Below are 252,935 nucleotides of genomic sequence, written 5' to 3'. Positions count from 1 at the left end.
TATGACTAGCTTTCCTTTTTCTTCTGAAATAAAAAAATTACTCTAGAATCCATAAGTCATCTCAGCCCCACCTCACCCCAAGCCACACGGGACTAGATAATATCCACCTTGCAACTGGAAATCTCCCATAGGATAAAAAAGTGGCAAACGTTAACTGAGAAAAATGTACTATATAAGTACATAAAGGTTTGATATAAATATATAAGGTCAGCCCCCAGATTTCTCTGGATAGGATGTCAGAGGAGATAAACAGTTTACACACCAGGAAAATCGGATAGTAAATCCTCACATGGAAGTGTGCCCAGTCTCACTAGCAATGAAAGACATGGGAATTAAATAACTTCAAGGCACGATTATGTGTCCATTAAATGAGCAAAAATTAATATTTTTAAGTCTGATGTCGTCAATGCCGTGGGGATGGAGAGAGGGTAGAGGGGCAATTCGGACTGTCCAGAGAAGACCTTCCAGAGAGGGTGGGGCAGTGTGCAAGAGCAGGAAGATTGTCTCAACCCTCTGACCTAGAAATCTGAGTTGAAGGACTGTACCCCAAGGAAATATGCAGGGGGAGAAAAAGACATTTGTACACAGACACTCATGGCTGTGCTCTTTTAGTGTAAACAATGGGAAGCAGCGGGGCCACAGGGAATAGGTGAGCAAACTCTGGCACGTGACACAATGGGATGCTGTGTAGCCATTGGCAGCAACAAGCGTGGGGCAGGCGGGCTCCACAGAAATGTGTGTATGAAATCACACCGACGAAGAGAGACAGAACACAAACAGACACACGGATCACCATCCTCAGTTACCTGTGTATGTTATCAAAAGATCTAAAGAGAATTTGGCTAGGTAATTGAGCTTAATGCTCATTAGTTTCTGTGTTCTAGAAAAACTGTGCTTCCATTGACAATTTATAAAGGAAGAAGAAATCCTCTGGGGATGCAGATGCTTTAGATCTCCCTGGTCACTGGTTCCAGGGCCGGGCACGTTCCTCCTTTTTTCTAATCTCAGTTCTTCCTGCTGCCCCTGACATTTCTTATTGTTCGTCCTCCGGGGAAGCTACAAAGCCGCTGGTAACCACCTCCCACCCACCCCCCTTTGTTTAATATAACATTCCTTCAGAGATAAAATGACAATTCCATTTCCCCATCCCTACTTTACAAGCCTGTCCTGGATTCCTGGACTCAAGCATTATGCTGCTTGTTAAGTATTTCAAACAGCTCCTCTAAAAGCCTGCGTTGGTCATGGCCCAACCTTGAAATGAAAAGCAAACTGACCTCTGACAGTTTCCCCTCTATCTCAGGGTTGTCTGTCCTTGTGGCTCTCTGGCGGACAGGGGCAGGGAGAGACACTGTCCTCTCCCTCAAATTCCGTTTTGACACCCATTCTGGACTGGAAGACTGTGAGAGGGAGAGCCAGCAGCCCTACACCGTGCTGCTGCCTGCCAGCAATTGTGGCTCTTGTCCTGGGGCAGAGCCACTGAAGATATGAGGCTGAACGGCTCATCTGATGGCTTGATTGACACCTCACAGACAGGGGTGGGAGAACCAAGCCAGGGAAGCAGCAAGCTGTACAGCTCAGGAAAAATGAAGGGACACAACGAGACAGAGAGAGAGAGAGAGGGAGACAGACCGAGGAGGTGAATGGGGAGGGAGAGGGGCTTCTTTTGTCTTTCCTCTGCGCCTCTTCACCAAGTAGGAGCCTGGAGCAAGAAGACAGGCTGGAGGAAGTGGCCCCCCCAGAACCATCCTGCCAGCTGCCAGGGCAGTTTGGGGCCCTGAATGTGCAGAGGACTCCTGCATGAGAAAATGAAGAGGGACACAGCTGGACCCGTATTCAGTCTCCAGACACACTAGGACCCATTGAACGTCTCAGGTTTCACCTCCTCTCCTCCATCCAGCTTCCTTCGCCCCAGGTCATCCAACCACCCTCCCTCACCTAGATCCCTGCGTTACCCTCATAACCGGGTGTCCTCGCCCCACCGCCCCTTCTCAGCCCTCTTAATCTGTCCTTTCACGTTCCTGCCAGAATCCTCTCTCTCTCGATAATAAATCTGAACAGGCCACTCCCCTGCTGAAACCTCTTTAACAGCTGCCCATTTCCTGTGACGACGAAGCCACAGCTCTTAAATTGGCACACAAGGCAATCTGCATTCTGGCCTCCACCTGCTCCTGCCATCTCCCCCAGGTTCTTCCCACTGCGCTCTTCAGGCCCTGGCTGCTCAGAGCTGAGAGAGGTTCCAGCATTTGTTACGAAGACACCAAATTCCCCGACAGCCCCAAGCCCACCAGCATGGCCTCTCTCCCACAGTTCCTTCTCATCTTGCAGTGAGCATAGTGCATTGTAATTGTTTGCATGTCTGACTTCCCCTTAAGCTCTCTAAGGCGGAGGGGTCTTCTGATTGTCATTTTTCACAGATAATACAGACTTGTAGAACAATGAAAAGATATGAAAGAGGACGCTGTGAAAAGAAGTCTCCTTCCCACCCTGTCCTCAGCTACTTCCTTCAGCTCGTTACATGCAACACTGTTACTATTTTCTTTTGTATCCTTCTGAGATGCTCTGCGGGCATACACTCATACTTACACGGTATTTTCTTTTTTTAATCTCAGAAGGAGCATACTACAGCACCTTGCTGCGTCCACGTCCTGTATCTTGGCTCCTACATGAGTCATATGGAGCTGGTACATTGTTTCTGATGGCTGCATAGTATTCCATGGTAGAGGAGGCATTTGAGACAGAGAAGGCACGCGTATGTGTTTGCTGAATGAATGGTGGGCTTTTCTGGCTGTCATAGGCACCCTGTAAGCGTGTGGCTCTCTAGCTATCTGGCATTAGATGCTCAGGAAGGTGAGAGGTCCATCTGAGCTGGCCCAGCAAGTTACATAAACGGCTGGCCATGCCTTCTGTGAGCTGCTGAGGGCAATACCCACCTTCAGGCCAGGAGGCGGGGAGGTGGAACACCCAGAGACTCTGGCTTCTGCTTCCTGCCCTGCCTTTATTTTTGCATTTGTTAAATGGCAGATATTAAGGTCAACTCTGCTCCCTCAAAGTACAAGCATTCAGTTGTTACCCTGGCCAGTTGCTCAGTTGGTTAGAGCATTGTCCCAAAACACCAAGGTGTGAGTTCGATCCCTGGTCAGGGCACATACAAGAATCAACCAATGAATGCATAAACAAGTGGAACAAATCAATGTTTCTCTCACTTGCTGGCTTTCTTGCTCTCAAAACAATCAATAAATAAAAAATTTTTTAAAGAAAGGATTCAATTGCTATGCAGTCTCCAGAGGAAGGGAGCACAATAAGGAAAGTCCTGGAAATTGGGACTGAAACTTGTAAGAAAATATTAAATCATCATTTAGCCTGGGAAGGGCGGGTGCACCTTCCAGATTCTCAGACCTCACTGGGACAAGAGGAAAAGCAGTAAAAATGAGGGAGGAAGCATTTTCATTGTTTTAAGATGAACACTGGAAACTTCTTCATCTTATCTCAGCACATTTGCACCCTCATCTGGTTGTGGTGCCCTAAGATTACCTAGGTGTACATTAAGTAGGTGTCTTCACGTGTACGAATATCTGAGTGGGTACCTTTCAACCACTAGGCTGTTGAGAAGGCCCTGTTTAAGCTCAGCAGACACTGGGGGAAGTGACAGATCAAAGAACACTGAGGGCTGGTGTCCCAATCCTCAGGTGAGGGTGTGTCTGGGATGGAGACGGCAAACACATCCCCTGTCAGAAGCCTCTACTCCCTTCTCCAGAGAGACTAGTCTTTCCCATGCTTCATGGCCTGGGTATCAGGACACTCTGGGGCAGGGAGTTTTGGGGAGGAGTTAGATGTGGGGATAGGAAACGTAAAGTACCTTTCACGGGTTGGGCTGGCTTGACAGGTGACAAATGACAACTAAAATTCAGTAGCATGCAGAAAGACTAACTCCGGGGATTTGGCTCTCTGGTGTTCTCCGGTTTTCAGATCCATATGGTGTGCCCCTCTGCTCCGCCTGCAGCCTGACTACTGATGTGGCTGTTGTTAGGAATGGAGACAGATAAGGAGCACACCACCCTGCCAGGCATAGGGTCATGGAGGCAGAGAATCAGAGGAAAGACTGACAGAAAGGAGGGAGGGAAGGGACACAGAATTCCGGATATCAACCCTAAGTCACCTTCTATTCCATTTTCTGTTTGTTGCCTCCAGGCCGGCCCCCAAAGCCAGGTTGGCCCATCTCCTGAGCTACCATGCCTGCCAGACTCATCCCCAACTCTACTTTCTCACTGGTTCTTCTTCTTCTTTTTTTAATCCTCACACCATGATATATTTATTGATGTTAGAGAGAGACAGGGGGTGAGAGAAACATTGATGTGTGAGAGAGAAGCAGCAATCGGCTGCTCTCATATGTGCTCCGATCAGGGATCCAACCCGCAACCTTTTGGTGTATGGGATGAGGCTCCAAGCAACTGAGTCACCTAGCCAATCCTCCTGCTGATTTTTCTGTTTCTGCCTTGGGCCCCGCTCCTTCCCTTGTGTTGGAGAGAGATTTAGGAGAAGGCCTTTGCAACCAAATCTGGAGGAACAGGGGCCTGGCCGGAGGCGCGGCCGTTAAGAGGGAGGGAGAGAAGAGGGGGCTGGGAGTCAGTCTCAGGCATCAAAGCCACCTGGCTCTGATTCTTAGCGAGAAGCCTCCTGTTGTTTCTCTTAATGGGCGGGGTGGGGGTGGGGATGTTATGGAATGTTTAGCCTGCTGGGGCCAGGAAGGCGACTCTCAGCTGTACCCCTCTCTCCTCTCTCATCTGGCTGCGCGTCTAGACAGGACTTTCACACTTGGGATTTACCAGCCTCTTCAACGAATCTTTGGGCTAGTGCCTTTCATGAGTTCTGGAAAACTCTCAGCCATTATCTGTTCTCAAGCATTTGCCTCTGCTCTATTTGCTTTCCTCTCTTTCTGGGACATGAATTAAACATACATTAGACCTCTATTCACTGTATCTATTATCTTCTCTACCCTCCTCCCCCTTTTGTCTTTCTGTGCTGCACTCTGGGTAATTTTTCACTATTATCTTTTACTTTGCTAATTCTCTATCCCACTGCATCTCCGTTGCTTTTAAATTAATGAGCTGAGTTTTATTGCAGTTACCGTGAGGGTTTTTTTTTATTTTTACAATCTTGCTTTTATTTTTTTTAAAGATTTTATTGTATTTATTTATTTTTAATGACATCGTAATTTATTTTATTATTTTTTAAATATTTTATTTTTTCTTTTAGAGGGAGGGGAAGGGAGGGAGAAAGAGAGAGTGAGAAACATCGATGTGAGAGAGAAACATCTATTGGTTGCATTCTGTACGCGCCCCAAGGGACTGAACCTGCAACCCGGACATGTGCCCTGAGTGGGAATCGAACTGCTGAGCTTTTGCTTTGCCTGACGATGCCTATCCCACTGAGCCACACCAGTCAGGGGACACTTGTTTTTTCAAAGTCCATTTTGCCACCTTACATAGTTTCTTATTCCCCGAAACTATTTCCAAGCTTGTCTTTTATTTCTTTGACCGCAATAAGCATGGCTGTTTTATAGTTGCTCTGATCACTCTGATTTGTGAAATGTTCCCAGCTCTTTTCCATTTGTCTCTTGCTTCTCTCTTTCTCACTCACGCAGCCTTATTTTCTTGTGGGTATGGCTCTCTCACCTGTTCTAGTACCTGCGCTGGAACCAAGGTACAGGAATAACTTGAGTACGAAGGGGCCTCCATCTAGAGAGGATTGTCTTACTGCTGCTGGGCAACAGGGCACGAGCAGCCCAAAGTTATTTAGATCAAGTTCACAGTCTGAGCTTCCCTGGATCACCCAGGCAATGCGACCCTAGGCCGTGTGCTTCAGTCCACCCTGACCCTGATGGCGTAGCCATTTAGGGTCTCGGAGCATTGAGGAGAGGACCCTCTGTGAGGCTCTGCACCATGTGCAGGGGCTGAGCTGGGGTTTCTAAGCCCCTCCCTGTTCCAGGTGATTGAAATGAAAGGTCAGATTTATAAGGCGGTTTCTACATTCTGGCTTTCTCTTCCATGTTGGCCCATTAATTCCTTGCTATTTATCAACTCCTCAGGCTTTTAAGATGTTTTTGATATATTATCTAGCGCTTTCAGTTGTTTTTACTGGGGTAGTTGGTCCAAATAAATCAGCCTGCCATTACCAGGCTTCCAACCTCAGTTGCAGTCAGATTACTAAGACCCAAAACACATCGGCTTTCCACCACATCCTCCATTTCTATTCCCCGGTCTTCTTCCCCCTAAGATACAAAGTGTGTATGTGTTTCGGGGAGGAATGGCAATTGTCAATAAGAATGACCACTCCGCCCTGGCTGGTGTAGCTCAGTGGATTGAGCGCGGGCCTGTGAACCACACCATCGCGGTTTAGTTCCCAGTCAAGGCACATGTCTGGGTTGCAGGCCAGTTCCCAGCAGGGAACTCACGAGAAGCAACCATACATTGATGTTTCTCTCCTACTCTCCTTCTCTTCCTCTCTAAAGATAAATAAATAAAATCTATAAAAAAAAAGAATGACCACTCCCCTTAGAGGGCAGCAAGAATGGGAATCTCATATTAGCCACCCTAGGACCAGCCTTACAGGTCCCCAGAAACAGAAGTGTCATTATACATAGGACCCTAAAGATTATCATGAATTGAAATATGGAAGTTTTGTTAACAAGCTGCCTCTTAGGTAATTACCATTATACTTGTTTAAAAGGAGGTATGAGGCCCTGACCAGTGTGGACCAATTGGTTGGGCGTTTTACCGCAAGAGGAAAAGTCACTGGTTCGATTCCCTGTCAGGGCGCATGCCTGGGTTGCAGGTTTGGTCCCCAGGCAGGGTACACTCGAGAGGCAACCGGTAGATGTTTCTCTCCCTCTCTTTCTCCATCCCTTCCCCTCTCTCTAAAAATAGATAAATAAAATCTTTACAAGGAGGCATGAATATTTTGATAAGGTGCAGGTGTGGGCTGTGACAACCCCCATGCTCCCAGCGCCTCCACCACCGTTAACTGCTCTCAGCTGACAGTGGGTCCAGCTCACTGCACAGCCTTTGTCTTAAAGAACGGGACATGCAATTGCCCACCAAAGCTCGGTTGCTCAGAACAATGGAGAAATGTATTCTTCTGCTCCTCCTCCCTCTTTGCAGGACCTAATCTCTTTTAAAAAAATTGTTGAACAAATATTTAAATAAAATCACTTTTCTATCTATAAGAATAGCAAAATACTGGCAACAAAAGTTGCCTCTGAGGGCCTGGCTGGTGTAGCTCAGTGGACTGAGTGCGGGCCTGTGAACCACATGATCGAGGTTTGATTCCCAGTCAGGCCACATGCCTGGGTTGCAGGCCAGTTCCCAGCAGGGGACTCACAAGAAGCAACCATACATTGATATTTCTCTCCGTCTCTCCTTCCCTTCCTCTCTAAAGACAAATAAATAAAATCTTTAAAAAAAAAGTTGCCTCTGGGGAGTGACGCTGGGAGGAATCTTGTTGGGAGGAATCTTGTTACATATAGAAAAGGCCTTAGAAGAAAACACTGTACAGATAATTGCTGCCCTGAGAGGTTCAGGGACAAACTCCGGGCATCATCAGCATCGTGCCGCACCTGGGCTCCCAGGTTCAGCCAGCGTTTTGGCCTTTGCAGGGATGAAATCGACAGAAAGGCCAGAAAGTAGGTAGACTGTAGTGTGCAGCATCTGGAAATTTAGGGAATAGAAAGGGAGAGGGATTGCAGGGCCCAGGCCGGATCTCATTTCACTGAGCAGGGTTCTCATACAGAACCTTGAAAGCATCCATGCCTAGTCTGCTTTGCAGTTGCGTGGTGAGTGTAGCCAACAGCTAGCTCCCCACTTCCTGCCTCATCCTTAGCAGCTCGAGCATTCTCTCTCTCTCTCTCTCCTCTCCATATTATACTTGCCCACCTTTATTTTCTCAATATTTACAGGGGCAGAAGAAGGAACAGCTTAGATAAAACATTGGGAAGAGTCCAGCTATTTTTGGAACAGATTATCAGTACTCCTTGCCCAGAATTCTTGAAGAAAAATGCAGAGGTTCGTTGAATGCGGTGGGGGAGGTCTGCCTGGAGTCCATCCAAAAACCTTCTGAACACCCTGGGGGTCTGGACAACTCTGGTCCTTATCATCACTCCTTAATAACCCCTCACCGAGATACTCAAGCTTATCAAAGGTTTCAGGGCACTGACCTGATAGAACCTCATTCCAGCTTTATAACAGCACTGGGGCGTGGACAGGGCAGGCATTTTTATCCCCATTTTGCAGAGGAGAAAACTGATAGGTAGTGAGTGACAGAGACAACATTCCAACCCACACCCAGGATTTCACACCCCAAGCTTTTCCCCACATCCAGAGATGAGCCCAAGGCCCTCAGTCCAGGGCACACTGGGTCCTAGCTCAATGCTTTCCTGGAGAATGAGCAAGAATGCGGTTCCTTCCATGTTGCTAATAACAGCACTCCCCGCCCCCACCCCTGCAAAGAAAGAGAAGGAACATTACCCCCAATGGGAAGAAATTCTGAAGCAGCCCCTGGGAAACTTTGGAGAAGCGGCTTGATTTATTCCAGTCCCTACTGGTATTCTGGGCCACATTTATAAACGTCAGAGCCAGAAATGAAGTTCCCCCTGCCCTGGCAGCTGCTGGTTACTGCTGCTGCTCACCAAGGGTTCAGAGAAAGTGTTTCCCCTCCCCCTGATTGATGGAGAGCTGAAAATAAAAGAAAAATAAAAGCCCCTCAGAGCATTGAGGGAAGGGAGGGGGCTGCTTCTCAGGAAGACAAAGGGAGTGATCTAGAAAAGGCTCATATTGATGAAACAGAGAGGGCGTGTGTGTGTGAAGTGTGCGTGTATGTGGTTGTGTGTGTACATGAAGGAAAAGATCCAGTTTTGAAGACCGTGGGGAAAATAAATATGTACTTTCTGCTCATGTACAAAGTGGGAAAGTAGTACAATCTGTGGTTCCTTTCAGGGGCTCTGACACAAAAGGAGGGAAGGGAAGGGTGTGGGCGAGGTTGCCTTTGTCACTGCCAGGTCCTACTCTCCCCAAGCGGAACCTGCTGCCTTCTGGGGTCTGGGCCAGGGACAGAGGCCAGCGGAGACTTAGAGCAAAGGGGTTCTGGAGGACAAGTGAAAGGAATGAGAGGTAAAAGGTTCCCAAAGGACCACACAGATGTGGGGACCGTTGCTGTTAACTGAACTGGTGGCTGAGGTTGGAACACCCTCCTCACCCAGCTGGGAGCAGCGGCGGAACCAGAGGGGCTGACCTGGACACCTCTCCCCAATGCTGCCCCTTGCAGGTCTCCTGGACTTGGAGAAATGCGTGTTGGAACCAGCCCAAATAGGACTGGCTGAGCAGGGGAGGGACACAGCAGTTAGCCAGGCCTGGCTTCCATGCTCCCCAAAGCAACAAGACATTTAAAAGTCACTTTTAATTTGATTTTTTGTACCATTATTTTAAAACATACTAGACCAAATATTTCCAAATGAGTATTGTTCTCTTCAAAGTCACCCCCTTGAGAGGCCACATAGTTAATCCAGAGGTGCTCTCGCTTGAGGCCTGGCCCCCAGCCGTCTGGGAAGGTGATGTGTGGAAGACCCGGGACCACTTCATAACTCGGGCAATGAAGTGTCATGTCACTTTACGGGGGTTCCTTTCTTTCCCTTAACTCGATTTATCAGAGACCCATTTCCCAGTAACTTTTGGCCCTTCCCAATCACCACATCCTCCGCCGAGCTGCTTTAGCAGAGTAGTTTGGAACAGCCTTGGAGGATGGGATTGCTCAGGAGGCAGGTAAAGGTACAACCGTTAACGAAGGAGGGAGACACAGAACAGGGAGGAGAACCATTAATATGTTTGCATCTGGGTGAGTTTTCTCTTCACTCGCCTTATGTGGATAAAAATGTTTCCATTTTTAAAAAGTGGAATAAAGCCCTGGCTGGTGTGACTCAGTAGATCGAGCGCGAGCCTGCGAACCACATGATCGTGGTATTCGATTCCCAGTCAGGGCACATGCCTGGGTTGCAGGCCAGTTCCTAGCGGGGGACTCAAGAGAGGCAACCATACATTGATGTATCTCTTCTTCTCTCCTTCCTTTCCCCTCTAAAGATAAATAAATAAAATCTTTTTAAAAAGTGGAATAAAGAAAATGCAACATATTCACACAATGGAATATTATTCAGCCTTAAAAAATAATGAAATTCTACCCTGGCTGGTGTGGCTCAGTGGATTGAGCATGGGCCTGCAAACCAAAGGGCTGCTGGTTCGATTCCCAGTCAGGGCACATGCCTGGGTTGCAGGCCAGGTCCTCAGTAGGGGGCACGTGAGAGGCAACCACACATTGAGTTTCTCTCATTCTCATTCTCTTTCCCTTCCCCTCTCTCTAGAAATAAATAAATAAAACCTTTAAAAAGTAAAAAATAAAAAATAATGAAATTCTAACATGTGAGGCAACATGAATGAACCTCAAAGACACTGTGCTAAGTAAAATAAGCCAGACATATACACAAAAAAATACTATATGATTCAGCTTATCTATGAGGTACCTAGTGTAGTCAATTCACAGAAACAGAAGGAGAATGGTGGTGGCCAGGGCCTGGGGGTGGGGGTGGGGGGAGGGGAGTTACTGTTTCATGGGCATAGAGTTCAGTCTGGGCAGATGGAAAATTCTGGGGATGACGGAGGCGGCGGTGGCACAACAGTGTGAATGGACTTAATGTTACTGAACTTACACTTAAAGGGGGTAAAACTGTAAGTGTTATGTTCTGTGAATTTTACCACAATAAAATAAAAAGTGTGGATAATGAAATAAAAATATCTATTCTCACAAGGTGAAGACCTGACATCACCAATGTTATCAGAAAGAAACCCTGACTGGCATGGCCCGGTTGGCTGGGCACCGCACCAAAAAGCGCAGGGTCATGGCTTTGATGCCCGTCAGGGAACCTGCCTGGATCATTCATGGTGGTCCCGTTCCCAGCCGGTCGGGGCACGTGCGGGAGGCAACCCATCCACGTTTCTCTCCATCTCTTCCTCTCTCCGTTCCCCTAAAAAAAAAAAGAAAGAAAGAAACGTGTGGGCCAAGCTCCAAACAGAAAGGGCCAAAATACTATTTTCTCCGTAATAAAACCAGAGCCCTGGGGTCAGGCAGGTGACCTTCCCTCCTGCTCTGAGAAAAGTTCTGGGAAGGGGCCGCCTCCTCCAGGTCTTGGGTTCTCACATCTCCCTTAATGTCAGGCGCCGTGGCTGCTGCTGAAAGGCCTCACCAGCCCTGGAACATTCAGGAGCACAGCCTGGGCCCCTGTGAGCCGGGCTGCCAGGGCGGGCCCACTCCCCTGGCCGCCTGACTGAGGCGACGGGAGCCACGGCTCTGCTGGCCAGGAGGCTGCCGAGGTGGCTTTTTAATCCTCCAGCCGTGCCGTCCTAGTGATTGCTTTTATTAGGAAATGTAATGAAAAAGACTATATGAAGCCCCTGCCAGAAAAAAAAAAAAGCTAATAAGGTTTTGTACCAAGTGTGGCGAGAAAAGAAAGGGGGAAAAAAGCACATTAGGAGTCAGATAATGAGATAAATGAAAGACCGCAGGGAAGATCATTTTTGCAGACTTGCTGGATGGTTGTAAAATTTTTAATTTGCTGAATTCTCTTTTTTGCCATTGTCCTCGACTCTCTGCATCTCTGTCTTTCACTCTCTTTCTGATGCTCTGAATCTTGTATCTGTCTTTCTCCCTCGACCTCTCCCTCTTCCTTGGTGTCTTCGTTTCTGCTCTTGCTTTTCGTGTGTGTGTGTGTGTGTGTGTGTGTGTGTGTGCGCGCGCGCGCGCGCGCGCGCGGTCTCAAAGGCCCCTTCACCGAAGCCGGACCCCGCCTCTCAGGAGGTCCGCCTTGGGTAGCAGGCTGGTACCTTGGGCAGTGAGGTCCCTACCGGTCAAAGGTAGCAAGAGGACAAAGGACTGCCTTCCCACCCCTTCTCCTCCACACACACCCCTTTCCTTCAAGGAAGCTGCTCTGATTTGGCTGGAGGGAGAGACAGAGGGAGAGATCAAGGGAAGAAAGGGGGTGGGGTGGGGAACAGGACTATGGAGGAAGGACAGGAGATCAAAGACCGGGGAAGTAAGGAGGAAGAGAAAGCCCCCGCTGCTCCTGCAAATCGATTCTCGGCAATGCCCGCCCTCCCATCTGTGCTCTGAACTGCTGAGCAGAATGCCACCTCCATGGGATGCCCAGCCTAAACAGAAGGGCTCTGGGGCACTGGGACAGCACAAAGGCCCGGCTGCTGGAGACCACTGGGCCTGCCTTGCCTTGCAGGGAGAGGTCCTGTTTCCCCAAGCCCACCCTCTCACCACCCAGGCTTAAATTCTAGTTTCAGTCCTTGCTTTCACAGACTCCTTCCTGCTTTCCCGTGCTTGAGAATTTTTTGGTGTTTTCTGCCTAAGTCTCAGTTCCCTGCTGTGGTTGGTCGGAGGGATCAAGGTGGGCACAACTCCCCCTTAGGGAGGGACAAAGCCTGTGGGAGTACAGGAATGAATGGCTGAGGTTGGAAACACATTGTTACGTATTAGGAAAATCGCTCTCCATCCTCGTCTCTTGTTCCTTCCCCAGTGGGAACTGTCTGCTCTGTCTCCCTCTCTCTGTGCTCTGAGGCTGCAAAAGTGTGCCCCTGGGCACCTCCTCCAAGGCCACGAGCCACCACCGAAGAGAAAAGAGGCATGAACTTCAACAAGGTCCATGGGAATGAGAGGACCTTGGAATTAGGCAAAGACCAAGTGACACCTGATCTGTGTCAACAGAACTCTGGGGAGTTACTGTTGCCACCAGGACCCAGAGGAGTCTGACAGTGGAGCCCCAAACCAGGCTGAGCAGAAGGGGAAGAGAGCTGGGAAGTAAGGTGGGTGGGACAGAGATGGGCAGTCCCAGGAGGGAAGATGGAATAGGTTCAACGTTAGTTGGGAGCAAGTGGCTGCAACTTGACTGTGGAGTAAAATAAACTGGGGAAAGAGGCAATATACAAAATGCTTCCAATGCCCTGAGAATAGGAAGGACCTGAGGATATTTATTCATTTAATCCCCACCAAACTCCTCTGAGGTTGGTGCTATCATTAACATCTCCATCTTTAAATAAGAAGTAACTGAGGCAGCATGGTGGGGGCGGCATGGATCCAGGATTGCAAATTCCAGTCTGTGCTCTTAACCACTTCTCTCTATTCCCCCTTCAGTACAGGATACAGGTTTTGGCCATCTACCAGAAGCTAGTCAAGAGGGAGAACAGTACTGTGTTTAAGAACGTGAACAGGCACTGACTAGCAGTGTGACCTTGGATAAAATCCTTAGAACTTAAGGTCGCCCCTCAGTGCAGTGTTCAGAGTGACTGAATGCATGTACGTGAAAATACTGGCACAGTGCCTGGCCCCTGAGCTCAGCCAGTGGCAATTTTTAATGTTGTTCTCTGCCTCTCGTGAGAGGAAGGGAGCATCTTCCGTGCTTGACAGCTGACAAGGCTCAACTTCCCACTCTGGTTTCCCACTAGAAACGCTAGAGGTGGGCCCTCGAAGGGATCCACTTCTTAGGGGCTCACAGTCCTACAAACAGTCCTGAAGAGCTCCAGCACCCACAGCACAGCCCCTTTCCCCAGAGCCCCCCTCCCCTGCTCTGACCTGCTGAGCCCAGGGGTCCCCTGGCTCTTTGCATTGTTCTAGGGAGTGTGTGCTGCCGCCCTCCTTCCCTGCCTCCTTCCCTCCCCCTCCCCCTGCTTTTCTCTTGACGGGAGAAGACACAAATTAGGCAGAAAGGGAAATGTTGACAGTTCCCAGCCCTCCCTGCCTGGGGATAAAGAGAAATACGTTAACAGATGAAGCTTTAGGCGGATCAAACACGGTTTGTGAGATGCTTCAAATGTATTATTCATCTCACCAATGAGATGCAATCTTGGGCTTTCTCTTTTCACCCCATCAAGAGGAAACCTCAGCTACTGTGGATGCTGGGCTCCTGGAGGAGGGGATGTTTCCACAATACCGTCTCTTCAGTATTATGTCAACAAGTCTGTCTCCAATCCCTCTCGTTCTGCTCGAAGCTTTCCAAATCAGATGGGTCACCTTGCTAGAGAACCCACGGGTGCCAAGGTGGCAGATGAGACCCCCAAGAATTGGGCAGCAACAAGCACTTAGAACCCAAGAGAAGATACTTGGAGAAAGCAGGAGCTAGAGACACTGACCCTGGAAGGTCCTCCACGTGCCACATGAGTTTCAGGGAATGTAGCTCTACGGGCTGGAGGAGCTGTCCCAGGGAGCAGCCGTGCCTTCTGCTCAGATGGTAGAGCAGCACTGACCCGAGAGCTGGTCGCCTGGTGGGAGGGCCTGGATCCAGGCCTGGGTGTGTGCCGCACAGCTCCAAGAGGCCTCGCGATCTGGACTGGGTGCTTGCCCCACTGGCCTGAGGGTTCTGCAGTCACTCCTTACTCCTCCTCCTTATATCCCTGTGGCTGCTGAGGTCCCCTCTGGGCTCCTGCCGGCATTCTGGGGTCTAACGCACCAGCACAGGCTTCCTGTACTGGACACTGTCCCCTTCTTAAACCAGACCTGGAGAAGAAACGGCCTCACCCTCCCATGACTTTGCCCCACTGTCTCACAGACCTTACATTTGGGCTGTGCTGAACAAACCAGAAATTGGCGTGAGGAGCAGGCACTGTTGGTGGATTAAGAGATTGGAACAGCCCAGAAAGAAGGATATTTGATGTGAAGGATCAAAAAGCCTTAAAGTGAACATACCCTTTGACCCAGTGGTTCCATTTCTGACAAACTGCCCCCAAAGAAGCATTAGACAAGTGTGCAAAGATGTACAAAACATCTACTCTAGCTTTGCTGATAATAGCAAAACCTGTGAACATCTTAAAACCACAATACTAAAGAGTTAGTTAAATAGTAGCCTTCTGCTGTCCTTTAAAATCAGATTCTGGAATACTGGGTCGAAATAATATACTATTATATTTTTATTCTAAAACACATCAAATAGTCCTGGCTGATGTAGCTCAGTGGATTGAGCATGGGCTGCGAATCAAAGGGTTGCCAGTTCAATTCCCGGTCAGGGCACATGCCTGGGTTGCGGGCCAGGTCCCCAGTGGGGGCCACATGAGAGGCACCCACACATTGATGTTTCTCTCCCTCTCTTTCTCCTCTTTTCCCCTTCTCTAAAAATAAATAAATAAAACATTTTTTTAAAAAGAAAAATACCAATTTAACTTAAAAAATCAAATAAGTAAAGCAAAGTTCTCTCTAAATTATAACCTGATCCTGCAGAATTATATCCATTATTAACAATTTAACATGTATCCTCTCATTTATTTTCGAAGAATCATGTTTAATATAAATAAATAATAAAAACAGGTTATTCAAGTTTGTAACTATAAATGCATGTGTTTATATAAAGACAGAAGGCTTGTTGACGATACACCAAAACATTAACAGTGTTTGGCTCTGAATTGTAGAATTCTATATGATTTTTATTTCCTTCTGCAGGAATTATTGTATTTTCTACATGAACAGAAAACAGAAACGATGCTTTTTTTTAAAGATTTTTTTATTTATTTATCTTTAGAGGGGAAGGGAAGGAGAGAGAAGGAGAGAAATGTCAATGTACGGTTGCCTCTCATGAGTCCCCTGCTGGGAACTGGCCTACAACCCAGGCATGTGCCCTGACTGGGAATCGACCCGTGATCGTGTGGTTCACAGGCCTACGCTCAATCTACTGAGCTACACCAGCCAGGCGAAACAATGCTATTTTTAAATAAAGTAAGGAACTGATAACATTGGCTGACTCTGAGGAGTGAGGAGACCGTGCACTCTTCATGCCTTTTGATTTGGGACCTTGAACACATACTACCTATTCAAAAAAGGCATAATTTTAAAAAATTTAATAGGGCAGCCCTGGCTGGTGTGGCTCAGTGGACTGAGCAGCCTCTAAGCCAAAAGGTTGTTGATTCAATTCCCAGTCAGGGTACAGGCCTGGGTTTCAGAGCAATGTTTCTCTCCTTCTCTTCTCCTCTCTCTAAAAAGAAATAAATACAAATCTTTATTAAAAATTTAATAGGGCAATAAAATAAAATGAGGGGGCTGGTGGATCTTCGAAGGATGGCAAGTCCTGATGTTCTTGGAATATGTAAAACCCTTCAAGCGGCGGTTATGGTCTCTGAACCTCCCCAGGACTCACTCCGATAGTGCTAGTCTCCTGAAAGACAAATACCACATGACCTCACCCTTAAGTGGAACCTAATCAACAAAACAAACAAGCGAGCAGAATAGAACCAGAGACATTGAAATTAAGAACAAACTGGCCCTGGCTGGTGTAGCTCAGTGGATTAAACGCGGGCCTGTGAACCACACAACCATGGGTCGATTCCCAGTCAGGGCACGTGCCTGGGTTGCAGGCTAGTTCCCAGCTGGGGACACACGAGAGGCAACCATACATTGATATTTCTCTCCCTCTCTCCTCCCTTCCCTTCAAAAGATTCTTAAAAAGAAAAAAGAACAAACTGACAGTAACCGGGTGGGAGGGGATAATGTGGGGGAAAGGGGATAACATGGGGGAAAGGGGAAAGGGTTTTCAGGAACAACTACAAAGGACATATGGACAAAACCAAGGGGTGTGGGATCAGGGGAGGGAGATGGAGATGGTTAGGGTAAGGGGGAGTGGTGGGGGGAAAGGCAGGCAAATGTACTTGAACGACAATAAAAAAACTAGTGCTAGTTTCTTTCTTTGTCAACAGGCAAGTAATTAGGGCCTATAACCTGGAAGAAATGAAGTAGGGTCTAAAATAAACCAGGCTGCCAGCCAGAAATATCTTTGTAATAATTTACAGCATAGCAACAGTAACAGCTCAGTTGAGCTCGTTTTCATACTTTCCTAAAGTACTTCTCATCTCCTTTTTGGTTCTCCAGAATTTCCTCTAGGCTACCTGCTGCCTTCAGGTTCCTGGGCAGGAAGAGACCAGGGCCAAAGACCTTCTCTAACAGGCCATTGTTGGATGTCTGCCCAAAAGATCCACACTTCCCAGGCCTGGGTGTTGGGTCTCAGAGGACAATCCTCTCCCCATCCTTCCCAGGACCCAGCTCATCTGCCAGCACCCAGCTCCCGTCTCCTGTCTCTGAGCCTCAGGCTCCTAACTTGGGAAATGAGGGTAATCAGCCTTGCCCCGTGGACTGGTTGTGGGTGACAGCTGATAGAGGGTCCCCTCAGCCGGAGCAGCTTTCAGGCATCCGCCCTGGAGGGAGGATCCAGACAGAATGAGGGGGCCTCTCTGAGGCTTGGAGGAGCCACTGTTTATCACACGATGGCAGGCATTTTCAACAGCAATAAGAGGACACAGGCAGCCTGCCCAGCCTAGAACGTGCCCCCCTGGAAAGCCTCTTCCCCGGACCTGCTCCTGCCCTGCCAGTCGCCCCTTCTTCCTCTGGGCTGCCCTCTGCACCTACCACTCACACACCTCCCTATGTTGTAACTGTGCACTTGCTTGATGCTCCAGACAAAGATCCTTGGGAGCAGAATTTATATCCAAATCATTTTTACATGTCACATAGTGGGTCCTCAGAAACTATTTGCCAACTGAAGAAACGAATGCTCTTCATGGAGCCAGGATCCTTGTGAATTCTCTCGAGGTTGCCTCTCCTTCTGGGCCCAGAGGCTGCCCTTAGACCACCTGAGCTCCCTGCCCAGACTCATTGGAAACCTGGCCCAGAGAAGGCGGAGAAATTGGTGGGGAGGGAGGAGGGTCGTGTGGCGGGCGAAGAGCGGGCTGAGGTGTGGTCTCGGCTGTGGGAGACTTAATTGCACCAGGGCTCAGTTTCTTCATCTATCACCACCATCAGACCTGATCAGGAGCTGAAAACTCAGATCCCTACAGAGGAAAAGAATGTAGAAAGGGAAGCAAAGGGTGGGGAGTATGGGAGCTAGGGGTCAGGCTTGCCCTTGCACGGCACTGCCCTTCGGGGCCAGCTGGTCATTGCCAAGTATGACAAGGTTTTCTGGTTTTTCAGAAGAAGCCAGAGATTTAGATTTTATGTGAAGTCTCCCGAACAGGTCAAACTTTAGTCCACAGGCCATTTGTAGCCTGGAGGACTTCGGTTTGTGATCTGAGCACCAGCTGACCACTTACCTCCCTTCCAGCTCTTAAATTCTGTGAGTGCAAGAAAGTAGCCTAAAGACATGTTTTGGGGGTGACCTTTTAAGGACAAGACCCAAAGTTTGGGGCTCATTCTGGACACAGAGCCTGTGGCAAGGGCCACTCTGACCCCCAAACTATAGCTCTATGCACGTGCTGTCCCCAATCTGCCTCCTGCCCCACCCTCACCCCCCAAATACACAGGGGGCGGAAATGGGGGATGAGGAGGAGCCAGTGATCATTTGCTGTGGGGTGAGCAAGAGGGTGGCCCCTCACGTTCTGCCCGTCTCAGAGCCTGTCCTGCCCAGACATGGGGGCCGGGCTGACCCGCCACCTTCACACCGCTACCTTCACACTGCCCTGCGTCCGGACACCCACCGGTGCTACAGTCTCACCTAATAAATTCCTGTCAGAGAGGCTGTCAGGGCCTGGGAAATAAATAATGATATTTAACATTTTGTAATAACAACAATTAACCAGTAAATAATGTCCTTTAAACTGCAAACGCAGGAGTAAATTAATTCTTCTAATGAGCTGTCAGGCACAGAAGAAAAAAAGGACTCGTTTTCTTTAGTGGCACGCGGCTGCCGTGTGAGCAGCCGGGGACGCTCACCTCGGGCCGGGAGCTCATTACCGGGAAGCATGCCGAGCGGGGTTCCCGAGAAATCGGGCCGCCCGCCTCCCTCCTCCCCGCTCCCCTGCTCCCACGTGGGCTCTCGCCACCACTGTCCGCACCCGGCTCTCCAGGCCTGGCTGCCGCCTCTGATTGCAAGCCGAGGGAGCAGAGAGAGCAGAGAGAGCAGAGCAGAGAACATTCTGATCAAAGGCACACCCCTCCTTGTCCTTCCCTCTCTGGGCAGAACTCATCCTTGAGGTGGCTGGGGGCAGCTGGGGACAGAGGAGAAGAAGGCTGCATGTCCCTAGTCCTTGCTGTGTGACCTTGGAGAGTGTTCTTGCCCTCTCTGGGCAGGGGTATCATAAATGGAAATGTGAAGCTAATCAAACCAGATGTGATTGCTTCTGAGCTCTCAGAAGCCTGGGACCATAAAAAGACACCGAAGAGTAAGGCAGCCCTTTACGTACTGATTGAGAGTAATCTCCAAGATATACTGTCAGGTGACAAGAGCAAGGCACAGAGCAGTGTGCAGGGTAGGCCACGTCTTGTGTATTAAAAATAGGGCTAAAGAAAGAGAATGTGTCCCTGTTTGTTCGTGTATGTCCAGACAGCAAACGCATAGCGTCGCTTGCCTCTGGGGAGGATAATTGGGAGAATTCTCACTGAACAGGCTTCCTCCACATCCTTATTTTTTTGAATCATGAGCAGGCATTACCTATTCAAAAAAATTAAAGACAAAGCCACATGCTTCAGAGGTCGTCATTTTGTCTCTCAGTAGCTTTCAGGAACTGGGAGCCACGGTGCGGGGGGTGGGGGGGTGGGGGAGGGTACAGCTGAACCGAGGTCACCCCAAAGAGAACACACTGCCTCTCTAACAAGCTATCCTAGAGACCAGCTGATGAGTCAGGAAGTCCTTCCCAGGATTTAATCCCATTCCCTCCTGCTATAATTTTAGTTTCTTTCTTCGTGTTTTGTACTTGGTAGGTGAAAAGGTTGATGGATCATTCTATGCAGAACAAGGTATGTGTGGGGGGGGGGGGCGGCGGGCAGCCACTATGCGGAGAAGAGAGAAAGGAAGCCGTCCAGCACTAGCTGTGTGCCATTGTATGTCACTCTCCATTGTTAGGCTTCAAGTCTGGGTGTCCCTGCCTCCCTCGGCGAGGATGTAAGTTTCTGAGCCTGATGATGAGGTATCCAGCTCCCACCGGAGCCAGCCCAGGCCTGCTGCTTCCTAGGACAGGCAGAAGACCCTCTTCCCAGTCCAGGGCCGTCTGGCCCCCAGATCTGTGCCTCCCTAGCCACAATCCCTAACCTCAGCCCACAAAGGAAATGGATATCTGTGGTCTCCCTCTAGCCAGAGGCAGGTTTGCCCACTTAGCCCCTAAACTGTCGTACTCTAAATTCAGAACAGACTCAAGGTAGCCAATGGCTGAGAGAGGGTGCTGGAACCGGATAATCAGCCAGACCCAGGGCTGGGCCAAAGCTCCTGGGGGCAGCTACGGGCCTGGCGGTGAGAGAGGAGATGGAGCAGGAGGGCTCCCAGCCACCTAGTGCCATTTGACTGACTTCCCTTTTTATTGGTATCCTTGTCTTCCTTCTAAGGTGTCTCCTGATTAAAAAGCTTCTTAACTGAAAACATTTGAAAAGCCCTGATCTTGGCCATTTGGAGCCGGGGACCCAAGGCATGGTGTTTCAGAAAGAGCAGAGGCAAGAGAGGGGAAGGGACCGGCAGACGTTGAGCACCTGCTCCATACCGGGCACTGTCCCAGGCACTTCGCCTATAGCATTTCACTTTAATCCTCACGACCTGTGGTTTGGGTAATGTTATCCCCTGGGTAGACTGGGTAGGGGAAGGTCCAGGAAGTTAAGAGACTTGCCCCAGATATTCAACTAATAAGTGAGTGGGCTAGAATTTGAACCCAGTGCAGCTGATTCCAAAGCAACACCTCCCAGCACCCTGCTCCCTGTCCCAGGCACTGCCTAGATATACTATCAGGGCTAGAGGGAGGGGGTGTGGGAGAGTAGCCAGCTTGGCCTCCTGAACACCCTCTACTCAGTACCTAAAGCATCAAAATGAACGTTCAGGGAACAATCACTGATTGTGAGAATTCCTGAGGCTCCCTTCCCTGGCAGACGGGAGGAAAAGCAAGGGCTTCATTTAACCAGTCAGGATCTGGACAGGGGAGGACAGAGGGTATTTCCAATGTCACCTTTAGGACTAGGTGGTGGCAAAGGCTTAGGGATCTGGGTTCAAATCTAGACTCTACCACTTGCAAGCTGTGTGACTCAGAACAAGTTACTTAACTCCTCTGAGCTTTTGGTTTCCTCTTCTGCAAAATGTAGATGATTGTTCCCTATTTCTCTTGAATGTTGTGAAATGAGGGGTGTAAAGTAGTTAGTAGTGTGCCCGTGCATGAGGTAAGTAAGTACCCGGTAAATAGCTATGTCTCTTCTGGTGAGCTTTTTACTACCCTGCTAGAAAAGCTTTTCTCCAAAACCAAGAAGGGCCATTGTCCTGGTGCCTGAGGTAGGCAGACTACCTCTGCAGCTCCCCAATTTGGGAGGCAGCCCAGAAAGGCCTCCAGGCTTGTCTTTTTTGCAGAGGGCAGCGGAAAAATGGGAGCTGAAGCCAGCATAACAAGGATTCCAGCAGCAGGTCTGAGTCAGCTCCTCCTGGGTCTGGGGGTTCAAGAACCATCCTCAAGGTCACACAATCCCCCGTCACCTTGTCCTCCATATGACTGCCCCTTGGCCTGAACTCTCTGAGGCACCTGCCCTGGGCAACCGTGTGCAGGGAACACCCGCTGGGAAAGAGGGGTGGTCCAGTGAGCAGGGGAAGCTGGGTCTCAGCCACACGGAAATTAAAACCAGCTTGCCCAGCGCTGAGTTACCATGTCGCCTGAAATCAGATTGATTTCTTGGGCTTGTTGTGACGGCAGTGTTGCAATTGATTCGTCTGGATGGCAGAGAGTTTATCTATTTGGAGCTGTCTGTCATTGATCTGAATAAGCTTCTAAAACAGCCCAAATACCTGGTGAGGGCGAGGTCACCACCAACCCTGGCTCGATATTAATTATAATAATGAACAGGCATGAGGAGGATTGGTTCATTGCCTGCCCTGCAGGGCTGGCCTCTGTGAGGTCTGGGGTTTAGTATTCATTGCAGGTGAACCCATACAAAGACCTGACGGACATTCCTAAGCTGAAGGAAGTCTGCATGAGTAGTGATGCTGTTTTCTGCTTCCATAGGACAGAAAAGGAACCGGTGCTGCTGAAACATGAAAGGTTTAGATTAGACCTCAAGAAGGACTTCCTAATGACCAAAAGTGAATGGATAGAGCATCTCATGTATTAGACTGGACAAGTTGTTTCTGTCTGTTTCTTCCCCTGTAAAGTGATGACTGTAATACTTCTCAGAGCCGCTGCTACTATGGCCCTGCTCCCCCCACCAAAAAAGACAAAACAAAACCGGGGGCCTCTTCTGGGCTGCCTTCTAGTTCAGGGAGAAGCAGAGGAGTCCTACTTTGGGTAACAAAGCATCTGCCCTTCTCAGTCTTGGCACTGAGTGAACATTCAATCAATGGAGCTATTATTATAACAATTATTGATTCAATGAATATTTATTGAGCTCCTGCTACATGCCTGGCCCTGAGGAAAAACTAGGAAACAAGATGTGATCCCTTGCCTTTGAGGAGATGAAATCCGAGTTTCTATGGGAGCCAGGACATCCCCCTTGTCGCAAGCTCTCAGGAATGAGGGCGAGTCCTATCTCTGGGGAACAGCTTGGGAGTTGCTCCTGGAGATAGGCAGGTAGATGGGAGGACCTCATGGGATGGCTGCAGGTCACAGACAGAGTTACCCAGCAGAAGACAACTGCATGGAAAATCAGCCAGCAAGAGCCCCTCCAGAATAACGCTCTTCCAGGAAGAAGAGGATCCTGCCCTCAACGGTTCTAGCAGAAACGTGATCAGACTCGGGGTTCAGGTCTGCAAGAAGCAAACACCAACCAGCTGACTCCCACTGCCCCTGAAGACAGCAGTTGAAATTGCCACAAAAACATGGAAGTTAAACCAACATAGGAACTTCCTGGCTGAGGTGTGGAAAGCAGTGAAGGGCACTGGGATGGACTTCTGTCTGTCTTGGAGCCTGGTCTGCTGCCTTCCTTGTGACGTTCCTTCCTCCGTTCCTACAGAGCGCTGCTCTCCTCCAGCTCCGCGGCTGGCAGAGACCCCACGGCCAGCCTTAAGAGAAACATCAGAAGAAAGCTAATAGGGAAACGCTCCCGGCAGATCTAATTGATTTTTTTCCTATTGGTTCCCTAATACAGGCAACACTGTTCCTGCCGCTTTTCTGGGCTGGAGATTATGTCATAAATAAAGAGATTTGCTCCCTATTTCCATGTGCTTATCTTTAATAAGTTAAGAACTCAACAAGCTTTAGGAGGACGTGAAATAAGCAAGGAATCCAGTGGTGGTTCGGCTCCTCCGGAGGTGGTAGGGCAGCTGCAGCTCTATTTCAGCAGAGAGGGAGGCAGACGGCTCAGGCGGGTCGGGGAAGGATTTCCACTCTTTGGGTTGCAATGGGCCCAGGCTTGGCTGGAAGAAGAGAGGGGCAGGAGGGAGAGCTGGCAGAGGAAATGCCTGGTAGCCGATGTGGCAAAATGGACGGACAGGGCCCATGAGTCTGGGGGTAATGTGCGAGTTAAGAGTACGGGTTCTAGAGCCAGGTAGCCCAGCCCCCCTAATGCTTACTAGCTGTGTGACCTTGGGCGAGTTACTTCGCCTCTTTGTTTCCTCATTTTGAAAATGGATGATATCTAACACTTTATAGGTTGTTGGGAGGATCCACAACAGACAAAGTACTCAGAACAGAGCCTGGCATGTAGTACGTGCAGAATATACGGAAGCCAATCTATGGTTATTAAGACATCATCTAATTTGGTGCACCTGCACTGCTGCTGAGCCTCTGCTATGTGTCAGGCATTAGCAGGGGTTTCACAGATGAATGAGACACAGTCAGGCCCTGACCTCAAGGCACAGCCGCCCAGCTGGGGACCCAGTGGGGGACCCAGCCCTTGTGGCTGGCATGAGCTGGGCGGCTCTACTGGTATTCACACTGAGGGAATCAGAGAGGGAGAGGTGACCCCTTCCTGGGCTGGAAGGGGCTGCCATCCTACTCCTCCCACCCACTCTCCAGTCCTGGACATCCCTCAGATTAACTCGCATTTCCTTAAAGCTGCGAGTGGACAGAAATTCTGCGGCATGTGCCGAAACAGCCCCACTCAAAAGGCGAAAGATTTATACGATCTGAGGAGAAACCAGAGTATTAAAACAGCCCCACTCAAGAACACAGTGGCCACCGTCCTCTGTATGTGCACTTAATGTGTGCTGGGCTGTACCTCTATCCGCCTCATTTAGTCCTCAGAAACCCTATAAGGACAATATATCATGATCTCTCATTTTACTGTTAAGGAAACTGAGGCACAAGGAGGGTACAGCTGGTAAGGACTAGGATTTGAACCTACATCCACTGACTTCCCTGGCTCTAAATTGAGTCCTCTATTTCTCTTGCAGCACTTACAGTCACAAGCATTAACAAAGCTCATATAATATGCAAAGCCTGAAGCTAAGGACTGAGAAGATAGAAAAATTAATATAACAAGCATTTACTGAGTATCTACTGTATACCAAACCCTCCTACAGGCTATTTCACTGAATACTTCTCTTAAAGGCAAGTTGCACCACTTTCTTTTCATAGGTAAAGAAGTAGAAGCCCAGAGAGGCTCAGAAACTTGCCCAGGGCAAGCTTAAGGCTGGGGTGATTTGAACCCAGACCTGAATTTGAAGCCTGGGCACTGTTCAGGACACCCCTCAGCCTCTTGATGCACAGTCTCCCTTAACAACAGGCCTTGCTCTTACAAACCACCAGCATGACCTCAGAGGGACCAGCCCTATTCAAGAATACACTAGGCACATGCCCAGCTCCACCCTTCCCCACTCACGGCAAGTCCCCCGCTGATTCACAGAAGACATAGGGCAGGCCCAACAGCGTTAAGCCAATCTGTTGCTTATCCGGGAAGTCAGGAAGCAAGACTCCTTAGCACCTTCACACCCTCACTCCTTCCATGATGGGGAAATCAAGGCTTCAACAAGGGCCAGTCCCCTGCTGGGGCTCAGACCATACCACACTTCTACCTCCCCTTCCCACTAGTACATGGGTCCGAGTCAGTGATCCCAAGGAAGCTACTCAGCCCTTCTGAGTCAGATTATATGAGGTTCTCCCTTCATAGGCCGTCTTGAAGGGGTTCAGTGTCAACATAGAATCTTTTCGACGAAACATAAGACCAAGATGCTATTTCTACCTGGCATCTTCCTTGACCCCATAGGTCTAGGGTGCCATTTCCACCCCCCGGTGGGACATGGTTTCCCTCTCAGGCCCCATTTCACATTCATTCTCTTTCCTCCAGGCCATTGTCTGGCCCCACAGATTCTGTTGCTGTAAGGATTAGTGACCTCACATTTGGTTGCCATAGATACCATTGTGATGTCACAGCAGAGGACAAGTAGTTCAAGGAGGAGTGGAGAGTGGGAATACATGGCTAGGCAATTGAGGGGCATTTGAAATCTCTGTCCTACTTTCATGCCCAGAAAAGGAAATGTCTGGAGCTGGATTCTGATATCTCAGGGAGACTTGATGAAGTTTCCGTGATCTGCTGGTACTGAGATGCCTCTGAGACCCCCCCCCCCAAAGGGTAAATGAAAAAAAGGACTACCAGAAGCACTCTCCACTTTGGGGCGGTACTTTGGGGCTGTAAGGAGTGGGCTACCTTGGCAGCAGAAAGGAATGAGACTGGCTGCCAGAGGGAACTGTGTGGCTGGAAGATGGCCTGGAAGAGATGGTGTTGCCTTGCCTTAGGAAATTTAAACCATGGGAGATTCAGCCTCCAGGGCTTTCATCACCCTGTCTAAGCACCTTGTTGTGACAGATACGCTGCACTACTCCATCTCCCCTCCCTGGTCTGGGAGCTCCTTGAGGGCTCTGCCTCCCTCTGCCAGGTCCTGGCACATACCAGGAGCTCAATAAATATTTCCTCACTCAGTAGACAAATGAAATGATGAGGGATGAGCAGGGTAGGTGGTGGGATGAAGGATGAATGAATGCATGGATCAATGAACAGATGGAGAGATGGGCAGGTGGGGAGCCTAGAGATCATGTACAGCCCCCTGAGCTTTAAAGCTATACATCCACATACCCCTCCAGCTGCATCCCACCCCATACCTCGGGCGCTGTGATCCAGTCACACTAACCATCTCTTAGTCCTGCCTACCACAGGTCTTAGCACACACTGTTCCCTCGGCATGGCATGAACTTCCCTTCCTCCTCAGTCACACGACTCATTTGACTTTCTACTCAATCACTACCTCCTCCAGAAAGCCTTCCCTGACTAGTTCAAATCCCCAGTGTAGGACTCCACAACTCTGTGAGCCTTTCCTGAGCACCTGCTCTATTGCAGTTTCGCATTTAGCCAGGTGGTTCTGTACAAGGTCTGCCATTCTGGACTGTGAGCTATGAGTAGGTAGGGGCAGTGTCTGTTTCCACTGATTTGTAACCCCAGCACTTAGCATACTTAGTAAATATTTGTCTAGTAAATAACTGAATAAGTAACTAACCCTGCCTTCTGTGGACTGCACCAGAGGAGAGCATCAGGGCACAGGCCCCCTGGGGGTGAAGCCAGGGCAGAGGCCAGAGAAGATCCCTCCTACATCTGCTCCTGCAAGGAGCCACTGGCACCTCTGCCTTTCTGCACTGCCTTGGTATTATACCTTGGCTTCACCACTAACGAGCTACAAACCACTTAGCCTTCTAGAGCCTCAGTTTCCTCATCTGTACAGTGGGGACAATAACGGTACTTACCTCACAGGATTGTTGTAAGGATGTAGTTAATCCCCCAGCTCAATGCCCAGTAACAGTAAATAATAAATGGTGCTATTATGCTTATTTTTAAAGGTCAGGAACAGTCCACTGGATTCAGGGGCTAACTTCTAAAAACATAGAGAACATACTAAATGTTTATGAGTCTTCTTTAAATGTATGTGGTAATCTTTTTAAAAAGGAAATATTTAAAGCCCTTCAGTAAAATACGAACCAGCTATATGTCCATCCTTTATGCAATTCTGAAATTTTACGTCTGGGTTTGCTCAAAGGGAAAACTCAATTATCCTCTCACATTATTCAAAGCAACCCCCTGATCTTGTCACAGACATAAAAAAGGAAGGGACCTTTTTTTTGCCCCAGTCACAGCTTGAGTCAGAGGGCGTACAATCAGGGACAGGGGAATGAATTCAGTCTGCCTGGGATACGTGTTCATGCCTTCCCATCCTGCCCAGTCTCCAGAGTTGGGTGGAATTGGCCCTGGAATCCTATAGGGTGGAGGGGCTCTTCACGACAAAAGGAGACCAGCTTTTGGTCATTGGCAGCTCCTCCTTGCTTATCCTATGCATAAATCTCCGATCTACTGGCCAAGATTCCAGATCAGGCCACTCAGGCAAGAAGCCAATGGAGCATCCTAACTATATCCACATAGGAAGGAACTAAGATGCCTTCGAGCCAGCCTGGCAAGCTTTGCCCTTGCCAGGTCACTCGACCCCATCCCAGCTCACTCTAGCCCCCTGAGTCATATCTGCTAGGAGCAACCCATAGGGTGCACCTGGGGTCTCCTACTTCCTCAGGAGCTTACCCCACCTGATGACCTAGTCCCTCACCACATGGCCATTATCTTGCTACAAGGTCCCCAGCCCCAGACCCACACCACCATAAAACCAAAGCATCTGGACAAATGTATTTTATGTAAGTTCAAGCACTGGAAATATTAAGTTCAGAGAATTTTATTTTGAGAGCCCTCTATATTTCTCTGGGATTATCACCTGTCTTTGTTCCCTGCCTCTCTGGGTTATTATCTTTGGACCCTTTCCAAGCCAAGCCGACTGATTGCTTGGGGGGATGGCTGCCAGCATCCTCCATGTCTTCTCTGGGTCTGGTGAAAGCAACCAACTGTGGGTGACCCTTTCTTCTTCCTTCTGTATAACTCTGCCCCACTGCCCAGGCAGCCTCGGCTTTTAGGAGCTAGCTTCACCAAGAGACTCTCCAGTGCTGGGGAACACTGAGAGAGCGGTAAAAGTGGATATCTCATGCCTCCCAAGTTAAGGAGGGCTATGCTCAGGATGAGCCTTGGGGTACAAAGGGGAAGGAGAAGGCCAGCTGTTCTTTTTCCTACACTGTGCCAACCTAGCCTGACACCAAATTAATAGCATCCAAATGAAATGCAAATTGTTATGCAAATCTAGAGGAGAAGGCTGCTGTCACCCTGGCCTTTGGGCTGTCACCCTGGGCTGTTAGAAGGCCAGCACCTTGAGCCCTTTCCCAGAGGACCCCACAGGCTCCCTTCAACTTCAACCCTCATCCCTTCAGCACCAGCTGGCATGAAGAATCCCATGAGGCCGGCATGAGCCTCTCAAGGTCCTCTGGTCCCAGAGCTCACTCTGGTCTCACCTCCCAAGCACTCAGGTCCTCTTCCACTCTAAAATGCCACAGAGGCAGCCATAGACGGTGGCATGACTTCCTTCTGATGACAGTATTTTGGCTCTCTGCTCCTGAGCAGTGTATGCAAAGTAGGTGCAGGGTATTGTGGAGGCGGGTGGCATCTATTTAACTGTCCATTAAAGTGGCCCCATTCCATCACCTCTGCCCAGGCCCAGGCTCCCAAACTGCCAGCCCTTACAGCCTACAAACACCATGTGGTTCCTGCGCCTGGTAATTGCTGTGGTGTTTGTTGAGCTGTATTTGCATTTGATTATCATTTAACTTTCATCCTTCTCCTTCAATCACACCGGGTATTGGGTTTCTACAATTGATTATTGTTTTATTTTCAGCCCCTTGGTGGTTTTCAGAGTTTCCTTAATTAGCGCCACACACTTGAACCCTGGCACTTCTCCTGTCACGTGGAGGGGGAAGGCCTTCTCCCATCATCCCAGGGCTCCTACATGAAAATAATCCAGCCAACATCGTGGATCTTAGGTCCTATCCCCAGTCTCTCTGTTCCACCAACCCAACTGGTGCCTCATTTCTGCCCAGCCAGTGGCATTAAACATTCATGGAGCTGTGGAGGATCAAAGGCCTCGGTTGGGGGTGGTAGGCAGGCTGGAGGCCTCAGTTTGGAGATGGAAAGCAGCTCACATCAAACCACGTTCTACTGCTGTCTCCATCTACGGCTGCGCTGGTCCTGCTCCTGGGACAGGAGCAGATGCTCAGGAGCAGCAATCCTCCTTGGCCAGGGAAGGGCCCTCCTCTTGCCCCTAAATTCAAAGGCTTGATTTGGGGGACTCTGAGAAGCCTAGCCGGAGTCATGGCACCCCAGGCTGTTCCAAGTTCTCCAGGTTCTCCCTCTGAGGAGTGAACTGAGATGAGTAAGCAGCTCTCTGTCCCTGAGGGTATCTGGTGTGAAGCAGCCCCTGCCCCTCCTCCCCTGAATTCCCCAAATCCCCCTGGTTCCACAGAAGATGCAGCTCTGGTTTGAAATCTTGGAGAATACTAATTTTCTTCTCCTCTCGCTCAGAAAGCAAGCGTCGTCCTGGCGGAGACTTTAAAATAACTTACCAATGTGCCTGTGATCCCAAACTGACAGAGCGAGGCTGGCCTCTCCAGGGTTGTAGGCTGGATGTCTGGCACCGTCTGGGCGAAGACTGTGAGAGTCCCTGGAGTTGGAGAGCCCCTTCTTCCCTTTCTCTGCCTCTCAGTCCTAACACAGCCATTGTAACTCAGACCCTGGCCCTACTTCTGAGTCAGTAATGAACCCCTCAATTCTTATACCACTTGCCATGGTGCTTGGAAATTCACCTTAATTGCAGACCCCCTTGTTTTAGTACAAATATCTTTATGATGGGGTAACCCCTTCAGTCCAGCCACCAAGGATGTGCCGCAGCTCGGATGACCACAAAGCCTACTCCAGCCCTTCCTCCTCCATCCTTGCGGGGACTCCCTGCTCCACTAAAACCAGCCTTCCCACTGACCCCATACTATCCTGCATTTTCCACTGCTTTGCTTTGCATAAGCTACTCCTTCAACTTTGAATGCCTTCCCTCTTCCTCTCCAATGACTGACACCTAAAACATACTTAAGATTTGAATCCAGTCTGCCTTCCTACTGTACAAAGCTTTCAATGAGCTCTCCTCGCCTCCAAAAGAAGCAACTGCCTCCTTCTCCATTACCTCAAGACATACACTTGGCACCAATGACCTGCCTTCGGCTTTAGACAATCGACATGCCATCCTTATTTACAAATATTTATTAAGTATCTACTATGTGCTGGGCAGTGGGCTAGGTTGGGAGTGGAGGAGACAGACATGCTCTGTGCTTTCCCAGAGTTGACAACTCGTAGAGAAGACAAAAAAATTAAGCAAGCAATTACATAGACCTGGGAAACGCAGTATCCTCTGGGGGGCAAAGAGCTAGTTGTGAGACACACAGAGAATGGAAGAAATGACACCAGGGAAGGGAGACTTGCAAGTCTCCCCAGGTGAAAGCAAATTGTTATGCAAATCCAGAGGAGAAGGCTGCTGAGCTGCCACTTTCAAATGTGTATAGGATAAGCCTTCAGCACATAGTTGAATGTCCCCCAGGGCATCTTGTGGTCCTTAATTCATGGGTGATGCTGAGGTCTGGGCATAACAAACCCTTTGGAGGACATGAGATAGGTGCTTGACAAACTCTACTGCTTCCCAGTTTGGTGCAGGCTCTGCCTCAGCCTAACTGGGAATCCAGTCTATGGAAACCACATTGACTATCTTTAGAAGGAAGGGATAGCCCAAGTGCATTTTTCTTCCCTTTATCCAGTACAAATCCATCCTCTGAGCTCAGGGCAGAGCGCCGCATTCTGGGACTTGTAGTCTCCATTGAACCCCTCCTAAAAGCCTACATTTGTTGGGGCAGTAAGGAGGGTGATGTGGCAAGGTCCTGGGTGGCTCCTCTCACTCTCCTTCTTGTGAGTGCCCAGCCCATCAAGGAGCCCAACTGCCAGGAGACAAGCCTGCCACGAGCCTCCAAATCCACACGAATCATCCTGGCATATAAGGTTCATCCCTGGGTCATGACACACCCCCTCTGCCCAAGCTGCTTAGGCCAGAGGGGTCCAGGAATCAAGGAGGAGCAAGGGAATGCCTTTAAGGAAGAATGGAGGAGAATCTTGTGCCATTTGCCAGTATTTCCCAAACTCCCTGGGCTGCAGAACCTTCCACCCCCCTCTTCTGTTGGTAACGCTTTCTCCCTCTCTGCACATTCCTTCCTCGCTTCCTCTCCTCTCCGTGGATCCTTTTGTCACCCCCACCCCCACCTTCTGCCATCCTTCTGCTACTGCCCTTTTTTCACAGCTTCTTGAAATGACTGAAGAAATCCTCTCCCAGTGACTCCCTCAGATAATTCCACACCACCCGCCTGCTGCCTGGCACAGGGAGAGGATATAGGGAGAATTTGATAAGCAGAACTGGAAGACTGTGGAGGTGGTGAGGACGAGAAGACTCTCTGAGGAATGAGACTTAAGAGCCAAAGACTTGCCACCTGCTTCCAGGATGAGGTCAGGAAGGGCCTTGGACAGTGACTAAGGTCTGGAAACTGGGAAGGAGCCAAGTGCATGTGAAAAGAACTAAACAGAAAGCTGTCCTCCCTAAGAACCCCATGGACGTTCTTTGAGTGCACCCATCCATGGAGCTAAAAACTCGTGGGCCTAAACATCAGCCTCTGAGACGACACAGCTGTGACTGCCCTCTTTGCTGTCCTGTGACTCACTGGGGCTCCTCAGCCCAAGCAGAGCCCTGGAAGCTTATTTTTTCTATGCCCTTGAATGGTACAGTCTTCCAGGCTACTCTCCTGAATCTCCCTCACATCTCTATCTAAAATAGCCCTAGGAACCTGGGCAGGGATAGACATGAAGGTTCTGCTCTCAATGGCTGGAACTGTGGCTTCTCTGGTCCTGGGGGGAGGGGGGGTTGTCAAGGAAGGTTTCTGAAGATCCAGGGCTGCAGGGGGACCCGGGATACTACCTTCAGCCACCACAGCTTGGCCCACGTTAACTCCTGTCCAATAAAGAAGGTCTTCCCAGGAAACGAGTACCACTGGCTTTTAACTATGATATCAGGATAATTAAGCTTTTCTGTGAGCACAGTTTGCTGCTGATGCAGTTGCCTGGAGCCCTGGCATTTATTGAGCGCAAAGTAATAATTTATTGTCCTTTGTACGCTCAAAACCCATCTTCATTACCGGGCCAGGACTGACTGTCACAAGGGCACGCGGGCCTCACCAGCTGCCTCTCTCGCGTACGTCTTTCCATATCGCCCTTGGCGCCCTCAGGTACTAGGATGGGGTGGGGAGCAGTTGCTCTCTCGTGGAGAATCAGGTTAGAATCCCACGTCTTTGGCAGGCTGCTAATGAGGAAAAAGAGACTGGGCTTTGCTAGGCGTGGGCAGCGCGGAAGGGTGGGGGCCGTGTGCCCACATTAGCAGGGCAGTGCTTCCCCTGAGCAGGCGGCAGCGTGGGAGCCTGTGCTCCGGCCGCTGGGTCTCTGCGCCTTTGCTTGAGAGTTTACGGTAAGCCGTTCCTGCGCCCCCGCCCCTAGCCCGGCGCGGCGATCCCCGGCGCCGACGCCAGGCGCTGGCCGTGGTGCTGATTTTGTCAGGCGCTGGCGGCGGCGGCGGCCCCGTTCTCTCTCCTCCACCGGACCCAGCTCTGTCTCCAGTGCCCACGCCCCACCCAGCCCCCGCCTCGCGCCGGGCCCCGACCCGGGGCGCGGCTACAACCAACAGGATGCTCCCGGCAGCCCTGCTCCTCCTGCCCTCGCTGCTGGCGCTTCTGGCTCACGGTAAGGGACCCCGGCGTCCGGTGGCAAGACAGGGGACAGCGGGTCTCGCGGTGGGAAGGGAGGACTATCCCGGAGCCCAGCTCCACGCAGCTGTTCTGGCTTCCCAGCCCAGGCACCGCGCTCCGCCGGCTGCGCTGCCCCCGCACCGGCCGAGCCGGGCGGGGCGCGGGCTCCGCGGGCGGGAAGCTGCTGCCGCTCCCGCCATTCGCGCCCGGCCGAGACCTCGCCTTTAATCATCTCCCCGGATCTAATGGGATTTCTCTGCTGCAATTCATCACGCCAACCCCTACCCGCACACACTCTCCCGCTCACCCGCGCACTACCTCGCCACACTCCTGGGAGGGAGGCCATAGCGCGGTGAGTCTGGCCGGCCGGTCCTGCTCGCGGCCGGCGGTTCCGCCTTTCCTGCCGCCCTCCAAACTTCGCTCGACTTTGCTGTCCGTTCCGGGGAACTCTCGCGTCCTCATTGCGGAGGAACGGGGCGGGATGGCGGCTGGACCCGGAGTTGGGACGTCGCTCACCTCCCTGGGTCTTGGCGCTGCCACACCGGAATCGGAACCAAGAGTACAAGTCCAGGGGAAAGTCCGGGAATCCGGGACCCGTTATTCGGCTCCTCGCTCTGCCTTAGGCTGCAGCGGCTGAGGTCCTGGGATAGATACTCTGTCCTCCCGGAGGTCCTTTCCCTGAGCGCGCGCGCGCGCGCACACACACACACTCATCGCACACGTCCAGAGCTCCTTTTTCGGGGCCAGTCCTCCTGCTCAGCTCCCTCCCGCCCTACGTGAGAAGACTCTTCCCGGGAAGACCTGCAACCCACCCTTCCGCCCCAGGTCCCCGCTTGCAGTTGGATCTCAACTTCATCGGTCCGAGACCTTGGAGTGGGCAGTAAGGGAGTGTTGTGGAGAGATTGGGGGTTCTGTGCCTTTGGGAAGAAAGCTTTCCAAGTCTACACGGAACCTGCTGCCCCAGCTCAGACAGGCACTCATCAAAGCTACCGACGCCCAGATCCTTCCGCTGCAGCTGGGTGGGCTGTTGGGGTGGCTGGGACCTTGCTGGAAGTTGGAGCTCGCTGCCTCTCACAACGTGCTTTGCAGTACCTGATGTGGAAAGGGGAGAATGTGGAAGCTCCTAAACCTCCTTGCTCAATCTTTCCAAGCCACGTTGGAGGTCAGGGTAGTGAGGATGGGACCAACATGGGCCCCTGCACAAGCAGTTTTCTTCACTCTGCCTTCCCTGGGGCACAGAATTCCTTCTCTGAGCTTCTGACTCCAGTTGCATTCAGCCTGGTGTCCTCACCCCACCTCATGGCTGACCTTACTGGATTCATACTTGGTACCCAAAACTCAGAATCGTGTGTTCATTGGCAGGGGCGGGGGATGTCACAGTTTCATAAACCCCACCCTGCCTGAAGCAGTGGGAGAGGGGAAGCCAGCATCCTAGCCCAGGTGTCCCAGGATGTCCCTCGGAGTTCAGGACCTGTTTGGGGGTCCAGCCAAGACCTTTCACCGGAGAGCTCCCCTGGGATTTGGGGGCTGGGTGTGCCACACCCCCACTCTCCACTGTGTAGTCTGGAGCCTTGTGTGTGAGTGTGTAAGTCTGAGTGTGAATGTAATCGGGGATCCAAGCGTGTCTGTTTTTCCGAAGGTCTGGATGTTAGGTGAGAGCTCAGCAGTGAGCCGTGTGAGGAGTGTATAAGACTGCTAGTGCACAGTGCTGTCTCTGCCAGAGAGCTCCCTGCAGGGCTGAGGTGAGACTGCAGGCGGGTCTCTAGGAGGATGGCTGGTGTGGCTGGTGTGGCCAGGAGTCCAGGGAGTCCTCCTATGGCTGAGGGCCTGTGTATTGCTTGCCAGTGTCCCGCCCTGACTTCCCCAGACCTCCCCAACACCTGTCGGGTCACCCACCCAAAGGATATGTGGGATAGGAGAATGTCTGCTGAGGAAGATACTCATTTTCCCTTCTTAAGGCAAAAGAATAGGCAGCCCCACAGTGCCAGGCCTGAGGAGAGAGGGCTTGCACCTGGGCTTGCCCATTCTTTCCTCCCAGCAGGGCTGCGAGGTCCCCGTCACTGGGCTACTGAGTAGACCCATTGGGAGGCAGTGCATTTAGCCATCTCTGGGCTCCTAGGGGCTTCAGCCAAAAGAAGGCAGGCGTCAAGCCATAAAGGTGGAAGGGCTGTGAGCCTTTGCAGTCCAGGCAGAATTCCGCAGCCTGGTGGCCTGGAGAAGGGCCTTCAAAGCTTCGCTCATACAGAAATTCAGCCGGGATACAGCCGGGAACAGCCCAGAATCGGGGGAGGTGGAGGCCTTGGGGCCAGGGAGAGATTGCACTGGGCCTGGCTCAGCCCCTCGAATTCAGGCTCCTACTCTACCCTGCCCCCACCCCCACCCTGCCCTGCAGCTTCTGGGCTGATTGATCCCAGGTGTGAGTGGTGCCGGGGCCCCCAGTCATGCTCCCAACCTGTGAACAGAGCCTGGAAGATCCTGCTACAAGTGGGGAGGGAAACGGTGTGGGAGGGGCAGCGTGAGCGGGGCCTGCTGTGTCAGTTTAATGACTTTTAATGAGCAATTACCTTTAGTCATTCTCCTAATTTCTGAATATCAATAAAGTTAATTAAACTCTGCATGTGTGAATGTGGCCTGGGGAGACTGTGAAGGTAGAAGTGGCAGACACCGGGGTGCGGTTGAGTCCCCAGGGGCAGAGGCTTCCTCCCTGGCTGTGTGACCTTAAACTGGGTGCTCCACCTCTCTGAACTCTGACTGAGGATCTGGTGGAAAGAGGGAGGGAAGGGATGGCAAGTAGGGGTCGCTCACTCCACCAAGAGCTGGGGGATGGCGTCTGGGAGGCAAGACCTGGAGGTGGAAAGAGAGGAGGAAGAGAAAGAGGTCTTGGTCTCTAGGAGCCCCAGCGCCGTAGGGGTTAACACACCGGGACTACCTTAACCCTTAACCTAAAATGGTAACTGCCGCTTCCTGCAGACTCTGTGCTAGGTGCAGGGTTCTGAATGTACTTTTCTGAGTCTGGGGGGCTGCAGCCAAAGCCAATACCAGGTCCTGCTCCACCTCCCCGCCCCTTGGTCCCCCAGCTTGGCACTTCAGAGTCAGGAAGTGGGTGCTGGGACAAGGCTACACAGCAGTCCATCTAGATTCCACTCAGCCCGAGAGGTTGACATGGTGGGCAGGAGGCTCCCCTGTGCTTCAGAGGAAACTGAAGGGCTTAGAAACTGCCATGGACTGGTGGGAAATTGTGCATTGGGGTTTTTTTTTGCCCCTCACGGGCCTAAACTCATCAGGCTTGGCAGGTCCTGGCGGCGGTCCCAGCGTCCTCAGCAGGGTGGCAGCTTAAAATGCCTTGGGGACACCATGGGGAGCTAATGGGGATCGAGGAGACACAGGAGCTGGGCTTAATTAGAAACTGGGCTTAATTAGAGCTCCCCTACCCCTCCCACCTGGCTGCCTGAATGGTGGAGGGCGTATCTGAAAGCCTGTTTCCTTAGCCCCTCCCTCCACCCAGCCCTAGGTGCTCAATCCCTCCAGTCTCCTCCCACCCTCCTTGTTCCCAACACTCCAAACCCTTTCAGGCCCCCGTGTGCCCAGCTGAGCTCAGCTCAGGGATGCTGCTTCCCCACCTGGGCAGAGCGCAGCCACCCGAGCTGAGCTATCAGAGCTAGGCACCCCATCCACCAAACAAGAAAGAGGGTGTGGAAAAGGACCCATAGGTAGGGATCACTTTAGTTTAGGGATTTCTCAGCCAGATGGTTAAGAACCCAGGCTCTCTGTGTGGCCTCAGGCTTGTTCTGTCCTCTCCAGGTCTCTATTTTCTGGAACATTCAATGTAACGTCGCACCAAGCTGGTGGTTGCCAAGCCTGAGACCACATCAGGGCCTCCAAGGGCTGTCAAGCCATGCAGATTTCTGGGTCCTCAGCTTCCTCTCGTGGCGGAAGAGCTAAGATCTGTATGTAAGAGGCTGAGGGGAAGGGGCGGCTAGAAAGAAATTCCGCCAGCCCTGGTCATCAGCTGCAAGGTAGACTGCAGGCAGTAGGAGGTCTTCAAGGTCTCTTCCAGACAAATTCTAGCAGGAAGCCAACTCACCCAGCCAGACCAAGCAGTTCCTCAAACTAGCCATGTTCGCAACAGCTCTGGGCTCTTGCTATTCCTCCTACCAATGAATTCTTAAGGTCCCTGGGACCAAGGATAGAAGAAACCCTCCTGGCATGATGTACCATGATCCTCTTCTTAAATACTTCTTTCCTCCTGTTGGGCCAACCTGCCTCACTCCACCTCATACTTAAGGTCTTGGCTTAATTGGCACTTCATGTAATTCTTTAGCACATATTTATGAGGCATCTACTATATGGTTTCTCAAGGGAAGCCTCACCTGGCTTCAATGTGGGTCAGGGGACCCTTGTGTGCTCCCGCCAACTCCTGGCTTCCCACATGAAGGTGCCTCTTGTGGGGTCATGAGTGCCTGATTGTCGGATACTCCTCTCCAGAAGCAAGACTGCACTCAGAAAGGAGGCCGCCAAGTCTGTTCTGCTCACCCTCTATCCTGGGGCAGCTCCAGAATTCCTATCTGGAAGAAGTTTAGGGTCAGCTGCCTGTTCAGAAAGGAGAGGTGGGTGCGTGGCAGCTGAGACTCCGTCTTGAAGCTGAGTTTGCATAAAAAGCACACTATTTTTACACGGGTTGTATGTTAGGATTTTTTCCCCTTTCCTAACGGTTGGCCAATTATGCCAACTGTAAATTATGGCTTTTTCTTCGTTTTTTTCCTTCCACAAATTAAGCTGTCATGCTGTCAGCCTGAAGTGGCTTGTGGGTGGAGGAGGGGTTGCTGATGGTCACTCTGAGAGCTAAAACCTCTCTCAGACACTTCTTACTGCTACCACTGCTTGTGTCTCCAGTGGCAGTCCCCTAGCATATGGCAGACATTCAATACATGTTGAACAAATTCGCGAGAGGTGCACAGGCAGACAGTGGCGGAGTTAAGTCTGTAGCCCCAGCTTCCTGACTCCCTCCCCTAATACCTACCTACCACCTCTGCTGGCTGAGAGGGGTGTCCTGCATGAACTTAAGGACTGAGGGAAGGAGGAGGCGACCCCATGCCATCTGGCTTCACAGCCCCCTCGTCTGTCTCAGCTTCAGCCACCCTCACAGAGCTTGGAAAGACCCACATGAGACCTCAGGGACTGCCCTGAGTCTGTCATGCTCATGAAGAAAAAGGTGGGGGCCAAGGCACCATCCAGGACCACAATTCCTGTCCACAAATCTTACACATATTCTGAAAGAGCAGTCCCCCCGGGTGCACCCATCTACGGTTCACTCATTCATTTCACAAACGGAGTCAGGTGTGAGGCACAGCCCGGAACCCAAAGCATCTTCCACATGCTTTTTAAATCTAATATAACAAGAGACTAGTTCTCCCCACTTTACAGATGGGAAAACTGAGTTTCAGAGAGATTAAGTCACTTACCCTGGGCTTCACAGCCAATAAGCTACAAGGCTACCCCAAACTGCCTGCCCATTTTGCAAAACCTGGCTGTGGCCAGCACTGTACCCACTCTCCCAGCCTGAGGCAGAGCTTCAGTAGGAGAGCATCACTATCCTAATAATAACAGTAACCACAAAAAAGTAGAAACCATAACAGCAAACATTTATTAGGCACCAGTTGTGTGCCAGGCACTGTACCGAGTAGTTAATGTGCATGGGCTCATTTAGTCCTAACCCACCTCTGAGACGGCAGCTGCTATCTGCATTTCAGGGGCCAGTTCAAGCCCATCTTTTCAGACAGACCCAAGTCACAAATGGCCCCTAACTGCCTTCTAGCACATTTCTGGTGGTGACACTGGCTCTTCTTCTTGATGTCAACCCTCAGTCCTTACTGCTCTAGATCAGAGACATATTATCTTGCTCAGCCCTTAGTAGCAAAAGAATAGAACTTCCTTTCCCACACTTGGATATCAGGCTAGAGCACAGGGCTGGGAGTCAGGTGAATCCTGAATCTTGGCTCAGAGGCCAGTGACCTTAGGTGACTCATTCTCTCACCCTTTGAGGGCCTTAGTGAAAGAGAGGACCAGTCACTTCAGTCTTGGCGTGCTGGGCTGCTCCCTGACCCCCTCGGCACCCATGAGGCCCAGCCCAGAGGTGGGAAGGCCAAACTTGCCTGAAGCTCAGCTCCTAGACCGGGCTGGGCGCCACGCCTGCCCCAGTTTCCCTTCACCTGCCTACCTGCACCCAACTGCCAGCTCTGGACGGGAGGGTTGATCGATGCTGAAGCTGCCGGCGGTGTTTCTGGTCATTGATTGTTGAGCTTTCTCTGCAGACTCTGAAGCAAACAAACCTGCCGCTTCTCCAACAACAATCCAGGTCTCCGGCTGCAGAGCCTGCAGCCTTGCTGGCAGGCAGCTTGGCAGGAGGGGCGGAGGTTGAGTGTCCCAGCTAGGCCCAGCAGGGACAAGGGGCTCTTCCAGGAGACTGAAAGGAACTGAGTGGACGTGGGAAGGCAGGCAACAGAGAGACTGAGTGAGGATGCTAGGGTGAACACCAGACCCTGTGTATTCCTTCTACATATATCATTTTTGCTCAGACATTTTTCTGTACCTAGAATGCTGTCCTGGGTTGTTCGGTTTATGTCAGTTCTAGCCATGCCCTTTTTTCCTGACCGTTCAATCTGGAGGGTTTTTCTGTCCTCTGAACACTGAATATCTCTCATCAGGAACTTAGCCGGTCCATCCTTCATCCCCCCATCCACTCTCCATTCTGTTCAGCACCTATCGGGTGTTTTGACAGGCAGGAATACAACATAATCACTGCCCTTCGGGAACTCGGTTTAGAGGGGGAGCTGTCTTCTTAATAAGCTCAGCTGTGACTGCCTCCCCAGCTAGACCAGGGACCGTCTGATTTTTACCTAAATGAGCTTAAAATGAGATGCCAACCACTGCATGGTCCAACCATCCTCCTTAAGAACAAGAAATCTCTGGCCAGGGACTGCTCTGGGCCTCAGATTTTTACCTGTAGCGACAGGGCTTACCCTTTGGGTCTTTGAGGACCCAGCAAGCCTCTGGGACCCCTGGACAAGGATATCCTGGGTTCTCTCCATCATAGCTCTTTCCATCTCTGCAGGGTCTGCATGTCCCCCCAATCTCCCAGTGAGGCAAAATAGGTTCAGGAACCGCATTTCTTGCAGAATCCAAGCAGTGGGTCTCTCCCCTCCCCCATTGTAGTCCCCAGGAGCCCAGCCAGGATCCTGCACCCCAGCATCAACCTTAGCATCTTCTCCTGTCCCCAACTCCTCCCCTCCCCACAAGCTCCCCTCTCTACCCTCAGGACCCTCCTTCCAGCTGTTCTTTGAGCTGGGAGGGCAGAACTGTGAAATGTGCCTGAACCACAGATTAATACCCCCCACAGATGCTCATTTGCATGTTGTTTTACCCCTTTTTGCATGCTGGCTCCTTATTAAAGGCACAGAAGCAGACCCTGCCCCTTCTCACTCCTAGCCCAGAGCCCTCCTCTGCTCCATAACTTCTTCCTCCCGCCCTCCCAGCCGCAGCAGCTGTGCACCAGCTCCTTTGTCCCCCAAGCAGCCACCTGCTGAGTGTCTGGCCTGGGTCCCACCAGCCAGCAGGTGCCTAGGGAGTCCCAGAGCCTGGGAGAGGGCTGTGTAGAGAGCCAAACTGTGGCTCAGGGAAGAGGCAGCAGCCCCTTAAGAAGAACATAATTAGAAAAGTACTAGTCAGGGAGCCAGGGTCCCCAGGGTTTAAACCTAATGTTGGCATTTGCTGGCTGGGTGACCTTGGGCAAGTTGTGTCACCTTCCTGTGCCTCAGTTTCCTTAGGATTCATGGTGCCTGTGCCCCGTCTTTCGTAGAACAGCATCAGGATCAAAGGAAATCACAGGGGTTGATGACAGGAAAGAAACGCGAAGCCCTGCTTGAGCGGGGACCCTGCGATAGCCAGAGCTGTGTAGCACCAGGAGGCGCTGCTTTTCAGGGAGTCACCAGAGGGACCGCACCAGCAGCTGGGGGAGCCCAGGCTGGCCTGGTGTGAGTGCCCGTCCAGGTCTGACCAGGAAGATGAGACGAGCAGTGCAGAGGGGTGAAGGCCAGGTTCAAGGTACTTCTGAGGGCCTCCACCCTAGCTCGCTGCTCTGACGGACATTGTCTTAGACATCATCTACATCCAGCTAGGGGATGTGCTGGTGCTTTGAAACATCTGGTCTGACAGCTGGCAGGCCCTCTTGCTGTAGGGCCCTATTTTCTGGCTGGTCAGGGGAAATGGAGGAGATGAAGGAGTCACCTTCTGAGGATGGAAGAGCCCCTGGCATCTCCAGGCGAAGGCATGAAGGTGCGACCGAACAAGGCAGGCATGAGAGAGACCATTTGTGCATTTGCTCATTTAGCCTCCCTTGTCCTCCTTCCCTCAGTGCCCGCTCAGTTCTTGCCGATCTCCTGGCAGACCCTGCCCATGCCCTGCTGGGTCTGGCCACCTTCCTCCCACTTCCCTCTTTGCCCGCTGCCCACCAGCCCAGGCTAGGAAGAGTCCTGTTGTTCAGGTTGGGGTGATGCTCCTAAGGCCCCAGACACCTGGGTGGTGCCCCGAGGCTAGCCTCTGTCACATCTGCATCCCCGATGCTGACTCTGAGCCCCCTGGTCCTTCCCTGCCTTGGGCCTCAAGCAGAGGAGTCTGGAGGGGACAGGGTAAGATGACTTGGCCCTCTCAACTCAAGGTGTCCACATACCCAGAGTGGCAGGGTCCTTGGAGATCACAGCAAGGTTAGGGAGAGGGAGAAGACAAAGGTTGCGGATATGCAGCCTAGCCCAGCCAGGGTGCCTAGGGGTCTGGGGAGAAGCCCCAGGTGTTCGGGTAGCCATGTCTGTGCACATGTTTGGCTTGTCCATCTATTCCTGAGTGTCCGTGTCCATATGTCCCTTCATATCTGTGCCCTTCTGCCTCTGCATCCTGGGACTGTGGCCCTTGGAATAGGCACAGCAGACCCCAGCTCAGGCCTTTCTCTCCCTTCCCCAGAGCCCCCTCTACTGTCTTCCTCCCCACTGTTGGGCTCTACTGACCCCTCAAGGAGACTCATAGCTGGAACTGCAGCTGCTATTTTTAGCAGCTCTGCACCCCTCCTCTAGCCCATTCAGGCTTGCTAGGGAAGTGGGGTGGGGGAACAGGCCAGTCCTGAGGAGCCTCACGGGCTGGGGTGCTGGGCAGGTTTGGCCCTTTCCCCTCAGTCCAACAAGACCATGGTGGTAAGGGGAGCCTGGGATAGCCTACAAGTGCAAGGCCCACACCCTGGGGCAGGTTAGGCTCCATTCCAACTGTGTGAGGCTGGGAGGAGATCCCAGGCTGTCCTCCCTCTGCACCCTCTAAGACCCTAAGGGCAGAGCTCAGGCCTCCACTGGCTCTTCCCCAGGCCATTCAGAAGTAAGGCCGGACCTCCTGGTTCTCTCCCATAGAAACTGGAGAGGCAGAAAGGGGCTGATATTGTCAGGGAGTCAGGCGGAGGGAGGCATACCTGGATGAGGCTATTACTCCCCCCCCACCCCCCAGGGATCTCTGGTACTGCCTTGGCACTTTCCAGAGGGCTTTTATGTCCCTGCTACAGCTCAACTCTGCTAAAGACCACCATTAGAGCCCCTTGCCCTCCAGACCCTTGAGGCTTCTGGGTTCCACCCTGTCACTGTCCCAGTTGATCTGAAAACTAACTCCAGCTGGGAGGGGGCCTTGCACAGCAGTGCAAGGGGCCTGAACCTAGTGACTGAGAAGGAAGGCAGCCCTGACCCCCTCAGAGCTGGTGTCCACCCTCTGGACTCAGGCTGCCCTCGCTTTCAGTAGTCCTTTGTTTCTTCATTTGTCCTCCTATCTGTCTCTTAAGTTCAGCAGGGCAGGGGTAGCCCCAGGTCAGTCTGCTGGGCTGATGGTGGCCCAGCTAGACCCCCTCTCTCAGCTCTCTGACCCTGTCTATCTGTGGGATGGGGAAGATTAATCAGATAGTGTAGATGAGTGGCCAGCAGAGCCTGGCACACAGTAGGTGCTGGAAGATGTTAAATCTCTCCTTTCCTCACACCCCCACCTCCCACATCGTGCCACCCCCAAGCACATGCACATACAGGCACCCTTGCACACTCACATGCATGCGCTCAGACAGACGAGCCTGCCAGATGCTCAGCAGATACTGACCAGCAGGTGGAGATGAGCCTGGGGTCTAGTGCCAGGCGGAAGGAGAGTAGCAAGTCAACAGAGCAGTCAGTCCCCGGCCTTGTCAGGCCCCCTCTGCCCTTAGCACTACTCACCATGAGGCTCCATCAGCCCCTGGGGCTGGGCGCTGATAACAGAGGGGCTATGACTCTCTGTTCCACCCACCCAAAGACTTTCTAAAAAACCTGAGTAAAAAGCCAGACAGGCCCAGAGAAGGCAAGAGAAACCTAAGCTCACACAGCCTGCCAGTGGCAGACCTACCAGCCTACAGGAGTCAGGGCTCTGACAAGGCTCGCCAGGCTCCTTGGATTCCACAGCTGAGGATGGACACTCTGGTGACCTCCAGGGAAGAGAGAGCCCACCTCAGCATTAAGGACCAGGGCAGCCTGGGAGTCTGGACTCAGGGCCCCTGCATACCTAGCCAACTCCCCCACTCCATCTCCTCCCAAATGCAGCTAATGAAGGAGCCACAGAGCAAAGGTCATAAGGTCAGGGAGATGATTTTGGCCGTGGTGCATGGAACAGGCATCTTCATCTGACCTAAATAAAGACCACAGAAATCTTGGGGCTACTGGGCTGGTCATTCATCTCAAAGGTGGACTCAGGTGCTGGGAAAACCTTGGTGGTACTGGCTTTTGAAATTCAGGGTGGGGGCTGAGAGGAGACAAAGATGCTGCCGGTCAAGGGCCCAGGATGCTCCTGCTCTCAGGCCCTGGCACCTTATTGCCCTGCCTTCTGGGCTCAGTGGCTGGGAAGGAGTGTCACTGGCAGATGCTTGGAGCTGGGCAGGGACAGAGGATGGAGGAGATGGCTGCTCCCCCCTAGATCACCCCCTGTCCCCAACTTTACCACTGGGCTGGCTGAACTAGCCCTGGTACTAGCTCCAGGGAACATGCAGTTCCTGTCTTTATAGCCTTCCTCATCCCGCTGACGTTTCCAAGATTTTTCATTCAGGGAAATATGGTCCCTGCTGCTGACGAGGTGGTGGCAGGAAGGTGCTAGGGGAGGGCTGACCTGAGCACCAGCTCAGGGGCCTTCTCTCTCCCCTGCGCCGGCCACACTACTGAGAGTTGGCACAACTGGTGAAGTAGGGCAGATTGACTAGTTACCTGGCCAATGAGGGAGGTGGCGCCAAAGGAGCCCTGCTGTTGCTCCCACTCCTTCTAGCCTGCCTGCCCAGGGGTGGGGGTCAATTCTACTGTTCCAACCTCCAAGGCCAGCCCCTTTCTCTTCCAACCTCATTCCAGGCCTCCAGCTCCTGTGCCACCTGCTTAGCCCCTGTGGGCAGGCAGGGCCAGAGCCCCCAGGTTCCCCGGCGCCAGCCGGTGGGCAGTAGGGGGAAACAAACACAGGGCCACGGGGGAAGGTGTGGAGCCATGATGCTGTAGCAGAGGCCTCATTAATCACCTCTCCAGCCCCTAGCTCTGCAGTGGCAAGACCATATTAGATTTTAAATTGGAAAGTGAAGAACATGGCAGCAAGCTGGGAGCTCCCTATACCCTGGGGCCCTGGTTGAAGCCTCATGGGAGGGAGGGGCAGTGGGGAGAAGAGGGCAGGCCTGGCCACAGTCCAAAGCTGTATTCCCCGTCCGCCTATGCACATAGAGCTGAGGGTTTGTCCAGGCCACATGGCCCCAGGAAGGGTCAGGTCAGGGTCCAAGAAGGTGGCAGAGGAGAAAGAAGGGAACTGAGCAATTGCCTTGGGGAAAGTGCATCCGTTCTGGGAGCTAGGCCCCTTCAGGGCTTGAGGACTGTGAGAAGCCAGGTTCTAAGGTGTGGTGAACATGGGCAAGGACAAATGGTAATGACTTGTGGCCCATGCATGTGCTTGGATACACATGCGCACTCGTGCACACAGGCCCACATGCTCACACACGTACACCCACATACTCACACACACGCTCATGTGAAGCAGCAACTCAGTGTGGTAGAAATTTTGAGTCCAGGCTATGAAACAGGCAGACCCAGTTCAAACTCCTTATTTGCCGTTTTTCTTCTGTATGAACCAGGATGATCAATGTTGCCTCTCAGCCCCAGTTCCTTCACATGTAAAATGTAAAATATGGATTACAAGCACAAAAGTCTGATGCTCTGGGTGGACCCATAGCAGGTACTTAATATATGTGAGTGTCCTCCCTGGCCCCAAGGTCAGGCAGCTGCCCCAGGACCCCTGGGGTGATGGCCAGACCAGGTTCCTGTGCCCCTGACTAGGCAGTGAGGTGGGGGCCAGTCCACAGAGCACAGCAGGAATTGTCTCAAACATTCACACCCCCTGGCCCAATGCTGGGCCAAATCCCACCAGGCCAAGCTTTCCTGGCTGTCCTTCAAGCATGAAGTCCTCCTAAACTGGCTCTGCCTGAGCCTCCACAACAGCCCAACAAATACCCCATCCCTCGAACACCAGTGCTGAGCCAAGGCTAGGAAGCAAATGTCATTGGTGGGAACCACTAATTTTCCCTGAGGACTGAGTGGCTGATAGGTCCAGCTCCCCTGGGGCCTTTATGAAAAACTTGAAGAAGTCCCAGGGCTCCTTGTTATCTTTCCCAGGCCTGAAGAGGGGAGCAGACGCTGCCACCCACCTTAACTCTTCTCTGGGACCCCCATTCTGGCTCTTCTGAGAGGTGGTGAACGCCGCAGGCGTGGAGAGGTCCTGTTAAGGAGCTGAGGTTTCCATCATGGGAGCCACCAAGCACATGTGGCTATTTAAGTGGAAATCATTAACATGAAATAAAAGTTTAAATTTGTTTCTCAGTCTCTCTAGCCACATTTCAGATGCTCAATAGTCATGTGTGGCTACCAGTTCTCATAGTGGGCGAACACATATAAAACATCTCCATCATCGCAGAAAGTCCTGTTAGACAACATCACTTTAGGGCCAGCTGACCGCTGGGTTTGAATCTGATACACCCAACTGGTAACTTGGGAACTGCACTCCCCTGGGTCTCAGTTCCTTCATCTATAAAATGGGATAATAAAAGTGCATATCTCACAAAGAAAGCTTACATCTCATAGAGACAGTGTGGGGATTACATGAGTTAATTCTGGTAAAACGTAGCATGGTGCTAGGCATGAGGCACATTCTCAGTAAACAGTAGTATTCGTTATTTTTATTCGCAGAGCCCTCTGTGGCTCATAGCATTCTGGAATGCGAGAGGTAGCAGGACCCTTAGAAACTTATTCCGTTTTACTGTTGGAGAAATGGGGGCTTGGGTTGGGGAAGTGATCTGCACAGAGGGACCTAGCCTGTCAGGGGCAGGACCAAGAAGAGTGGGTGGCTTCCTGGCTCCTGCCCCCAACCCCACCCATGCTCTCTCCATCTGGCAACAGACCCCAACCCTGGAGACACAGTGGCCCAGAGTCACCTGCCACCCCAACTGAACATGGTGGGGGACATAGCTGCCCTGGCAGTCCTGGAGGTACGCCCACCGGTGGTAGAGAGCCCAGAGGGCTCATGCTTCAGGGCAGTTGAGCCAGATGCTCTCGAGCCCCAACATCCTGAGTCCCAGCCCTGCCCACTGCCCCATGTTTGCTGTGTGACCCGGGACTCAAGTTTCCTCCTGCGTAAATGAGGGAGGGATGAGAGATGCTCACAAAGGCCTCAAGGATTCAGATTCTGGGATTAACCACTTCCTTGCTGGGAGCCTGACAAAGAGGAGATGACCCCACGCCTATCTGCACTGCAGATTTGACCAGATTGCCAGGGGCTGACCAAGAGAGGGTGGTAAGGGGGTAGTGATGGGAGGTGGTCAGTGACAGGGGAAGGGAGAGTAGTTTGGGGCCAGGAGACCCACCAGCTTGTGCCAAGAGACACTCTTCATCAGTTGCCAGGTGGGGCTCTATGAGAAACTGCCAAGGGCTGGCTGCCCACCTTCTCCTTGCAGGGCCTGCCCCTGCCTGCCCCTACCCACCCCTGCTGGCCAAGAGCCAGGCCCACTGTGGAGCAGAGAGCCTTCCCGGTGTGCAGACAGGGCAGAATCCAAACCTGGAAAATGTGTGCCCCGAGTCCACCCTTCACTGTGTTTAGCACCAAGGGCCAGCATTTGTGAAGAGAGATGTGGGAAGAGAGGTGCATCGGAGGCTGGATCCTGGTCCACGGACTCAAGCTATAGGTGTGCTGAGGTCCCACCAGGAGGTCAGGGGAGGGAGCTATTGTCACTCACTGGACCAGGCAGAGATGGCTCCCTGGAGTGGGTAGGAGCTGGGCCTGCTAGAATGGGAAGGGTTTGAAGAGACAAAATAGTGAGCAAATGGGCCAGAAAGGGGAAGAGGATCTGGCTGAGTCTCTGGCCCACCCCAACCACTGCCCTCCAGGACACCATCAGGACTTCCCCACCACACGAAGGACAGGGCTCCCAGCACAAACGCCCTCAGGTGGCAGTGGGGAGATGGTCGGGAGGCCCCAGGAGCTGCAGCTGAGGGCCAGAGGGAGCAGTGGACAGAGCTGAGCTGTGGAGCTGCCCAGCTCTTGGTTCTGTTCCCAGGCTTGCCACTTATTAGCTACACAACCTTGGACAAGTTCAGTAACCATTCTGGCCCTCAGTGACTTTACCTCCGGGGATAATAACCCAAACCTCCCTGGAGGAAGGGGAGGATAAGGGATGACACGTGAGGGTGCTAAGTGCACCATGGACACACAGTTGGCACTGAGTAACCGCAGCTGTCACCAGCCCCAGCTGCCTTGCTTCAGACCACAGGACTGTGTCCACTGGCTCTGCTGTATCTTGTAGGTAACCTTGGAGAAGCCACATCCCAGCTCTGGGTCTCAGTTTCCCCATTTGTCACATGGGCCCTATATTGCCTTCCTTGTTAATACAAGTAGTCAGATAGTAGCAAACTTACCTCAGATGCAGGGACACTGTAGGGGGAATTATTTCAGTAGCACATGGACTTGGAAGCCTCTAGAACTGGACCTCACCTAGGGCCTCAGAGAAACTCTGGGGCCCTGCCAGCCTCCAGCGGAGGCCCCTCGGCTGAGCAAACCCAGTGGGCCAGCCGGGCGGAACTGTCGCTGTGGAAACCAGGCTCTGGCTCGGGAGCTCAGGCACTCTCACATCCAGGGCCCCTCTTCCCCACTTCGGGAGGTGGGATAATGTGGGTCTGCAAGGGCCAGGACCTCACTAATCCCCTATTAAAACTTGAAAGGGGCCAAGGAACCTCCAGAATAAACTCATTAACTTTTATGGGCTAATAAATGGATCCCATTAAATTCTCATTCTCCCTATGCTGGACCAGCTTAACCTCCAGAACACAGGGGGTGGGCTCCTTGCCCACTGTACCCCCCCAGGCTCCCCCTGTACCCACCCGCTGTCAGCACAACCCCTACCCCCTATCTGGTGCTGTCACAAGGAGGGAATCAAATCTGACATCTCAGAATTCTGGGTTCTCCTCCTGTGCCTACCTCCCAGGGGCCTGCAGCTGAGGCCCTGGAAAGAGAATGCCTGGCACCTTTGCAGGGGCTGCCAGAATGACAGGAGGCCCCTCTGTCCCTTGCAGAGGATGGGGTGGGCTAGCAGATGAGAGAGAGCACACACCTGTCTAGGTGGCCCTCACCAAGCCCAAGATGTCCCCACTCCACAGATGAAGAAACAGAGGCCAGAGTGGGCACAGCCCCCTGTGCACGTCAGACAGTGAGTGAGGCATAGATTCAGCATTGGAACCTGAGGTTTTCCTGGCTGTATGGTGCAGAAGATCTGCAGAAAAATAGCACCACAGGCCAGTTGGCCCTGAAATGGCATCGGAGTCCTAAACTGCCGCTTGGTGCGGCAGTTCCCCCAGGCAGGAACACTGAAGAAGGACCTCGACCCTTCACCACTGCCTCCGGACAGACCAGTTCTGGCTGCACAGCACTGTGACCCAGGCAGCCTCTGGAGCCTCATGGAGCCTCAGTTTCCCCATCCGTAAGACCAGGATAATAACATCTACCTAGTGGGATGCTTTGAAGAAGAGTCTCAGTTGTTTCGGCTTCCCCCAAACATTGACTAGACAGCCCTCCCCCCATTCCAATCTGACTCTGGCAGCGATGGGACACATGGCCCTCATCTCCACATTTACCTAGCTTGGCCCTGGGGAGGAGGTGGGCAGAGCAGGAGGTCTTCCCTGGGAGGCCCAGGCTGGAGCTAGGGGGAGGGGGCCTCCAATCCCAAGAGGGGCAACAGGGGGATGGCACAGGCCAGGAGGCAGGAGAGGGAGAGAATCCACCGGGGAGGCATCCTGAATGGCTCATTAGTGCCGATGAAAGCCTTTTTTCATTTCGTCTAAACACTTTAAACAGGGCTCCCTCCGATGTCTATTTGCATAGCTTAAGAGCTAATGTGGGGGGAGGGCCCAGGCAGCGGAGGCCACTCCTGGGCTGGGGGCTGCAGGGAAGCTCCGAGCCTCCTCTGAAGTGGTAGGGGGGGGGGGGAGGGGAATGGTGTTTCCCAGACCCACCTTCGTGGGCGCTGCAGCCTTGGGTTGGGGCAAGGGCGAGAGTTGAAGGGGGGGGGGGGTGCGCGCGGTAGGTCGAGGAGGAGGCTGCGAGGCAAGCAAGAAAGGGGGAGTACATTCCTGTGTTCAGGTACTAGGTGGACTGGGCAGTTGGGAATCTTCATGGGGACAGTCTTGCTGTCGGCCAAGGCCCTGGTCACTGCAGCCCTACATTGGCTGCATTTTGCAGGGGTGCAGTACTGTCTTCCACATCTCAGCCACACAAGGAACGTGGTCCCCAGAGAAGAGGCCTTACCCTGGACCTGCACCCTCCCCACCCCCTCCAGAGGCCTGCCTGTCAGCAATAACCCAGGCACAGGACTGCCCAGGGACTGCCCAGCGGCAGCATGGCCTCTCTCCCCCAGCACCCCTGCAAAACTGCTATTAGAGCATTCAGATTCTCACTGGAACCCCTCTAAGGCACCCATTTTACAGCCAATGACATAAAAACTTGCCCAGGCTCTCTGGTTTTCTATTGGCAGAGCTGGCATTTGAACTCCCAGGGCAATTCTGTGCCCTCGCCCTGTGGGGCAGTGTCACAGGGTCTCTGGTTTGGGTCCCAGACTCAGATGTACTATGGGCACAGGGTGGGGGCTCCCCAGGTCTCAACCCAGCTTGGCTCAGGCTCAACCCAGGTCCAAGATCCCAGAAACTATGGCCCCAGCTCCACTTCTAATCTGCATGAGACCTTGGACAAGTCTGTTCCTCTCTAGGCTTTTCCTCCACTGGCTAGAATGTTCTCTGCTGGGTAGCTCCAGTCTCTTCTCTTGTAAAGCAGGCTGGTATGAAAAGACTAAAGCTTTTTTTATTTAAACAGTAACAGCCATCTTTTTCTTTTTAAAGATTTTATTTATTTAATTATCTTTAGAGGGGAAGGAGAGGGAGAGAAACATCAATGTATGGTTGCCTTTTGTGCGTCCCCTGCTGGGAGTTGGCCTGCAAGGAACCGGTTTGCAACCCAGGCATGTTCCCTGACTGGGAATCAAACCTCGAACCTCTGGTTCACAGGCCCGTGCTCAATCCACTGAGCTACACCAGCCAGGGCTGAAAAGACTAAAGCTTTGAAGCCAGATCAATGTAGGTTCAAATCCCAGCCCTACCACTGTGCCACCAGGGGCAAGTCTTCACCTCACCTCTCTGGCTTCAGGTTCTTTGTAATGTGAGAATAAGATTCTCATTTCGTAGAGTTGTAATGTCAATTAAATAATACAAGATCTGGGAACAGCCTGACTCAGTGTCTGGCACACAATAGGTACCTGATGAGACTGGGCATCTGGATTGCTGACATCTCCTTCTGCTGTCCCCTGCATCACATACTCTGCCCCTTTGTCGGTCTCTGCACCTTTGAACTCAGTCAGCCCACTCAGAGAGAAGGTGGCGGGGGAGTGTCACAGGGCCTCAGGCTTCCACCAGAGTTAACCAGATGCCCTATTTCTAGAAATGGCTTGTCTCCCCAAGATTATCTTACCATCTCTGACAGTGGGTGGCACTCTCTGGGACCAAGTGGCAGCTGATTGCAGAATCAATTTGCTCGTTTGATATGCTATCTCGATCCCATTTAACCAAGTTCTCAGTCCCCCCAGATAACACAATCAGTGCAATCGACAGTGATGGGGGGTGCCCATTAGTTCAGCTCCACTGCCCAGCACCCACCTGGCAGCCAGCAGGAGGAGCTGTGCCTGCTCTGGTCCCTTCCCGGGGAAGAGGATCTCTTTGCACTCCCTCTCCTTGTGAACATTCCCACAGGTACCTACCCTGGGAGCCACAGGCCCCTCCCCTTATTGGGCAATCTTGGAAAGGAACACTGGAGCTCCAGGGGCTGGGAGAAAGGCTCCTCTTCCTTGCGCCATGCTAAGGTCAGTCTTAGCTCACCTGGCAAAGACCTCGTGACATCTGGGGAGCTGGTAAAAACAGCAGCCTTGTTCAGCATGGCATTGCCTAGACCTTCCATCATTGACTCAGATGAAGACACAGGGCATTGGCGACCATCTGCTCCAGGGGGTCTGAGCCTGGCTGGACATCTAATGTGGGCACTGTGTTGTCAATGTCTGGCACAGAATGCCAAGGCACAGATGGCCTGCTTTAGTGGGCATCTCAGGAGATAGGGGTTGGTTCTGGTTTCTCAGGGATTCGAGGCACCAAATCCCTTCTCACCTGGAGGAATGGAGAGCTCCCTGACCTGTATCCACCTTCCTCACCCCGGTCTCCTCCCTCCTCCCATTTGTCTGACACATCAGAGCTGCCACAGTCTCTCGAACAGAATGTAGGCCATCTGCCACTTCTTCACGCCTGCCAATCCATGGGGTGGGTGTGAGCTTGTGGAACGACACCCACCCCCAGGCATGCAGAGGAGCCGACCTTCTCCTTGCAAACTATCTCGTCCTGGCTGTTTCCCTTTAAGTCTTCATGTAGCCATTTTGAGAGATGTTAGAATCAAAATATCCTCCCAGCCTCCTCAGAGCTGGCGAGATTCCACAGGAGCTGAAGCCCTGGCTGGTGTAGCTCAGTGGATTGCGCACGGGCCTGTGAAGCAAAGGGTCACTGGTTCGATTCCCAGTCAGAGCACATGCCTGGGTTGCAGGCCAAGTTCTCCCAGTTGGGGGCATGTGAGAGGCAACCACGGGAGCTGAATCTGGAGCCAGCATCCATTGACCTTTTCCTAATAGTTAAGGATCTGGGGAGCCTAGTGTGCCACAAGCAGAGAATGCATCATCTCTCCAGCTATGTGGTTGGATAAGTCAATATAATCGATAGCAGAGCAATCTCAGACCAGCAACAGCAAATAAGTTTCATCTTCCATAGCCTATCTGAAACATTGGCAGTGGCTGCCTGGAAAAGCCTGTTCTTAGAAGGATTCTGAAGTCCCATGTGACCTCAGCAGGAAATGGCCAAAATTGCTTAATAATGTCTGCTATGGATTAGAAAGTGGATGGGTAGCATGCCAGCTGACCATTCTATCATCCCTGCTTTAGACCCTGCCCTAGGTAGACCCTGGCTAGTGTCACAAGAAAGATAAAGGGAATTCAGATGGACATATCAAATGGTGAAGGGAAGTAATATTATCTCAATTAATCCTAAAAAGAAACCAGGTTATTTGCCTGAGGCCGCACAGCCCCATAGCGGAGGATTCGGGATGTGAAGCCACACATGCTGTACTCCAGAGTTTAATCTTTCCTGCTCTACTCACACGATTGTCCTGGGACGAGGTGAAAAAGAGAGAGAGATACCAAAGAAAGAACTGAGAAGCGGGAGAAATGTGACTGAGACAAATGGAACCCTAAGAAAGATGTCATGTACACATACATGAAGGAATCTAAAATAAAATCCCAAATATATGAAGCATTTCCTGAGACTAAGGACCAGCAGTTTCACTGAGAACAGAAAATGAACCCTGATCTCAGGCAGAACGGTCACTGCGGAGGGAGGAAGCACTCTCGCCAAGGGCATCACGTCCCGTCAACTAACTGGTCATGTGACTCGGAACAAGTCACCTTCTTTCTCTGGCCTGTTCTTTGACATCCGTCAAATAAGGCCTTTGAGCTACATTAGGCACATCAAATATTTATTTGTCGTCAGTCTGAGGAACTAAGCATGGCTGCCTAGAGTGCTTTATCGAGAAGGATTTTGAGGCGAAAGTGAGAACAGAAAATAGTGCAATAATAAATAGGTAGTAATGTCCACTTCTGGTGCTGGAGGGGAGGGGATAGCTCGTATGCCATCCTTGAAGTATGTGATAACATCTCATCTCCAGATGTAAAAGTCTATGGTTCCCTGATGCTCAAGGGTGAGCACACTCCCCAAGGCTGTCTGTCAAAAGAGAGATGAATCTCCTACTGTCTGGAATGGGTGTGATGCTGCTCTCCATGGGGCGAAGGGTGGGGAACCTCTGATAGTCCATTTTTATTCCAGGTCTCTCCTCAGAGGCCCCAACCATGGTGGAAGGCCAGGCGCCAGGCTTGGAGGAGACGTATGGGGAGTTGACAGCGGCCCCCACACCTGACCAGCCGGAACGAGGCATCCACTTCGTCACAACCGCCCCCACCCTGAAGCTGCTCAACCATCACCCACTGCTCGAGGAGTTCCTACAGGAGGGGCTGAAGACAGGCGAGGAGCTGAGGCCAGCGCTGCCTTTTCAGCCTGATCCACCTACGCCGTACACCCCAAGTCCCCTTTCCCGCCTGGCCAACCAGGACAGCCGCCCAGTCTTCACCAGCCCTACTCCAGCTGAAGCTGTGGCACCCACTCAGCCCCAATCCAGGGAAGGACCCTGGAGCCTGGAGTCGCAACCCCCTGTGCTTCACATCACAGCTCCCCTACCTCCAGGGCCCAGCATGGCTGTGCCCACCACAGGCCCAGGGGAGAGGCCTGGTACTACGCCCCCTAGCAGAACATGGACTCCAACCCAAGAGGGTCCTGGAGACATGGGCCGGCCATGGGCTCCAGAGGTCATGACCCAGACCACAGGCCTTGGGATCGAGGGGACCGCTGCCACCCCCACAGCTTCAGGGGATGACGAGGAGACCACCACCACCACCACCATCATTACTACCACTATCACCACAGTCCAGCCAGCAGGTCAGCTACTTGCTGGCTTACAGATCTGGATATGAGAAGGGGGGTGGCTGTGGGGCCTAAATTCCTCTCTCCATCATTGTGCCAGTTGGCCTTGCCCTTTAGTACCAAGGGCCAGAATGCAGGATGCATGTGGATTGGAACCAGATAGACCTGGGTTCAAATCCTAACTGAAAGCAACTATGCTTGGAATTTCTTTAACCTCTCTAAGCCTCATTTGTAAAATGGCAGTAAGAATGCCTAACTCACTGAGCTCTTGTGAGAACTGAGATAAGATCACACACAATAGGTGCTCGAGAGAAGGTGGTCCCCTTCTTTCAACATGAAATAGATGTCCTAAGAGGTGGGCCTTACCCCCCACACACATATGCACACACACACACACACACACACACACAGAAGTCAGCCTTAGTTGGACCCACTTCTCCAGGACTGGGCTTAGCCTTGTGTCTCCTCCTGCCTCTCAGGCCCTTGTAGCTGGAACTTCTCAGGCCCAGAGGGCTCTCTGGACTCCCCCACGGCCCCCAGTTCACCCCATGATGGCGGCCTGGACTGTTTCTACTACATCTCTGTCTACCCTGGCTACGGTGTGGAAATTAAGGTGAGTGACCTGGACCGAGCAGGGACAAAGCTGGGGCGAATGTGTTCTCTTTCCAGAAAGGTACCAGCTATGGCGGGGGCGGGGATGCTCAGGGACATCAGTTGGAGAGGGGCCTTAGGCCAGGGCTAGGCCGTGGGCCTAAAACATGGTTGAACTCTGGACCAGGGAGCAAAGAGGCTACTGCTCCCCCTCAGCAGTGTGCTAGGTTGAGAGGGCTGCAGCATGCCTGTCCTCGTCCCTAAGGGGTTTGATCGGGGGCTCAGGAGAACCCGAGGAAGGGGCTCTTATCTCAGTGGATAGGGCATTGGGTAAATGTCTGAATCTATGTAACTGAGTAGAGAGAACACAGGGCTGCTTGCCATCCCCTCACTCGGTCATTCCTTCAGCAGATGCTCCCTGAGCAGCTCTTCTGGCCCAGGCCCTGTGCTGGCTGCTGGGATGCAGAGGTGGGGAGGCAGACACCTCCACACCATCAGAGAGGTGACAGCTGGTGAGGGAGTCAGCCCTCCAGCCCCAGCCTCCTGCCCCCACCTCCTTCAGCCACCTCATCCCTTTGAATCCCCGAACTCTCTCTTAATCCCCAAACCTGAGCCTGTAGGTCCTCTTGGATGTGCCACAGGCTCCCCACCCTCCACATGCCCCAAACCTAGCTCTTCCTTTTTGTTCCTTCAACCTGCTTATCACTCAACTCCTGTCCTCAGAGACTGACCCAAACCAGTCAGAAACCTGGAGTAGGGCCACTGCAGTGCATTGTGGATGGCACCTTGGAACTGTGCAACGTGAGGTCAACTTGGCCCTTCCCTCTCCCCCCCCTAGTCCCCTCAGCTCACACCCACATTCTGTCACCTTGACACTCCCCTAAACTCAGCTCTGCTTGCTTCTCCCCTCCATTCCCACAACTGCTACACCCTCCAGCTTCCACCAACCCTCCCCCAGATCACATAGTGACTACCTCCTGGTCACCCCATGCATGCATGTCCCCACTATCCTACCTTCATCTACACTGCAGTCATTTTTCTCAAATGCAATCCATCCTCCCCCAAGGCCAGCCCCTCTGGGCCCATCTTGAGCCCCTTCCTCCCTTGTTCTCTACTCTTGCACTAAACTGCTGGCAGCTAACTGAACGGGCCAAGTCCAACTTCCTCCTCAAGCCCCAATTGTACATGCTGGGCCCTCTGCCTGGGAGAGCTGTCCTACTGTCCCCTCCCTTAGCACTGAACACTTGCATCACCTTCTCTGGGAATTCTCTCCTGCTCCTCAAAGCCTGAGGCATCCCCCATCCTAGATATTATTCTGCCTTCTGTCACTCTGTTTATAGCTGTCCATCTCCCCCGCTAAGCTGTGAGAGCCTTGAGCAGTACCTTGGAATAAGGAGCCCAGAATGGGTTCTCCACTGAGTAAGTGGACAGTTGAATACAGGAAGGAAGGAAAGCAGGAGGTGACAGTTGACAAATTAGGAAGGAACTGAGGAGTACAGGAAAAGGGGAAGAGGAGGAGTCCAGGAAACAGGGCAGTGCTACCTGTTCCCCATTCCCCAGCAGCTCCCCACGTGTCCCAAAGCCCCTGTATCTGGGCCTAGAGCCAGCTACACCTGTCCTAGGGCAGCACCTCCGGCCCTCTCGACGAGGGTGTCAGGTCCAGGTCTCTGAGCCAGGCCCTGCAGAGGTGAGGGCCCTCTCCCACCACTAGCAGGCCCCTCCCCTTCTTTCTGTAACTGCCATCCTGCTCTGTCAAGCCCTGTGCCCCCCACTCTAGGCTGACTGGGAGGGTAATTAGGAACAGCCACCATTACCCCGAGCCAGTAGCACTCGGTGCTGCTTAATTAAGGTAATTAATGTAAAATCATCACCTAATGAGAGGTAGCACAGGCTGTGGATCACCAGGTGGAAGGCACCAGCTGCAGGTGTGGGGAAGGGGGTTGGCAGGGGCAGATGCCAGGCTGGGTGACCCCCTGCAGACTAGCTCCGCCTGCCCCTAAGTCTACCAACCCCACTGAAGCCCACTGGGTGAGGCTGGGCTCAGTCCTGGTACTTTCCACAAAGGAGCAAGTTGTTGGCTTTGCCTGCCCCGGCCCTGGCCTGGGCACAAGCCTACCCCCTTGATGCCCACCCCCTCATGTAAGCCATGTCTGTTGTTGTCTGCTGCCACATTTTTATCATCAGAATGCAAAAGCCGTTACCAGGCAACCTTGAGAGGAAGACCTGCCACAGCCCTGGATGGCCGTCAGGAAATGTGGCAGGCGAAGCTGGCCCCACCCTCCACCTCGCCACCGTGGGGGAGATTCTCTGGGGACCTTGTGGGTCTTGGTGGCCTGAGACAGTCTGAGGCCAAGACAGGGAGGGTCGAGGGGAAAGAACAGACTCAGCCCGGCTGAAGCAGGACTTAAGCTTGTTCTTTCAGGGCCAGTTCAGGCAACCTCTACTCCTACCTAGGCCTCCTGGCTGCACCACACAGGCCACTTGGTGACACTCTACACCGATACCAAAAAGCTAGTTGGAAAAATCAAGACCAGCAAATAATATATATTCTTAAATATTTTATTTATTTAACTTTAGAGGGGAAGGGAAGGAAAGAGGGAGAGAAATATCAGTGTATGGTTGTCTCTCGTGAGTCCCCTGCTGGGAACTGGCCTGCAACCCAGGCATGTGCCCTGACTGGGAATCGAACCGCGATCGTTGTGGTTCGCAGGCTCGCGCTCAATCCACTGAGATACACCAGCTAGGGCAGCAAATAATATTTTTTAAAAAGTGGGGGGTAATGCCCAAGGTCACTCCATTAATCACTGACTAATGTTTTTTATGAATGAATTTATTCTGCACCTATAACTTGAGCAATTACCTGGTGCCAGGCTCTCTGCTAGGGGCTGGGAACACAGCACTTCACAGTAAGTGGAGGAGACAGAAGTCGTAAACAATGACCACAGAATGCTCCCTGCTGCTGGGGATAGGGGTGGGGGTGGGAAGCACAGGGGACTGTGGGAATTCCAGAATGGGGTACACTTTGCCAGCCTGGAGCTGGGGTCAAAGAAGGCTTTCAGGAGGTGACAAAACCTGCTCTAGGACCTGAAGGAGAAAGGTCAGCCGCCAAGCCTGGGCTGGAAGGCAACAGCTATGGTAGACTGGCCCTTGAAGGCCGCAGAGCAGTTTTCAGACAGGAGCAGGAAGTAGGCGGAAGGGCTTCTGGATTACACTCCCTCCAGAGGCTAGGCCTGAGCAGTATCCTCCTGCCTAGTCAGGGCTGGCAGGGGTCCAGGCCATGCTGGGCACTGGAGGTGGGATAAGTGAGGCAGCTAGAAGGCCTGGAAGGCAGCCCATTGCTCCTTCAGGCTTGGGGAAAGGTTTGTGACCTCTGCCCATTGCGAGTAAGTCCCAGCCTGCCCCTCCATGAACTCACAAGTTTGGCTAAGGATAGGCACAAGGGATGGAGTCTGGGCAAGAGGGGTGGGAGGAACCATGGGAGGAGAGGATTATCCTAAGGGCCCACAAATCGCACCCCTGTGTAGGTCAGCCTGACCTCACGCTGAGCCCCTGCCATGGGACCACATCCTTGGCTAAAGCCTGGGGCCCTGGGCAAGACACTTTTAATTTCCTTTTCCTGAGGAGCAGCCTCAGGGGTTCCAGAATCCCTAACAGCCCAGCTCTGGACCACAACCCCTCATAACCTGTTTCGTGCCCTGTCCCCCACCTCCCTTCAGGTCACTGCAGCTCTTTGTGGGTGCTGAGACCCAGGGTCTGAGCTGCCTACCGTGACAGCAGCAGGTCAGAGAAGTCTTGCTTCTTTCAGCAGGGGTTCAGGCACTGGGCTGGGCTCTTTCTTGAGATCCAGAGAGGCCCCTTTAGGACTGGTGGGCACAAGGCCATGTGGGTCCACCTCCTCTCCAGGCAGCCAGTCTCCCCTGGGGTCTCCAGGCCTTTCTGGGCCTGGTGCATGCCTCAAACTGTGCTTGGCATTCCAAGAGCCTTCCCACTGCCAGCCCCCATCTTGGTTTGGCTGCTCCCTGTACCATCTGGAGCCCAGGCACAGCTGCCCACCATCCCTGCTCTAGTGCCCCAGGTGGCCCCATTGGAGTGAACATACTTCTTCCATGCCAGGCCAGCTGCCAGTCTGATGGCCAAGCCACCCCGCCCTTCTAGGCCAGATCAGGACCAGTGCCAATGTGGACACCAGGAGTAGGGTGGTAGGTCAGTGAGGTGAGATTTCCGGCAACTCCCTCCTTGCTGGCTCCTGGAAGGTCCATCTGAGGGTGCTCACAGGATACAGGCAGCTCCAACCCCGTGCATTTAGGCCCCTCTCTCCATCCGTAAAGCAGACCCTACCCCATAAGGCTCTGTGAAGGAGCATCAGTTCAGACGCCAGCACAGAGGCTGTCACATAGGACTGAAGTTCCAGTCTTGGCTCTGTACCCATCTCCTGGCAACTGGACTAAGCCCCTGGCATTTTGGGGGCCTCAGTTTCCCTCTCTGTAAAAGGAGATTGAACCAGATGATACAGAAGGCACCTCCCAGCCAGTCCTGAGCGTGGCTCCTTTTTCTTGGTTCAGAAACCTTCTTCATAGGCCAGACTGGACAGTGGCACATCGGGCCCTTGACTCTGCTTCTTGCTTCCTAACAGCTACAGAACCTGGGCCCGAGAGAGGGTGGCTCCCACGTACAGTGCTTCCCAGGCAGGGCTCTGGCAGACCTGAGGGTGGGGTGGGTCCACAGCCAGCTCACTGTTTTTACCAGGTTTTACCAGGGTAGGACCCAGGTCTCCTCAAAAAAGGGAAACAGCCCCGGCTGGTGTGGCTCAGTGGATTGTGTAACAGCCTGAGAATTGAAAGGTCGCTGGTTCGATTCCCAGTCAGGGCACATGCCTGGCTTGTGGGCCAGGTCCCCAGCTGGGGTTGTGTGAGAGGCAACCTATCAATGTATCTCTGGCATGTTTCTCTCCTTCTCTTTCTCACTCCCTTCCCTTCTCTCTAAAAGTAAATAAACACAATCTTAAAAAAAAAAGAAAGAGAGAAGGAACTGTTAGTGCTGTGCCCACTCTGTGCTGAGCCCCTTATAGGCAGGATCTAACTTAATCCTCACAACCCCATGAAGTGAACATGATTATCCCATTTCACAGATGAAACTGGGTTCAGAGAAGTCATGTGACTTGCCCAAGGATCTCTCAACTTGCCAGTGATGGAGCTGGGATTTGATCCCAGCACTTAAGAGCCGCTGTCCTTTGCCTGGCCCAGATTAGCCTGGATGTGGCAAATCCAAAGAGGGAGTTCAGGTGGGAACATTGTGGGGGCTCTACCTCTCACCCCTCTTCTTGGCCCAGCCCTACCTGCTCCTATAGGACACCCACCTGGAATTCTCCCAGTTTGGGAGAGGGACCTGGGGTGCCGCGCATGAAGGCAAAACACTGGACCAGGAACCAGGAGTTCCAGCCTGGAGTCCTGGCTTTGCCTCGGAATTACTTTGTGCCGCAAAGAGGACATCTCAGCTTCTCTGATTAAGTGTTTCACTTATCTACACAGTTGAAGTAAACACAGCCTCTCCTGCACCCCTTATTGAGGTTTTATGAGATTTGAGAGGATAATGGGTGTAAAAGAGGTTTGAAAAGTATAAAGGGTCTCATGGGAAAAATCATGATTCTACTATTGGCAAGGAGCACATGAATATGAGAGACCGCACATACGTGAGAACACACTCATGCCAGGACATGTGTTTGAGGGAGCTGTGTGCATGCAAATGGGCCTATGTCAGAGTACACGTGTGTGCTGGTGACCAGGAAAGGGTCAGCTCCAGTGTTGGGGAGCTCAGGTGCTCGGAGTGGGGCTCACACACAGTCATCCTTGAGCTCACACAGCTGTGTGCAGTCATATTAGGGCAATTGTGTGCAAAGACTTGTGGCACTATCCCACCTGAGTTACACCATTCAGGCATGTTCCAGAGACCCGACTGGCAGTTTCCTTGAAGGTGGACAGGCCAGTCAAGGGTGATGATCTGGGGGTTGGCAGAGGGCAACCTGAAATCTCCCCACTTCCCATCCAGGAAAGAGTCAGTCCCCTCACAGTAGCTACATTTCCTTCCTTGAACTGACCCAATGGTTAGTATTAGACAATTTAGAGTCCTGTGGGAATTGTCCTCATCTCCCTCTGCTTCTCTCCACCCCCTGCCTGGCCCCAGCTCCCCTCTTGTCACCAGCTAGGGATATGGGAAGACAGCCCTCATAAGCAGAGCTGACATTTCAATCTGTCTCCCAAGTTCTGCAGGTGCCTGAAAATTGCATCGAGACTTCTCACCAGCCTTATTCAACACCCAGCCCTGTCTGGCCCCTGTCAGGCCTGGCCCTTAAACAAGCAACAGATTACATTCCAACTACAGCAGCAGGCCTGCAAGTGGATCCCTGAAACCCAAAGGACCAGGCAGTCTCTGGCTAAGAACAGAGCACCTTCTGGCTGTGGTCCCCAAGCAACCTGGGCTCACTCAGTTCCACCTGCTCATCACAAACCTTACCACCAGGCTGGACTAGGAGTCAGGCTAGCTGAAGGGGGCATTGCCTTCCCCAGATCAGCTCCCAGTTTTCCCACCTTGACAGGCTTCTGGAGGGGAGGATGGCTGGTGAGAATGTAAATGTCAACATCTTGTGAAAAGCCAGGTTAGGCCAAGATTCTCCTTTTTGCTACACCTGGCAAGCCTGGGACCTGGGAATAAAGATGTCTGGAAGTCTGTCAGTCTGCAGGTGACAGCCCCATGAGGTTGATAGGAAAGGAGCAACATTGCCCCCAGCGAAGCAAGACTCTGCTACTTAACACCTGTGTGTGACCTTTTGCAAGCTCCTTAGCCTCTCTGTTTACCTATGGAGATTTTACCACCCACCGTATACAATTGTGGTGAGGATGCAATAATACCCATAAGTAGTATAAGGCTGGCTCAACAGTTACAGGTGCTCTGTAAATGGTTGTTGCAACGCTGCTGCTGCTGCTGCTGGCAGAGCAGCAGGGTCAGGAGCTGGAAGCTGGAGGTCAAAAGGGTGTTTATGGGAACTAGGAAAATGCTAAATTCATTTCTACTTCTCTGCCTTTGCTTCCTTAGTCATTTCTCAGCAGGAATTTCCTCACTCCCTCCTCCTCCTCCTCCCAGTCTTGCCTACTTAAGGCACTCGCAGACCCACCTGCTCTGTGCACTTTTCCTGAGCCTGCCACCCCTTCACTTCCCCCTAGAGGATTCCGGCTGCACGCATTCAGTGCCACTTACGGCAGAATTATATGCTGCCTGGCATCTCTCGATAATTGCAGATTCCACGTGTATGAGTCTTGTTTGCCCAACTCTAGAATCACAGAATCTCCAAGTTTGAAGGGACCTCATCCAGCCTCCGCCTGCAGCAGGAATTCCCCGAAGGATGTCAGCAGCAGATGGTCAGGCAGCCTCCACCCAAATATGCCATGGTGGAGAACTCCTCATGTGGAGAGGAGGCACTTCTGGCCCAGCACCCTCTCTTGAGCTTTCTTTTCGGCCCCAAAGACCCACCAGGTCTTTTTACCCAGTCAGGGGAGTCCTCAGGGCACATCTGTTCTTGGTATCCATGGTCTAAAGGGCCCAGAGCCTAGTACATGGCTGGGTTCAGCCTCCTCTGGCTTCTCAGCTCATGGGAATCTGGAGAGGACTGTATCTCCAGCAGCCCACACATTTCCTCTCCCCACGCATCTTCATTGAGACTGTCAGTGAAGAAGGCGTTGTGACCCAAAATGCCACCCTGGGCTTTAATAGAGAGATGGGTAGAGGACAGGTGGAGAGATCACGAAGCAAAGATCTGACTGGCCTGGCTTGGAAGGTGATGGTCCTGAGATCTGAAAAGATGACCAGTTTCACCAGGAGAAGAAGAGGGAAGGCATTTCTGGTGCAGGGTCCTGCATAGGTCAAAATACCCAGAGGGTGGCAAGTGAGGCAAGTCTGTGGCTGCAATGCAGGTATATGAGGCTGGCGAAGCCACTGAGGCCAACTGCAATGTGGGAAGTTTGGACGTTGTCATCTGAGCAATCTGAAGTCACCAACAGCATTTGGGTGAGAGAGAGGCATGATCAGAGCTGAGGATCTGAGACAGCGGGGACGTGGGAGATGAGTTGGGGTTGGGAGGTGTGGAAGCCATTCTCCAGGTGAGAAACAACAGGTGAGGGAGAGTTGAGCCAAGACTGATCGGAAGGGATAGAGAGGAGGAACCAGCTGGAATATTTGAGAGGTAAAATTGGGAGAGACTTGGTGACTCACTGGTTGCTGCTTAACTAGCCAGGTGGCTAACCCTCGAAGGCCCTGCCTCAGAGCAACATGGTAGAGACCCTGAAGATCATGTAGATCAGGCGATGCTTCCGAATCACCTGGGAGTCTCATTAAAATGCAGAGCATGATTTAATAGATCTGAGGTGGGGTCTGGGCTTCTGCATTTCTTACAAGCTCTCAGGTAATGCAGATGCTGCTGGACCACATTTTGAGTAGCAAAGGCATTTTATAAGATGGGGAAACTGAAGCTCAAAGAGTCAGAATACTTATCCAAGTGTATAGGGGTCTCAGATTTCTGGGCTCCCAATCCAGTGCTCCTGGTGCCAGGACATACTACTGTTTCCCCTCGATACAGTCTGTTGCTGTCCAATGCTCGGTTAACTGAATGTAGAAGGCATGGAGCCTAGAAGGATGCACCAGGGAATTAAGGGTTTGAGGATTGGGATGGAGGCAGAGGGACCCATGACAGCCAGAGGGAAGGACCGGAAAAAGAAGTTACTGAGAGTAGAAGGGAGAACAGAATGGTAGCTGCACGTCCAGGAGGCTTATGGTGTGAAGCCAGGCTGAGCAGTCAGCAAGGGCCAAGTTGGACAGGGCCTCCAGGGGCCACAGCAAGAAGGCTGAACCAGATACTGTGGGCTTTGTTGGCTCAACAGAGAGCCACCAGAGGATTTAAACAAAGAAGCACCATGCTCAGCAACAGGCTGGGGCTTAGGAACTGGCTGTAGTTCAGAGAATATTGATGCGGAGGGAGGAGTGGGTTAAGCCTTATAGGCAGGGAGGCCAGCCAGGGGGCTCCTGCAGAGGTCTAGGTGAGCAATAAGAGTGAGGTGCCAGGGAACTGGCAGTATGAGTGAAGAGCAGTGAATAGATTTGGGGTCCAATTCACAGAACTGAATGATTGATTGGATTGAGGGAGGAGGGTATGAGGGAGGAGACAAGATGCCAGTTTCTGACTCGGGCATGCAGGTGGATGGTGAGGTTATTCCGAGATGGGGAGCCAGGGGAGCTGCTGGTTGCAGGAGGAGGGTGACTCAGTATGAGGCAAATGGATGTAGGGTGCCTGGGAGGCATCTAACAGGGGACGTCAAGTGGAAGCTGAGCACACGGACCTGATGTCTGAGGTCTCATAATGCTAGCCAGGCCTTTGGACACCATCTAGCTCAACTCACCTATTCCATCCCCACTTTATAGATCTGGGGTCCCCAACCCCTGGGCTATGGATCAGGACTGGTAGCAGTCCGTGGCCTGTTAGGAACCAGGCTGCGCAGCAGGAGGTGAGCGGCGGGCCAGCAAGAAGAGTTTCTCCCACATTACCCACTGAGCTCCAACTCCTGTCTTGTACCCCTCCCCGCCCCTGCGAAAAAATTGTCTTCCATAAAACCAGTCCCTTGTGCCAAAAAGATTGGGGACTGCTGTTATAGACAAGAAAACTGAGCCCAGAAAAGTGAAGGGACAGGAAGCAGGAAGCAGCTGGTGTAGTTGAAAAGCTTTGAGACAGACATGCTTACAAATTTCAGTTTTGCTAATAATCTCTGTGTGACCTTGTATAATTTACTCACTCTCTCTGAACTTCAGATCTCATCTCACAAGATTACTGGGAAGGTAAAATGAGCTCCTCCTGCACTGAAGTGCCTAGCCCAGGGCCTGGGGGCTTCAATACCCAAAGGACCCTGAGGACTGGCCATGCCAGTGGCCTATGGCCTGCAGGAACCTAAGGCCAGCAGGGTTCAGTCAGCAGGGGAAAGCCTGACTGCTCTGCTTCGCTCTGTCTATTCCACCGGCAGGTCCAGAACATCAGCCTACGGGAAGGAGAGATGGTGACTGTGGAGAGCTTGGGGGGACCTGACCCGCTGCCCTTGGCCAACCAGTCTTTCCTGCTGAGGGGCCAAGTCATCCGCAGCCCCACCCACCAAGCAGCCTTGAGGTTCCAGAGCCTCCCACCACCTGCAGGGCCTGGCACCTTTCATTTCCACTACCAAGGTAAGACTGGGCAGCAGAGGGAAGAACCGGCCCAGACTAGCTGCCCTCCTGGTGCTATTGAAGTGTCGGGGTGGGGAAGAGGGAGAGGGTAATAACATACAGCACAGGTGCCTGGTGAAGCTGTGTACAACTACAGGTGAGAATTGAACATCTAACACCTTTAGAACCTTCTTCCCTACCACCCTGCAGAGAACTGGTCTTGAAGAGGGACTTACACAGGATTGAGTAACCCCCAGATGTGCCTATGGCCATTCATTCACCCAGTAAACTTTTCCTAAGCATCTGCTCTTTGCTGAGCCTGTGCTGGACACTGGCAATATCAAAATGAACCAGCCAAGTTCTTGCCCTCAAGGAGTTCAAAATCTAGGGGGAGACAGATACTTAAACAGGAAATAATGATATAAGCTCTCTCCCCAAATGCAAAGGGGTAAAGGTTGAGGGGCTTGACAATGATGATGTATGCAGAGGTGCCTAGCTACGAGCCTGGCCTTCCTGACCCTGGCCTCCTGAACATACCATAGATATGGCTCAGGCTCCAGAACACCTCTAGAAGTAGCGAAATGGCGTTGCATAATGGTAAAATCACAGACTCAGAAGTTCAGCAAATCTCTGTTTGAATCTCCTCCCCACTGGCTGTTGACCTTGCACGGATCATTTGACCTCTCTAACTCTGCTTTTCCTCTGCTGTGAGACCAAGCCACTTCACAAAGTCATAAGGATTAAGCAAAATGGTGCACCTCAAGTGCTTAGCACATGCTCCATAAAGGAAACTAGTATTAAAGAGCTGGCAGGATGGAGAAAAGAGGAGGGGCTTGGGACCATGCCCCTTTCCCATCAGCATCCACCTTGCCCTCCTTCTTACCCCCAGCATGGCCTTCTTGATCCCTTGCACTGCTACAACAGGGTAACACAGTTCAGATTTGGGAGTGCTAATAGAGAAATAATTGGTGTGAACAGCTACAGGATTGCCTTGAATTGTCACGCACCACTTCCGCAGCCCTGAGGGGGGGCTACAGCCTAGGGAGGAGGGCAGGCACTCCTCTGAAGATGTGGAAGTTTAGTACCCACTAAGGAGGATTCACTCACCCTTCCTGGCCTCACTACCCAAATTAGGGGAACAGCCTGGCATGGCAGCAGGGAATATGGCGGTGAGGCTGGCTAGGGGCTTGGCAGAGGCAAGAGGCGAGCTGAGGGAAGGGTGAAAATGTAGGCGGCCCAGACAGCCTCCCTAATGGCCCATCAATCCTAAGCAGCAGGCATAATTTCACGCCATGGTAACCTCTCTTGCTGCAAATTCCTTTGCACAAAACCCGGGACCTCCTCTCTGTTGGGCCAGAGGTGGCTGAAAGGCAGCAAGTTGAAGACCCTGAAACACAGAGCAGACCCCAAATGGGGGTGGTGTTGGGAGAGCTAGTCCAGCTCCCAGAAGCCCTCCCTCTTCAGCCCAGTTTTTGTCAATGATCAGCTCTTTCCCTAATGAGTGTAATTCCCCTAATTATAGGCTGTAATTAGCCCTGATCCCAGAGATGGGAACAGGAAGAGCATGTGCTCACACACGTGTCTCCCTGGGCTGGAGAAAAAGGGTGCCAGAAGAGGAAGTAAGGGTCCTAGTACCAACACTCCTGCTGGAGCTGTCCAACATAACATTGGAGATCACAAGCATGGGGCCCCACAAGGGCCTCACCTGCAGAACCAACTTCCAACTCCCCTCCCACAGCCTCAGGCAGGGTGAGGAGGCAGAGGGCCCTCCCAGGCATCCCCCTCCTCCCTCCTGAGCATGCCTGGCACTGGACTTGGCTCCAGAAACAGATGCCAGGGAGAAAATAGCTCAACAGATTGCAGTGGTGCAGGCACTCCGGGAATGGTCGTCATGACAACAGGATGAAGCTTGTCCTGTGGAGCTGGCACTTTACCCACTATGGAGTCTGGGGGCTGTGTCGTCTGCTCCCAGCATCCTGCTCATTTTATCCCAGGCCAATTTCCTCATCTGTGAAACAGGGGGACCTCCCTTCCCAGAGTTGTGATAAGAACTCACAGGGAAGATATAGGTACAAGTGATGAGCATGACATATGGCTCATGGCTGAGAACTTCCTGGGTGTCCCACCCTCCATGCTGGGCAAAGTGCCCTATACACTTTTGCCCATCCCAGCCTGGCCTAGAGTTTCTTCCCAGGTCATTGTGAGTGGCCACTCTGAACAACCACCCAGGTCAACCTTGCCTGCTACTCTCAGGTTTCTCAGATTCCGAAGCCCAGATCTCTACTTCACCTGGAGAAGAGGATGGGGGGGTGGGGGGATGCAAAGCAAGTGGGCTCTAGAGCCAGGAGCTTCAAGTGCCCACTCTACCACTTACTGGCTGTGCGATCAGGACAAGTCCCTCGGTCTCTCTAAACCTTAGTTTTCCCATCTGAAAATGAATTGATCAATGCTACCTTGCCTGCCTTCCTCCCAACTATATTATAGACATCAAGTAAGAAGAGTATGAAGGCATTTTAGAAGCTGGAAGGTGCGTTCCGATGTGAGGTGCTTTTATTCATGAAAATCACAAACAATAGCAGGCTGGTGCGTTCAGTATTTGCTCTGTGCTAGGCACTGCACATCTGTCCACTCACTTAACCTCTCACATAACAACATTGTATGCAATACTCTAGATAGGTGGGCAAACAAGGAAATAGGCACAGAGAAGTTAAGTAACTTGCCCAAGGTGCCACAGCAAGTGCGGGAGCCTGTGTTCAAATCCGGGCCATCTGACCCCAGAGCACACATCCTAAACTCTGCCCTGTGCTGCCTGTCAATCACAAGTGACCACTCCTTGGCCATTATCTTAAGGACCCTTTTTGGAAGGGAAAAGTAGGTATCATCCTTCCCCTTTCACAGACCTAATGACTAAGGCCAGGATAAAAAAAAAAAATCTCCCTGGTCTGGCCAGAGGCAGCTCCTTTTTCTATTTACACAAGGGCCCACAGAGGCTAGCAGAGTCCCTGCCTGGCCCTCTCTTTCCATCCACCTGGTACCGACAGTAAGGGTTGCACCCCCTACCCCAAGACCCAAGAGCAGCTCTTCAGTCTAGACAGTCCCCATCCCTCCCACCACCCCCAAGGGTCTTCAGACTCTGTAGCCCAAGCCTTCTCTTGGCTTCTCTCCTTGACCCCTCCAGGTCTTCTTCCTCACATCTCAGATCCAAGCCCTGACGCCCTACTTTTGGCTACCACCTCAGCTTGGCCCCAAGTTGGGATTGGCCAGGTTGTGTTGTAGGATTTGCTGCCACCTTTCGGATGTATTCGGTATGACAATTTCAAAAGCTACCAAGTATCCCAGGGTAACTTGTCCCCCTTCTCCCAAACTTCCCTGAAGGCATCCTCTGCTTCCCCGCCCTTGCCCCATCCTGTCTTTTAAAAAGTCCACTGCCTTTACCATCAAGCTTTTCAGTATTTCTCAATGAACACTGGGAAACTTTTACTGTCTGGCTTCAGTCTTTCCTGTTGCAATTCATATTTGTCTCCTATGGGAAAATATATCAGTATAGGGTTTTCACCATTTCAAGTGCTTTCACACTTACAAGTCTTTCAGTAACATTTTTGAAGAAGTACTATCAGCTGGATTCCAGGGATACCAAGCTGAATAAAACACTATCCTATTTTTCCTCACAATAACCCTATAGGTGGGCTGGCATTTTTTAAAAAGATTTTATTCATCTATTTTTGGAGAGAGGGGAAGGGAGGAAGAAAGAAAGGGAAGAAATATCAATGTGTGGTTATCTCTCAAGCATCCCCTACTAGGGACCTGGCCCTCAACCCAGGCATGTGCCCTGACTGGGAATCCAACCAATGACCCTTTGGTTCACAGGCCGGCACTTTAAGCCCCTGAGCCACACCAGCCAGAGCTGGACTGGCATTTTAAAACTCATTTAACAGCCCTGACTAGTGTAGCTCAGTGGATTGAGCATGGGCCTATGAACCAAAGGATCGTGGTTTGATTCCCAGTCAGGGCACATGCCTGAGTTGCAGGCCAGTTCCCAGCAGGGGACATGCAAGATGCAACCATACATTGATGTTTCTCTCCTTCTCTTCCCCTCTAAAGATAAATAAATAAAAACTTTAAAAAAATACTTTGTAGCATCTTCTTACAACCATTAAAGAAAAAAAAACTCATTTAACAAATGAAGAAACCAGGACACAAAAAGGCTAAGTAACCTGCCTAAAGTGTTAGAAAGCTTGGGCTACAACCCAAGCCTCCTAACTTCCAACTCTGCTTGCTCCACTACCCAGCCCAGGCTGCTGGAAATGTCACAGGCATCTTTTGAGGAAGTATCCGTCTCTTTTCCAGTACTGCTGATGGTTCCTCTGGCGCCAAATGACACCTCCAGGCAGGCTGAGGCAGGCCCCTTTTGCTCTGGCTATAACTCAACAACCCCCTCAACACAAACACATGCACACAACACCCATCCTCTCTCTGCAGCCTATCTCCTGAGCTGCCGCTTTCCCCGACGTCCAGTTTATGGAGCTGTGACTGTCACTAGCCTCCACCCAGGAGGCAGTGCCCGCTTCCAATGTGCCACTGGCTACCAGCTGAAGGGGGCCAGGTTCCTTACCTGTCTCAACGCCACCCAGCCCTTCTGGGATTCCCAGGAGCCTACCTGCATCGGTGAGTGGCCCCAGGGGACTCAGTAGTGCTGAACGGGGGAGTTGGTTGGGGGCTAATCTCTGCTCTCTGTTGCTACATAGTACCTTCCTAAGCTCTCCAGAAAGAAGCCAGAAAATGGCTACACACCTCAGTGGCATTCATCCAACCCACACTTAGTGAGCTCCTATTATGTGGAGGCACCATAGATACACAGAGCTGAATTAAACAAGGAGTGTGCCCTCGAAGAGACCACCCTTCCAGGAAATGGGGGAAGAAGAAAACACTTGAGTATCAACTTTCACAGCAGGAAGTAAAAAATACCAATTGGAGACTTAAAGCAACCAGGGAGGAGAAAGCAATCATTCTTAGTTGGGCATTTATAAGACTTCCTGGAGGAAGTGGCGCTGAAGTTTTGACATTTCAGTGGAAGCAACAATGTGGGCAGGGACACAGAGGCAAGGTAAAGGAGTATTTAGGGACAGAGAAGACAGCCAGGTTTGGCTGAGGCCTGAGACTTGAGAAGGCGAGAGGGGGAAGGCCTTGAATATCAGCCAAAAACTAGGGCGGGGCGCTATAGAAGTTTTTGAAGACGAGGAGGGTGGAGCTCAGAACTACTCCTCAAGAAAGCCAGTCAGGTGGTGTCTGGAAGCTGGGAGGCCAGCCAGGCAAGAGGGTTTGAACTTGGACAGTAACTTGGGGAATAAAGAGGAGGAAAGTGGTTCCAGAGACACGGATGAGAAAGGGGGAAAGCAGAAACAGACTCCCAAGTCCTGGTCATGAGTGACGGGGAGTCTGGATTGCTGCCAGGGGCTTGCTGGCAGAAGAAAGATGGAGTGCTTAGTTTGCAGTATGAAAGGCAGCTTGAGCTTTTTTCCTTTCTCCTTTTTTTAGCTTGGGCTTTTGAACCTTATTTCATTCTATACACTCTTCCCGAGTGCCAGGCACAAGCAGAGGTGAATGAGCCAGACGTGGCCTGTGCCCGCAGGGAACTGTCTAGTGAGACCAGCAACAACTCAGCACAGTCAGCGCAGACAGTGCTGTGATGGGACAAACTCAGGGTGTGATGGGGATCCAAGGGAGGAAGAGCTGCTTCAAAATGAGGAAAGAGTCAAGGAAAGCTTTCCAAGATGACATGGAAGTACTGCAAGAATGTTCTGGTGGAGCAGATTCCCGAACAGCACATGCAGAGGTGTGGCGGCATGAAGCAGCAGGCTGCAGTGAGGTGTGCCGAAAGAAGAGGGTGTATGGGGAGAGGCTGAGGCCAAGTCAAGAGTCAGGTCCATACTGGGCTTGAATGCCATCTTGTGCTTCGACTCTATCTGGAGGGTCACAGGGAACTACTGAGGAATTTAAATGTGGGATGGGGCATGACCAGATTTGAAGGGTATTCCACTCCAAGACCAAGCAAAAAGGTAGGTCTCCCCTCTCTGCAGAGAAGCAGAGAAGAAACCACAACCTCCTCCCCAAGAGGTTGATTAGGTTAAAATATTCTGCTGTGTTGAACATTTGGAGACAAAGACACTGTGTCTTGGCAGGCTGGTCTCGGAGAGCTGGCAGGATCCAAGCTGTATATCCAGGAGAGGAAAGTGCTGCCTGGAACCAGCCGTACTCCTCTTGCCTGAGACTGCTTCACCAGCCCCACTTAGGGCGGGAGTCATTGGCCAACTAAGTCAGCAGTCCTCAGTGATGGGGACAAGTGAGCCACTCTGTCTCTCCTTACAAAGAGAGGACAGCCCCAGGCCAGAGGATTCAGAGCTGGAAAGGCCAGAAAGGTTCAGCCCAGGAACAACAGGGCGGTGATGCTACTTCAGAAAGTGTTGGAGGCCATCACCTGGCTAGCAACGTCTGCTCAGTCATCTTGTCTGCCACAGATTTGGAGTTGAATGGCATGCACACCACATGTATGTCACCCCCGATCTAGTCCTACCCCCTTTTTTACATCCATTCAAGCATTTTATTCAACAACTATTGAATGCCAACTCTGTGCCTGGCCTGAAAAGACCAGCCCCTGCCCCAGGGGGCCTTAGTTAAAGGGGTGTACACAAACAATAACTGGTTTTCGGAAGTGGCATGAGGTAGAAGTAGCAGATACACCCGAGAAAGTTGGAGCCTTGGGTAGGAGGCTTTAATAAAGTCCACCTGAGGGCAGCAGAGAGGAAAAGTGACTGACCCAGGGCCACACAGCAAGGCCCTGGCACACCTACCAGTCAGGGGAGCTGCATATGAATACTCCCCGGGGTGTGAAAGGTTAGGTAGGATTCTGCAGTCCAGGCTGCCTGGAGCTGCAGGGTCACAGGGGCAAAGGACTGACCTCCAGCACTATGAAGGCAGATCCCTGTTGCCCCATGCACGGGGTTCAGAGCTGTGAAGGGCAGGAAAGCTTGTTAGGCTGCCTAGCATCCAGCCAGGGGCCCAGACCACAATTCTGCCCGTCTTCCAGCTGCCTGTGGTGGAGTGATCCGCAATGCCACCACTGGCCGCATCGTCTCTCCCGGCTTCCCGGGCAACTACAGCAACAACCTCACCTGCCACTGGCTGCTTGAGGCTCCAGAGGGCCAGCGGCTGCACTTGCACTTTGAGAAGGTTTCCCTGGCAGAGGATGACGACAGGTGAGGGGATGTCCTGGTGGGATGGGGGTGCCCAACCTGGTAACATCCTACTGGAGGAGCCATACACAAGCATGAAGTCACACCCCTTGGGTCAGCAACCAGCCACGCAGCTGTTGCTCTGCTGACCCAGGCTCATCATCCGAAATGGGGACAACGTGGAGGCCCCGCCTGTGTATGATTCCTATGAGGTGGAGTACCTGCCCATTGAGGGCCTGCTCAGCTCTGGCCGACACTTCTTTGTGGAGCTCAGCACTGACAGCAGCGGGGCAGCTGCGGGCATGGCCCTGCGCTACGAGGGTGAGCCTAATGGGGCCTAACCAGGGGTGAGGGCCTAGAGCAGGGGCTTGGGCCGAGAGTCTCTTCGCACACTGTCCCCCTCCATTCCGTCATCACTCCTTCCAGCTCAGCCCTTGCTCACCTGGCACTGAGGCCCTATCCTCTCACCCCTCCCGAGTCTAGGATTCCTACCCACCTGCAAGAGACCCCTGCCTGGATTCAGGCCCTCTGGCCCAAGTGAATGAGTTCTCTAGAGTATGAAGAACAAAAAAGACCCCAATTCTTAGGGAGGGAGAATTGCTGCTAATTCATTCATTAATTCATTCAAAACAATATTTACTGAGTGCCCTCTATGTGCTAAGTACAGAACTAGGAGCTAGAAATACAATGGTGATCAAGACAACCTCCTGAGCATAACAGGGTGCTCTGTGCTGTTCTTGTCCCCTGCTCCAAGCCCGGGCATACACTTGTAGTCAGGATGAGAAAAGCCCTGGGGAGGGAAATAGGAGAACATTTTCCCCCTGTGTTTGTCCTGTCAAGGCTGAGCTTGCCTGGGCCCTGTGGTTTACAGCTTTCCAGCAGGGCCATTGCTATGAGCCCTTTGTCAAATATGGCAACTTCAGCAGCAGCGCACCCTCCTACCCTGTGGGTACCACTGTGGAGTTCAGCTGCGACCCTGGCTACACCCTAGAGCAAGGCTCCATCATCATTGAATGTGTTGACCCCCATGACCCCCAGTGGAATGAGACGGAACCAGCCTGTCGAGGTCAGTAGGCACCAGCAGATGGGCCCACCAGGGGCAGGGAGGAAGGTGGACACCAGGGAGCTAGCAGCAGAGCCTGTGGCCCCAGTGATGTGTCGTTCAAACTTCCCCCTGAGGAATACGTGGGGACTCCCAACAACAAGTAGGCACTCCTGTGGGCAGATGGCAGCCCTAGGACATGGCCCTGGTGGGGGGGACATGGAGGGGACGTTCCTCCTGGGCCTCCCCTGCCTTCCAGCTGTGTGCAGCGGGGAGATCACAGACTCAGCTGGTGTGGTGCTCTCCCCCAACTGGCCGGAGCCCTACGGCCGTGGGCAAGACTGCATCTGGGGAGTGCATGTGGAGGAGGACAAGCGCATCATGCTGGACATCCGAGTGTAAGTGTTCAATGGGCTAGGCCAAGCCAGCTTCAAGCAATGGAGTCACCTCTTGCCCAGCCCATCCTGGGGTCCCTGGGCCCAACCTCACTGACAGCCCTCCTCCACAGACTGCGCATAGGCCCTGGCGATGTACTTACCTTCTATGATGGGGATGACCTGACAGCCCGAGTCCTGGGCCAGTACTCCGGGCCCCGAGGCCACTTCAAGCTCTTTACCTCCATGGCCGATGTCACCATCCAGTTCCAGTCAGACCCAGGGACCTCAGTGCTGGGCTACCAGCAGGGCTTCGTCATCCACTTCTTTGGTGAGCCTGCCCCTGCCCCCACCCCAATGCCTGAGGGAGAAGAGATTCCAAAAGGCAGACCCCAAACTCAGCAAATCAAAGAGGCCAGGCCAAGGAGGAACCTGAGTGCTCTTATCTGACAATGAAAAGCTGGAAACACTCCGGGTATCACCAAAGCCAGTCTTGTTCTCCATCATNCGGGGGGGGGGGGGAGGGGGGGGAGAAAGGGAGGCTTCTGTTGCAGCAAGGGGGACTTGGTAGGCAGCAGGAAGAACTTCATAACAAAAATAGGAAACTAAGGAAAGGAATTTTGTTATACAGTACCTTTCAGATAACCTTCAACAGAAGTGCCAATTTTCCCCACTTTACCGGGCCCCCCTCTCAGCACTGAGAAACTAGCCAACATGTCTTTGGAAATAAAGTTAAAAGCCTAGATGATAATCTGGGAATCTAGGAGACAGTCATATCAGGGGCAAGCAAGGAGGGGCCCTTGTATGGGGAGAATAAATCACTGAGCCCGCCCCGGCCAGGCCCAGAACAAATTGGCAAGAGCTAAACTTCCTGAGGGGGAGGGAGGCTAGCACAGTCACTTTGGCATTGGCTGAGGGTCTGCATCTTGCCACCCCCATGCCCCTAGAGGTGCCTCGCAATGACACATGTCCAGAGCTGCCCGAGATCCCCAATGGCTGGAAGAGTCCGTCACAGCCTGAGCTGGTACATGGCACTGTCGTCACTTACCAGTGCTACCCTGGCTACCAGGTGGTGGGATCCAGTGTCCTTATGTGCCAGTGGGACCTGACCTGGAGTGAGGACCTGCCCTTCTGCCAGAGGGGTGAGTGTTCCTGTTCCCCTATTCCCGTTGCCAACGCAACCTACAAGCCTCTTTCTTGGATTATGAACCAGCTGTTATAAACTGGTATCCTTGAAGTTCCTTCACCTGTCATAACATCAGTTTTCTCATCTGTGAAATGGGGAAATACCCCTCCAAAGGGTCACCTGCCAAGTACTCCAAGTGTTTTGTTCCTGGTAGATGGCCAGTGTTTGTTGACTCCCATGGGTTGGAAGGGGACAAATGAGGAGATACACCAGCAAAATGGTAGTCACAGAAAACCAGAGGGTAAAGCTATACGGCACAAGGATGCTGGCTGCCTGGAACAAAGCCTGGGTGGACTGACTTTTGAGTTCTCCTTGAGCTACTTCTTCTTCATCACTCCCTATCCATAGTGACTTCTTGCCATGACCCTGGGGACGTGGAGCACAGCCGACGCCTCGTATCTAGCCCCAAGTTTCCCGTGGGGGCCACTGTGCAGTATATCTGTGACCAGGGTTTTGTGTTGACGGGTAGTGCTGTCCTCACCTGCCATGACCGCCAAGCCAGCAGCCCCAAGTGGAGTGACCGGGTCCCCAAATGTCTCTGTAAGTGTCAAATGGGCCGAGGGGAAGGCTCCGGTAGGAGATAAAGAATGCTGCCTCTGGAAACTGGGGGCACCTTCACTGGGCTCTGTCTGCTTTGCAGTGGAACAGTTCAAGCCATGCCATGGTCTCAGCGCCCCAGAGAATGGTGCCTGCAGTCCTGAAAAGCGGCTACACCCAGCAGGGGCTACTGTCCACTTCTCATGTGCCCCTGGCTATGTGCTGAAGGGCCAGGCTAGCATCAAATGTGTACCCGGGCACCCCTCGCATTGGAGTGACCCCCCGCCCATCTGTAGGGCTGGTGAGTGCTCTGCCACCCCTAAACCTCTGCCTGGCCCACAGGACTGCTCTGGCAAAGATGTCAAATGTTGAGAACCAGAAGCCCCTGCCCACACCCACTTCATGTTACACTTGGTCTCCCCAGTCTCTGCCAGATTTTTCTGAGCTGGTGACACCAAGACAAATGTGGGCTCTCCTTGGACAAATCTGTCCCACGACCAGCCCACTCCCTGCCTTAGTGGTTTGACCTGTTGGGCTTACCCACTGCCCTTGGCCCTCCCCTCTTGTTCCAGCCTCTCTGGATGGGTTCTACAGCGGCCGCAGCCTGGATGGTGAGCCCCCACTCATGAGGGCCAGGGAAGTAGTCTCTTCCGCTTGTTCTCACAGCTCCCAGGCCATGGGTTCCTCAAAGAGGGAGGGTAGAGAAAGAGAGACGTCTGGGATGAGCAGGGGAAAAAGCCCTTTCCCTGCCCCCAGCCAACTAGAAGCAGCTGGTGGCTGGATGCCCCTGGGAAGAGGTGAGAGGCTGAAGGCTGTGACAGGGACCTCTGCCCCAATCCCACCCTCTGTGTTTTCAGTTGCCAAGGCACCTGCCACCTCCAGCACCCTGGATGCTGCCCACATCGCAGCTGCCATCTTCCTGCCACTGGTGGCGATGGCACTCTTGGTGGGAGGTGTGTACCTCTACTTCTCCAGGTGAGCCTGGCTTCTCTTCCTATCCCCCACACCTGACTCACTCCTGCCTAGCACTCCGGACTCACAGGCTTTTCTGTCCCACAGGCTCCAGGGGAAAAGCCCCCTGCAGCTGTCCCGAACACAACCCCGCCCCTATGACCGAATCACCGTGGAGTCAGCATTTGACAATCCAACTTACGAGACTGGAGTAAGTACCCATGCTGGCCTTGAGACCCTATCCAGGACCCAATCCTGTGCTCCCTTTGGGAGGTACCCCTGAGGGCCCTATCAAGCACTCTCACTTTTTTCATTTTCCTTGGGGAGGTGGATTATGGGCTGGCAAACTTTATACAAGTTTCCAACTCCCAGCAGTCTCTTTCCTTTGCAGGAGATGAGAGAATATGAAGTATCCATTTAGGCGGGGAAAACCAGCTCAGCCCTGCATCACAGCCCAGCAGCAAAGCTCCCAGCTGTCCCTCCACCTCCTGTACATACCACCTGGGAAGAGATGCCACTAATCCCTCAAGAAGTTGTGCCCTTCCCTGCCTGCAGTGCCCCCCAGGGCCTATTTTCTTGGTACCACTGATCACTTAGGGCCCCTCCTTGTATTCAAGTCAGGGGGCATCTGCCTCTGGGCAGAACACAGCTGGAGCATATGCATCAAGAACGAGCATTCTCCTGACCCTCCTTCACGCCCTGTGCCTCCATCCTGGAATTCACAGGCAGAATGGGAACACCTTTCTCCATGTGACCACCATCCAGCCCTGGCATGTAGTACCTGGCAGCAGGGCTAACTTGATGGTGGTGGAAACCCTGTCAGGGTGCTCCTCACGGGGCCATCAACACTGGCCAAAACTGCCCTCGATAGTGACCTCTGGGTAGTCCTGACATGCCAACCTCGGCCCCTGGAGGAAGTCTCTAGTCCATCTCCAGGGCCCCAAGAATGGACAGTTCTGTTCTTGTCCCTTGCCAGTGGAGGCAATAATTCTAAGGGATCCAAGGGGTTTAGGGACCCTACCCAAGCTCAGGTTGGGCTTCCCTTGGTACTCATGCTCACACCAAAGCAGGAAACCCCACTGCTCCCCTACACCCTGAGAAGGAGAAAGACCTCCTTCTGATTGCCAGTCTGGCTATTACAAACATCCTCTTTCCCACTAGTCCCTCCTTTAATCCCAATCATTTGCCAGACTTCCCCTCCTCACCACTGTTTGGGATAAGGGGAGTGGGCGTTCCCATTCTGTAGAGGAGCAGAGGTCTAAGGGTCAAGGAATTTGGCACGAAACAGGGCATCAGAGAGGCCCAGGAGCTGGCTACAGGTCACTTTGTACATGTAATGTCTTATATGGGATCTGGTCTCCAGCCAGAGAACAATCTTCTTTTTCTGTTGTTTCCTTATTAAAATGGTGTTTTTGAAAAAAACAAGCACTGGCCAGGTGGGTGGTACTTTCTTTAAGGGAAGAGAGGTGGGAGATAAATGGGATGTGGACATCAAGACCATGAGGCACGCTGGACACACCAACTAACTAGTAATCCCCAGATTTTATAAAAAACCAGTTACAGATGTTATAGAAATCACTGTCCCAACAAGCTCAGTACAATAGATGGCAGTGAAATGTGAGGTCCAAATGGCTAGTGCCACAGGAGTGTGGGAGCCCAGGAATCCAACTGCTCATCCACCTCAATGCCTCACTTTCCCCTCTTCGCTAAGTCCAGAACTATAGGATGGCAAACTCCCAAGGCTCTTCTTTTTTTTAAATATTTTATTTATTTATCTTTAGAAGGGAAGGAGAGAGGAAGAGAAATATCAATGTATGGTTGCCTCTTGTGCGTCCCCTGTTGGGAAATGGCCTGCAACCCAGGCATGTGCCCTGACTGGGAATTGCACCACGATCCTTTGGTTCATGGGCCCATGCTCAATCCACTGAGCTATACCAGCCAGGGCCCAAGGCTCTTCTTAATGTCATTGTATGGCTGACAAAGCCCAGGAAGCCTGGCACATCTCTTCTTCCTTTTCTTTCCCAACTAACAAGACTTAGGGAATTGAAATAAGAATCAAAGACAACCCCCTAAACATGATACTCTAGTCTATCTTGGCCTCAGAGAACATTCCAAGTGTCAGGAGCACGGACAATGAAGTTTAAGGGCTTGGCTTTTACTTCAGTAAAAGCCCTATTTGTGGACTCCAAAAAGAGGTGGCTGTGTGGGATCTGCTTAAGTTTGCCAAGTCTGGTCCCTCCCAGACCCATGTCCGTTCTCTATGGCCCCAAGCACCTCCTGAGAGGAAAGTGTTTGGCCAGCTTTGGTTCCCAGCATGCACATCCATATATAGAGAGTGCTCTTTATGGCTGTCCTCCAGAGTATGAGCAAAAAATAAGCAACAGGGAATTATGGGAACTCAGAAGCCAAAAGACTAAATCCCTGAAGGAAATAACAACAGCAACCAGCACCTTCCGCTCCTACAGTCTTCCAGCAGGTAGGTCTTAACCACTCATGGCTGTCTACCTCTTGGCTCTAGCACAGGCCACCTTGAAGGATGAAGAAGTTCTAGTTCAGCCCTGGCTGGTGTAGCTCAGTGGATTGATTGAGCACGGTCCTGAGAAGCAAAGGGTTGTTGGTTCAATTCCCAGTCAGGGCACATGCCTGGGTAGGAGGCCAGGTCCCCAGTAGGGGACACATGAGAGGCAACTACACATTGATGTTTCTCTCCTCCTCTTTCTCCGTCCCTTCCCCTCTCTCTAAAAATAAATTAAATACTTTTTTTAAAAAAGAAGCTCTAGTTCAGGCAGAGTGCAGTGCCTAGGTTAGCCACAAGAGGTCACTTCTTAAGGCATCTGTATACCACCTGCTCTCTCCCCTCAATCCTCCTAGAATAGCCAGGGCTGGAGCTCTCCAAGGTGGCACCAACTCCTGACCCCACTAGGCTGACCTCACCCTCCAAGTTCAGAGGTGTGTGGAGGGATTAGTTCTCCTGGCACTTGTCAACAGAGCCAAGTATTAATTCCCTCATTAGCCCACAGCCTGCCCCCATGGCTTATTTAGCCCCATAATGCCTTCAGGCTGTCACAGCAACACAGCTGAGCCCGGAGCGGTCAGAAGGAAGCCAGTAAGGGGGGGCATACAAGGCTCTGACTTCTGAAGACATGAAATACAGCCCCAGAAAAGATTAAGTCTGGCCACTTCCATACCTCTACCTCAGCAGTCCCCATGCTGAGGGCCACATCTCTGGACCACAGCCACTACAATTTCATGTTTGCTGAGGATGGCAGAGAGCAGAGAGAACCCCCTCCAAACCCAACAATAATGCCCATGACCTTACAATTCTTCCCAGGCACCAAGAGGATAATCAGAAACCAAAGACCATACTCTGCTATAACTACCTATCTAACTCATCCCCCAACTTCCCTATTTTGACAGGGGTGGTTCAGTGGGTTGGGCATCATCCTGCAAACCAAAAGGCCACCGATTTGATTACTGGTCAGAATACAATCTGGAGTCCTGGCTGGCGTAGCTCAGTGGATTGAGCGCGGGCCTGCGAACCAGACGATCGCGGTTCGATTCCCAGTCAGGGCACATGCCTGGGTTGCAAACCGGATCCTTGCAGGCTAACTACNCTAACTCATCCCCCAACTTCCCTATTTTGACAGGGGTGGTTCAGTGGGTTGGGCATCATCCTGCAAACCAAAAGGCCACCGATTTGATTACTGGTCAGAATACAATCTGGGGTTGCAGGCCAGGTCCCCAGTTGGGGGTGTGCAAGAGACAACTGAGATCAATATTTCTGCTGCACATCCATGTTTCTCTCCCTCTTTTTCCCTCTCTTCCCCTCTCCTAAAGATAAATAAATAAATAAACATTTTTAAAAAATTAGTAACAGCAACTCCTCACAAGCAGTTTAGACATTGTTGTGGCCTGGGAAACAAGAAATGTGCTTAGCTCTGGCTGATGTGGCTCAGTGGATTGAGCATCGGCCTGTAAACCAAAAGGTCACCGGGTTGATTCCCAGTCAGGACACCTGCCTGGGTTGGGGCCAGGTCTCCAGTTGGGGTCGGGAGATGTTTCTCTCCCTCTCTTCCTCTCCCTCTAAAAATAAATAAATAAAATATTTTTAAAAAGAAAGCAAAGTAAGAAATCTCTTATTTAAAAAAAGGAAATGTGTTTAATTTGTAGGTCTTCCAAAAATTGAATTAAGGAAATCACTATTCTCCTCTGTGCCCCTGGAAATATTGGTAATAATACAGGAGGTCTTTAAGCCCTTAACAGTTTTACCTTTCTGAGAATCCTAAGTATACCTTAACATCAAAAGTGAGCAGGACACCGCTACGTGCTGTAACAATGCCATGTAAGCGCCTAGTGTCAAGCATAACGATGCCATTCCCTTTTTCGCTGCATCTACAGTCAAGCAGACACAACTGGCCATTTCTGAAAGCGATACCAAGGGAAGGGGCGGGCGCCACGGAGGTAGCATGAAGGCCCTCCCAGAACTCAAGGTTTGGCCTCAGGCTACAAATCCTAATATACAGCACTGCAGCTCTCAAATCCCTTCCTATCCGGCAAATCACTCTTGTCCGAGGCCGATGCCAGCCTACCGTACACTGCTTCGCACGCACAGGGAACTACAGCTCCCACAATCCTCCAGACCCATTGCAATTCTTCCTCCCAGGGTGCAGTGCGCTCCCGTTAGCCCTTTGGATCCTTTGAGCTGAGCTTTGCAAACTGGGAGTTGAAGTCCACTGTAGACAGGTAGCTGGGCGTTGTCAACATAGTAAACTCTGCTTTTGGCTTCCTCTTGAAGAGCAGTGACAGTGGTCAAAAGAGGATAGTAATATGCAGGCGAAACTCTCCATAGTGTCATCACTACGCAAGGCAGAGATGTTGAAACTAAAATGAACTGTTGGGAAAGGGAGGGAAGTAGGAACAGCAGCCATCCTACCCGACACCAAAAGCATCGATTTCTGTTGCGAGTGCTTTTCTTTTCTCTTTACCAATATGGCGCCTGCTCCAAACACACCTGACGCTGGAACCAAATAGTCCAACAGGACATCCCTAGGAGTATTGCTGTCACTGACAGCGTACCAGCTCCAGTCAACACCACATTTTAATCCTTCCTGTTCATGCCCGAGGACTCCAAGGACGTGGTAGCCTATATCCCATTACCAAAATGGCGAAAGGAGAAGCATTCTTCTTAGGGTATGCAGGTGACAATACGCTTGCGCAAGAGCGGGTTGTATTGTAGGGCGGGAGAGGACCAGCTTCAACACGCCTGCGCAGGAACAGTATTTCTGGTATATACACAAACACCAATGGAAGAGTACCCCTGTCCTTGCGGCTGCGCTGTGACCCTTACGAGCTCTACCGGGCGCCTGCGCACCACCTCAGGTCCTGCCCCTTTATCTCAGTACGCTGGCGCACAGCAGAAAGGCCAGGGCTTCGGCGCTTCAGACGAATGCCAGCGCGGCTGCGCGCTGGGGGGTACCCTCTCACTGCGGCTGCGCAGGAGCCCGGCGGCCGGCTGTCACTGCGGTTGCGCGCGGCGAGCGGCGATCCCCGGGCGCCTGCGCGGGTGGCTTTGCGGGCGCTCGCGGTAAGTTTGCGCCAAGTGCGCGGCAGCCGGGACGCAGACGGCGGCGGCGGCGAGAGGCGGAGCCCGGGGACCACCCCCCCATCACCCTCCCCGCAGTCACCTCACGTACCACAACCTCACCTAACCTCTCACCCCCCTTCCGAACCCCTCAACCCCGGGATGGCAGCGCCCGCCAGTCTTCCCTGCCGGACCAGCGGTCGCCAGCGCCGGCTCTAGCTTGTGGGACTAGGCCCCACCGAGGCCTGACCCCGGGAGCCGGGACCCACCGTGCAGTCAGCCGCCGGGCCGGGGCTGAGGGGCCGCTCCCCCCTCACAGCCCGTAGGGAGGACGCTGCCGTCCCGGGGACTGGGGGCCGGGGGGTGGGGGGGAGCCAGGGCGAGGAAGTCGGGACCTGTGTTGAGAAAAAAGAAGGGGGGCCGGGGTCAGGAGCGCCCCCTCCTCCCGCTTCCCCCCCTCCCCCAGGGGTTGGGGGGGCCCGAGCAGAAAGCACCCAGCCCGGGAGGTGGATGAATGTGGGAGAAAATGGAGACCAAGACGATCGTGTACGACTTGGACACGTCAGGGGGGCTGATGGAGGTAAGAGTAGCCCTCCTCATCCCCTTCCCCCAACGCCAGGAGGGAACCTCCGCCCTCCGCTCCACAAAGCCGGTCCTAAGCTCGCAGCGCAAGAGGGCCGGGGGAGGGGGATTCTTTCTCACCCAGACTCTCCCATCTTTGCAATTTGGGGGGGCCGAGTTGGCCTCCGAGGACGTTTGCATTAGTTTCACCTACCCGCCGCCCTCGATTTGCTCTCCTGAGGCACCAACCCACTCCATCTCGTTGCACCGGCGAGCCTCCCCACCCCCTTTTTGTTGGCCCCTTTGTGCTTCCCCCAGCACGTCCGGGTACCGGGCTTCAGGCCTCTCCCGAGCCTGGCTTTGGAGTCCCCCACTGTCCATACAAGGAAGTGGCGAGCAGGGAACCGCGCACCCTCTCCCCATCCCCCTACCCTGATTCTCCCCTTTTGGAAGAAGCTGTTCTTGGTGTTGTGCTGTAGGAACACTGTTAGGGTGGGCTCCCCTTGGTTCCGGGGGCTGAGATTCTGGGAGCAACCTGGACGGGAGGAAGAAGGACAAAAGCGGGGAGAAGGGTGGGTGACGGAGAAGGCGCGCCGGGATCTCCGAGTGTGCACACACGCCGTTTGTATGTGTGTGCAGCAAATCCAAGCTCTGCTGGCTCCCCCCAAGACGGACGAGGCAGAAAAGCGAAGTCGGAAGCCTGAGAAGGAACCCCGGAGAAGCGGCAGGGCCACCAACCACGACAGCTGCGATAGCTGCAAAGAAGGTGGTGATCTTCTATGCTGTGACCATTGCCCTGCCGCCTTCCATCTCCAGTGCTGGTAAGGTTTGCGGGCCCCTTTGGAGCCCTTTGGTGAAACCTTGTCGGCACATTCCTTCACCCAGCCTTCCCCTGTCTGCCAAAATAACGGGCGCTCACAGCCGCTAGCCGACTTTCTGTAGCCATAGGGTGAGCGCCTCCCCGCCCCCAGGTGTCTGCCGGGATCTGGCCATTGCGATGGGGAGGAGCAGCAATGGGTCCGAACCCCGATGTGGGGATTGGGAAGACTAAGGAGAGCCCCATCTGAGGCTGGAAGTCGCTAGGGAGACAGGACTGAGCCGTCAGGGCATGGCCCGCGGTGGCGGGGGAGGAAGGGGAGGAGCTCTGGGCCCTGTGCCGCTTTCCAACCCGCGCGCCGGCCGCCTTCAGGCTCCGGCCGGGCTGGGCTCTCCTGGGGTGGGTGCGCAGAACCTTCAGCCTTCGGAGCTGCCCTGGTCCGCGCCCCAGGGACTGGCGCCCGGACTCTTGTGGCTGTAGAAGAAATCATGGAGGGTGTCTCTCGAGTCTGCTTCTTTCACTGCCTCTCTGTTTACAATATGGCGACCTGCCTTTAAATTATATTTTTATTCTCAGCGCCATTTTGGCTGCATATATGATTTGCAATCGTCTCCCGGGAAACTGTGGGGGTAGCCCTGGAGTGCTTTCTGCAGAAGCTTCTCGGATGCCGGGAGACTGGGATCTCGCTGCTTTGGTCTCCATTCTCTGCCACCTCCTGCCCCGTGTTGCCTCTCGGAGCTGCCTCTCTCATCTCTCCCCACCCTGTGCTGCCGCCTCTTAGGAAATCGGGCCGGGTTAGACAATTAAAATTGCCCTTGGGCACCGTTTTCACTTATCCGCTCTGGATCGGTGAGCCTTTCGCTGCAAAATTCCTTCCTGCTGGGGCTGGATTGAATGCAGTGGCTCTGCGAGGGCATTTTTAAGGAGAGGAGAGCTGGAAAGCCATGGGCTTTTTTTTTATCACCTCCTCTTACTGAACGAGAGGGGAGGGGAGACATGGACGAGAGAGGGAGGGACCTGAGACAGGGACGAGAGAGGTTGATGGCCCCGATGCTTGATCCTCCTCAGCAGCTCAGCCCTGAACAATTGGTCAAGAAGAGTTTATACTCCAGCTTCTGCCAGGAGGTACTACTTCTACCCTCCACAAAAATCCCACATCTGCACAGAGTCCAGATTGTGTCTCCTTCTTCTATCTTTCAGCAACAGTTGACTGGTGGGGTGAGAGTGTTTGTGAAAGGAGAAGGGCTGCAGAGAGCAGGAAGGGGCAGTTGGTTCTTTCCCACCTGTTTTTTCCGTGTTGTCTTTTTTAGCCCTTTGTTTAAAAAATTAAAAGGTGAGGTTTTCCTTAAGCACTCTACCCAGGTTCATTCAAATTCTGTCTCTCCGTTTGTGGAATAGTGCCTACTGTATATTTGTACTAATTACGGGTTTTGGAACACTTATTAAACAGATGATTGATACTGGGCAAATTAAGTCTGTGGTCAGAAGTTATGTAGGAAGCTCTGGTTACCATTCCCAAGATACTTTTGCCCAGGAGGGCACCCATGTTGGCTTGTGATGTTGCAGGGACAAAAATTACTATCCTGGAGGAAGCTTTGCTGCTGGCTTTAAAATTTTTATTATAAAATGACTAATACCAGCAGGAGGGTCTGTGGATTTTATCCTTTGCTTTCTATAAGGTGTAATTTACCTGGCAGGAAAAAATCTCTGCCAGTTTCCTGTGCTGTTCTTGAGAATGGAAGTAGTTTGTACCTGAATATGTTGAGTTTCTCACCACTTATTTCCAGTTGCTTACATTTTTAAATTGTGCTTATGTGCTACATATACCAGGACTGAATTGTAGATTGCTTGATTTTAAATATAGGTTAATGTTTTACCTATATTTGGTTACTAACAGTAACATTCGGTTAGTGTTAAGAATAGTGGTCCCATATTGAGTGATAGTTTTGTAGTGATAATTCTGTATTGTTTTTAGCCTCATTTGTTTAATAAAGCTGAAAATGTTCATTAGAAATTTCAGGCCTGGAAAAAGGGTACTATTTTGCCTAACAGTGGGCTTTTAAACTCTAAAATCTAATCTCTGAATCTTTTAATTAGATGAATCTAAGTCTTGTCAAGTTGTACAATTAGCAATTTCTGTTTTAGCTGGAGGAGAGAGGGAGGGACTATTTTTTCTTTTTTTATTTTTTAAGCTGTTGGTGAGATTCAGTCTTGCCCAGACTCTGCATTTCATTGAATCCTTTTTATAAGCCCATGAATGGGAACTGGTAATCAGAGATTTTCGAATCCTAGTAAATGAGGCAGGGCTTGTTTCACATTTCCAGTTCCCTCTTTGAAGATGCCGGTACTGAATGTACCATTAACTTATCTGAGTTATTATATAAGTCACAAAACATTCTAGATACTGATACAAAGGCAGGAAGCCTTCTTTCAAGTGTAGCTTATCCCACTTTCCTGCCTCCTACTCTACGCTCTTTCCAGCACAAGTGAAGTACTTCATTAACCATCTCAACCAGAGTGGCTAAGTCAAGCAGTTAATCGTCTCAGAGAATTTTGATTTCTGAGTGTGCTCATGTTAATTTGTCCTATTACTGCTTTCTCGTACCATGTGGGAGTGAGGTTAGAAAGTATGTCTGTATTTTCTCTTGCTTCCCTTCTTAACTAGCTAAGACTGGATTATTTAGATAAGCATAGTGTCATAATTTTCCTCATACATAGAATGTACAAGAGTGAAGACGGAATTTTACGAGCCCTGGAAGTCATAACTGCAGTGCTGCTGTGGGTCGCCATTCAAAGCTCTGAGAGAGAGTCCTTTTTCAGTCGCTCGTGTGCCTTGCCAGCTTGCCTCACAGGGAACCAGATCCAGTAAAATGTTCCAGAGGTGATTCTAGGCAAACCTCCCAGGTTTGGTGACATCCACGACTACAGGGGTGTTTTCTAAGATCAACTACTGGAGGAAACGACTGGACAAATAAGCTTTTTAATTGTCTTGTCTTTTTTCAGGAGTGAGTGTTTTATATGATGTGCTTTATATATTGGGAGACCTCTTCCCAGTTAGACTGGGGGGTCCTATTTCTGGATTTTCTGTAATGAGCTGGGCGAGGAAATGAATTTTCCTGTGCTCAGTACCATTACCTCACAAGAGAATTAAACTTGAGCTAATGATGTTTTCATATTTGTTTAAGTGATAGTGTAATCATTTTATCCAAGTTTAACTGGTTATTGATTACTCAGAGTGGTAGCAGGGGTTACTAAACCTGCCCCTGAAGAATTGGAAAAAGATGTTTTTAAATATTCCGTGGTGAACTCGAATGTTACTACGATTGTCATGCCATAGGTTGAGCTTTCTCAAAATACTGGTCTTCATGGACTGGTCTCTTAAAAAAATCAGGTAAAGCCGTGGCTGGTGAGGCTCAGCTGGTTAGAGCATCATCCTGTACATCAAAAGGTTGCGGGTTTGATTCTGGTCAGGGCACATGGTAATCAATTTTTTAAAAAATTTGAATAACTGGTAGTGTTCTAGTTGCTGCTGACCCTGTGTTCTTGAGATGGATAGAATCGTTCTCACTGATTAAGTAGGCATGATAGGGCATTGATAATGAGGCTGACTAGAAACTGGATGGTTTCCTCTGATTGCTTTCTCATGGCATTTTGCTCCAGACGGAGGGACCCGAATGGCCTGATTGAGAAGTGTGTCTACCTCAGCAGACCTCAGCATGGTTGCTTCCCGTCAGACAGATTTCTGTAGCATTTGCCTCCGCATGTTATATTTGGAATTGTTGGCCAGCTTTCCTCTCACTGGTGTTGGCAGCAAGATCCAAAATGAGGTTTTCGAAGAATCAGAGTAAAAAGGTCTCTGTGCACAGGCAAAACTAAGCTCATCTTGGAGTTTTGCATATTTAATTTTCAGTGAGTCATAACAAGAAAGGTTTCACACATGGAGTAGAAAAACTGCCTCGCAGAAAATCTTTGCTGTGTAAACTTTTAAGGAGGTGGTTTTTCAGATTTTGTTGTGTTTAGCTCCTCATTGGAATAGTGTCAGGCAAGTGATGAATTAAAGTAGATTTATGTTAACATTATCTTATGAATTTTTTGTTTCTGACATTGGAAGTGCTTAGAAGCCTGGCACTAAAGAACTGGACGTGGCAGAGTTACCTCACCCTGCCCTCTCTAGTAAAGTGATTGAACAATAAGCCTAATTTTGTTTTGTTTTTATGAGGTTTTATGTATTTACTTTCGCATTTGCCCTGTTGCATTGGAAGCTGGGTTTGTAATATTGTTAAGGGTCCACTCAAACGGGAAGGGTTCAGTACCCTTCCACTTTAATTCACCTTCACGTGCATGATTTGTAAACCTAAAGTGGGGTTCACTGGCTAATTCTTGTGGTATCAGCGCTTTAATGCAAGGATAAAGAATAATCACTGTTTAAAATGTAAGAATAATATTTGGTATAAGTTACTCCTCACAAAATACTGTGACCCAAATGGGTTTGATTGAGAAAGGAGGCATGACTCTTCCTCTTTCTCCTTCCCTCCCCTTCTCTCTGAAAATAGTAAGTAAAATCTAAAAAAAAAAAAAAAAGAGGTAGATAGTGAGAGAAAGGAAGTATAAAAATTATTAGAAGTGAAAAAGGAGGTAATGCTCCTCAAAGTAACAGTTTTTGTTAAGGCAGGGACTTTGTGGTGCTCTTCTGCGAAATTTTTCAATTCGGGCCTGTCCTAAAATTAATTACCATACTCAGTGAAAGATAAGATGCAGTTGTAACCTCATCAATCTCCTGCTTGTTGCTTAAGGCTCTCCAAGTACTTTTCAGATATCCTAATATATTAGGACCATTTGGCCTTTGTAAATGACTTGTGCATTTTTACATATGTGAATATGTAAAGACATGCTTAGGTATAGCCTTTATTGTTAATATTGAGATGGATTCATGTTTGTTTTAAATCTTAAATCAACTGTCTCCAAGAGAATTTTTTGAAAGCCAAATTATAAAGATGAATTATTTAATTTGACCAGGAAAAGAATTTAAATAGTCACCCCTGTGTTAAATGAAACACTGGTTTTTATTAAGCTCTGAGTGAAAGTACAAGTGGTATTCGGGAGGGCTCAGTAGCCCTGACTAGCGTGGCTCACTTGGTTGGGCGACATCCTGCAAAGTGAAGGATCACTGATTTGAGTCTCAGGACACATGCCTGGGATGCGGTTCAGTCCTTGGTACCATCCGCTCTTAATCCCCGCGGGACCTCTGTGAGAGGCAACCAATCAATGTTTCTCTCCCTCTCTTTCTCCTTCCCTGACTCTCTAAAAATAAATAAAATATTTTCAAAAACAACAAAAGGACCAGTGGGTTTTCACGGTTTATTCCTGTAGGATTTATCAGTACTTACCTTTTTATAGCTGAATACTATTCCATGTATAGTATAATACATTTACTTATTCATCAGTTGGTAGATGTTGGGTTGTTTCTACTTTTTGCTGTTGTGAATAATAATGCCAGAAACATTGGTGTGCAAGTTTTTGTGCGAACATCTGCTTTCATTTCTCTTAGGTAGTATATCTAGGAATGGAATTGCTAGGTAACTCCTACATTTAACATCTGAAGAACTGCCAGACTATTCTCCAAAGTGGTTGCACCATTTTACATTCCCACCAGCAGTGTTTCAGGGTTCCAGTTTCTCCACATCTTTTTCAACATTTGTTATTTTCTGTTTTCTTGATTAAAGCCAAGTACTGAAGTACTGATACAGTACATGAAGTACTGTATCATTGAGATTTAGACTTGCATTTTCCTACTGGCTGATAATATTCTTTTCATGTGCTTATTGGCCAGTTGTATATTTTTCTTGAAGAAATGTCTATTCAGATCTTTTGCCCAATTTTAATTTTATTTGTTTTTTTATTGTTTTTTAAAGACTTTATTTTTAGAGAAGGGAGGGGATGGAGAAAGAGAGGGTGAGAAACATCAACATGTGGTTGCCTCTTGTGCGCCCCCAGCTGGGGTCCTGGCCCACAAGTCGGGCATGTGCCCTGAGTGGGAATCAAACCTGTGACCCTTTGGTTCTCAGTCCAGTGCTCAATGCACTGAGCCAACCAGCCAGGGCTGGTTTTTTATTATTGAGTTGTAAGAGTTCTTTATACATTCTAGGTACAAATTCCTTGTCAGATACATGATTTGCAAGTATTTTCTCTCATTCTGTGAGTTTTCTTTTTATTTCCCTTATCTTTTTATTTTTCAGTTTTTGAGTCTTACCTAGAAGAAGGTGGTGGTTTAAGCACACTTGACTGTCTATGCCTATTTGATCTATTTAATGACAGTGAGTAGAGGGTTTCTTCTGTGAAACTCCAGTCAGGATGGTTCATCTCAGTGGAAAGAACCTTACAATGTTCTTTGGCATGTTGTTATTTCAACTTTTCTTAGGGACCCTTTTCAGCAAAGAATTCTAAGGCTGAAAGTTGCCCTAGAAGAAGTGCTAAAAAATCTACCACCTGCCTTAAAGCAGGATGTCCACCCAGCACTCACCAGCCACAACAGAAAATTTCTATGTGTAGGCACTTACCATACTTGGGGGCCCCTGGCTTAAGGAGGAAGACTTTGATTACCTCAGTTTGATTGGGAACAGCTTGGGATATAAATAACTCCGGATCAGTTAGTGAGCTGTCTTTTGAACTGGTTAACAAGGACAAAAAGTTTTTTTGTACACTGCAGTGAACACAGCTGTTTATATGTCTTTTTTTTTTTTTTAATCCTCGCCTGAGGAGGATGTGCTTATTGACTTTTTTTTTTTTTTTTAGAAAGAGAGAGGAAAGGAGAGAAACATCGATGTGAGAGAGAAACATTGATCAGTTGCCTCCTGTACACACCCCAGATGGGGATCGAACCTGCAGCCTAGGTACGTGCCCTGACCGGAATCAAACCTGCAACCTTTTTTTATGCGGGACAATGCTTCAACCAACTGAGCCACCCGGCCAGGGCTATATGTGTCTATGTAAGCCCAGGTAGCAGTAAATAGGGAGAGAGTGCAGAGAATGTTTGCCTACAGGTTTTATATTTGTAAAAACAATATACTTTGATGCTCCCAAGAGGATTTTGCTACCTAGAAATGCGGATGTCCTACTTCTTAACAGAAATGGGTACATTTTTACTTCTGTAAGTGATGGGGTAATAGAATATAGATAAAACTGAATGTTGTTTGCTTTTGGTTATGGGTAAGAATGTTGAACTCTGTCTCTGAACTTTCTTAGCCCACCCCTAGCATATATACAATTCCTTGGGAGTTTAGTTGAACAGGCCACCCTAGTGGACGACTCTGGTTGAGGTTATGATGGCACTTACTATGATAATGTGGCACAAGCTTCTGGAAATGCATTCTTTAAGGTGCCAAAAAATTTTAAGTCACTGGTGGGGGGGGTTGCCACCTCCTCTGTGCTTTTCCTTTGACTTTGAGTCCCCAGGGAGTACAACATGGCCAGCTGCATCACCATTCAATGAGTGACACTTATAAGAGCACCTCTGCATAATGCTATCCTCCCAAGAGACAGGACAGGAGTACAGCTGTCCCCTTGCCAGTTTCCTGAAAGAGGAGGACATTGTATTCAGTGCAAGTCCCAGACCAAATTTCAGAAAGGCACTTTGGTATTGCGGATTTGTCACTATGCCCAGGACGCATGCACAGGTCACTAGCTGACTGCTTTTCCCATGACTCAAGAACAGTTAAAAAGAATAAAAAGGTGGCTCCTTTTTCTGCCTACCATTTATGGGTATCAGAATTCTCATCCTTTAAGCCTAAAGTTATTTCTAAATCTAGGTCTTAGCAAATAAGAACAAAGATGAAGTTTTAGCACATTCGTGTGGGAGGCAAAAGACACTGAGGGGTACAATAGACACTGATAAAATGAGAAATCATTAGTTTCACCCATCAGCAAAAAGGATCTTGGCTACTGCATAGAGCTGTTGGTGAGTTCACAATATTCCATGTATTCCATGTAAGCAAATACCATGTATACCTTGCAGATTGATAAAAATATTCTAAGTAATGAAAGACTTGCCTCATTCAAAGAACTCCTTTCCCTTTTGCAGTAGTGTACTAAATTTACTAAACTATAGTCCCTGACTCACAATGATCAGTTTATGATTTTTCAACTTCACAATAGTGCAAAAGCAGTACACGTTCAGGTAGGCTAAACTATGATGCTCAGTAGGTTAGGTGTATTAAAAGCATTTTTGACTTAAAATACCTTCAACTTACTATAGGTTTATTAGGATTTAACTCCATCATTAAGTCAAGGAGTGTCTGTACTTGAAAGCCAGAGGCTGACCTATTTCCTCTGCTCACCGCTGCATAATACCTAGTGGTATTACTAATGAGAGATGTGCAAAGATAAACATTGTTTGGGGAACAGAAACTATGTCTGGGTTCTTCCAAGTGGTAGGCATCTTTGTTAACACAAACACACAGTGACCATTTCTTTACCCCTTAATTACATTTGCTTTCCTGTATGTTAATAGCTTTGGTACTTAATCTTTGCCCTTCCCCTGTTTTTCTGACAAATTGTAAAGTGTAACTCTCAGAGAATGTTTCTCGGTCTTGACACAACAGAAGACGGAGTAACTGCCAGGTGGAGGAAACTCCATGCCTGAACCAAGCATGAGTCTTTGCCACTGATTTGGGCTCTGCGGGAGGCTCTTTTTGAAATAAGCTTGAGTGAGCAGGAGAGGACTCTCCACAGGTTTGAATTTAACTGTAACCCAAAGACATCACTTCACCTCTATGCCAGGCAGGGATGGGGGAACCTCGGAATTACTAGTAAGCTTGAGTTCCAGGCTGGAATTCTGTTTGTGGCAACACAAGCACATTTATGGGCTTTTATTCAGCTGTAATATTTAGAAGGATGTTGAGTACTGCTTTTCTCCTGTCTGCCTTTGTGCAAAGAACAAAGCAAGAATCTAATGAAATTTACAGAACTTTAAGTAACTTTAAATTAGTCTCTGCATTACAAACCTGGGCAGTGTGGATCTATTCTTGTTCTGCTCTCCAGCAGTCATAGGCTCCTGTGATGAGCTGATAGCTTTTTACTGATTCTTGACTTTAACAAAACTCTGAAACCATTAGAGAGAAACTATAGTGAACTTTTTCCATGGACAATCATTAGTTATTGGTTAAAATACATTATGAAAGTTATACACCACTAATCATTAAATGTGTAAACCTGTAACTTTTCATAGTTTTATACATAGGTTTACTATATTAAACCTTATTTTATTTTGCTTGTCATTTTTTGGATGAGCATATTAAATTAGGGAGAATTCTTTCACTAATTCTGGCCCTTTGATAAACGTTGTTTTCTGTTTTCTTGTTTTGCTTTACCCCTCTGTAGTCCTTGTGGTTTTGCATAGCACAGATGACACTTAGCCATTCTGACTTACTTCCAGTGCCTAATTCCATGTTATTAGACATTGGACTGAAGGCTGTAGTTTGTAGGTGTTGAAGTAAATTGAATTGTAAGAAAAGTGTCTGCAATTTGAGTTATGGGGGAGAGCTCAATTCAGAGGCTTGTGTACTTACTGCATACAAGCCTTCCTCAAATATTACTGTTTTTTGTGCATATACTCAGGTCTTTAGGGTGATCATTCTTTGATCAGGGATCATCTGAGAAAAAAATTGGGCCAAAGGGAAAAATCACAGTGCTCTGTCTCTGAGAAGTAGGTTCAACTCCTAAATAGGTCACTGAAGGTATAACTGGAAGGCTTCAGGAGCCCAAGTCAGCACTTAGCTGTGGCTTCAAACCACCACGGCAGTTTGACAGCATGCCCAGAAGATTACTTCAGTCATGTGGGGGCAGGGGGCGGGACTTTGAGGTTTATGAGTAAAATTGGAGGAGGGGAGAAGGTAAGGGTAAAAGAAGGAGGGAATAACCTCTGTGCTATTCTGTAGAGCATTATTTTTCCTCCCTTTAAAAAAAAAAAAAAGATGACCTTGTCAGAGGAGGGTAAATGAAGCAGAAATCCTCCTTAGGGAAAAACAGCTGGGTCTTAAGTAGGAACCTGCTCTTTTTATACAGGGTGGGGCAAAAGTAGGTTTACAGTTGTTCATATGGAAAATAATATAAAATTAATAAATAATAATACAAGAATAAACTGTTTTATATACTCAAAACTATAAGCCTACTTTTCCCCCCACCCTGTATTTAGTTAGTTTTCAAATAAAGACATTGTTAGTATTTTTTTAGTTTTCCCAGCCTTTATAGAATTTTAGGTCCAGTATCAATAAAATGTAAATTAGTCCAGGTTTCCTGAGCTGTGTCTGCAAGAATAATATGGCCTGGCTATTACCTTGTTCTTGATAGTCCACTAAAATTTGGCCACAGAACGGTATGCAGTTTTCTATACGTCTGAACTCTTCCAGAATGCACAATTGTAATCGTTGGTTCCTCTTCCCAGTGGGATGCTACCTAGGAGTGTCAGAAGTGACTGCTGGGGCCAGAAGGTTGACTCTTTTCCAGAAAAGGTGGGCTCCTACATCTATCATGAAGTGAATAAATTGAGCCCATCTTAAAAAATGTTTCTGGCCAGCCCATTTTTCATTCTACAGAAGCCAGGATTGCCAAATCCTGTATTACTAGCCAAACCAGTAATAGGTCAGGCCCTGTAGCACCTGGATTCAGCTTATAGAGAAGTTAGCAGAAGCAAACACCTGGTATAACTCTTGGTGTTCTAGCCTCCCTCCCTCCTTTCCCTTGCACTAACTTTTAACCCTCTTCTCCAGGTGTCCTTCACTGGGAGGATGGCACAGGCCAGCTTTACTTAGTAGGCATTAAATTTGGGAGCACAGTCAGCTAGTTTGAAAGGATTGTATGCCTGTGGAAATGACGCAACTAGCTAAGTTTCTCAATGGGGTATTTGTAATGGCCTGGCACTTCATTGGGCTCCTTGTTAACATTGCTACTGAGGCTTTGCATGAAAAAATCAGCAGCCCTTGTACGTTTTACTTGGTGGCATTAACTGTATTTGAGTCAGTAGCTGGGATAAAGGATGGTAAAGGACTAAGGTCCCGGGGACCCCTACCCCATGAACTTTATGCTTTCATCTCTCCAGTATTCAATATGACCATCTTCCCTGCCTTTGAAAGGTAGGTCATACTCAAAGATAGAAACTATGGCCACACAAGTATCCAGAGGAAGCTTACTATTTCTGCTAACATTTACATTTCATTAGATTTTGTTCCCTTGAAGCATAGACCATTAAATTTGGGTATATTAGTACAGCTTTAAATTTAAATTTTAAAAGATATTTTTAAGTCAAACTTACCCAATATCTTTTAGCTTTTCCAGGACAGTGGCTGGTTTCAATTTATAAAAGGCTTGGTCCTGGCTGGGTGGCTCAGTTGATGGGAGCATCATCTGGTACACCCACAAGTTGCAGGTACAATCCCTGGTTGGGGCATATACAGGAGGCAACCAGTCAATGTTTCTCTCACATTGATGTTTCTTGTTCTAAAAAAAAAAAGTCAATAGGAACATATCCTCAGGTGAGGATTTTTTTTTTTTTAATGTTTAAAAGGCTTGTTTTCTGTACTCATAGGTCCCCGTATAGATAAAGATGGTTGCTGGGAGGCTGAGACCTGATTGTGGTCCCCCTAGTAGTTACCTTTACTCCTGTTTTGGCTAGTACTAACACATTCCCTGAGCTAGCTGAGGATAGCAGCGCCAGTGTGAGGGAGTACTCCTGTTCTGAACATGTGTTGTCTTTTACAATTGGTATTGCACCATGCCATTAAATATAATTGTAGGATTTTTGTCTGGTAGTGGACCTCAGATAGATAGATGAGACCTGTGGACTGTGAAATTAAAATTCAAAACCACTCAATGCTATTTGCTTGCTGAACATCCCACCACCCAAAAAGGGAGGTGATATATGAATGATATTAGGGGGCCAGAGAGATCTTTCTTAGTCTAACTGATATTTTATTTCAACCGAAACTTCCAAGTATAGCTAGAGAGCATCTGATGCTTGGAGAAGGATGTGTTATGACAGGAGGGATTCTACCAGTTCATGCAACTGACCTCTTTTAGAAGAAAACCCGAATGGAAGGCTGTGGGTATGTTGTTGTACAGATATGCTGTTTACATGGTTTTCCGATTAAGTGTTTGTGTTAAATAGAATATTTTGTCAGTCCAGGGAGAGAAAATGGAGTATGTTCTTTCTTGAGAATATTTTTTCATAAAATATTTTTTATCCACTTGCTTCCTTTTGTCCTAAGACATACACCAAAGCTTTTAATTTGGCTAAGTGATATTTTCATGTCTCTCTGGCTGCCTTTGACTCAAGTTTTAAAATGTCAGTGTCACTTAGCTGAGTGGATACTTGTAAGCTATACATCAGTAACCCAACGTGTGCTTTTAAAAACAAGTCCAGAACACAAACAGCATTTTTATCTGCATGTTACAGTGTGAAAAACAGGTCTTGGAAATAAAAGGCAGTCTTTCTGCTTCCCTATTTCTCTCTCTCCTTCTACCTCGTCCCTCCTCTCTTTGTTCTTTTGTTTCCCTCCCCCCTTTCCCTTCCAGTTCCATACGGAAAAACTGCGCTAGATGGATAATTAATGCAGAGCAACAGGTCCCACTGGCAGGGACTAAATCTGAAGTAAATGTTAATGTGCAGGTTCACATGCATTAATAGGCAAGGGAAATGGATGAGGTTAGACTCTGATCGGCCATGCTACTGTATGGCTTGAAATAGATCCTTTTAATTAGAGCCAAGAACCATGACAACTACCAGTATCTTCCACCTGCAGTGGTGAGCTGTAGCCTCATTAGTGAATTATGAAAGAGGCATTCTAACTTAAAATTGGGGTCTGTGTTTTGGCTGTAGTTGGGATTATCTGGCTACTGGCTTTGAATATTTGACATGGAGAGGTTTGTCAGTACAGGCTGTACAGTTAGTTGAGTGCTGTATATTTGTGGTTTTCTCTGACAACTCTCCAAATGAACTATGTAGACACCCTCATCAGCAATGGAGATGGGTACTGTTAACAGTTTAGAGGCCTATCTCTGAAGATGAGCTCTATAGTTATGAACTATTTTATAGCTAACAGAATGTTTTTACGATCAGGTAGTGGTTAAAATAAACAGTGAGCCCGGGCGGACGTGGCTTAGTTGGTTGGGAATCATCCTGCAAACCAAAAGGTCACCAGCTCAGTTCCTGGTCAGGACACGTGCCTGGATCGCCGGCCGGTCCCCAGTTAGGGGTGTGTTGGAGAGGCAACTCATCTTCCTCTTTTTCTCTTCCCTTTCCCTCTTTCTAAGTGAATATTGTAGTGAATGAAAGCAATCAGTCACTAAATAAATAGATAGATAGATTTGGAAAGCAGTGAACAGGCATTTTGTAGCCAGAAATTGCAGTCCAGCACTTTTAAATGAGTAATCTGGAAGGAAATGTCCCTAAGCAGTAAAGATGGGAAGGGGCTCCATCTTCACTGGGCACTGTCCTCTCAGCTGTGGAGAAGAGTGCCTGTCTTACAGTAGTACAAGCCATACTCTTTTGAAGCCAGAGAATAGAGGTCCCTGGCCTGTTGGCTAAAGAGCTACTAATTTCCCAAGACAAGCCTGCTCACATCCTGAAGACAACTATTCTAGGACTCACCTTCCTTCTCAGGACTTGGACAGTTCTTAGAAGTAAGCTAAAGGTTCAAATGCTATTGTGTGCTAGATAGATTTAAACATCTATTCCTAGGAAAAGTCTACTCAGAACCTTCCTTTTATCAGGTAGTTTTTCAAAATGCAGAAATATACCTGCTTCTATTAAAACTATAGTTTTCTTTCCAAATCCCTTGAGATCCTTAATTTTATCATTTTTTAAAGATCACTGGCTGGCCCTGGCTGGTGTGACTCAGTGGATTGAGTGCTAGCCTACAAACCAAAGGGTCACTGGTTCAATTCCCACTCAGGGCACATACCTGGGTTGCAGGCCGGATCCCCAGTAAGAGAGGCACTCAAGAGACAACCACACATTGATGTTTCTCTCCCCTTACCCTCTCTAAAAATAAATAAATAAAATGTTTTAAATAAATAAAGGATCACTGGCTGGATTACCATTTGCTGAATAGCTCTAGATTGTGGAGAGAGAATAGAGAAAAGGCCACTGTCACAGCCAGGTACCTAATGACCAAATTTTGGGGCTTTTGAGTTTGGCATCCACGAGCAATTGAGTCTTATATAGGTTTGTGTGGCAAGAATTAGTTTGTAGTTAATTGTATTAATTGTATGTGTAGTTGGACAGGATGCCAACTACACATACAATTGGCCATTGCCACCTGTCCTTTTCACCTCTAGCCTGTGATCCCTGAGAGCAAGGACCATGTCAGAAATCTCACCACTTAGTTTACCTCCTAGGATAAAATAAATGTCTAATAAGTACTTGAGTGTACAAATGAATTTGATCTTTCCCCAAAGGCTATGTGTCCTTTTTTTTTATCTTTAGAGAGGAAGGGAAGGAGAGAAGGAGAGAAATATCAATGTATGGTTGCCTCTCATGAGTCCCCTGCTGGGAACTGGCCTGCAACCCAGGCATGTGCCCTGACTGGGAATCGAACGGTGATTGTCTGGTTTGCAGGCCCACACTCAATCCACTGAGCTACACCAGCGAGGGCCAAAGGCTATGTGTCTTGATGGGGTAGTTCATAACTTTGTTTGCTTTATGTTCCTCCTTCAATGTGATACCTCCTGTGTGGCATTAGTTAGGAAGCAGTGGGAACTCCGTAAATATTGACTGATATAGAAGAAAATGCTCAGCCCTGGCTGGTGTGGCTCTGTGGGTTGCAGGCTGGGTCCCCAGTGGGGACACATGAGGGGCAACTACACATTGATGTTTCTCTCCCTCTGGAAATGGATAAATAAAATCTTTAAATAAGAACAAAAGGAAGAAGAAGAAAATGCTCAACTTGAGGTTAAGGAAGATACCCTGATGGCTATATGACTGTTCCCCAGAAATAATTACTAATGGTTCTTTAAAAACAGTTTGGACTCAAAATTTGATAGAGCCAAGAAACTGATTTGGGTTCTAATTCTGCTACTTCCTGGCTCCATGGCTTTATATAAGTCAGTTTCCTCACCTGTGTGATGGGAATAAGAGTTAATTCTCACAGTATGGTGGTGAAAGTCAAATAAGAGCATCTGTGAAAACACTTTGTAAACTGTAATACACTATGTAGATGTAAAATGAGATTGTCACTGTGCTCTTTCTAAGCTTTAGTGATTAGGAAGCTTTGTTGTCTTTACAAGCCACACTGACTTGTTATAGTATTTTCATGGTTTTCAAGTGCTGAGCAATGAAAACTCAGAATAATTTCAGCACTACCTGACTTTCAGCTTTTAATGATTTCCTTTAGTAGAGAATGGCCCTCAGCACCCTGTCTTCATTGATATATGAGCAGGGAACAGAGCCTTGGTTTGTTGTTGTTGTTGTTGTTGTTCTTGTTGTTGTTTCAGGGTTTTTTGACAGGCATATCATGATTTGAAAGACTGTGGTGCATGTACAGGCATACCTTGTTTTATTGCACTTCACAGACACTATGTTTTTTACAAATTGGAGTTCTTAACTCCAATTGTTCTGACCCTCTAGCAGCAAAAACCTAACAACTTGCTGAAGGCTGAAATAACTTTAGCATTCTTTAACAATAAAGTATTTTTTTTAATTTTTCTTTTTATTTAATTCTTGTTCAAGTACAGTTTTCTGTCTTATATATTCCCAGCCCTGCCCCCCCTGTACTCCCCACCTCCCTCCCATTTCCGCCCCCAATAAAGTATTTTTAATTAAGAGATATATAATTGTTTTTTAGACAGTGCTACTGCACACTTAAGAGATTACATTATAGTTTAAACATAACTTTTATATGCACTGGGGAACCAAAAAATTTGCATTGCACTCTCTATTGTGATACTCATTTTATTGCAGTGGTCTGGAATTGAACCTACAGTATCTCTGAGGTATGCCTGTAGCTATTTCAAAGTTGCACACTAAACTTACAGATACATCATTTTGAGGAGAGGAGCTTTAAGAAGGGCTGCTGAGGTGGAGAAGTCCTCAGGATTTGTACTTGAGTCCCCTGAGGCTGTAGAATCTCCTTTCTCCCTGGAATCCTTTCTCTGCTGGCAGCATTTGATATGGAACAAAACTAGTCTATTTGCAAAACATCCTTTTTCAAGAACCAGTTCCTGCGCCTCTTACCTCAATGACAGTCTGTCTTTCCTGGAGGCATTTCATGAATCTGCTCCCTTTTGAGTTGAAAAACTGCTTTCTAAATTGCTTGAAAGGACTTGCTAGGAGCAAAGTGGAAATAGCATTATGAGGAAGCACTGTGACGGGCAGCTCCTGTGTTCCTGCTGTGCCTGTGATGATCATTTTCTAGAAACATAGACCTTCCTTCCCTTTCAGTCTCTTCTTAGATTTTACTGCCTACTCTCAAGATAACCACATTTCCAAATTTATTTCTGTCTCTTCTAAAAAAGCAGCAAAATCCCAACAAGGCCTTACTCTTTTAAGTGTTCTTGATGGAGATAACCCTAAACTCATACCCTTCAGGGCAGACAAGAGGAGCCTGTGGCCATAATGTAGAATTCTGAAAAATATGTGTTCTGCAACTTACCTCTAAAAGTGATTCTTTAGAAACCAACCAGGAACTACTTTTAAGAGCCTCTTAATAAAAATTTTAACCCTGGCTGGTGGGACTCAGTAGGTTGAATGCTGACCTGTAGGCCAAAGGGTTGCTGGTTTGATTCCCAGTCAGGGCACATGCCTGGGTGGCAGGCTGAGTGCCCAGTTGGGGGCGTCTGAGAGGCAACCAATTGATGTATCTAAAATAAAAAATTTAAGCATTTACCTCTATATTAAGAGAGAGAAACAAGAAATCTAATTGTTTAAAGGAGATTAAGCTTTGGCTGCATGGCTAAGTTGTGAGCATTATTTCATGCACCGAAGGGATGCTGGTTCAATTCCTGGTCAGGGCACATACCTAGGTTGTGGGTTCAGTCCGCAGTTGGGGCTCATATGGTAAGCAACAAATTGATGTCCCCTGCCCCTTCCTCTCACTCTTAAAAAAAAAAATCAATGAAAACATTGAGGATTGGGTGAGGATTTATAAATAAATAATAAAGGAGATTTAAATGAGTAGGCTTGGTTTAGTACGAAGTTCAGGTTTGCAAGTACAGATTTTGATGTCTTAACTGTTCTGTGACTTGGAAAACATAAATAATTTTATGTGTGATTAACCACCAAAACAAGCACTTACCCAATTGTATTGTTGCCTTGCCTCATCATTTTGGAAGTGCTACCTTCACTTCTGAGAAGCCATTCTTTATAGTTCTTTAAGGATTTATTGAGTACCTACTTTATGCCAAGCATTGTGCAGAGTGTGGAAGTACAAGGGTAAATGAGGCATAGAGAAGGGATTTGGATACATGATATAGTTTTAATACAGTGTGGCACACAAGTGCTATAAGAGAATGGGGGCTGAGAAGTAAGTCTTCCTGGAGGTAACACCTGACTTAAGCCCCCAAAATATGAGCAATCCACCAAGTGAAGGAGTAGGGGAGGCTCTTGTGGTTGTAGGTAGTGGCTCTAAAATGAACAGTTGAAAAACAGTATGGGCTACGTAGGGAGCCACTGGGCTTAATGGAGCTGTTGAAAGAGGCAGGTTTCTGGCTACAGGGGTCTTAACCTGTAGTACTGGTGAGCTTGAAATTTATCCTGTAATGGACGATGCTTTATTAATTTGGAGAGTGATATGATCAGAACCGTGTTTTAAATAAATCATCCTGCTAGCAGCGTTGGGAGTAGATTCGGGGAGACATAATAGGGTGGCCAGGCCTCCATTCACATTTTGGTGAAAGATCTAAGCCTGTACCACCTTGCCTTGCCCTTCTCTGCTCTACATGTGGTGTAGGATATCTTGGTACAAATTTAGTGGACAGATGAAAAGAAATGATGAAAAACAGAATCAAAAGTGACAGCCTTTTTGGAGTTAATTTTTTTGATTGATTGATTGATTTTTTAAATATATTTTATTGATTATACCATTATAGTTGTTCTATTCCCCCCTTCATTCCCCTCCACCCTCACACTCCCTCCCCCACCATTCTCCCCCCCCTTAGTTCATAACCATGTGTCTCAAGTTCTTTAGATTCTATATTTCCCCCACTATTCTCGCCCTCCCCCCTATCTATTTTCTACCTACCATCTATGCTATTTTCTGTGCCTTCTCCCCCCTTCTCCTCCCACCCCCCTGTTGCTAACCCTCCATGTGTTCTTCATTTCTATGGTTCCACTCCTGATCTAGCTGTCCTCTTGGTTTGCTTTTGTTTTAGGTGTGGTTGTTAATAACTGTGAGTTTGCTGTCCTTTCACTGTTCATATTTTTCATCTTCTTTTTCTTATATAAGTCCCTTTAGCATTTCATATAATAAGGGCTTGGTGATGATGAACTCCTTGAACTTGACCTTATCTGAGAAGCACTTTATCTGTCCTTCCATTCTAAATGAAAGTTTTGCTGGATAAAGCAATCTTGGCTGTAGGTCTTTGGATTTCATGACTTGGAATACTTCTTTCCAGCCCCTTCTTGCCTGTAAGGTCTCTTTTGAGAAATCCGCTGACAGTCTGATGGGTACTCCTTTGTAGGTGACTGTCCCCTTATCTCTTGCTGCTTCTAGGATTCTCTCCTTCATTTTAGTCTTGGCTAATGTAATTATGATGTGCCTTGGTGTGTTCCTTCTTGGGTCCAACTTCTTTGGCACTCTCTGAGCTTCCTGGATTTCCTGGAAGTCTATTTCCTTTGCCAGACTGGGGAAGTTCTCCTTTATTATTTGTTCAAATAAGTTTTCCACTCGTGGCTGTTTCTTTTCCCCTTCTGGTACCCCTATAATCCGGATGTTGGAACGTTTAAAGATGTTCTGGAGGTTCTTAAGCCTCTCCTCATTTTTTTGAATTCTCATTTCTTCATTCCTTTCTGGTCGGATGTTTCATTCTTCCTTCTGGTCCATTCCATTGATTTGGGTCCCAGTTTCCTTTCCATCGCTATTGGTTTCCTGGACATCTCCCTTCATTTCAATTAGTTTAGCCTTCATATGTTCCTCTAATTTGTGACTGTAATCTACCAGTTCTGTGAGCATCCTGATAAGTAGTGTCTTGAATTGTGCTTCTGAGAGGCTGGCAATTTCTGGGTCGCTTAGAGTTATTGGTTCTGGGACTTTGAGTTCTTCTTGCACCATCTTTTTGGCTGTTCGTGCCTGTTCCGTAGCAGGATCAGAGCCCTAAAGTGTTCACTAGAGCAGGGCAACTAAGTCTCTGGGTTGTGACATTGTATGTAGGGGCGGGGTCAAAGAGGGACAATGGCTTCCCGTCTGCCGCCTGCCGCCTAGGCCCCCCACCGGCGCCGCAGCCACCACCGTCACCAGGCCCACGAGTTTCGTTCCACTGCACGCGAGTGTGCCACCGCCGTCAGCCCTCCGCCACTGGGTTCGCCCCCTGGGGCCTTCTCAGTGGTCCGTCTCACTGTGCGCGAATGTGCAACCGCGGTCAGTCTGCCCCACACCCCAACTGGTTCCAGGCTGCCTGGGCGCCTAGGTTGGGGGATCTGTCCTGCCCGACCCAGCTCCGCTACTGGCTCCACCTCTCTTACCGTCCCCATTGAACAGTTCGTAGCTGTCGGACTTCCGTATAATTCCGTTTTCTGGTCTTTGGGTGTGTCCTAGTTCTCCAGACCCTTGTTGTGTTCAAACTTGGTTGTGGGAGAAGGCACAGTGTTTCCACCTTTGCCTCCATCTTGGCGGAAGTCCGAGTTAATTTTAATATGACAGCTGCTGAAGCATAACAGAGTCTGTAGGCCTTTGCAAATTACATGAGTGCGTTTCATTAGTTTGGGTGTGGCCCATGCAGATTTACATTGGAGAGAACAAAGGTAGACTTTACAGGTGACATTTGCATGTGGTCCTCCAGAGCTTGAAGACCTATCCCCACAGGCCAGTGTGCCTCTAGTTTTCTCCTTCCTAATTAGGATCCTCCTCAGATTCCACCAAGGAGACAGGGAAGAAAGGGAGCAGTGAGTTGTGAGAGCTTGCTGGGCATCCTTGCATGCATGCTCAATACTCCAGGGAAGTGTGGAGCTAGGGAAATTTGCCAGCCCAAGTGCTGTTTTAGGTAGTAATGATAAAGCAGGATAGCGTTAAGCCCTGGGACTTAAAGGAGAGTTCTTATATATTCAACCTTCAAGTGTATTTTTAGTATTGTCTCATATTTTTGAAGAAAAATTTCATCCTTATCTAAAATAACTCCAGGGCCAGATATAGGATTTTTTTTTTTTTTTAGATTTTAGATTTTATTTATTTTTAGAGAGAGAGGAAGGGAGGGAGAAAGACTAGGAGAGAAATATCAGTGTGTGATTGCCTATCACTCGCCCCCTACTGGGGAACCTGGTCCACAACCCTGGGCGTGTGCCCTAAGTGGGAATCAAACCAGCAACCCCCCCAGGCCCACGGGCTGGCACTCAAACCACTGAGCCACACCAGCTAGGGCCAAATGTAGGAATTTATTTATTTATCTGTCTCTCTCTCTTTTTCCTTCTTTCTTTCTTTCTTCTTTTTTAAAAGATTTTATTTATTTATCTTTAGAGGGGAAGGGAAGGAGAGAGGGAGAGAAATATCAATGTATGGTTGCCTCTCGTGAGTCCCCTACTGGGAACTGGCCTGCAACCCAGGAATGTTCCCTGGCTGGGAATCAAACCGCGATCGTGTGGTTCGCAGGCCCATGCTCAGTCCACTGAGGTACACCAGCCAGGGCTCTTTCTTTTTCTTTTTAAGATTTTATTTATTTTCAGGTTGATGGTAAGGGAAGAAGAGAGGGAGAAAAACATCAATGTGTGGCCACCTCTCATGTACCTCCTATTGGAGACTTGGCCTGCGACCCAGGAGTATTGCTGTCACTGACAGTGTACCAGCTCCAGTCAACACCACATTTTAATCCTTCCTGTTCATGCCCGAGGATTCCAAGGACGTGGTAGCCTATATCCCATTACCAAAATGGCGAAAGGAGAAGCATTCTTCTTAGGGTATGCAGGTGACAATACGCTTGCACAAGAGCGGGTTGTATTGTAGGGCGGGAGAGGACCAGCTTCAACACGCCTGCGCAGGAACAGTATTTCTGGTATATACACAAACACCAATGGAAGAGTACCCCTGTCCTTGCGGCTGCGCTGTGACCCTTACGAGCTCTACCGGGCGCCTGCACACCACCTCAGGTCCTGCCCCTTTATCTCAGTACGCTGGCGCACAGCAGGAAGGCCAGGGCTTCGGCGCTTCAGACGCGGCTTGTGCGCTGGGGGGTACCCTCTCACTGCGGCCCAGGCATGTGCACTGACTGGGAATCTAATTGTTGACCTGTTGGTTTGCAGACTTGCTCTCCATCTGTTGAGCCACACCAGCCAGGGCAAATGTAGAAATTTCTTTCTGTCTTCTTTTAAAGATTTATTTATTTCTAGAGAGGGGAAGGGAGGGAGAAGAGAGGGAGAGAAACTTCAATGTGTGGTTGCCTCTTGCATGCCCCCAACCAGGAACCTGGCATGTGTCCCAACTAGGTATTGAACTAGGGACCCTTTGGTTCTTTATAACAGTGGTTTTCAAATTTTGGTGTTAAACATAATCATCTGGAGGAGCATAATCATCTGTTAGATATAAATTGCTGAGCCCTATCCCCAGAATTTATGATTCCGAGGTCCTGGAGTGAGGTCTCCGAATTTGCATTTCAAATAAGTTCCCAGATGATGATGATGATGCTCTATGGACTACACTTTGAGAACAACTGCTATATAGACATTATAAGTGTTCCAAGGATTTAATAAAGCCTCACATGGCTCTTAGTGTGGCCTTAATGGAAATCAATGATCTGGCAAATCCATAAGGCTAGCCATACACAGCTTTAATTTTGACTCCCTATTGACTTACTGAGTGACTACTGTATGTAACCTCTTAGAAAGCTACAAATAGGGAAGATACTTCTTGTCTTTCTACCTCTAAGAAAAGAAATAAGAGAACTATCACATCAGGGAAAGCAGGAGAATTGCCAGAAGTCAGGTAAAACCATGCAGCCAGGGGGTTAGGATGTATGAATAATCCCAGAAGAACACATGGAGGAGCCGTCCTCAGTTACCTATCGTTGCATGACAAACTACCTTAAAACAAATACTAGTTACTATCACAAATCTGTGGGTTGACTGGGCTCAGCTGAGTGGTTTTTCTGTTCTGTGTGTTGTTGCCTGGTGTTGCAGTCATGTGGAAGCTCGAGTGAGCTGGCCTGGTCCAAGGTGACTCAGTCGCATAGAGTAGTGGCACTGGCTGTTGGCTTGGAGTCCCGCAGAAGTCATTAATTGGAATGCCTTGTCTCCTCTGGTGACCTGTCACGGCATGACAGCAGGGCTCTGAGATGGAATATTCTAAGCATGTAAAAATGGAATCTACGGGTCTCTTAAGAACCTACCCTTGGAAAGTACATTATCACCCCTGCTGCATTCTGTTGGTCAAAACAAGACACAAGGCAAACCCAGTTCAAGAAGGAAATCGACTACCTGTGGGTGGAAGGAGTATCAAGAATTTGCAGTCATTTCTAATCTACCATAGGCTGATTGAGGCAGACCTTACAGGATAAATGGGATTTTAACAGGCATCACTTTCTAGGGGAAGAGTGTTCTAGAGGAAGAAATAGCAAGCCTTCAATCTGACTAGGGGGAAAGGGTACCCAACAGGGGCCTGGAAGAAGAAATGGGACCATGTTTAAGAAGACTTTGAACAGCAGGTTGAAGAGCTTGGACTTACACTAACAGACTGAAAAGAGTGTGGAGGACTTATCAACGATTTTATTAGCATGGCGCATAATTTGGGAATGACTCTTAAGGTTCCAAACCAGTTCTTTATATCTTTCCCTGTGACCCCAGTGATAATAGCTCTGGATTTGGTTTCTCTTTCTAAGATGTGGGAAAGGATGCTCACTCTTCAGGTTATTGTAAATGATGCCAAGTAAGAGTTTTGAAGGATGAGAGAGCCCAGCAGTGCTGCAGCACTAGCCAAAATAGGAGTTGAGGGCCATGCAGCTTTGTGACAGACCTAGCTAAAAGGCTTTTTCCTGCTGCTGCTGCAAAGGGTTAGTTAGTTACTTAGTCTTGCCCTTGTCTTTTCCCCACAGTAACCCTCCACTGAGTGAAGAGATGTTGCCTCCTGGGGAGTGGATGTGTCACCGGTGCACTGTTCGTCGAAAGGTAATACTGCTTTCTGAAGGCTTTGCTCAGAATGCCGGATCTAGAGCACCGATATTCCAGAGCTAAATTGGCCTGGTCCTGAAGGCATTTCCATCCCTTCTTCTTGTCTCTTCCAGCCCTGGAATCACCCATATTCTCCTCACGGTGACTCTTTGGAATCCAATAGGGCCTAAAATCCAAACATGAGCTGCTGAAATGGGCAGAAGAGGTGTGTTAATTTACTAAGCCACGTTCACTCAATAGCGACAGGAGAGGTCTGCTCTCCTTGTAGGCCTCCTGTAAGTGGCCTGAATGTGGCAACTATATCCATGGCTGAAAGTAGCTGAAGGAAAAAAGGCTGCTTCTCCAGTTTGATGAAAATAAGGATTTCTCTTACCCTAAGGCAAATAATTCACTGGTAGTCAAAGGCTTAGCCAGGTGTATTGTGGTGGGGGAGGGGAGATTTGAACCCACGAGTACCCCAGATTGCCTAATCTCCCTTTAGCTCCCCTTCCTTTGGTTTCGGTAACTCACCACTGTCTTTTACAATGTTATTTCTACTTTGAGAGAGCTTCTGTGGGGTGCAAAAGCTAAATTTTCCTTATCAAAAAAGGAAGTAGGTGTGTTTCCACCCAGATTATGAGGAAGTCAACCCTTAAATTATAGGCTGTGGATTATAGTTTGTCTGCAAATTGTAAACCGTCCCCTGCCCTTCCCCCACACTGAATATACACCAAGTAACTTCCTTTATTGTGACATCACTTCTGCTTTCCTGGCCCCTGAACATGATGTCACAATGAATGATGACTTCCTTGGTTGCAGAAACAGGATGAGATGATTCAGAGATTGTGGTTTATGTGTGTAACTGTTTTCAGCCTTTAGGAAGAAGGTAAACAGTTAGGCAGACATTTTTCAGTGTGTTCACAATGGTTCCTTTCAAAAAGCAAGCCAAGGCCTACTCAGCTCCTTAACCACACCTGTAGTTTGATTTCTCTTCAAGTCCATAAAACAGGCTGTCCTCCAGCCTGTTCATCTCCCAGGATCTCTTCCTGTGTATCTTCAGTTAGATTAGAGCAGGACCAGTTAGAGACGCCTGCCAGAAAGCCTTTCAGAAATTTACCATTCAAAAAAGCTGGATGTGAAAGAGTTGGAAACAGCTGAGGGAGAAGAAGTGAAGCCAGGAAAAGAGGGTGGAGAAGAGGAACTAGCATTATTTTAGTGTCCATCATCTGGGTATTTTACAAATGTTATCTCATTTACTCCGGATAGCCATCTGTGGGTGCTGGTGGTAGTATCTCCATTTTAGAAAGGAAGAAACTTAAGGTTACAAGTGCAGAATAACTTTTCCAAGAGCTCTAAGGAATTGATAAGGCCAAGATTTGAACCAAATTCTGCCTCACTCCAAAGCTCTATCAATTGAAGCTCTGCATCAATTTTCTGGAAACAGCTACTTGCTGAGGATTATAGTGTGCCTTTTTCTAACATAGTATGCTTTTTCTTTTTCTTTGTTTTTATTGATTTCAGAGAAGGGAAGGAAGGGAAAGAGAGAAACATCAATGTGTTGTTTCACTTACTTATATTTATTCATTGATTGCTTCTTGAATGTGCCCTGACCCACAATCTTGGCCTATTGGGACAACACTTTAACCAACTGAACTACCCAGCCAGGACAGAATGCCTTTTCTGAAATGCTACTCTGACCTGCTCTCAAATGGTCCTCTTTGCCTACCAGAGCCAAATCTGTCTTTCCCACCACCACTGCTTTTCCCCCTGCTTTGGCCTCCTGTAGTGACACTGAAGTAGATTGAAATGGTACTTCAGAGCCTGATCCACCTCTGATGTTCAGGTTCTATTCATAAAGGAGGTTAGGTTCTCCCAACTCAGAGCCATCCGTTTCATATATGTGACCCTCTTTATCGTCACCATGTCCATGAGAAGAGAAGAGGAAAGGTTTTACTAGACTCTCTTTACAGATGAGAGAAATCCCTGCCCAACAACCTGCGTCTCCCAAGGTCATAAGAAGTCATGACAGAACTGGGGCAAGATCCCAGGCCTCTTGACTGGAGACCAGTGTTAAACTTTCATTTGATCACTATATTTGGAGTCCTGGAGGGAAGTATATTGTCAGTCATCTAGTCCTACTGCATACACTTAGTCTTTTTCCATTTCTTCACCTTTCCAAAGAAGTGTCACTTTCAGAGTGCTAGTTAAATTGGAAACATTGAAAGCCACCATGACAACTGCTGAGTTTTTACCCTTCACACACCACCCTTCCACTTTGTGGTATGGTTACCTTCCAGGCCAGCACCCAATCTCCCTGGACAGGGAGCTCTGCTTGCCTGTTTCATCTCCTACGTTTGCTTTGCAAAGTTCTTTAAAAAACCATTCAGGAGGTCAGGATGCCACTCCAAGGCAAACTGCCATGATCTCATTGGTTTATTCTCACTGTGTTAATTTTTCATCCCTTTATACCTCTACTTTGCATAGAGATATTGTGTATCATATGATGACTTAATTAGAGCAAGGGTGTCCAACCTTTTGCTATCTCTGGGCCACACTGGAAAAAGAGTTGTCTTAGGCCATACATGAAATATATTGCAACGTGTAATCACCAAAAAAAAATCTCATGTTTTAAGTAAATTTACAGTTTTGTGTTGGGCCACATTTGTAGCCATCCTGAGCCACATGTATATGGCCTGCAGGCCTGAAGTTGGATTCCCATGACTTAGAATAAATGATGTGTAATTTGTATAGTTTCAGAGTAAATGATATGTAATTTGTATAGTTTCTAACTTTGTGTACTTTTCGGTGATTTCTCTGTTGCAGTAGTTTTGCCAGCTATAGTTTAATTCAGCTATAGTTTTGTGAACTTTAACAGACATGTGTTCCCAAGTGAATGAGTCTGTGACTTTAATAATTTTGGTTACTAGTCTAGTAGGACTTTGTAGCGTCCATTTCTTTCTGTTTTGTGGTACTTTATGTGATGGACCCACCTGTTCATTTGCACAGAAGCGAGAGCAGAAAAAGGAGCTGGGCCATGTTAATGGACTGGTGGACAAATCCAGCAAACGGACTACATCCCCCAGCAGTGACACTGACTTGTTGGACAGATCAGCTAGCAAAACTGAACTCAAGGCCATTGCCCATGCCCGGATCCTGGAGAGGAGAGCCAGCCGGCCTGGCACACCCACATCCAATGCCAGCACAGAGACCCCCACCTCTGAGCAGAATGACGTTGACGAGGACATCATTGATGTGGATGAGGAGCCAGTGGCAGCAGAGCCGGACTATGTGCAGCCCCAGCTGAGGCGGCCCTTTGAGCTGCTGATTGCTGCCGCCATGGAGCGGAACCCCACCCAATTCCAGTTGCCCAATGAACTGACTTGTACCACTGCACTACCAGGTTAGCCAAACCATTATTTCCCCCTCCCACCCCAGCTTTCCCAAAGGATTATTGTCCAGCCTAAGGGCAGTGCTACCTGTGAGGTTACTGTCTGTGTAGCCACTGTCTCGTGCTATCCAGGATTCATCCTAAAGAGATCTTTGAAGGTTTTAGCTTTGATAACTCCTGTTCAGTTTTTTATATTCCAAACTTCCCAGGGTTACCTTTTAAAAAATTAATAGCTAATACATTCACATAGTTTAAAAATCAAGAAATATAAAAAGGCTTGCAATGAAAAATTTCCCTTCCACTCCTGCCTGCCTTTTGCCAAGTCTGCACCTTCCTACCCCTCGTGGATAAACCACTGTTTTGTTCTTCTGTGTCTCCTTCTAGAGTTTCTTTGTGCTTATATAAGCAAATAGAGATACATGCTCATTATTTCCCCCTTAAATGGTGTACTTGGTGTACCTTGCTCTTTTTTTTTTTTTGGTCACAATGTCCTATAGATAGAGATCTTTTCAAATTAATGTAGACATTCTTCTTCACTTTTTGCTTAGAAGTCACATATATAGTTATATTCATTATATAGATGTACCATAATTTATTTATTTTTTTAATTAAAAGAAATTTTTAAATTTCTGATTTTTCTCATTTTTTATTAGAAAAATTCTGATTTTTTTAAATAAAATCAGACATTCTGATTTTCTCTGATCTTTACTTCTAAAGATAGTGCTCCAACAAATAACTCTGTCATTGTACACACATGTGATTGTGTGTCTGTAGGATAAATTCTTAATATTAGAATTGTTGGGTCAAAACTATAATTTACAGTTTTGATAAATATTACCAAATTATCCTTTTAAAAAAATCAAATTATGACTTCTGCTTGATACCATGAAGCTTCTAGATCTTATTTTGTTCTTCCAGAGAAAGTGAAATTGCAGGCTTGAGAAACCCGCAATTGAAACTGGCCTGTAGGATATATATGGGATTAAAGCTTTTCTGATTTCTGTTAAAATTCAGTGAAATTGTAGCTTTTTCCTCAGCCACTTCTATAGAATAGGCTTTTTGACCTATTTATATCTCTTAGGTTGCCAGTATCTAACTTAGGCTTCTGGCCATTTTATGGCCTTTTGTAAAAACATTTAAATATGTTTCTGCCCCAGAACTAGTAACTTCTGATCAAAGTTCTGACTTATGTCTCAGTCTCCCTTCTAATTCTTTTTCTCACTTGAAACCAGCCCAGGGGGCCTCGGAAAGAGAACCATCTCTAGGCCATAATACCTGCTTTCACTAAGATCTCTTTCTTTCACTTACTACTGTTTCCATATCTCAGGCTAGGAACTCAGCACCTAGAGAAAGTTTAGCACCATCAACTTCTCTTCTAGGTTCTAGCAAGAGAAGAAGAAAGGAGGAAACCACAGGGAAAAATGTTAAGAAGACACAGCATGAGTTAGATCACAATGGTCTCGTGCCCTTACCAGTCAAAGTCTGCTTCACGTGTAACAGGTATTTTTCTTCTATGCTAAAGGGCTCTTCCTCATATTCAGCAAATGGTATTTTTCTTCTGTCCCTCCCCTCTTTCAAACCACGTGAGTTATTTCCTGAAGAACCACAGAGGAGTTGGACTTAAACTGAAGTGTGAGATATTTAGACTAGCTATCAGGAAGAATTCTGGCCAGCAGAGACACAAGTCCCTAGAAACAGCAAATAATTGTTAAAGTACTAAAGGTGAGTTTTAAAGTAGTGCAGGTATGCATGGTGGCTCCTATGCATCAGACTGGATGACTGTGAAAAGCCTCTGTGCCAGCCTGTGAACCAAAAGCCTCTAGCCAGTTGTAGCTTCGTGGAACACTGGTTTTCTTCAAATAAGATCTCCTCAGTCTCCTTAGACACCAGCTGCTTCATTTACTTAAGATAGACTTGTTTAAATGTGATAGAAGGGCAAGATAGCAGGAGAAAAAATATGAAAAAGAAATATTCAACAGCAAAAGCTCTAGAGGACTAGAACAGCAGAACTCCAAGCGAGGCCCAAACTGTGGCTCCAATGCATCTTGAGGACCCAAGGAATATCATAGTTAAAAATTATAATTGGCATTTGCTTAAGCCCCCTCCCTCTAATTATACTTACATGAATACATTTTAAAAATCCCAGCACAGCTCTCTGGCTGTCAGTTTTTCTGGGTGCTTCATGCAGAACAAAATTTTTTTTGCTGTGGTAGGTTTTAGAAAGGTTGCTTTGTGTGTGTGTGTGTGTGTGTGTGTGTGTGTGCGTAAAAATTTTTTTTAATGAACCAGTTGCTTTTTTTTTTTTAAGGACTAGAAATATCAGAGTAGGTTGGCTGTCTGCACAGTGGGTACTGTGCATTGATCAGTCATATTCTAGCAGCCACTTTAGCTGTACTCCAAGTAAACATTTACTTCCTGACAAGTCAGAGCCCTCTTAGAAGAGAGAATAATGGAGAACCTGTGTTAGCCCCCAACTTCATCCATCTTCCTAATCGTTAATGTAACTGAATCACTGGGCGGGGGGGAGGATGTGGGAGAACATTGTTAGGATTGAGGAGGGGAGGTTGTTCCACAGTACAGTTGGTTTGAATTCTCCCATCTTGCCACAGAAATGGCCTACATCTCTTTTTTGCAGGAGTTGTCGCGTGGCCCCTCTCATCCAGTGTGACTATTGTCCCCTCCTGTTCCACATGGACTGCCTCGAGCCACCACTCACTGCCATGCCCCTGGGCAGATGGATGTGTCCGAATCACATCGAACATGTGGTGGTAAGAACAGCAGTGTCCCTTCCGTCCTCTTTGGGCACAGCTGGAGCATGGACTCATTCAGTAGAAACCACAGTAAGGTCAGCTTTGTGCAAGAATTCACTATAATCTCTCAGATGCTGGTTTCTGAAGACCATCCTACTCAGTTTCAATTATTTTGACATGTCTCAGCTATGCATTTTGCCCCTTCTCACAATGCCTTGTTTTAGCTGCACAAGGAGACTTGGTTGTTTATGAATAGTTTCTTCCACAGTGAATTAAGCAGTTGATGTTACAGCCCTAAAACAGGATATATTAGATCCAACCTTAGGGAAATACATGCTCTCATGGTAGTTGCTTCCGTTTTTTCCTGCCCCTTGTTTTTAGAGAGAACAAACTAACAAAATTCTAAAATATTTATTTTTGTATTCCAGGAATTAGCTAATTGCTCAGTAACTTTGGAAAAACTGACATGGTTGTAGTGGTACTCCAGACAGTCAACCCATTTATTGAACACCTGATTTGTCCTAGGTACCAAATGAGGTTCTTTTCCCCTTCTCTTACTTTAATTCTTTACAATCACCTTGTCATAACACTTAAAGGTGTTGAGTAAGTTAAGTTGAGTGAACAGTATGAAGGTATTATTTCCCAGGAGTCTTGGGTACACTTTCCAGACCACTTCCTAGGTCTAGAACAGAACTGTCATTTACCTCCAAAGGAGGTTTAAGACCTTGGGCACTTAAAATAGTCACTCACAAGACTGAACAGGGGAGGGCTTAAGGAGGAGCAGCTCCCTTATAAGAACAGCCTTTCCAAATTTAAAAAAAAAAAAAGTTACTACATAAGACATTATCTATCAAATAGTGACAACTGTGGAATGCCTGTTGCTCTCAGTGTGACAGTGTATTCCCCACTTTACACTGAGAAGAACTTCAGTTACAGGCCTACACACGTGGAAGAAAATAGTTGCTTTGCCCTCTTCTTTTGACTAATGCTCCTCAGAAAGGTTTATCTAGGGGTAAGCTTCTCTCTGAGGCTCAGTGTGAATACCTTGTTTTGCCTCCTACTGAACCAGAAAAAAAGAACCATGGGCACTTTACCCAAATATGAGTCATAAAGAACACCTTTCCAGCAGATGAGAAGTTAATTGGGTAATTTATTATTATTGGCCTTTTAGAGCAGTCCAAGGTTTTTTGTTTTGCCTCCTATAGAACAAGACTATGATGTCCAGATGGGTTCCCTCGTGCTCCCCAGCACCATGGGAAAGGAATAGGGCAGGGCACACAGGAGTCTGGTCTGTCCCAACTGTCAGGCAGACTCCTGTATAGACAGCAGTCCTGCTTCCTCTGGGAGAGTTTCTTGCTGGGAATGGAGTCTGGGTCTCTTAGGGGCCAAGCTTGCCTCTCCTCAGAAACCTGTACTCTGTTAGGACACAATAACAAAGGGCAGTCCGAGCTGGACAGAAGACTGTCAGAGACTGAATCTGGAAGGGTATTTCTTGGCTAATTCCCTATTTCCCACCACCCCCACCCCCACCCGCCTTGAGCCTCTCAGGGGATGGGAACATACCAGTTTTCCCTTGTACTCAGTAGGGCTGAGGGAGAAAGTCTCATGCACATTCTCAGCCCTCTAACAGGAGTGTTGACAGAAAACCTCATTTGGTCCATTAAACCTAGAGAATAGTTGGAAGAGGGATGCCTTTTGAGATTCACTTAAAGGATGTTTCTGCTTTGTCCCCAGCTGAACCAGAAGAATATGACACTGAGTAATCGGTGCCAGGTGTTTGACCGTTTTCAGGACACCATTTCGCAGCATGTCGTCAAGGTGGACTTCCTGAACCGAATTCACAAGAAGCACCCTCCTAACCGACGCGTGCTCCAATCGGTCAAAAGAAGAAGCTTGAAGGTGAGTCACATCCTGGTCCAAGAGAGTGGATTCTGATTGCTTTCATGGGATAGACAGAGGGTCATGGTCCCACTTTTACAGATAGGGAGACTGAAGCCCCTGAGACTTGTCTGTGGGGGCTTCAGTCTCAGCAAGTAATGAATGTGACAGTACTTTTTTTTTTTTTAAGATCCTGCGTATGCCCCACCCCACCCCCGCAGAGGGGAACGGAGGGATGGAGGGAATCAATCAGTTGAATCAATCAGTTGCTCCTTGCATGCCCTCAACCAGGGACCTGGCCTACAACCCAGGTGTATGCCCTGACCTGGAATTGAACCAGTGATTTTTTGCTTTGCAAGAAGATGCCCAACCCACTGAGCCAGTCAGGGCATGACTGTATGTTTTAATACTTGAGGAGGATGGTCAGGATTATGGGTGCCAGACCCCAAAGTAGGCCTTCAAACTGCAAGTCTCTAGCTCTCCTGAGGATAAACGCCCTTTAGCCCCTTCCACCTAATTCAGATGTGCTCTGCTATTACTGCCCCTTGCCTGGCACTCATGCCGTGTGTTCCTGTTAGATGACCCCTTTCCCAGAGCTGTCTGGTGAGGTGAAGGTGGGGTGTTTAAGCAGAAGAAGTTAGGAGCTCTCCCAACTGAGGAACTTAGGAGGAAAATGTCTATAAAGGAAAAGTTAAATCTATTTTTCCAGGCTCCTGTTAATATATTACCAATACATTTTATGTACTTGACAGTTGCTAAAGTGTGTCCAGAGAATTTGGCACAATTTTTCTATAAACCATTCAATCCCCTCATTATATCTAGAGAGCCCAACACTATAAACCTATGTATAAACTGGATTTTTCTCTTGAAATAATCTCATAGACTGTCCTCAGTGCCAGTAGAAACCAGCAGTTTTGAAATGTGACCACTTGGTGGCAGCCATATTTTAAAATCACACCACTCCCATCACTTTCACTGAGTGTCACCACCAGCAAGATGTTAACTGTTGAAAATTGGATAACAAACTCTTAACTCTGTAAATATTTATACATCAGTGGAAACACCAGTTTCCCAAAATTAAGGTGTTTCAGTTGATGGTAGGGTATATTAGAGGTGGTGTGCCTCATACCTTAATTAAACAAATCTAAAATAAATCTAGTCTTACAATTCACCATGTAGATATGCAGAGAGCCTGGCTGCTGAAATGAATGGGCCTGGAGGCCTTAATAAAATTCTGTCATTTTATGATGCTTCCTTTTAGTATATGTGATGCCAAAAGTGAGCACATGATACTTCCTTTTAAAATGCTTCCCAATTCTTGAAGAAAATCCAAGGGTAAAAATTGCCTGAAAAGTATGTTGAACTTGTGCAGTTTGAGAGTGAAATAAGGTCCGGGAACCATTCATTTTCAATTCTTTTTCCCTTATCCTCCCTAAGGACCTGGTCACCAAATATCTTGGTTCTCCAAATGTTTTCCAGATTTTCATCTCTACCTTGTATGCTGCTCCCCTACCCTATTTCCCCTTGGTCTGCCTAGAAGTTTTGTTTGTTTTTTAAATTTATTTATTTTTTAGAGAGAGGGGAAGGGAGGGAGAAAGAGGGAGAGAAACATCTCACTGCCTCTCACACGCCCCGCACTGGAGACCTGGCCTGCAACCCAGGCATGTGCCCTGAGTGGGAATTGAACTGGCAACCTATGAGTTTGCAGGCCAGCACTCAATCCACTGAGCACTTGAGCCATTGCTGCCTAGAAGTTTTTTCTTAACTTCAAGTCTCAGCTCAAATACTGCCTTTCTATAAAATCTCTAATTCAAAGCTCCTGTCCCCAGAGAAAGATAAGCACTCTTCTCCATGTTTTTGTAGCTACTTAGACATGCCTTTATTCTAGGATCCATTACAGTCATTGTAATTTTTCTGTTTATCTCCCCTACTAGACTGTGAGCTCCTTGAGAGCAAGACATAAGTGTTATCTCTGGAGATCTAGGACTCGGCACAATGCTCAGACTCAGGAGTGCTCAATAAATGTTGGTTGAATGTATGAGTGATTCTTTGCTTGTTTGGCTCTTTCATTCTTAGGTGGTATGATTAAGAGTGTGTCTTCTCTCTATGCATCAAAGAGGTGTTCAGTTGTTTCATGAGTCATGAGTGAATAGTTGAAGAAAACTGACTTCGATTGAGTGATTATCTGGAGCCATTATGCTGAGCATTCCTACATGAATGTGATGTCATTTAATGTTTTATCTTCCACATATTGTTTAGTCACTATTCAAATTTGACCCTAAGTAATAAGAGGCTAGAGTACTACTCTGGAGCCCTGTTTGGTATCAATCTTCCACTTTTAGACCAAAGCAGAGACAGAATGCAATAATTTCTGGCTTCTTCAAGGCCTTAGACCTTAATGAGGAAAAGTGGAGGCCATGCCTGCTGTGGCCAGTTCTGTGCCTTCTCAGGCTAGTGTGTATATGTGTCTGGCAAAGAGTTGATGGCACAGAGCACTTGCAGCCCACTGAGCCACCTTGTCCTCAGTGAAACCCAGAGTGGATGATAGTCTCTTGGACGTTAGCACCAAGGACAGGAGATGATTGTCAGAGCAGAATCAACTGGCCTTGTTGGCACTACCTTCCTCTCCTTCCTCCTTCTATCTGTCCTAAACAGGTTCCTGATGCTATAAAATCTCAGTACCAGTTTCCACCCCCACTCATTGCACCTGCGGCCATTCGGGATGGGGAGCTGATCTGCAATGGGATCCCTGAGGAATCACAGATGCACCTTTTGAACTCTGAGCACTTAGCCACCCAGGCAGAGCAGCAAGAGGTGAGTGAAGGCAGGGCTGGGATTCCAAATCTAATCTTCCATCTCTCTGCATCTATTATTGGAAGTAGCCTCATTCCCAGCCCTATCTTCTACAACCTGCTTCCCCGGCCCCCCACATATAACCCCCCAAGAGTTGAATATTTCAGGGAGAACCTCTGGCTCAGATCTTGAGGCGAGTAAGAGAACTACAGAGTCAACCAGTCTGCTCTCTCCATCAGTCTGCCAGTGCGCTATGAGATGGGCAAAACTGTCTTATAGAAAGAGCTCAGTAGACCTGTAGAGAGGCTAGGTGATAGTGCTGGACGCACAGCCAGTGCTTAGGGTACTTGCTGAATATTGGTCACAAGGTGAGCCTTAGGGGCAGAGCCAGAACGGGAATCCCAAGCTCTGCTGACCAGGGTGTTGTCTGCTGAGTATACCAACAAGTCTTGCTTGGGAATGGAAATGGAATCCTATCAGGAGTCAAGCACACCCTTTCTGGGCATTCGCGATGGGACCTCGGAAACAGTATTTATCAGCTCTGCTGTAGCCCTGGCCGCTGTGACAGGAAAGGACCAGCGCCTCCCAGGCCTCTTACCCTCCTCTCCTCTCCTCTCCTTCCATTACAGTGGCTCTGTAGTGTTGTTGCGCTCCAGTGCAGCATATTGAAACATTTATCTGCTAAGCAGATGCCTTCGCATTGGGACTCTGAACAGACAGAGAAGGCTGATATTAAGCCTGTTATTGTGACTGACAGCTCAATCACCACCTCCCTGCAAACAGCTGACAAGGCACCTACACCTTCCCACTATCCCTTGTCCTGCCCCTCAGGGATTAGCACCCAGAATTCCCTGAGCTGCTCTCCACCCCACCAACCCCCAGCGCTAGAGGACATCAGCTGCAGTTCTTGTGCGGAAAAATCCAAGAAAACCCCCTGTGGGACTGCCAACGGGCCAATGAACACAGAGGTGAAAGCCAATGGCCCACACCTCTACAGCAGCCCCACTGATTCCACGGACCCCCGGCGACTTCCAGGCGCCAACACCCCCCTACCAGGCCTCTCACACCGACAAGGCTGGCCCCGGCCCCTCACACCACCAGCGGCTGGGGGGCTTCAGAACCACACCGTCGGCATCATTGTGAAGACAGAGAATGCCACTGGTCCCAGCTCTTGTCCCCAGAGGAGTTTGGTTCCTGTCCCAAGCCTGCCCCCTTCCATTCCCAGCTCTTGTGCCAGCATCGAGAACACCAGCACTTTGCAAAGAAAGACTGTCCAATCACAAATAGGACCTCCATTGACAGATTCAAGGCCACTGGGCTCACCCCCAAATGCCACCCGGGTGCTTACTCCCCCCCAAGCAGCAGGAGATGGTATCTTGGCCACAGGAGCCAACCAACGATTCTGCTCACCAGCGCCATCATCAGGTGAGTGCTGCTCAGCCTTAGGGTGATTTGGAGTAATTTTACGCTCTCCGTAGCAAATAAGACTTAAGCTTCAAAGAAAAAAAACACATGTTTCTGAATATTTTAGAGCAGGGGTATCAAACTGATTGTCACCGGGACCACATCACCCATGAGATTGCCTTCAAAGGGCTGAATAATTTTAGGAATGTATAAATGTAACTACTCCTTAACAGTTAAGTGAGAGCTCAGCACTGGTGCTGGGTAGAAACAAGGTGGAGGGCTAGATTCAGCCCGCAGGCCTTGTGTTTGTCACCTGTGCTTTAGAGGATTTGGATCTCAATATTATTTGCCCCCCCCACCCCCTTTCTGTGATAGAAGAAAAAGCACATGTTAACTTGTCTTCATTTTATCAGTGGGACTGCTTAGGCTGAAAGCTTAAGTGAAAGGTGATCTACCAAGTCAGTGGCAGGCTTGGAACTAAAGCCTGGGTCTCCTGATTCCACCTTTCCACATCTTCCAAGCCTAGTCTTCTGCCTGTTTTGTTCCATCACCCTAGAGGAAGGCAGCATGTGCTCCAGAACCACTGTGGTCAGCCTGAAGCTCTGGGTAATGGCCACAGTGTTTCATGATCATACCAGAGATCTAATCAGGATTCTCGGAGCCAGGCTATTTGAAAGAATCTCCATGTCAGGGAAAGCAGGGCTCGAAAGCAGTACTACCTTTTGAATAGCTACAGAGTGGGATGCCCTCAGAGGTAATTCTGGCCCAAAAGCTTGCCCTTTGGCCATGTGCCAAAAAAGAGTCCTCTATATCATACATGGCCTAGTGTGGACCTCTCTCAGCTATTTCCAGTCAGCACTTGGGACCTTGAACCAGGTTTCAGATGCTGTTGAAACCCTCTATAGTCTCTCCTGTCTTAGAAACGAGGTGACTGACTTCTCTGCATGGGCTCCCCCAGTCCCAGGATGGCCCTTCCCCTCCAGCTTTTCCCATCTCTATTTATCTCTTAATACCAGTCTGGGTCAAACTTCAGTAGTCAGGAACTGTAGGGGCAGGCACCACTCACTCGAATGAGTAGAGGCAGCAGGGAAGTAGTCATGGCCCAGAGAATGAAGCTGCCCCACCACGTTCTCCAGAGCAGTGGACTTCACTGGATCTCAGTGCACTGGAGACTCCTGCATGCCTGGGTACATAGTTGTTCCATCTGCCCTTCCTCACCACACGTTTTTAGCTCTAGGAGTTCCAGAGCCTGTGGGGTGAGAATCAAGAAGGGAACATCACCTTGGGTCCGAAATCCAGACCTGTCTCGGCAGTGAGGGATTGGACTGGTGGGTTTCCTTCAGGCAACGTAAGTAACAGTCTTCCTGCTCCGTCCCCAGATGGCAAGGTCAGCCCCGGCACGTTATCCATAGGAAGCGCTTTAACCGTACCCTCTTTCCCAGCCAACTCTACTGCCATGGTGGACCTCACCAACTCACTTCGAGCATATATGGACATCAATGGAGGTGAGTGAGTGAGCTGCTGCTATACCACCAGCTGCTGTGGTGAAGGTGCTATACCCTCGCAGCATTTAGCTCATTTCAAAAAGGGACAGAAGGCATCCCTGACCTCAGAGGGCTGGGGAAGGAAATGGTGTAGGAAAGAAAGTTCCTTCTCCTATCTTTGCCTTAATGCATATACACATAATCAAAGATGAAGGGAGAACAAAGCCAAGCTGACCAATGAGAAGAGAAGAAAATCACCATAGGCAGATCACCTGGACTTGAAGAATAAAACCAGGAGGAATCTCACTCCCAAAATCAAGGATAACCAGGGTAGACTCCATCTTTGTAAGCAGAGGATAAGTAGAAATCAAGCCCCCATATGAGACATCCAGGCCCTCCCCGCACACAGGCAAGTAGTTTACCTTGCTCTACCTTTCTGGGAAATGTCACCTAAAATCCAGCTTCCAAACTGGAAGCACCTGCATAGGCTGCACTGGGGCCTGTCTCACTGCAAATGGCTAGTGAGATGCCCAGCCCAACATTCTCATACCACTTCATACATTGTGCTATTTGAGAAAAAGCACTTGGCTGTACTTTAGAAATGCTGAACTATTTGCTCTGTGACCCTAGCCTACTTCTGCATCCCATTTCCTCCTCAGTTGCTTTTTTAATCTTTCTCTTTGATTAATAGAAATCGAGATAAATATGCTGGACGAGAAGCTGATCAAGTTTCTGGCCTTGCAGAGAATACATCAGCTTTTCCCCTCCCGGGTCCAGACTTCACCGGGCAGTGTCGGGGCACATCCGCTGGCTTCTGGAGGGCACCACGTAGAAGGTGCGCATGCATAACTGCCACCACACCGTACCATCAGATCTCTCTGTGTTAATGGCCATCTCCCTTCATGGAGATCTCAGCTTTCAGTACTTTGATCCTGTTTCTTCTCTCAGAAAATAGGAATCAGGTGGCACCCACAGCTTTCAGCTCGAGACTCCAGGAAGTCCGCGGTAACCTACTTTCATATGTCAACTTTGAGACACAAAAAGCAGCTACGAGTGCCCTTTGGTATATGTAGTGCTTTCTGTTCAATTGTTTTCAAATATTCAAGTTAGAAGGTTTCCCAAAAGTTCAGAAACAGAGTAACGGGCTACCCTCCTGGAAGTTCTTCGCAAGAGGTTGACTCTGCTTAGGTTATCCCTTTGAGCATTAGCTGTTAAGAGTGTGGTCTCCAGACCAGCAGCATCAGCACCAACTGAGAACTTACTAGAAATGCAGATCTCAAGCCTCATCTCAGACATACAAAATTATAATCTGCATTCTAACAAGATCTTTGGGCAATCTATGTGCACCTTAAAGTTGAAAAACATCGATCTGTGTTTTGTTTTTTAGCACAGCCACCCAGCTAATACATCCCTGACAAATCAACCAGCATCAAGAACTTAAAAGTACTGTCATCCTTAAATTCTATGACCATTGTCAAAGCTCTGGTCCCTCTTATCCCATGTGGGAAATGCTATGGGATTTCCTCAGTGAGGAAATGCTATGGGTGGGGTGAGAGAGAGCCTCACCCTGAAGCAGCCAAGTCGGGTGTGAGTTTGAAAAAATTACTCATACAGTGAGATTATATTTTTTTCAGGTCGTAACCCAAAGGTCCATGTTCTCCTTAATGTTTGAGCCACAAGTTCTGTTGGCTTGTGTTTGACTGCCAGGTTCTGAGTTTCTAAATGATCCTGTCTCTGTGCTTGTCTTGTAGTACAAAGGAAGGAGGTACAAGCCCGAGCTGTGTTCTACCCACTCTTAGGGTTGGGAGGAGCTGTGAACATGTGCTATCGAACCCTCTACATCGGGACAGGTGAGCCAGCGGAAGAGGTACTAAGTCTACTCAGCCCTAGAGACTACCTACCCTCTTACCCTCAGAGGCTGTAAAGGAGACTAGCAGCTGCTTGTCTTCAGTGTCTAAGGCCCTTTTGCTTTGTGTCTAATGTGGCATCAGGAGAGTTCAAAGCTCTGCTGCTACTCAGTAAGGCTTTTAAAACACTGCAAGAAACTACCCAGGAAAGAACAAATGCTTTATCCCTGGAGGTCTTTGAAAAAGTTATGGGGCTCACACACCTGAGCTTTAGTTAGCCCTCTCTCTTGTACAAGGGACAGTCAGGAATTAGCCCTTAGCCTAGACATTTCCCTTACTTTCAGGTGATATCCCTTCCTCTTCAGTAGCTCACTGTTACCCTATGAACAGCAGCTGCATGTGCTAAAGCAGATCAGCTCATGGCAACAACTATTCTTTAGCGAGAAGGTGGAAAAGACATCCATATTAGTTCAAATATACAAGGCGGGGGGGCCTGAACTATCTGTCCCTCAAGGTCTCCTAGTGCCTGCCTAGAGGCTAACCTTCCCTCCCCTGCACATACCCCTTACAATCCGTTCTCCGCCCACCTTTTCCTCTATTCCTGCCACCTTGCAGGAGCTGACATGGACGTGTGCCTTACAAACTATGGTCACTGTAATTACGTGTCCGGGAAACACGCCTGCATATTCTATGATGAGGTGAGGGGTGTTGATGGGGCGGGAGGGAGCTCTTCCAACCTCAGACTGCTCACAGGCGCTGGGTTTTTGTTCAGTGCCCTGGGTGAGGGGGAAGAGAGTTGAGGATCTTTTCTTCCCTCCCTGTCATCGAGGGAGGAGGAGTGTCTTGGTGTGAAAAGGGCATTCTGCTATGGCTACCTGCTCCCCAGGAGCAGAGCTGCCGTATCTCGAGGTTGATCACAGGCTCAGGGGGGCGGGAGGGGGGCGGCTAAAGCAGGGAAGGGGAACAGCATAGAAGGAAGCCAGGCCCTCAGTGCAATCCTCTGAGTTTCATCATCCCATATGCCAGTGTTGAAGAGACAGAATAAAGGAGTTGGAGGGGGTACTAACAAGGAGGGCTACCATGAGGAGGTGAATCTTGAGCCCTATTCAAACATACAGAGAAGGGAGACACAGTTGGGGAAGAAAGAGAGCTCCCCAGGTAGAGCAGCACAGCTTTCTCCATATGTCCTCTCTCCCCTTAGCCTCAGGCCCCACGCAGCAGACCACACATCTTATCTTCCCTCCTCCTCCTCAGAATACCAAACATTATGAGCTGTTAAACTACAGTGAGCATGGGACAACGGTGGACAATGTGCTGTATTCATGTGACTTCTCTGAGAAGACCCCGCCAACACCCCCAAGCAGTATTGTTGCCAAAGTGCAGAGTGTCATCAGTAAGTTGGAGTAGAGGATTCTGGCTACAGAGCTTTCCATTTTGAGGCACATTTTCTAAGGCTTTGGTCAGGGTGGCTCTGGCTTGCTGCTAGTGATGTGCTGTCTCTTGCCTTCCTGGTCCTGTTGGCCAGGTTCTTACTCCTGGGTCCAGGGGAGGCCATGGAGAACCAAGTGCTATGCATCCACTTATGTGTACACACCTATTTGGGGACTTCAGACTCCACCAGTCTTTGTGAGCATCTCTCACCCCAGTTATGCAGCACTTAAAATGGGGAGGGGCAGAGACCCATCTGGCAAACAGCGCAGATGGTTGGGCTGCTCACTATTCCTCTCCAGTGACCATCCTTTTTGTTCCCAGGGCGCCACCGGCACCAGAAACAGAGTGAAGAGCCAAGTGAGGAGGCAGCCATGATGAGTTCCCAGGCCCAGGGGCCACAGCGAAGACCCTGCAACTGCAAAGCCAGCAGCTCAAGCTTGATTGGGGGCAGTGGGGCCGGCTGGGAAGGCACAGCCTTACTGCACCACGGCAGCTACATCAAGCTGGGGTGTCTGCAGTTTGTCTTTAGTATCACTGAGTTTGCGACCAAACAGCCCAAAGGTGATGCCAGCCTGCTGCAAGATGGGGTCTTGGCAGAGAAGCTCTCTCTCAAGCCCCACCAGGGCCCTGTGCTGCGCTCCAACTCCGTTCCCTAGGACTGGCGGCCACCCCATCACCCGCCTGTCCACCCAACCCAAGACTCCTGCAATGCAAAAATGTACAAAAACCAAGCCCGGGTTTTTTTCTATACTCCACCAGAAACCCTTCAACTACAATCTTTGCATGATATGAAGAAAACCTTTTGACTGTTTTTTTAAAAATCCTTTTTCTTTTCTCAAGTTCTAGGGGGCATTTGCACATATATTTGTACTCAACATTTCACGGGAAAGCGGCAGACCTGAGCTGAGGAACAGTGTGGGCAGGGAGGGGAAGGCCAATGGTCTGGACACTTCCTCCAACACAAAACCATTCCCCACCCACCTGCTCCCTCCCCCTCGCCCGCCGTTGTAAAATAATCAGAAACTTGTTCTATTTTGTGGCAGTGACAATAGTTTTATATTAAAAGAAAAAATACAGTTTTCATACAGCAAAATCTATACAATATCATTGTTTTATTTAATATAAAGATCGCTACCCACCCTTCTTCCATGGTTCCCACCCTTCAAGTTATTTTCCCTTTCGGCAGCGGTTGCACTACAGGTAGCTACTGTGTATTATGGACAAATGAGAAATGAATCCTTTTTCTGGCTGTCCATCTATTTTATTTCAAATAAGGAAAAGTGTATTTGGATTTTGTGTAAATACATCTAGTGATGACATTTTTTCAATGTTTTTAAAAACTGTGTACAGTACTACATGTGGTAGAGCGTTTTCTTCAAATTGTCTATTGTAGCAAAAATGTTTTTGTCGTAAACCTGTTGTGTCTCCTTTTTTTGTTCTCTTGCCACTTCTCTCCTCTTCCCACCCCTGGTTTCCTCCTCTTCTCCCACCCCACAACTAGTACCGATGTACATAGTAATTGTAATGTTTTAGACTTTACAGAAACTTTCCTGTATTCTGTATATAAAAAAACAAAAATACTTCAAATTATGTTTTCTGCCTGTCTGTCCTACCTGTCATCACCCTTGAAAGGGACTGCTCCCCAAGGTCTTGGTCCCAGTCTCATTGAACAAGTCACACGCCCCAAGGGAAGTCAGGAGAGGAGGTGTTGGAGAAAAGTAAGTCTAAGGTGGGTGGGTGGGAGTGGGAGGGTAAAGATGCCTCCGCTCAGGGGAGCTGCCAGTATGGCTTTGCAGGTGACTCAAGGGGGGTTCAGAGGCCATGAGCATTTGACATGATCAGAGTCCACAAGATTCCAAGGGTGTGCAAGCCCCCACTCCTATTGGCTCCAAAATGAAGACATTAAAATGATCTGGCGTGAGATCTCTGCATTCCGGTCTAGAAGCTTTAACTGAGGCTCTGGGGCTGCCTTTGGTTCCAGTTATTTGCTATTCTATTTTAGTCTTATATTCTGAGGAAAGTCGCGCCACCTCGTTTTGTCCTTTCTATGTCGGCCTTAACTGGGCCTGGAGCAATTCATTTATTCAAGTACCACTTGACCCTCCTCTGCGTCTGGCCCTTCCTAGGACTTGGATCTTGTTGACTTGCCATGAGTAGTCAACTAGGCAGATGTGGCCCCTGCCTCCTAGAGCTTAGAATCTAGTGTGGAGCAATTTCTGGACTCAGGTGCCTCTGGGGAATATCATGAAGAAAAGGAAACCCAGTCTTGATAACCAGATGTGCCACAGGTTATGACTTCAATCACTGCTTCCCTACAACAGCCGCTCCTTGAAAGACAAGTCTAGTGCATTACCTTACTTGTAAGGCCCTGGGTGAGCCCTCATTAAACCAAATTCCATCCTTTCCTCCTCAAACGCCTTACGTGAAAAACTACCCTGGAAGTCTTTTCCTGAAGACTACCTCCAACTCATTAGCTAGAGAGCACCTGTCTGCCCATCCAGCATTGCTCAAGTAGGCGGTACCTGTTGCCCTGTCGGGATTTTGCCTTGGGGGTGGAGAATGCATTTGTTTCCTTCACATATTCTGTCCCCAGCCTCATCCCACAGCATCTACCATTGAATCCTGGATCTACAGTGCAGCTAAATAGGGAACTTCCTCAGGAATCTGAGGTCTCTCCCTGTCTTCTACCTATCTGCCTAGCTTTCCCCTTGCCCTTAAGGGCCTCTTAAACTCCCTGCTCCACATTTCCAAGGCTAACCACACTACTGGGCACACGGTAAGTGCTAAACAATGGATACTAAGTTGTCCCAGATCTCCCAGGCAAGGTGGTTGTTTTCTGACAAGTCGCCTGGACAGGAATAACCTTACCCTGGCCTAACTAGCTGTTCCCACCAGTAGTCACTTCTTCCATTGAATGGTGGAGCTTCACCATTTCTACCACCTGTGAGAACCATTCCACAGAATTCCCTCCTGGAAGTCATAAATGTTACATTCTCTTCCTGCTTCCCTTCAGAAGTGGAAGGGGTGAGGAACAGAGGCAAGGAGATATAGACAGCTAAGGAAAGTGAATCCTGACAGCTCTTAACTGATGTTGCCATGCTGAACACACTGCATCATTTCCTTGGACTCTACGGAAAGAATAGGGAAGAATCCTAGAAACAGGATGTGTCATGAGGACAGGAATGGAAGGAGTTGTTTATCGAGGGCACAGTATCCAGCACAGAACTCACTTTCAGACACAAGGGCATTCATGTACACACACCTCTCCAGAAGGGAAGGACACTGCAACACAGACACCCAAAGGACTCACACACCCTTTGTTAGCCCCTCCTGCAAGCCCTTGGCTACAGGGCACCACACAAAGGACAGGTACATTTGATGTTCATTCAAGAACATACAAGCAGAGAGTACGGATACATGCACACACCTGGAGTGGCTCTCAGAGTCATGGACACAAACACAGATTCACACACAGGGTCCAAAGGCACAAGGGATGATTTCAGGGCCCACGGGCACACTATACCAAAAAAACCATTCACACAAACGGTATGTGAATGCATGTACAGACCTAGAAGGCCTGTACAGGGTGCTGGTGCACACATACACGCATCTAGAACAAGTTCACCGAGGCACACACCTAGAGGGCGCTCCCAGGGCCCAAAATGTACACACGCACCTAGGTGTTCACACAAGCACACATCCAGAGGACGCAGACGCACGCCTAGAGGGCGCTAGCGGGGCCCATGCTCACAAGCACGCACGCACACCTCTGTTCTCCCTCCCGCCAGCCTCAACCTCCACCTCAACCTTTCCCAGATCCAGGCGCTCCCAGCATCCTTCCTGGCCTGTGTGCGGTGGGTCTGCATCTGCCCGGCGGCGTTACCAGGGCGGCGCCGGGCTCGGGCGGAAATCCGGAGGCGCGGACAGCATGGAGACTCTGCTGCTGGGCGCCGGGTTGCTGCTGGGCGCCTACGTGCTTATCTACTACAACCTGGTGAAGGCCCCGCGGTGCGGCGGTATCTTGAGCCTGCGGGGCCGCACGGCCGTGGTCACCGGTGAGTGCGGGCGGGCGGGCCGCGGGGAGGCCCGGACGGGGGAGGGGTGGCCCCCATGTCTCAGCTAGGCTCCCGCCTGCCTTCCGCAGGCGCCAACAGCGGCATCGGGAAGATGACGGCGCTGGAACTAGCGCGCCGAGGAGCGCGTGTGGTGCTGGCCTGCAGGAGCCGGGAGCGCGGTGAGGCGGCGGCCTTCGACCTCCGCCAGGTAAGGGATGGCAGGGTCGGATGAGGCGGTGCATGGAGGACAGAGACACCGGGACACAGAGGGCTGAGCAGTGTCTCCGGGGGGTTCAGTCCCTGAGAGTGCGGCTCAGTTCGTTAAGTACGGAAGAGAGATTGCCCTGCCCCACACAGGGAAGGGGCATCAGACGCAAGCTGGGGAACGGACTTCCCTGAAGAAGTTAATTGCTGTTCTAAAGACGTTTAAGGATCGGGAGACGCTACACATTATTGAAAGACAGTAAGGAAGGGAACAACAGTGGGGAAACAGCATACGCAAAATCCCTGAGACAGGAAAGCTAATCTCATTTAAGAAACTGGGAGTGTGATGAGGCTGGAGCAGAGAGTATGGGGGAAAGAAGCAAAACAAAGGGTCCAGGTCCGGGTTCAGGAGGCCCTTATAGACCTCATTGAGGAGCTCGGATTTTATAGGATGGGCAGTGGAGATTCAGTGAAACTCCTCCCTCTGCAGGCTCTGGACTGTCAGAATAGCCTTCTGGAGCCAGCCTTTGATGGCTGTGCTGTGCCTAGGCTGGAGAGGCCAAGAGTGGGGGAAAGGAGACTAGTGAGAAGTCTGTTGTAGATTTTAGAGTAAGGCAGAGGGGACAGTAATAATAATAGCAAGTACCTACATAGTGCTGTGTGACAGGGAATATTCTAAGTATTTTACATATATTAACTCATTTAATCCTCACAACAACTATATGAGATAGGCACAACTATTATGCTTCCCATTTCACAATGAGAGAACTGAGGCTCAGAGAGATTAAGTATCTTGCCCAAGGTCACACTCTAGTAAGAGGCATAGTCAAAATTAAATCCAGAGTCTACCAGGGGTGATGGCTATGAATGCAGCCCAATACAAAATCATAAATTTACTTAAGACACTACAAGATACCATTTATGATTACATGTTGCAATGTATTTAATGTGTGGCCCAAGACAACCCTTCTTCCAGTGTGGCTCAGACACACCAAAAGATTGGACATGTCATTCTAATGCATAGAAACAGATCTTAGTAATAGTAGGAAGTAGACCCTTAGAATTTAGTGCCTGGGGAGAAGAGAGAGGAGAGAGTTGTCTGGTAACAAGCCCAGCCCTTGCTGCTCTACAGGAGAGTGGAAACAATGAGGTCATCTTCATGGCCTTGGACTTGGCCAGTCTGGCCTCCGTGCGGGCCTTTGCTACTGCTTTCCTGAGCTCTGAGCCGCGGCTGGACATCCTCATCCACAATGCCGGTGAGGGGCAGCAGGCCCTGCAGGGGGGCGGTGGGTGGCTAGAGGCAGCCATCCCTTCCAGCCAGGCATTGCTGGGGGCCAGTGGACAAATGGGAAGGATGCCCCCTACCACCATATCACAGATGGGGCCACCAAGGCCAACAGAGATCTCTCCAGAGAAATTGCTCACACCTAGTCCCTGCCCCAGGGATCAGTTCCTGTGGCCGGACCCGTGAGCCCTTTAACCTGCTGCTACGAGTGAACCACATTGGCCCCTTCCTGCTGACACATCTGCTGCTACCCCGGTTGAAGACATGTGCCCCTAGCCGTGTGGTGGTGGTATCCTCAGCTGCCCACCGGCGAGGGCGCCTCGACTTCACACACCTGGACCGCCCTGTAGTGGGCTGGCAGCAGGAGCTGCGAGCATATGCTGATAGTAAGCTGGCCAATGTATTGTTTGCCCGGGAGCTTGCCACTCAGCTTGAGGGCACTGGCGTCACCTGCTATGCAGCTCACCCAGGTGAGTCCTGGCTCGTTGTCTGCTTTGCCTTGCTTTGATTCCCTCTCCCCTATCTTTAACCCATCCTGTGCTCCCAGCAGCCTCTCACTGAGTTACAGTATCTCAGAGCAGGAAGGAAGCATGGTCCAAGCATGACCCTGGAACCAGGCTGTCTTTGTCTGGGTTCTTGTTCTTACACCACAAGCTTGGATGCTGACTAATGGGTAGGGTGTGGCAACAAATAAGGCCCCGGTTCTCACCCCAAGGAATCATCCATATGGCTGAACTGACTATAATATGATGATGATGATAGCTAATGATTATTCATTCAAGAAGCATTTGCTGAGTACCTACTTTGTACCATATATTAATCCCAGTGCTAGGAATATAGCAGTGAATAAAACAAAGATCCTATCCTTGTAACATTTACATTCTAGTTTAGGGGAGAGAGAGACTGCTAATAAAAATGCAGAGTGGCAGGTGGTGATAAAGTGCTATGGAGAAAGATAAAATAGGTTAAGGAGAATATGAAATGACGGGTGCCATTTTATCTATGGTGGTCAAGGAAGACATCTCTGAAAAGGAGACATTTTAATAGAGGCCTAAAGGAAATGAGAGAATGAGCCATGTGGCTTTCTGGGGAGAAGTGTGCAAAGAACAGAGCAAATAGCAAGTACAAAGGCCCCGATGCAGAAGTGTCTAGTGTGCTTAAGAAAGTCCAGGGAGTCTGGTGTAGCTAGAGCAGAGTGAGACCAGGAAAATGACGAGAGATGCAGTATAAAGATGGGTTGGGTCATAAGTCCCACCCCTGCCTTTAGAGAATAGGCTACAGGATAACAAAATCTGCCCTAACCATGTTAACATACTATATTTTAGATAGTCATTGGCTGTGGCTCATCCATAATTATAATAACCACAAGTAATCTTTATCAAGCCTTTATTACACTCCATAGCTCTAATGTCCAAAAGATAGTCTGGTCTACCATATGTGTTAATGAATCTTTTTTGGTTAGACAAAGGAAAAGGATTTGGCTAGAAGATGTAGAGAGACAGAATTGTACCACACAGGGGACACAGCATTAGCAAAATCTGGGAGACAGGGATATACAAGGAGTTTGGATGGAGACAAAAGTGGCTTTCTGCTGAAACAAGTGGGATCACCTTCTGGGGGCCCTGAATATGCCCAGTATATATTACCCTAGTCTCTCTGAAACTAGACTGTCTCCCCAGTCCCTTCTAGCCCTTTTTTCATGGCTCTTACCCTGGGCCCTCACCTACTGTTCTCCCCACTCCTTCCTTTCCCCTGTCCACAGGGCCTGTGAACTCAGAGTTGTTCCTGCGCCACATTCCTGGATGGCTGCGCCCAGTTTTGCGCCCACTGGCGTGGCTGGTGCTCCGGGCACCAGGAGGGGGTGCCCAGACCCCTCTGTACTGCGCTCTGCAGGAGGGCATTGAGCCCCTCAGTGGGAGATACTTTGCCAACTGCCATGTGGAAGAGGTGCCTCCAGCTGCCAGAGACGACCGGGCAGCTCACCGGCTATGGGAGGCCAGCAGAAGGCTGGCAGGGCTTGGGCCAGGGGAGGATGCTGAATCCGATGAAAACTCCCAGCCTGAGGACCTAGGGACACCACCAGAGCAGCCCCCACCCTGAGGATCCTGCAGTTTCTGAACCCTACCCTAGCCCTCAGAGCCCATCAGACTTGTCTAAGGTCACACACTGAATTTGGTTTAAAGCTGAACCTGAGCCCCAAGTTTCCTCACCCCCATGTTGGGATGCTTTCTATAGCACTTGGTGGCCCTTGAAAACTTTAGCTGTGTGCCAGTCCATGGCCATTGAGGAATGTATGATTTTTACCTCTGCGGTTACTTTCTGAGGCTTCAAGGTATGACTGAGACAGCTCTTTTCCTAGTGGAAGGAAATAATGGGTGATTATTTCTTGCTGAGAATGACAGCCAACTTTGAGGGTGTGTATGTGCCACTGTGAAATATGCCACCCTTCATATTTCTAGGCCCCATGCTCAGTGATGCTGATCAACTCTGGATGAAGGCCTGGGAATTGGTAATTTGATGTACTGCTAACACTGAGAATTACTAAACTGGGTCCTTTGCAACCATGTAGTTAGGTAGTTAAATTATCCCTGTTTACAGAAACGGTTAGGTAGCAGTGAGGGACTCACCCAAGGTCTCACAGCGAAGATGTGGACCCCAGCAGGCCGGCTCCTGGGCCAGCTGCTGAAAGATGGGTGCTGGGAGGTGAGGCAGGGTAGGGCGGTTGTCATCGAGGCTACCCAGATGGATGCCTTTTGCGGAGCTCTAGGACTGGGCCCCACGATCCCGACCCGCGTGAAATAAAGCGCGTCGATTGCAGAGGCCCCCGCGCGTTGCTGCCTTTCTCACTGTGCGGGCCCCGCCCTCCGCGGCCACACTTCCGGCAGGGCTGCGGCCGTGGAGGGGCGCCGCGGGGGGTGGTGGGATAGGCTGGGCGCGGCTAGCCGTGCGGGCTGGTGCGGGCTGCCGGCTGCTGCTGCCCAGGTCTCAGGGCTCTCCGTCCCGCCCGCGCCATGGGCAATTGCCACACAGTGGGGCCCAACGAGGCGCTGGTGGTTTCAGGTGAGAGGGCAGCAAGGGAGGTGGGTCGGGGCTGCGCAGTCTGGACGGTGTTGGAAGGGGTAGGGGTTTGTGCCTGGGAAGGTGGATGAGAAGGGAGGCTACGGATGGGGAGCCAACAGTGAAGGGTAGGCCGGGGAAGGGCCCCGAGGGTGGAGGGCAGTGTCCCGGAGAGGTCGCCAAGTGTCGGGCCTGAGACTACCACACTCTGGGCCGCATCTGAGACCCTTCCGGGAGGATCCCCCGTACTCACGTTTTCGGTGCTCCGAGCTTCCCAGCAATCACGAGCGGCTCCTCCCTCACTGTGTGTTTTCCCTTGTTTATCCCTTCCTTCTTCCGCGCCTCCCTTCTACGCAGGGTGACCCCTTCGTGCCTTGGGGTTCCAAACCGATGCCTTGGGATTCCGGGAGGGAGTGGAACGGCGGTTTGGCTGAATTCCAGCCCCCGAGACTAGGGGTGGGTCGTGCACCCCTAGTCCACCTCTGGAGGGCCAGTGCCTACCGTGGGAGGAGCCCTGGGACACACCATTTCTCCGGGCAATATCTGACCAGTTAATCCCCTGTAGGCTGGGGCTTGCTGGGGCTTGCGGAGGTTTCCTGGCATTGTGTTCCGGGAGACGCGGGGGCGGCCTCTAAAGGTTAAGAAACGGTGTTCTGGGTTGTGCCACTCCCGTTGCAAAACGCTGCAGGCTCCACAATTTTTGTGCGCTTAGGTGCGGTCTTGGGGATTGCAGTATTGGGGAATGGCACAAGAGGTATCTTGTTTTAAGGCTGCCTTTTTAATGGTATGTTTGGGGGTTTTTTTTGGAAGGTGGCTGAAGCCTTTCGAGGCACCAGTTTGTGCAACAGCCCTGGCTCGCAGGTGCTGGGGAGGCTCCATGGTTTCTGACAGCTTGGAGGCCTGGCGTCTTTCCACTCTCAAATGCCAATTTTCAGCCAGTGTGCGGAGTTATAGGGCTGGCTACAGAAGTGTGTAGAAGCTGCCAAGCTAAACCATGTATTGTAGCTGCCCACCCGTGGGGAGGATTGATAAATCCATTGGAAACTTTTACCCCAGAACATGGCCTCTTGCTTAATCTGGATCGCAAAATAAGTCTCTCCACTGGGATAGGAAATACCCAATCTCCCTGATCAGGATCTTACTCCTGTGGGGGAGATAAGATTACTTCACTCTACTAAACACCTGAGATTGACTTGGGATCAGGAGGTAGATCCCCAGAGAACACTGAGGCCAAACTTGCACCTACCTCTGCAAGACCTGGACCAGTCTCCCAGCCCCCACTCCTAAAACAGTCTTAGAAACTGAATCTGCACTTTGTTTTTCTTTCTTTGTTTTTAATTATTTTTTTTTATTTTAAAGAGAGGGGGAAGGAGGGAGAAAGGGAGAGAAATATAGGTGTGAGTGAGAAACAGTAATTGGTTGCCTTCTGTATGAACCTGCACTCAGGCATGTGCCCTGATTGAGAATTGAACTGGCCATCTTTCACAGTTGGCAGAATCTTTGGAGAGGGGTGAAAGGAACCCCTGAGATAGGCTGCTCTGTACCTTATAGTTGTCAGAAACCTGGTCCTCTTGCCAAAGGCCAGTGCAGTGCCAGTTTGAACGCTGTTTTAGCAGTGGGGAGAGGAGACCATGCTGAAAGTTGAGGGCTCTGGAGTCAAGGAAGGGTGCGAGGGAAGAGGGAGGGATGATGCCTGGCATAACACTACCTTGGGATCTGAGATGACCAAAATGAGATGCAGCTCCCTCTTGCACATGGACTCCCAGTAGAGGAAGTGTCTTCTTCTTCGCAACCCAGAGCAACTACTGCCAGCCCTGCCCTGCCTTGGTCCTATATCCGAGTCCAATGGCATCTCACTAAGCCCAGTTTCAGAAGAAGGATGCTGATATATCTCATGGTCATCTTTTTTTTTTTTAAGAATTTATTTATTTACTTAGAGAGGGGGGGGGATAGGGAGAAAGGAAAACATCACTGTGAGGGGAAAATACCAATCAGTTGCCTGTTGCATGCGCCCCAGCCAGGGACCAGGAACCAAACCAGCACCTCTGCAGGATGATGCCCTGCCCACTGAGCCACGCCAACCAGGACCCGGGGTCATCTTTCTCACCAGAGAAGTCTGGAGGTCTTTCTGGTTGTCTAACCTTCCTCCTCCATTCTGTAAAACCTTCTATTCTGTTTCTATTTTCAGATTTTAAAAGGCAAATCCAAATACCATACATCTTTTTCTCATTTCTATAATAGGTCAGAAATGAGCTATTTTTTTTTCTTTTAATCCTCTCATGCATATTGAGGACATGCATATTGATTTTAGAGAGAGGGGAAGGGAGAGAAACATCGATGTGAAAGAGAAACATTGCTTACCTCTCAAATGCCCCAACTAGGGACTGAACCCACAACCTAAGCATGTGCCCCGATCAGAAATTTAACTCAAGACCTTTCAGTTTACAGGACAGTGCTCCAACCCACTGACCCATGGCCAGGGCAGGTCAGAGGTTCCTAACCTAGGGACTGTGGATAGGATTTAGAGATCTGTGCATTTGGATGGGGAGAAAAGTACTTTTATATTTAGCATGTCCAATGATTATGTCAGTGACAGCCCGTGATGGTATTAGCAGATATTTTCCTTCCATACTGTATTTGTTGTAATACCTTAAAAATCATTTATGTTCATCACTACTTTGAAAATAGGCTTATCATTAGATTTACCGGAGACTTTATTTAATTTATTACCGTGTAGTAAATATTTTATTTATTTTTATTAGAGAGAGGGAAGGGAGGGAGAGAGGGAGAGAAACATCAGTGTGTGGTTGCCTCTCGTCTACCCCCTACTGGGGACCTCGCCTGCAACCCAGGCATGTGCCCTGACTGGGGATCGAACCAGCAACCCTTTGGTTTGTAGGCCTGCACTCAATCCACTGAGCCACACCAGCCAGGGCTAATATTTTGGTAACTTAATATAATTTGTTTCTTATGTATTTTGTTTTATGCATTTATGAACATTCAAGTATTGCTGCACTACTGAGGGCTTTTGTGGCTCAAAAAAAGGCCAGATCCCCCCGTAGAATGAGCACTAATAGGAAGAGGAAGTGAAAAGGGAATGGCAAGAAGGGGAAGGCAGTTTTCCTGAGAAAGCAAAGTATTTGCTTTGGAGAGGGGCTCAGAGTCAGGTAGAGGTTATCTAGGGGTGTTCTGTGATTCTTCAGCTTGGTTGAGGACAGACAAAAGAAGGCAAGTTGGCTTAGAAAGAGTGAGATAAAATTAGGAAAAATTTTCAGGTCTGAAGAGAGTAGGAGCTAAGGCAGGCAAGGAAGGGGCACCTAAATGTCCTCTTTTGGGAGTGGTGCTCAGGCTCAGTGCGACCAGGAAGCTGGGAGGAAAATGCCTTCCAGAAGAAGAGGCTTCTCGCGGCAGGGCAGTCTGGCAATCCCAACTTCCTGTTGTTGCTACCCCAGGGAACCTAGCCATGTTGACCTTGGCCAAGAGCCAGCTTGAGCTGTGGCAGCCTGCTCCCAAGGTCAAAAACTAAATTAAAGGTAAAGGGTGGACATCCCTCCAACCTCTACCCCTGGCCTCCCCCTAGCCCACTAGGGGTCAGCACTACCACCTCCTTCCCCTAGCATAATGAAAAGTGCCCTGGAGCTGGTTGGACACCCCAGACCAGAAGAAGTGAAACAAACTGTGGTTTTTGATCCTCTTCCAGTTTCACTGAATCCTGAGATGGTTTAGGTTTCAGACTGACTGCTCGTCCTTAGAGCTTCTGTACCTCACTGCAACAGCTTCCATTTCACAGCAGCCCTGTGAGCAGTTATTTTCTCCACGGAGAAACAGACCTAAGACCTCTTCTTCCCACCTTTGCTCACACAGGGGCTGATCTTTGCTCCCCGGACCTCTGGCCCAGCCACTTGCCCACTGTGCACAGCAGGAGCCCCAGGAAACTGATTTGGCTGTTTAGTGAATGGTCTCAGATGCCAGTTCTCAAACCTAACAGGCCCTCTGCATTCCTGGAGACTTTGCTCCTTCACCTCCACTCATCCAAAAGTCTCCAGTTTGAGGTTCTCTGTTTTGGTTTCTGGCTTCACCACCTACCGAAATCTGGACTGTAGAGCTCCACTGATATTGTAGACACTAGCCACATGTAGCCACTTCAATTTAAATTAAATTAAAATTCATTTTCTCAGTCATAGCAGCCACATTTCAGGTGCTCAATAGACACCTGTGGCTAGTGGCTGCCATCATTGCACAGTGCAGCTGGAGAGTATTTCCACTCACACAGAAAGTTCTCTAGTAGTTATCCCCTCAGCCACCATGTCTTGCCTAGGTCACTGCAGAAGGCTTCTACTCAGTCTCCATGACTCCAGTATCTTCTTCCTCGTGCAAAGTAGTATTTCTAAAATGCAAATGTGGTATTGTTGCTCCCTGGTTTAAATCCCTATGTGGCCCCCGGCATTCGCACACATATACTCATACACACAGACACAGCTCCTTGGCCTGAAAACTGTGATCTGCCCCTCTCCTACCACCACCTTGTCTCTTGCCATGAGTCCTCACAGACACTGTAACTCAGCTACAGAAAATGATCCTTGACCTTTGACCTTGGGAGGCAATACCCTAAGGCTGTCCTGAAAGCCCCAGTTTGTGAACATGGAAATGATGGCATCCACTGCCTTTTTCCCAAATCATATTTCCTTTGTTTTGTTTTGGTCTTGTTTATTTATTTACCTTTGTTTTGTTTTGGTCTTATTTATTTATTTATTTTTAGAGAGAGTGGGAGAAGAGAGGGAAAGAAACATCAATGTGTGGTCACCTCCAGGGCACCCCTCACCGGGCCTGACTTGGGCCTGACTTGGCTCATAACCCAGGCACGTACCCTGACCTGGAACAGAACCAGCAACTCCTTGGTTTGCAGGCTGGTGCTCAATCCACTGAGCCACGCCAGCCAGGACTGTTTTGTTTTTTTGTTTTTTTTAATTTTATTTATTTATTTATCTTTAGAGGGGAAGGAGAGAGGGAGAGAAACATCAATGTATGGTTGCCTTTTGTGCGTCCCCTGCTGGGAGTTGGCCTGCAGGGAACTGGACTATAACCCAGGCATGTGCCCTGACTGGGAATTGAACCGCGATCCTCTGGTTCGCAGGCCCGAGCTCAATCCACTGAACTACACCAGCCAGGGCCAGCCAGGACTGTTTTTGTTTTCAAATATACAAATCACATTTCCTGTGAGTCATGTTTCCCGTACATATATTTGCACTCCAAGTGAACTGCTCCTCCAACTTTTACAAAGGTTTTCATGAACTTGAATAACTTTGACATTTGCCAGAGGGTTCACAACAAGAATTGAGGAATTGATTTTTCTCACTTCTGTATAGACAGCATGCCAAACATGTCTACAGTAAGGATCTGGATTCAAGCCAGATTCAATATTCTGTTTGTAGATGATATGTAGATACATAGTTTCCAAGAACCACTTCCTTTTAAAATTTTTTTTCAGATTTTATTTATTTTTTAACTCTTTTTTTTTAAGATTTTATTTATTTATCTTTAGAAGGGAAGGGAAGGAGAGAGGGAGAGAAATACCAATGTATGGTTGCCTCTCGGCATCCCCTGCTGGGAGCTGGCCTGCAACCCAGGCATGTGCCCTGACTGGGAATTGAACCGCGATCCTTTGCTTTGCAGGCCCATGCTCAATCCCCTGAGCTACACCAGCCGGAACAATTTATCATTTTCTTTAGAGCTAGAGGAAGAGAGGGAAAGAAACATCAGTCAGTTGCCTCTTACGCATCCCCAGCTGGGGACTTGGCCCGCAACTCAGGCATGTGCCCTGGCTGGGAATTGAACCAGTAGCCTTTTGATTTCCAGGCTGGTGATGCTCAGTCCACTGAGCCACATCAGCCAAGGCCAACTACTTCTTTTTTAGACCTTTGCCCTTTTCTTCACTTCTCCCATCGGTATTATGAGTGTGCCTTTGTTTTGAGGTCTTGCTTCCCCATCTGCTCCCACAGAGGAATAAAGTCACTCTGAAACTCTGGGAATAGAGGACCAGCCTCAATGAGATGTGTCTGCCAGGCTTGAGCAAGGTTCCCGTCTTGGCTCAAGACTCCCTCCCTCCTTCTCCCAGTGTGTGTGGCGGGGGGTTGGGGGCTGCATTCCCTCTCTCTGTGCACTTGCCCTGATAATAGGTGAATAGCATGGTGTTACAGTCATCTCAGGAAAAGGTCCCTCCTCTTACTCTCACCTTCAAGGCAGGATTTATCTTCATTTCTGTACTCTTAGCACAGAGAATACTCATTCTTTTTTTTTTTTTTAAGAGAGGGAGACAAACGCCAATGTGTGGTTGCCTGTCTTGTGCCCCCTACTGGGCACCTGGCCTACAACTCAGGCATGTGCTCTGACTGGGAACTGAACCAGCAACCCTGTGGTTTGTAGGCTGGGGCTCAATCCACTGTGCCACACTAGCCAGGGCTCTAATTCTTTATTAAATGAATGGTTGAATGGGAGATGGAGGCTTCTTTTGCTCACTCCTGTCCATTGACCTCTTCTGTTCTCTGAAAGCACTTACATTCTGACATACTCATTGGATAGCCTCCTTTTTATGCAAATTGCCTGTCTGCCAAATGAGATTCCAGGACCCTTAAGGGCATGTCTCTCATTTTGTGTAACCTCAGCATCTGGCACGCAACAGTGGAATTTGTTAAGTGTCCTAACAGGTAAAGGCCCAGGGTTGCTGTTGGATGGAATAGGGTAGACAAACCCAAGAGCCAATTGACCCACAGTGTTTTGCTTTGCTCTCCAGGGGGCTGTTGTGGTTCCGACTATAAGCAGTACGTGTTTGGTGGCTGGGCCTGGGCCTGGTGGTGTATCTCCGACACTCAGAGGTAAGGGCCTGGGGGCTCAGGGAATCTGGTGGGCAAAGGCCTTTCCAGCCTTCCTCTTTCACCCCACAGGTCAGCTAGGGCATCTACCACTTGCCACATTTCATTCTGGGGCTGGGGGATCTCCTAAGAAACAGGCAAAATGGGTTACAGAGGGATGCTGGAGTTTTGTCCGTGGGCACCTTTTCTTTAGTGGATGTGCTTTTTTTCCCATTGGAGGTATTACTTCTGTCCCAGAGAATTCAGGGTCCTACCCAGGGAGAATCCTAATGCCCTGATTCTAGCTCAAAGTTATTTGTGAAGTCTGAATGATACACCCTGTTCAGAGTGGGTCTAGGGAGGGAAGAAAGGCTGAAGAGACCCCTTATGTGCACCATCACTTTTGCAGGCCACAGGACAGTTTGGGCAAGGGCTAAATAGCAGAGAATAGGTGTAGAGTCCGAAGGGGCTCTCTGACAGCTGTTTGTTAGAGAGGGATGGAAATCCAAGGAATTAGTGCCAGGATAGGCAGGACGGGTCTGGACCTCCTAATCAGTGTGGAAAGACTAGAGGAAGGGATATTTCAGCTCCCCTGAGGGGCCACCATCAAACTATACCTGTTGGCTCCCCCCAAGCCCCTGGCAGGGCCAGATTTGACCTGGACCTTTCCCGCCGCCCTCACTGCCAACTCAGAAGAAAATGAGGCATGCCAGCCACCTGTCCACCATCACTCCCTTTCTGACTGGGGGAGATTGGGGTAGGGGCCCAAATCCTTCCAGGCCAGGACCCAGGCAACAAGGGCAGCCTAGTTGTGAAGGTGTGTCATATAGGGGCAGGGGGTGTCATCCCGAAGGGGAAGTGGTGGACATTCCAGTGGAAACCCCCCTCCACCCCAGCCCCATCAGACAGCAGAGGGAAGTCCTGTGGCTGCACTGAGCTGTCATTGTGTAGGGCTCCAGGGAGTCTGAGGGTGTCGGCCAGAGTCAGGGGCACAGGAAGCATGTCACAGCTTTTTAACTTCAGCGATTGCCTAGTAACCCCTTCCGCTCTCCCATCTCTCCCCTCGCTTTGCTCTGCCTGGGTAGGATCCTGGGGGACTCTGCTGGTCCAAGTCCAAAAGTGTCAGATAATAATCAGTACTGGTCACAACTTTCTCTCAGGAGACTCCTAGGCACTCTTGATAGGCCTCCAGCTGGCCTGCCAGAAACCATGGGTTGTCCTTTCTAGAGACACTGCCAGCCTACCCCATATATGCCGTGCAGTCCTGGGACAATAGAATATCCTGTCTGAACACCTCCGTGTGCAGCCAGGCCCAGAGAATCTCGACTTGCCCAGAGAGACCAGTCCCGCGTGGGCACCCACTGCTGGGGCAACAGCTCTGCAGCTCTCTCCACATTCTTGGTGCCCTCCCCCAAGACAGAGGCCAAGCTTCTCTGACAGCAGGTTTGGAAGTGAGGGGTGGAGGGCCTTGTACTCTGTCCTAGGAGACTGATCTCACACATCCAAGGCTCAGCATCCTCTCTGTGGTCCCAGTTTCTGGGCAGTCTGAGTCTGCAGCCCCTCTCCTTGGGCCCTGTTCTGGGAACATCCCATTCCCCGACCCCTAACCTGCTTGGGGGACACCTCCACGAGATGAGGCCTTCACTTCCCTAGGCCAGCAGGAGCCTCTCAGGTCAGAGTAGAGGCTTCTAAGCTAACCTGCATCCTCAGCGTCCTTTCCGAGGTACTTTCCACGGCCATCCTACATGTCACTGACTCTCAGTGTCAGCTTTTCTTCTCCAGGCTGCTCAGTTAAAGTCCCTCCTGCTGCACTTTGCTGCCACGTCCTGTACTGTCATGGTGTAGGCAGCTCTCTCCTTACCTGAGCAATTCCTCCAACTCTGGCATCTGAGCTGCAGCCTCCTGTCTTCCTCATTCCTTCCCTCTCCCTCCCCACCCTCTTCCCCTCCCTCTCTCCTCCTTCCCCAGAAGAGAGTTTGGTGGGTTCCTGTCTGAGCCAGGTCTAGAGTCTTCTCAGGCCCAAGGGTGCTAGATGTAGAGGCTTGAAAGAAAGCAGCCTTTGCACATCTGCATGGCTGGAGCCCCCAGGGCTGGCATGTGAGAATTGAGGTTGGGGCGCCCCGTCACCCCTCATCCCAGCCCACCTGCTTCTGCTCCTCCAGCCTCAGTCTCTGTCCTCCCTTCCTCTGGTTGAGGGAAACCTTCCACCCTGTCCACAGCCTGGCCTCTGCCTAGATCACCGCTCGACACACATTCGCATACACGCTGCCCCAGAGAGGCCCAGCCAGGGTGGGCCAAGTAGCTCCCAGGCGCCTTGTTTTTTTCACCACGACTCTTCTCTTCCTATGCCCAACATTGGAAATTCCAAAGTGAATTGCTCTATCATCTCCCTGTTTTCCCTGTGAATATTCTGACAGGGGCATACCTTCTCCCCCAGGCTTCCTAGACACTCGCAGCCCAACCCCAAATAAGAAAATCCAAATTTCTCTTTGGGCTTTTCTGGCCCTAAATTGCCTTCTTAGTGATATGTAGCACCGACCTTGAGGGTACGTGCCCGGAGCAGGATTTGGTATTTGCTGTGGCTCGTTAATCCCGAGTGGCCTCCCCTCCCAATTTCTGGGAAAACAGGTTTGCCTGTGTTTGGGGTTTGGAGCTGAGGAGTCTCAGCTCCAGGAGTCTCCAGATCATGCTGGAAATCTCCTGGGGAACAGGCAGTGAGCAAACTGGGTGCCCTGTGCACAAGCCTCAGATCATAGGTCTAGGGCATCAAAACAGGCTTTTTCCCCAGCCCAGCAGCAACTCCTTGGGAGGGTGCGGGGGCTAGAGGAGAGACCCAGAGGCCTCAGGCCAGCAAGTGGGTGTCTCTGCTCTCCTATAGCTCTAGGCTGAACTGGCAGTGGGGGGCTGAAGTATGGAGAGCAACCCTGCCCCTAGACATCAGGCATCCATGCTTATCTGGTAACCACTGTGTGTGTTTGCTGTGTCCCCTCCTACCCCTTCCTGTCCCTACCTCTCCCTACCCCTGGCTGCTTCTCAGACTGTCTCTGGAGGTTATGACCATCCTGTGTCGCTGTGAGAATATTGAGACGTCGGAGGGGGTCCCGCTATTCGTAACAGGGGTTGCACAGGTAATAACCCACCTGCTTCCTCCTCGGTGTCTAATTTTCTTTCTTCATGCCCTGTGGGGCTTGGTAGGCAGGAGCTGGATGGACTCCCCTCTTGAGAGTGTGCCTCTCTCCCCTCTGCGCCCACCTCTGCTGCCCTGGGTGCCAGGATAGGTTCCCCCTGGGGCTGCTAGTGGGAAAAGAGCAAGGGATTCTGGCAGCTCCACCAAAGTCTGCCAGTGGGTGTCCTTACATTCCGAGCCTAAAGTGGGAGTTAGGTGAGTCAGGAGACACGTGCCCTTATGTGACAGAGTTGGGTTGTCTGGGTGGGGCAGGTACAATCCTGTCTACAGCTGATGATGTCCTAGTCCTCCAGGTCCAGGGAGCCCCTTGCTGGCCACTTCTCCAGGCTGGCACCCTAGTATGAAGCCCTAAACCCCTGTCCAGAAGATGGGTCCCATGGGGAGTTCTATTCACTGAGCCCTCGGTCCCCTTCAGTCTCCTTGACAGGTCTGGGCAAAAAGAGTTTTGGCCATTTCCTGCCCCTAATTCTTTGTTGAAAGGCCTTTGAGCAGATCTCTTGTCACTGGGCTTCAGTTTCCCCATCTGTGAAACGGGGAGGATCATGCCCTCTCTGTGCCTTGTGGGGGTATTGGAGAAGCAAATGAAACAGTGTGAGGGCCCTTCGAGATTTTTGGAAAAGAAGTGCTAGAGAAACTCAAGCTTTATTATGAATACAATCTCACTTTGAAAAGCAAGTGACATGGTGTCTCACTCTTCATTACCATATGGATGTAGCTGATGAAATCCGTTCCTAGACCAGAGCGTTTAGTAACTCCAAGTGCTCTCTTTGCAACGTGCAACTTCCCATCTCCATTGCTTCATTCACCAACTCTCTGCTGAGCACCTTTTTGGTTCCGGGCACTGTGAATGCTGCAGTGAATATCGGAAAGCCCCTGCCCTGGTCGTGGTCAGTGTGGCTCATATGGAGCATTATCTCATACACCAAAGTGTTGGGGGTTCGATCCCTGGTCAGAGCACTTAAGGGAGGCAATCTATCCAAGTTTCTCTCTGTCTCTCTCTCTCTCTTTCTCTTTCTCTCTCTCTCTCTCTCTCTCTCTCTCTCTCTCTCTCTCTCTCTCNGAAAGCCCCTGCCCTGGTCGTGGTCAGTGTGGCTCATATGGAGCATTATCTCATACACCAAAGTGTTGGGGGTTCGATCCCTGGTCAGAGCACTTAAGGGAGGCAATCTATCCAAGTTTCTCTCTCTCTCTCTCTCTCTCTTTCTCTTTCTCTCTTTCTCTCTCTCTCTAAGATTAACAGATACATTGAAGAAAAAAATTCTATAAGGAAAAAAAAAGAGCCCTGGGTGGTGTAGCTTAGTGGGTTGAGCACCGGCATGCAAACCAAGAGGTTGTTGGTTCAATTCTTATTGAGGGCACATGTCTAGGTTGCGGGCTAGGTCCCCATTTTGGGGGGTGTAAGAGGTAGCCGATCGATGTTTTCTCTCGCACATCGATCTTTCTCTCCCTCTTTCTCCCTCCCTTCTCCTCTCTCTAAAAAAAGAAATAAAATCTTTTTTTAAAAAGAAAGAAAGAAAGAAAAAATACATATCACAGAGCCCCTGCCCCCTCAGAGTCTGCATGCTGCTGGGTCCCCAGGCTAGAAGAGACCTAAGTGTGATCCCACCCATCCCCTTCCCTCTGCATGTCAGTGCCCTTCAGCCTCTTTAGGCAAAAGCTGTACCACCAGTCCCTTCCTCGCCCATCCTGCCATCGCTAATTAGGAAGGGGACCACCCCGTCTCATCTGCCCCTTGCAGCCTTGAGAGGGCGGGCTTCAGTGCAGAGGCCTGAAAAACTCAGAGCACTTTATTTGGAGTGGGCAGGGCCCCGACTTCCCTCAACATCCAGCTGAGAACAGTCTCATCCACCTCCAAATCCACTACTGTACTTGAAATAACTGCAAATGCCCAGGTCCATTTTTAAGCTGGTGATATGGACCCTTGAGTCTTCAGATTGTCTGGGACAGGAAGCTCCACTGTGACCCCATTCCCAACTTGACCACCTGGGCCCAACCCAGAGGGTAGGCTTCACATCATAGCTTGTTGGCTGGTGGAGAGATCAGGCAGGGCTTCCCTAGCAAGGGGCAGACGCAGGATCCCCTGGTCTTGGCCCAGCAGAGGGTATACTCCCAGCCAGCCAGGCTACCAGGCAGGGCTTTCCAGGCAGCCCGCTGGAACGTCCTAGAGTACTGAGCAGACCCAGGGAACAGGTGAGGGCCCCTCGGGGAGGTTCAGATGGCACCCATGGGCAACCTACATAGCACAGCCTGGAGTATTAGCACTTACTTGCTGTCCTGTGATGTACACACACAACTATTCCTGGACTCTTCCCACCCTCTTACCAACCCAGACGACCATAACCACGTCTCTGCTTCTTTTTCCCTGCTTTAAGCCAGGCTGATTTCAACAGAGGACATGTATGCACTTAGGTAGCACACTCACACTCCTTCCCCTGCAGTCACCTGCACCACCCTGCCTTGCTTTCCTGTCCATCCCCTTTACACACACTTCAAGCTTTGACCCCTGGGGAATCCTCCCCACCTTCCTCTGCAACAAGACCCCTGGCCAGTCCCAGCCGGAGCAGTGAGGTATTGGACTCTCCCCTCACCCTAGGCCCTAGGCCCCAGGCCCCCAGACCTATGCCCCTGTTTTGCATTTCTTGGCAGGATTTCCCTAGAGATTATGACGTTACAGCCCCGCTGCGAGGACGTAGAGACGGCCGAGGGGGTAGCTTTAACTGTGACGGGTGTCGCCCAGGTATAGTAACTCAGCAGCCTTGCGCATGACCGTTGAGCTGCCTCATCCTGTGCTGGGATTTGGGGCGGGAGGAGAGGACGGCAGCCAGGGGCAGTCTCTCTCCAGCACCACTGCCCCCGCCCCCCCTTCCAAAAGAGAGTCATCGCCACTGGATCATGCTCTCTTGGCCACTCAGCAGAACTAACAGAACACCCCTTTTCTCCTCAGCGGGCCACGAGGGACAGAACCAGTGCTGGGGCTCCTGTCTCACTAACCCAGTCCCGTTCTTTGCAGGTGTCGGAAATGCCAAGCCCCAGAATCCAGGCCCTATCCTGTTCCCTGGGTAGGGGCTGGAGGTGTGGGGACCAGAGGGTGAGGCCATGTGAGGCAGACTCTGGACTCCGGAGTCGGAGGCTGGGTTATATTCCCAGCTCGGTGCCTGGGTGAGGGCCTTCTTGCCCTAGCGCACCTCTCAACTTCACAGGCCAGGAGATTCAACAGTGTCGTAGGCCTCTGGTGCAGAGATTGTTGGCTTACTACCTCGGGAAGGAAAGGCAAGAGGATACCCACCCTGGGTGGCACCCCCTGGACCTATCCCCTGCCTGCCTAGGTGCTCTTTCCTGGTCTGTCTGTCTCTGTCCCTATTGCTCATTGTCCTTTTTGCATTCTCTGCCCCTCAGTCTTCAGGTCTCCCACTTGTGGGGAGCCAGCGAGGGAGGAATTGGCTAATGAGGGAATAGCAAATAGGCTGGAGAGGCAAGCCCCACATGCCCAGGAGAGAGGCCATATCAGGGCCTGGAGCTGCCAATGGGGATGAAACTTCTCAGTGTGAAAATTCTTGTGTGCTGTCTGCCCTAGAGGCCTCAGACAGACTTCTCACAGCCCCTAGGCCTCCAGCTCTGAGCGAGGAGGGGAGGGACATAGACACTGTCCTCCACACCTGGGTCTGGGGACTCTGTCTGCCTCCTTCCAGCCTGGCTCAGGCACCTCTGTGCCCACTGGCAGGTGAAGATCATGACAGAGAAGGAGCTCCTAGCCGTAGCCTGTGAGCAGTTCCTGGGCAAGAATGTGCAGGACATCAAGAATGTCGTCCTGCAGACCTTGGAGGGGCACCTGCGTTCCATTCTTGGTGAGACCCTGCCCAACCCAGGGCCCCCTCTGTTGCCTTCGAGGAGCCTCACAGGGTCCCTAGGCCAGGGCCAGGGAGGAGGACAGGGGGTGTCCTTCAGGCCCACGGAGGTTTCTAGATGGAGAGCTGAAACATTTTCCTTCAAGTTCTCCTTGCAAAACTTCAGGTGACATGAGTGAAGGGGAGGGCACTGGGCAGGAGGCTGAGGGGCTTGGAAGACTGTTCTCACCCAGCCTGGACTCCACAGAAGGAAGCGTGGTGCTAAGCACTAAGAAGAAACCAGAAGACCCAGCTTAGACTGCACACCCCCTGCATACACTCAGACCTCAACCTGCATGCCGCCTCCCTTTCCTAGCTGGCTGGGTCCCTGGGGAGCCGCTCATGATCCTTCTGCCCCCAGGGACCCTGACCGTGGAGCAGATTTATCAGGACCGGGACCAGTTTGCCAAGCTGGTGCGGGAAGTAGCAGCTCCTGATGTCGGCCGAATGGGCATTGAGATCCTCAGCTTCACCATCAAGGTGCAGTCTATGGGAAGGCTATAGCCCCCATAACCATCTGGGAGCAGGGGCGCTTGACAGGAGGGGAACCTTTGTACTTAAAATTGTTCCTAGGGATCATTCCCTTCCCTCCCCAGGATGTGTATGACAAAGTGGACTATCTGAGCTCCCTGGGCAAGACACAGACTGCTGTGGTACAGAGAGATGCTGACATTGGTGTGGCCGAGGCTGAGCGGGACGCAGGCATCCGGGTATGTGGGCTTTGCTTCTCGCCCCTAGGGACAGGCAACTCAGGGGTGTTGGGACTGTAGTTTCTCAGAGGACCCTCAGCACCTGCCCCTCGTGCTCCCAGGAAGCTGAGTGCAAGAAGGAAATGCTGGACGTGAAATTCATGGCAGACACCAAAATCGCTGACTCCAAGCGAGCCTTTGAGCTACAAAAGTCAGCTTTCAGTGAGGAAGTCAATATTAAGGTGAGAAGCCATAGGTCACCTGGGTTGGGGCTCAGGGCTCAAGACTTGGCAACTAGCCTCGTGCTGACTACACTTCCACCACAGACAGCTGAGGCCCAGCTGGCCTATGAGCTACAAGGAGCCCGTGAGCAGCAGAAGATCCGGCAAGAAGAGATTGAGATTGAGGTCGTGCAGCGTAAGAAGCAGATTGCAGTGGAGGAGCAGGAGATCCTGCGCACAGACAAGGAGCTTATTGCCACGGTGTGCCGCCCTGCCGAGGCAGAGGCACACCGCATACAAGAGATAGCTGAGGGTGAAAAGTGAGTGCTGCTGGGTGCGGGGGGCTGGGGCATCAGTCAGGCCCTCCGCCTTGCACACACTCCTCCACTCTCCTGATCACAGCTGAGAAGCCCGTTCTCCTCTGTCCCTACTTCCTCACTGTGAAGACATGGGATTGTTGTCAGGAAGACTGAATTAAATAAAGGAGGTGTGAGGGCCTTGGTAGAGAGGGCGTCCTGGTTAACCCCATCTTTAGTTTGCATGCGGGAGCCCATAATCTCTGGCCAGAGCTAGAATGCCAGGGCCCCACCACCACTACTGTCACCACCTGCCCAAACAGAGGGTTTAAGGGTTTGCTGGCCCCCCAGGCAAGGCCTGAGGGGCCCCTGGCACTTCCCACTGATCCCACTCCCCTGGACTCCCCCAGGGTGAAGCAGGTCCTCTTGGCTCAGGCAGAGGCTGAGAAGATCCGAAAAATCGGCGAGGCAGAGGCAGCCGTCATCGAGGCGATGGGCAAGGCAGAGGCCGAGCGGATGAAGCTCAAGGCTCAGGCCTACCAGAAATACGGGGACTCGGCCAAGATGGCCTTGGTGCTGGAGGCCCTGCCCCAGGTGAGGCTCCCATCCCAGGCTGGGACTAGCTGGACACATGCAGGAACTTCCCTGGACCTTGTCACGAGCTCAGGGACAGACTGGCTAGAAAGATTAAATGGGGGAGTATTCAGCAGGGGGCAGGAACCCTACAACAGACACCCAGGCTGTTTGGGGCTTAGGTGAGATTGAGAAGGGAGGGAGAGATCCTGGACCAGACGAGTGGACAGAGTCAGAATCAACCAACCTGGTCTCCTACCCAACCTCCTAGATTGCTGCCAAAGTCGCCGCCCCACTGACCAGAGTCGATGAGATTGTGGTCCTCAGTGGGGACAACAATAAAGTGACATCAGAAGTGAACCGACTGCTGGCCGAGCTGCCTGCCTCTGTGCATGCCCTTACAGGGGTGGACCTATCGAAGGTGTGTACTTCACCAGCTGTGGTGGGGTTGCCTGGGTAGCCCACTAGACTGACCCAAATGGAGCAGTCATGGGCCCAGAGCCATGGCCTCATGGCTTTTCTCCCACCCTTGCAGATACCCCTGATCAAGAAAGCCACCGGTGCAGAGGTGTGAGACTCCCGAAGGCCCACACCCTCCAGCAGCCACTCGCTCTGCCCTTCGGCACCTGTTTGGATACCACAGGAACAACAGGAATGTTATTGACTCTGGTGCCTTATTTTGTAGGGACCAGAAGTGCTGCGTGTTCAGGCCTTGTCTGGCTGTCTTCCCTTCTCACCAGTCTCTGTGTCCTTCCTCTTCTCTACACAGCACCCTCACTTTCACTGCCACACTTGCCTGGTGTGTTTCCTCCACCCTCATCTTCCTATACATGTGTCTTTTCCTTTGTCTGTGCTTTTCTTTCTGTCTCTCCTCCCACCCACCCTCCATACACATCATGTAGGTTAAGCTGAAAATGTTATTATAATCACTGTCTGTGGAGGGTGGCCCTGCTGCTCTTCAGAATCCTGGTGCCTTGAAGTTCCCTGTGCATCTGTCTGTCCTCCCTGTGGCCCTGGCCAGACCTCTGCATGGGTGCAAGGGGTCTGGGTAGGATGGTCACCTACCCCTCTCCTGGCCTGGTCTTCCCAGCCCTGAACCCTACTCTGGGAAGCCCCCACCCTCACCCACTCTAGCCCCTCTAGGCCTAGGTAGCAGTGGCCTATAAGTCCAGGCCATTGCCCTTTACTTCACCTCTTCCCAGCCCTGGGCCTGCTGTCGTACCTTACCTCTCTCCCCCACCCAGGGGCACAGAAGCAAGGCCTCCTGTCTATAGCAGCTCTCAGTTTACTACTGCCTTAGGAGGCCCCTGCTGTGCTCAGGGAAGCCCCTTCATGGACATGCCCCTACTAGGTGGAGTGAGGCTTAGTCCCAACTCTGCTAAGCCTTTCTGGGATCAGGGTTTAGCCCTGTTGGGAACTAGAAAGTCTGTAGATCCTCTTCCTGCAAGGGCTGCACTGTCCTGGATATTGGGCAGGGCTGTGCCTACCCCCTGCAGAATCGAGTGCTATAGACTGGCCAAACTCCATCCATACTCCTTGTGCCATCTTTCTTCCTGGCCAGAACGATAGGATTCCAGCCATGGGGAAGCAGCTGGGTCTTCTGTCTCCTCACCGTAGTGGAGGCAGAAGAGCCCGGGGCCCAAGCATCCTGGCAAGGGTGCTCTGATTGTCCTCTGATCCCAGTCCCCCACCCCAGGCCTGGGCTTTTCCCCAGCCTGTTCCTGCATGTGGATGCTGCATGTTTGGTCTGGGGCTTGAATGCTGCACTGCCCCATTGCCTGTCCCTTCTGGTAAAATAAAGATCTGTTATGCTCACACCCCCTGTTGTATCTTCTGTGAGGGGAAAGACTGGGAACCAAGAACCAACCAGGTTTCCCTCCCACATACCCCTTCAGCCTGAAGTCTGCACTTTGCCTGTCTTTCCCGCCCTAGCCACTGGGGGGTAACAGCACACTGGCCTTGCCTCCAATAGTGTGCTGGGGCAGGGCAGCCACTGGCCCAGATGCTGAGGCTAGACCTGAACCCTGGGAGACCTGGCTCCATCGCAGGCAGAAGATGGAGCAGGCTCCCAGGTTCACTGCACCTCCTCACCCATCCTGAGCTCCATTCAGTAAGAGTCCACTTCTCTGTTTAAGAGCATGAACTCTGGAGTCAATCTGCCTGAGTTTAAATCTTAGCTCTATTGATTAACTATGAAGTCTTAGACAAGTAACTTCATTTTTCTGGGCTTCAATATTCTTGTTCATTTTACAGATTTATCTAAGGCTTGCTATGCACCAGGCATTGTCCTAAATGCTGGGGAAGACTGCAATGAACAGAGCAAATCCATACCTTTCAGAGCTTATACTCAGGTGGGGGAAACTAAGAAAAATGAAATATGTATACAGTATTTTAGATAATGTATATATTAAGAAGAAATATAAAACTGAAAGAACTAGGGAGGTCAGGAGGGTGTTGAAATTTTGGGATGTTGAAGGAAGACCTAATTGAGAAGATAATGCTAAAAAAAAAAAGTTAGATTGAGCTTGGGCCTGTGAACCAATGCTTCCCATTTGGGGCACATGCCTGGGTTGTGGGCCAGGTCCCCAGCAGGGGGCGCCTGAGAGGCAATCATACATTGATGTTTTTCTCCCCCCACTTTCCCTCTCTCTAAACATAAGTGAACTCTTTAGAACAATGATAATAATAACGTTTAAAATAACCTGTATTGTGAAGCAATTTCTCTAATGACTATACTGCTTTTTAAAAAGATTTTATTATTTTTAGAGGGGAAGGGAGAGAAACATCCATGTGTGAGTGATACATCGATTGGTTGCCTCTTGAACACCCCCAACAGGGGACCCAGCCCACAACCCAGGCACATGCCCTGACTGGGAATCAAACCAGTGACCTTTAGGTTCACAGGCCAACACTCAGCCCACTGAGCCACACCAGCCAGAGCCCACCCTGTCTCTCTTACAATGTAACTGAGAGTCCCTCCAATTAGATGTAGGGCATATGTCCCCTTCCCTTGAAACTGAGTGGACTTTTGTGACTAAGTCAGTAAAATATGATAGAATTGATGGTATGTGGCTTCCAAGGCTAGCTCGTGACAGTGTAACTTGTGCTTTGTAGTTGGAATACTGTCTTTTTTTTTAAGATTTTATTTATTTTTTTAAATTTTATTTGTTTTTAGAGAGAGAAGAAGGAGGGAGGGAGGAAGATGGAGAGAACCACTGATGTTCAAGAGAAACATCTACTGGTTGCCTCTCTCACACCCCCAACTGTGGACCTGGCCCACAACCCAGGCGTGTGCCCTGACAGGGAATCAAACTGGCGACCTTTCAGTTCACAGGCCAGCACTCAATCCACTGAGCCACACCAGCCAGGGCAAGCGTGCTGTCTTTAAAGCTTCAACCACTGTACAAGCAGTCTGACTGTCCTGAGGCCACTGTGCTGTGAGGAAGTCCAAGCAGACAGGCCCTGACCTACAGGGAGAGAGAGATGTCTGGCCGTCCCTCAGCACCTCCAGCTCCCATCTGACTGCATCTGTGTGACAGACCCCAAGCCAGTTCTGCCCAGCCTACCTCCTGAAACCCTGACCCCCCAAACTGTGCAAGATGGTGAAGAGACTTAATTGTTTCAGTTTCCATGTTTGGGGGTGGTTTATCACACAGCAGTGGATGAGAATAGCATGCATAACTTCATTAGTCATTAGGGAAATGTAAATTAAAATGAGGATGATATATCACTACACACACACCAGAATGATTAAAACGGGAAAAAGTGACAACACCAAGTGTAGATGAGGTTCTGGAGCAATTGGAACTTCCATACACTGCTCACAGAGGTGTATACTGATAAACCCGGAAATCTGTTTAACAAAACATAGTGCAGCTGAGCATAAGCACGGGCTTTGACCCAGCCATTCCGTTTCCAGGAGAACGATGCATACACAGCTCTTCATAGCAATATTATGAATAATGGCCCCAAATCAAAGAACCCAAATGTTTACCCATGGTGGAGTGAATAAAGCATAGTATATTCAGGAAATTAAATACTACACAATAATGAAAATAAATTATTGATATATGCAATAATTTGAATGAATCTCAGTGTTGAGAGAAAGCACGTAGATATAAAATAGTTCATGTATATCAGTTCATTTTATAAAGTCCAAAAAAGCAGGCAAAACTAGACTATGGCATTAGAAGTCTGCATAGAAGGTTGCTGATGGAGAAGAGAGCTGTGGCAGAGAGAGGACACAGTAGGCTCCTGGGAACCTCTGGGAACATTCTCTTTTTTATTTTATTTTAATATTTTTTATTTGATTTTTTAGAGAAGAAGGGGAAGAGAGAGAAACATCGATTTGGTGTTCCACGTATTTATGTGTTCATTGGTTGATTCTTGTATGTGCCCTGATCGGGAACTGAGCCCACAACGCTGGCATATCAAGACAACACTCTAAGCCACTGAGCTGTCCTGGCCAGGCCCACGTTCTCTTTCTTTTCTTTAAGGATTTTTTTTTCCAGAGAGTGGGGAAGGGAGGGAGAAAGGGAGGGAAACATCAACATGTGGTTGCCTCACACACCCCGCACTGAGGATCCAGCCCTCAACCCAGGCATATGCCCTAGACTGGGAATCAAACCAGTGACCTTTTAGTTCACAGGCCAGTGCTCAATCCACTGAGCCACACCAGCCAGGGCTCACTCTCTTGATCTGAGTAATTTGTTACATGAGTGTGTTCACTTTGTGATAATTCACTTCCAAGTTATGTACTTTTTGGAAGTATGTTATACTTCAATAAAAAGTTATTTCAAAAATAAACTGTTGTCCTGGCTGGTATGGCTCAGTGGATTGGGTGCCAGCCTGTGAATCAAAGGGTCACGGGTTTGATTCCCAATCAGGGCAAATGCCTGGGTTGCCAACCAGGTGCCCAGTGGGGACACATGAGAAGGAACTGATGTTTCCCTCCTCTGTTTCCCTCCCTTCCCCCATCTCTAAAAATAAATTTTAAAAGGGTTTTTAAAAGTAGTCTCGTGAAATATTACTTGGCTATAAAAAAGAATGAAATCACTGTTTACAACAGGATGGATGGACCTAGAGAGTATTATGCTAAGTGAAATAAGTCAGTCACAGAAAGATATATACCATATGATCTCACTTATATATAGAATCTAAAAAATAAAATAAATGGACAAACAAAATTGCAACAGATTCATAGACACAGAGAGGGGTGTTAGGGGACTGGGTGAAAAGATTAATGAATTAAGAAGCACATATTCGGGCCCTGGCTGGTGTAGCTCAGTGGATTGAGCGCGGGCCTGCGAAACAGACGATCGCGGTTCGATTCCCAGTCAGGGCACATGCTTGGGTTGCAGGCCAGTTTCCAGCAGGGGTCAGTTCCCTGCAGGGGATGCACCAGAAGCAACCATACATTGATGTTTCCTTCCTCTCTCCTTCCCTTCCCCTCTAAAGATAAATAAATAAAATATTTTAAAAAAAAAAGAAGTACATATTGGTATCCACAGAGAGTGATGGAGATGTAAAGTTCAGCATAGGGGATGTAGTCAGTAATATTGTAATAAGTATGTGTGGTACTTGGACTGGAAATATCGGGGAGCGTTTTGTAAAGTATCTGACTGTCTGACCACTAGGCTGTACACCTGAAACTAATACAAAATAATATTGAATGCAAACCACAATTGAAAAATAAAATAGATAAATTGCCTCCAAGGTTTTGTTTGGGGCTGGCTGAAAGAATGAAGCTGCTCTTTGTACACGCACGGGAAAAACAGTTGAAGGCGCAGATTTGAGGTGGGATCGGAACCTCAGCTTTGGAGGTGTTAAATCCAAGGCACCTATTGGAGAAATCGGTAAGCAGGAGATTCACTCCACAAATTAATTTAGGAGATGGGGAGAGGCTTGATCTGGACGTTAGATTAGAGAGTCCCCAGTGTGCAGATAGTATTTGGAGCCTTGGGACAAGATGAGGTCAACAAAGGAGTGAATGCCAGTATTGAAGAGAAGAGGTTCAAGGACTGAGCCTGGGGCTGCTATAGTTGGGGATGTTCCGATGACTAAATGACAGAGGTAACACTAGCATCAAGCATGGCGCTTTGTGAGCACTTAGCATCTATCAGCTGATATTATTTGCTTGGTAGCTAACTTATTAAAGCCCTGTTGCAGGCACTTTTTAAATTTAACTTTTATTTTCCAAGTGGCTACTAAAATATTACTAAAATGATACACATGTTGTACTCATTTAATCTGAGTCAACCTGTGAAAAGAGCCACTGCCCTCTATGTTATAAAACGAGGAAGCTGAGAAGCATAGAAGTGAAGAAACGTCCCCAGGGCTACACAGTGTCTGAGCCAGAACCGGACTGGGAAGCCAGATTCCCGGACTCTGAGACTCCTGCTCCTTCTACTAGTTCCTGTTGGCCTTCAGGGAAGGGAGACCTGAGTTGCTGCATGGGACCCAACTAGGAAATGTTGGGGACAATGGTTAAATAGAGGAGATGACCAGAGGGGTCTGGGGAAGGCAGTCAGCAAGAAAACAGGCAGGGAGCCTTGCTGAAAGAGGCTTGGAGAGGAGAAAGGGGCCATAATTTGGGGGTGGAGAGAGGAGTGATACATCTGCACTAAAGCCAGTGGACTCAGGTCCCCAACCCAGAGCCTGGAACCTCAGAAAGGGAGACTGGGTGGTGGTATAGAGCCTTTTTTTAAAAGATTTTTTAAATTTATTTATCTTTAGAGGGGAAGGGAAAGAGAGAAAGAGAGAAATATCAATATATGGTTACCTCTCGTGAGTCCCCTGCTGGGAACTGGCCTGCAACCCAGACATGTGCCCTGACTGGGAATCGAACCGCTATCATGTGGTTCGAAGGCCCACACTCAATCCACTGAGCTACACCAGCCAGGGCTAGAGCCTTTTATCTAAGCCTTTCAAGGCCTGCTCAGGCTGTCCCCTCTCACTCTGGGCTGTCATGGACCTAGGACGGGGCTGAAGAAGGCCCAGCATGCAGAATGCACTCCTGGAGGACACAGTAATGCTGCCACCTGCTTCCTTGTGCACATGGCTCCAACCTTCAGAACTGGGTATGGGGGACATGGGCCTACCTCCCCTTTCTGCTATTTCCAGTTCCTGGGCCTCAGGGCCCAGCGCAGAGAGGGTTAAAGGCTCTGGTACCTTTGCCTGAAAGGGTGTGGGGGCAGGGAACTGTCACTAGGAGACTTGTCTGACCTGATAATCCAGGCTGCCTATCTCTTCCACAGCAGCTGTGGAGCAGACAGGTTGTCCTGGCAGGGAGGGCTGGAGGTGAGGGCCTGGCTGATGGCGGGAAGGATCTGAGGAGGGGGAAACACCCAGGCTGCCGGGAATCCTTTCCCAACCAACAGCAACTTTAGAACTATACCTGGAGCCTGGGGAGGTCATGACCCAAATCTGGACATGGGGGTTCCCACTGACCCAGAGAATAGGAACTAGATGCAAATGAAAAGACCTGGGAAGATGTTGATTAGAAAGTCTCTATTTCTGACTCAGTATATTCCCAGGCAGATATACACTATTGTGCGCATCTGCACAGGTATGGGAGTGGGTGCATGCGCTTCGCCAGGGAGGACAAATAGGGAAAGCCCCCTGCAGATCCAGAAGGGGAGAAGTCTACCTTTGTTGAGGTTCTATAGTACAGGGTCCAGCACAAATAAGGCCCCTTTTTTACTATAAAATCTTTTATGACAGAATCATAAGCATGTAATGCTGTAACATAATGATATCACACTCAAGCACACCATATGACATTTAGGTGTAATGTTCAAATTAAAATTATAAATTATTATACCCATGTTATGATGCTACCAACCACACTCAAGCAGGCATTACTTCTGCCAGCCCCTGCATATGAACCTCTACTATATGATTTCATCTACACAACCATCACGGAAAATAATCTTTTTAACCCGATTTTACGGATAAGGAAGCCAGGACTCCACCAGCAGGGCAGGGCGCAGGGCGCAGGGCCCAGGCCCACCTGGCAGGTAGCGGTGGAGCCCAGGCTCGAACAAATGCAAAGCTCTGCTTTCCCTTCTGGTTCTATCTGTTCCAGGCAGGCTGTCCAGAAGAAAAGCAGTAACTATAAGGCACGACCCACAAACCATGAAGGCTAAGGCTCTGGTTCAAGCCAAAGATGGCCCTGTGATTCCAGGGCTTTTGAACTCCATGTGAGGGCCTGGTTCGCAAGCTGTAGGAAGTCAGAGAAAAGAGAGAATTGTCACCTGGCTGTAACTGGCCAAGAGCAGAGTGTGGAAAAGGTTTTAAAAGGAGTCAGACACGCTCTCCCTCCTGGGAGCACCCCTGCGCCTTTCCCTTTCCTCTCTTCTTCCCCCACAGACACGCATCTCCCAAACTCTAAGGGACCCCAGGAGACTTGTAACCAGGGGAGCAATGAGCAGCAGCAGCCTGTCCTGGCTAACCCCCGACCCTGTCTCCAAGGCCCCCTTTCCTTCTATTCTGCAGTGAGCCAAAGCAGCCCTGCCTGGGCTCATGCCTGTTGTTTCTTCTGTCCTACGCCTTTTCTTTTTTAAAGATTTTATTCATTTATCTTTAGAGGGGAAGAGAAGGAGAGAAGTATCAATGCATGGCTGCCTCTCATGCATCCCCTGCTGGGAACTGGCCTGCAACCCAGGCATGTGCCCTGACTGGGAATCGAACCGCGATCGTGTGGTTCGCAGGCCTGTGCTCAATCCACTGAGCTACACCAGCCAGGGCTGTCCTATGCCTTTAAAAAAAAAAAATTTATTTATTTATTTTTAGAGAGAGGGGAAGGGAAGGAGAAAGAGGGGGAGGGAAACACCAATGTGTGGTTGCCTCTCATGTGTCCCCCACTGGGGACCCGGCCGGCAACCCAGGCACATGCCCCGACTGGAAATCAAACCAGCGACCCCTCGCTTCACAGGCCTGTGCTCAATCCACTGAGCCACACCAGCCAGGGCTGTCCTACGCCCTTTCTTGTTTTGTTGTCTTCAGCTTTAACAAATGTACTCTCAAAATCAATCAATCAATCAATCAGTCAAATAAATAAAAGGAGTCAGACAGGTGGGAAGACCAAGGAAGTGGAAGCAAAGATGGAACCCGTGCATTGTGCAGCAGCTTCCCACACTTTCACTGATTCTTCTGAGGATCTTGTGAGGGGAGTATTGTCATCCCTGCTTGAGACATGAGGAGACTGGGACTCAGATAAAATAAGCAATATGTTCAGAATCACATCACTGGTAAGTGGCAAAACTCAGGTCTGATTCCATTGTCTCTGAAACTCAAAAAGTCCTCACAGAGACACACAAACAATCAGCCACATGCATAGCAGCTTTGTGCACAGAGCCTGGGGGGGGGCCTGGGGAGCAGAGCTATACCCCTAACTCTTTTTAAAATTCCCTGTGCAATACAGGGCCACGCATTTCCTCCAGGAGCCCCAGTATCTCCATTATAAAATCAGCATCCAGCCACCTTTTGGAGACTGATAGACAGGGGCAAAGCCCCCAAGGACCCCACTTAACCTGGGTTCATTGCTCAGCACATGCACTTGCTCATGGGGCCATGAGTCACTGAGAGCCTGAAAGTACTTGAGCGTGCCTTGGGCACTGTCTGCAGGGCCAGCATCTGTTCAGTGTAAGGCGTCCTCTGAGCACCTCCCAGAATAAAGCCCAGGAAGGGTGCTGGGGCCACAGAAAGTAATCCCACAAGATGCCTGGTCACAGAGTCGTTAGAGACTAATAAGAAAGAGATCAATTCTGGCACTGTAGTGAGGAAAACAGAGCAGATCCAAAGTCTGGACATAGGGGCAAGTGTCAAGAAGGGTTAGGAGAAGCTCCAGAGGCTGGTCATCCCAGATGAAACCAAGCTGGGATAAAAGGCGAACCAATAAAAGGCGAACACCAGCGGTCATCTCCGACAAACCCTCTGGGTCTCAGGCTCCATCTATCACATGGAGAGAAGGGATTAGAGTAATTTTCCAGCTCCTCTTTTCCACATCTCTTAACCTTCTAGAACCACACCAGGTGCTTGCTTTGGGTCCTCTGTATCTAAAACAAAACAGAGCAGCAAGAAACTCCCAGAACTTCTCAAAGTCCTCAGTTCCAGGATGAGTTTTGCTGGTAACTGGGCTATGAATGAGACATTGAATGCTATTTACTTCGCCTTTTTTTGTCTTTGACAACTTCATGAAACTTAGTAAAGTAACAGAGAAAATTAAGAGTAATTTTACCAAAAAAAAGTAATTTACTTAACCAAGACAAAATTAAGAATGATTTCACTAGCTGAATCTAATTTTTGAGTATTTTTTAATGTGTACCCATGTGCTATGTGTCTATGTGGGCATCATACATGTGTACTGGGTGCGTGTGTCTGTGGATCTGTGGGTATCTGCTGCTGCTCACCTGTTCCTCGGAGGGTCCTGAGTCCTCTGATGCTGAGAGGTGGAGGGAACCCTGAGGCACTGAATGATTCTCTCCCCTCTTCTGGGCCCCAGCTTCCTCTCCTATGTAAATGAGGGAGTTGAACTCTATGATTTTAAAGGACTGTCACTCCATCACTTGCCATATGGTCTAAGGAAGGTCTAAATAAGAGTCAAGGGCTGAGCCCTTGCGGGGTGGCTCAGTTGGCTGGAACATTATCCCTTATACCAAAAATGTCTCCGGTTTAATTTCCATTCAGGGCACATGCCTAGGTTGTGGGTTCGATCCCCAGTCGGGGCACCTACAGATGTTTGTTAGATGTTTCTCTTTCACATTAATGTTTCTGTTTCTCTCTCTCTCTTTCTTCTTCTTCTTCTTTTTCTTCCATCCTCTCTACAATTAATAAAAATATTCTTGGGTGAGCATTTAAAAAAGAGAGAGAGACAGAGCCAAGAGCTAAAAGCTGCACTGGAAGGGACTAGAATTACACCTTAGAAGGTTAAGGTCCCAAGCCCTGGCTGGTGTAACTCAGTGGATTGAGTGCGGGCCTGCGAACCAGAGGATCGCAGTTTGATTCCCAGTCAGGGCACATGCCTGGATTGCAGGCCAGTTCCCAGCAGGGGACACACCAGAGGGAACTATACATTGATGTTTCTCTCCCTCTCTCCTTCCCCTCTAAAGATAAATAAATAAATTTTTTTTAAAAAAAAGAAGGTTAAGGTCCCAGACCATCCCACCCTGGCCTCAGGAGAGCCATGAGGCTCCCGGTCTAAAGTAAAAGCTGTTGCAATCTAAGACTGAACTGAAGGACCCCACCCCCATGCTGGCCCTGCAATGGGCAGAACCTCCTTGTGACTTGGAGAAAAGGAGAAGGACTCTCATCCTAAGCCCCCTTAGGCCTGTAAGGAGGCACAGGGCTAAAAAGCAGCTACTCAGGAGATGGCGGGAAGTGTGCTCAGGTCCTACTGTGGCCCCTGTCAACTCCTGATAAGCAGGAGAGCCCCCACCCTGATAGCCACAAGTCTGCTTATCAGGGCCCCAGACCACTCCACCCAGGCTCAGACTCTCCTCCAGCCCACACCCTGAGCTCAGCCTCCTCCACCCCAGTCAAGGGCCACCGCCACAGGGTCTCTGGTTAGATGAGATACTGCTCTCCTCTACCTCCAGAACGCCTGGGTTCTGTCCATGTTCACCTTTAGACTTGACTCCCAAGGATTAAGCAGAAACCTAGACAGTGAATGGCACAAAGTTTGGTCTTGGTGCACAAAGCTTGTACTCCAGTAAAGGGACCTGATCTGCAGGGTCTGTGAGTGGAGGTGGCTTGGCAGGAGGGGTCACAGGGAGGCAAGAGCAGATGTAATCATGATTCCTCACTCCATTAGAGCACCTTGGTTTATACAGGTTTCTCACACTTATTTCTCACAACTGGTGAAGTATATATTGCCACCAAAGCTCAGAGAAGTGGCACTTTGCCCGTCATACAGCTCACTTTGCCCGTCATACAGCTCATGAGACAGAGAAAAGGAGGGGAGGAAACTGACACTGGTTCTATACATGGTGGGCTCTGCTCTGGGTTCGAGATGGGTGCTGTGAAAAAACAAAATTCAGGCCCTGGCTGGATAGCTCAGTTGTTTACAGTGTTGTCCCCAATACACCAAGGCTGCAGGTTTGATCCCCTGTCAGGGCACATACAAGAATCAACCAATGAATGCATAAGTATAGTGAAACAACAAACTGATGTTTCTCTCTCACTCAAATCAATAAATAAAATGAAAAAAATCATTAAAAAAGCGACAAAATTTAACCAAATACATTTGAAGGTCTGATGGGCTTTAAGGGATTCATGAATCTCATCTAGCAACTAGAAAGGTGTTCCCAGGAGTTACACAAAATAAAAGGTTTTTATAGGAAGCAGGATGGAGCAAGGGAATTATTAACAAAAGCAGAGATTATTTGGGGGCCCTAACTTTTTTAGGGGGAAAGGGAATGGAAAGAGTTTTTATCGGGCAGATTGCCTCTTCTTTCTATGAGAGATACAGGGGCCCACATGACATCACCTTACTGGTGCTTGACCAGAAAATTCCAGACTCTTCAATTATTACATTTCTGGGAAAGGTTGAAACTGCAATTAGATCAGGTACTACATCCAGGTTTAGTATCATGGGCTTCTAGCATGAATGACATGATTTGGGGCATGTCCTGAAAAATGCTCATATCGTCCCAGTAACCATGAGCTGGGTACGGGTAGCTCCCATTTCATATTTGAGAAAACTGAAGCTGAGGGCACTTTGCCCAGAGTCACAGAGATGGGTGTGGAACAGTTGGGACTGTCACTCAAGTCCTGTTTACCTCTAAACCTGGGTTCTGTCAATGGACTCAAGCTGCTTTCAAGAATATTCCATGTCCTGGCTGGGCAGCTCAGTTGGTTAGAGCATCATCCCAATACTCCGAGACTGCAGGTTTGATCCCTGGCCAGGGCACATACAAGAATCAATCAGCGAATGCATAAATAAGTAGGAAAACAAACTGATGTTCCCCTCTCTCTCTCAAATCAATAAAGACACACAAAAAGGAATATTCCATGGGCTTTCAAATGTTCAACAACAGGCCTGTTTGTGGCCTTCAGTGAGCACAAGGGAAAGGGGTGAAGTAGAAATTAGCTTGTTTGAACCCCTTCTGAGGGCCAGCAGTAGCCCTGTGCTAAGTGCTTCGCTAGCAGCTAACCACCTTGCTCTCACAGCTCTGTGAACTAGGGACTGTTATTATTGCTATCTACAAAGGAGAACAGGGACAGTCCAGGAGAGAAAATGACTTGCCTGCAAGAGCTACACCTTTGTCCATCTGCCTTCCCTGGTCAAAGACTCTCTCTTCCCCGGCATTACAACGGGTTCAGCTCCATGTCAGTCATTTGACATGAACATTCAGTTACTACTCTGTGGTAGAGAAACACCAGTGAGTAAACCAGACCCTCACAATTATGCATTATTTGCTTAATGCAAATAATCATACAAATAATGAGCCCATAACAGGAGGATTTAACTAACCAGGGCAGACCCTCCTGAAGAGGTGACACTTAGAGATCTGAAGTGGGACAAGAAAGGCATGAAGACCATGCCAAACATAAAGAAACACGTGCCAAGTTCTGTTGCATCAGGAAATAGACCACCTGCAAGGAACCAAAAGAAGGTTGGGTCTCTCCTCCTACTCCCCTTCCTGGCCTCATCTGCCCGTAGTTGAGGGGCATGACTGCTTCCTAAAACACAGACCAGGTTGTCTAGGTTAGGAAGAGGAAAAGCAGATGTCCCCCCCATCCCTGAATAGGGGTCTGAAATAATGGAAGCCCTGTTTTAAGGAGTCTCTACGCAAGGAGTCTCATCTTCCCCAAAGGCAGAGGACAAAATGCTGCCCTGTTCTGTGAAGAACAGGCCCCACCCATTCTTTTTTAAAATTTTTATTTATTGATTTTAGAGAGAGGGGAAGGGGAGAGAGAAATGTGGATCTGCTATCCCACTTATTTACGCATTCGTTGGTTAATTCCTGTATGTGCCCTGCCAGGGCTTGAACCTGAAACCTTGACTGTGGGGGCCGTGCTCCAACCACGACCACCTGAACTACCAGGCCAGGGTGGCCCCACCCATCCTTATGTTGGCTCCACAAGAATTTTGGATTTAGTGCCCTTCAAATTTCTCAGCAAAGGACTACCCCCAACCCTCCACAAAGAGAACCTTGTCATGGCCTAGGTGGGCAAGGAGGTCCACCTGCCAAGGTCTGGCCTCCTTGAGCTCAGCAGTAAATGCAGGCAGGGGCCTGGGGACTGAAATTTAGGCCAGAGCTTGCCCCAGGAATCCAGAGATCCAGCTGTAAGGAAACTCCCTGCCTTATAGAGATTCAACTAATAATCCCACCACCACCAAAAAACAACCCAACCCCCCACCAGGGATGACCTACAATTAAGCCCTGAAGGGATGGGGTAGGGCTGTCCTTTTCCCTCCCTGGCCTAGAAGATATATGACCAGCTTCATGGTGATGACAGTGAAGACTGGATCTTAGGCCAAGCAAGGTCCCTAAGAGTGTGTGAGAAAGGCCTAAAAGAGAAAGGGGTCAGTGAACCTCCTTCCAAGTTATCCTGCAAGGAAAGGGTTAAGACACAGGGCCTTACCCAGGAAAGTGCCCCACCCAGGGAGGAGCCAGTGGATTAAAAAGCCCGAACTTTCCGTGGAGAGGCAGGGACAGGGCCTCTCTACCTCCCTAGCCAGCAGTTTGGGCTCCAGGTAAGTGCCCCTCCTCTGTGTCTATCTGTTGGTCTGGCCAGAGGCAAACTTAGGCCTCATTATGTGATTTCTGGCTTAACTCTGGTGCTGGGTCCCTAAGGTCAGTGGTCCCCAGCTTTTTTGGCACCAGGGACTGGTTTTGTGGAAGACAATTCTTCCAGGGACCTGGGGTGGAGGGTGATAGTTTCGGGATGATTCAAGTGCATTATATTCAAGCTCACTTCCTGCTGTGCATCCTGGTTCCTACCAGGCCATGGACCACATCAACCTGCACCCTGGATGTTGGGGACCCTGACTAAGGTGATTTCAACAAATCCTTGCTTTGCAGAATTCTCTGGGCCAGTGCCCTTCCACTAACCCACTTGGGAAGCCCCTGACTACAGAAGTGAGACGCTGCTCTGACTGATCTGGCTCAGTGGCTTGGGCGTACTCCTGCAAACCTAAAGGTCACTGTGGTCAGGGCACAGGCCTGGGTTGCAGGCCAGGTCCCTGGTTTGGGGTGTGCAAGAGGCAACTGGTTGATGTTTCTCTTCCACATCAATGTTTCTCTTCCACATCAATGTTTCTCTCTTTCTTCCTCCCTTCCCTGCTCTCTAAAAATAAAAAGATGCTAGCCTGGGAGCTGTGGAGCAAGGACTGGGGAGTTCTGGGTGTCCAGCCTTAGTCTGTCCTGCTCTGCCCCCAGACCCTGGCTTTCCCTGCCACACTGGTCTCCAAGCCATGCTCCTTGTGCCCTTCTGCAGGGCCCTGGCTGGGATATCATCATATACTGTAAGTTTGCAATGAGACACTACAGTATAGATGATGTACTAGTCCGGGCACCCCCAGCTCTGGAACCCGATGAGGAGGGCAGAGGATGCCACAAGCCCACCACGCTCACCGATCAGACTATCACAGCCTGCTGACAGGGCACTTGGGAATGGCTAGGAAACCGTTACCATTACTGAGTTTAGTAATGGTAACGGTTATCTTGCTGTGCCCAGAAAACGTGCCAAGAAGAGACCTCAGGACCCTGGAGCAGACTTCTGGAAGGGAGGGTGACTCCGGTTCAGACAATAGGGTGGGGGTGAGGAATTGGTAAGTTTTCTCTTTCTTGTTCTAAAAAAATAAAAGGTGAGAACCAGAATGCTTGTCTTTTAACTTTATTAGCATCCCATAATGAGGAGAATGATGGGGTGGGAGGGATCAAAGACTTGCATAGCAGCTGGGAGGCACCATCTCACTCAGGACACACAGGTCCTTACATGGCTTTGAGGTGGAGGATCGGAGAGGGGAGAAAGGGCTAACTCCTCTCTGCTAACGACTGGCAACTCAGGGAGAAACTCTGCTCCCAATGCCAGAAGGAAGTAGGGTGGCACTGATCCCACCAAAGGGCCAACTTCTAGACCTACGTAGCTGTGGCCCCAGTGAGAGGAATTACCTGGGGAGTGAGCTAAGGTAGGTTCCTTCCTCCAACACAAGACATGTCTAGGCAGGGGCCTAGGCAAGGTAGGCCAGCCAGAGTCAGTTTGTCAGTATCCATGCCCCTCACCAGTCCTTGCAGGCCTCAGGCAGGGGCAATTCTGTCAAAGCTTGGATTGGGATGTCTTAGGAGGCGCAGCTGCAGGTGGTGAACTGAGGAGCTTCACAGAGAGGGAGATCCGAACCTCACAGAGAAAGATGTTCATGAGGTCTCGGCCTACCTCATCTGCAATCTGGGAGATCAGGTGCCCCTTCGGACCAATCAGGATCCTCTGAAGGCAGGACAGAAGAGAGGGACTGTGAGCAGGCTCTCAGGAATCCCAAGCAGTGGGGCAGGCAGGGGTGGGGAGGAAACCCCTGCCTAATGGAGCCTTAGTCCCTCCTCTAAGCCTACCCCTGCTTACCACATGAGATTCTTTGGGCACCAGAAGCTTCTGTACAATCACCAGCTCCCCACTTGGCCCTTCTTCCCACACAACTGTTTTCTGCACAAGGAAACATAATTAGTCAGACAGGTCCATACCCCAACCACACCGGGACCCAGCTGTCCTGCTTTGGGTGTGTCCCTGGTAGAGAGCCCCCAGATCCTCTCACTGGGCCTGTACCTGCTGCACATGGTACGGCACCTCCTGGGGCAGGTGCTCAAGGAGTTTCTCTCGGATGATGTTGGTGCAGATCTCCTCAGGTGTCTGGCTAGTGAGGACTTCACTATGGAACTCCCAGGGCCCTGGCCGGGCCTGTGCCAGGAGGTATTTCTGAGGGCACAGAGAGAGTGGGGGAGCACCTCAGTCCCAACCAGGACTTTCCTACTTACTCTCACTCCCAGGAGGAACTCTGAGGCTTGTCTTCCCATGGTAGAAGGCAAACGCCAGGCTATGGCCAAGGCTGACTGACCTTTAGTGTTTTCACGTCCTCCTGGCTTAGGGCTGACAACATGAAGATCTCCTGGAAGTGGGGCCAGCCAATCCTCTTAGAACCTCCAACGGACTGTGCGTCCGGGCCCTCAGCTGCTGGGCTGGGGCAATGGATGCCTGACCCCGAGCGGAAGGCTGGCTTTATCTTGAGCTTCTTGCCATTGACCATACCTTCAGTGAGGGCTGTTGTGAGCTCCAGGAGAACTGACTTCTGCTTTAGGCAATCTACCTGGACATGGGAGATGGGCAGAGGATGTGTGGTCAGCCAGATGGGGACCTTGAAGGAAAACGGACCCCTTCCTCAGATAGGTGATGCTCACCTTGTTCAGGATAAGGATGCTGGGAACTTGGGAATACCGGGTCAGGCACTGGAGCACTTGGGGGCTGAGCTGGTTCCGAGTCCACTTGTCAGAGACATCCACAAGTACCACAACTGGAAGTTAGCAGGTTAGGGAGGACAAAGATATGACCACTCTTTTCCTAAACTCCCCAAGAACTTCTAATGGTATGGGCTCTGGCCAAACCCCACCTTCCAAACTATCAAGAATAAGAGGCCATGACAGTGTAAACTGGGCTTCAGATTCCCATCTCAAGCCTAACCCAAGTCAGCAGATTCCATGCTCTTCCACGGATCTTCCAACAAAGAGAGCTCCAGGTGGTGCCTGAGGGACAGACATAGAGTTCAGGCAGGGCCTTATGACCGATGCACCCTTGATAAGGAATGCAGTGTGAAAAGGGGGTTTTCTAGACCCTATGATGGAATCTCCCCACCCCCTCTTCAACACCTTTGCCCTTAGAACCCTTGTTTCCATAAGTATTACCTTTTCTGTTTAACAGGGCTGATCAGGCCAGGTGTGTCAAGTAGAATCTAAAATAAGAAAAGAGAGATACCCAGACCCTTGGGCCCCAGGAAGAAAGATTATGACTGGGAGCAAGAGAAAAGCTATCCTTGACGTCAGGAGCCTGCTTCCCCCATGCCCCCCACCCCCCAACTTCTTGGTTAAGCTGATTAAATTTTTACCCTCTAGCTTTGTTTAAATTCTAGATGGGATCCAGGAGGAAGATGATGACTGTAGATATATGGAACATTAGGAAGCAGTAAAGACAAAATAAGAACTTTCTGACTGAATACCGGAGAGAGACTCTAGGCCTAAGGGAAGAGAAACTCCTCTTTCCTCAGAGAAGTGAGTCTAAACATCATTTTCTTCAGGTCTAATGCTAAGAGAGGCCCTTTATGCTTCACGCTCTGTCCTGTTGCTAGTACCCACCACCTGGGCCTCCTCTTCCGTGATGACCCCCAGAGCTTGGCAGCGAGTGGTGTGCACCTTCTTGGAGACAGGAAATACCTGCCAGGAACAAAGAAGTCACAGTTGAGGTCCAAGATCCTTCCAAGACAATGCATAGAGAGATGAAAAGGGTGTGTGTTGGGGGGTGGGTCCAGGGTGCAGCATACTTTTCGGCCCAGCAGCTGGTTGGAGAGTGTTGACTTCCCTGCATTCGGGGCACCCAAGAGGACCACTCGTAGGACACGGGAGTTCTCAGGCATGTCGGGACGATGGACCAAGAGGAGATCCTGTTCATCTGTGTGTGGAGGCAGGAGGGGAATGAGAGGGAGTACAATCTAGATCCTGTCAGGTACACAGCCCTACCCACCCACAAAGGGAGTACAGATACAAGATCGGTATTCCAGGTTGAAGCCAAGACCTGGTTTTGAGACTTAGTTTGTCCATTAATTAGTTTATATAGTTTTTTTGTTGTTGTTGTTGCAGGCTGTTTGCTTACTGGTGGAAGGCCACAGGGACTAGAAATGTATTTGCTGTGATTAAGGTGGGACCCTGTGGGGGAGGTAGGGCTCAGGGTCACAGGTCCTGGGGCTGTGTTGGCCCCTCCAGCTCAGGATAGGGACTGAGAGTAATCTCCCCCAGCTCTCTGGCCCAGACCAGAGCATTCTGGGGAGCCGGGTGCTGTGAAGGAAGCTCAGGGGCCTAAATTCTCTTGCCTCTGGCCCCATTAATTAGTTTATATAATTTTATCAAGTCCTCTAACCTTTCTAAATTCCTTAGTTTTCTCATATGTAAAATTAGAAAACTAAGGAATAAAATAACCTTCTTTTGACAATTGGTAATTGTGGAAACAATCCCTGGCACTTAGTACTCAGTTACTGAGTGGAACTGCACTGTGTGGTTGTGCCTGGTAAATATGTGAGCACAGATATACCAGATAAAGCCAGGAATCCCTCCAGCCCTGACAGTCTCACTGTACTGAGGGTGTTAGGAAGGCTCTGAAAGCTGTCTCAGTCTTTTTGTATTAGCTTCTTATGACACTGCACTGCAATGATCAGATTATGTGTCCGGACTCCCTACCAGAATGGAGGGTGCTATTTCCCAGGTGTAATCCAGTTGCTTGCCAAGTACATGGGGTATTTTACCGGATCGAGTCTGCTTCCCACGTGGGGTCAGAAAGCGACAACTCTGCCTGCCCTGTGGTCCTTCAGCCTCGTGCTTTGTGAGCGTCTCTAGTTGTGACCAGATGAGTCCTCACTGCTCACCTTTCTCGCGGCCTTTAGATTGTTTTTATAACGCCGGGTCAAAAATATTATCACCAAACTGAGAGGTTTCCCCAATACTGAACTTTCAGTGATTAAAAACCGTAACCGTTCCGGGCATATCTGTCTGGGTCCTTTACCTCTGTGAATGGACACGGCGGGGACGCGAGGTGTCAACGAACTGTCAGGCTGAGAGATTCCGAGCAAGCGGTCCAGGGCGGAGTTCTGGCCATAACGCCTAGAAGCCGAGGCCAGGAGGGGACCAGAGAAAGCAGCGCCCGCGACACAGGACACGCACCTCCGCTGACAGCCCAAGAGTGATGGAAACTGCGTCGCCCGTTCCCTCGTGGCGACAAGGCCCAGCTGCCAAAACCCTAACGCTGTTCGAAAGAGCGCAACTCCGCGCTGCCTGGGGGAAGCCATGGCAGCCGCAAAGCACTCCGGGAACTGGCCGGGAACTCACCTACGATTGGATGCAGCGGCAGAAAGACGAGCGAGCTGCAGAGAGATAGACTGGCCCAGGGAGCGGAGACGCAAGCGGCGTTGGAGGTTGGGTGTAGGAGGAGTTACTCTGGAGACTGACCAAGAAAAGGGGGAAATGAATATTTAGAGTGTGAGCATGTTGATAGAGTGTGAGCATGATGATTTTTTTGGAATCCTGTATTCATCGTGTTTTCTCCTGCTTAAGTTTTGTGAAAGGCCCTTGTAGCCCAGCCTCCTGAAAAACTACATCTCCCACGAGACCAAGCAGGAGAAAACGTTCTTTTAGTGCCTGACTTCTTCACCCAGCTGGAGAAACCTGAGCATCGAAGGGTGGGTGGGCGTGGGAACTGGCACTGTTCCAATGGTCTCCGTAAGGATCGTTTTAGTCTTCTCCAGTCAGGCTTGCAGGATCCTTTTCCAGTCCCACTTTGGATTAACCCTAGCGGCCGGCAGCAGCTCCGGCAGGCGGCACTTTTCACTTTGTGCGAACCTCCGGTATGGAGTGATCCGTGAGTCGGTGTTGCCGATGAGCAGCCGACCCGGATTTCCCTCCTTAAATCTTGGCTACTATCTCCTCCCTGAGATAGTAGACCCTCTCTTCCAAAATAGGATAGGGTCTTCAAAGGAAGAAGAAGTGTTGAGTCACCCAGGATCTCCCAGACTGCCTTAGCAGCTTGAGCAACTTGCTTTACCTTGGGCGATTTGTGGCCTAAAGCCCCTTTCATCCTTTGAAGGCTCTCAATCAGACTCTTATTTTTTTAACTGAGAAGCTTTTATTTCTTTCATTCAGGTTCTTTTTATTTCTAATCTCCTTCTTAACCCCTACATAGGTATCTATTTAATTTTTAAAATTATACAAACATTTAGTAGCGCTTGGATTTTTTGTACTTTTTTTAAAATATATTTTATTGATTATACCATTACAGTTGTTCTATTCCCTCCCTTCATTCCCCTCCACCCGCACACTCCCTCCCCCACCATTCTCCCCCCCTTAGTTTATAACCACGTGTCTCAAGTTCTTTAGATTCTATATTTCCCCCACTATTCTCGCCCTCCCCCCTATCTATTTTCTACCTACCATCTATGCTATTTTCTGTGCCTTCTCCCCCCTTCTCCTCCTCCCACCCCCCTGTTTCTAACCCTCCATGTGTTCTTCATTTCTATGGTTCCACTCCTGATCTAGCTGTCCTCTTGGTTTGCTTTTGTTTTAGGTGTGGTTGTTAATAACTGTGTGTTTGCTGTCCTTTCACTGTTCATATTTTTCATCTTCTTTTTCTTATATAAGTCCCTTTAGCATTTCATATAATAAGGGCTTGGTGATGATGAACTCCTTGAACTTGACCTTATCTGAGAAGCACTTTATCTGTCCTTCCATTCTAAATGAAAGTTTTGCTGGATAAAGCAATCTTGGCTGTAGGTCTTTGGATTTCATGACTTGGAATACTTCTTTCCAGCCCCTTCTTGCCTGTAAGGTCTCTTTTGAGAAATCCGCTGACAGTCTGATGGGTACTCCTTTGTAGGTGACTGTCCCCTTATCCCTTGCTGCTTCTAGGATTCTCTCCTTCATTTTAGTCTTGGCTAATGTAATTATGATGTGCCTTGGTGTGTTCCTTCTTGGGTCCAACTTCTTTGGCACTCTCTGAGCTTCCTGGATTTCCTGGAAGTCTATTTCCTTTGCCAGACTGGGGAAGTTCTCCTTTATTATTTGTTCAAATAAGTTTTCCACTCGTGGCTGTTTCTTTCCCCCTTCTGGTACCCCTATAATCCGGATGTTGGAACGTTTAAAGATGTCCTGGAGGTTCCTAAGCCTCTCCTCATTTTTTTGAATTCTCATTTCTTCATTCCTTTCTGGTGGGATGTTTTGTTCTTCCTTCTGGTCCATTCCATTGATTTGAGTCCCAGTTTCCTTTCCATCACTATTGGTTTCCTGTGCATCTCCCTTCATTTCAATTAGTTTAGCCTTCATATGTTCCTCTAATTTGTGACTATGTTCCTCTAATCTGTGACTATAATCTACCAGTTCTGTGAGCATCCTGATAAATAGTGTGTTGAATTGTGCTTCTGAGAGGCTGGCAATTTCTGGGTCGCTTAGAGTTATTGGCTCTGGGACTTTGAGTTCTTCTTGCACCATCTTTTTGGCTGTTCGTGCCTGTTCCGTAGCAGGATCAGAGCCCTAAAGTGTTCACTAGAGCAGGGCAACTAAGTCTCTGGGTTGTGACGTTGTATGTGGGGGTGGGGTCAAAGAGGGACAATGGCTTCCTGTCTGCCGCCTGCCGCCGCGGCCATGGCGCCGCAGCCACCCCCGTCACCAGGCCCACGAGTTTCGTTCCACTGCACGCGAGTGTGCCACCGCTGTCAGCTCTCCACCACTGGGTTCGCCCCCTGGGGCCTTCGTGGTCCGTCTCACTGTGCGCGAATGTGCGACCGCGGTCAGTCTGCCCCACACCCCGACTGGTTCTGGGCTGCCTGCGCGTCTAGGTCGGGGGATCTGTCCTGCCCGACCCAGCTCCGCTGCTGGCTCCGCTGCTGGCTCCGTTCCGCCTCTCTTACCGTCCCCGTTGAATGGTTCGTAGTTGTCGGACTTCCGTATAATTCCGTTTTCTGGTCTTTGGGTGTGTCCTAGTTCTCCAAATCTTTGTTGTGTTCAAACTTGGTTGTGGGAGAAGGCACAGTGTTTCCACCTATGCCTCCATCTTGGCGGAAGTCTCAATCAGACTCTTGATATTGAGAGATAATTGTTGCAAGAACTGAAGGGATGGGAATTCATTAGGCATATACTATGTACAGGCCCTGCCAGGATGCCGTGGATATACCAATGAACAAAATGGTCAAAATTCTTCCATCACTTGCATCCTGGGGGCCATGCGTGTTTGTGTGTTTGTGATGTCAGTGACCTGACAGGAACAATTCAGTTGAGTGGTCTGGGTAAAAGCCTAGATAGAGTGGGTTTTTTAAGAGAGAATGGATAGGAATTAAGGATAGCCAGAATATACTCATATATACAGTTCTTCCCAGGGGAGCAGAGCAGAAGAGGAGTGGGGTTAGGAGAGTTTTCTTTTTTAAGGTGGGAGATTGTGTTTGTTCATGGCAATGACCCAGCAGAGACGGAAAACCTGATACTAGTCAGGGGTGGGGGGATATTGGAAGATGGTGAGAACCAGCTGGCCAGGCTGCTGTTGTAGGAATGGAGGTTGAGGTGTCCAGGGAAGCTGAGTGACAGGATTGACAAAGCCGGAGGACCCAAACGCACTGATGGTTTGCAAATGTCACCAGGCTCCAGCTTTCAGGGTGCCTGCTCTGTTAGTGGAAGGAACAGCTTTTGGGGAACATGATATTCTGGATATTCTTTGGGCACCCATATGCCCCCAAACAAGATGCCACTAAGTACAGGACAGTCAGCAATTAGGAAAATATTAATCTTCTTTCATGGATAGTAAGGTAAAATGCATTTCAACTGCATTAAAGTGATGGGAAATCACAGGTTAAACAGTGAATAAAGCGTTTAATTACATAAAAGCAAATGAAGAGTTTAATTCCAAAATTACCTATGGAACACATACTAAATACTACAGTTCTGGCAACAGATAGTACTGTGGAAGCATCCCAGGGATGACACAAAACTTAGGGGAAATGAATCAAAGTGCTTTGTTAATTCTCTTCTTTCCCAGAAATTTCCCCTCAAAGAATATTGTGTGAATATTTTCCCCTCAAAGAATATTATGTATTGTGTGAAGTTAGAAGAGGTTAATCAAATGAAGCAGATTACCTGGGTTGATATCTCATTTTGCCATTTATTAGCTGTGTGAGTTTGACCAAGTTATTTAAACTCTTCAGGTGTTAGTTTCCTCATTTTTAAAATGAAATATATGTTCATTTGAATCTGGGACTTAACACAATATAGGCTCTCAGCAAATGTTTTCATCTTAAGGCTAATTGTTTTGCACCTTCAGGAAACTTTTTCCATGAATTTCTTTTCTGTATAGACAATTTCTTTCTGTACTGTATTCCTTATATCAGCGTTTATTTTTTTTAATGCTTAGTTGCTTCCATCTGAAAAGTGAAAAACCTTTCCTTATTCCAAATCCTGTTCCAACTTTTATCTTATTAAAATTGTCCAATCAATATGGTGGAGAGAAGCAGATAAATTTCAAAGATTTGAGAGGACGGATTTGGAAGGAGATGATGCCTCTCTGATGGCCTCCTCTTCCAACTGGATTAAGTCCTTGCATGCATTAAAAACTTTGCTTACTTCTCCTCCCAAGACTTCAGCTACTTTGGCTTTTTTCCCATCTCTTAATTATACTAGGCTCACCCTGGCTGGTGTAGCTCAGTGCATTGAGTAGTGGCCTGAGAACCAAAGGGTCACCAGTTTGATTCCCAGTCAGGGCACATGCCTGAGTTGTGGACCAGGTCCCTAGCTGGGGAACACACAAGAGGCAACAGATCGATGTATCTCTCACACATCGATGTTTCTCTCCCTCCCTTCCCCTGTTTTCAAAAATATATATATCCATACACACAAAGCTCATTTCTGCCTCACGGTCTGTACATCTGTCACTCCTGCCTCATGTGTTCTTCTATATTTGGCTTTTGATCCTCATTCAGGTTTCAGTTTAAATGTTACTTCCTCAGAGAGGCTTTTCCTCACAGCAATGATCCTCAGAGGTTACTCAGGGGTCTTCAGGATCTTTGATCTTACCAACCTCCTCATGGTCCCAATCTGACTAAATCACTCCTTTGCTTCACTGCCCTGAGAATAAAGTACAAGTTAATTAATATGTCTCCAGCTTACTTTGCCAGTCCCATCTTTTGTCACTCCATTCAAGTGAACTTTTTCGGTTCAATTTTTCAGTCCCCCAATTACCTGGTATTCTCTTTTACTTTTTTTCTTTTAAATATATTTTATTGATTATGCTATTACAGTTGTCCCATTTCCCCCCTCCTTATTCCCGTCTACCCCGCACCCTCTCCCACCCCCATTCCCCATTTTAGCTCATGTCCATGAATTGTACACATAAGTTCTTTGGCTTGTCGATTTCTCATACTATTTTAACCTCCCCTGTCTATTTTTTTACCTACCATTTATGCTTCTTATTCCCTCTACCTTTTCCCTCATTCTCTCTCCTGTCCTTCCCCACTGATATCCCTCCATATGATCTCCATTTCCGTGATTCTGTCTGTTGTAGTTGTTTGCTTAATTTTTGTTTGTTTGTTTAGATTCAGTTGTTGACAGTTATGAGTTTGTCATGTTACTATTCATATTTTTAATCATCTTCTTTTTCTTAGATAAGTTCCCTTTAACATTTCATATAATAAGGGCTTGGTGATGATGAACTCCTTTAACTTGACCTTATGTGGGAAGTGCTTTATCTGCCCTTCCATTCTAAATTATAGCTTTGCTTGGTCTTGGATGTAGGTCTTTTGCTTTCATGACTTTGGATACTTCTTTCTAGCTCCTTCCTGCCTGCAAGGTTTCTTTTGATAAATCAGCTGATAGTCTTATGGGAACCCCTTTGTAGGTAACTCTCTCCTTTTCTCTTGCTGCTTTTTAGATTATATCCTTCTCCCTGGCTGGTGTAGCTCAGTGGATTGAGCACAGGCTTGCGAACCAGAGGATCGCAGTTCAATTCCCAGTCAGGGCACATGCCTGGGTTGCAGGCCAGTTCCCAGCAGGGGACACACTAGAGGCAACCATACATTGATGTTTCTCTCCCTCTCTCCTTCCCCTCTAAAGGTAAATAAATAAAATCATTAAAAAAAGATTATCTCCTTCTTTTTCATCTTGAGTAATGTAATTATGATGTGCCTTGTTATGTGCTTCCTTGGGTCCAACTTCTTTGGGACTCTCTGAGCTTCCTGGACTTCCTAGAAGCCTATTTCCTTTGCCAGATTCGGGATGTTCTCCTTCATTAATTTTTCAGAGAAGTTTTCCATTTCTTACTCTTCCTCTTCTTCTGGCACCCCTATGATTCAGATGTTGGAACATTAAAAGTTGTTCCTAAGCCTCTCCTCAGGAACTTTTTAAAATTTGTGTTTCTTCATTCTGTTCTGGTTGAATGTTTATTTCTTCCTTCTGGTCCAAACCATTGATTTGAGTTTCAGTTTCCTTCCTGTCGCTGTTGGTGGTTCCCTGTGCCGTTTTCTTTATTTCACTTTTCATAACCTTTGCTTTTTCCTGTTTTGCAACCACACTCAACCATTTTTGTGAGCTTCCTCACTACCAGTGTTTTGAAGTCTGCATCTAATAGGTCGACTAATCTCTTTGTTGCTTAGGTGTGTTTTTCCTGGAGCTATGATCAGTTCTTTCATTTGGGCCATTTTTTTGTCTCAGTGTGCTTGTTACATTGTAAGGGGTGGAGCCTTAGGTGTTCACCAGGGCAGGGCAACCCATGGTGGGGTATGGGTTGCAGGGCGGGGGTCTGAAAGGGATCAATGCTGCTTGCTCAGCTCTCTGCTGGCTTTCAGTTCCTTCCTGTGCTATCCACAAGCAAATTGGGCCCTTCTGGTGCTGATTCCCGGGTGGGTGGTTTGTGTATGTTCTAGGACCCCGTGGATCTCTCCCTGTGAAGCTGGGAGTTTCTCCCACTGCCACAACCCCCACAGGTTTGTTTGTTTGTTTATTTATTTATTTTTATTGTTTATTTATTTTTAGAGAGAGGGGATGGGAAGGAGATAGAGTGAGAGAGAAACATCAATGTGTGGTTGCCTCTCATGTGTCCGCCACCAGGGACCTGGCCTGCAACCCAGGCATGCGCCCCGACCAGAAACCGAACCAGCAACCTGTGCTCATTCCACTGAGCTACACCAGCCAGGGCCCCCACAGGTTTTTTCAGTCAGAGGTTTTGAGACTTTATTTCCCCATGCTGTAACCCTGGGTTGTGTGGTCTGTCTTGCTCCCCAGTTGTTCCTCCTGGTTTATCTGAATGCAAATGTGGGACCACCCACTCCACCAGCCACTGCTTCACCCACCCTGGTCCTCCTGCTGTTACCTTGATGAGAGTCCTCTCTGCCTGGCTGCCCGTCTCTGCCCCTCCGACCGGTCTAGATGAATGTTTCTTCTTTAACTCCTTGGTTGTTGGACTTTTATACAGTTCAATTTTCTCGCAGTTCTGGTTATTTTTTTTTAAAGATTTTATTTATTTATTTATCTTTAGAGGGGAAGGAGAGGGAGAGAAACATCAATGTATGGTTGCCTTTTGTGCGTTCCCTGCTGGGAGTTGGCCTGCAGGGAACCGGCCTGCAACCCAGGCATGTGCCCTGACTGGGAATCGAACCGCGATCCTCTGGTTCACAGGCCCGCGCTCAATCCACTGAGCTACACCAGCTAGGGCTGCAGTTCTGGTTATTTTTGTTTTTAAATTTGTTATTGTCCTTTTGGTTGTGTGAGTAGGCACAGTGCAGCTTCCTATGCCTCCATCTTGGCCAGAAGTCTCTTTTTTACTTTTTACTTTCAAGACTAGTTAAATTCTCTCATAGGACCCTTTTTCCCTCCTATGACAAGGCAGTTTATAATATGATGAATGAGCAAACAGATTGAGCCAGACACCCTGTGTTTGATTCTCAGCTCCATTATTTTTCATGTGACCTGAGGCAAGTAACCTCTCTACTTCAGTTTCCTCATATTTTAAAGTAGGGATAATGATAATATGCTGATAAGATTGTTATTATTAAAATAACTGGTATGTATAAAATGCTTAAAACAATGCTTGGCACAGAGTAAATCCTTTGTGTTTACTGTTGTTGTATACCCTGTACTACAGTGTAAGTTCTATGAAAACAAGGAATATATATTATTCAGTACTGTATTTCCTGCACTTAGGACACTATCTTATACATAGTAGATACTCAATAGATTTTTGTTCATTGAGTGAATAAAGTACATTTCTGGATTGGCTCCCCCTTTATAGCACTGAGATGGTTGCAGCAGTTCTGGATATTACATCTTCCCATATCCAGTTTTAGTGGGAAAGAACTTTCTCAGAAAGAAAATTCTCCTTGTGCATTTTTGGCTCTGTCTGGGTTATGCGCCAACATGTGCTTATCCACATGGTCTGAAAATGGAGTAAGGGTGGTTGTCTGAATGATTTTCATTGGATATAATGAATGAATGTGTGGTAAGGGAAAAAATTGCACTCTTTTGTCCTTGGTAAGAAATTCAAGCCCTGGCCAGGTGGCTCACTTGGTTGGAGCGTTGTCCCATACACCAAAAGGTTGTGGGTTTGATTCCTGGTCAAGGCACATTTCTAGGTTGAGGGTTGGATCTCCAGTCGGGGTGTGTAAGGGTGATTGATGTTTCTCTGTCACATTGATGCTTCTCTCTCTCTCTTTGTCTCTTCCTCTGTCTCTAAAATCCATTAAAAAAGAAAGAGAAATTTAAGTAGGGAAATAGGTTAGGAGACCCTTATGGTTCAAACATAAGAAGATAATGCTGTCATCATATAGATTCCAGCAGGCCGTCCTGGGGGTTGCATGTGGTGGTGAAGGTGGGAAAGCACAGTTCCCAGAAGCTTCAAGGACAGCTGTGGTCTTCTTTTTAGTCATCGATTCATCAGAACATAGTGTCGATATTAATTCTTCCTCCTTTCTGGCTTTGCAATTTTGCTAAGGTGCCAAATGTGCTCTCATTCCAAAGGATAATACTTTTGCAAGTAATGACAACTCTTCTAAGCCAGAAGCTATCCTCTGGGATTGGTCCTGGGCCCTACCCACAGGCCCTAAGGATGTCTTGTTTAGTGCCCACCACCCTGTTCAGTTAGCTGTTGTATTTTACTTTACATATGTTAAGATGTAATTGCCCGCGGTTCGATTCCCAGTCAGGGCACATGCCTGGGTTGCAGGTGGGTTCCCTGCAGGCCAACTCCCAGCAGGGGACACACGAAAGGCAACCATACATTGATGTTTCTCTCCCTCTCCTTCCCCTCTAAAGATAAATAAATAATAAAATCTTTAAAAAAAAAAAGATGTAATTGCCTTGGTGGGAGGCAGTTTATACATGAGAACTGTACCTTTGTGTAGATCTGCTTTTCTTGATATAGGATTATGTGAATTTATACACTGTTTCCCCACAGCAACATAGAGTTCTGTATGTAAAAATCACAAGAATTTGTTAAGAAAAAATCCTCACGTTCCTATGTGCTTCAGGGAATAACCCTTAGTATCTTAGTGACCTGAGAATTCCATTGTGTGCATTTCCCTATATCTTCCTGGCTCCTTCTACAGAAGAATTTGTAATATTTTTTTAAAAGATTTTTTTTTAATTTGTAGAAAGAGGGGAATGGAGGGAGAAAGAGAGGGAGACTAACATCAATGTACCATGATCACTTTTTGTATGCCCCCAACCGATGACCAGGCATGTATTCTGACTGGGAATTGAAGCAGACACCTTTGGGTCTGTGGGGCAATGCCCAATCCAATCTTGGTAATTAGTAATATTAATGACAACCAGGCAGTATTGCCTCCAGTATCACTGTGATACTTCATTTTCAGCATTCTCAGCCTTTACTCAAGGGCAACAAGTTTCTAGGCCTAGAGTCTATTTTTGCTTTTTTTTACAAAATAGCAAAACTGTCCTTATCTTAGATTAGGAGTTAAAACATTCATTCTAGGACCAGGCCTAGAAGTAGAGAGAATTTAACATGGTTCATTTTAAAAAAGAAAAAGAAAAGGCACTTTTTTCTTCTTTTTTTCCTGATGTTATATCTTGGTCCCTATCTCTCCAAATGCTGAATTGTAGAGGGAGAGTGGGCTGGAGGTGGGATGTTGGAGTCACAGTGATAAGGAGAACTTAGTCCTGTACCTCTTCTTCCCTTTGACTAAAGTGCATTGCCTGTGGCATTCAAATTTGTGTTGTTCAATTCCCAGGACTCAGGTGAGCCTAGTCTCTTACTGGGCTATGCCAAGGCAGCACAGTGGTCCACCAGCTGATAGTTGGGCCTCATTGGGTTAAAGGTCTGGTTTCCTTTACTAGTTTGCAAAAGGTTCAGGCTCTAGAGTGATAGCTGGAAAGTAGGGGACTTTTAGCCTGCAAGTCCCTCGGTGGCACATATGAGACACCTAGAACATTTTCATCCGATAAACAGTATGCACTTGATAAACAGACTGAATTTAGCAGTGTCCCAGTGCATTGTAGGTGTAGTCATCTCCTAGACAAGGACCTGGGGCTTCTGAGCACCTCCTAGCTAGAAATGTATTTTGGGGTTTCAAAGTTGCCTCCTACACAATTATCCCCAATGCATTCTACAATAGATGTGATCATCTTCTGGAAAGAAACCTAGCTCTGGCTGGATAGCTCAGTTGGTTAGAGCATCTTCTGGATATGCCAACATTGTGGATTATATCCTCAGTCAGGGCACACATGTGCAATAATGCAAAAATAAGTGGAACAACAAACTGGTACTTCTCTCTCTCTCTCTCTAAAAATCAATTAAACAAACAAAGAGTGCTCGCATGGGCAGCACATTTACTAAAATGGGACCCATACAGAGATTAGCATGGCAAGAGGAAGAGAAGGAAGAGAAGGAAAGAAAGGCCGGCCTAAATTTATTCTCAGTGCTCACCTCAGAGCATGTAATTTCAGGCCTTCAGGTGCAAGTGGGATACAGAATCCTGGTAGGGCCATTAAGCCTATGGCCCCTATGGGTCCAAACCCTTAGTAACTAGGCAAAATATTTCAGAAGTTTCGATCCTGGGGCTGCTACCAAAGCCAAGTTTAATAGACCCTCGAGGCCAGCGGCCATGTCTACAGGGCTCCAGGGCATCAGGCACTGTCTAAGACGCCCCTGAAGCGGACTGCGCAGGTGCGGGAGGCCCGAGAAGGCCCGGGCACTCCAGGCCGCGCAGGCGCAGGAGCAGCTGCCGGCGAGCCGACGGCGGCGGCGACGGCGACGACTAAGGAGCTGGGGTGTGGAGCAGCGGTGTTGGTGGCTGGTGGCGGGCATCAACGGAGCAGCCATGAGGGCCGGGCCCAGTCACCGACAGTGAGTGGTGGTGGAGCGAGGGAAGGGGGTGGCTTGGTGGAAGGATACTCCGGCTATGGGGTGGGGGCTGTCTGTCGGAAGCGAAGGGGCGTGGGGGAGGGACAGTTTGAAGTAATTAAGGGAGGATTTGGGGCACGGATGGGCAGATGGTTGTTAGAAGGGCTGGTCAGTTTGGTGGAGGAAAGGGGTTGCGCGTTGCAGAGTGAAGGAGGCCATGGCAGGGCCAGTGCCCCGTTTGTCATCGTCCCTTCCCCCAGGAGCTTTCGGTCGCCTCTCCCTTTCCGCTTCTTTCAGAGAATGGTCGCGGGAGGGGGTGGGGGGTAGGGGGGTGGAGGATGAAAGCCCTGCTGGAGCTGAAGAAGCCGACTCTGATCCTAGCAGGGACGGGCTGGTTGGTTGGAGCAATAGGCTGCTCCGGTAGAGGATGGAAGTCAGAAGCCCTCTGTTTTAAGCTGGTAGGGATCTAGAGAAAAGAGCTAGGCTAGGCTACAGTTTGACAGGTTCCAACCCCCGTCCACCACTGATTAAAGGTGATAATCTTGGGCAGGTCCCACTAAACCTTTCTGAATCTCTGGGAGATGTAGTAATACAATGGACTATTGCAGGCATCATGTACGTGATTGGGATTGTTTATGAAAATTGTAAATTATAAGTACTAAGCTGATCTTACTATATCACTAACAGTATTATTGGATTTAGACTTTACCATTATTAATGTTATGCCTGATTTCTTTGTCAAGGTGAAGCATATTGTTTGCAAAACCTCAATAGGCACATTTGTGCTTCATGTCTAGGCACAGCAGATTATGTGCAGAAATAACAGTTCTGTAATGTGACAAACTGTCCATCAGACTTGTGCAGGAAAAATACCATACTCTTGGACATTTTTAGAAATGGTGCGAAGCTCCTTATCCAAGAGAAAGGAATAGAGAATGAAGGGCCAATAATCCAGTTTGTTCCCTTGTAACACAGTTGGTACTAATGTGCCTAATTATGAGTTGAGAAAACTAGTTTGAGACAAGCTGGAAAGGCTGCACAGTGAGGGATGTGCAAACACAATTTATTATTTTTTAATTATAAAAAACTGTTTCCTTTGCAAAGGAGTCTGGTTGTCCCAGGGCCCTGTCTCTGTTTTGGAGGTCACATGGGCATATAGCAACTTTTCAGCTCCACTCTTTGTTACCCTGCCCTTGGAACCTCCAGGGTGGAGTGTCTCTCAGAGAAAGACAGAAGCACCTGTACAAGAGCCCAAGAGGTGGCTGGTTCTTTCTGATGGGCTGAGGGAGCACTCCTGAGGCTTTGTTGTGCTTGTTGTTTAGGGTAGACAAAGCAGAGGACAGAGTTAAACTGTGCTTCCAGAGGGAGAAGATGGCTTTTTAGCCACAGCTTTTGAGAGAGAGGTGAAGCTCCTTTCAGAAGAACTGAAAGAGACTGATGCTTCAGCTTTGCTGGCTCTGAAGATTGAGAGCTTGAAATGGTGAGGCCTTTTGGGAATTAGGAAGTGATTTGTCTTTTGTCTGAGCCAACCTAATGGCTGTACTAGATGCTTGAAGATTCACAGGTAAGGGCAATGAACCCTGGTTGTCTGTAACTTCTCTGTCTGGTAAAATGTATTTTACTTCTCTTGCCTGGAAATGGACAGTGATACATCTTTTTTTTGATATATTATTTTTAACTTTTTGCTCTTTCAATAAATCCTCTGTCCACAACACTGATTACCTTTTTTTGAGGAGAGTTTTAAAAAGGAAGCACTTCTTACTGTTATCATAGGACATTTAGAGAACACAAATTTATTGTCTTTGACTACCACAGGGAAGATGTGATAGGTGTATAAAAATGTTAGAACTGGCCTAGCCATCTTATTTTCAATAATTGGATGTCTATTTTTAAAAAAGATTTATGTATGTATGTATTATGTATGTATTTAATTTAGAGAGAGGGGAAGCGAGGGAGAAAATGTGGGAGAGAAACACTAATGTTTGAGAGATACATCAATCAGTTGCCTCTTGCACCCCCCAGCTGGGGGCCTGGCTTGCAATCCAGGCATTTGCCCTGACTGGGGATTGAACTGGCGACACTTTGGTTTGCAGGCTGGCACTTAGTCCCTTGAGCCACATTGGCCAGGGCAAAACTTTATTTTTTTAAACAAAGGGATTTTCTTTCTTTTTAAATTAAAAAAAATTTTCATTATTGAATTTTAGAGACAGAGAGGAAGGAAAGAGAGAGAGAGATTGGTTTGTTGCACTTTTTTGTTGCTTGTATGTGCCCTGACTGGAGATTGGACCTGCAACCTTGATGCATGGGCATGATGTTCTAACCAACTGAGCTATGTGGCCAGGGCTTTTCTTTCTTTTTAAAAAAAATTTATTTATTTTTATTTAAAATTTTTTTTTATTTATTTCTATTTATTTTAGAAAGATTTTATTTATTTTTAGAGAAAGGGGAAAGGAGGGAGAAAGAGAGAAATCTCAATGTGTGGTTGCCTTTCACATATCCCCTACGGGGTACCTGGCCTGAAACCCAGGCATGTGCCCTGACTGGGAGTTGAACCAGTGACCATTTGGTTCACAGGCCAGCACTCAGTCCACTGAGCCACACCAGCCAGGGCTATTTATTTTTTAGAGAGAGGGGAAAGGAGAAAAAGGGACAAAATATCAATGCATGAGAGATATGTTAATCAATTGCTTCTTGCACACTCCTGGCTGGGGATCTGGACTATAATTCAGGCATGTGCCCTCACTGGGAATCAAACTGGCAGCTTGTTGGTCTGCAGGCCAGTTCTCAGTACACTGAGCCACAGCAGTCAGGGCATCAGGGCAGGCTTTTTAAACCAGTCTGTTTAAAGACAAAGATATGGTGTTTTACCTCCCTTTCTTTTTTTTCACTGATAATGTTTACTTCCAAACAGAATCTTTATTTCTTTTTTTAATTTTTGATATTTTTTATTATGCCATTACAGTTGTCCTATATCTCCCCTTCATTCCCCTCCACCTTGCACAGCCCTTCCCCACCATTCCCCCCTTTTCGTTCATGTCCATGTGTCACAAGTTCTTTAGCTTCTACATTTCCCATACTATTCTTGCCCTCCCCCCTGTCTATTTTCTACCTATGCTACTTATTCTCTGTACCTTCTATCCCCTTCTCCTCCTCCCACTCCCCTGTTGTTAACCCTCCATGTGATCATTGCTATGGTTCCACTTCTGATCTAGCTGTCCTCTTAGTTTGCTTTTGTTTTAGGCATGGTTGTTAATAACTGAGTTTCCTGTCCTTTTACTGTTCATATTTTTTATCTTCTCTTTCTTAGATAAGTCCCTTTAACATTTCATATAATAAGGGCTTGGTGATGATGAACTCCTTGAATTTGACCTTGTCTGAGAAGCACTTTATCTGCCCTTCCATTCTAAATGAAAGCTTTGCTGGATAGAGCAATCTTGGCTGTAGGTCTTTGGATTTCATGACTTGGAATACTTCTTTCCAGCCCCTTCTTGCCTGGAAGGTCTCTTTTGAGAAATCAGCTGACAGTCTGATGGGCACTCTTTTGTAGGTGACTGTCCCCTTATCTCTTGCTGCTTCTAAGATTCTCTCCTTCATTTTGGTCTTGGCTAATGTAATTATGATGTGCCTTGGTGTGTTCCTCCTTGGGTCCAACTTCTTTGGCACTCTCTGAGCTTCCTGGATTTCCCGGAGGTCTATTTCCTTTGCCAGATTGGGGAAGTTCTCCTTTATTATTTGTTCAAATAAGTTTTGCACTTGTCGCTCTTCCTCTTCCCCTTCTGGTACCCCTATAATTCAGATGTTGGAACGTTTAAAGATGTCCTGGAGGTTCCTAAGCTTGTCCTCAACTTTTTGAATTCTTGTTACTTCACATTTTTCTGTTTGGTCATTTTTTTCTTCCTTCCGGTCCACTCCCTTGATTTGAGTCCCAGTTTCCTTTCCATCACTCTTGGTTTCCTGTGTACTTCCCTTCATTTCAATTAGTTTAGCCTTCATTTGTTCCTCTAATTTGTGACTAAAATCAACCAGTTCTGTGAGCATCCTGATCACCAGTATTTTGAACTATGCATCTGATAGTTTGCCTATCTCTTGGTCACGTAGACTTATTGGCTCTGGGGCTTTGAGTTGTTCTTGAGCCACAATGTTTTGGTCTGTTTGCGCCTGTTACGTATGAGGGATGGAGCCTTAGGTGTTCACCAGGGCGGGGCAACCCAGTTGCTGGGTTGTGATGCTGTATGTGGGGGCAGGGTCAGAGAGGGGCAATGGCGGTTCTCTCTGCTGTTTCCCGCAAGCCGCTGGGGCCTGCACGGTCTGTCTCACTGCTCCTTTGCCTGTTTTATCTGTGAGTGAATGTGTGACCCCACTCAGCCAGCCGCCTTGCACCCTCACTGGGTCTGCTTGTTGCCACCCCGCACCTGGGATCTGCCAACCGCCGACTGTGTGCCTGGGTCAGCTGGCCACCTTTTCCTGCGTGTCCCTACTCCACCAGCCTTTGGCTCCGCCCCTCTTACCGGTGTGGCTGGATTTGTTGTTGTCAGACTTCTGTACAGTTCAATTTTCTGTGTTTTGGTTGCGTTTTTGTTACTAAAACTTTGTTGTCTTTAAACTTGGTTGTGCGAGGAGGCACAGCGTTTCCTACACCTCCATCTTGGCCGGATGTTAGAATCTTTGTTTCTTAAGAGCCCTTTTAGCTCTGGCTGGTGTAGCTCAGTGGATTGAGCGCGTGCCTGTGAACCAGAGGATCACGGTTGGATTCCCAGTCAGGGCACATGCCTGGGTTGCAGACTGGTTCCCTGCAGGCCAACTCCCAGCAGGGGACGCATGAAAGGCAACCATACATTGATGTTTCTCACCCTCTCCTTCCCCTCTAAAGATAAATAAATAAATAAAATCTTTAAAAAAAAAAAGAGCCCTTCTGATCATGTCACCCATCCCTTAAGTCTCTTTTGTGATGTTTTCACAGCTGCTAATTCATAATAGAGCAAAACAGTTTTTTAAAAAATATATTTTATTGTTGTTCAATTACAGTTGTCCCCAAAAAGTTTTTATTGTCATTTGTTTTGGTTCTTGGTAGAGTGCTAATAACTTTAAAGGAAGACTGACTGTATGGGAAGATGTTAAAAAGGAAAAGTAGAGAGAGTGGATTTAATTTAGTGAATTTATGGGTCAGTTCTGATGTTTGGAGGGTAAAGGACTCAAGAATGTGCCCTGGCTGGTGTGGCTCAGTGGATTGAGAGCCAGCCTGTGAACCAAAGGGTCATCGGTTTGATTCCCAGTCAGGGCACATGCCTGGATCAGGTCCCCACTTGGGGAAGTGCTAGAGGCAACCACACACTGATGTTTCTCTTCCTCTCTTTCTCCCTCCCATCCCCTGTTTTTATTTATTAATTATTTATATATTTTTTCCAAAGTTTTATTTATTTATCTTTAGAGGGGAAGGGAATGAGAGAGGGAGAGAAATATCAATGTATGGTTGCCTCTCATGTGTCCCCTGCTGGGAACTGGCCTGCAACCCAGGCATGTGTCCTGACTGGGAATCAAACCCTGATCCTCTGGTTCGCAGGCCTGCCCATCCCCTGTTTTTGAAGATAAAATAAATAAAATCTTAAAAAAAAAGAAAAAGAAGAGGAATGAATCTATAATTGAGAGTAGCCTCCTGAGAACCAGGGTTTGCTTACCAGTGTTTAGCACAATAGTTGTATATGATATAGAGTAATTGCTTGTTAAATATTTGATGAATGGAAAAATGATAACAGTATGAATCATAACCAGTGAATATGGGCTCAAATCTTTTGCAACTTTGTGTATCTTTGAATGAGCTTACCAGTGTGTCTTGACCTCAGTTTACTTATCTTTGTAAAATGAAGGTAGTAATTGTACTTACTTCAGGGGGTTGTTGTAAGGATTAACTGTTAATACATGAAGTATTTAGAATAGTACCTTTTACTTATTAAATTAATTATTATTAGTGTTTATTGGATGCACTCTCTTTTTGTGCCCAGGTCTGTGCTGGTCACAGATGATTTTGACATAGCCCCTACCCTTTGGGGGTTCACAGTCTAGTAGAGGAAACAGAAATATACAAATAATTGTAAGAGAATGTAAAACCTTATTTCATCAAACCTGTGGTGCCAATGATTGTAAGGCTCACAATTATTTTAAATACCACTAAGAAAAGAGGAAATGCTGCTAATGAGACTGGCATGCCATCAGTTGTAAGATGTATCCTGTTTTCAAAGAAGTGTGGGGGGGGTGTGTGTCTTAGAATTGGTGGAGTACAGTAAGTATTGTACTAATGGGAGGTACAACTTATGAATGTTGATGGAAGGCTGGGTGCAGGTATTGTTTGTAAAGGTTTCCTGCGTTGAACCTGCATGATAGGCCCTCACAGATGGACAGGGATGATAGGGCATTCTTAAGTAGACTGAAAAGTCTGAAAATAGGAAGGGAGAGGGCATTATTGATGTGTAGCATCGTATCAGGACAAGCAGGAGGAGGAAATGAGCTAAGACTTTGGCAGAGTTACATTGTATAATGCAGCAGAGTAGGACAGGAAGCTCGGAACATTTTCAGAAGAGACATGAGCCTAATTCTTGGATTTAAACTTCTGAAACATTATAGCAACTCTAAAAAGATGGTTCAAATGTAATAAATTGAGGAGTGAGAGTGACTGTGAGAAACAAAGTGGCCAGGGAACGGGCTGTAGCTCTACAGCTGACCAGGGCAGGAAATAAGTGTGAAGTCATTGTAGTATTGGTGAGAGGTGGCTACTTTGTCAGCAGGGAAGTGTTTAATATTTCTGTCTTGGTTCACTGCCTGTCAAGGTCTTGATTATGCCCCTTTCAGAGCTTTTTGACTTAGAGTGAGGAGGAATACAACTCAAGAGGAAGAATGTTAAGTTTTCTTTATTAAAGATGCATTTAATACAAGGTGGGTAATAAGTTATCAGATTTGATGGCTCAGTTATAAAATTGTGGTTTGGTACATCACTGGGTTGTACTGTTTCATGGGAAAATATAGGCCATCTAAGGAGTAATGTAAAAGACTCAGTTACTAATTTTCTGGTAATTAACCCTGAAGCTAGTAGGAAAACAATATGAAAAACTAGAAATAATATAAATATGAATTCATGTAGTACCTTTTATTTTTACCAGTGAGCCAAAACCAGGCTTGAATCTCTTAAGCTATTTGGACTCTGATCTCATTGAAAAGTGTTGCAGTTGATCCTTTTAGCAGTCAAATTCAGCAGACATTTAAGTGCCTACTGTGTGTTGGGTATTGTGCTAGGCACTGGAATATGAATGACATAATCCTTATGTTTAAAGAGCTCACATTTTCATTTCAGACAAAATAAATAATTATGAGTCAGTATAGTAAGTGCTGTTGTAGAGATCTGCACCAAGTGCTATGGAAACACAGGTTCAGTGTGGTGTGGGGAGGAGAAGGTTGGAGAAGGCTTCCTAGAGGGAGTCAGTAGGAGCTTGAAGGGTGAATACAGTTTGGCTGCTTCAGCAAAAAAGGATCAAAGAGGGGAGTGTTTCAAATGTGAAGAATAGCTTGCACAAGGTGCCGCATTATAGGAGGATGGACCTGCGTGTGGGCCGGTGGTTTAATGCAGCTGGATCATGGGGTATGAGGAAAGACTGGAAGTGAAGAGAAATATGGGCTTGAGCGTGATTGTGGATGGCCTTGGTGAGGTGTCTGAATTATATTTTCCAGGTGTGAGGGAGTCATAGGAGAGTTTTAAACTAGGTAAAGAACGTGTTCAGATCACTACTTATTTATTTATATTTAAACATTTTTTATCTTCACCTGAAGACATACCTATTAATTTTTAGGGTGACGGGAGGGGAGGGAGGGAGGGAGAGAGAAAGGCAGAGAAACATTGACTGGTTGCCTTTCCTATATACCCTGACAAGGGACTGAATCTTCAGTCTAGGCATGTGTCCTGATCAGCAATGGAACCTGCAAATTTTTGGGTTATAGGACTATGCTCCAACCAACTGTGTCATACTGGCCAGGACCAGATCACTGTTTAAGAAAAGCAACGCTGTTGACAGTGTGGAAGTTAGATTTAAAAAGCTGAGATTGGCTGCAGTGAGACTAGTTGGTTGTGAGACTGGTATAATAATCATTTGAGAGATATTGAAGATCTCAGTTACATTGGTAATGGTGGAGGCGAAGACAGACTTAAAGAGCTTTTAGGAGACTGGCTAGAAAGATCTCATTGATTTATGTTGGGTAGTGTGTCAGGGAGAAGGAATTGTCAAAGATGGATTTGATACTGCTTGCTTGGGCAAACAAGTGGATGGTGATATCATTAACCAGGGTAGGTAATCCAGGAGTAAGAAGCCATAAACAAGGGTGTCCAACCTGGGGCCCAACACAAAATTATAAATTTACCTAAAACATCATGAGATTATTTTGTGATTACGTGTCACAGTGTATTTAATGTGTGGCCCAAGACAAGTCTTCTTGCAGTGTGGTGCAGAGACACCAAAGGTAGGACACTCCTGCCATGACATTTGAGGGGAAATGAGTTTCATTTTGGTATATTAGATTTGAAGTATCTGAGAAATCTAGGAACAAATGTCCAGTAGATTTCTGGATATTCGGGTCTTGAGTTCAATAGAAAGGTTTAGAATGGAGATGTGGATTGAGAAATCATTAGGGTAAAAGTAATAGTTAAAGCCAGCGTGATAACCCTATGTGTCTAAGCTCCAGATGTTCTACGTGTTGTTCATTCACATCATCTGGAAGAATTGGCTTTATGGAAATGTGGTTTCTAAGTTCCTTCTCTATAGTAGTTCATACAATACTGATCCTTTTCTTTATTTTTCCATTTTTTAGTGTGGTATATACTTGACTCAAAATAGCAGTTTTTAGATTTCAAACAAGAGTAAAACACAAGCCCTGTCCGGGTAACTCAGTTGGGTAGAGCGTCATTGAGATGCACCAAGATTACGGGTTTGCTGTCCTGTCAGGGCACAGGCAAGAACCAGCCAGTAAATGCATAAATAAGTGAACAAGAAATTGATTTTACCCCCACCTCTTGCTCTCTAATAAAAACTGAATAAAAGAAATAAAACACAAAATCTCTCACCTTAATGGAAAGAATGGTATTGCTTTTATTTTTATTTTTTTGAAAGAGAAACATCAATTTGTTGTTCCACTTATTTATGCATTCATTGCTTGCTTCTTGTGTGTTCCCTGACTGGAAATTGAAACCGCAATCTTGGCGTATCTCTACAATGCTCTAACTAACTGAGCTGCCTGACAGGGCAAGAATGGTATTACTTTTAATTAAATAAGGACACTAAAACAAAAGCTGATATACAGGTTTATAAAATTTCCTTTTTTAAAAATTTTTTATTTATTTATCTTTAGAGGGAAAGGGAAGGAGAGAGAAGGAGAGAAATATCAATGTATGGTTGCCTCTCATGAGTCCCCCGCTGGGAACTGGTCTGCAACCCAGGTATGTGCCCTGACTGGGAATTGAACCGCGATCGTGTGGTTCGCAGGCCCGTGCTCAATCCACTGAACTATACCAGCCAGGGCATAAAATTTTCAATAAAGTGCATTTAAGCTCTACATCTTATTTTTCCTATTCTCAGTGGTTTACCAGACTTGGAAAAACTGCCTTTCTAACATCAATATGGCGGAGTGTGGGGAGGGGGGAGGAGTCTGTTCCACTGAATACCTCAAATTAGAAACTAGGTGTTATGAATCAGAATCTCAGAAGATTTGAAGACCACAGGACAATTTTGAACCAGTGATGCCAAATTAGTTCAGAGTTGGGTGTGGGAACTCAAGCCAAATAACTCTGTCCAGTCTTGTGCTCTCTCATAGCCTTTTCACTAGTAATACAAGAACTGAAAATGAAAACACTGAAATAAATATACCTGGTGGTAAGTGAAAGATATACATGGTGTTTTTGCTTTTTTTTTTTTTGAGATTTTATTTAGTTATTTTAGAGAGGGTAAGGGAGGGAGAAATAGAGGGAGAGAAATATCAGTGGTGCAGTTGCTTCTAATGTGCCCCTTGTTGGGGACCTGGCCTGCAACCCAGGCATGTGCCCTGACTGATAATTGAACTGGCAACCCTTTGGTTCACAGGCCGATGCTCAATCCACTGAGCCACACCAGCTAGGGCTACCCTCATCATTTTTATTAAGGTAAATGTAGGCAGCTAATTCCTATATAAAAGTGGACACTTTGGGGGTGGGTTGAAAAATTGGCACAAGGCTAGATATACAGAATCAGCAAACAGAATAGAATCCAGAAATAGGTTCACACTATTGGATGAGATTGGGTGCGTTTAATGTGGTATGGCCATAGACTAGGCTCACACTATTAAATGTGGCTATTTGGTTTTTGGCAGAGATACAAAGGCAGGTCAAGAAAGGATAATCTTCTCAATAAGTAGGTATTGGAATAACCATCTACATGGAAAAGAAAGAAAGAAAAGAAAAAAGTAACCTTAACCCATACCTCATACCTTATATAAAAATTAACTAAAATTCGATCATAGATCTAAATGTAAAATAGAAAACTATAAAATATTTAGAGTAAAACAGGAGAAAATCCTTATTATTTTGAGTTAGGCAAAGAGTTCTAAGATATAACACCAAATGCAAGATCCCTAAAAGAAAAAAATGACAAATTGGACTTCATCAGACTTTACAAGCACATGAACAGGAAATGTGCCCAACATCTTAGTCATTAGAGCAATGCAAACTAAAATCATGACGAGATAGGCTATTAGAAAGGCTAAAAAACAAAAGAGAAGAAAAATGACTAGATTATGGACTGGCAAGGATGTGGAACAACTGGAATTTTGGGAAACACTGGTTTCACTTTTTTTAATATATATATTTTATTGATTATATTATTACAGTTGTTTCATTTCTTTTCTCCCCTTTATTTCTCTCCACCCTGCATCCCCTTCCCACCTGCATTCCCCTCTCTTAGTTCCTGTCCATCTATCATACATATAAGTTCTTTGGCTTGTCCATTTCCCATACTATTCTTAACCTCTACCACTCTATTTTAACTTACCAATTATGCTTCTTATTCCCTGTACATTTTCCCTCATTCTCCCCCTGCACACTGACTGCCCTCCATGTGATCTCCATTTCTGTTCTGTTTGCTTAGTTTTTGTTTGTTTGTTTGTTTTAGATTCAGTTGTTGATAGTTGTGAGTTTGTTATTTTACTATTCATCTTTTTGATCATCTTCTTTTTCTTAGATAAGTCCCTTTAACATTTCATATAATAAGGGCTTAGTGATGATGAACTCCTTTAACTTGACCTTATCTGGGAAGCACTTTATTTGCCCTTCCATTCTAAAAGAAAGCTTTGCTGAATGGAGCAATTTTGTGTGTAGGTCCTTTCCTTTAATGACTTTGGATAATTCTTTTCAGCCCCTTCTTGCCTGTAAGATTCCTTTTGAGAAATCAGCTGATAGTCTTATGGGAATCCCTTTGTAGGTAACTGTCCTTTTCTCTTGCTGCTTTTAAGATTCTCTCCTTTTTAATCTTTTTTTAAAAAGATTTTACTTACTTACTTACTTACTTATTTATTTATCTTTAGAGGGGAAGGAAAGGAGAGAAGGAGGGAAGTATCAATGTATGGTTGCCTCTCGTGAGTCCCCTTCTGGGAACCAGCCTGCAACCCAAGCATGTGCCCTGACTGGGAATCGAACCGCGATCGTGTGGCTCGCAGGCCCGCACTCAGTCCACTGAGCTATGCCAGCCAGGGTTCCTTTTTTATCTTGAGTAATGTAATTATGATGTGCCTTGTTATGTGCTTCCTTGGGTGCAACTTCTTTGGGACTCTTTGAGCTTCCTGGACTTCCTAGAAGTCTATTTTCTTTGCCAGATTTGGGAAGTTCTCCTTTATTATTTTTCCAGATAAGTTTTCCATTTCTTGCTCTTTTTCTTCTCCTTCTCGCACCCCTATAATTCGAATATTGGAACATTTAAAGTTGTTCCTAAGCCTCCTCATTTTTTTAGATTTTATTTATTTATCTTTAGAGGGGAAGGGAAGGAGAGAGGGAGAGAAATATCAATGTATGATTGCCTCTCGTGTGTCCCCTGCTTAGAACTGGCCTGCAACCCAGGCATGTGCCCTGACTGGGAATCAAACCACGATTCTTTGGGTTGCAGGCCTGCATTCAATCCACTGAGCTACACCAGTCAGGGCATAAGCCTCCTCGTTTTTTAAAATTCTTGTTTCTTCATTTTTTTCTGGTTGAATGTTTATTTCTTCCTTCTGGTCCAGACCATTGATTTGAGTCTCTGTTTCCTTCCCGTCACTGTTGGTTCCCTGTGCATTTTCCTTTATTTCACTTTTCATGACCTTCACTTTTTCCTCTATTTTACAATCATATTCAACGATTTTGTGAGCTTACCATCAGGAGATTACTAGTGTCTTGAACTCTGCACTTGATAGATTGGCTGTCTTTTCATCGCTTAGTTTTATTTTTAGAACTTTGATCTGTTCTTTATTTGGGCTATATTTTTCGTCTTGGTGCCTGTTACATAGTAAGGCATGAAGCCTTAGATATTTGCCAGAGTGGGGCAACCTACAGTGCTGCATTGTGGTACTATATGTGGGGGAGGAGTCAGAGAAGGAACAGTGCCTTTTGCTGGGCTCTTGCTGGCTTTCAGTCACTGGAGGAAATCCCCCACTACCTGCAAGCAAATTGGGCCCTTCTGGTGCTGATTCCTGGGTGGGTGGTTTGTTTATATTCTTGGACTCTGTGAGTCTCTCCAATGACCTCTCCTGTGAGGCTTAGATTTTCTCCTGCTTCTGCAACACTTGCAGAATTTTACAGTCAGAGGTTTTGAGGCTTTCTTTCCCTGCACTGTAACCCTGGGTATGTGATCTGTCTCACTCCCCAGTTGTTCCTCCTAGTTTATCTACAAGCAAACGTGGGACTGACCTGTTCCCCAGCTGCAATGGCTGCCCAGGTCCTCCAGCCGCTGCCTTACCTCAAGTCCTCTCTGCCCTGCTATCTGGCTCCACCCTTCCTGCCAGTCTTGATGAATGTTTCTTCTTCAACTCCTTGGTTGTTAAACTTCCATACAGTTCAATTCTCTGGCAGTTCTGGTTATTTTTTGTTTTTAAATTTGTTATTGTCCCTTTGGTTTTGTGAGGAGGCAAAGTGTATCTACCTATGCCTCCATCTTGGCTGGAAGTGATACTGTGGTAGTTTCTTATAAAGTCAAACATATGCTTAATATATGACCCAAGTGTTAATTCAAGTAAAAGGACAACCTATGACACAAAATCTTGTATATGAATATTTATAGCAGCTTTATTTTTACTCACAAAAAACTAGAAACAACCTGAATGTCCCTCAGCTTGGATTGAATAAACCAGCTGTGATATATTCACATAATGGAATACTACTCAACTGTATAAAGCAATTATTCATATTATGCAATGACGTAAGTGAATCTCAACTGCATTATGGTAAGTGAAAGAAACCAAACTCAAGAAGCTACTCACTACATGATTGATTTGATATGACATCTGGAAAACTCAAAACTATAGGGACAGTGAAGAGCAGATCAATGATCGCCTCTGGTTAAGGGTAAGGGGAGTGTTTTACTACAAAGGGGTAGCATGAGGAAATTTTTTGGGGGGGTGCGATGGTACTGTTCTGTTTCTTGATTGTGGTTACCCAACTTAATGCATTTATGAGAACTCTTAGAACTGAACACTGAAAAATGAACTTTCCTCTGTAAAAAAATTTTTTTTTAAAGTCTGACGGTAGAAGAGGGAGACTTTAAAGAAGAATTCCAGAAATATAATTTCCTAAAATATTTAATTTTTTAAAAAGATTTTATTTATCCATTTCTAGAAAGGAAGGGAAGGAGAAAGAGAGGGAGAAAAACATCCATGTGTGGTTGCCTCTTGTGCACGCCCCACTGGGGACCTGGCCTGCAACCCAGGCATGTGCCCTGACTGCAAATCAAACCAGCAATACCTTGGTTCTCAGGCTGGCATCAACCCACTGAGCTATACCAGGCAGGGCAAAATATTTGAATTTTTAACTTAATTTTATTTTTGTGGGGGTATAATCCTCACTGCTGTTGGGGGAGAGAGGAAGGGGGAGAGAGAAACTGATGCAAGAGAGAAGCATCGATTGGTTGCCTCCTGTACGTGCTGAACCAGGGATCATACATGTCTAGACTGGGGACAGAACCCGCAGCCCAGGCATGCGTCCTGGCTGGGAATTGAATCCATGACCTTTTGGTTACAGAATGACGCTCCAGCCAGTGTGGTTACAGTGAGCCACATTTACCAGGGCTAGATATATTTTAAATAATTTAAAAGATACATAGTGAAAAGTCTCTGAGTGTAAATTAGATCCTTAGAATTTCTTTATTTTGAAATACAGTTGTCTCTGATTTGTAAGATATCAAGACTATGTTGCCAGTTTTTTTTTTATTTACTGATTTGAGAGAGAGAGGAAAAAAAAACCATATTGATTTGTTGTTCTACTTATTGGTGCATTCATCAGTTGATTCTTTTATGTACCCTGACAGGGGATTGAACCCCAAACCATGGTATATGGGGACACTGATCTAACCAAGTGAGCTAGCTGGCCAGGGCAGTTGCCTTCTACTTTAGTTGTTAAGCTTCCTTATTGCCAGGTATTGTGTTACCTAGCTTTTCTTCCCTACTCTCTTCTTCCTGTCCTAGGATACTACTGTGTTACCTAAAGATATGTTCTCCACTTCAGTGTGTAAGACAGTATTCACTAGTGAGATTTATCAAGTTAATTGGATATGTGGATCTCATCCAGAGTCTAGCCAAGATGTCTGTTCTCCTAGAGATTACTTAATGGACTGAAGTTTAGACATTCAGAATATTGTGGCAGGAGACATCCTTAATATTCTTGGAGGCTGTGTATTACAGTTTCCAGGTGAGTGTGGATTTTCAGATTTGGGAAGACATTGAGAAAATTGGCTGTGACTTTTAGACATCTGGACCGGGTTCAATATTGATTAACAGCATTTCCCCCTCTGGTTGGCATCCATCTGCTTCCCCCTGCTACTTTCTCATGAGAGGCAATTTTAATTATTTGCTAGTGTTTCTGGATCATATCTCTACCCTAAATACTCTGATTTTCCACAAGTTCTCGAATTTCCAAGTAAGGACTTTTATTTAGTAAAGTAAGATTATTCCTGGTGGTAGGGAATTGTTGGGTGTCTGTTTAGACTTCAGTGTCTCACCTAAATATGTATCTGTTCTTGGTAAATTGTTATTTCAGTTGATCGCTAATCCTTTGATTTATTCTCTCCCACCTTTTCCCCAAAGGCTATCAAGTGGAAATTTACTTTTTTCCTATATCTACAGAGTTTACTGTATTCATATTCACATTGGCCTTTCCTTTCTTGGTATACTGTTAATCTCTGTGACCTTGCTGTATCACTATTTCTTTTATCAGAATCTTTAGTCTTTGTCTTTGTTTTTATCCAACTCTCTGCCCCTCCCCAAGCTCCCCCCATCACTGCTCAGTGTTTCTCCTGTTCATAAGTTGTCCGCCCCCCTGCTCTCTTCACTCTCGCACAGCCTGTGTTTTCCGCCAGCCTGTAATTTGATTTTGATTCCACCGCTCCAGTGAAACTGCTCTGCTTAATGACCTAATTGTCGAACCCAGATGATGCTTTTCAGCCCTTAGTTTATTTTGCCTCTCTGCTTCTTTAAACTGTGATATCGTCCGCTCTTGGTTTTTCTCTTACCTCCTATATCTTCTTAGTCTCATCAGTCTTGTTTTTTCCCATTCAATCTAAATATGTTACCTATTTTTGTCAAAGTGTCAAAATATTTTAATGTTTTAGTACCATCATTTTAGGTGGATTTCTGTAAGTTCTATAAAAACCTACTTTAAGTAGGATTATAAGCAATATACACACAATGCTGAGCAAATGAAACTGATTTTAAGAGTCTCTGGTTTGGAAAAGCAGACTTGGCCTTGTGATAGATACATCAGTTTTCTCAGCTGTCAAATGAGCATAACAGGACCAGTTTAGCTCAGTGAGTGGTTGTGAGGCATGACTACTAATGAAAATAATTGTAAAACACTTTAGCAAGTGTGATATAAATGCTAAATAATAGTTCTTTATTGGGATGTTGTGAAAATTAGCAACATGCTATCTCTTAGAGGCCTTAAGTTCCTTTTGAGAAAGGTGATATCTTTAAAATTTTTTTTTAAATTTATTTTTAGTCAGAGGGGAAGGGAGGGAGAATGGAAGGGAGAAAGAGAGGGAGAGAAACATCAGTGTTTGGTTGCCTCTCACACCCCACACTGGGGAACCTGGCATGCAACCCAGGCATGTGTCCTGACTGGGAATTGAACTGGTGACCCTTTGGCTCACAGGTCAGGGTTCAATCCACTGAGCTATACTAGCCAGGGCTTTGAGAAAGGCGTTATCTTTTTATAAACATAGTTCAGGATTTGGGAAAAGATATTCTTGCCCCCATTTTAGAATATAACAATTATAGAACCACAATGAAACAGTTTTTTATTAGAATACTTCCAAAAGATTCTTTTAATAGCACTTTGGGCACGTGCCTGAGTTGCTGGCCAGGTCCTGACCTGGGGCATGTGAGAGGCAACCATTTGCTGTTTCTCTCCTTCTCTTTCTCCCTCTCTTCTCTTCTATCTAAAAATAAAATAAATAAAACCTTAAAAAAACAAATAATATCACTTTGAAGGATTGGAAACACTAGAGTTTTTAGCATCTTGGCCTTTTGGTTCTTCATTATGCTAGTTATGGTGTATGGTGGGGGTGATTTATTATCTTTGTTTGAAGCATTATAGCCAATCAATAGAACCACTTACAAAAAAAGCATAGAAAAAGCCTTTAATTTATTTTAGGTGACACCAAATGGATGCTGAGGTGACGGCTGCAGTTAGACTTTGAGGAGGAACATGGTACCATTTCAGGCAAAGTTAGCACTTCTCGTTGCATACTTGAGGCTAAGTGTAGTATGAGTAATATCATGTACTTAGAAAATGTTTTAAATTTTAATCTGATGAACTAAATTTTCCTCAGCTTCTAAAGTGGCATTAACAATAGAGGAACATTGGCTCTGGATGATGTGGCTCAGTGGATTGAGTGCTGGCCTGCAAACCAAAGGGTCACCAGTTTGATTCCCAGTCAGAGCACATGCCTGGGTTGTGGGCCAGGTCCCCAGTAGGAGGCGCAGGAGAAGCGGCCACACACTGATATATCTCTTCCTCTCTCCCTCCCTTCCCCTCTGACTAAAAATAAATAAGTAAATAAATAATATAAAAACAACAACAACAACAGAGGAAAATTGGGATGTGGTTCTTTTGATGTCTAAAACCAATAGGGGAAAACTGAAATGGGTAAGCAACAGTCTGCTGACTTGCTCAGAAGTTTAACTTTGCTGACAGCTCAGTTGCAATCTTGTTATGTTGCTTTTTCAATAGAGACCTGTGTATTACTAACTTTAGAACAAAGTGACATGGAGGTTTTTAGCTTTACGTAGGTTGGAATTGAATCTTTTTTCCTGGAATTTAAGTTCTCCCACAATCCATTATCTGTTTGAATCAAGGACCTTAGGTTTCTCTTCCTCTTTAATGGGAAGACTACTTGCTTTTGTATCACCCAGGCATTATTTGCTTTACTTTTGCATTTAGTGATAAAGGGATCCTTGAATGGCCTGCTTCCACAGCAGAGATAGTTGAGTAAACTTATATTTTTAGAAGTGCTTTACTTCTGTGGTTGTATTTAGGCTTTGTTATTTGCTTCCATTTATCTGCCATGTTCATTGTAGACTGAGGTATCAGCTTCAGCTGTTTTATGTTCATAGGTAAAGTTCCATTTTATTTACACACACACTTCATCTTTGTGGAGAGGACATGCTAATCTTCTCTGAATCATCTTAATTTTAGTGTATGTGCTGCCAAAGTGAGCAATAATTTTATTTTGGGTTGGCCAAAAAGTTTGTTATGTTTTTTCCTTATGATGGCTCTAGGAGTACTTAGTTGTCTTTAACTTCATTCAAAATAATTTTGTTAGATTGTGTTGTAACAGCTGTCATATCAGCATGCATTAAAAAGTAAACCTTACCAAACTAGTGAATTTTTGTATAGCCATTTTAATATTGAAAATGGAAGAAAACATGCAGTGTTTTCAGTACAATTCAGTACAATTGACAAAATAATAAGATATTTAAAGTGTACAACATGATTTTAGGCACCCTTATCCATTTTTGTTTTGTTCATTAGTAGCCAGGTTTCTCTGGAAGTTGGCATTACTGTTAAGTGAAAATACCTGTAGGATTGTATAGAGAAAGCACTTTCCACCACTTCCTAACAGTGTGGAATATATGTAATATTTGACCTTATGTATTTTTCTTTAATTCTTACCCAAGGATACATTTAGCGATTTTAGAAAGGAAAGGAGGGAGAGGGAAAGAGTGGGAGAGAGAGAGAAACAGTGACAGAGAAACATCCATGTGAGAGAGAAACATCAATGGTTTGCCTCCTGTACCTGTATGCCCTGACCTGGGATCAGGCCTGCAACGCAGGCAGGTACTTGGACAAGGAGTCAAACACCCAGCCTTTTGGGTTGTGGACCGATCAATGCTCAACACATTGAGCCATACCAGTTAGGGAATTTGTCTTTTTTTTTAATTGCCTTGTAGAATTTCTTTGTATTTTGGGCTATCAACTCTTGTTCATAAATGTTGCAGATATTCTTTAGGGTTATGAATAAGAAGTGAGAAAGCAGGTAATTGTCAAATGCTTATCCAAGATGGTATTTGTATAAAATGTTTGCCTTGGTTATCTGAGCCGTGGTAAGCTTCTTTTGTTTCCTTCCTTCCAAAAATGCATAGAAAAGCTCCTTCTGTTTGAAGTAAAATGTTGGCTCTGTATTGGTTATAATTTGCTTTTTCCGGCTGGCAAAGCCTCCTTTTTGTTTCTGTCTTCTGACAGATTATAGGATTGTGGGGAAACAGCGTCCAGGGCTTTTTCAGGAACTGTGCCATTTATCTACAGAAGCCATTGGCTTTGGCACTAGAAGAGAATTGGCTCTGCATTTAAAGATGCCAGATCATGCTCGATTCACAAGTTTGCTGTCTCATTTTGTGTATGTGTATGTGTATGTGTGTGACACTTTTTTAGGATGTCGGCTTTTAGTTTTTCTACCATGTGCTACCCCATTGGTATGAGAAATCAACGACTCATCCCTTCTTTCCAACTCCCCACACCCAACACCCACAATTCAAGCATCTCAAACTATAGCAAATAACACAACAATCATTTGAAGATTAGGGAAAAAGACACCACACAAATGTTTCCACTGCCCTTATGGTGACTTGGAGCTTTAATTCTAGTTTATCAGTTAAAGTCTTAGTCTTTCCTATGTAGACTTGAATTATTTAGGGATGGAAATGATTTGCCAACTAACATGTCTCTTTACAGAGGCTTTTCAAAGGCAAGAGTGAAAGCTAATTGCCAGAGTACTCTCTTTCTTAACTTGGAAACTTAATTTGGATAAGGCAGAGTACATTTAGGAAAGTTCTGTTTATTCATTTACCCTCGACACATTCTTTTCAGATGGTTGTAATGTAGTTTATCCTGATTTCAAGAATTGTAAGTAGTTGTAACTCCATTTGTGTGCTACCCTGCATGCTTTTTAAACTGTGTGCAAGTGATTTTGAAACCTAACCAACTACATATTTTAGCAAATCTTCCACACTCATTAAGGCCTTATGCTTCTGTTTTCTATATATAACTGTTTAAAGATAGCTTCAAGGTATAGGTTATTTTCATTTAGATTAAGTCAGGAAAGATTGTTAATAGAATAAGCCAGTTTGGATAAGCTGGTGTGTGTAGTGTGAATTATATGGATTTAGGAATTTTTCTGCCAGAAATGCTTCTTTTTCCTGCCCCAAATTCAGTCTTGCAAAAGTTGAGGCTTGGTTCTCATGTGCTTTCTTTGTTGTAGTTTACCTTCAAGAAAATGTTTATTCATTTTAGAGAAAGAAACATTGATTTGTTGTTCCACTCATCCATGCATTCATTGGTTGCCTCTTCTATGTGCCCAAACCAGAGATCAAACCCACCACCTTGGCATTTCAGGAGGATACTTTAAGTAACTAAGCTACCTTGCCAGAGCTTTCTTCTTTTCTTTTTTAACTGGTGTGTCCCATCTCACTAGACTGAGTGCCTTAAAGTCAGGGACTATAGCTTTTTTTTGGGGGGGAGCGTCTCTGGGTCTAGTGGAATTTCCAATATATAGGAATGTAATAAATATGAGGTGATGTGGGTGAATGAATGAATAAACAGAACTCTCAAATATACAGTAAATAGATTTTATACTTCCCTCTAGTGTCTGAAAGAGAAAGTGCAACCAGTTTAAAAACTATTGATACCTCACTGCATTGAAATAATAGTGCAAAGCATTACCTTTTAAAATTTTTTGCTTTTAAAAAGGTATTATTTATTTACTTTTGGAGAGAGGAGAAGGGAGGGAGAAAGAATGGAAGAGAAGGCCCTGGCTAGTGTAGCTCAGTGGATTGAGCGGGGACTGTTTGGGTCACCGGTTCAATGTCCAGTCAGGGCACATGTCTGGATTACAGGCCAGGTCCCCAATGAGGGCCACATGAGAGGCATCCATACATTGATGTTTCTCTCCCTCTCTTTCTCCCCCCCTTCCCCTCTCTCTAAAAATAAATAAAATCTTAAAAAATATTTTTAAAAAAAGAAAGGGAGAGAAGCATCAGCATGTGAGAGACACACAGATCGGTTGCCTCTTGCACACCCCCTGACCAGGAATCGTGCCGGCGACCTTTTGGTTTGCAGGCTAGGGGCTCAAACCACGCCAGACAGGGCATTGCCTTTTTTTTTTTTTTTAACTTTAATAATTGTTTTTCCAGACCTTCTGTTCTCTGTAAGTCTAGTGAATAATAAGGTTTCTTATTAAAGTTTGTGTTCTGTCTCATGGGTATTTGAATTCTGTAAAATGTCACATAGCAGGTCTGTAAGGAGGAAATGCTTTTTTATTTTTTAAAAAGATTTAAAAGGCTTATTTATTTTTAGAGAGAAAGGAAGGAAGGGAGAGAGAGGAAACAAACATCGATGTTAGGGGGAAACTGATAGATTGCTTCTCAGAGCAGGCTCACAACCCAGATATGTGCTCTGACCTGGAATAGAACCAGTGACGTTCGCTTTGCCGGAGGATGCCATTAGTCAGGGCATGTTTTTTATTTATTTTATTTTATTTTTTATTTTATTTATTTTTAGAGGGGAAGAGATGGAAAGAGAGAGAGAAACATCAGTGCGTGATTGATTCTCACATGTCCCCTACTGGGGACCTGGCTGGCAAACAGGCATGTGCTCTGACTGGAATCTAACCATCCACCCTTTGGTTCTCAGGCGGGTGTTCAATCCACTGAGCAACACCAGCCAGGGCTATTTTTTATTTTTGAAAAGATCAAACACCCCACACTGGTCAGGTAGCTCAGTTAGAGCATCGTCCAGTACACCAAAGGGTTTTGGGTTTGGTCTTCAGTCAGGGCACACACCTAGGCTGCACCCTTGAGCCCTGGTCAGGGTGCATACAGGAGGCAACCTACTGATATTTTTCTCTCACTTTGATGTTTCTCTTTTCCTCTCCCTCTCCCTCTCTCTCTCTGCCCTCCTTCTTCTCTCTCTAAAATCAATCAACATATCCCTGGCTGAGGATAATAATAATAAGTCGTAGTAGTAAAAGGTCAAATAAAATAAATATTAAAAATAACTCTACTCTCTACCCCTCCTATCCTTTTTTTTTCTTTTTTATTGGATTTATTGGGGGTGAGATTGCCTCTTTCTCTGTGGTAACGACGGCTGTTGACCAGTTGGGGGTATATATGTATAGATATGCAGATATTTTGTTGAACCCTGTAGACATATATATTCATATATGCTTAAAAATAGATGTGAGCTCTGACCGGATAGCTCAGTTGGTTAGAGCATCGTCTTAATACTCCAACTTTGAAGGTTTGATCTTCATTCAGGGCACGTATAAGAATGAAGCAATGAATGCATAAGTGGAACAACAAATTTATGTTTCTCTCTTTCTCTTCTCCCACTCCATTACTCTCTCTAGAAATCAGTAACTAAAAATTTTTTAAAATGGATGTGATTATTTTATAATACAATCTAAAACTTGGTATTTTAAATTTTTTTAAATATATTTTATTGGTTATGCCACTACAGTTGTTCCATTCACCCCCTTCATTCCCCTTCACACTCCCTCCCCCGCCATTCCCTCCCCCTTTAGTTTGTGTCCATGTGTCACAAGTTCTTTAGATTCTACACTTCCCACACTATTCTTGCCCTCCCCCCTGTCTATTTTCTACCTACCGTCTATGCTACTTATTCTCTGTACCTTCTCCCCACTTCTCCTCCTCCCACTCCCCTGTTGTTAACCCTCCATGTGATCATTGCTATGGTTCCGCTCCTGATCTAGCTGTCCTCTTGGTTTGCTTTTGTTTTAGGCGTGGTTGTTAATAACTGAGTTTCCTGTCCTTTTACTGTTCATATTTTTTATCTTCTCTTTCTTAGATAAGTCCCTTTAACATTTCATATAATAAGGGCTTGGTGATGATGAACTCCTTGAATTTGACCTTGTCTGAGAAGCACTTTATCTGCCCTTCCATTCTAAATGAAAGCTTTGCTGGATAGAGCAATCTTGGCTGTAGGTCTTTGGATTTCATGACTTGGAATACTTCTTTCCAGCCCCTTGTTGCCTGTAAGGTCTCTTTTGAGAAATCAGCTGACAGTCTGATGGGCACTCCTTTGTAGGTGACTGTCCCGTTATCTCTTGCTGCTTCTAAGATTCTCTCCTTCATTTTAATCTTGGCTAATGTAATTATGATGTGCCTTGGTGTGTTCCTCCTTGGGTCCAACTTCTTTGGCACTCTCTGAGCTTCCTGGATTTCCTGGAGGTCTATTTCCTTTGCCAGATTGGGGAAGTTCTCCTTTATTATTTGTTCAAATAAGTTTTGCACTTGTCGCTCTTCCTCTTCCCCTTCTGGTACCCCTATAATTCAGATGTTGGAACGTTTAAAGATGTCCTGGAGGTTCCTAAGCTTGTCCTCAACTTTTTGAATTCTTGTTACTTCACATTTTTCTGTTTGGTCATTTTTTTCTTCCTTCCGGTCCACTCCCTTGATTTGAGTCCCAGTTTCCTTTCCATCACTCTTGGTTTCCTGTGTACTTCCCTTCATTTCAATTAGTTTAGCCTTCATTTGTTCCTCTAATTTGTGACTAAAATCAACCAGTTCTGTGAGCATCCTGATCACCAGTATTTTGAACTGTGCATCCGATAGGTTGGCTATCTCGTGGTTGCTTAGGAGTATTGGCTCTGGGGCTTTGAGCTTTTCTTCTTCTTCAGCCATAATGTTTTGGTCTGTTTGCACCTGTTACGTATGAGGGGCGGAGCCCTAGGTGTTCACCAGGGTGGTGCAACCCAGTTGCTGGCTTTTGTGGGGATGGGGTTAGAGAGGGGCAGTGGTGTTTTTGTGGGGATGGGGTCAGAGAGGGGCAATGTTCTCTTGGACCTTGGTCCCCTCTGCTGTTTCTCCGCAAGCAAACTGGGCCCCCTGGTGCCAGCTTCTGGGTGTGTGAGTCTGTGCACCCTCCACGACCCTGTGGATCTCTCCAACAAACTCTCTGTGAGCCTGGGAGCTTCTCCCAGCACCTCGACCCCCCAAATTTTTCCAGTTGGTGCTTTTAGGCTTTAATTCTCGTCGCTGGGGTCCTAGCCTGCACGGTCTGTCTCACTGCTCGCTCCTTCGCCTGTCTTATCTGTGCGAGAATGTGTGACTGCCAGCCACCTTGCGCCCTCACTGGGTCCGCCTGTTGCCACACCACACGTGGGATCTGCCAATCGCTGCCTGTGTGCCTGGGTCGGTCCTGCTGCTTTTTCCTGCCCAACCCCCTCTGCCAGCTGCTGACTCTGCCCCTCTTACTGGTCTGGCTGAATGGTTCGTTGTTGTCAGACCTCCATACAGTTCAATTTACTGTGTTTTGGTTGCTAAAACTTTGTTGTCTTTAAACTTGGTTGTGCGAGGAAGTACAGTGTTTCCACCTACACCTCCCTTTTGGAGGTCGGTATTTTAAATTTTTTATTGAGATGAAATATACTTCCAGAAAAAGTGTACATAAATGGATAGCTCAATGAATTTTTCTCAAATTGAACTACCCAGGTAAAATAACTAGTCTCCAGATTAAGAAACATTACCAAAAAAACCCACAGCACATTACCCTTTTGGAGCCCCTCTTATAACCGTTGACCATGATGCTGCTGAAGCACAGAGTGGCCAAGTACTTACTAGTGGCACAGTAGGAACTTCATTATGTGTTCTGTCTTGAAAAATGAATTAAGGAAGTTATTAATGATTTCAGCTTTGGTGGCTGTTAATGAGAACTTGGGTCATTTAAGTGATTTGGACCATTCTTTTGCTATAAAGTTTATTAGGGTAATTATTTATTGAGGACTAACTATTACTATGCATGCCTTACTGTACAAAATTGGGACAAGAGAAGAATAAAGGCAAATATGATACTAGCTCTGAGTTACAGTCTAACTTAGGAAGACAAATTACATTAGACAACAGAATAATTAAGTGCCAAGTTGTATAGTAGTGATTCAAAAAAAGGATTCATTGCCCACAGCATCAAAGAAGGCTCCACAAGGGAGGTGGAATTTAAGCTGGACCTTGAAGAATGGGTAGGATTTGAATGGAATGGTGATAACTTTACAAGCCATGGCAAGAAAGTAGAAATGGATGAACATGATACGCAAATAATGAGCAAGCAGAATAGTCTCTTGGTGTGAGGAAAACTTGCTGAGGAAAGGTAGGGAGTTAAGTTTGATGACATTTGCCAGTGCCAGGTTATCAGGTTATAGACTGTATATAAGAGCCACGGAGCCCTGGCTGGTGTAGCTCAGTGGATTGAGCGCGGGCCTACGAACCACATGATCGCGGTTCGATTCCCAGTCAGGGAACATGTCTGGGTTGCAGACCAATTCCCAGCAGGGGACACATGAGAGGCAACCGTACATTGATGTTTTCTCTCCTTCTCTCCTTCCCTTCCCCTCTAAAGATAAATAAATAAAATATTTAAAAAAAAAGAGCCACGGAGTGGAAACTAGGATGGATGACATAGGTACCAGCGAGCCATAATATGGCTTAGTGTGTAGGAGTATTAGATTGGGAGCCAAAAAACTCAGGTTCTCATACTGACTTTTCCATTTAACAGTTATGTGACCTAGAGCAGATAATTCAACATTTCTGGACCTTGGTTTCTTTTTCTGTAAAATGGGGGGGATTTCTATTTTATAGGTTTATTATGGTGATAAAATAATAATGTGTGTGTGTGTGTATTGACACAGGGCCTTGTACCTAGTTAATGTGCAATAAATTGAACTGTTTTGTAGTTCTTAAGAGCAAATGGATGAAAGCAATGGTATGTTGAATAACAAAGATTAAGTTATAGTTGCCCCCACAGACATATGGTAAGGATCTCTTTTAGGGTAGTGGTAGTAATATAGAAAGAGTACATTTGAGGGACATGAAGAGAAATTGGACTTGAATTCCTGTTTAGGAGGAAATGTTTTGGGTGTTCTTGTGATCTTTTCTTTTTAAAATCTTTATTTATTCATTTGAGAGAGAAAGAGAAAGAGAGTTGTTGTTGTTCCCCTTATGTATGCATTCATTGGTTAATTCTTGTATGTGCCCTGACCTGGGAAACAGCTTCCATCCTTGGCATATCTGAACAACACTCATACCAACTGAGCTACTAGGCCAGGGCTGTGATTTTTTTTCTTAAGCAGTTGTAATTCCTCTGTGGTTTCTTGGATGGTATAGATACTTTTGGCAAGATATGTTTGACTTTTTAATTTCAATTTAGGTATTTGAAAACCCTTAAGAGTTTCTCGTTTATATTTTAAAAGAGGATATTTGAAGTTTTGTCTGAATAATCCAGTTGCCAACAACATTTGTGATAATAATGGCAAGACAAGTATGTTTGTTTAATTTTTATATATTGATTTTTAGAGATGGGAGGGGAGGGATGGGGAGAAACATCAATTTGTTGTTCCACTTATTTATGCATTCATTGTTATGTGCCCCAACTGGGAATTGAACCCCCAACCTTGGTGTATCAGGATGATGCTCCAACCAACTGAGCTACTAAACTAGGGCTCTTGTTTGTTTTTGATGTCTTGGTGAATTAATTGACACATGAGTGATCATGGAAGATTTTAATCCTTAAAGAAAAAAATGTCTTTATCAAGAAGGCTAGAGTTTGAGGGAAAGTACTGCCTCAGAGGTTTTCTCAGCTGTGGCCACATCACTCAGTTAGTTAGAACGTCATCCCGATATGCTAAGGTTGAGGTTCCAGGTTCCATTATTGGTCAGGACACGTACAACAATTAACCAATGAATGCATAAATAAGTGGAACAACAAATGGCTCTCTCTCTCAAATCCGTAAACAAAAAAATATTAAAGCAAAAGTTTTCCATAGACATCAGCAATAAGCTATTTTGAACAGTATTGTTGCCCTGACCAGTGTGGCTTGGTTGGTTGGGCATCATCTTTCAAAGTGAAAGGGCTCTCATTCAGTTCCTTGTCAGGGCACCTGTTTAGGTTGCTGGTTGGTCTGGTCCCCTGTCAGGGCGTTTATAAGAAGCAACCTATCCACGTTTTTCTCTTTATCTTTCTCCCTCCCTTCTCCTCTCTCGTAATAAATAAAATATTTAAAAAACAAACAAACAGTAGCTTCTTGTAGTATTGTTTAGTTATTTTAATATGGAAATAACTAATACGGAAAATGCCAGGGGATTGCTAAGTGATGTGGAGGAAAGTTGTAACTGCTTTGTGCTCTTTAGAATTTTTATTTTAGGACAGTAGAAGATGGGAAGGAACTGGACACACCTGCTAGCTGAACTGGCAGACTTTTGTGGGCAAAATTTAAAATAAAAAGTTTTCACATTTGGTTCTCTTCATGTAGACTCTGATAAAAGCTAGCCTATGAGACACCAATGAAGTTCCTCAGTAAATCTTAAACCAGAGTCTTTTAATTTGCTTAGAAAAATGAGTTGGTTTTAAGATGGGTGTGTTGTCACTCCTTTTTCACCCTCAAGAAGACAGAGGTTATATATATGAAATGTTCTAAGCTTCATATAAGAAAGGTCTATTTAAGTTTAACGTATTTTCTAGTAGGTTGTGTTTTAATTATAGTAGCACTTGGGGGGGACTAAGAGGTACTGTAGTGTGATTTAGATATGTAATATTAGTTGCCAGAATTCTGTGGGCAAAAATGACATTATAGGTAATAGCTTGCCTTCCCTCAGCCCCTTTTACTTTTTTCTTAAGTGAGCCCCACTGTGCCAAAGCAAATATCCTACAGTCCTTAGCATATTACATCTCAGCAGTGTTATGCCCCTAATGTTGGTATTAGTAATTGAAGTGCTGATGCAACCTGCCAGTTTTATGCCATGGCATGGCAGTTGCAGAGAGTTTTTTCTATTAGGTGTATGGCTTGAACAAGACTTAAGATGTTTGCTTCCTGGTTTTACTGAAACCTGCTAAGGAAGTGGTTAGCATGGGTTTAATTGGATGTAGTTGTCTTGTGTCTGAGTTGGGTTGGAGCTGTGTGTGTTCTGGTGTTCTTTTTTGCTTATGATTTAATGTATTCCCTCCCTTCCCACCACCAACTTCCAGGTACATACCTTCCCAATAAGCCCACCCCCCTCCCCATCCCTTAATTTCTACGACAGGAGAAGCAGGAGTTTCAGACAGGGTGGGTTGATATATGCAGCTGATCATTATGCAAACCTAAATCTATTCACGGTTATGAAGGAGCGCAGTTGATTAGTCTGAGAAAAGAAGGGCGAGGCATAGCGGCCTGGGGAGCATCTTTTTACTGTTGAGTGTTTCCCCATGACAATTGCTGTGGAGGTCTGAGGCAGTCTGGGAGGTACTGCCTTAGATGAGATCCCTTTTAGTATCCAGGCAGAGGGTGGGCAGCGGAGTGGGAAAAGGGGCGCGGCATCACCTGGTCCGGCTATGGGGTACTAGGTTCCCGGCTTTGGAGTGGGGACCCAGAGAGATGGGGGCAGCTCTAACAAAGAGGAGCCGCGCCGGGGCCGGGGCCGCGGGTAACTGGCCTATCCCCGGCGGCTGACCTCCCAGTGGGCCTCCCCAGTTGGCTGCTTGGCGAGTCGCTCTGCTGGCTTCCTGGCTCGCCATTGGCTTGAGGACGGGAGGGGTATCGCGGAGGGCCGGGATGGAGTTGAGGGGGCGGGGCTGGCTTCCGGCGGCGAAGGGGAGCTAGCAGCAGCCGGCTGGGGGAGGGGGTGTCGGCGCACCGCGGAGTGCTGCGCTCGGAGAGCCTGGCACCCGGACCAGCCGCGTCTCCCCCGGAGCAGACGCCTCCCCTCGCCCGCCCCCCCGCCAGGACCTCTAGAAGCCCCTTCTCTTTCGTTCTCTTGGGGCGGGGCAAGGAGAGTTGAGCTGCCCCTGGCGGGCGGGGCGGAGTCCGGAGCCCCACCGAGCGCTGCGGAGCGAACCTCACCTCTCTTCCAGGGCTCAAGGTGTGTGTGTGCTTTTTCTAACGCAACCCCGACTTCTGCCGACTTAACCTTGAGGGGAATGGAATGTGAAGTAAGACCTCCACATCCCTTTAGTTTATTTTGATTTTCTAATTCTGCCCTTCATTCTTCTTTCCCTCCTTCATCTCACCCCTGCAGCAGGGTAAGGAGATTCAGGACTCATCTCTTTTTACTGATGCCTCGATGTCGGTCGCGTAGTGAAATAACAGAAGAAAAGAGGAGCCCTTTCTTATTGGCATCTGACGCAGTAAACCGCAAAAAAAGGGGGGAAAGGCTACGAGTAGGTTTTGGAACTGTTCTACATCTTGTCCATTAAAACTGCCTTCACCGTTTTCCCTCTCAGGACTGCCTTAATCAGCAAAAACTATCTGAAAAGGAAGAAGGTGCTAGTGTAAGGAGGGCGAGCCCCCTTCAAATGGTGGCTAAAGGAAATCCTGATAGTTGTTAGCGATTAACTCCGATAAAGTCTCTTCCCGAGTACATTTTCAGCGGTTTTGTGTAGAACTAAGCCCTGCTGTAGAATCCTAGCTAGAGCGAGCAAACTTACCTTGCTGTTACTGAAACTTAAAAGTCTTAATCTGTTTTTTCCACCGGTCTGTTTCTTATATCCATAGGTTTTTCAGAGGAAGTAGTTTTGGTCGTCAAAAACCAAAACCAAACTTTAAGGAGTATCCAGATGAATTTTAATTAGTTTATTTTTTTTTAACCCCGGCCCGCAGCTTTATGAATTTGAGTGGCTGTAGCATTACAATTTGAATTGTTTTTCCGTTTTGAGTTCCTTTGCTTCTACAACTTTTGGGTTCTTTCTTTCTGAGGGACACATAGCTTATCTTCAGCAAAAGTCAGTAATCTCTTTATAGGTTTTTAATTGAGAGGAAAGTTATCAACTGATAGAAAACTCCAAATTTATAATAGAAACAAGGGGTGTGTGCACCTATGTTTGTGTTGAGTGGCAATTTCATGGCAAACTTTTAAAAAATTGTGTTGTATTTTATTTTATTATTATTTTTTAAATCTTTATGGGCTCTTTATTCAAATGGCTGGTGATCTGAAAAGACTGTGGGTTTGTACCCTAACAGACCATCTTAAATTCTGTTTTCAACCAAACTCTTTTGTAAGGAGAAGAAAAGTATAGGTAAGGGGATTGGAATTTAGGGAAAAGTTAATCAGATAAAAAGCTGCCGCATTCTTTCATTTGTGCCCTGGACCATGGTCTTTATCTGTGTCCTGGGTAGTGGGTGTCTCATCCTGGAGTACAAGGGCTCAGATGCCGTCTTGATTGCTTGAGACCTCCTGAGGTCTCACAAAGGTGGGACTGCTTATGATCTCCTGGAGTCAAGATGTGGGTCATACCTTCAGTTCCTGAAACAATGGCAGAGAGTGCCAAAGGCGCAGAGTCCGTGGAATAGGAAACTGGAAAAGCCAGTGTTCATGCTGCCTGTCACCTACCAGACCCAACAAGCAGAGACAGGGATTGAATCTTTATGGGCTTTTTATTCAAATGGTCAGTGATCTGAGAAGACTGCAGGTTTGTACCCTAATAGACCATCTTAAATTCCATTTTCAGCCAACCCTTTTTATGAGAAGAAAAGTGCAGGGAGGGGGATTGGAATTCAGGGGAAAAGTTAATCAGATAAAAAGCTGCAGCATTCTTTCATCTCTCTGTATTTTATTGTTTATGCTATTACAGTTGTCTTCTCTTTTTCCTCCTTTGCCCACCTTCACTCAGCGCCACCACCCTTTCCCTCGTGGTAAACTTGTTTTAACTGGGCATTTTATCAAAGATGTTTGGACCAGATTTATGTTAATGTTGATTAGCTAGAATGCCGGAAGGGATAAACATCAATTTGGGGGCAACACTTTAGTTAAAAAAATGTTTGGAAGGTCTAATTGGCTTTATTAAGCAATTCATGAATTGGGCTGCATCCTAGCTAGCAACTAAAAGGGCATTCCTGGGTAAATATTAATTGAAGTAATTGAGAGTTCATTCTTGAAATCTAGTCTCAGTTTCCAGAGATTGTTTTAACTGGAGTTCAGTGTTGACAGAATTGGTATGCTGGAGCTATTTTACAGTTTTAGCTGAATTAGTGGCTTTTTTTTCTTTGCATTGATTTATTGTATCTCTAACCAATAAGGAGTGGTTTGGGGTGAAAGCAAGTATTATAAAGAATAGGGATGATGAAACAGGGGACCATCTCAGTTGTGGAAATGTATTAGAATGGATCAGAAAACTTAATATAGTTTTTTTTTTAATTCTCAAGTAGACAGTATAGAATTGTGCAAAAAAGTAGATTCACAGTAAACCTTTCTTGGGTTTGGTGTTTTTATATCATTACCCATTTATTCGTTAAGACTCCATGAATAATGTTTAAATTGAAAGGCAAAGAGGATTTCTTACCCAGGGGTTACTGATAGTGAACTGTTAAAAATCATTGATTGAAGCTTTGACAGCTAACCTAGTATAAAATGAAATGTATTTTGGTGAAGCTATAGCAAGCCAAGGAAGTGACAGAAAAAACACGTATTAAAGCATACACCACCAGTTTATCTTGCTTTTACCAGAAAACTAGTTGTCTTCCTATTTGATATCCCAGGTGGTTTTTTTCTTTGTCTACCCATGGATGAGCAGTTAGTACAGCTTTATAAAGTTATATTACACTTTGCTCACTTAATTTTTTAATATTTCTGTTGTCTTGACTGATTTTTGTAATCAGTATTTTGCATGGTACAGTGATTTCCCCAAAGAACTTTCCCCAGGAGACAAAGGCTATATATAGAACTAATCATAGGTATATCTATCTACACTGGTCTCCAAATATCATTTAAGGGAGATTGAAATCCTTAGATTTAGTCCCCTGCGAGAAAACATGAAACTATGACTTGTGAGGCAACATGGTGCTACTGTGAGGATAAAGTAGCTGATTTAATTTTCTTAGCAGTCTGTTTTTATTGATTCTGCTTATTTTTGTGAAACACAGCTTTGAATGTGTTAAGGAAAAGGGCCCTATGTTTTCCTACAGGGAGACTCAAGCTCAATCCCCCATTCACATAAGAAGTATAAAATGATCCCCTTGAGAAGGTGAAGGCAAGATTGAGCCCTTGGCTTTGTTTGAGTCTCATAATAATCAGCTTGAGTGTTGTCAGGTTTGGAATTGGGTAAAGCTTGCTCAAGGTGAGAACATATTAGAGGCAAAAAGACCTGAGAATGTTGCTGTATAAGAGGTTTATTTGGAGGAGATGAATGTATTCATATGAAGATGCACTGGTGGTAGATTTTAGCTGTTCAGCTTTGTCAGTCAGATGTCTGAGACAGTATTTTTTGTGTGTTTAAGCATAACCCCCTGTCCCAGGGGTTGACTCTTGGCAGCTGAATCTTTTGAGGAAGTTGTTTGCTGTAAGTCTGAATCCAGAGGGTAGAGGACTTGGTGGAGTCTGTTATCTGTTTATGACCCAGATAAGGACTTGGAATTGGTTGCTGGTGAATTACTGAACTCTTCCTAATGAATGGTTGCTAGGCAAAGTGCATCTCAATCAGTTTAATCCTCAATAGTTTACCGGTCTGCTCTTGCTGATGGCCAGAGCTGCCTTAATGATACTGCCCTTTAAGAATCCTTTCCGATTGGCATGTATGTTATGTTGCTCAGTGGCTGGGGAAAAAAAAAGGACTAGATAATTTAGGGAGATCACTTCATCCATCTACTTACCTTTTGGTAACCTGGATCAGCATTATCATTAACATTTCTCCTGCATCAAGTGGTGGTGGTAGTTAGGGGGTTGCTCTCCAATATTAAGATGCCACTCTGTTTGATTACCTTTGGTTTTGTAACTAGTAAGGCGGTGAATGAACACATTCATTGTTCTTTGGAAACAGGCCAGTGATAAAACTGCCCTTGGGCCTGGATGGATAGAAAAATAGGACAGAGTAAACAATTGAGGGCATAAATAATGAATCTTCCAACTGAGCCTAGGGAGAGTGAAGGAGATAATCCTTAGAGCTGTTCAATCTGGCAGTGAAAGGGAGAGTCCACTGAATTAATTACCCTCACTGTGTTTGATACTGCACTTATTATGGGATTGTTAGAACTATTCAAAACCCAATTGTCTTTTAGATACAGACTTTTAACCCATCTTTTTGTTTATTTTGCTGTTTTTTTTAAAGATTTATTTTCAGAGGGGAAGGAGGGAGAAAGAGTGGGAGAAAAATAATGATGTAAGAAAGAAATATCTATCAGTTGCCTCTTGCATCCTCCTGACCAGGGTCCAACCCACAATCCAGGCATGTGCCCTGACTAGGAATCGAACCCGTGGCCCCTTGGGCTACGGGACAGTGCTCCATCTGAGCCAAAGCAGGCAGGGCCAGATCTTAGATTTTTAAAAAGATTTATTTATTTATTTATCTTTAGAGGGGAAGGGAAGGAGAGAAGGCGGGAGATACCAATGTATGGTTGCCTCTTGTGGGTCCCCTGCTGGGAACCGGCCTGCAGCCTAGGCATGTACCCTGAATGGGAATCGAACCACAATCTTTTGGTTCACAGGCCTGCACTCAATCCACTGAGCTACACCAGCCAGGGCTCAGATCTTAGAATTTTTATTAGAGATTTCATTATTTGTAAATACATATGGGAGTAAAGTTTTAAAAAGAGAAAGCCTAATCCTAGTTTATAGGAATTCTTTGGTATCTTGAATACATAGTATACTCTGAAAGTAAATGTGGGGTTATAGGGTATAATAATATAACAACTCCAAAGGTTAAGATAAGATTTTCTTCAGCCCAACAGTCATTTCCAGTGTTAATGTAAATATTTTTACTTTTGGATTAGTTTTTATCCAATTAATTAAATAAACAGTCTCTTAGTGGTCTCAGCTTTTCTTTGAGGTAGGAAAAACTAATGCCCCACGAATGTCTAAATAACTTAGACAATGATTTGATAATGAGGTCACACTCAGAGCCAAAGTCTCTAAATCCTTTTCTTTTCTGAATTTCTGATATTTTTTTCAAGAATTTTTTCCAGGATCCCTATTTGAAAAGATTTTAAAATTCCCTCTTTTTACCTTGAGCTGCTGTTTTTATTTTCTAGTGGGAAGGGAACCCAAAGACCAAGATGCCATTATTAGTCAAGAGAGGGAGGAAGGTTCAGGATGAGGTGTAGGAGGAATAAAAGATAGAGATGTAAAGGAAAGGCCAAGTTGAAATTTTATTACATTTGGTGCTGATGGATCCCAGGGAGGGAGTGTTGGACTATTCAGATCAAATTTAGTCAAGGACTAGTTTGTTAAATTTCAGCCTAGCTGAAAAGGGCGGAGGGCATTTTTACCAGCATATGGGCAGAACTCTAGTTAAGGGTTCATTCCTATCAGAAAACATAGTCCATTCTTGATTATTCATGCAGAAGGGCAAAGAGGCAAAGTATAGGTAAGACGTAAAGTTATTCCTAGGTCACATTTTATTTTATTTTTTATTATTATTTTTAAGTATTTTATTTATTTGTCTTTAGAGGGGAAGGGAAGGAGGGAGGAAGAGAAACATCAATGTATGGTTGCTTCTCGTGCATCCCCTGCTGGGAACTGGCCCCTGCCAGGAACTGGCCTGCAACCCAGGCATGTGACCTGACTGGGAATTGAACCGTGATGGCCTGGTTCACAGGCCAGCGCTCAATCCACTGAGCTACACCAGCCAGGGTCCTAGGTCACATTTTAAAGCAATAGCTTTAATTTCCTCTACTTTTTTTAAAAAGATTTTATTCCTTTATCTTTAGAGGGGAAGGGAAGGAGAGAGGGAGAGAAATATCAATGTATGGTTGTCTCTTGTGTGTCCCCTGCTAGGAACTGGCCTGCAACCCAGGCAGGTGCCCTGACTGGGAATCGAACCTCAGTCCTTTGGTTCGCAGGCCTGTGCTCAGTCCACTGAGCTACACTAGCCAGGGCTAACTTCCTCTACTTTTTACCTGCAATTTTCTAGCTGAACAAACTGATTAGAAATGTTTTCTTTGGTCATTCAAAATTAGTAAGCAAGATAGCCATGGGATTGGGTTGTACTTAGTTTCTTAATAATCGAAAGTATTATAATAACTCAGTGTTAGATCTAGAAAAGTTCAGTTTAGTATCCTCGAGACAGTTTTATTTAATATTTTATTACTTGATCTTTGTTACCCAATTACACTGGGTTCCCATGGATAATTGAGATCTTCCAAGGAAATCATAAATAAACTAGTTCTTGAGACTGGTATATCTTCTTTGTTGGCATCTTCTGGTTCCACAGTACATGCAAATCATTCATCATGTGGGTGAGCTGTAGATAGCCAAGCCAAAGAAGAACTGTTACCCAAGCAAACCCCTCTTCTAACACTGGTCTGTATGTACTCTAATGAGGGCTGTTGGCCAAAATGACATCTGTTTAGAAGTCAGATTGAGATTAAAGAAGTACTGCAAGTTATAAATTCAAAGCTGAGGGTTTCTTTTAAGTGCTGTTTAGTGGGAAAATGTTAATGTGCTTTTCTCTTTTTAGTGGAAGAGCGGCTGAATATTACAGCAATTTTATTTTAACTTTTTTGTTGTTCAATTACAATTGTCCCCACTTCTCTCCCCTCCCCTACCCACTCCCCACCTTCCAAATTCAGTCCTTCCCCTCCATGCCAGTTCCCCCCACCCTGTTGTCTTTGTCCATGGGTCCTTTATACATGTTCCTGGACTTGACTCTTACCCTTTTTTCCCTTATTATCCCCCTCTGCCCTCCCCTCTGGTTACTGTCAGTTGCTTCTTTCTCTCCATGTCTCTGGTTCTATTTTGCTCTTTTGTTTTTGTTTTTGTTTTATTTTTAAGGTTTTATTTATTTAGAGAGAGGGAAGTGAGAAAGAGAGGGAGAGACATTGATATGTGATATATTGATTGGTTGCCTCTTGCACGCCCCCAACTGGTGACTTGTCCCGCAAACCAGGCATGTGCCCTGACTGGGAATTGAACTGGTGACCTGTTGGTTCACAGGCTAGTATTAAGTCTACTAAGCCACACCAGCCAGGGCTGTTATGTTGATTAGGTTCCACTTATAAGTAAAATCATATGGTATTTGTCTTTTACCACTTATTTCATGTAGCATAATAACTCTCCAGTTCTATCCAGGCTGTCAGAAGGATAGGAGTTCTTTCTTTCTTCTGCATAGTGTTATATTGTGTAAATGTACCAGTTTTAAAAAATATTTTATTTATTTATCTTTAGAGAGGAAGGGAAGGAGAGAAGGAGAGAAACATCAATGTATGGAACTGGCCTGCAACCCAGGCACGTGCCCTGACTGGGAATCGAACCGCGATTGTGTGATTCGCAGGCCCGCGCTCAATCCACTGAGCTACACCAGCCAGGGCTAAATGTACCAGTTTTTTGATCCACTCATTTACTGATGGGCACTTGGCTGTTTCCATCACTTGACTATTGTAAATAGCACTGCTATGAACATTGGGGTGCCTACTTTCTTTTTGAATTGCTGTTTCAGGATTCTTAGGGTATAATCCTAGCACTGGGTCAAAAGGCACTTCCAGTCCTGGGTGATGTGGTTCAGTGAATTGAGCACCGGACTGTGAAGCAAAGGGTCGCCGGTATGATTCCCAGTCAGGGCACATGCCTGGGTTGCAGGCCAGGTCCCCAGTAGGGGGATGCGTGAGAGGCAACCACACAATTGATGTTTCTCTCTCTTTCTTTTTCCCTTCCCCTCTCTCTAAAAATAAATAAATAAAATCTTTTTTTAAAAAGGCAGTTCTATTTTTAGTTTTCTGAGGAAATTTCATACTGTTTTCCATAATGGATGCACCAGTCTGCATTCCTACCAACAGTGCACTAGGGTTCCCTTTTCTCCACAGCCTCGCCTTTCTGATGGTCATTTGACTGGTGTGAAATGGCATCTCATTGTGGTTTTAATTTGCACTTCTCTGATGGCTAGTGATGCTGAGCATCCTTTCATATGTCTCTGTTATAGCAGTTTTTAAAAAAGATTATCTATTTATATTTAGTTTTAGAGAGAGGGGAAGGGAGGGAGAAAGGGGGGGAGAGAAACATCAGTGTGTGGTTACCTCTTGAGGGCCCCTCACCAAGGACCTGGCCTACAACCCAGGCATGTGCCCTGACTGGGAATTGAACTGGCAGTGCTTTGGTAAGCATTGGTTCATAGGCCCGTGCTCAATCCACTGAGCTACACCAGCCAGGTCCTAGTACAGCAATTTTAAAAGGCAAGGTTTCTATGACCAGTTGACCAGCAAAGTGGTTTTGAGGATCAGTTGCTAAGTAAAAGTAAGATTTTTATGCTACTTAGAGAAATGAAATGATCTAGTCAGCATCCCTGTTGCTTCAGAGGAGAAGCTGAAGTATTTCTACCATTGGCATTTCATCGATTACTTATTAGAATTAGATTGGACTTAAATCTATTTTGAAATGAAAGGGGTATCAAGACTATAGAAGTTAAAAGGCAGCTTATCCCAGGTCACAGTATAAGAATGGAAAAGTCACATTTCCTGGGTTCCTGAATGGGCCTCTGTATTACCCAACTATTCTGCTGAAAGTGGTTTTACTATTGTAAAGACATTAACTTTTTAGCTGTGAAGGTACTGCTTGGCTTTTGCTTATCTTACTCTTCCAGACCTCTTTCATTCAACAGAAAGTGGGACCAATGGGTTAATGAAGAATCCATATCTTGGTTTTAACCTGTTCTGCCAGATCTTATGGTACATTCACTAACGGGCCTTCTAAAGGATTTTAGTACTTAGGCTTTATTCAATCCCTGTGAAGTATGGTGCAATTGGAGTATGATATTGTGTTAGAACATTTTCCCAGAGAGACCAAAGGAACCTTTCTTTTTAAGAAAAGCCCTTTGTCTGTTTCCATAGTCAGAGGCAAAATTAGATTGGAACAATGAAAAAAACAGACTTAAAAATCCATGGCTGGGTTGCTTGGCACGTCGTCCTGTATGCCAAAGAGTTGTGGGTTTGATTCCCAGTCAGGGCAAATACCTAGGTTGTGGTTTCAACCCCATCCCTGGTCAGGGAGACAACCAATCCATGTTTCTCTTACATCAGTGCTTCTCTCTGTTTGTTTCTTTAAAATCAATAAACATATTCCCAGGGGAGCATTAAAAAAAATTCAGGAGTTGAGTGGTTATCTTTTCTAGGGACACAGTAAGAATACAACTAACAACAAAATCAAATCTCTTGGGTAGTGCCCAAATAAACCTGGGAGCGTGTACATTTAGAAACAATGCCACACCATCTGTAGTTCCCAGCAACAAGTTTTCCCTAGGATTCTGTTTACACATATGATGGGGGGTGTTGGGTCCATGTCACACATTACCTTTATACTAACACTCTTATTACTGTGAAGTTGACACTCTGGAGAAGCATATGAACAAGAGTAATGAAGTACTAATAAATATTTTCCTGTTACTGAAAATAACTAAATAAATACGAACAAGTTGCTTTTTCAGCAAGCTTTATTTTAATTTATGCGTATTCTCCATGCTGAACATACTTCCCAAGTGGAATATACTGTCCTAATCATTCATATGTTTTGGGAAGATTGTTCCTTAGTGCAGCTAGAAGGAAGAGGCTGGTACCACTTCAGCCTGCACATCAACTTTGTAGCTTCCTAAAATTCTCTACCATCTCTCTCCATCCCTCCCATCTGTATACATCTGTTCATCTCTTGGCTCCCTACAACTAGTTAGGGAAGTTACATTGCTCAACCAGGGAAATGCTAGTATTTTTCAAAGTCACAGTTGAATATAACAGCAATCTTTGGTTGTGTGCAGGCTTACATTACTTTGTTGCATTATTGCTTGAAGAGTATTTCTACATTACAGAAACCAGGTTTCCACTCTTCAGAACAAGCTGACAAATTGCATTTTATTAAATGTGCAAGTGCTTAAGAGTTACACTTAAAATGAGAGGGGAAAAAACCTATATTAGTTATAGTTTTCTTTTTAAAAAACTGTTAGGTAATTAAAAGCTGTACTGCTCCCTCACATAGAAACTAGCAGATAAACCATGGAGAATCTATAGTTGCTCGGTGAGGACCATTCTGACTATACTATTTAAAAGTCACTACCTCAGCCCTGACTGGTGTAGCTCAGTGGATTGAGTGTGGGTCAACCCAAAGGGTTGCCAGTTCGATTCCTAGTCAGGTCACATGCCTGGGTTTTGGGCCAGGTCCCCAGTAGGGGACACTTAAGAGGCAACCACACATTGATGTTTCTCTCCCTCTTTCCCCTCTCTCTAAAAATGAATAAATAAAATCTTAAAAGTCACTACCCAATTCAATACTCCTCATCTTCTTACACTGTTTTTATTTTATCACAGTCTAAGAGCGTGTATAGTGTACTTGTTTGTTAAGTTTATCTGACTTGCCCACTCTATCCCATGTAAAAACGGAAGCACTATGAAGACAGAGTTTTTACCTGTTTTGTTCATTGCTGAGTTCCTAGCTCCTGGAGCAATGCCTTGCTACATAGTAGGTGCTTGATAAATATTGATATGAATTAGTCGGAGAGGTATTCTTTAATAGATAGCTGAGTATTAGGATTGGCATGCATAGAAAGTGCACTGGAGATTATTGTCTTCCTGGGTCTAGTACTATATTTAGGATCAGATTACTTAACCTAGTTTAAGGGAAAGAATATTTATGTGAAAAAAATCAAGAAATTGAGATTGTTAGTTTATTGTAAAGAAATGACAGGCATTTTGTAGTATGCAGATACGAAGGAACATTATATAAAGATAGATGACTAGCTTTTATTCACCTTGAAGGGGACAAAAGAATAGGCTGAAGTTCCTGAATAATGGGTATGAGACATGTGGAAGAATTTCCTGGTTTTAAGAATAAACACTGGAACAGGTGAATAAGGGGGGTGCTTTGTCAGAGTGGATTTTCAGTTCTAGCAACGTCCTGGAGGCAGTCGTGTGAGGAGAAAGCACAAAGCCAGGGGTCAGAAAACCTGGCTGTAGTCTGTGCACTTACTAGCTTTTACTAGTTTCTTTAGCTGTGAAAATGAGACTAATGATACCTGCCCTGACTGTCTCTCATAGGGCATTTGAAAAAATCAAGTGACAGAATCAATGTGAAAACACTTTGAAAATTATAAAGGTCTCTACAAATGTAAGTAATTTATTAATGACTTTACAAAACCACCTTTGTAAGTGATTTAGAATTATGGAATCTGGCCCTGGTCAGTGTGGCTCAGTTGGTTGGAGTGTTGTCTGGTAAACTGAAGGGTTGCGGTTTCTGCTCCTGGTCAGGGGGAATATGGAGGCATCTAGTCGGTGTTTCTCTCTCACATTGATGTTTCTCTCTCTCCCCTCCTCTCTCTCCAAAAGCAATGAAAAAAATGTCCTTGGGTGAGGATTTTTAAAAAAAACTTAAAATCATGGAATCTGGAAGTTGAATTTAGAAGTCATCTAGTCCAACTTTTTAGCTATTGAAAATAAAAGTTTAATTGAATTAATTGAGGTAGAAAATAAATTCTTTTCCATCATTTAAAAAAATGTGTTTTATTTGCCTAGGCTGGTGTGGCTCAGTGGATTGAGTGCTGGCAAAAGGGGTTGGTACCCTCTCCCTCTAGTGTGAAATAAAAGACTCTATAACTTGGCGCATCAGGCTCTCCTCTAGGTTTAGCACCAATGCCCTGCTTCTCTGCAACAGACCACTTCTGGTTCCCCAGACATGCCATTTAGTTTCATAACTTCGTGTCTTTCAATATGCTACTTTTCTTTGCCTGAAGTGGCCCATCCCTGTCAATCTGTTAAATTCTTGCTTGACCCATGTTGTTCTCCCTTCCTTCGCACTGTACCCTGGAAGTATTTGTTTTTATTTGGGTTTTCAATCATTTTACTCACTTTTTCCTTTTTTTTTTTTAAAAAATTGAGGTATAGTTTGACATACAACATAGTATTAGTTTCAAGTATACAACATAATGATTTGCTATTTGTATGTGTTACAAAGTGATCATCACAGTAATAGCATTGCTCACTAGGGATTTTGTCTGTCATGGTTGTATTTTCAATTCATAGTACTACCACAGTGCCTGTTGTATCACAGGTACTCAGTGAATGAGTGAGTGAGTGAGTGATGTCCCTACTAAGTGTTCTCTTTTTCAAATTAAACTCTTGTTTTTCTTTACTATCCACATTACACTTTCTAGGTCCCTCTCTAGTTTCTGCATCCCAACTGAGCCCTAGGCTTTTTCACATTCCACATCAGAAAGTGTTGTATTTTAATGACTAGAAGAAGTGAACTGCAACCTCCCAAAATAACTTTTACTGAGAAGTGTACCAAATGGGCAGATGGTCCAGCCGCTTCTTTGGGGAAGGTTCTGATTGCATTAATTTCCAGCCATCTCACCCATGCTGGTGTGACTCAGTGGCTTGAGTGCCAGCCCGGGAACCGAAAAGTCAGTTTTGATTCCGGGTCAGAGCACATTCCTGGGTTGTGGGCCAGGAGGCCAGTTGGAAGCATGCGAGAGGCAACCGATTAATGTTTCTCTCATACATCCCACTTTCCCTCCCTTCTCTTCCCTCTAAAAAGATAAATAAAACCTTTAAAAAATTCTAGCCATCTCCTTGCCAGAAAAAAGCCCAAATCACCTGAGAAAAAAATGAGCAGAGATAGCACTTTGTACCTGCTTTTTTCTCTTTTACCTTATGTCACTTCAGCAGAGTACCTGCTTCCCACCCCCTTTATAGTTCACTATTGATATAAAGACCACAAGACAAATGGTTTCCTAAGACTTTTTAATATGCTTAGGAGTCTTAGCTCTTTGGGCTGTAGACACAGTTGAGGAGCAGAGAGTCTGATACTAAATTCCAGGAGAAAGGGCACAGTTCTTGTCCAGAATTAAAGGCAAATGAGTTAGGCAGCAGGAATCTGTTAACTCCAAAACTGATTCAGAAGTAATTTAATCTTTGCTATTGAAGCAGATCAACAGTGCCATTTGCCTGTCTAAAAATGAGATTACCAGGATTCTCTTAGAAGAGAATAAATTATTAGTGTAGTCGTAGCTCCTGGCTTGCATATCTTCTTACAATACATGTTAGTGGCACAGGGCACATCTATTGCTTAGTACTAGGGTGCGAAGATCAGGTCACATTGCCTTACTTAGGGTGTCCAGGGGAAATTAACAGTTCTCAGCAACCCACAGCCTTGATGAGCTTGGTTATTGTTAAAATTCATCTTTATCAAAGGAAGCATTGCTTAGTGATTTTTCTCCTAGCCCAACATCCTGGGCATTAGCTGGAATTACTGAGTGATTTGCAGTGGGGAAACCATGAGAGCAATTTCTGTTTTGTCCACAAATTATCATTAGCAGTTTCATTTGCAGATTGAAGGAGCAGGAGGAGTGTTCTCTTAGCCAGTTGCAGCTTCCCTCCAATTAGGGCGTTAGTTCAATTATGTCCAATTAACTTTTATTGCAGCTAGTGGTGATAATTACTTGCAAGTCAGTTTTTTGGCGGCAGTTATACACTGAAGCATGTCTTGATGGATTTTAATAACCAAAGTGACACATTTCATGCCCTACCTACACTGCAGTTAATTTCTTTTTATTTTATTTTTACTTATTTATTTTGGAGGGGGAAGAGAGAAACATCGATTTGATGTTTCACTTATTTATGTATTTATTGGATGATTCTTATATGTGTCCCGACTGGAGATCAAACCCACAACTTTGGTGTATTGGGACAATGCTCTAACCAGCTGAGCTACTCGGCCAGGGCCTGCAGTTTCTTTTTCCATACCTCTTTCAGACAGGAGGTCAAAGAACTGTAAAAATTCATCTTACAATTAAAACATACTGTTCTTTTTTGAAGAGCACTTTTTTGAAGAGCTAGGATCATATTTTAAAAGAATCTATTAGGAATTGCCATGGTGTCTTTTCATATTCTTAAATCATAATCATACCCTTGAGTTCATTGCTGCTTATCATAGGAGAATAGGTTGAGATGGAATTAAATGTAATTCATAGCAACATGTGCTGATTGTTAAGGCTATGGTAATTGGCAAGGTGCAGTTTAGTCTTCTTGCATTTGAAATTCTCTTCAAAGTGCAAAAGTAAACGTTTGTTTTGGGGTACTTTTAAAATTAGTAGAACGCCGAGAACGTGTTTCTTTAGCTCTGTGGGAATTTTAGTATGTTGTTTTAATAACCAGTTACATAATATATTTAGAAACAGTCCCTGCTAGGTGGAAAAGAGGGAAAGGAAGAAAATAAATTGTTTGTCTTCCTCTGAAGATGACTAAATTTTTTTCTTCAGACATCCCCTTCATGTTGCTGTTTGATGGTTACCCTGAAAAGTAAATGGTCTTGTAAGCAAAATCTTACTTCCTTAACCTGCAAAAGAGTGAAGTTAATTTCTCCTAGGAGTGTTCTTAGATCTCCAGATGACTTGCTGCTGCTTTCATTTCAGATGCTGTTCTCAACTTAGTGTCCTTTGTAGCTAGTGCTTTCTTCCCAGGGACCGATCAATCTCCTGAGATACATTCATGTATGGCAGTGCGTTTTAAGAGTCTATTTTTGTTAGTATTTATTTAATGTAAGGAAAGAAAATTTATGGCTGCTTGGAGGAGAGCCATAATATACTTGGTCCTCCTCCAGAACTTCGTGATCACGCTAAATAGGAAAGAAGAAGAAAGGATAAGTGATAAACATCTTCCTTACACTACTTCAAAGCTCTTCATTGATTGTTACTGAAAACCTTTCTGCTGTTGAATAACCAAGACCCTGCCTGCCAGCTGCTTTTTGGTGTGAAAGTGGAGAAGCTAGTTATACTTGGTCTGGAGATAAAGCTTGTGGTGTTATTTGAAACTTTTTGTACAGTGGGAGGAAAAGAGTGTCAAAACTCTGTTACACTCCAGAATATATAACTAGGCTTTCCTTTATAGCATAGGGGAGTTTGCATGGCACTTGTTTAGGTTCAGTATGTGTGTTTAGAAGGAAGAGCCCTGAAAAACTCTTAAGCCCTGGCTGGATAGCTCAGTTGACTAGAGTGTTATCCTTGTACACCAAGGTCGTGGGTTCGATCCCCGCTCAGAGTACATACAGGAATCAACCAGTGAATGCATAAACGAATGGAGCAACAAATTGATGTTTGTCTGCCCCACCCTTCCTTTCTCTTTAAAAAAGTTTTTTGCCCTGGCTGGTGTAGTTCAGTGGATTGAGCATGGGCTGCAAACCAAGGAGTCACAGTTCAATTTCCAGTCAGGGCTTATGCCTGTGTTGCAGGCCCGGTCCCCAGTGGAGGCCATGGGAGAGGCAACCATACATTTGTGTTCCTCTCCCTCTCTTTCTCCTTCCCGTCCCCTCTCTCTAAAAATTAAAAAAAAAGAAAAGAAAAGAAAAAACATGAACTTAATGGCAGTGTTAGTGAATGTTAGTCCTGAAGAAGGGAAGGTCACTAATAAGATCTTCAAGATAGACATCTCTGGACTTTCACCAAGATGGAGGCATAGGTGGAAACACTGTGCCTTCTCCCACAACCAAGTTTAAACATAACAAAGGTTTGGAGAACTAGGACACACCCAAAGACCAGAAAACGGAATTATACGGAAGTCCGACAGCTACGAACTGTTCAACGGGACGGTAAGAGAGGCGGAGCCAGCAGTGGAGCTGGGTCGGGCAGGACAGATCCCCCGACCTAGGCGCGCAGGCAGCCCAGAACCAGTCGGGGTGTGGGGCAGACTGACTGCGGTTGCACATTCGCGCACAGTGAGACGACCACACAGGCCCCAGGGGGCGAACCCAGTGGTGGAGAGCTGACAGCGGCGGCACATTTGCGTGCAGTGGAACGAAACTCATGGGCCTGGTGACTGTGGTGGCTGGGGCGCGGGGGCCGTGGTGGCAGGCGGCAGACGGGAAGCCATTGCCCCTCTCTGACCCTGCCCCCACATACAACGTCACAACCCAGCAACTTATTTGCCCTGTTCTAGTGAACACTTTAGGGCTCTGATCCTGCTACAGAACAGGCACGAACAGCCCAAAAGATGGTGCAAGAAGAACTCAAAGTCCCAGAGCCAATAACTCTAAGCGACCCAGAAATTGCCAGCCTCTCAGAAGCACAATTCAACACACTATTTATCAGGATGCTCACAGAACTGGTAGATTATAGTCACAGATTAGAGGAACATAGTCACAAATTAGAGGAACATATGAAGGCTAAACTAATTGAAATGAAGGGAGATGCACAGGAAACCAATAGTGATGGAAAGGAAACTGGGACTCAAATCAATGGAATGGACCAGAAGGAAGAACAAAACATCCCACCAGAAAAGAATGAAGAAATGAGAATTCAAAAAAATGAGGAGAGGCTTAGGAACCTCCAGGACATCTTTAAACGTTCCAACATCCGGATTATAGGGGTACCAGAAGGGGGAAAGAAACAGCCACGAGTGGAAAACGTATTTGAACAAATAATAAAGGAGAACTTCCCCAGTCTGGCAAAGGAAATAGACTTCCAGGAAATCCAGGAAGCTCAGAGAGTGCCAAAGAAGTTGGACCCAAGAAGGAACACACCAAGGCACATCATAATTACATTAGCCAAGACCAAAATGAAGGAGAGAATCCTAGAAGCATCAAGGGGTAAGGGGACAGTCACCTACAAAGGAGTACCCATCAGACTGTCAGTGGATTTCTCAAAAGAGACCTTACAGGCAAGAAGGGGCTGGAAAGAAGTATTCCAAGTCATGAAATCCAAAGACCTACAGCCAAGATTGCTCTATCCAGCAAAACTTTCATTTAGAATGGAAGGACAGATAAAGTGCTTCTCAGACAAGGTCAAATTCAAGGAGTTCATCATCACCAAGCCCTTATTATATGAAATGCTAAAGGGACTTATGTAAGAAAAAGAAGATGAAAAATATTAACAGCAAACACACAGTTATTAACAACCACACCTAAAACAAAAGCAAACCAAGAGGACAGCTAGATCAGGAGTGGAACCATAGAAATGAAGAACACATGGAGGGTTAGCAACAGGGGGGTGGGAGGAGAAGGGGGGAGAAGGCACAGAAAATAGCATAGATGGTAGGTAGAAAATAGATAGGGGGGAGGGCGAGAATAGTGGGGGAAATAAAGAATCTAAAGAACTTGAGACACGTGGTTATAAACTAAGGGGGGGAGAATGGTGGGGGAGGGAGTGTGCGGGTGGAGGGGAATGAAGGGAGGGAATAGAACAACTGTAATGGTATAATCAATAACATGTATTAAAAAAAGATAGACATCTCTTTTGGAACCTTTCTAAAGGTGAAGTTCTCCATCTTTAAGGTAAGAGGGAAGCATGAAGGTCACACAGCATTGCCAGAATAGAGTTGAGGTTGGGAGAGAATTTGAAGTATAGGCACTGGAGAAAATGTGATTCAGGTAATTGTTGAAAAGAAATTGGAAGTTGATGAGGCAGAAATATACAGGAATCCTATTTTTGCTGGCAGGAACTCCAATGTTGGTACTCAGCAATTCAGAGATAAGTTACTTGCATTAAGATAAAGTGAGAATGGTTACCAATAGACAGACCATTCTTTCCAACTTTTCTTAATGATCTGCAGTCCCCTCCCTTCCAGACCTTTACCCTCCTCTAAAAGGTACTGAATTGAGAAAGAAAGTGGGGTGGGGAGGGAAGGCGGGAGGGGGAGAGAGGAGGGGAGGCATCAATTTGTTGTTCCACTTATTTACACATTCATTGTTTGATTCTTTTTTTTTTAATTTTTAAAAGATTTTATTTATTTATCTTTAGAGGGGAAGGGAATGAGAGAAATATCAATGTATGGTTGCCTTTTGTGCACCCCCAGCTGGGAACTGGCCTGCAACCCAGGCATGTGCCCTGACTGGGAATCGAACCGTGATTATGTGGTTCACAGGCCCGCGCTCAATCCACTGAGCTATACCAGCCAGGCTTATTGTTTGATTCTTATATGTGCCCTTACCAGAGACTTACTAATAAAAGTTCTGAAAAGAATCTCAAATTTATAGAAAAGTTCCAAGTACTATACAAAGAATTATTTTTTTCCTTGAATCACTTGAGAATAAGTTGTTGACCTGATGGCTTCATCATCCCTGAATACCTTAGCGTTAATCTTCTACAAGCAAGGACATTGTCCAACATCAAATTCTGGAAGTTAACATTGATGCATCACTGTCATATAATTCTCAGATACCCCTCCTCCAGATGTTGCCAGTTGTATCAGTAATGTCCTTATTGCAAAAAGGATCCACTTCAGCCCTGGCTAAGTGGTTCATCTGGTTAGAGTGTCATCCCGTGCACAAAAAGGTTGTGAGTTCGATTCCTGGTCTGGGCACACACCTAGGCTTCGGGTTTGATGCCCAGCTGGGGCACATGCCTAGGTTATGGGTTTGATCCCCTGTCAGGGGGCTTGTGGAAAACTGATTAATGTTTCTCATACTGATATTTCTCCCTCTCTCCTTCCCTCCTCCTCCTCTCTCTCTCTCTCTCCTTCCCTCTCCTTCCTCTCTCCCAACACCCCTTCTTCTCTCTCTAAAATCAATAAAAACATCTCTGGTGAGGATTTGAAAAAGAAAAGGATCCAGTTCAGAATCACACATTGAATTTATTTGTTGTCTTTTTGCTTTCCTTCATTCTGAGACAGTTCTTCAGGCCTTCTTTGACTTTCATGAGTTTGACACTATTAACAGTTATTTGCTAGAAAGTTCCTCAGTTTAGGATTGTCTGATGGTTCCTCATGTTTAATGTAGGTAATGCATCTGCAGCAAGAATATCACAGGAGTGGTGCTGTGTTCTTCATTGCATCCTTTTAGGATGTGCTGATTTTTATGTGTCACATTCCTAGTAGTATATGATCACTTGAGTACGGTGTTGTCTGCTAGGCATTTCTATGTGAAGTTTACTCTCTTTTTTTGTTTTTAATTAGTATTTCAGGAGGAGTTACTTTGAACCTATGTAAACACCCCGTTCCTCTTTAAACCTTCAGTTTACTTATTTATATTAGTATTGATTCATGATTTTCTGTTTTATTGAATAGGACATGATCTGTTATTATCATTTGTTTTGATGTTCAAATTACACATATTTTGCCAGTAAATCGGGGGGGGGGGGGATTACATGTTTAACCCGAAAGATGCCGAAAGAATTTGCCATGTTTATGGACAATAACTAAGGTGGGGGGCGGAGATGGGAGGGAGGTGGGGAGCACTGGGGGCGGCAGGGCTGGGAATACAAGAAAGAAAGCTGTACTTGAACAAGAGTTAAATAAAAAAAAGAAAAATTAAAAATGATATTTAAAGTAAAAAAAAACAAAGAATTTGCCATGTTTATTTCAAAGGAATGGCTGATACTACCCAAAGTAGTACCTTAGGAACAGTGGTAGAAAACAGGTTTACAGTTCTTCTATTCCTGGCACATGTCTCTGTCATTCAATGTACTCATTCTCTGTTCTTTTTAATTTTCAGTGTGTAAATTTCTCTTTCTGAGGTTTCCCTTGCCAGTTGAACATACTGTAGCTTCTCTGTCCTTTGACATGTTACCATTACTCTTTGTGAACTTCCTTTCCTGCACAGTGAGATGTACCAGACTCATCTGGTAGTTTCTCTGCCTCAGCCATTTCTACAACGAACCTTTGTTCTGTTAGTGGAAAATTCAGTATTTAATATTTTATTTGTTTATTTGTTTATTAGAGACAGGGGGAAGGTAGGGAGAAAAACATAGATGTGAGAGAGAAATATCAACCAGTTGCCTCCTGTATGTGCCCCACCTAGGGACCAGGCCCGCAACTCAGGCATGTGCCTTGACTGGGAATCAAACCAGTGACCCTTTGCTTTGTGGGACAACGCCCAACCAATTGAACCATACCAAGCAGGGCAAGACTTTAGTATTTAGATGGCAAGATCTGAGTGGACCCTACTGGGATTCATGTTATTGGACAGGGAGTAGTCACTGCATCCCCTCTAGGGATGCTCTCCTCATGTCACTTGGGTTCTGACTCCCCACATCAGCCCCCACTCTTTGTTCCTTTGTGGATGCCCTGTTCACTCTATTTGGGTGCTTTCTATTTCTAACCAAATGAAGTGATTTAACAGAGGTAACTGGGTGAAAGTTGATAAGGACACTCAGTTGGTGAGGGAGGCCCCAGAGAGAAAAGTTTACAGAGTAGAAATTAGGACAGTGAGTGTATATACTGAACAAATGAGGCATGTACTGGGAATGACGAGCTGTGAATTTTTGTTTTCTGCTATTGTCCAAAAAATGTTAATTTGAGTACTGTTAGCCATTCCTTTTGAGATAAAAGGAAGGCAATAATTTGGATGTCTGTAGGGTTAAACATGTATTTACATCATTTTCCCTGATTTTTCCTAATGTTAGAATAATCTTGAGTTAAATTGCTTTGTTTGGGCGGGATTTCAAATGTGGTATTAGGCATTTATTTGACCAGTTAGAACCGCTCACACACTGATAAGTAACAATGTCAAATGGTTATGAAATTTCTCGGGCACAGAAGAGGGCAAAAACACTTTGCTGATCTGTGAGTGAGTTGTGGTACTCTGAATCCTTGAGAGGTTTAAAGGACCACTTTTTTAGGTTTTATTTTGTTTTTCAGGCAATTCCTGAAATGAGGAAACTTCCTAAAGCTAAGTTCAGATTCTTACTTCATTGGGTATTTACTCTTACTATACTCTCTCTATAAAAGTATTCTTCCAGCAGGGACAGTCTCTCTGTTCTTTCTTCTTCCTGTGGATTGAGCCAGTATTCCAAGTTGTATTAGCTAGTTGTGGTGGTTTGCAGGATGTAGAAGGAGAAGGACCTCCTCTTTCTAAATAGGCTTTCAGTCCCTGAGTCGTTTGGAGGTTTAGTAGCTTTTATTGCTTTCAGAGACCCCTTAGCTTCAGAAGCCTGGTAATTCCTTGGACTGGGTAGTGTGAGCCATAAAGCCTTGAGTTACAGTGAGTCTCAGACACATAACAAGGAAAAATCTTTTGATTTTCACTAAGACTATAGAAGCCCTCACTAAACTTTGTTATATATCAGGATTCTTATAGTCCTCTACTCAGGCGGGAGAGGAGAAGGAAGGGCCTATGTGAACACAATGTATGCATATATATCAGTCATGCCTTGTCTCAGTACATTGCCTATTGCTGAACTCTTGGTGGCACCAGACTAGAAGACACAGTGAAGGGCAATGTGTGAACTGCAAGTAAACATTAATTTCATTGCCTGTCTGTACTGAATTTACTAGCCTTTTTGAAACTCTTCCCTAGAAACACAAGGTATATAAACTCAAGGCATTGTATAGCAGGGGCATCCAACCTTTTGATGTATCTGGGCCACACTGGGAAATTAGTTGTCTTGGGCCACATATTAAATACACAAACACTAATGAAAACTGATGAGCAAAATGGTTTTAAGTAAATTTACGATTTTGTGTTGGATCACATTCACAGCCATCCTGGGCTGCATGTGTCCTGCAGGCCACAGGTTGGATATACCTGGCAGAGAACTCCTTCTAGGAAGGTAACAGACCAAATGAATATATACTGGATATAGCAGATGCATGACTAAAAACAAATGTGATTCCCTCTGCATACTCAATTTAAAACACCTTAGAGATCAGCTCTGACCAACATGGCTCAGTTGGATGGGCATTGTGCTGCAAAGCAAAGGCCGCAGGTTCAATTCCTAGTCAGGATTATGTGTGTTATGTGCGCAGGTTTGTTCCTAGCTGCGGCATGTGCAAGAGGCAACCAATCGATGTTTCTCTCCCTCTCTTTCTCCCTCACTTCTCCTTTCTCTAAAAATAAATAAATAAAGTTCAAAATGAAAATAAAACACCCTACAGATCAGGGAAATGCTTTCTGTCAGAGACCTTGAGGGGATCTGTGATGCCCAGCTTCTAAAATCCCTTGAGGGTCCAAGTGGAAACGACTTAGAAAAGGTATGAGTTGAGTTAGTTGGGGTTAGTTGGTGTTCAGAGAAGAGCATGAGGATAGGAGGACAAGAGTTTTCTGTACCAGGATTGTTTGAGGATGAGAGATAACTGTGTTTGACCATTATTTGTATTATTTTCTGAAATAGTTTTCTCACTGTGAATTATACAGCTTTCCCCTGGCTGTGGGGAGCCTAACCATATAAACTTAAAGCTTTTCTTTGCCTTTCTGTAGTTACTTTCCCAATCTGTTCTAACCTTGGTTTTAGTTGCTAGCTTATAGTTCACCTTAAAAGGATTTTTAGTAAGAGCTGATTTCAAAGTGTTGGGCTAGCAAAGTGTAATAGAATTATAGTGCAAAGTGCTGATCTGGGACAGGTAATTCCCCAAATCCATAGGAAAATTAATTATGTTTACACTTAAAAAACCCCACTATGGGCCCTGAGTGGTGTAGCTCAGTGGATTGAGTGTGGGCTGAAAACCACAGGGTCTCCAGTTCAACTCGCAGTCAGAGCACATGGCTGTGTTGCGGACCAGGTCTCCAGACGCAACGACACGTTGATGTTTCTGTCCCTTTCTTTCTCCTTCTCTTCTCCTCTCTAAAAATGAATGAATAAAATCTTTTAAAAATACATTATGGTATGTTTTTGTTGTATATAATAGTATAAGAAGAGGAATATGATAGGTGCTCAGCAAATATCAGTAAATATTAACTTGAAGTAGCATAGTGTTTTTCAAACATTTTTGTCTGTGCCCACAATAAGGATTATATCTCAGTAAATAGATACATATAATTTATGTAGTTAAAACAGAGTCAGGAAACAATAAGCATTCTTACTGTACTCTGCGATTATTTTTAATTCACTTTTTAAAAATGCTGGTCATACACTGAGGATAACAAAGTACTTTTCTAATGGAATGAGCCACAAGGCTAGAAGTTAAGACAGAAAATCCAATATGAGGTCCACTATTCTAGCAGTAGGTTGTTGGACAAGTTACTTGATGTTCCTAAGCCTGGGCTTCCTAATCTATAGAAAGAGAATGGTACTTGTTCCATGTAAATTTAAAAAATTGTCTTAAATTTCAAATGAAATAATATATGTAAACATGTTTCAAAGTATAAAGAACTGTAAAATACAAGGTGGTGGTTTGGCTTTATAGGCAAAATAAAAAGTGACCTGGATTTTGATAGGTTAGAAAAGTGATAGCCAACATTTAAATAATGTTCACTACATATCTGGCACCAGTGTCCTAAGCACTTGAATATAGTAACAGTAAACCTACCTCACAGTTCTCTCAAGTATGTACATTTTCTAGATGAAGTTAAGTGTCTTTCCCAAGATCACACAGCTAGTAAGCACCAGAGCTGGGATTCAACGCCACAGTCTTTTTTTTTTTAATAAGATTTTATGTATTTATTTTTAGAGAGAGGGAAAGGGAGGGAGAAAGAGAAGGAGAGAAACATCGATCAGTTGCCTCATACATGCCCCAACAGGGGATTGAACATGCAACCTGGACATACACCCTGACTGGGAATCAAACCAACAACCTTTCATTTTGTGGGACAGTGCTCGACCAACTGAGCCACACCTGTCAGTACAACCAGTATTTTTTTTCTTTTTAATTTTATTGTTGTTCAAGTATAGTTGTCTGCATCCCCGTCCCAACCCCAGCCATCCCCACCTCCCTCCCCTGATTCCACCCCCTCCCTCCTTGGTTTTGCCCATGTGTCCTTTATAGTTTTTCCTATAATATTTTTTCTTTTTAAAAAATATTTTATTGATTATGCCATTACAGTTGTCCCATTTCCTCCCCTTCATTCCCCTCCACCCTGCACACCTCCTCCCCTCCCATTCCCTCCCTTTAGTTCATGTCCATGTGTCACAAGTTCTTTAGATTCTATATTTCCCATACTATTCTTGCGTTCCCCCCCCCCAGTCTGTTTTCTACCTACCATCTATGCTACTTATTCTCTGTACCTTCTCCCCCCTTCTCTGCCCACTCCCCTGTTGCTAACCCTCCATGGGTTCCCCAGGGTGGGGAACCCAAGTCACTGGGTTGTAACACTGTATGTGGGGGCGGGATCAGAGGGAGCAATGGCAATTTTTCCTTTTTCTCTCAGATTTCAGTCCCCTCTGCCACTTCCCACAAGCAAATTGGGCCCTTCTGGTGCTAGTTCCCAGTTGGGTGGGCTCCTGTACGTTCTAGGACCCTGTGGGTCTCCCCGTGGCCTCTCCTGTGAGGTTGGGAGCCTCTCTTGGCACCTTAACCCCCGAAAATTTTTCCAGTCAGTGCTTTTAAGCTTTATTTCCTATTGCCAGGGCCCTGGGTTGCAAGGTCTTTCTCACTGACCGTTCTTTAACCTGCCTGGTTTATCTGCGTGCGAATGTGTGTCCGCAGTCAGCCAGCCAGCGGCCTTGCAAGCCTTACTGGGTTTTTGTCCCTGTGTGCCCGCCTGGGTCACCAACCACTGCCCTTTCCTGTAGGGCAGGACCCCTCTCTGCCTGCCCCTGACTCTGCCCCTCTACTGGTCTGGATGAATGGTTCATTGTTGTTGGACTTCGGTACAGTTCAATGTTTGGGTTGTGTTTTTGTTTCTAAATCCTTGTCTTTAAATTTGGTTCTGCAAGGAGGTACAGTATTTCCTCCTACGCCTCCATCTTGTCTGGAAGTTCATTTGTTGTTTTATTGATTTATGCATTTATTGGTTGTTTCTTCTGTGTGCTCTGACTAGGGATTGAACCCACAACCTTGGCGTATCTGAATGAGACTCTTAACAAACTGAGCCACCTAGTGAGTGGCCAGGGCTACCTTTGTTTCTATTGTGCCTGACAAAGCCCATATTTTTTTTGAGATTTTATTAATTTATTTTTAGAGAGCGGAGAAGGGAGGGAGAAAGAGAGGGAGAGAAACATCAGTGTGTGGTTGCCTCTTATGTGCCCACAACTGGGGACCTGACCTACAACCCAGGCATGTGCCCTGACTGGGAATCAGACCAGCAACTCTTTGGTTCACAGGCTGGCACTCACTCAATCCACTGAGTCACACCAGCCTGGGCCAAAGCCAGGATTTTTTAACAGCTTGCTAAATTCTTTAAATTCTTTTTTCATGTTGTAGCTACAGTCTATAAAATTACAGAAGCGACACTGGGGAACTGCCTTTTCCATTTTTATCTGAAAGAGTATGTGTGTGGTTTGACTTGTTGAAGGACCTGCTAGACACCCTGAGACTTAATCAGTATCTCTCCTATAGACTTCCTTTATTAAGAATAGTTTGGCCCTAGTCCAGTGTGGCTCAGTTGGTTAGAGTGTTGTCCCATAAACAGAAAGGTTGCAGGTTTGATTCCCAGTCAGGGCACATGCCTGAGTTTCGGGTTTGGTCCCCAGTCTGGGCATGTATAGCAGGCAACTGATTCAGTGTTTCTCTCTCTTTCTCTCCCTTCCTCTCTCTGGAATTAAAAAAACACAAACAAATGAACCAGTAATTTGGGGTTGTTGCCTCAGCTTCCCCATCTGGGTGTGAAATCAGTACTTCTTGTACCTGTCAGCTTTTAATGGACTGATAAGACTTGGAACTTTGCAGATTAAAAATAGCCACATAGCCCTGGCTGGTGTGGCTCAGTGGATTGAGCGCGGGCCTGTGAACCAGGGGATCGTGGTTTGATTCCTGGTCAGGGCACATGCCTGGGTTGCAGGCCAGTTCAAGAGGCAACCATACACTGATGTTTCTCTCCCTTTCTCCTTCCCTTCCACTATAAACATAAATAAATAAAATCTTTTAAAAAATAGCCACATAATTTTATCATATTTGTTGAATTATATCTCATCTGGATGATAATTTGAAACTGTAATTTAGTACAAGTTTTTATAGGAAATTGTAAAAGGTAAAAATCCAATTATTTGTGTCTTATTTCAGGGAAGCAGTTTTTTCTCATTTCTCGTTGTTCTCATTGTCTTGCTGGGCACAGTCTCAGGTACTTATGAGTAAAATTCTACTCAGTCTGAGTCTGAGAGCTCTGCCTGTGATTATGAATGTTATGAATGTGGCTAAATACAGAGGCCAGTGTACCTTGATTCAGCTTAAATGATCCAGCCTGGATAGGGCTTTGGAAACTCAAGTCTGTTACATACCATAGTGAAAAATTGCACATTCTGATTTAGTTGCCTGCAACAAACACAGCCTGAATTTTCAAATTTTTAGGAACACGGATTTCTACTTCAGTGGGAGTAAAGTACAGAAACCGAATGATACTTTCAGTACAGTGCAAAAGTAGTACCTGGGCTTTTCCTTCTTTTTAAAATTTGTCCCCTCTTAGAGTGAAGGCACCTGCACGCATGAGCACAAACTTGTTGGTGCTTGTATTACCCATGTGTTTCAAGGGTGTAAATTCAAGTAAATTCCAAAGCTTGGGATTAAAGTATATACTGTTCTTCAGGAATGCGAGCCAGTAATATTATTAAGCATCTATTACGTGAATAATCTTGTTCCTGACCCAGTAACTTGAGTGGATAAGTAAAAGACCAGGCTCTGGACTTAGGAAGTTCACACTCAATTTGAAAAGCTAGAATGTCCAGGGAGATTATTTTCCTGGTACTGCAATAACAAATTCAAGAGAAAGCACTGGGTCATAGATGAGTTAATTAATAAGGGGACCCAGGAAAGAGCATCCTTGCTAAAGAAAGCACTGGCAGCCCTGACTTGGTGTGGCTCCGTTGGTTGGGTGTTGTTCCACAAAGCCAGAGGTCAGTGGTTTGATTTTCAGTCAGGGCAACTGCTTGGGTGGCACCCCAGGTCCCTGGTCGGGGTTCGTACAAGAGGCAGCCTGTCAGTTTCTCTCTCACATCGATGTTTCTCTTCCTTCCTTTGCCCCTCCCTTCCCCTGTATCTAAAAATAAATAAATATCTTTTAGAAGAAGAGAGCAAGCAAGCACTGGCAGAGAAAATGCCTTAGGGACTTGGTGGGAAGAGGACTTGTCGTGGTGGGTTCTGAAGGGTAGTTAGGGATGTTTTCCACATCCCTCGAGCTTTGTATATATATGAAGCAACCTTTTGGTTTATGGGACGATACTCTAACCAACTGAGCCACACTGGCCAGGGCCAAACTATTCTTAATAAAGGAAGTTTATAGGAGAGATACTGATAAGTCTCGGGGCGGGGGGAGGGGTGTGTTTGTGGGTATAATAATCATCATACCTTCAAGTGAGGATTTTTAAAAAAGTAGTCATTTTAGTAAGTCCTTAGCTCATGGATAAGAAGCCTTAATCAGGGATAGTGATGACACTTTTAATTAATACAGTCTCTCAGTGTTAATCATATTCTCTTCAAGATGCGTGTGCTCAGTATTTTAGCCGTTGGATATATTTTATTCAGTGGAGTCCAGGATAAAATGGGGCATAACATTTTCTTTCTTTACCTGGGATCTCAGAGATGGTACTGTTCTCGGTTTCACTTTTAATTAATGGCAGGTTTAAAATGTTGAACCACAGCATGAATGAGAAATTGGTTAATCAACCATTTTTTGATGGGGTTCTTTTTGAAGGTGGAGGTTTGGCAGAAAGAAATGGTACCAAAACAAAATGTATTGTGGCTCAGTTGGTGGAGCATCATCCCCATAAACTCCAGTTTATGGGGTCACCAGTTCAATTCCTGGTTGGGGCACATGCCTAGTTTGTCGGTTGAATATCACCCCCCACCCACCTCACCCCACCCCCGGCCCCCTGTGCCCCTGTCAGGGCACTGTGAGAGGCAACCAATCAGTGTTTCTCTCCCCCATTGATTTTTCTCTTCCTCTCTCTTTTCCTCCCTCTCTCTCTCTGAAAACAATAAGCATGTCCTTGGGTGAGGATTAAAAAAAAAAAGCAGGCCCTGGCTGGCGTAGCTCAGTGGATTGAGCGCGGCCTGCGAACCAGACAATCGCGGTTCGATTCCCAGTCAGGGCACATGCCTGGGTTGCAGGCCGGTTCCTTGCAGGCTAACTCCCAGCATGGGAGGCACAAAAGGCAACCATACATTGATGTTTCTCTCCCTCTCTCCTTCCCCTCTAAAAAATAAATAAATAAAATTAAAAAAAGCATACTGGAAGGTACTAGATTGTGGGTGGTGAGACTACGCCAAAAAAGTGATTGCACCCCTAAGTAAAAATTCCATTGCCAGGATTTTATCTGCTTTGCCCCACTTTTTTCACCAAAAAGCATGAAGAGGAGTCTTCCTCTTCCTGCTTTCCCTCCCCTTCAGCGGTCCAACGCAGGGACACGCAGCACAAACAAGTGAGGTGGTGGTACTTCACAGGCCTACCCTAAGGCAGAGATGGTTGTTCTTTATCAGGTGCCACCCAGAAAAGAGTGTTGCATCACAACTCTAATAAAACCTCTATCAGTCTTCTGAAGCGGGGAAGGCACAAATGAAAGTGCTTTCGAGTTTTCCCAGTAGGGACAAGGGCTTTTGTCCCTTAATTAGAGGTAGTCTGGGAAATGCTAGCACTCATGAATGTCCCAGGAGAGTTTGAACACCTTAGTGCTGTCCTCACTGTGATAATGGCAGTCCGCTGTGTAGACCGCAGCTGGCAGTGGGGAGAGCTGGTTGAAAGCTCACTTGGAGAGGCCCTGCCAAGGGGATCTTTTTTTCCTTTCTCTGTGATGTCTGCAGCTCGCTTGGCCGGAGCGCCCGGTTACTACTTGATTCTCTTCAGCAGTCAGGACTTGAATTCTGAGGCCCTTTCAGAAGTTAGTACTAGTGTTTATTTCTGGATCTCATTGTGCTTCTGGAAATATCAGCTGTAAAATTTTATTTGAATTTATGTTTAAGAAAAGTCAGATGGCTATCGAAATATGTGGGTGGTTTGAAGTTTTTGAGTGAAAGGCCTGTGCTCCGCTGCCAGGCCTCCGGAGGACTGCTTTGTACTGTGTATCCCTGCTTTCTGGGGTGGGTTGTGGGAGGAAATTGCTTACTTCCTGTTTCATCACAACCCTCATGACCTTGCCACATTCCCTGTTGTCCTTGTCCTAGCAGAATCTGATTCTTGGCTTGAGTGAAACTGGGCAAGGGGCTTGGAGACATCCTTAGTATAGGTAGGTCCCTGACCTTTTGAATTTTAAAGAAAGGGCCACAAATTAGCTGTACTGTTAGCAGCCCAGGTGATGTCATTGAGAGCTCAGGAGGGTTCTAAATTCGCCCTGACGGGTGTTGGCTCAATGGATTGGGCATCGTTCTGCGGATCAGAGGGTTGCTGGTCTGATTCCTGGTCAGGGCATGTGCCTGGGTTGTGGTCCAGTTCCCTGGTGGGGGCGTGTGAGAGGCAACTGATAGATGTTTTCTCCTGTTCTTTCTCTCTCCCTTACCCTCTCTCTAAAAATGCATAAATAAAATCTTAAAAAATAATAAAGAAAGCGTGTTCTGAACTTGCTGAGTTTTTTGTTGTTGTTGTTGTTGTTGTAGATAAATTAATCATGGCAGACTCCAAGCTCTGGTATCTTTTTTAGTTATTCCCTCTCTCCTGCCCATACTAAAAATTGACTTTCTAAAATCTCTACTATATTCACCTTTTATTTTTCTTCTTTGTTCACTGCCAGTAAATCTTTCAGTGCCTGTTTGCCACTGTTTAGCTGGCTTAATTTTTTTCTGTTCTGTTGAAGTCTGGAGTTGTGGCTTGAGGGGCAATAAGTTATGGTCAGTTCTTTGGATCCACACCCCTATTTATCTCTTCTTGGTGGCAGACATCAAAATTTAATAGGTATATTAGATTATGGTGATCATTTGTAGACTGGTTGCTTCCAAAGAATACAGGGAGAGGGTGTTATCTGCAGACAGCTGAGTAAACATGTTCTTTGTACTTCCATCATCATAGCATCTCATTTATCCAGATGGAGTATGAGGCCTGGAGGTGGGAGTGTGCTCAGGTCCTTCGAGGAGCTGCAGGACGATTACTGTGGCTAGAAGTAGAGTCAGCAAGAGGGACAGAGTGGTTAGAAGATGAGACCAGAGAGGTAATAGTAACAGAATAATTACTATTCTGTTAGTTACTAATAGTAATAGTAACAGAGGTAATAGTAACAGTATGTGAGGCTTTGTGGGCCACATTAGGAGTTTGTATTTTATCTCACACACACACACACACGCACACACACACACACACTTAAGAGAGAGAGAGAAGCATCAATTTGTTGTTGTTCCACTTAGTTATGCATTCATTGATTGATTCTTATACATGTCCTGACCAGGGATCAAACCTGTAACCTTGGCGTATTGGGACAATGCCCTAACCAACTGAGCTACCTGGCCAGGGCCATCTTTTATTCTAAGTAACATGGGAAGTCATTGGAGATTTTTGAGCTGATATGATAAGATTTCCTTAAAAAATAAATGACTCTGGCTGTTCTGTGGAGAATAGATTGGGTTATGGCGGGAAGCAGGGAACAGGCAGATCATTTAGAAGGTTATTGTAGTAGTCCAGGCTAGAGATGATGAGACAATGAATGGAATTATTACCTATTTCCAAGAAAGTTTGGGAGACCTATTTAAGAAAACGCTAGTAGCCTGGGCTGGTGTGGCTCAGTGGATTGAGCACCCACCTGCAAACCACAGGATCGCCAGTTTGATTCCCAGTCAGGGCACATGTCTGGGTTGAGGGTCAGGTGCTTGGTTGTGAGCGTGCGAGAGGCAACCATTGAGAAACATTGAGAGAGAAACATCGATGTTTCTCTCTCCCTCGAGAGAAACATTGATGTTTCTCTCTCCCTCTTTCTCCCTCCTTTCCCCTCTGTCTAAAAAATAAATAAAATCTTAAAAAAGAATGAAAAAAACCTGGCTGGTGTAGCTCACTGGATTGAGCACGGGCCTGCGAACCACACAATCTCGGTTCGATTCCCAGTCAGGGCACATGCCTGGGTTGTAGGCCAGTTCCCAGCAGGGGACACATGAGAAGCAACCATACATTGATATTTCTCTTCCTCTCTCCTTTCCTTCCCTGCTAAAGATAAATAAATAAAATAAAATAAAAAAAAGAAAGAAAACAACTAAAGCCCCTCAGACAGCCTATTTCACAGTGTTAGGCTCCAGTATTTGTTAATGCCCTTCCTTTCCTTGGAGTTTGCCCTTAGCTATATTAGGACCATAGGAGAGGGGTTATTAAATAGAGATCAGCATTCACAGGGATGGGATTGTAACTAGTACCTCAGTCATTTGACCCCAACAGAAGACTTTTTATTCTTGAGGTACTGCAGTTGGCACACTGTGTTCATTCTGTCGTCCCACCCACCAGAGACCTAAAAAGACTGATTCTGTGCCAGAACTCTTGGGCGGCTCTATTCTCATTGAGGCATTCAATCTTCAGTTCTTTCTGCAGTTGGTATCAGTTTGAGCAGCCTCTTGTACAAAGTATCTTTTCAGCTACCTGGACTTGCAAGCTGGAGCTCTGATACTCATCATGACAAGGTAGTTTCACATACCTGAGAGGGCCCTCTATAAGAGAAAGAGGTTTTGTGATCTTTAACATTTGAACATTCCCCCCAGTGTTTTGTTGTGATCTAAAGCCTTAGTATGCTACTTTGATTTCTGGGTTTTGCAGTATGAGAAAAGAATTTCATGTGTTTTAGTGCATTACATTTCTTTGGGAAAAGCTTGGTGTTCAGTATACAGAGCTTGCTTGGCATTGTTGACACGGTTTCCTTTCCTACAAAAGGCCACCTCAGTCCGTATGTCTTGTTGGTACACAGCACTGATGCAACCATGCCATCTTGACATAATGTCAGGGTCACTTGGGCTTCTGGCAGCCTACTACTTCCTTGATTTCCTTGGGTGCAATACAGTTTCGGGGTGGGGGTGGGATCCAGGAGGTCTAATTGTGTGATAGGCAATAGGAAGGGTGAATCCCTAGAAACTTACGAAATTTGCTTTAACAGTAGTTAATTTTGTTTTCTAGGATGCTTTTCTCCTTCCTTTTACAAGTGAGTTCAGGTTACTCGAGTGTCAGAAGTGAAACTTTGGGTGCTTCTGCAATTCGTATACTGTACTGCCTCTGGAAATGCCTGACTTCCAGGCCCCCAACCAGCCCTGTAAATAAACTGAGCCACACGCTGTGAGGGCCAGCTCTGTTCAGGAACACTGTTCTGTTTTCAGGGAGAAATCGTTTTTCCCTTCACCTCAGTTGGAATGTGTCCTACCAGCTTTTCTGCTCCTTCGTTGGCTGAGTACAGAAGAGAGCCAGCGTGCCATTCATCTGGCAGCCCCATGACCCTGGGCCTTTCCTAAAGCCCATGACAGGGAGAGGCGAAGAGCTTGTGAACAGAAAAGGTCTTATAGATGTACCTGTATTTTTCATTTAGTGGTGTGGATACGTATTTTTTTCCCCACCCACTCACCTGTGCCAACTGAAATATCATTTTACGCTTAGTAATATAATAGTTGGGAGCAAATCGTTACTGCAGATAAAAACACAAATGTATTTTCAGCCAACACACTGTTAATTAAATCGCTTATCTATCTAAACTTGGGCCTGTGCTGCCCATATCAGATGTCCCCGATTTCTTCCTTGAGTGAGTTGCCTTGTGTGCCATGGCCTTGTTTTTCTCATTACAGTGTGAGTGACTGCCTCACGTTGTGTTGATGCTGGTCTGCCATGCTAGCCTGTCTGCCAGGGCCAGGTGACCTGTCCTTTCAGCTTCTTTCTCACACGCAGATGAACACTGGACTTCAGAAATGTAAGTAATCTGGGTCCCAGGGAAGGATGTGTTCCCTTATTTTGTCCCTACATTTGGGCTGTTTCGGAGGCGTATATTAACCATGGACTTTGGTACCTTCAAGATATTCTTCAGTACAGACAAAAGAAAGCCATTGCAAAAACTCTTCAGTAATATATAAGACACTTCTCTGGTCACCGAGGTCCTCGAAAAAGTACTAGAATTTTACAGTGCATAGCTTCTTAATTTTAATTGTTGCTGATAGCTGTTTGTTGAGCAACAAAACTATAAGGAACTTTATAGGAGATACATATAGATACATCTGTTTATCTATCTGTCTAGCTATATCTATCTATCTACCTATCTATCTATAAATATATATCACCCTTCAAAAAAGTTTCTCAATTTGCCCTGGCTGGCGTAGCTCAGTGGATTGAGCAAGGGCCTGCGACTCAGACGATCGAGGTTCAATTCTCAGTCGGGGCACATGCCTGGGTTGCAGGCCAGTTCCCTGCAGGGGACACACCAGAGGCAACCATACATTGATGTTTCTCTCCTTCTCTCCTTCCCTTCCCCTCTAAAGATAAATAAATAAAATCTTTAAAAAAAAGTTTCTCAGTTTGAACCCCCATGAGTAATTAAATGAAGACATATAGTCTAGATTACTTATTGTGTGTCTCTGAAACAAGCTGTGTCCACTGTTCTGTTGTTCTGAACTCTCTGAGCACTCTCTACCATGGAAACAGACGATTCTCTCTGGCTTTGCTGTGTGCCTTCTGAGCCAGTGACCTCAGTTCACAGCAAGTAAAGAAGTGTTCATCTTCAGAGGGATAAAGAGCTAATGTACTTCCACAAGATTGAGCTTTTGAGAACTGTCTGTTGGATTCCCATCTTAAACTGGCTGGAATTGGGGCTTTATGCTTCATACTTCCCCAGATTCCTCCCTTCTACCTTTGCACTGCATGATGTGCAAGGAAAAGATTCTATTCCTGGCTCATTACCATTTACAGTATCTTCAAGTGTTAAAATGGCCTTAAATTTGGAATAGACTTTCAGGACAAAAAGGGGAAATCAGTGAAGCATCTAGGCTTACCCTTTAACAGAAAAGGTCTTTGGCATCTTACCTGAATCCTTCATGACAGGGTTTGGCAGGGTTTTAGGCTTTGCAGGCCGTGGTTTCTGTTGCATCTATTCAGATCTGCTGCTGTAGGGCAAAGGCTGCCATAGATAATCTGTAAACAATGTGTGTGACTGTTTCCAATTAAGCTGTTTAGAGAAACAGCAGCTGGATTTTGGCCCACAGTCTGTAGCTTACCAGCCCCTGCTCTGTTAGATCATCTTCAGAAATTAAAAATGATCTAGCCTCTGACTTCCTGTCTTTGAGGAAGAGTAAGACTCAGAGCCTGGCTAGGTGTGGGATTTGGCCAGTGAATCCAGCTTGCGCAATGACAAAGCTGAAGGTGACAGTCTTCCTTCTGCAGCTTCCTGACTCAACAGGCAAAACCCTGCTGTATCAGCTTTCCCCCTGGCCTTTCTCTTAGTGAGTGACGACTAGTTGACTAAATTGTGTAGGTGCTCCCTGGCCACCCAAGTCTGCTTGCTAACTACTTGTGACTGTTTCTGGGCTTCCAAGGACACCACTGGGAGGGGAGTATACTTGGAAGTATCCACCAAGATGGCAAAGAGCAACGCCCTGTCTTCTGGATTCCTTAGCTTGGGCAGCTTCACCCAGAGATGTGATGTCAAGGGATGACCCATTTGGGAGGAAAAGCAAATTGGCAGCTTTGTCTTGGGTGCTGACATTGGATCTCCACTTCCTTTCCCCCCCGAAAGCAGCTCTTAAGTAGCCTCTGCCAACCACTGCCCCAATCTTTATTTAAGAATTGAGATATCCTTCTTTCTTGGTTTCAGACCCACCCTTCTATTTGGTGTCTTATAATCTCTTTGACACTCGGATTGCTATCCTTAACTAAATTCACACTTTTGCAGAGGAGAAATCCCGCTGGTCTTTATAAGCTTACTTGCTTTCTTCTCTCCTCTCCCAAAATGAATAAGAAAAAAGAAAAATCTTACTGTGTGACTTAGAGCTGTTAGTGTTAAACATTTACAGTTAAGGTGAGATGGAGCATAAGCTCTGTCTCCTTTGGGAACCAGCAACTAAAGGTCTGCTTAGAACCCAAGGCTACCAGTTATAAAAACCCTAAAATCAGTTTTGTGACTTTGCAATTCAGCCTTTCCCTACTTCCAGACCCATTCTCAGAAGGGTCTTCTAAGTCCCTTAGAAACACAGCTTGGTATCTGGTGGGGTAAGGATGGGATACAGATGTTTGTAGATTACTGTGCTTTATGTTATAAGAGTCAGCCAAGGCAGGAGAAGTGGATCAGGGTCAGGAGGTGGGAAATGTGACTTCTTGGTCCAGCACTGTAATTCATCTGTCCAATCACCTACCCCCAGCCTTGAGCTGCCATATGAACAGACTCAGGATCGATCCCCTCTAACTTCACATTTTCTCTTCTCCCCTTCCTTTCCTCTGTGTACAGGAAGACGTCCTTCATTTTCCATCCTAGATGTGTACTTTGCAATAGGGCAGGCTGGATTAAAGAACACCTGAGTTTGGGGTGGCTCTCGTACTTGTTAGAGGACCACATTTAGGGCTAGGAGGATGCTGTCCTACAGCTCTTCCACATTATGTATTCCATGATGTCACTTGCTTTGACAGTCCTAGCCATTTTGGAACTCTGTTCTTGAAAATCTGTTTTCCTCTGACCCATCTTCTCCTAATTCCTCCAGGAAACATGTTTTTCACGTTTTTTCCTTACTAACCCAAGGCCTCTCTGCTCCTATTTCCTAAGTTCACGGTCAGGTCTGTAGTAGTGGCTCAATAAATATTTCTGAGTGAATGGCTAAAATGACCAAAAGACCTTGGTTCTCAGAGCATCTTTTAGATAACAACTTTGACCTCTCTTATTGTACCTTTTGGGGCCTGGGACAAACGTCAAAAAATCTTTTGCTGCTTCTTAGTATGCCTGTCTGCCCCCTTGTGGAAGGGTTTGGAAATGGTGAATTGGTCTAATGGTTGAATAAACTCAGAAATATTAGCCTGTATCTGTTGAGTGCTCACCATGTGCCAGGCACTATCTTGAGTACTTTTATACATGTTTTCATTCATTTCTCAATAATTCCACATGGGAGACTCTCTTATCTTTCTTTTAAGGATAAGAGTGTTTGCCACTTGCCAGTGTCACATTACAGTTCAGTGACTTGCCTAGAACTCACACTCAGGTCAGACTCCAGAGCTTTCATTATAAACACACTGCATGTGCCTCTCCACCTATAGGTTCCTGCTGCATATGCCACCCATGCTGTCTGACCTTCAAAGTAGAAGGATACACAGGGAGGTCCCGGTGGGGAAGCCTGGGTTCAGGCAGATTTCATCCCTAGTCCCTGGAACAGGCAACAGTGCTTTCTGCTACACTGTACTCAGACTCAAGCCCAGGGCGTCCTGCAGTTGGGGCTTCCTTTGCCAGCTTGCTTTGTCCCGTCCGTGTGCAGACTCAGGCAAAACTGCTATCCTTAAACGATCTCGCAGTTGTGGTTCCCGTCCGTGGAGTGCTTTCCCATTCGCTGGGTCTTAGTGATTCTGCACAGCAGCACAGCAGGTGTCATTCCTCCTTATCAACGAGGGGTGACTGAGACTGGGCAGTTACACAGTAAAGCCAATACTTGAAAATTGATCTCTTTTATTATCTGACCACAAATTCCCTCTTCTACATACTGCCTTATGTCTTTTTAAGATTTTATTTTATTTATTTTTAGACAGAGGGGAAGGTGGGAGAGAGGGAGAAAGAGAGGGAGAGAAACATCAATGTGTGGTTGCCTCTCATGAGCCCCCAACTAGGGGCTGGGCCTGCTACCCAGGCAGGTGCCTTCACTGGGAATTGAACTGGCAACTCTTTGGTTCGCAGGCCCTACTTAATGTCTTATATCTTAATTAATGACACCGTTGATATTTGATTTTAGTAAAGTTTTTTTTAATCTTGAAGAGACAGAGAAGCATCCGTTTGTTGTTCTACTCCCTTATCCATTCATCAGTCGCTTCTTGTATGTGCCCTGACTGTGGAGGACACCCTCACCAGCTGAGCTACTTGGCCAGGCCCTCAGTTCAGTATTTAAATAAGTTGTTTACAAAGCTGTGGTACCTGCGCTAGCTGTGACTTAAGGGAAGGTGTTTCAGAGGAAGGAAAGGCTTCAAGGTACCTGTGTGTAAAGAGTGAGACAAGAGTGTTGAGCCCTGTTTCAGTTCCTGGTTGGGGCACACGCCTGGGTTGCTGGCCAGGTCCCCAGTTTGTGGGCTCACTTGAGAGGAGTCAGCCCACGTTTCTCTCACACGTTGATGTTTCTCTCCCTCTTTTTTGCCCTCCCTTCCTCTCTCTCCAAAAAAAAACAAAAAACAACCCTGTGGAGGAACACTTGACTTTTTACATGGGTTAGGCTTAAGTCGGGAATATGAGGTTGGTGGTGCTAAATCCTCAGAATGTGTCCTCTTGTTAGACATACTCATCTCATCGTTGATATTCTTCCTTAACAAAAATACTATAGCCTTTGTCCACCCTCCCCTCCCCACCATTTCTTCCTTTGGTTCTGATTCCTTCATTTGTCTGCCCTCATCCTCACTGTCAACATCAGTGGAGGCAGGACAAGAAGAACTAATCCGTGTAAATGGCCTGTTTCGTACCCCTGAGTGAAGCCAAACTCCCTTCTGCCTCTGCTAGACAAAAACTTGCAGTTGGTGCTCAGTTGGAGCAAAGAAACCCTATTATTCAACAAGTCACTGTATCCTTCTCTCTTAGTTTTGAGGAGAAAAGCCCACTAACATGGAATAAAGCCCAGGGGCAGAACTTTACTTCCTGCCTGAACTGAAACTCAGCAGCTTTGGCTTCTGTTCCTCAGCCCCAGTTACTCAGCCAAGCAGTACCCACACTGACGGCACTTCCCGTTATCTGCTGCAGCTCTGCTCTGGGTAAGGCACTGAGCCAGAAGTGGTGCGTGATTCTGACCAGTCACACAGACACCTAGGCACAGTGGCTGACCAGGGCAGCTTCTGATGGAGTTCTGGCACCTTGAGCTTACGGACTATCTCTCGGCAATTCTAGACGTTTTTTGTATCTTGTCCAGGAGAGTGTAAGAAGGGTCAGAAAATGGTTCCACTTTGTGAAGACCGAAGCCTGTTAAGTGGCTTGTAAAAAACAACCCAGACACTACTCTCAGGGCTTTGACCCTGCTCCCCAACTGCTGCTACCGCGTGGGTGGGGAGGTTTCTGGACCTCTCTGCCTCCCTCCTCCTCCTGCCCTCAGTTGTCACCATCACATGCATTGTTTTAAGATTTTCTTCAGCCCTAGTTGGGTAGCTCGGTTGGTTGGAGCATCGTCCCGATACGCCAAGGTTGTGGGTTTGATCCCTGGTGAGGGCACATACAAGAATCAACAATGAGTGTCTAAATGGGTGGAACAACAAATCGATATTTCTCTCCTTCCCTCCCTCTCTCTCTAAAAGTCAGTAAATAAAAAAAACCCTCAAGTCTGTCATCTTTCAAACATTTCATGTATGGGTAGAACATTTATTCTCTACCCAGTAAATAAAGTAGAGCCTTGAATATGTCTGCCTGTCTCCTAGGTTCAGGGCATTGTTCCAGTACCTTTTCCTTTCTTTACCCTTTTTGCTAAGTTCTGCCTTGTTTAACATGGACCCAAATCTCTGCCCGTCCTAGACCTGAGCTTTCTTTTCCTGCTTCCAGGAGCAGCCATTTCTAAGCAGCCAGTTAACCAGCAGTGCCACCAAAGCACGGCAGCTGTGCCCCGTGCCCTCTAGCACACTCACTAGCCGGCTTCTGTTCCCGTCGATGCCCAGTGATGTGACTCTGAAGTGGGGTCTCCTTGAGCCAAGTCAGCTGAAGCCACAAGCTGAGCATTCAGTCAGCTCAGCCCCTGGTCTGTATGGCCGCTTCTATGAGGGGCGGAAGTAGGGAGGGAGTCAGTTAGCCAGTTAGCGGAGCCTAGGCTCCCAGCCAAGCCCCTTTGCTTTTGCTTCGGGCTGTCCGTGCACACACTCACGTCGTTAGTGAGCCGTCTGTGTATACTCATGGGAGGCCCTCCCTCAGAGAGAGGGATAACGGAGCACAGAGGCCCCCTCGCAGGAGCTTGGCCTCCTGAAAGAGCTCCGCTCTCAGAACCTTTTCCTTTTTGACTGGAAGCCCCTGAGGGGGGCCTGAGGAGATGGGAACAAAGAGACTGTTAACATTAATGAAACGCATTGAGAGGGTATTTCCGCAGTCTCCAAAGGAAGGCAGGTTTTTCCTCTTTCATGTTGGAAAGTGACAGCTGACAAGGGCCAATGCAGACTATTTTTGGCTCTCAGGACTTAAAGATTCTCTGGATCCTTCTCAAATTCCTTCCCTGCTCCCCTGTCATTATTGTCACCCCCCCCCCCAAGGAAATAAATAAAGCTTTTGATCTTCACCCAGTCAGGCTGAGAGTAAGCTGTAAACAAAAGTGAACTTGTGACGTGGGGGTGGGGGACGATGTTGGCAGCTTATTCCTCTGCTCCTGAAAAAGAAGCATCCTGTCTGCTGTGCCAGTTTGCCCACCCAGTGAGCATGATGCCCCAGCTGCCAACGCTGAGCAGAAAGCTAATGCCTCACTGCCTCACAGGCTGAAGAGTTGTCACTCTGGATGCCCCCTTTATCAGGATGTCCTAGGGGAAGGGACTGAGCGCCCTGACAAGCAGCTGTACTGAGAACTGTCAACCCCAAGGCCAGCATGGACTGGTGAGGACTTGGAGAGAGTCCCCTGTAGGAGGAGAGAGACTCTGATTACCTCTGTAGGAACCAGCCATGGTCTGGCTCTGCCAGGTTCCGCACTTGTGAAAGTTGCTCTGCTGTCCTGTCTTCAGTGCCATCATGTGTAAGAGAAGAGTTTCGATAGTACCTGCTTCCTAAAGCAGTAGCAAGTGTTTGCTGAGACAGTCTGTCACTTAGCACAAGCCCTGGCCCATTATAAGTGCTGGCTAAATGTTACCACTGCTACTGTGGGGCCTGAGGCTATATTTGAAACAAAGGCTAGAATCGACAACAATGAAGTTAGCCCCCACCTCTTCCACCGTAGGCCTGCAAAAGGGAAATCTAGGACTGGTTGGCTTGGCACTGATGAGCTCCCTCTCCTTCTTTGCTCTCCTTCCCCTTCTCTCTCTCTAGGGGACACTACACAGAAAATGAGAACTGCTCACTGTCCTACCCCAGCCGAATTGGACGCGTATGCTAAGAAGGTCGCAAACAACCCACTGACTATAAAAATCTTCCCCAACAGTGTGAAGGTTCCCCAGCGGAAACACGTTCGTCGTACTGTGAACGGCCTCGACACATCAGCCCAGCGCTACAGCCCCTACCCGACTCAGGCTGCCACCAAGGCAGGCCTGCTTGCCATTGTCAAAGTGCCAGCCAAAAGCATACTCAAGGACTTTGACGGCACGCGAGCCCGGTTGCTCCCTGAGGCCATCATGAACCCCCCAGTGGCACCCTATGCTACTGTGGCACCTAGCACTTTAGCCCACCCCCAGGCCCAGGCTCTGGCCCGCCAGCAGGCCCTGCAGCATGCACAGACCCTGGCCCATGCCCCTCCCCAGACGCTGCAGCACCCTCAGGGTATCCCGCCACCCCAGGCACTGTCCCACCCTCAGAGCCTCCAGCAGCCTCAGGGCCTGGGCCACCCTCAGCCCATGGTCCAAACCCAGGGCTTGGTCCACCCTCAGGGTCTGTCTCACCAAGGTCTCCAGCATCCCCCCAATCCCTTGTTGCATGGAGGCCGGAAGATGCCAGACTCAGATGCCCCCCCGAATGTGACCGTGTCTACCTCAACTATCCCCCTCTCAATGGCGGCCACCCTGCAGCACAGCCAGCCCCCGGACCTGAGCAGCATTGTGCACCAGATCAACCAGTTTTGCCAGACGAGGGCAGGCATCAGCACTACCTCAGTGTGTGAGGGCCAGATCGCCAACCCCAGCCCCATTAGTCGCAGTCTGCTCATCAATGCAAGCACCCGGGTGTCGACCCACAGCGTCCCCACACCAATGCCTTCATGTGTGGTCAATCCCATGGAGCACACCCACGCGGCCACAGCCGCGTTGCCTGCTGCAGGCCCTGTCAACCTGCCCACGGGCATCCCTCGAGCCCCCACTGGCTACCCTAGCGACCTCAAGCCAGTCACCTGGAACCAGCATCAGCTGGCCCACCTACAACAGATGTGCAGTGAGGCTGGTGGGACGCCAGCCCCTGGCCTGACAGGCAAGCATGCGACAGGACGTGAGTTGGCAGGGCCTGGCTTTGTGGGCAAGGCCCCTGCTTACCCGCAGGAACTCTGCCTGGCACAGTCCTTCCATCTGAAGCCACCCCTGGAGAAGCCAACCCCATCCCCACCAGTCAACGGCCTGGCAGCCCCACTGGCCTACCCCAATGGTCACTACTTCCAACCCCTATGGAATAACATCCTGCCCACTCCCAATAGCGACAGCTCGGGGTCTCAGGACCTTACCATGCCATTCCATGGTGGGCAGCCCACGGGTGCACCCCTCGACTGTGTGGCGGCTGCTGGGGCCCACTACCGAGCAGGGACCGGGGGCGGTCCAGTGGCGAGCCAGAACAGCTTGATGCAAACAGTGGATTACCTAAGTGGGGATTTCCAGCAGGCCTGCTTCCGAGAACAGAGCCTGGCCATGCTGAGCAAGGCTCACCGAGCCCCTGGCAACCGAGCCCCTGACCCCACAGATAGTCGAAGTCTTCATATTCAGCACCCTGGGTATAGATAGGTAGCCCGGGTGCCCTCCACAAGCTACACATCATATACCCCTTCCTAGGTTTAGTCTTTCTTTTCAGTAATTGGATAGTTTCAAAGTTTTATTGCTCCAATGTGATCATTCTTAGATGTTTAAGAAAGGGAATTTGGTGGGGTCTAACAGAACAGGGGGGGTCCTCTGTGCCCTCATTCTGTCCCCTCCACCAGGCCGCTTTTGCGTTTACGTTAAGATCTAGTCCCAGTCCCAGGCTTTTTTCTTAGCTGCCTGCCTGTCAGTCCTGCACCATGCCTGCACCCCCCTCCCCCCCCCTCCCCTTGCATTTCTCACCAGCCGTCTGCTGGTCTTCCCTGCTCCGCCTTTCCCTTAGGACTGTGGTGGGCTAAGGAAAGGGCCCTGAGTGAGGGGCCCAGCCCCCTAAGCTAGGCCTCTCCCTGTTTGTCTTGATCTGGACTAAGAAGCCAGACTTAGTGCTCTGGGAGCTACTTCCTTATTCACCCCAAAGACTTCAAATCAAAACTGATCAGTCTTCGTCTCTCAGCCTCTCTCCATTCCTCAAGGCTTTGTTTTACATCACATTGATTTCAGAGCCACTGACTTGCCCTTGCCACCTTTCTCAAGGGCATCTTACAGGTACTTAGCCACCATTGTGAGAGGTGGGGAGGGGAATGTATCTTTATGTTGGTGTCTTGGTTCCTGAGTCGCTTTTCCAAACCGAGAGAAATTCAGTGACCATCCAGCACCCCCAGGATCCCTTTCTTACTGTCCTCTCCTAATTCACCGGCTGCCCTCATTCCCCACCTCCCTCAAAAAGATGAGCAAAACAAACAGTTGTTTTTGAGGAGTTAGGTAAGGGATGATCACATTGGAGTTTGCAATTAAAAACACCAAAAAAAAAAAAAAGCATTTTGGTTCTCTACACTGGCTAAGAATATTGCTCTACACTGTAAGTTTTCAATGTCATGTTTCTGTGTGAATGTAGTGCGGGTTTGAGTAGCATTGTGTGTGAGTAGCCCCACAGGGACATTCACCTAGACACCTCCTTCTGCAACCCCTCAGTTTGATGAGAAAGAAAGAAAAACACAAAGCCTTAAGCTCTGAATTCTTCCTTTACCAAATGAGCATGGTTCTAACAGCTGAAGATGGGCGTTCATTGGAAACAGCCCCTCCTGCCCCTCGTCCATCCTTCACTCACACCTACTCCGTGCTCACTGCATCTCATTCCCAAGTGACAGTTGGCTAGAAATTTAAACTTTCCTGTAACTTTGAACTTAGATTATGTTTTGTTGTGATTTTTGCACCCTTCTGTTAAAGATGCATAGTTGGGCTCTGTGGGTTTTTTTTGTTTTTGTTTTTGTTTTTAAACCAAATATGCCCTTCCTTTTCCTCTTGTCTGGGGAATGTGAGCTGATGTTCTTATTTAAGATTTTGGTTTTGTTTATTATATACTATCCACTGTTCTTTAGCCAGAAATTCTCTAGTGATCTGAAGCAGTGTGACTGAAGACCAGTTTTTAAATTATGTGTTGGCAAGTTGCCTTATATTTAAAAAGAAAAAAATGCCTGATTGTGTTATGCCAAATGATAGCAACATGAAGTCCTAATTTATTGTTCCCAATTGTTTTCCTGCCGTCTGTGAACACTGGTACCTCCTTATCCCTGAGCCCTTGGGAGCACCTCTTGCTCCTGGTGCAATGCCTTCTCGCAGGGTGTTGGCACCATCTCACCCAGGGCCCCCTTCCAATTCTTGCTTCTCTGAGTTAAATTGAACGAGCACTACTGTCTCCCTTTATCCCTTGCTTGAGCTTCAAACCAGATATTTTTGCTGTGATTTTTTTCTAATGCCTCTCCCCGAAAGGTGAGCTGCCATTTTAGGAAATTGGACCAGACACCAAGTTGGGGGCTTTAACTCAAACCTCAAACCCATCTCTTCCTCTGTGGGGGTGCAAGTCTCTGAAGCGCTCACTCACCCCTAATCTGCATGGAAAATGTACTGTGACCCCACCTCCACTCTTAACTGCCCTCGCCTTTGGTGTGAGATGTTTCCTAGTTCACCTTGAGACCCTCACCCCTCTGCCAGCCAACCCCCAACCAGCAATAAGAGGCCAAACCAGGGCCTCCTACCCATAATCCCTGCCTCCATCCCACCCTGTCCCTAGGGAATACCAGGACTCCCCAGCTGTCCACATACTGTAGCATTCATTCTCCACCTCCCTCATCTTCTCACCTGTGGTGGTTTATGGGTGTGATGGGGTTTTTAAGATTATTATAAACCAGTAAAAGGAAGAAAACCTCTCAATCTTGTCCTATTTGTTTATAGTGGTTTCTAACGCCTCATTTACTAGAAAGGAAGTAATTTCTCATTTTTAAAGCAGGGGTCTCCTATTCATCTCATGAGAAGCCTTTCCAATCCATATTGTGGACCAGGTGCTGGGGGGATTGTAAGGCATGAGAGTAGATTCTACAGTCAGCCCCCAGAAGGTACGCAGCTGGCTGCGCCTCTCCCTAGGTGGGCCAGCCGGTGCCTTGAGCGCTGATGGGGCAGTATGGTTTGCCACCCTTCAGTGGGGGTCCGCAGTGTGCTGTCACTTCCACTCCAAGGACCGGAAGTCATTGGGAAATGAGTGTTCTGCTGAGAAGCCATTGAAGACCAAATGTTCCTTCTGCCTCCAACACTGCAATTTCTGAGGGCCTCTGACAGGTGGTATTAGGCTTCGAATCTGTAACATGTAAAGTTGCTCTTTGGTGACTTGAATCTTGAGGATTGAGAGCTGAAGAACTTGTCCCTTTTTTTTCTGCAGGGGGGCAGAATCCAAAAGAGCTATTTACAGTTGACCCTTGAACAATGTAGGGGCTGGAGAGGCCTACCCCCTGCCCCTCCGCACACAAACACAGTAGAAAATAACTCCAAACTTTACTAATAACCTACTGATTAGAAGTCTTGCCAGTGGCAGTCAACACATTTTGTATGTTTTATGTAGTATATGCTGTACTCTTTATAATAAAGTAAGCAAGAGGGAAAATGTTTAACTACAAGAGTACATTTACAGTATTTATTGAAAAAATCCACAGTTCAAGCCTAGTTTGGGGGTCAACTAGATTCCCCATTTCCTTCTGCTGAGTACGGATTTGGGCCACAGCGTGATGGAGGAAAGATTGGACAAGATGTGGGATTCGGTGAAGGTGGAGTCACTCGCAGTAGCAGGAGTCGGCGGTGGCTGCCAGAATACCGTTGGAGTGGGAAGCGCTTTCCCCCCAAGGGCATAGTTGTACTTGCAAGTTGCCCACTGCAAAGGGGCTTTCCCTCCTTCCCTATTCATGCCACCCCTGTGGAAGAAAGCCCTGTTAGGAGATCTGCAGTCAGCCCCAGGTCACAGAGGTATACCTCTGTAGACAGGTGAGAGTGCAGCTCACACTTTGTTGCAAAACCTGGCCTGAGTCTCACAAGGCAACTATCACTGCCTGCAACAGCTTGGGGCGGGGGGTGGGCAGGCCTGGGTGTCCAGTTGACTGCAGTCCCCTTGTGTTGCACACAGGCGTGGGAGGCACGTTCTGCTGGAAAGATGGTTCCACCTACTGCCTGAAGCAAGCGCTTAAGTGAAGGCATTTCTTCTGCTAGAGCCCATAGTTATCCCCACCAGCTTCTAGGCATCCCTGTACCAAGATGGTTTAGCTGGTGAAGGGTCTGTCTTTATCAGAAAGGCACTCAGGGCCCCCAGTCACTCCCTAGATCAGTGAATTTGACTTTTGAAGGCTAAGCTGGTTTCCAAGGCTGGCTGTGACAGACTGTCCTTTCCTGTCACTTTCTGAGAAGGGCTCCTTTCACCTGAGCTCTGTGTGGTGAAGGCAAGAAAGAACTACAGCCCTCGAACCTTCCCTCCACTAGATGTTTCCATTATAGGGCTTCTCAGGGCCAGCCAAGATTAAAGTGCTTTATATTGATTGGCTCATCCTTACAACAAGTCTAGGTGAGCAGGATTACTCTAATTTTACCAGTGAGAACAAAGATGACCCACATATAGCTAGGTCATCTGTCAAAAAGGAAGCACAGCAAAGGTCCAAACTAAAATCCAACTATTGGCAAAATTAAAAGGGGCTATACTTCTAAGGATTGCTGGAGTTTAAACAACCCAGGCCCTGCCCCAAACCAGTTTAAAGACCACTGAAATCAACTCACTCCTGTTCTTTCTTCATCAGGCAAGTGTGAATAATCACAGGCACCCACTGAG

The 252,935-nt window shown here is 47.3% G+C and overlaps 6 protein-coding genes and 1 non-coding gene across 17 annotated transcripts; 5 read left to right on the top strand and 2 right to left on the bottom strand.

The window, feature by feature from the left end:
* Positions 1-32,465: 32,465 nt before the first annotated feature.
* SEZ6 (seizure related 6 homolog) lies at positions 32,466-77,658 on the top strand. Of its 2 annotated transcripts, none has more exons than XM_037070085.1 (17): positions 32,466-32,685; positions 53,252-53,917; positions 54,382-54,515; positions 64,552-64,747; positions 69,206-69,391; positions 71,811-71,979; positions 72,110-72,276; positions 72,827-73,021; positions 73,257-73,395; positions 73,506-73,702; positions 74,319-74,513; positions 74,906-75,097; positions 75,198-75,395; positions 75,667-75,705; positions 75,952-76,069; positions 76,154-76,256; positions 76,421-77,658. In XM_037070085.1, the coding sequence occupies exons 1-17, from the start codon at positions 32,631-32,633 to the stop codon at positions 76,451-76,453; spliced, it is 2,982 nt and encodes a 993-aa protein (XP_036925980.1). In that variant the 5' UTR covers positions 32,466-32,630; the 3' UTR covers positions 76,454-77,658. The 2 variants fall into 2 exon arrangements, with proteins under 2 accessions (XP_036925980.1, XP_036925981.1); XM_037070086.1 differs by having other exon boundaries at positions 76,437-77,657.
* A 3,902-nt stretch (positions 77,659-81,560) lies between these two features.
* Positions 81,561-124,838, top strand: PHF12 (PHD finger protein 12). Its single transcript, XM_037069922.1, has 15 exons — positions 81,561-82,206; positions 82,827-83,008; positions 106,222-106,294; positions 109,283-109,676; positions 111,044-111,164; positions 112,300-112,432; positions 114,149-114,313; positions 116,948-117,106; positions 117,715-118,510; positions 119,869-119,994; positions 120,665-120,808; positions 121,725-121,823; positions 122,436-122,518; positions 123,075-123,213; positions 123,573-124,838. The coding sequence occupies exons 1-15, from the start codon at positions 82,141-82,143 to the stop codon at positions 123,905-123,907; spliced, it is 3,015 nt and encodes a 1,004-aa protein (XP_036925817.1). The 5' UTR covers positions 81,561-82,140; the 3' UTR covers positions 123,908-124,838.
* Positions 124,839-126,999: 2,161 nt separating this feature from the next.
* On the top strand, positions 127,000-131,616 carry DHRS13 (dehydrogenase/reductase 13). The gene is made up of 5 exons (XM_037069930.1): positions 127,000-127,306; positions 127,396-127,514; positions 128,643-128,766; positions 128,954-129,265; positions 130,558-131,616. Exons 1-5 carry the CDS (start codon positions 127,180-127,182, stop codon positions 130,893-130,895), a joined length of 1,020 nt encoding a protein of 339 aa, XP_036925825.1. The 5' UTR covers positions 127,000-127,179; the 3' UTR covers positions 130,896-131,616.
* A 78-nt stretch (positions 131,617-131,694) lies between these two features.
* Positions 131,695-149,367, top strand: FLOT2 (flotillin 2). 7 transcript variants are annotated; one of them, XM_037069923.1, is made up of 11 exons: positions 131,695-131,855; positions 138,643-138,724; positions 144,534-144,624; positions 145,609-145,732; positions 146,133-146,251; positions 146,368-146,481; positions 146,583-146,702; positions 146,787-147,001; positions 147,388-147,571; positions 147,822-147,971; positions 148,086-149,367. In XM_037069923.1, exons 1-11 carry the CDS (start codon positions 131,807-131,809, stop codon positions 148,122-148,124), a joined length of 1,287 nt encoding a protein of 428 aa, XP_036925818.1. In that variant the 5' UTR covers positions 131,695-131,806; the 3' UTR covers positions 148,125-149,367. The 7 variants fall into 7 exon arrangements, with proteins under 7 accessions (XP_036925818.1, XP_036925819.1, XP_036925821.1 ...); XM_037069924.1 differs by lacking the exon at positions 144,534-144,624 and adding an exon at positions 141,738-141,828; XM_037069926.1 differs by lacking the exon at positions 138,643-138,724.
* Positions 149,368-163,377: 14,010 nt separating this feature from the next.
* On the bottom strand, positions 163,378-167,611 carry ERAL1 (Era like 12S mitochondrial rRNA chaperone 1). The gene is made up of 10 exons (XM_037070109.1): positions 167,312-167,611; positions 166,080-166,207; positions 165,895-165,972; positions 165,448-165,494; positions 165,227-165,288; positions 164,947-165,059; positions 164,607-164,855; positions 164,318-164,467; positions 164,117-164,197; positions 163,378-163,984 (listed from the first exon to the last, which is right to left on the bottom strand). The coding sequence occupies exons 1-10, from the start codon at positions 167,592-167,594 to the stop codon at positions 163,817-163,819; spliced, it is 1,359 nt and encodes a 452-aa protein (XP_036926004.1). The 5' UTR covers positions 167,595-167,611; the 3' UTR covers positions 163,378-163,816.
* A 10,885-nt stretch (positions 167,612-178,496) lies between these two features.
* FAM222B (family with sequence similarity 222 member B) lies at positions 178,497-251,730 on the top strand. Of its 4 annotated transcripts, none has more exons than XM_037069824.1 (4): positions 178,497-178,630; positions 218,344-218,413; positions 239,764-239,885; positions 247,116-251,730. In XM_037069824.1, the coding sequence occupies exons 3-4, from the start codon at positions 239,804-239,806 to the stop codon at positions 248,720-248,722; spliced, it is 1,689 nt and encodes a 562-aa protein (XP_036925719.1). In that variant the 5' UTR covers positions 178,497-178,630; positions 218,344-218,413; positions 239,764-239,803; the 3' UTR covers positions 248,723-251,730. The 4 variants fall into 4 exon arrangements, with proteins under 4 accessions (XP_036925719.1, XP_036925718.1, XP_036925720.1 ...); XM_037069825.1 differs by lacking the exon at positions 178,497-178,630 and adding an exon at positions 207,023-207,268; XM_037069823.1 differs by lacking the exon at positions 218,344-218,413.
* LOC119003848 (U6 spliceosomal RNA) lies at positions 196,479-196,586 on the bottom strand. Its single transcript, XR_005070050.1, has one exon. It is a non-coding gene; the product is annotated as a U6 spliceosomal RNA (small nuclear RNA).
* Positions 251,731-252,935: the final 1,205 nt, after the last annotated feature.

This window comes from Sturnira hondurensis, unplaced genomic scaffold (genome assembly GCF_014824575.4).
Source record: "Sturnira hondurensis isolate 20B ecotype Veracruz unplaced genomic scaffold, ASM1482457v3 Scaffold0018728, whole genome shotgun sequence".
NCBI classification, from domain to species: domain Eukaryota; kingdom Metazoa; phylum Chordata; class Mammalia; order Chiroptera; family Phyllostomidae; genus Sturnira; species Sturnira hondurensis.
Note: the sequence above shows the minus strand (reverse complement) of the source record. Positions and strands in the feature narration are given on the sequence as shown.

Excerpts from the sequence above, each read along its gene's own strand:
- SEZ6 (XM_037070085.1), top strand. The coding sequence starts at position 32,631 with ATGCTCCCGGCAGCCCTGCTCCTCCTGCCCTCGCTGCTGGCGCTTCTG. Across the intron at positions 54,516-64,551 it reads GCTACGGTGTGGAAATTAAG|GTCCAGAACATCAGCCTACG; the intron begins GTGAGTGACCTG and ends TTCCACCGGCAG. Across the intron at positions 73,703-74,318 it reads CTTCGTCATCCACTTCTTTG|AGGTGCCTCGCAATGACACA; the intron begins GTGAGCCTGCCC and ends CCATGCCCCTAG.
- PHF12 (XM_037069922.1), top strand. The coding sequence starts at position 82,141 with ATGTGGGAGAAAATGGAGACCAAGACGATCGTGTACGACTTGGACACG. Across the intron at positions 83,009-106,221 it reads GCCTTCCATCTCCAGTGCTG|TAACCCTCCACTGAGTGAAG; the intron begins GTAAGGTTTGCG and ends TTTTCCCCACAG. Across the intron at positions 109,677-111,043 it reads TTGTACCACTGCACTACCAG|GTTCTAGCAAGAGAAGAAGA; the intron begins GTTAGCCAAACC and ends CTTCTCTTCTAG.
- DHRS13 (XM_037069930.1), top strand. The coding sequence starts at position 127,180 with ATGGAGACTCTGCTGCTGGGCGCCGGGTTGCTGCTGGGCGCCTACGTG. Across the intron at positions 127,307-127,395 it reads CCGCACGGCCGTGGTCACCG|GCGCCAACAGCGGCATCGGG; the intron begins GTGAGTGCGGGC and ends TGCCTTCCGCAG. Across the intron at positions 128,767-128,953 it reads CATCCTCATCCACAATGCCG|GGATCAGTTCCTGTGGCCGG; the intron begins GTGAGGGGCAGC and ends TCCCTGCCCCAG.
- FLOT2 (XM_037069923.1), top strand. The coding sequence starts at position 131,807 with ATGGGCAATTGCCACACAGTGGGGCCCAACGAGGCGCTGGTGGTTTCA. Across the intron at positions 146,482-146,582 it reads AGCGGGACGCAGGCATCCGG|GAAGCTGAGTGCAAGAAGGA; the intron begins GTATGTGGGCTT and ends TCGTGCTCCCAG. Across the intron at positions 147,002-147,387 it reads GAGATAGCTGAGGGTGAAAA|GGTGAAGCAGGTCCTCTTGG; the intron begins GTGAGTGCTGCT and ends GGACTCCCCCAG.
- ERAL1 (XM_037070109.1), bottom strand. The coding sequence starts at position 167,594 with ATGGCTTCCCCCAGGCAGCGCGGAGTTGCGCTCTTTCGAACAGCGTTA. Across the intron at positions 164,856-164,946 it reads GCATCCTTATCCTGAACAAG|GTAGATTGCCTAAAGCAGAA; the intron begins GTGAGCATCACC and ends TCCCATGTCCAG. Across the intron at positions 163,985-164,116 it reads TGCCCAAAGAATCTCATGTG|AGGATCCTGATTGGTCCGAA; the intron begins GTAAGCAGGGGT and ends TCCTGCCTTCAG.
- FAM222B (XM_037069823.1), top strand. The coding sequence starts at position 239,804 with ATGCTAGCCTGTCTGCCAGGGCCAGGTGACCTGTCCTTTCAGCTTCTT. Across the intron at positions 239,886-247,115 it reads GAACACTGGACTTCAGAAAT|GGGACACTACACAGAAAATG; the intron begins GTAAGTAATCTG and ends CTCTCTCTCTAG.